The sequence below is a fragment of the Lissotriton helveticus genome, chromosome 2_1 (assembly GCF_964261635.1).
Source record: "Lissotriton helveticus chromosome 2_1, aLisHel1.1, whole genome shotgun sequence".
Taxonomy (NCBI): Eukaryota; Metazoa; Chordata; class Amphibia; order Caudata; family Salamandridae; genus Lissotriton; species Lissotriton helveticus.
Window position 1 is genome coordinate 1,162,144,656 of NC_136059.1, and position 288,358 is coordinate 1,162,433,013.

A 288,358-nucleotide genomic window follows, 5' to 3' on the forward strand; every position below is an offset into this window, starting at 1 on the left:
CAGGGAGAATGGTTAAGAAATTCCGGGGACCGATTCAAATATTTCTCTGAGGCAGAATGTCCCAGATTGTAACCACCTGGAAGTAACGAATGAAGAAACATGCAATATCTTATTTTGGAATGTAGCGGGGCTGCGATCAAAAACCACTAACGATATATGGCGCGCCTTAGTTGCTAAATTTCAGGTGCTCTGTCTACAGGAGACATGGGCCCCTACAACAATCCATATGGAGGGGTATAAGACTTATTTTTCGCCCGCTATTCCTTTGATCTCCGGTAGGGCTAAAAGAAGTTTGATAGTCTATATCTCAAATCTTTTGGTGTTTAGGTCAATAACTTACACGAAATCTGATCCCAATTACCAAATTGTAACTATTCACATGAATAAGAGAGAAAAGTTAGTCTGGATAAATTTTTATAATAATATGCACAAGGACCACTTGATCTTAATTTTAACATATCGCCATGTAATCAAAGAAGTAACTTAACATGTGGTTTATCTGATGAAAACAGTGTTAACTTAACTCATTTTCCTCACACTATAAGTGGTGAATGCCCAAATGAGACCTTATTTTTTACTTGAAATGGGATTTTCAAAAAATTAATTACACCACCAATCCCTTTTTCGCAAACATTCAACGGAAGAGGTGCCAGTACCATTATAGACTTCATCTTTATTACGGATAGGGCTGCCACCCGTTTGACTAACTTTAAGACCCATGAAAAAGCAACCAGTGACCATTTCCCAAATAGCATCTCTCTTTCCTGCCCCTATAAAATGGATAGCAATAAGTCCGAAAGAAAGTTAGGGCCGATAAATGTGTCCATCGATAGAACAAATGGATATTCCCTCGGATGGTCAAAAGTTGACCCACAGCAAATTACGAAAGCAGTAGTAGTGAATTCCTTTGATTCGATAACTAAATGTTTAGATCCCTCATCCACACACCAGGAGGTTCTAAGTAACTTCTCAGTAATTACTAAGGAGATAAATAAAATATTGTTTGTTAAACAAAAAAACAATAATGGGAAGATCAAAGGTTGGTTTAACAAGACCTGCACCAAGGCATATTGTGAGCTAAAAACTGCTCTACACGCTGAGGTGAGGGATAGAAACAGCATTATACAGCTAAGAAGAGCATATAATCAGGCCATAAAATCGTGAAAACTAGAGCTGAAAAAAGAACTCTGGGTTCAACGACATAAAATCTGTAGAAATAAGGACAGTGCTGCCTTTTGGAAAGTTCTCAAAACCCCTTTTTTTCCAAAGGGGGTCATGGGCCGACAGTTGTAATTGCTATTGACGGAAACCACTGGATAGAACATTTTTCTAACATTTTTAGCCTAAACATGGATGCAATTTCTGTGACAGACAATAATTCAACGATAAGTTGCCTTCCTAGTCCTGTATCTTTCCCCATAGACCTTGATATTAACTTACCAGATGTTGAAGATGCTCTAATGTCCAGCAAAGGAGGAAAGGCCCCGGGCCCTGATGGTGTCCCAGTGGATTTCTTTAAATGCAATATGGACTTATGGTCACCAATACTGACAAGAGTATTACAAGCTACTTGTTCAGAGGGGCTTATTGATTTATGGTCAAATTCAATCCTAGTCCCAATCTTTAAAAAGTGAGACCGGCAGAATCCGGCCTGTTATCGCCCCATATCCCTTTTGGATTCCTTGGGAAAGGTGGCAGGCCGTATTCTTCTTGAACGCCTACAGCAATGGGCCTAAGTTAGCAACATACTGTCTGATCTCCAATTTGGGTTCAGGGAAGGTCCGGGCACCATGGAACAAGGCCTTAATCTGTCACTTTTTGTGGGAAAATATGTGAAAGCTAAGGGGGGAAAGCTCCACATGGTCTATGTAGACTTGACCGCTGCCTTTGATTGTGGTAGCCACGCCAAACTTTGGACTAACTTAGCAGAAATGGGCGTGGACATCTCTATAGTTAATTTCATCAGAGATTCCTACACAAATGCTACGGCTAGGGTACGGTAAAATGTAAATGTCGGAATTTGTAAAGCGCACAGCTACCTCCAACGGAGGTGTCCCGGCGCTGTCCGTATACCGCTTAGGAACCCTTCCTTTGGCACAGGTGGGGAGCTCACGGCACCGTTCAAAGTAGAGAGGGGGGTTAGGCAGGGTTGTGTCCTGGCTCCCTTCCTTTTTACACTCTATACTAATGGTCTTGAAAAAGCCATGTTAGAGGGGAGCCTGGACCTGCCGTTGCTAAAGAAGCGTCCAATACCCGCCCTACTCTACGCGGTCGAAGCTGTGATCTTAGCAAGAACCTCCCTAGAACTACAACGCACCCTTAATATGTATCATGCATCTATGGCTAACTTAGAATTAAAAATCAAAATAAAAAAGACATTTGAAATGAGCTGTGGGGCTGGGCAAAAAAAACAGAAGGACATCTTCATAGAAAATGCGAAATTAGAATCAACCGATACATACCCTTATTTAGTCATCTTAATTGACAATAAGGGTTCCTGGAGACAAGCAATAACAGCCAGGAAACACCTTTTTGTGAGGGCTACCACCTCATTAGTCAATTTTGCCCAGAGGCTAGGCAGGAGGCCCCCGGCAGAAATGCTTCAGATATACCAAGCCAAATGCACTAGTACGGCAATATATGGAGCTGGAATCTGGGGCTTTTGTGGGGTAGATGCTATACAGAAAGTGGAAAATGCTTTTTTTTAGGTATTTGCTGGCGGTTCCTCGAGGTACATCAATGTATAACTGCCATGTGGAACTAGGAATACCCTACATTACTGACATAATAAAAGCACAACCGATTCTATTATGGCATCGTATTTGGTCGTCACCAAAAACTGAATTCAATCGGGAGATACTGAAGGACTGCCTCGCCCTTGATAATGTCGATAAGATTGGGTGGCTCATGTACGTGAAAAAGTTTTTAGTTGACCTGGGCCTTCCAACATATTATTATTATCCGGCGTTGATAGCTCAGATCCCGAGGAAACAGTTTAAGAAGCAGTGCATGGGGCATAGCCCGGAGGGGCTTAGATTGCTTACTGAAGCTAACAAGTCTTCAGTACAGTACAATCTAATGATCCAAACCACTCTAACGATACAACCATATCTGACTTTCACATTAAATGGGTATGAGAGATTTGTGTTAATACGGTTTAGGATGCACACATTCCATCACCTGACATCCTTTCCGAAAGTTAATGACTGGACAAAGGTTCTGTCATTTTGCCCTTGCGACGGCATATCGACCCAGTCGACAATGCATGTGGTCTTGTTTTGCAAGTTCTATAAGGAGTGGAGGGGAAGCTGGATAAAACCAATTTTAAGAATGTTTGGTTTGAGATCATGTCGCCCAGCCTTCATCGCCTTACAATGTCTGGAAACAGAGTGTTTTGCGAAAAATATTGCGCAATTCCTGAAAATTTGTATTAGGCACAAGAAAAATCTTGAATAGTAATGCATATTGTATATTTTTACATGCGAACAAGGTCCTTTTTAAATCAGTTGGTATCAGGTCTTAACTGTCGTTCTTTTGATCTTGTTTACATTCCCTTTTTTAATTCGCTTAAATGAATTTCAATTCCTGAATGAGTAGATATTTTAAATTGTAAATTATTTATTGTATATAGTGAACGTAGTGCAATTCTGAAATGTAAATTGTATTTTTTTACTGTACTTTTATGGTTTTCTTATATCTTATGAAAATCGAATAAAGGAATTGATTGATTGATTGACTAAGTGGCTAAATAAGGAAGTACCTGCACTAGCATGTTACCCCCTGTCTTATGGTCCACTAAGCAATCCCTCAGTTTCCTTCCCAGTATAAGAATTGGCTTGGTAGTTTGGTCTGCCCTGTTCCCATGATGCATTGGGCCAGGGACAGACTAATTTGCATGTAGCCAGGTTCTGAACTGGGATGGTGCAGTGAGCTAAAAAACGGTGATGGATCAAGCCCTGATCTGTTGACTGGGTAGGAGTGTTCTGATTAACTCAGATACTCTGTCCATCACCACCCCCTTTTGGAAATTATTTTGGCCACCACAAGTGTGGAAGGGTATGCTCAGACATGAGTCCCTTGCTCACTGCACCATCAGGATTCAAGCAAGCCGGGCCGAAGACGGCTGTAATGCCAGAAACCGGTCCCCGCAAGCTTGTTTCCTTTCCAGTGAAGAATTGGCTTGGTAGTTTGGTCTGCCCTGTTCCCATGATGCACTGGGCCAGGGACAGACTAATTTGGATATAGCCAGGTTCTGAACTGGGATGGTGCAGTGAGCTAAAAAACGGTGATGGATCAAGCCCTGATCTGTTGACTGGGTAGGAGTGTTCTGATTAACTCAGATACTCTGTCCATCACCACCCCCTTTTTGAAATTATTTTGGCCACCACAAGTGTGGAAGGGTATGCTCAGACATGAGTCCCTTGCTCACTGCACCATCAGGATTCAAGCAAGCCGGGCCGAAGACGGCTGTAATGCCAGAAACCGGTCCCCGGAAGCTTGTTTCCTTTCCAGTGAAGAATTGGCTTGGTAGTTTGGTCTGCCCTGTTCCCATGATGCACTGGGCCAGGGACAGACTAATTTGCATATAGCCAGGTTCTGAACTGGGACGGTGCAGTGAGCTAAAAAACGGTGATGGATCAAGCCCTGATCTGTTGACTGGGTAGGAGTGTTCTGATTAACTCAGATACTCTGTCCATCACCACCCCCTTTTTGAAATTATTTTGGCCACCACAAGTGTGGAAGGGTATGCTCAGACATGAGTCCCTTGCTCACTGCACCATCAGGATTCAAGCAAGCCGGGCCGAAGACGGCTGTAATGCCAGAAACCGGTCCCCGGAAGCTTGTTTCCTTTCCAGTGAAGAATTGGCTTGGTAGTTTGGTCTGCCCTGTTCCCATGATGCACTGGGCCAGGGACAGACTAATTTGCATATAGCCAGGTTCTGAACTGGGATGGTGCAGTGAGCTAAAAACGGTGATGGATCAAGCCCTGATCTGTTGACTGGGTAGGAGTGTTCTGATTAACTCAGATACTCTGTCTATCACCACCCCCTTTTTGAAATTATTTTGGCCACCACAAGTGTGGAAGGGTATGCTCAGACATGAGTCCCTTGCTCACTGCACCATCAGGATTCAAGCAAGCCGGGCCGAAGACGGCTGTAATGCCAGAAACCGGTCCCCGGAAGCTTGTTTCCTTTCCAGTGAAGAATTGGCTTGGTAGTTTGGTCTGCCCTGTTCCCATGATGCACTGGGCCAGGGACAGACTAATTTGCATATAGCCAGGTTCTGAACTGGGATGGTGCAGTGAGCTAAAAAACGGTGATGGATCAAGCCCTGATCTGTTGACTGGGTAGAAGTGTTCTGATTAACTCAGATACTCTGTCCATCACCACCCCCTTTTTGAAATTATTTTGGCCACCACAAGTGTGGAAGGGTATGCTCAGACATGAGTCCCTTGCTCACTGCACCATCAGGATTCAAGCAAGCCGGGCCGAAGACGGCTGTAATGCCAGAAACCGGTCCCCGGAAGCTTGTTTCCTTTCCAGTGAAGAATTGGCTTGGTAGTTTGGTCTGCCCTGTTCCCATGATGCACTGGGCCAGGGATAGACTAATTTGCATATAGCCAGGTTCTGAACTGGGATGGTGCAGTGAGCTAAAAAACGGTGATGGATCAAGCCCTGATCTGTTGACTGGGTAGGAGTGTTCTGATTAACTCAGATACTCTGTCCATCACCACCCCCTTTTTGAAATTAGTAAAGTCAAAGGCTGGTGTTTGGGATTGAGTTTTGAAGTGAGGCCCTACTAGGGTTGGGCTCAGCTTCCCCAAATCACTGTCCACCATAAAGGCCTTTCTTTCCATGACTGAGCTGCACTGTGCTCTCAGGGTCAACCTTTGGGTGCCTACAGCTGGAGGTTGGTTCCCTTTGGGTGGAACACAGGAGGGACAGAGCAGGTGTGGAACCACTGGGTCTCAGGTTTGCCTTTGCCCAACAGAGTCTATCTGGGGAGGTCCCTACACAAGGGTAAGGGGGATCCCTCAGAGGGTTGAAGAATTTTCACCTGGCTAGGGCTACTAGACTGGGTGCCCTTAATCTGCTGATGGGGGGCTTCCTCTAGACAGGGGGCCCTTTGGGGTCCGTGACCTCCCTGACCTCTGCAGCCCTGGGCTGACTGAGGCAGGGTAGAGAGGGGCAGGTTACGTGCTCCAGACTGGGTACAACCTTGGAAGGGTCCACTGTCATCAGGTGTTCTTCCAGGCCAGGCCTGACTACCTCTGGGGCAGTTCCTTCACAAGAAGTAGGGTCAGTTCCCTGAGGAGGCAGACCCTCACCTATAGTCTGGTGGGAGGGAGACTTTTCTTCCTCCACAATGCTCTCTGTCTGAGTAGAGTGATCCATAGTTTCAGGCTTCACAACACTAACATTTGTCTGGGGTTGGGCTGTGGCCCTCACAGCCCCACTAACCTTTTCAGGAAGGCCTACCATCCTGGAAAGGACCTCTCTTTTTACCTCAGCTCAGGCTGAGATATCTAGATCATTGCCTAGTAAGCAATCTACAGGCAAGTTTTGTGGACACTGCCACTCTCTTTGGGCCAGTGACTCCTCCCCAGCTGAGATTTATTACAGCCATGGCATGATCTGTCTTTACTCTATCAATATTGGCCACCTGGTATGTAAACCCAGGTAAAAGCTGTTCTGGGGGTACTATTCTCTCTGTCACCATGTTGACACTAGCCCCTGTGTCCCTATAGGCCACAGCTGTCTGACCATTGATGTGGGGCTCATTTCTGTACTTACCCAAGGTATTGGGACAAGCAGTGAAATTGGCGAACCCCTTGCCACCATCACAGACTAGAGTTGCTACTGTAGGGGACTTGGTTAGGCCAGAGTCCACCTGAGTTACCCAAGAAAACCCAAGCACATTGTGGGGGCACTCCCACCACCTGGGGGATTACTACTAGTAGTAACAGGAGGTGTTGGAGTATTACTTGGAGGAATATTTTCCTTATTGTTGGCTTTTGGGCAACTGCTGTCAGTTTTCCAGTGGTCAGGTTTCTTACATGCATGGCAATAAGGTTTCTTGGTAGGAGGGAAAGGGGGTTGGGACCCACCCCCTTCAGAGGATTTTTGGGGCTCTGTTTTGGATTTATCTTTAGATTTATCCCCACCTTTCTCTTGTGGCTTGGTAGAATCTTTCTTCTGGTCACCACCCTGATTTTTAGGCCTTACCCTGGTTCTGACCCATTTGTCTGCCTTCTTTGCCAGTTCTTTGGGAGAGGTCAAATCAGAGTCCACCTGGTGTAAAAGCTGGTTCTGACAATTATTAAGGATCTGTTCCCTCATAATCAAATTATACAATCCTGTAAAGTCTTGCACTTTGCTGCTCAGTAACCATTCTTCCAGAGCCTTAGTAGCACAATCTACAAAGTCAACGCAGTCCTGAGTCTGTACCTTCTGGGTGTTTCTGAACTGTATTTTATACTGCTCAGTGGTTACGCCAAACCAATCTATCAGAGTGTCAGGGCTCCAAGTAAGTTACCTGGTATCCTCTTGTTTTCTTACACAGGAGCAGAGATGCTAGTACCCAAATCCCTAAAGACAATGCCAGCAGGTCTATAACAGAACCTTCCTACATCATCTCCAGGGAAGGGGGTGTGGATAAAATAATAAACAGAGAAGAGACTGGTCCAGAAGGGTTCTCTCAGACTACTTCCTTCTGGGTGTCTGCATATCTGGAACCTAGAAAATCAACATACCATTAATTTCCTACACTCCTTACACTAGCCTTTTTTTTCTATGGTGATAGACGTTAACCCACCCTTATGTTTCTGGACCTTGCTTCTCTTCTTTTAGGTGTTAAGTTGCTGACTTTTTCTCTCCCTCTTCTAGTTAGTTGTCACTATACAGATTCCAAGAAAATAAACAGATTCATTAATGCTCTCCTCTTGCTACACTATTTGTCAATCTTATTATTATTTTAACTAAGCAGCACTTACTTCACTAACTAGTTGAGAGTAACTGTAAATGGATTCTGGTGAATAATTAGCTTCTTGATATAGGTCTTGACTAAGCCTTCTTCCTTTTTTTGTCTTTCTGGAAATCTTCTGCCTCTGTCAAGAGCTCTGACTGGGTGAGTATCGATCCCTTTTTATTCTTCCTTCTTAATAAATTTGTTCTACAAACATTTTATAGTTCATAACTTCTAATTACTGAGATAACTTTATACAATTGTCTTTTCTGTCAAGGACATTAAACTTGCACTAAGTGTTGAGCTCTTCAGTTTGGCCAAACACACGTGACTGTTACTTAGCTTCTTTCTTCACTGAACGTTTCTTCAAGCGAAAGACTCTCTCCTTGGATGATTCGCCGACTCGAACTTCGTCTTGGCTGACTTTCAGACGACTTCACACGTTGTTCATCAAATAACGTTTAAACTCGAACTCGGGCTCAGAGGCGTTTTGTTACGCGCTTGAATTAACGCGCCGTAACACTCTTTTCCTCAGCACTCGCGCTAATGCGAATGGAGTACTTCAACAAGGTTGGTTACTATGGAATTTTAAGATTTAACCAGAGCTAAAAACACAGATTCTTCTCAGTCGGTAGTTCTGGTGAAGTGCGTAGGCTCTAGCGCTCGCGCACCGTTCATACTCTTCAGAACCAAAAAGAGGCTAAACGACTAGAGCGTTAACCTCACAGCATTACGGCCACAGTGGCGGCCATCTTGTCCCTCCAGGTTCGTACCTTTTCTGTCCATGTGACATTGATAGGAATTATGCAGTCATCTTGGGTTGATACTGAGCCACATATTTGTGAGCCCAATTGTCGGGTCCTGACAGTACCCCCCAACAAGGCAGGCTCTTCCCGTCTGGGTTTATGAGGGTAACGTCGATGAAAGGAGTGAATCAGCCGAGGAGCATGAACATCCTTCTCCAATTCCCGCGATCGCTCCTCAGGTCCATAACCTTTCCAGTCGATGAAGTAATATAGTTTACCTCTGGATATCTTAGAATCCAGAATTTCTTTTACTTCGAACTCCGTTCCTTTCTCGAACTGGATCGGCTTAGGAGGTGATTGAGTTCTCAATTCTGCAGATGCCTTCTTGAGCAACGATATGTGAAAGGCTGAATGAATTTTCATCTTGGGTGGCAATGTCAATCGGTAGGTGACCTGATTGATTTGTTTCTCCACAGGGTAAGGACCAATAAAGCGAGGTTGAAACTTCCGATTTCCTTTCAGTCTCAAATGTTTAGTATTCAACCATACTTTATCTCCAAGTGCCAATGGAGGCCCTGCCCATCTCTTCCGATCCGCGCAGACCTTATATTTCTCCTTGGCTGTTCGTAAATTATCTACAGCTTCCTGCTGAATCTGATTCAAATGCGAGACTAATTCCTTGACCGCAGGGACTGTACCTCCATTTGTCGAATTGACGCATTTGGATGTTTGCCATAGATCAGGAAGAAGGGGGAGAACCCAGTCGAACCATTCTTGGCATTGTTATGGGCGAATTCTGCTGACCACAAGTAGTCTGACCACTGAACTTTCTCTTTCAGAAGGAATAGCCGAAGGTATTGTTCCAACTCTTGGTTCACCCTCTCTGTTTGTCCATCAGTTTCCGGGTGATAACTCGTGGAAAACCTAACTTCCGTTCCTAACCCTTTCATAAAGGCCCTCCAGAAATGGGATACAAACTCGGAACCTCTATCCGAGATGACCACCTTGGGTATACCATGGATTCTGACTACCTGGGATCTGAAATGGCCTGCTAACTGCTTGGCAGATGGAATTCCCTTTAAGGCTATGAAATGGGCCATTTTAGAAAATGCATCTACCACCACTAGGATTGTATCAACACCCCGGCTCAAAGGTAAATCAGTAATAAGATCTAGTGTAACTGTGTGCCAAGGATAGGGGGGGTAGGCAAAGGTTGCAACAATCCTTTTGGTGCTTGTCGTTCTGACTTTCCCTGTGCGCAGATTTCACAGGCCTTAACATAACTCTCAATATCCGCTGACATCCGAGGCCACCAGTAGTGTCTTTTAATTAGCTCTTCGGTCTTGTTTTCTCCTTTGTGACCCGCTAACTTATCGTCGTGACACTTACGCATTACTTGTTGCTGCAGTTCAGTCGTTGGCACATACAAGGCCTCACCATGATATGGCATTTGGCGAATGATGGTTCTGTTTGAATCTTCTTTAACCCAGTCCTGCATAGCCTCAGAACTCATGTTCTCAGCGATGGCCTTTTGCATATTGATTGAGATCGTGGCTCCAATAAATCTTGTTTCAGGAATGATCGGTTGAATGTCTGTGATTGTTCTCTGAGCTTCTGTGCCTAATCTTGAGAGTGCATCTGCCTTTCCATTTTGCGCTCCTGGGCGAAAGCTAATTACGAAGTCATAATCCGCAAAATACAAGGACCATCTGAGTTGTCTTGGTGTAAGCGTTCTGGCGGATTTTAAGAATTTTAGGTTACGATGGTCGGTAAACACCGTAACTTGATGCTGGGTTCCCATCAAGTAGTGCCGCCACTCCTTGAATGCATCCTTGATAGCCAGTAACTCCTTCTCCGTAATGGTATAATTGATTTCCGCTTGGGTCAGTTTCCTAGATCTGTAAACTACTGGATGTAGCTGACCCGTGGTCTTGTGGCGATGAGACAAAACCCCACCAAGAGCCTGATCCGAAGCGTCGGTCTCTACATAAAATGGTTCAGATGGATTGGCATGAAGTAGTACAGGTGCTGTAGTGAAAGCTTCTTTTAGAGCTTGGAATGCCTCCTCTTGTACCTTTAGCCACTCAAATTTTGTTCCTTTCCTTAGCAACTTGGTGAGAGGCAGGATTCTCCTGGAGAACTCACTAATGAATCGTCGGTAGAAGTTGGCAAATCCAATGAAACTTTGGACCTCCTTTACACTCGTTGGAGATTTCCAGGTTGTCACCGTCTCCACATTTCGAGGATCCATCAAAATGCCAGACGGTGAAAGGACAAATCCCAAAAATTCTACCTGAGAAACATCAAATGCGCATTTTTCAATTTTACGAACAGCTTGTTCTCTTGCAGCCTTCTCAAAACCCCTTTCACCTGCTCATGGTGTTTTGTCACATCAGGTGAATAAATCAATATATCGTCGATATACACGATGGCACACTGATCTATGTACTCCTTCAGGACATCATTAATAAAATGCTGGATTGCGGCAGGAGCATTACACAGTCCATAAGGCATTACTTGATATTCAAATAGCCCGAATCTAGTCCGAAAGGCCGTTTTCCACTCGTCTCCTTCGCGCATTCGAACTAGATGGTAAGCTCCTCGTAGATCTAACTTCGTGTAGATTTGGGCTCCCTTCACTTGGTCCAGTAAGACCGAAATCAATGGTAAGGGGTATCTATTCTTCTTCGTTATTCTGTTGATGGCTCTATAATCAATACACGTTCTCAATTCCCCTTCCTTCTTGGGCACGAAAAACAAGGGCGACGAGACAGGTGACTGTGATGGTCGCATGAAGCCATTTGCTAAATATTTGTCAAGGTATTCCTTCAGATGTTGGTGTTCCTTCTCCGTTAACGCGTAGACACGACTGCACGGCAATTTTGCTCCCGGCTCCAAATCTATCTTGCAGTCATAAACTCGATGCGGAGGTAAGTGTTCCGCTTTCACTTCATTAAATACATTCTCAAACTCTTTATACTCCTCTGGAATCTGGTACGTATCAATTGCACACATAGAATGCTCCACAAAACACAAGGAGTGAGCTGGGTTACTCTCCATGCCGGTGGTCCTTGGAACAAAACAATTCTCACAACAGTAATTTGAATCCATTACAACTGTTCTGGAGCTCCAATTAATCGTAGGATTATGTTCTGTGAGCAATGGCAGCCCAAGAATTAGTTGGAACTGAGGGGCGTCTATTAAATTAAACTGAATTTGTTCTTGGTGTCCATCGTTGGTAATCAGTTGAATCAGCTCGGTATGACTCACGATAGGGCCCGATGAAAGATTAGTTCCATCTACCGCTCGGACTGGTTCACTCTTCTCTTTCTTTATTGCTTGGATTCCCACCTTGTCCGCAAAACGTAAATCACAAAAATTTCCTGTCGCTCCCGAGTCTATCATAACTGATACTTCAGTTAGGGTCATCAATCGGAATTTCACCTTCATTGACAGGATCAAATGTGGAGCCGCAGCTTGCAAGGTATTCGCCACTTGATGTTCTTTTGGAGTTTCTTCTGTAATTGCACCCACCCGTTCAACTCCATCAACCGGTGGTGCTGCTAGTTTTCCTTCGGCTTAAAGGTTCCCTTTGGCTTTTTTGGACAGTTTCGGACGAAATGCCCACCTGAACCACAATACATGCACAAGTTATTTGTTCTTCTCTTATCTTTTTCTTCTTTCGTCTTTGGTCCTCTGATGGTGCCAATTTGCATTGGTTCAGTACCCGGCGTCGCCTCCGAGATTCTTGTTCCTTCGGACCGGGCTCTATCAAATCTAGGAACGATTGCTCGAAAATCCTTCTTCTTTTCACCTCTTCGCTCCCCCTGACGGAAATCTATTTCAAGAACTAAGTCGATGAGGGCTGAGATCTCGGTGGGTCTGTTCGGAATTTGAGCTAACATGTCCTTTAGTTCATCTCTTAGCCCACGGTAGAAAACTGCTGCTCGCTTGCTTTCGGGCCAATCAGTCTCCACCACCAACTTGTTAAACTGCGCCAGGTATGCTATTAGGTCTCGATTACCTTGTCGCAAATCAAGCAGTTCATTATCCACCACTTGCGAAATCCTTCTGCGATCGAATATTCGAAGAAACTCTTGTTTGAAATTTTCAAAGTTCCTTAACAAAGGGTCTTCTCGAGAGACTAAGGGCATGGACCAGGCAGCCGCATCCCCACTTAGATACGAGAGTATGAAGGCCACCTTAGACTGCGCGTCAGGGAAAATAGAAGGACGGCATAGGAAATGTAGAGAGCATTGTGAGAGAAATATCTGTGCCTTCTGCGGGTCCCCGTTGAACCTTTCAGGAGCTGCCAAAGGTATAACTGGGGACAGGGAATGTATGACTTGTGTGGTTGACCTATTAGTAGCTTCTAACACTGGATTCATAGCCTCTCTCTCAAAACTACTGGACTGGTGTAATCTCAAAGCTAACTCAGCAGTCTCCTTTCTGGCGCTAACAACTTCCTGCCTTAGATTTCGGTTTTCTTCTTTTACTGCTCCCAGTTCCTTGTGTATGGCATCTAGGATGGTTCCTAAAGATTGGATATCAATTCCTTCTGCCATCTCTGCTCGGGTGCAAAAATAAACTTGGGCACTTCACTCTGTCAGGGCTCCAAGTAAGTTACCTGGTATCCTTTTGTTTTCTTACACAGGAGCAGAGATGCTAGTACCCAAATCCCTAAATACAATGCCAGCAGGTCTATAACAGAACCTTCCTACATCATCTCCAGGGAAGGGGGTGTGGATAAAATAATAAACAGAGAAGAGACTGGTCCGGAAGGGTTCTCTCAGACTACTTCCTTCTGGTCTGCATATCTGGAACCTAGAAAATCAACATACCATTAATTTCCTACACTCCTTACACTAGCCTTCTTTTTCTATGGTGATAGACGTTAACCCACCCTTATGTTTCTGGACCTTGCTTCTCTTCTTTTAGGTGTTAGGTTCCTGACTTTTTCTTTCCCTCTTCTAGTTAGTTGTCACTATACAGATTCCAAGAAAATAAACAGATTCATTAATGCTCTCCTCTTGCTACACTATTTGTCAATCTTATTATTATTTTAACTAAGCAGCACTTACTTCACTAACTAGTTGAGAGTAACTGTAAATGGATTCTGGTGAATAATTTGCTTCTTGATATAGGTCTTGACTAAGCCTTCTTCCTTTTTTTGTCTTTCAGGAAATCTTCTGCCTCTGTCAAGAGCTCTGACTGGGTGAGTATCGATCCCTTTTTATTCTTCCTTCTTAATAAATTTGTTCTACAAACATTTTATAGTTCATAACTTCTAATTACTGAGATAACTTTATACAATTGTCTTTTCTGTCAAGGACATTAAACTTGCACTAAGTATTGAGCTCTTCAGTTTGGCCAAATACACGTGACTGTTACTTAGCTTCTTTCTTCACTGAACGTTTCTTCAAGCGAAAGACTCTCTCCTTGGATGATTCGCCGACTCAAACTTCGTCTTGGCTGACTTTCAGACGACTTCACACGTTGTTCATCAAATAACGTTTAAACTCGAACTCGAGCTCAGAGGGGTTTTGTTACGGGCTTGAATTAACGCGCCGTAACACTCTTTTCCTCAACACTCGCGCTAATGCGAATGGAGTACTTCAACAAGGTTGGTTACTATGGAATTTTAGGATTTAACCAGAGCTAAAAACACAGATTCTTCTCAGTCGGTAGTTCTGGTGAAGTGCGTAGGCTCTAGCGCTCGCGCACCGTTCATACTCTTTAGAACCAAAAAGAGGCTAAACGACTAGAGCGTTAACCTCACAGCATTATGGCCACAGTGGCGGCCATCTTGTCCCTCCAGGTTCGGACCTTTTCTGTCCATGTGACATTGATAGGAATTATGCAGTCATCTTGGGTTGATACTGAGCCACATATTTGTGAGCCCAATTGTCGGGTCCTGACACAGAGCGGGAAACATTCTTTACAACTCAACTTTTACCACGCAGTGCTTTTACATCGCAACTTTTACAACGCAAACCATTACAACGCATTGCGCTGGGGGGCGCTCTAGGATAGGGAATAGATTTAATTTACTATCCAACACCTTCCCTAGTGTCCACGGGGACTGGAGTTGGAAGAGTAAATTAAACTATTCACTATCCAGCACCCCAAAGCGCTATGCATTGTAATGGTATGCGTTGTAAAAACTGCGATGTAAAAGCATGCGTGGTAAAAGCATGCGTTGTAATGTCATACATCCATCAGAGCACTCTTTAGGACCTTGTAATCATCAGCACCCTCTTCTCTTACAGTGAGGAGCTTATCTCTACCTTTGTCTGCAAAGGAGAGCCACAAGATTGCTACCCACTGCTCCTGGGGTACCCTCTGTACTTTGCAGGCCCACTCCAGTGCAGTAATCCATTTGTGGATGTCATCCCCAGTCTGATAGGGAGGGACAATCGTGTTTACATTTCTATGGTATTAAGACCTATCCCTACCACTAGGGAAGTTGCTGCCACCATGGGGCTCCAGCCCCATCTTTTGTCTTGCTCTTTCAAGAGTTAGGGTTTCCTTTTCTAAGGCTACTCTTTGTCTCCTTATTCTCAGTTGAGCTTCTTCCATTCTCACCTGATACTCCCTCTTCTCCTGGGAGGTAGCCCTCCTATGAGAAGAGGCAGTGGACCCGATAGATGTGCCAGAATTATTAGATTCCACTGAAGGTGATCTTGGTCTTTTGGGCACACCACCAACTCTTCCTGGGGGGACAAAGAAAGGGCCACTTTGGCCTTCCTCATCTCCAGTAGGAGCTGGGTTCTCACAGTCTAGTTCATTGTCAAGTTCCTGGTCAGCATCAGAGTCTGAATCCTGTGGGATTGGACCACTGGGATCTTCCTCATCTTCTGCTCCCAACCCACTGCCTACCCTTACAGGCTCTGAAATCTTCTTCAGGTCATCTAACAGCAATACCTCTCTGAGGCGTTGGGTGTTGGCACCTTTACCAGTCTCCAGTTTCCTCATAGTACACAGAGCCCTTAACTCCGAGAAAGGGAATGTGTCATATTTGAATGTCTGTAGTTTACTGACACCTGGCAAGGACACACTAGGTCCTGCCCTTGAAGACATAACTAGTGAGGTGTGGTGTATGCACTACCTACTCTAGTTGGTTTCTGACTAAACCTCTCTTGAGCTGTGGCAAGGGTGTGCTAAGCCCTTAACACACACAACTCTAATTTCAGTAGAACTTACTGTATTATCAGCGTGAATTATGTGTACCTATGGCACCGTGGTACTGTTTTTTCAAATGATATTCTAAAGATTATCTGGTAAAACAATGCAAGCTGGAATCCCACATGCTGCACACCAATGTGAGAAGTTGGCCTGGCATATGATGTCCACTATTCTAGTGGGCACCTTGCACCAGTCCAAACAACCCTTATTAATGGTAGGTTAAGACAACCTTTATAGAAAGCATTCCTAGTGGTAGCTGTGGAGAGCAGCCTTCAGGCTAAGTCTTGAGAGAATGTAAAGCAACTTGTTTTACCAGTCTATAATCTCTTGAATGATCAAATGAAAGAGCACCACACCAGGTGTACATATAAAACATATGAATTTATTCTAAACACAACCCCTATAGTCTCTTTATGAGGCTAGAGGCAAAAGTACAACACAAGAACTTAAAGAGCACACAGTAACTAGCACAGTCTATGTTTTGCCCTAGGGGCCTCACAAACCACATACTAAGAAAGTGGTATAAGAACCATGTGATAGTTAGAAGTGAGGCCTAGGGCCTGAAGAACCGCGGGGGCAAACAGGAACCACCCAAGGTAGGGACGCAGGAGACCCACTGGGGACGCGTGCAGTGTCTTAACACAGCTGCGAATCACCATTGACTTCTATGGAGGAAATTCAAGTTACAGTTTTAAAGTATTAGGACACTTAGGAGTGGACTGTGGTGAAACCCCTTTAGAACTAGACACTTCAAGAATCAAGTCCCATGGGAGCACCGAAATACTCGTGTTACCTCACCCAGGGAAGCCGGGTACATAGGTGTCTTTTCGTGTCAGGTTTCGTCGTCGATTCCAATTGAGAGCTGCGAAGAAGTGCTGCAGGTGACCAGAGGAAAAGTGTACGGATGGATCCAAGGCTGGATCAGAGATCGGAAGAACCTGAAAGCAGAGGGGACAGAGTCTGGGTCACTAGCCAGTGACCAGGATGGCGACATGGAGATGCCAGCCGATGTCAGGTGCTTTAAGGTGAAGTAGGTGGAGCTTGACTCTTCAGCCACAAAGTCCAGGAGGCACCGATGACAACCAGGAGCTGGATTCGAGCTGTCCCATGTTAGAAGTCGAGTGCTGCAGTATCTATATCCGGATTGGATCCAACAAGCCTTGGCAGCAGCAACCCACTCAAGATGACAAGATTGGCTTCGGTGCAGACCAGCGAGGTCTGAGAGACTCATTCTTTAGAGGGGAGTCAGGGCATATCTGGAGCAGCCAGGAAAGTCCAAGAAACAAAGGATTGTCTTTAGTGGGGACCCACTAGTCAATGGACTACAGATCACAAAGGAGCCTTGAGCTGTGGTGAAGAAAGCGGGCCCATGGAACACTCGTGGAGTGTAGGCCTCTCAGCTTTGGTGCAAAAGGTGTTCGGAGTAAGGGCAACATATAGCCCAATGCACAACTTCAGGAAACCTCGTGAAGTAGGTGCACTTGCAAACTTGCAGGATGTCCAGACGTAACGGATCCACGTCTCTATAGGTCTCAGCTTCACTGGGGACTCGTGTCAGCCTCGCAGATGTCTGGAAGTCCATGTCCTGTGTCGCAGATTCTTCGGGATCCATTGGGAGCGTTGAAAATGCAGGTCAGCAAGATGCTTCTTTGGTGCCTGTTTGAACAGGGAAGTCACTCCTTGTCCCCAAGGGAGATTTCGTCCGTATTCCAGTCGATATGGAATGTCAACGGTCCAAGATTTCATCTTCAGAGTTTCGTCCAGGGTAATCTAAAGTCCTAGTGACCGGGTTCCTACACTTATACTAAGTTTAGGGGTTGTACTAACTCTAGGGTCCCACCTATGGGTAGACCTGGGGAGGGGGTGGTTACACCCCTTCTCCTTTGTCCAGTTTTGCGCCAGAGCTAGGGCTGAGTGCCCCAGCAACTGGTTTTAACTGTGAAATGCATGGAGCACCTTGTGTGCCTCAGGCAGTGTCTGAAAAGCATTCACTGAATGCAACCCACCCTGCCCCCATATACTAAAGCCTGTCTGGGGAGGTGCTGGCACCTCCTCAGACAGGAAACCTATTGTCCAGGCCTCCCCTGCCAGGGTTTCGTCCAGCAGCAGGAGGTCAGACTCGTGTCTGTGGTAGCAGCATCCATTTTGTGATGCTGAGGCTCTTTAAAACTTCTACCGGGTATACCAGTGTGTACATGTCTTTTCCCTCTAGAAGGGTGGAATGCTACCCCCACAGCCAGAACTGGCTGGGGGTAGTATTCCAAAGTGTTTGACACCAAAAAGGGCATGATTTGATAAAGCCAAATTAAAGTTAGCATTAACCGCAAGGATTATAATGCACTTAAGAGTATATAGTATGGCTATATCATAGAACACATGTAAGGAAGGGATTCTGAAAGCTGCAGAGGGGCTCAGCTCATGCTAGGGCACCCTCTCACACAAAACCAAGCGCTCTGCCTTCAGGATTGTCAAGGCCTGCCATAGGAGTGACTTATAGGTTAATATGTGTCTGTTTTAAATGGTGGATATAGGTATACTGTATCCCAGTAAGGGCTGCTTACACCACCGTACCCAGGTTGCAAGTGCAGACCTGTGGTGCAATTTTGGAAGGCTTCCCAGGGGTGGCTTAATATATGCTTCAGCCCCTGGTAGGCCTCTGGGGTACCTTTGCCCTTAGTACCTAAGGTACCATATTCTAGGGACTCACAAGGGTAACCCAGTAACCTATCTGGTGTGTTTCTAATGTACATGCAATCAATTTAGAGAGGATAGCAGATAGGCTGGGGACCTGAATAGCAGGATCCTAGCCAGCTAAGTAAAAAACCATCAAAACACCAGGCAAAAAGTGGGGGTAATAATGCAGTAAGATTCCACCTTCCTACAGCGACCCCATTGGGAATCGCTAACAGTGTGTTACACAAAGTTGTACATCCAAAAAAGCGCCTCGCAAATTGCGAGTCGCTAAATACTCCCAATTTGTGATGCGCTGTTTTGGGCGTCGTACATCTGGCCCTACATCAAAATGGTCCAAATGTTCTCAAAGATTTCTTTAAATGGTACCAACCTAGTACAGGTCTACGGTCTAGCATGGCTAACAAAGTTGAAAGTTCCTAGAATAAGGGGAGAAAACTGGGGGTGGGGGTAGGAAATTCTCTTTCTCTACATCTAAATGGTGGAACGAATTACCTTACCATCCTAGATCTCAGCCTAATCATTAAGATTCAGGAAAGAGCAGAAAACCTTGCTCTTTAACATGGGTTAGACCCTAAAGTATTTTGAGCCTCCACATTATCACTTGTCTCAGGTGTTTCAGGACACTCCCTTCAAGACACCACCTGGAAGGAAGTGCTTCACAAACCCCTATAACATAATATATCATAACACAGAAAGAGGTGTGGACACATCTCAGGAAGAGGGAGATGGGGTTTATAAGAGAATCATGAAAAGCAGAGCTGAGGGCTCTGGATTAACCTTTGATGCACATATCACTGTGGCTGACATCCAAGTGTGAACTCTGGTCACTTCATGAATCTAATCATGGGTTAATCAGCTCCAGAGTCATATCTGCTGTGACAGATATCCTTCAGGAGAAAGAATTATGAGGAGATATGCCCACGTCAAAGAAGCAGAACCCCAACATAAAACATGGTCAAGACTCTAAATCGCATTTTGAGTCTGGAAAAGAATTTTAAGTAGGGGAGTTTGAGACCCAAACGTTATCATATGCCGAGCAGTCCCGGGCTGTGTGAGGAAGGGAAGCTTTACAAGACTTCTGTCTGTGACCAGGACTCGGAGCCCGCCTGCTCGTCTCTATGCTGAGTGAGGGGACATCACCCAGGGAAGCTAAGATCACAATCCCTGGAACCTGAATCGACGCCTAACTGCTCGGCAAAACCGGTGCACCTGTGAGATAGAGGGGAGCATTGGATTGAGCGAGGTCCAGAAGAGAACCATGGCATGACTCTCTGTGCAAGATGTGAGGAATCCAGCCCTGCATCAATCGGGCTGTAGCATATGTGGTGGACTTCATTAACAACCCCTTATTCTCAAATGGGCCACTGTGAACTGAGTTGGAGGAGCGCAATAGGAGAAATCTGCTTCCTGCTCTGATAAAGTTGTTGCCTGTGTGATGAACTAACTTGGTGACGCCTTATGCTAGGAGTGGCTGTCATCGCATGGATTAAAATCTGTAGTGGAAGGAAACTGTCCATGCACAGATAGGGCCATTGGCCATGTGCTGAAGTGGCTTGGTGACCCCGTATGCCAGGAGGAAGCCACTTTGACTATCCACGTGAGGCTTGTAAAAAGAACAATTGATGGACAGAATGCGGAACATTTTTTTGCTCCCCATGCCATTCCAATTTTAACCCAGCCATATACAAACCAGTATTGACCCTCCACCCAATGGGAACAGTCCAGCCTGAACTGCCAGGCCAGGTCCTCCCTGGACTGGAAACAAACATCCTAGGACCCGTTTCGGGGTTTCACCCCTCATCAGGCAGGATAGCTGGACTCCAGTGGCATGGAGAGCAGGGGACCCATATCTGGGCATACCCGTCCCACTCGGGGTGACAAATGCAATAAGAACAATTGATGGACAGAATGCAGAACAATGTCATACGTTCACCCAAGTACAGAGATCTGGGCCTAAATCCATTGAATTTTTGCTCCTTATGCCATTCCAGTTTGAATCCAGACATATACAAATCAGTCTTTTCCCTGCTCCTAATGGGAACACTCCAGCCTGAACTGCAAGGCCAGGTCAAAGTGAGGCTAGCACGACTGGAGTGTGAAGTCCAGAGTGGCAACCCCATATCCTGGAGTGGCCGCCAGAGACGCTGAAGCCGAGAGATCCGGGTCATCGCCCGGAACAGGGAAACTGTTGTGACCAAGGTGGAACTCAACCGCATTTTGTGGAGTTCCCCTCTGGAACCCCACTGGAGCAAGGAGACCAACCCTAACCCTCCACGAGACAGAAAGGACTTACATCGTAACTGTTGGAGCCAGTGGGCCTCACCCTTCATACCTCTGCAAGGAGCATGGCTCAGGGAAGAGTCTCTAAAACTGTGCTTACTTGCAGAGTCTGAGGGAAGCAGTCTTGAGTACAGCCTATTAGTTTAAATTTCCTGGATGCAGACATCAGTGAATGGGGAATAACCCTGAACCTGTTACACTAGAGGTGGGAGGACAGGGAGTGTCCTGGTAACTACTGAAGTCCAGTTCTAAAGGGGATTGTGTTATTTCTTTTTGAATGTTGTGTACCTTTCCATGTGTAGAGTGAGAATAAAATAACTTGTATTTGACTGCACTTTGATTTATTGCCATGCTGCCCACATGTTCAGTTATGAGTCATGTTCCAGTAACTGTATCTAAGCTTCCCCTGAGGGAGGATTGACTGCTCGAGCTACGCTACCCACCTGAGAGTCAGGTGAAGAAGAAGGCGTTTGACCCAGCTGAGCAGATCCATAGTAGGGTGGGCACCAGGATATTGAGGGTAAAGGGCCTCAAACACCTGGGGTGGGACCAGTAACTTCTGCGTGCCCCATGGCCCCTCGAAATGAACTTCTGACACAGTGCTAATTATTCCCCCACAAACCCATGGTTCATATAGTTTTGGACAAATTAAATGCCCATTGCAGTCTCACAGACCTGATGTAAAATGTTGTTTTCCAAGAGAAAATTGTTATTTGTTAGTACTGTCCCGATCATGTCAAGTAACATGTTAGTGTGTTCCCATTTGCAGGTATTTTTTAACTGTATGAAAATTATTTACAATATAAACAAAAGTTCTGACGGGTAAAAGTGATTCAAGCTTTAAGAAATGAATTCATACACTTTTATACAAATTGCAGTATTAACTTGCTCTAAATAGACAAAACACAAAAATGCAAATCCAAAGCAACAAATAGGGTATAAACTGATTATTTTATGAATTTAGTGTCATTCATAATTACCCTGTATTCAATACATACATTAGATAGTTTTACAAAAATGTTTTACAAAAGCGGCCATCAAGATAAGGTGATTGTGATATTTGAGTGCAGTGATCTATCGTGCAGTGGTGAAATAAAACCAGTGACTTATATACAGGTGAAGGAAAGGATGGGGTAAAAAGTTGGCCAAAGCAGTATTCAGTTGGAGATATTCCTCTGTGCCGCTGCGGTTGGCGATTGCTATGGAATACTCTCTGTTGGTCTAAGGGTTTCTTTGTCGACGTTTTGACCCTAGTGACGCCCGATTCGTGGGTCAGAGTGGGTCTTCATCAGGACAGGGGGGGGGTTTAGTGGTGGTAGGACGTGATGTCACCTGTTGGGTTAATTGATATAAAGTCAGGTAAGGATTTGCATTTATTTGTGAGTCAAGGAGGATGGTGGTTCATATTACTAGACTCACCTCTGGGGGGCCGGTGGGTGGAGAGAGGGGGGGGGGAGAGGGGGCGCGCACCCAGACTTCTACTGGATCTCAAAGGCTGAGTACTCAGGTTCCAGTGGGGAGAATCTATGGAAACAAATAGGGCTTATCAATGTATTATCTCTTTAACCTTGTTGCATAGTCCTGGGTATTGAGAAAGTGTTTTGCTTACCCTAATTCAGAATTGAATAAATCAGATTCTTCTTGTGTGTCTCTTCTGCACATTAAAAGAAATGAGGGGGAACATCCATTAGTTAGGTCCACCCAACAAAGTATTCGCCTACTACATGCAGAATTAGGTATAATTAAAATGGAATGGAGGCGCTTTATTAAATAGGTATTTTCGGCGCTCATATATGCTTAACATGGCGTTTGGTAGAACTTAACGAAGTTAATGTGGTTCTTCATGCGATTGCGCACAAGATTGCCCAGATTGAGTTATGTCAATTAGCTCCTAAGTTTCCAAAGGAAATTATTTCAAAGCGCTCCTATCTGCTAGCATAGCGCTATCCTAATTGTCAAGTTATACCACTAGCAGACCACAAACAATGGATGAGTCTAGGCACAACATGTTACCAGGCATTCCCAACCCAGACACAGCTACACCATGTAGAATAGATGGGTACACACGAACAGATACTACTACACGGCACTCAGACGAGGCCCAGGTACAGGACCTTGCACTAGGTGCGCAGGCTATAAATCCAACTGAGAGTGTTGTTGCACGAATATAACAGGACCTTGCACTCGGTGTGCAGGCTATCAATCCAACTGAGAGTGTTGTTGCACAAACACAACCAGACGAGGCCCAAGAAGAGGACCTGGTCATTATGGATGAAGACACACCGGATGCACTGATTGCAAATATGACTGAGAATATTGTTGCACTACCCCAACGAGTCGGTGTGTCTATCTTGGATCCGATTATTAATTTATCGGACTATAACATGACGCAAGCTGAGATGGACATACTAGCGAAAGGATTGTCATTTGTACCAACAGCAGTTCTGGACACATTCAAATGAAATTAGAACTGCAGCAATTCTTTCGTAAGATTAGGTTGAAATACTTCTTCACCAAGAATACCTTCACACCGGTCAGTGCGGCCACCAAATTTAGACCACCTTCTAGATTCACGCCAGCTGCATTCATGATGAGTGACAGGATTCTGGCATTCGAAAAAATTGTCACGGAGGAAGTAATGCGTTTGATGGAGGAGAAAAGATACATCAAATACGACACCAGCAAAGATGAAAAGGTAGCACTAAGCAAATTGGCAAAGAATGATACTATTGTAATCAAGGCAGCCGATAAGGGCGGAGCAATAGTGGTCCAGAACAATAATTATTACATCACTGAGATTGAACAACAACTACAAGTGCAGGAAAGTTACTGCAGGATTCCTCGAGATCCCACTTTGGAAATCAAAAGATTGATAGAAGTGGCAACCCTGGAGGGTATTGAGTGTGGCTTTCTGAGTAGGCATGAGAGGGACTTCTTAAACCAACCCTATATGTTTCCATAGATCCTCCCCACTGAAACCTGAGTACTCAGCCTTTGAGATCCAGTAGAAGTCTGGGTGCACGCCCCCTCTCCCCCCTCTCTCCACCCACGGGCCCCCCAGAGGTGAGTCTAGTAATATGAACCACAATCCTCCTTTACTCGCAAATAAATGCAAATCCTTACCTGACTTTATATCAATTAACCCAACAGGCGACATCACGTCCTACCACCACTAAAACCCCCCCTGTCCTGATGAAGACCCGCTCTGACCCACGAATCAGGCGTCACTAGGGTCGAAACGTCAACAAAGAAACCCTTGGACCAACGGAGAGTATTCCATAGCAATCGCCAACAACAGTGGCACAGAGGAATATCTCCAACTGAAAACTGCTTTGGCCAACTTTTTACCCCATCCTTTCCTTCACCTGTATATAAGTCACTGGTTTTATTTCACCACTGCACGATAGATCACTGCACTCAAATATCATGATCACCTTATCTTGATGTGCCGTTTTTGTAAAACTTTTTTGTAAAACTATCTAATGTATGTATTGAATACAGGGTAATTATGAATGACACTAAATTCATAAAATATTCAGTTTATACCTTGTTTGCTGCTTTGGATTTGCATTTTTGTGTTTTGTTTATTTATAGCAAGTTAATAATGCAATTTGTATAAAAATGTATTAATTCATTTCTTAAAGCTTGAATCACTTTTACCCGACAGAACTATTGTTTATATTAGAAATATTGCCCAGGTTCTGAGGGATACTGGGTTACCCCATAGTAATTTACTGAAAATTATTTACAGGCATTGATTCCTACATCATGGGCGGTGCTTGACTATAATGATATGTCATTCATTGTGACTATCCAAATATTTTTGTTCCAAGGAATCTTTTGTTGATAGAATAGTTGGTCTTTTGTATCACCCAAGTAGGAGCTACGTTCTTTGCCTTTTGGTGCTAGGAGATATCCATACATTTTCAAATAATGTACCTAAGCTGGATATTATCTGTGGTTCAGGTGTTTGTTTGGGATTTTTAACAAAAAATAGATAGTCAACATTACTGAATAATCTTCTGTTAGAAATTTTGCTTCAGCTTTGCTTAGTATTCCTTGTTCGATCCATTTAATCAGTTGTTAATCATATTTTCCTTTTATTTGGTTTATTGGATTTTCCTTCATTATTTGTGCATAATTTTGTGACTGGCAAATGTCTAATTGCTTCATCCATATACAGTTTCTCAGAGAGCATCACAATATTTTCACCTTTGTCCAATTATTAGCGAATCATCTTCCCTAATTGCAAACGTGCAGGTCTTCATTTTTTATTCATATTCTCTTTTTTTATGCCACACTAAGGGCCTTATTTAGATCTTGAAGGATCGAGTCCCGCCTTGGCTTTTTCTACAGTCATCCCATCCGTTGGCTTGGTGGTCCACTGGCTCTATTTATATGTTAGTGGTTCCATAGACAAAACACTGAAGCAGCCCCTCCGTCAATGCCAGCAAATCTCAACCGATGGGGTCCCGCCGCCATGCCAGGAAATCTCAACCGGGCTGGGTTGACAGTGAGATAGGCAAAAGCCAATATCGAAGGGAGGACTGCCAGGCCAAACATGATGTGCCTTCCCGCTGACATGACTGTGGCGGTAAACCTCCACACCTTAGTTAGCAGAATGGAAGAGATGCAAGGCAGAAACTCACCGTTTCTGACTTTCACTCTTCCTGTTCGACCATGAATCCAATCTTCCAAGGCCTGCTGCTGCTGCTTCATGATGAACAAAACTAAAACCATTGTGGATGCAATCAATGGTAAGCTCCACTTTCACCTGTTACCTATTAATTGTCTGTTAACATTTGAATAGGACTTGTGCATTTATAAATCTATCTTACAAGTTGGACTTTGGCTGACTATGGTACAGCATGGTAGTCCTCCCTCCTCTTGTGGTAATGTCCGCTGCACCGCCTTTAGACCTCCATTATCCACACACTCCTGGTGATTGCCTTCCAAATGTCCCACTTCTGATTAGAATAGACCTATACAGATACAAAAGTAATTAAAGACAAAACAATGGTTTTGTGAATTGTTGTTTGTCGGTATTAATGTAGCAACATTTGTCTACATCTATCAATCAATAGCAAGACTCATAAGTTAGCATACAAAATGTGGATTTTCACATGTTGACCAAAACAAATATCTTAATACACTCTTTTGTACAAACCTGTAGGCTTCCCTCATCCCATGTCATGGCCTAAACTCAGCAATGCAGGCTTGTGATATAATCTAGCCATCAGTAGTTCACACTCATTTGCACTGATCAGTGCAAATGAGTGTGAACTACTGTAGGCTACACATAATTTCATATGGCACAGTGAATACTGGCCACTGTGAGTAAGGGGACTACAGTTTGGACATGATACTGTTTGAAATGGGAGTAAAGTTAAATGAAGTGTTAGTTTAAGGACTGAGGTAACTCTTCCTTTCAACCGTCGTCCATTTAAAAACATTCCGGGGCATATTTTTAACCACATCTCAAAATCTGACCTGTCAAAGATATATAGATATACCTCAGTACTTCAGTTGTTTGTCCCTGTGGCTCAGCCCCGGCCAGTCCCATTATTCTGACTGAGCACTGCTCATTGTTAGGCCTTGTTATCTGCAGCTTGATGATCATGATGTCACATGGACACAGCCTTCCTTTAACTTTTGCATATAAAAATTACCTTGTGCCTATCTTATAAATGACCACATGGCTCTGTGCTACTCGGAAGGGGTTTGGGGGCTACTGGTTGGCTAAATGTTCGGAGAGCCCTGATCTAGGCTGAGTGATTGTGGGATAATACATATTGGAACATTAGTTTTCTTTGGTTTGTACAGAAAACATGATGTACATTTGTAAAGAGTATATAATCTGTTTTCTAATTTCCAGGATGAGAGTTTTCAACATACCACATTTAATTCAAACATATATATAGATATATCTCTACATACACACCAACTAGAATCTAAGGCTTTAAACACACAACACATACTAATGTTGTTGTTTTTTACCATTGTGAAGTGCATAGAAATCCCCAACATCATTGTCCTCTGTAAGTAACAAAATATATGACACTTCACATCACCAACTACCCTTTACTCAGGAACTCAAAGGGTCACCGTAGTCTGTGTTAATGGAAAAAAAATCGATTTACATATACAGTTCAGACATGTACCTGTTTCTCTGGCGAGCCATAAAGGTGGCCATACAGGGAGGGTATCTATGCCTTGTTTCTCTTAAAAATGTATTTCTAGTAATCTTGCAGTCTTTCAGTGGGAGCTGTCATGGAGTAGAACAGCCTTGCCAAGAACAGAACATGTGGGATGTGCATTTGAAAGCATGAGAGGGAGAGAGAGGTATGGAATCTACTTTTTGGTCTCGAAGTGCAGTGTTGTCAGCAGTGATGCACAAATGTGCTCAGTGTTGTACATTGAGAGATGAAGTATGTGAATCTATAAGCAGTAGTGCACAGATGTGCATTGTGTTGTACATTGATGAGCATTATGAAGTTCTTACTATTGGCTTTGACATAGCCTCAAGCAGCGTCTCTGTGGGCAATTGTGTATACCGGAATTTCTGGGTCCTTTAGAATAATGGGAACTTCCCACTCATGTTATTATTATTTGACATAGCCTCATGTCATCCTGTTTTCTGACTCTGCTTGGCTTCAGGTTTTCTGCAACTCTTGCAAGTTGTTTGGGTTAATCATGTTCAAGGATTGTTTTGTGAGGATTGTTTAATGTACCCTGGAAGGCTTTCGTGAGCTTCATCAAGATAAAGGCTGGAACATGCGAGATTGGAGATGGGGACGTGGGAACTCATTCCTGCCATTAAAATGCTTGCTTGGAAGCTGGCCAGTTCTGTAAGATTCCTCTGGAGCGGGGGCACGTTTCTCTTGAACCTTCTAGTGTGTTTTGAGATTATAAAGCTGTAGGTTGTTGACTTAGAAACCGGGATTTTGGAATCTACTGAGGACAGATGCGTCCACTTTGGGACCCTGGTAGCTGAGGCTCTTATCCCAGGCTGTTTAATTCCTCTGGTCAGGAGTGGGCTAAGATGCAGTGTTTGCACCAGGTGAAGTGTTAGGTTTTGATTATTGCCATTGTGATGTTGGGCCAATGGCTTTGATCATTTGAGGTGCTTGAGCTTTGAATATTGCCATTGTGATGTGTGGCCAGTGGCTTTGATAATTTGAGATGTTTTCTTTGTGATGTGTGAGTGAGTTGAGATGCACATCCAAAGTAATCATTTGATGTATCTAGTGTGTATATATATCTTACTGATCTCTTGCAGGACATCCAGCATATTATACTTTCTTCAGTGTTAGCTCATATTATTTGCTGCTTGTTTATTCATGGTATTACTCATGCATTTAACTGTTGTATTGACAAAGTGTGTTATATTGCTTGCATATAAACATATATATCTCTTTGTGTATTTGAAGATTGTGCATTTGGCATCGGGGAAAGCCATTCTGTTAGAGAGCATTATGTAAAATAAAACTCTAAGTCTTATACTGGAAAGAGAGTCTTTGCATTTTGTAAAATAAAACCCTTTTCTAAAGGTGTAGTTTGTTTGGTGTTAAATGTCTTTTGCCTAGCCGAGTGTTGAGCCACTGTGTGGGAGCTGTATTATCTGAAAAGCGTAGCAAGACACCGCTCTACCCGGTTCCAGCTTTTGCGACCTGGGCAGCACCAAATAGATGCTGCCAACAATGCCTGGGTGGTAAATTCCATTCCGCGTGCGTAATTTGCAGAATTTGGGTAATTTCGCGATCTGTGGAGAATATGGAATTGCCAAAAACTCCGCAATCCATGGCTTTGTAGAATTTTTTGCTTGTTCGCGGTTTCAAAATGCGTGTTTGCAAGATATTTCTTCCCGATCCCGTAAATTGCGTTCCCGAACAGGAAACAAACATCATGAAGGGGCTGAACAAGCAATTCCGCGTGTTTGCAAAAATTTTGCGTGCTCGCGGAGATTTTTTACCGTTTTGCGGAGCTTTGCTTAGCGCCACTACGCAAATTCGGCCCACCGCTACTGCCAACCACAGACACGGGTCTGCCCTCCTGCTGCTGAGCTAAGCTCGCACAGAGGAAGGCATGACAATAGGCATCCTATCACAGGGAGGTGTAACCACTCCCCAGACAGGATTTAGTGTATTGGGGCTGGGTGGGTGCGCTTTCTAAGTGCCAGAAAGTCTGCACCGGGGGCACCTGTGGTGTCCCTGTGCATAGCCCAGCTCAAACCAGTTCTGGGAGCCATTGGCTCCTGCTCTGGTGTGAAACTGGACAAAGTACATGGGTGTAGCCACTTCTCTGTCCTGCCCCTCCCTAGGAGGGTCCACAGAATCATTCCAACCCCCTTCCCATGGGTATAAAGTGGGTTACCTGATTACAGGACTTTAGATTTTACCTGGACAAGATTCTGCTAAGAAGAAACCAAGTACTTCAACTGCCTACACGACACTGGATGATTGAAGAATCTCCCTTGGAGTAATGGAGTTACTCCCCTGCAAAAGCAGGCACCTAAATGCATCTGACTGGTTTGCTTCTCCCAAGCTCCTGAGGACTCTGAAGATTTCAGCAACACAGGAGGTAGGTTCCTGAAGGTCACTGAGGCCAATCTGCTCTCTCAGTGATTCTGAGACCAGTATCCCTGCGGGGACCATGCAACCTGAACCCCTGTGCACAATGTACTTTTGCAAGTGCTTGTGCTTAGTGATGATTTCTGAGCCTGTACTTTGGGCTCTGGTTAACCCTGACCCCGAGCACTATTTGTACCAAAGATTTCCAGCCTCCACTCCACAAGTGGTCTGGTTCTTTGCAGACTTGCTTGAGGTCTCCTCGCGATTCCTGTTCCGTGGTCCGTTGGCCTGTGGGTCCTGGCGAGGATCACCTTGTTAGTTCTTGGTCTTACCTGGTTGCTCGAGATGTGCCCTGACTCTCCATTGCTTGGTCCACAATGTAACCTGTGGGTTACATTTGCCAAGGCTTGTTGGTGCTCCTGTTGGACATCGACCCCTCAGCTCTCGACATCCTTTGTGGAACAGCTCATCTCCAGATCCTGGTAATCCTTGACATCTCCTGGTCCCCGTGGCTGCAGAGTCAAGCAACCCTTCTTCTCACCTGAAGCACCCGACATTGGTGGGCATTTTACTGCCGAGCCCCTGGTCACCTGAAGTGACCCAGACTCTGTCCCCTCTGCTTTCAGGTTCCTCTCACCTTGAATCCAGGCTTGGATTCAACCAGACACTCTTGGCAGCAGGAGTTCTTTGCAGCTGTCCAGTGAAAACCATGAAGGTTTTCGACACCATTTGACCCCTATGCATCCGGCTCTGTTGGGATAGGTAACACGGGTACTGCAGTACTCACTGATGGGTTGGCCTTAGAACCTCCTAAGTGTCAAAGGGTTTGCTCGAAGTCCTCTTAGAAGTGATCTTAACTTGTAATTTTCCAACCGGGACTTTCCTATAGAGTTGTACGGATCACACATCTCTGTTTCTTCACTGCACCTGTTCTCCGCAAGCCAAGGGTCTAGCACACCCTTTCCCCAACTCAAGAGAGTTTAGTCTCTACTTGGTTAGGTAGGTGCTTACACCACATAACACTAGTATGTCTTCTAGAGAAGAACCTCTGCCAGCTAGGTACAATGGTATTCCATTTTTAGATTTGAAAGCGTCTAGGAAGTTGAGGACAGGGAGAAGTGCCAAGACTTAACGCCTCATAGAGATATTGCTTCTGGATGACCTCAGAAAGACCCCAGGGTCTGATGAGGTAGGTAGAGTGGATGAAACAGGGAATGAGGAAAGGCCAGATAGTAAAATCTTTTTTGACATAGACTCAAACCCTGACCAGGAGAATCGAAATGATTCTAACCTGGGCAACTTACATCTTCTTTTAGGTGGGGAGAAGGCCCCAGTGGCCCTTTCTTTACACCACCAGGAAGAGTACTGAGTTTACCTGGAAGATCCAGTACTTCCTCTGTGGAGACTAATCATGCAGGCACTTCTGTAGGGACTTCCATATCAAACAAGAGGGAATCCTCTTATGATAGGCAGTGCCAATTTCTAGAGCTTGAGAGAGTCAAGCTCAGGCTCCAGAAAGATCGATTGGCCCAAGAAAGGGAATCCCTAGAGCTCCAAAGATCAACCAGAAGATTGGGACTAGAGTCCCACGGTGGCAGCAACAGGATCTCTAGAACTAGAGAGTATTCTCATGATCATAGGCACCTGACAAGATAGTCCCTCCCTATCAAAGTGGGGATGACATTCGCAAATGGATAACTGCATTAGAGAGGGACTGCAAAGTACAGAGGGTCCCTCAAGAGCAGTGGGCAGCTATCTTGTGGCTCTCTCTTGCTGACAAAGATAGAGATAAGCTCCTCACTGTTAGAGAAGAGGATGCTGATAATTATTCAGTCTTGAAGAGTGCTCTCATTGATGGGTTTGGCTTAACTACTGAACAGTATAGGATTATGTTCAGTGACACCCAGAAGGCACAGACTCAGGACTGGGTTGACTTTGTAGAGTGTGCTACTAAAGGTCTGAAAGGCTGGTTACTTGGCATTAAGGTGTGTGATTTTAAAGAATTGTACAATTTAATTATGAGGGTGCAGATCCTTAATAATTGCCCAAAACAGTTGTTGTACCAGTACTTGGTTGATTCTGATTTGACCTCTCACCAAGAATTGGAAAAGAAGGCAGACAAATGGGTCAGAACCAGGGTGAAGCAGAAAACTCGGAATCAAGGTGGTGACCAAAAGAAGCAACATGCTAAAACTTCAGATAAGGGTGGGGCGAAGGGTAAAGACCAGAAGTCTTCACAAGGGCCCCAACAACCTGCATTTGGGGGGGAGTCACAGTCTAACAAAGGAAAAGGCAAAAAGAAACCTTGGCGACATATCTGTAAAGAGAAGACACATTGGACAAATAATTTCAATTGTCCAAGGGCCAGGGAATCTACTCCAGACACCACTGCCCCTAAGGCAACTGTTCCCCCTAGCTCAGTGATTTTGAGACCAGTATCCCTTGTGGGGACCGTGCAATCCGAATCCCTGTGCAAAGGATACTTTTGCAAGTGCATGTGCTTAGTGACAATTCCTGAGTCTGTGCTTTGGGCTCCGTGTAGTCCTGACCCCGAGCAGTATTTGCACCGAAGACTTCCGGCCTCCACTACATGAGTGTCCTGTGGGCTGGTTCTTTGCAGACTTGCTTGAGATCTACTCGCAATCTCTCGTCCGTTGGCCTGTGTGTCTTTGCAAGGGTCGCCTTGGTAATTCTTGGGCTTACCTAGTTGCTCCAGACATGCCCCGACTCTCCATTGCTTGGAGAGTCTCCTGGACCTTGCTGGTCCACCCCGTAACCTGTTTCCTCTGACCATGAGGGTTGCATTTGCCACGGCTTGTTGGTGCTCCAGCTGGACATCGACCCCTCAGTTCTCAACATTCTTTGAGGTACCGCTCACTTCCAGATCCTGGTTGTCCTCGACGTCTCCTGGTCCCCGTGGCTGCAGAGTCAAGCGACCCTTCTTCTCACCTGAAGCTCCCGACATCGGTGGGCATTCGACTACTGAACCCCTGGTCACCTGAAGTGACCCAGACTCTGTCCCCTCTGCTTTCAGGTTCCTCTCACCTTGAATCCAGGCTTGGATCCCAAGGGAAACTCTTTGCCCTCCTGGCAGCAGGACTTCTTTAACAGCTTCCTCGAGTTTTTGGAGGTTTCGCCCATTTATAAATAAGGTTGAAACTTTTTATGAATTCCCTCTTTTATGATATCTTGTTCAAGTTCAATTATCTCCTTTTCTCATCTCTCATGATCCAATTTGTCATACTTAATCAGTATCTTGACTTTCCACTCTGAGCAAGCCATGTTGTCTTGTCTCTCCCCATTTCCGCGCTAGCATCTTTGGCATGAGAAAAAACATCCAGCTATTTCAGCATGAATGTTACTTCCCACAATAGACTTATTTTTCAAATTTTTATTCAATTAAGTTGTACTTTTTGAAACAGACTCATTTTTGTGTTCTTTACAGTACTTCCTGTATTGCCCTTGCCTATTTTAGAAAAATTCTCATCATCAGAAAGTTCATTAACTGCCTGCAAGCTCTCCGCAAATTTAGGCCCATGTTTATGAAGCCTTTGCATTATCCTTGAATCATGCAAGGCCATGCAAGAGCAACACAAAGTCTTCAGTAATATTTACATTTTACATATTTTATTAGAGCGGGGGGTCGCACAACATATTTCGACAGGAGTTTTGCTCATGTGTACATATTTTCCTGAATAAACAGGGTGTATATAGTCATTACTGCCCAGCCTGACCGAATCGCCTTAAACTTTTCCTTGAACACAGTCAGTGAGGGAGAGAGTCTGAGGCCTGCTGGTAGTGAGTTCTAGATGGAAGAGTCATGCACCATGAAGTAGCACCCACCAAGAGACCTAAGATGGAAATTAGGGACTGTAATGAATGTCTTTTCCTTACTGCAGCTGTGGTCCGTGCAGGTAACTGCAGTGAGGTGGTGGGGCCGGGTAAGGGGGGATTTTGAAGGACGATGCTGAGGGAAAATTAAATAAATAATAACTTTTTCCTCTGCATCGTCCCTCGACATCCCCCCTTAGCCGGCCCCACTGCCCCACAGCTGTTACCTGCATGGACCGCTGCTCCCTTACTGTGTAGGTAACAGATGGCAACGCAGGGTGTATCCATGATACAAGGCACTAAAAGGCAAGTTGGTTTAGGTCTCTGAAGGTAACATAAGTGACTGTAAAGCAGATGTGGTCCGCAAACACCAGCCAAAATAATTCATCTTAATCAGCAGAAATATGGCCTGTTTTCATCAGGCTGGGGATCACCTCAGTGCAGTGATACTCAAAGTACGGCCTGGGGGCTGGATACAGCCCTCCTGACCTTTATGTGTGGCCCCCGAGCAGCAACAGCACTGGGCTGCTGTTTACTCAACTCAGCACTAACTTTAAAAAGCATGTTAAACATACAGCAAGCATTTATTTAAAGGTTAATTGCAGTTAAACTAAAGTAAGTAACCAGGCCCTTAGATTTAGGAACAGAACACCTTCATTTTTGAAGTCACCAAACATGGAAAAATAAGATAGTCTTTTCAAAATTCAAAAAGTGTATTTCATTGACCTGTAGAACAATTTCACATTAGTAAATCAAATTATAACAGTGTTGTTAGATTTGGGGGTTTCTAGTTGACATCTGTGGCAAATAGGGACCCTTGCGCCTAGTCAGGGTAAGGGGGTACACTCCTAAAATAACCCCTGCTCACCCCCTTGGTAGCTTGACACAAGCAGACAGGTTTATCTCAGAAGCAGTGTGTAAAGCATTTGTGAACCCATATAGTAACCAAGTGACAACAATACAGATGGGCACCACACAAGTTGTATATTAAAAATAAGTATCTTTTATATAGATTTAACACAAGACCACACACGACAACAATACTGTACTTAAAATGGTAGAATTAGCTTAGTTCTCTTTAGATCTTAAAATGCGACACTTTGAGTCAATGTACCTTAAGGTGAGTAACGCAATACAACGAAAGTGTTGCAGGGAAGGTGATGCGTTTGTTCTTTACACGCAAGAACGGTGATGCGTCGGTTCCCTACTGCTGCTTAGGGGACGGTGATGCGTCGATCTTCTCTGCGAGGGGAGGTGATGCGTCAGTTTCTTACTGCGCTTCCGTGGTGATGTGGTGAGCTTCGGGTGCCATGCGATGACTCAGTGGTTCTTGGGGGCCACGACATGCCCTGCGAGATGCTTCCCGGTGATGCAGCGGCATCTGCTGTGACGTGGATCCTCTTCTCCGGCGATGCGAGGCGCTCTCGTGTTGTGAAGCGGCTGTGGCAGTTCGGCATCACGCTTCTTGCTCGTGAGTCACGCTTTCCTGCTCCTTGCGATGCGCAGTTCCTCAAAAAGTCCTGCACAACTGCAGGCATTTCCAAAGAACTCTTGGTGAGCTGGTGGGTGAAGTCTGTTGTTCCTGAGACTTCAGCAGGAGGCAAGCTCTTTTCTCAAGTCCTTGGAGATCCTCACAAGTTGATGTAAGTACAAAAAGTTCCTCTCTCCTTTCTTTGGCACTCAGGCAACCACTGCAGGCCAATCCCCCAAGCAGCACTTCAGCTTAGGAGAAGTCTCTCCTCAGTGTTGGAAATGGCCCTTTTTGCAGGGTTATCCCCAAACATTTTGCTTCTTCGTCCCTTATTTTTCCTGACCTGTGTTTGTTGGCAATAGGACTCTGGGCACTTTACTAATCAGTGCTAAAGTGCATATGCTCTCTGTGTAAATTGTTATTGTAATTGGTCATCCATGATTGGCATATTTGTATCACCAAGAAGTCCCTAGTAAAGTGCACTGAGTGTGCCAGGGCTGGTGATACAAATGCTACTAGTGGGCCTGCAGCACTGATTGTGCCACCCACATGAGTAGCCCAAAAATGGTGTCTCAGGCCTGCAGTCTGTGAACTGCCATGTCCACTTGGTCAGTATCCCCACTGACCAGGCCTAACCTTTCCCTTTCTTCACACATTGTTCACCCCTATGGAAGGCCCCCATGGGCAGGGAGCAGTGTATGTGAAAGGTAGAGCATGTACTAGTGCAGGTGGCATGCTCTGGTAGTGAATTACAGCCATTTTAGTATTGTAAGGCTATCTTGCCCATAGGCTGTCATGGGGAATGCTGGCTACAGTGGTTACCTGCATATTTTCCCATAGGAGTCCATCCAGTGGTGAATAGAGAGATCTGCATCTAGATGGGAGGAAGGAATTGCACCTGGGACCTGAATAGGACTGTGCCTCCCCCCCACAGTGCTGGCTCCTCCCCCTGTGGTGCGTCTGATGTCTCTGCCCTGCACTGTGAAAGGAGAGAAGGAATCATGTCAACAAAGTGATCCAGGGCTGTGCTTTCCCTCCACAATGCTGGCTCCACCTCCTGTTGGGCGTCTGATGTTTCTGCTCTAGACTGTGAAAGGAAAGAAGGAGAACTCCAGAACTGGTTTGGACCTGGCTCAGAGCCCTCCTGCACAAAGGGATCAAATACTTTTTGGGGTATAAGAACAGGACCCCAGACCACTGAACTTAAGATCAACCTGGAATCAAGAAGGAACCTCTGCCAAGGAGAAAGCTGAAACTAAAGAAGGAAGACTGTCCTGCTGTTGCTCTGCTGGACTGACCTACTGTTGCTTTGCTGCCAAGGAGAGGGGAAGGACTTTGCTTTGTGCTGTGTCCACTTGCTTGAAGGAATCCCCAAGGGCCTGAGAAGAGCTGGCGCCCTGTTAAGAAGTCCCAGGAACAAAAGTACTTCACCCCCAGCTTCCCTGAACTCTGCTGAAAGAGTTCTGTCCTTCCTAGAGTGCTTGGGCCAGTTGTGGTGCCTCTGGAAGTTGTGTCTGTGTTGGGAAGCTGGAAATCAAGATTTAAAGAACTTTCTGCAAAGTTTATCCCATTGCTCGCTTGCGGAGCAATCCCCGTAAAGCCGAGATCGTCGCAGCGCCTGTTGCCACTGCCAGAGTCGTCGCATCTTCGTTTGCGGGATGCACCAGTCCGGTGCGGGAAGATTACCATCGCTGCGAGTATCATCCCAGAGCCTGTCGTCACTGGGTGAGATCATCGCACCACTTGCTTGCGGACGGCATCACGTTGCTGCGAGAGTCATCGCAGAACAACCGCAGCGAGGGGCCGCGAGAGTAGAAGATCGTCGGTGAGCCGTGCATCGTTGCCGCACCTAGATCGTCGCTGCCCCAAAGATCATCGCATCGTCCCTTTTGCGAGCCGCTTCCACGAAAAGCTGTGTACTGGAATCCATGCAAGGTATCGCATCCCTCCCCGTACAGAGCGAGTTACCGCAACACGCCCGCTACATCGAGCGGGGTTGTCGCATCTCCACACCAGGGTCTCAGGAGTGACACATTGCTTGCTTTTCATCGCTACAGCTTTTCAGTTGGAACTTTGTCACATTTAACGGTACTGTTGGCTAAAACATGCTTGTGGACCACATCACGTCGCTGCACAAGTCGTCGCAGAGCCATCGCATCGAGGGGCAGCGAGAGTAGAAGATCATCGCTGGGCAGGGCATCGTCGCCGTACCGGAGATCGACGCTGCCCCAAAGATCGTTGCATCGTCCCTTTTGCAAGCCGCTTCCACGAAAACCTGTGCACTGGAATCCACGCAAGGTATCGCATCCCTCCCCGTACAGACCGGAGTCTCCGCAACACGCCCGCTACATCGAGCGGGGTTTCCGCATCGCCTCCCCAGGATCTCAGGAGTGACGATTCGCTTGCTTTTCATCGCTACAGCTTTTCACTTGGAACTTTGTCGCATTTAACGGTACTGTTGGCTAAAACGTGACGCAACTGTGGATTATTTTAATGCAGCCTTAAGAACTCTTTTGAAACCATATTTTTGAACTGTGTCTGTTGGATTTTTGTCGTTTTGGTCTTGTTTAGTTTATATTTAATACTTCTATTTTTCCAAACTGTTGTGGAGTCCATTTGTGGTGTTTTCACTGTGTTACCGTGAGTGTTGGTACAAATACTTAGGACATTGCCTTTGATAAGCCTGACTGCTCGTGCCAAGCTACCAAGGGGGTGAGCAGGGGTTATCTGAAGAGTGTTTCCTTCTTACCCTGACTAGAAGCAAGGGTCCCTATTTGGACAGTGGTACCTAGCTCTGCCAATTAGAGACCCCCAGTTTTAACACTTAGGGCCAGATGTAGGTAATTCTATTTTACCGACTCATAAATACCGAATTTTACCGATTCGGTATTTATGAATCGGTAAAATAGAAGTATTGAGATGTAGGTAAATCCAGATGTGGATTTACCGATTCTTTAAAAGTCGGTATTTACCGATTCGGTAAATACCGACCGGTAATGCTCCATTCATTCCTATGGGCTTTGAAGCCCATAGGAATGAATGGGGCATTACCGGTCGGTATTTACCGATCGGTAAATACCGATTTTGGCAAGGGTGCAGGGGGTGTCACTTTGACACCCTCTAGCACCCCCAAAAAAGGTTCGGGGGCCATATGGCAGGCATACCTGCCCTAAGGGCAGGTCTGCCTGTCATATGGCACAGGTGTGCATGCACACATGTGCATGCACACCTGAATCGGTATTTCACCATCAAATTGAATTTGATGGTAAAATACCGATTTCTTAGGCCTTGTGGGACTCAGAAGAGTCCCACCTACATATCAATTTTACCGATTCTGTAAAAATACCGGTCGGTAAATTTACCGACCGGTATATTTACAGAATCGGTAAAATTACCGATTTGCCCAGTTTACCTGCCCCTACATCTCGGTAGCCAAATACCGGTCGGTAACGGCCGAATTCGGCCGTTACCGACCGGTATTTGGCTACCTACATCTGGCCCCTAGTCTCTCTGGTTCCACTCCTCAGCAAAGGTGTCTTCTTGTTGTCCCAAAGTGATCTAAAGTCCTGGGGTTTGGGCCCCCTCTTTTAAACTTAGTTTCTCTTTGTTCTCTGAAGGCAGAGAGGCCTTTGCCTAGTCCAAACCAGTTCTGGTCAGTCCTGGAGCACTCTGTTTACATGACTCCTTCATTCCTTTCACAGTGCAGGGCAGAAACATTAGACGCACAACAGGAGGTGGAGCCAGCATTGTGGTGGGAAGGCACAGCCCTATTCAGGTCCCAGAGGCAACTCCTCCCTCCCATCTAGATGCAGATCTCTCATTCAGCACTGGGCTGACTCACCCTGTCTCCTGGAATCCTCCAACCCCTGTCACTCAAACTCCAGACAAGGAATACACAACCGAGCAGAGGCAGGCTTGGATAGTTAGACAAGGAAATACCTACTTTTTAAAAGTGGTATTTTCAAACACAGAATGATAAAACCAACTTCACTAAAAGATGTATTTTATCATTCTGAGTTCAGGCATACTAAACTCGAATTTCTACCTGGTTCCCTGAGTCAGTTAGGATTATAAGGTGTAATAACCAAACTGCCCATTCTGGCCTATGGGGAATAGGTAGCCTTTCAATAGTGAAAAACGAAATTGGCTGTAATTCACTATTAGGACATGCCACACACATCAGGGCTTGTCCTACCTTACACTTACAATGCACCCTGCCCTTAGGCCTATCATAGGGGTGTCTGATATGAAGAAGAGGGAAGATTTAGGGACTGGCAAGTGGGTGCACTTGCCCAGACATCATGGCAGTACCAGACTTCACACAGGCTCTGCAATGGCAGACCTGAGACACACTTTTGCAGGCTGCTTCTGTGGGTGGCACAACCAGTGCTGCAATTCCACCAGAAGCATTTTTTTTACAAGCCCTGGGAACACTCACTGTAAAATACAAGAGGAAGGCAAAAAGTTCAGGGATGACCCTGCAAAAAGGGCCAAGTCTAACAAGTGCATTCAGATTTTAAAGTGAGTTTAGAAACTTTCATGCTTCCCGCCCTGATATTAATGCCATTAGTGGTTAAATCCAAGCACAGCAGATGAATTTGTACAGCACGCATCCTGAAGTAATGTATTTTGAGGTCCTCTTAAATGTGTAAATGAAGAAAGAGGAGGGAAATTGAAATAAAACAAGTGCCCAGGGTTACACAATTTGGTCATTGGCGAAGCCGTGATTCATGCCTAGTTTTCTGTTTTTCACATTGTACAATTGAATTTGCTCCCCCTTCCCCGCTGGCATAAGTGCTGCCCACGTCACACCAAAGACCAAGATTTGCGGCTTTGCTGGAAAATGTTTGTGAGTACCCATGCCTTTGTATCTGGCTTTTGAGCGTTTGGGAGCCAACAACAAAGGAATTACCAAAATCCCCTGAAAAGGATATTGTAGTAAGGTAAGATTTTTGCGAGTCTTATAGAAGAAAGTGAGGGTCTACATTTCTAGCCAAAACTTTGTTTTGGAGCTATTTCATTGGAGGCAATATCCCGGCATAAATGCAAAAAAACAGGATTCCTAAGGCGCTATGCTTAATTAATAAAATATTGTATTACAGTGTAGGTAGTGCCATAAATGATAGGCTAGAACACCGATGAAGAATTATTCAGATCCCTCCAAAAGAATTGGCTTTATCTTGGTAGGCCAGATGCTTGGCTGTGGCTTAATGGCTAGAGCGGCTGACTTTGTAGCTTGGGAAGCAGGTTCGAGTCTGGCGGGAGGCTCAAATATCCTGTGATTCTGGGCAAATCACTTAATCTCCCTGTGCCTAAAAAAATGAACGTGTTTGTCTGCAATGCAACTGGTGCTCATGAAAAGTGCTCTGATACCTTTGGGTCGAGTTAAGGCTATATAAAAAAGCAAAACAATCTAACAAATTATGTAGAAGTATGTGCATAGACAAGACTTAGATTACTGAGAGTCCGATGATCTGGAATGACTTTTTGGCATCGCTGCACTCGTAACAATTGGGGTGATTGCAGAGGCCCACAAGTGACCTCTATGCCACAGCTGCTGGGTGATGGGATGTTTCTGCATTTGTAGAAAGCGGTAGAACATGCTGGTTCGTTGGTCCAAAGAAAGTTTCATGCTGAAACTGGTTATTGGTTGGTGGAGAAGTGTGGCTCAGGGGTTAGAGGCGGCATACCCGGAAGCTGAGATCGATCCTGGACCAGGGTTCAATTCCCCGCCTCGGCGGGTCTTGGGCTAAAAAATCCACGGACTCGATAATTCTCGTTCCGGTGCCTACTCAACTCACGGGTTCACACTCTGCGACTCTGGGCAATAGCTTGCTTAATCTCCACTACGGCCCCTCGCGGCGGGATGCCTGGCTTTCACCTTGTGGATACCCTGCCGGGGTTATCACACAGGGGAATACCAGGACGGGTTCCCTAAGCAAGCGCCTTGAGACCTCTGGGTGATTAGTGTGCTATATAAATCGAAATACATTTACATTTACATTTACATTATTGACCAGCTGCGGTATGAGACTTCACTGTAGGACCTACCCACTGTACACCTGCTAGAGTGCACCAGCCAGGAACTACTTTGCCTTTGGAGATGTTCCAGGCAGAACCATTGCCAAGAGAGTAGACAAGTACATTCAGAGGTAGGTAGATCACCAGCATGATGATAATTTAGGGAACTAAGCTAACAAATAGCAATAAAGTTTGCTATGGTACACAAAAAAGAGAGAACACATCCTTTTCATACAGTAATTTGCATGTGCTGCGCTCTTAAAAAAGTGAGTATACTATAGCCCCAAAAAAGGGGGCATATTATCAAGAAACAACGTTAAAATGATCGCTGCTTTAGCGGCAGGAAACTGCCATTAAGCGGCAATAATGGGCTTGATAATATGCCCTTGTGAATTCCCAGAGTTTTAGGCATGGGGAGATTAGGTGATATTTCAAATCACAGGATGTTAAACCAACGCTGAGACTAGACCCTGATTCCCCATTCCCAAATTTTGCAGCTCTGGCTGTAACACCACATCCTCTGCTAGGATTTGATTAATGAAACGGCTTACATATTTAAGTGCAATGTAGATGAGTAAATAGCATTCCGTGGGAGAACTAAATGCTGCTTCGAATTCACAGAATCAGGAAATGCATATATTGCCAAATATGAGATTTGCCCAAAGTAAAATTGCACCATTAAAATAGATTTGCACATTTCAGTAAATAGTCAGGCATTGCAATATTTCTGGGAATCTACAACAGTTGCAACTTTCCAAGAGTACTCCTGAAATTCTTTGTAAAATCCATAAAATAAAGCAACTTGCCTAAAACATAGGAGTTGTAGTGGAGGTGTATATCTGGCTGCCTTGTCCCACGTGTAGTAGACCCCGCTCCTGGGTCTTGAAGACATTTACTCTGTACTCAGTATTATCGTGTCGGATTGGGTCCATGAGTGGCCTACTCCCATTTATTGATAGCTTATGGCCACGCCTAGCCAGAGGATGAGGTACATATACATCTGGGTAGTCCACAGGAAAACAGGACCGCTAACTTGCTACATCCCTCCCCAACTTGGTTTTGAAGGTCAGAGTTTATTTTATTTGACATGCAAAGTCTTCGAGCCGCTGACTGGGCTGTGGTTTGGTTCACAGGTTGTACCGATGGAGTTGACAGTGAGTACATAGATAACAGGCAGGGAACCAACTTGCGTATCATCTTTTTGGCTCCTTTGCAGGACCTGAAAAGCCAAAGTCCGCAGGCTCATTACCCACTGAGCCATCTTCCCCGTACTCGGGCCAGCCAGTGTTCCCTTCATTGTCACGTTGAGGAGAATGCTGGGATGAGCGTTCTACCCTTTTGTACCATGATATGTTCCCCAAGACCACTTCTTGTCCTTTGCTGGCCATCACTATAGTTCCATCACTTCTGATAATGGTCGAGATCCCAGGCTCAAATGGTGTCCTATACTTCCACCCAGGATTGCAGTGCCTGATTACTACACGGTCACCGGGTAGGAGTGATCAGTTTTTTGCTTGCCTGTGTTCTCTGGCAAGGGGGTTGTGTTGCTCCTGACGTGCTTGGGCCTCTTGAATGTGGTGAAGCGGTGGTGTCCACCCTGAACATGCAGGAATCAGGTCTCGGCGGGGTCCATTGAACATTAGAATCCAAGGCGCCTGCTGGCTTGTGCAATTGGGGGTACTCCGGCATTATATCAGGAATGATTTTTGGTGGTGTTGGGGGTTAACGTACTCCACACTGGTGATGCGAAGTGACTTTTTTCATTGTGCACATTAATCTTTTGATCTTGCCATTAGCTTGTGACCACTGGGGAGTGATGCGACGGTGCTGTATTCCAAGTCATTTGAGGAAGTTCCAAAATTCTGCACCGTGAAAAGGAGGTCCATTGTCACATTTGGTCTCGGCGGGTAGACGAAGATGGCAAGCACCTTCTCTAGAACTGGTGCGACGTGGACAAATGCTGGTGAGTCTATCACTCAACAATTGGATACTTTGAGTAAGTGTCCACTATTACCAGGGTGGTCTGCCCATCTGGGAAGCTTCCTAAGTCCATACTTAGCTTGGACCATGAGCCACACAGTGGTCTTCGGTGATAACTGGTGCCGGTCTCTCTGGCGCTTCGGTTAGTTGGCACACTGGGTTTTCGCAAACAACTTCTTTGGCCATCTCTTCTAACCCTGGGAACCATACTTTCACTCCCATCCTTGTGTCACCTTGGTGCCCTCCATGAGCTAGTAGTATGACATGGTGTCTCACAGCCTTGTCAGGTCCTTTCTCTCTTCACTCAGCCAATCATTAGTATCCCGAAGGAAGTCTTGCCATGTATCGCCTTCAACAGCCACTTGCACCTTAACGATGACAGTGTCCATCTTAGCGGCCTCCTTGATGTCTTCTAGCTGTAAAGCTCGGGGACAGGTAGAATCTGAGATCATCCTGACATAGCCTTCCACTCCTTCTTTACAGTCATGAGCGTCAGCAGGCACAGGATGTCGAGATAAGAAGTCTGCAGGGTTTTTCACCCCTAGGCAGTAAACAACCTCCATGCGGTAGTGTTGCAGTTGGATGGCCCATCTCTTGTTCTGGAGAGGTGGATGAGTAGCTGACCATTAGAACAGGGGGACAAGGGACTGATGGTCTGTGACGACCTTCAAGGGTTGGCTACTTATGTATAGGTAAAAATGTCCGCATGCCCAGTTGATTGCAAGGGCTTCTTGCTCGATTTAGGTGTATCCCATCTCTGTCAGTGTCAACGCCTTGCTGGTAAAAGCCAATGCAGCCCGCTGACCTGGCTCCTGCGTCAGGATGGCCCCCAGTCTGAAGAAGCTGGCATAGATTAGCAGCTCGGTACACTAGTCGGGTCAAAGTAAATGAGTGTGGAGTTGTCCAGGACGGCATCTTTGATTTTCTGGAACACAACCTTTTCCCGTTGTCCCGTTGTCCCCATGCCCACTGTGCATCTGCCTTCATGAGGGATTGTAGGGGTTTGGCTAGGATTGCCAGGCCTGGGATGAATCTACCACAGTGTCAGAACCATACAGAGCTCCCCGGTTCCAGCGCTCTCTGTTTGATCTTTAAATGTGCCGCATAAATGTCATTGAGATTCAGATTTGTATTTGTCCCGCTTTGCCAGACAAAAAAGACGATTCAAGATGGCCACTGTGGGTCAGCTGTCTAGTGTCCCTGAGCTGAAAACCAATCTAGAATATCCAGGTGAGGTGCCCGCAGAAGTGCGCACTTCACCTGAAATCAATTATCCTCCCAACCAGACTAAAGCTGCAATACGACTGAAGCATATCACTATTGAACGTTTCCCGGATTCCCTCTTTGTTGATCAATTTTACAATGGTCGTTTTGGGAGGCTCAAAAACGATTTAATTTTCTTCACTCACGACACCCCCTCCTGGTCCACCAGCTTATACAATTCCCTTAACGTCACCTCCTCCTCCTCTTTCCCTCATGGGAAACAACTAAAAATGTCCCCCTCTGCGTGTTTCAACGGCTACCTCACTATCTCACTCTATAGCAACGGTACTGGCATGATCCAAGGCAAAGACAATTGTCTCTCGCTCTTTGACCACCTCTTCCCCTCCCTACTCCCCTCCTCTGCGACCGGGTTTTCCCCTGACTCTCCTTCTCGCTCCACCCATTACTCCCTTTCTCCTCCCCTGACCCCCCTACACTCCAATTCGCTGCACTCTCAAGAAGCACAGGTCGGCCCTCTTCCCTCCCCCTCCCCTGTCACCTCCTCTCCTATTCCTCCCCCCTCACAATATGCCCCCCGCATCACTACAGCCTTACCACTAGCTAATACGCTTCTCGTCCAATCTGCACCATCCCGATACTCCAATCTCTTCTCCTCCCCCATATTCCTTCCTGTCACCCTCCTTTTTAGTCCACCTCTCCTCCAACCTTCTCCCCAGTTAACTTTCCCTATGCTCCCCTTATTCCTCCCTCCCCCCTCTTTTCTACCCCCTCCTCCCCTCGTTTTTCACCCTGATTTCTCCACAAACCCACTGCAACTCTCTCCTCCCTTCCACTACTCCAGCAATGCTGTGCTACTCCCTTTCCCCCCTTGGTAACCCTTTCCCTTTCCCTCCCTCGGGCCCAGCAGAACCACTTCCTTTCCTCAACTTCCCTTTCTCCCAACCCCCCTCACTCTACCAGATGCCCGTCCACTCACAGCCACCTCTCCTAGCTGACAGGACCTCTACAACCACCTCGCCTCTTTCCCTCCCAAACCTCCTACATTCCCATGACTCCACACAGTCCTCCCCTTTCCTTCCACCTTACCGCCTTGTTCTGCATCCATTTCCCCCTAAATATGTCCTTAATTCCTCTCCCTCTTGCAACGCCAACAAAGACAACTCTCCCTTCACCTCCGTTTCAATAACTCCCGCTCTCAACATCCACCTTTCCCCACTCTTGAACCCTATACCCCAACTCACATCCTGTCCCCCCACCTCTCCCTGCCTTCCACCACCAATTCCACCCCCTCCTGTTTCCATCGAGCTACCCAACCTTCCGTGCTCTGCCTTACACTCTCTGGAAAACAAGCTAGGCTCTCTTATTATCTCCCAGCTTGTAGCTGCAATTTCACTCATAATCTCCAAGATGTCCACCTTTCAATGCACCTCTACTCCTTCCCAACTTCCCACGAGATGCACCTCGCCCCCTCACCCCAATACAGCCAAGCTCAACCTGTCGTCTGCAAACTTCGTTAACTCACACAAGCCCTTGAACGCCACCCTTCTTCAACCTGCATCCCCTAGTAACCCTACTATCTACACTATTCCGACCATCTCCTCTGTCAGAACCAGGCCTCCACCTAAACCCTCCCGAGCACCCCCGCATAAGTACAATATCCCAATCAACCTTCAGAACCCAAGTGCCCCGTCACCAAAACAGTCTTGACAGAGCTGCGCCGTCTGCTCCACAACTGCAGATCTGCAGTAAAACACAAACTTGAAATCTCCGATACATCACCCTTCACAATATTGACATGATCTTCCTCACTGAGACCTGGTTCAACGATACCTCTCACTCTATGTTTGATCTCCTATTACACACAGGCTATTCTATATTCAGGAATGACAGAACTGACAACATTTGGGGAGGTGTTGCAGTCATCTTTCGAAACTCCCTTCAACTTAAGGCTTATCCTATCAGCTCCTTCCACACCTTTGAATGCCTTTCTCTTGAGCTTTAATTGCACCACCGCTCACCCCTCAGATTCCATGTCATTTACCGCCCGCCTTGTAGTGGCCCTTCGTTTATGGAGAAACTCACTGACTTCATCAGTGATCAATACTCGGGAAGTGACAATCAGACCTTCGTGGGTGAATTCAATCTCCACTGGGGCGTAAAGCAAGACTCTTCTGCGAACTCGCTGGCCACCTTCCTCTCTGCAAACGATCTTATCCAACACTGCACAGAATCAACACACTCTAAGGGCTCAATCCTGAACCTTGTTATTTCTAAAGCAGGCATGCTTTCTATCACTACCCCTATTCATGTAGACTGGTCTGACCACCTCCTCCTCCCATTCTCTCTTTACCTATCACACTCCATAACTCTTGGCCAACCTAAGAGGGCTACCTCCTGGTTCCGTGATGCTAAAAATATTGATGTCGGTCCCCTCTGTGAATCAGCTTTGTTATCACTTCCAAGGCTAGACCCGAACCTAGATGTTGACGAGCTCACCTCCCATTGCTTCACAGTCCTTGCAGCCGAAATCAATAATGTCGCTCCACTCAAAAGCAAAAAGATAAGGCCCACTCCCTCAGCACCTTGGTTCAACAAATCCCTCTATGAAGAAGGAAGCAGCTAAGATTCCTGGAGAAACAATGGAGGCAAGTGCCCTCCACCGATAGTTTGGCCACTCTTCGTTCAGCAAGATCCAAGTACCACAAGCACATCTTCCTTGGGAAAGCGTCGCACTTCAAAACCCTCCATGACTCAGCCAAAAATAGACCCAAAAAACTATTCGATCTCATCAAGATTCCTAACCGCTCTCCCCCAACCTCCATGTTGGAGGATTCTACAAAGAAAGCAGCGGATTTCGCTATATTCTTTGATGAAAAAGTGAAATCACTTGTGGATCAGGTCGCTCATCCTACCCCTACAGAGGAGCGCAAATCCTCACCCATTTGGCAGAACTTTGACACCATATCTGAAGATGCCCTTCTCAAGTGCATCCTCGAAACAAAGCCCTCCAACCATTCTCTGGACCCCATCCCCAGTGCCATTTCCATTGACTTCTATACCCATTCCGTTTCCTATTGGACCACTCCGGTCAACCTCTCCCTCGGTCAAGGCTCCCTTCCTGTCTCCTTCAAAACTGGAGAGGTCACCCCTCTGCTTAAAAAACCCACTGCTGATGAGAATGACCTCAACAACTTCCGCCCCATCACTAACCTACCCTTTCTTGCGAAGATCACAGAAAGATGTGTAGCAAAACAACTCTCTCGTCATATCAAGGACAATGATCTTCTTGACCATTGTCAGTCCGGCTTCATCCAAAACTGCAGCACTGAAACAGCCCTACTGAAAGTGGTTGATGACGCGCTGAGGATACTCGATTCGGTGGGGTCCTCTCTTCTAATTCTCCTTGACCTTTCTGCAGCCTTTGACACTGTCAATCACAACACCCTCCTCAACACTCTTTGAGAGCAAGAGAACTGGGGAAAGGTTTTTTTTGCCAAATTGCACCTATCGTATATTTTGCCTAAATTGTTCTATTTTTGTGGTGCTCCGGATCAGAGATTCTATTCCCCTAAATCTCCTGGAACAAAAAATCGTTCCAAACATACAATTTTTAACAAAGCTGATCAAGCACACAAACTATTATTTTATGAACGTATACAATAGTAATCAAAATTAATGTAACACAATGAAAAAGCATTCGGTAGCAGAATCTTGGATGTTTTTGGAAGTTCAATCTTTATTATGGTTCTTCACAATTGTAGCCAACGCGTTTCGTCCTTCACGGACTTCTTCAGGGCAATTAGAATTAAATCTTCCTGCGATTAAATTTGAATGTATTCTTCCATCCAGACAAAGACTGTTATGATTGAAATTTCTTCTCTTTTCAAGTAATGGACACTTCTTTTTTCACAACCAAGGTCATTCAGGTCAGATAGCCCGATATGATAGAAATTTGTAAAAGTAGTTTAAGCCGGCTCCATCACGTGGCGTCTCCCTCCTCAACACTCTTCAACAGAGAATGGGCATGGAGGGCACTGTGCTTAAATGGTTTGCTTCCTTCCTCTCAGATGGATCCCAAATGATCAAAATAACGAACAGTCTTTCATCTCCTGTGGCGGTAGGTCAAGGTGTTCCTCAAGGCTCTATACTTGCACCCACATTGTTCAATCTCTATTTAGAACCACTGGGAAATCTCCTAAGTAAATCCGGGATCCACTATCATCTCTATGCAGACGACACTCAAATCTACCTCAAGGTTGCCTCCACTCACGATCTCTCCATCCTAAGCTCTACTTTCGACTCCATTCAAAACTGGATGTCAACTCATCAACTGATTCTGAATCCCTCCAAAACTGAAGTCCTCCTCCTCTCTTCCTCACTCTCTCCTCCCCTGGTTCAATCATGGACGGATCAGATGAATCTACTTAACAATAAACCCATCATTGTCGACAACGCAAAATCCCTTGGTGTCATACTCGACAAAAAACTCAATCTAATCTCCCACATCAATTCCATTGCAAAGTCTGCTCGATACCAACTGCGCCTTCTTTGGGGAATTCGTCGCTTTTTCCCGGAGCAGGACCTTAAAACCCTGGTGCAATCGCTGGTCCTCTCCAGACTGGACTACTACAATTCTCTTCTTACCGGCCTCCCCAAATCCCACTTGTCCCCCCTTAGATCTGTTCTCCATTCAGCAGCTTGTTTCATTTATGGGGCCGAAAGAAGCGACCACATCACACCGATGTTATCCACCCTCCGCTGGCTTCTCATCGAGGCTAGAGCTATCTACAAGACTGCCTGTATCACCCACAAATCACAAAGCCTTGCACTCCTCCTCTCTTCGCTACCTGGTGAATAAACCAAAACTCTCTGGAGGCTATAGACTATCACGTAATGCGGAAAATCCACTGCTTGAACCTCCCACTTTCAAGAAGGAAAGATCGATGGCCCAATCCTTTTTAGGCAACACAGTGAGAATCTGGAACTCACTTCCGCCTCAGCTCCGGACCACCACCTCCGCCCAGGCCTTCAAAATGGACCTGAAAGTTCTCCTCCTCCAAAGACACCTCCAAAAGTAATTCACACCCTCTCTATTTTCTTAAGGAAGACCTCCTATTACTGAAAACTCTATTCTCCATGACTATGGAAGTGCCTTCCCAGTGGGCTCTTGTGGTTGGAGTGTTTGCCATTTATTGCAGTATTATCCTTGTACCTGTGTTTAGTACTCTTTTGTAACATGCACACGCTACTTTTCTCTTGTAACACACTGTTTGCTACTACTCACTTGTTGTTTGCCTTTGATACTTGCACAAGTGCCACCATTGCCTACGTAACGTTTGTTCTTGTGCCTGAGTGTCTAGCATATATTGCAGTATTTTACCTCTAATTGTACTTTGTTTTCTCTTGTAACCTGCACACTTGTCACTCTTTCCTCCTGCAATGCACTGTTTGCTACCTCATGTATTTTGTTTGCTCACAATTGTCACTTTTACCTAATGTAACTTAACGTCTGCTTTTGTAAGTTGTTCACCTGTAATTTTCTGTTCCTATTGTGAAGCGCTCTGAAGCCTTTGGGTAAAGTCTGCTCTATAGAAAAACGCATAAATAAATAAATTGAATAAATAAATAAGGAGACTTTGGGAGGCGAGGGCAGACAACAACAGGCAAGGTCCGCTCCCAGCAATGGCCTCCTTAAAAGTCACCGCCTAAAGCACAGAAGGACCAGATAAATCCAAACAGCGCCCCGCGTCGCAGCAGCCCTGCTCCTGTTTTGTTGCTTCAGTGGCTCCGCCCCTCTCGCGAGACCGCGCTGCCTTGTAGATGTTGTAGTAGGCAATGCGCGGTCCGCGGTTATGGAGGAGAGGAGACTTGGGGCAGCGAGGGCAGACAACAACAGGCAAGGTCCGCTGCCAGCAATGGCCTCCTTAAAAGTCACGGCGTAAAGCAAAGAAGGACCAGATAAATCCAAACAGCTGTCAGTGTCAAATGATAGTGCCATGACATACCCTGACTGAGGCTGACATGTACAAGGAATCGGAGGAGGGAGGCATTAGCCCTGTGTGTGTAGCGCCACCCTCATCTTCTCCTGTAACACAGTTCTGCATCATATGTACAATGCTCATTGGCAGGCCTGCATGTCCCCCAGCGACTGTGTGCAGTTCAACAAGTCTGCGCAAACACAGGCACTCTGGCACAAGATTGCAAGGGTGTCTGTGTGAAGGGGGCTTGTTAATGTGTCGAAAGGTTACCCTACCTGCACATGAGCAATCCTGGAACAGCCCGACTCACACTTCCATCTGTGCTGCATCATGCAGCACACATGGAAACATGCCAGGTGGCTGAACACTCACTTGTACATGAAGCGCTGGCCCTCTCTTCAACACTACATCACAATAGGTGATGGTTTGCTGCAGAGAGGGGGAAACATTGTTTCCTCAAATTTGTCAATCATGCATGTCTTGGATCCGCTATGATCACTCCGTAGAACATTTTAACTACGCAGCCCTCTACAAGGCAAACTGTTACAATGCATTCCCCATTGTAACAGCACCCTGGAGTCAAAATGGTTACTGTGTTGTAATGGGTAATGCTTTCTCACAGATAGCGTTGTAGAGCCCTGCATTGTAAACTTTATGGTACAGCAATAAATGCTGAGCTAAAGCATGGGGTATAAATGCATGTGGAGTAATGTCACCAATTCGGACAGAGGGGCTCATACACCTGAGCCTGAGTTGACCGGGAAACATCATTAACAACGCGGACAGTACACCGCGATGCTGTTACATCGCGGTCGTAACAACGACCACGATGTTATCACGCTATGCCATTACAACGCAAGTCTTTACATCATTTTGCGCTAGATGGCGTGCTAAAATTAAAAATAGTGTAGTTTACTATCCCAACACCTTCCCTACTGATAAGTGGACTGGAGTTGGAATAGTAAATTACACTTTTATAATGTTAGCACGCCACCTAGCGCAAGTCGATGTAAAGACTTGTGTCGTAAAGGTATAGCATGGTAACATCGCAGTCGTTGTAATGACCGCGATGTAACAGCACGCGTTGTAATAACACGCGTTGTAACATCATACATCCGAGTTGACCAGGGAATGACCACAAGGAGACAGCTGGACAACACCATTGCAGTGGCCAAACATGCCAATGAGATTCATAGGCCCATCTTTGCTAGGGGTTTGTGGAATGTGCCATTGATATGCTTGGCTCAAAGCTACGTACTGCTACTTCAGTTAAAATGGCTGCAGCATACCTACGAAATCACACTGCCGACCGGTGTCCTATCACGCACGGCCTGAAAACGACTGCCTCCTTGTGCATGATCGGGCCCACTTGCACAGATATCTCAGTCAAGGATGTACATGCATTCCATGTCTGCTCATACTCATCAGCAACACCACTTACATGTCTCCTCTCCTATCTGTACGCTCTGTAATCCACATGCATGTGCTGTTGTGACAGAACCCATAGATCAAATTTGCATGTGTATCACTGACTAGATATATGCAAAGTTACATCTGAAAGACAAATGCATTGCTCAAATTTCACTTACATATTTATACACACTTCTGACTTCCACAATACATCACACTGTAGGCAATGTACATTTGATACACAGCCATACTGCAGACCGCAACATCTTTCATTTGACCCTGACATTCATGAAATGGCACTATGCCAATTTATGATGGCCAAACTCACCAGTGGCATGTGGGTCTGTGAAGCTGTCAATGTCCCCCTGTGTGATGAGAGGTCGTCCAGATGTGAGACATGAAAAGAAATGTGTGTTGGTATCAGGTGTAAAATCTCACGGGTCATATTCATCATACAAATCATCACCATATCTCACAATGCTCCGTAACTGTACTGTTGCATTTCATGTTGGCTACATGATTGGGTCTACTTTGCCTGCTATTCATATGAGACCTGTGAATGCTGAGTTGTGCCAAAAAAGACAATGATGTTGGCAAACTTGCACATACTAGTTGTGTGACACATTCAGAAGGCCCCATTTGTACATGCAACATGATATAACACATGCTCTGTGTCCAATAGCATTGCTGCAGATCGCACAAGGCTGTTGCACAGATGTTGGTGTTGTATGACACTCTGGAGATGTCCTATTTCTTTTGATCAATTGTTCATATCTCATACAATGTCACACAGAGCCTATGTACAAGGGCAGCTTAGCAAACATACCAAATAATGATGAGGATAGCATTTTCACACTTCCTTTTGTGCAGCACACAGATCCCAGAAACAAGGTCTTGGATTGTTTATATACAGTCACCCGGTAAACAAACAATCTTTGTCATGCACGCAGTATTGCGCAAGGGTGCCAGCCTTGGTACTGCAGTGGCATGTGTTGTGCCAGCACAGTGGGTAACATAAACCTGCACCCTATGCTTGTCGATATGAAGCAGCATTGTGTTGCTGATGTGCCAATTTTAGGCATGAATGCATGACGTCTAACTCCTCACTATGCCACATTTTTATACTTGGACAACAGTGTGTCCCACAGAACATTTATGGGTTTGCGTTACAGTGTTAATATTTAAATTTAGAGGTAGAACTTACCACACTGTAGGCCAAAGATGACTCCCAGGTGGTCCAACAGGTCACCCTCATTGCCCAGGAAATCCTGTCAGCGGTGCTTCCATTGGTGCACAGTCCGGGCCGTGCCAAATACACACAGCATCTGCCCCCGCACATGTCCCACCTGACCTTCTGCACACTGACACCATATTCGGAGAGGATCCAGCCTCCCCTCTCCACCATCAAGGTCAGATAAAACTTGACGAGCCAGAGAAAACCCCCCAATGCCCCCTCTGCCATCCTGCCCTCCCTGCACACACCTAAACCCACAGCCAATAGGAAAGAAACCCAATAGAATAGCCCCAAATAATACAAAGAAAGTTAACTACCCTAAGACAGACACCCGACAATATTGAGGACAAGAGACAAAATAACACGTAAAAAAAGTACACCACACTTCACAGAGACACTGTGGACAGATCACAGGACACAGGACACAGCAACACTCTCTAAATCATCAATCTGCACCACACAGCGCCAAACACCTCCAGCACCCTACACAATCGCCAGCAATGTGCTCAAAAGAGAAACTGAAAGTGCCCAGCACTCCTCCTGTAAACAGGAAGCATGCAGACACCACTTCCTGTGTGTTTGTAACCCGTTTTTTGACAAAGCGGTGAAAATCTGCAGGCAAATAGGCTTAGGGGTAATATTTTGTATTGTTCAATGTGTTTAGCGATGGATTTTCCATCGCAAATATGAAAAAACCATCGCATTGACGTTAATGCGGGCAGATTTTGCACTCTACATGCAGGTTCTTACACAGATGAACAGTCTTACATGAAATTTCATTTCAGACCCCAAAAACCACCATGGAGAGCTTGTTTTAACCACAAATGACACCCTAATATTCATAATTTGCCCCTTATGACATCCTAAAATTCATATTTTATCCCAAATGACACCCTAAAATTAATATTTTACCTCAAATGACACCCTAAAATTCATAGTTAACCACAAATGACACCCTAAATGTCATATTTTGGCCCATATTACATGCTAAAAAGTAGATTTTAGTACCAGAATTGACACCCTACAAAGTCTAGCTTTGCACAAATGACACACTTAGGAGACATACCCACCATCAAATTATAATTGTGATATTATTACCACTTTATGTTAAATTTACACTTGTCAGAGTGATGTACTTATGCTGAGGAGAAACATGCACATAGGGTATGTGTGTGGTGTTTTTTATTTGCACATACTGTGCTTGGGGTAATTTTGAACAGATATATGATTGCTAAGGACAGTCACAATGCGCAGTGAAGTGAAGAAATTGTTTATGATTCGGTTCCTTTGGGCAGTTCCTGCTGCAGAAGCTGTGGGGTGTGTTCCACCTGCCTCATCTTCCTCATCATCCTGAGCATCGTCCGGTGCATTTGTCACTTGGATCCATGGGGCATTGGTGCGTACACATAGGTTGTGCAATACACAACATGGTATGATTATCTTGCACACTTTTTATGGGCTTTACAACAGTCTGCCACCTGTGATGCCAAGGCACCGGAAATGTGACTTTAGTACGCCAAATGTGCGCTCCACAATGGCCCTGGTGCGTCCAAGGGCAAAAATATACTGCCTCTGGGCCTGGGTGTAAGTGACTTGGAGGGGTGTCATCATCCATGGGGTGAGTGAATATCCTTGATCACCTGTGACATGTATTGTAGAGATGTGTCCATTAGTAGTTATGCATGCTGTGTTGGCAGTGTTAAGTTTTGTGGTGTGTGATTTGTGCAACTTTGGAATTCATGTTTGCCATATGTAGCTTCTGACAAATGACCAGCATCAATGCCTCACAGCTGCTTGTCCCTCCCCACGAGCCTATTTAATTGTGTACGCTGCGCTTTTGCATCACTAGCAGTCCAACAGTGCAACAATGTCAAGCCTGTCTACGCATGTCCGCAAGCCTAACATCAACACCAGCAGGGACCCTGGCTCTTCTAACGTCTAGCGCTACCACTCATCCGCCCTCCTCGCAGTCAATGCCAGGAGAACGTTTAAATGCCAATGAGCCACACCAGACATGACTCACGTTCAGTTCTGCTGCTACTGCAAGACCTTCCCCACTGCCCAACACCAGCACTTCCCGATCCAGACCTGCCACAAAGCAACAGTCAGAGGCACCCTCACGTGCAGGACCCACAGAGGGCGGGAACGGTTTGTCGACACCATCAACATCATCACACACCACGCCATCTACTCCATGGACTACATTCTCATTCCTGAGCGGAGCCTCCACCTCACACACCACAACAACTCCAAATCCATTACCCTCTGGCAGATGCTTGCTACCATCGAACTAAGCCAACTCTTCACCACATTGAGCCACAAGGCAGGGCACACCTTTGACCCCATCTTCACATGTGGAAAGTGCGTCCACTTCATCAACACCACTCAACGCCCATGGAGTGACCAGCACTGAGTACACTTCCTCGTTGAGAAACCCCATGACACCCAAACCCACAGCAGGCCCCACACAAAGCTACTGGAGCTGAGTCACTGAGGAACTGTTACAGTCCACCATCAACATCAACACATACACCACTGCAGCCAACACCAACAGCGCTGCTCCGGATTTCCACACATGTGTCTCCAACTGCGCATACACACTTGCCCCAATATGCTACTGAAACATACAGCGTGCAATGAATGCCACTTCGGTCACCAACCACATCCAAGATGACAGATGCATCTGCAGACGCCTGGAGAAGAACTGGAGCTACATGAAGGGAACCATTAGACATCACCAACTACAAGGACACCAAGCTCATACTCTCCCTCACCAAGCCACCCACACATACCAGACTGGGCTTCCAGGGAGGATTGCAGCAAGTTGCAACATAGATGATCAACAGCTGGGGGGTGCTCTATACAGAGGAGACAATAGACCTCATCCCCATGACCACCCCATCAGCATGTGGCAACACCTGTTGCGCCACTGCCTTCAGCAGCCCCCCAGACAGCTCTAGGTACCTAGGCATCGTACTCGAGTCCTCCCTCTCCATGAACGAACAGGTCTACGCAGTGGCCGACAGCTGTTTCAACAGCCTCTGCATCCTCCTTGCGACCTTCACATGGTCCCCCCCCCATTAGGTAGGACAGTCACCAATGCAGTCATTGCCTTCAGGCTGTACAATGGAAATGCAATATATGCCCACATGGACATGTCTGTGCTCTGCAAACTTAAGACTGTTCACCACACCACCGCCACACTGGGCCTTGTGTACATACTTTTTCACAGGTCAATTACCTCCATCACACATACTTGGTTCCCCCCTCTCCGCAGAGGGGCTAGGCCTTTGGAGATGGTTTGTCTACATGACTAGCCCCAGTTACCACAATTACTTGTGTTGTGGTGTCTGGTAGGTGGACATGTTGATTGACAATTTGTATGTGAGTTTGGAACGTGTACACTCTCACATTTGTGAGTACCATGATTGTGTAGTTGAGGTGTGTGGTGTGTTCTGATAGTACTTACCAACAAGCAGTGCATTTCCATATGTGCCATCTTGAAAGCGCTGGTTGATGATGGACTGGTGGAAGATGTAGGAATCATGCACACTCCCTGGGAACTTAGCTACGACATTGGCGAACAGGCCCCGGTGGTCCACTATTGCCTACACATTGATGGAATGTGTGTGCTTTCTGTTGCGATATAGGTGTGCAGTGTCCGCAGGTGGCACAAGAAGGACATGTGTGCAGTCAATTGACCCCAACACCTGCGGGAAGACAGCTATGGCATAAAAGCCTTGCTTAGTCTCAAGCTGTTCCTGCGCAGTGTTGGGGACGCGTAGGTGCTGAGGTACCAGGCTGATGATGGCATCCAAGACATTTGAGAGGAACTTGGATTGGGCTGCTGTGAGACTCCTCCAACTCTGGCAGTTGTTGGTTGGAAGGTACCAGAGGCCAACATGTGTAGCACAGCCAGCAGCTTTGTTTGCAGAGGGATGTTGGTTATCCGCTGTGTTGGTGCCATCAGCCTGTGGGCTTTCTGGGTCAGGATGCGGCGGATGGATGACCTTTTGAGCCTGTAGTTAGCAATGACATCCTCTGGTGTTAGGTCTGTGAGGCTGAGGCATCAGTGATGGACCCGCTGTCTTATTCGGCGCTGCCGTTGTGATGGTCCTGGGGGAGGTGGTAGTGACGGTGGTTGTTGTGCCCTTCTTGGTGCTCCAAACTGAATGAGTAGTACCTCCTTGGCATCAGTGGTTCTTTAGATGAGGCTCTGGGCTAGTCTCCCTTATATACTACTCTTTATCACAATTTTTAAGACCTCCTTTTTTCTGGTCTTAATCCTAGCCGCTAACGGGCCTTAGCAGCAGTTGTTTTAGCGCATCGCAGGTCCGGGCGAGCATTGTGACTATAGCGGAGTGGGGTTAGCATGCGTTTCTGCACGGGAATGCCTACATTGCATATCATTAGTGCTAATAATCGCTAACATTGTTGGCGATGCTGGATGCGGCTGCTATCACCAGAAAGCTGTCGCTAGTGGCTGTTAGCGACAGCTTGGTAATACAGCGATAAAAATATTGCCGCATTGGCGGCAGAAAAGTGCTGCTAACGCGGCGATAACTCCTTGTGAATATGCCCCTAGGTGTCATCAGGGTAGCACAGACCGCACCAATGGCATTTCACCTGGATTTTTCCATTCTACATGGCCCTTTTGCCTGAAAGGTCATAACCCCTTCAGGACTCACTGATCACTGTCCTGTTCAGAGGAAGCCCAACTAATACATAAGTTTAATTGATATGGACTTCACCCATTATACCTTCTGATGAAATTTGCTGTTGCGAACTGCCATGGATGTACTCATTGTTGTGTTTCAAAATGAGCATTCCACACCTCTGGACTGAGAACGTTTACTACCATTCAATGTTAGTATCATCAACCATAATCTCATGGAAACAAAAAGCAATGCACTCCCCAAGATATCCGAGAGATAATTGTTTGTGTTATAGATAAAATGTTTCCTCTTGGAATATAGAATTTTCCTTGAACTTTTGATTAATTATTCTATGTATTTTGATGCAAAGCTTTCAAGGAGTGAAGGAGCTTGGTGCTTGAGTGGAGAGGGAGGAGAGAGTGGTATTAATCAGAGATTGCCTTCTGTTGGGCATGGTAATACCACCCAAGGCTATATTTGATAGCACTGGTGATGCTGTGATGTTGGGATAGGGCATAGTGCGCTGTTTCCTGTTGGTCTGCTATGATATTGTGCTGGCATGAGGCATTTTTGCTGAACCATCTGATATCTAAGCTCTCTTCTGACTTTGCATATGTGCTGCATTGTAGCACATGAACAGTTTTAAAAATAGTCTAGGCAGAGCATTTGTATCGGAAGGGTACTCTTCCTGAATAAAACCTATGCTAGACTCATGCACACACCCTTGCACAATTTTCAGCGCCGGAAAGGGTAGAAGAGAGTCAAATCTGTAGATATGGAACTCTCCTGCTCTCTCCTCCTCTGCAATGCATCACAGAATTTTCAGCTGCTGTGTTGCGGGGTATTTAGTCATTCTGGCCCCAAGTGAGAAATCTTTAGCATGCGTACATGTTCATGTTTTTTGTCCTTGATCAGGTCGAACCTGTGCCAGCTGGCAAGCCCTGTTCTGCGAAGATCTGTGGTAGTTCAGTACAGAGAGAAGCTTCACCCACTCGCCAGTCCTTATTTTTCCTTGGCTTGTGCGATTGTCCTTTGTAAATGCTGTCTTCTGATTCATTATGATGCTTGTTCGTCCCTCCTTAGTAGGGCCATGTCATCATTTGCATCCTCCCATGTCTACTGGCCCCTTTACTTGGTTGTTAAATGGTATGTGTACTTTTTATTAATTGAGTTTTCCTATGTTAGGCACCACATCGTGCTTTGCTTGCATTCAGTGGGCCACACCACTTTCACTTTCGAAGCCGCTGGGACAATGGCAGCCGTTTGTTTGCAATGCCATAGGTCTTGCATTTAAATACGAGACCTATAGCATTGCAAATATATTTGTGGGGGGAATGTCTGTGTAGTCATTGGCCCTCAACCACTATTACTCCTGACTCCGAGCCTGTCATTCGGCCTGTCACTCAGGCTCGAGCTCTCCCCTCCCTCTTTGCATCAGGTCCCTCCAGAGGCCAGTCATCCTTATCCCACCCACGTTCTGTCTTCTCCATGTCTTCTCTCTGGCCGGCCCTGCAGCACTGGTTCCCGTAGAATGATGCCTAAGACGCATGTGCTGTGGCTCCTCCTAGCCCTGTGGGCCTCCGGGTGGGCCAGCATGCACTCATGGGAAGACCCACTGGTCATCTTGGACTCTTACTCGGCCTGCTTTAACCTGCTCAACTCCCGCAGTGCCTGGCCTGCTGAGGTCTATGCGTCCTGGTGCGGACACTGCCGGAAATTTGCCCCCATCTGGAAGAAGCTTGCCTTGGACATGCAGGGTAGGACAACCCCCACTGACAAAACATGGAATGCTAACCCTGCATGAACACGCACCTCTTCAAACAGAATTGCCCAACCCTTTTAACCCAGAAGAGACAAACCACTTCTCACAAAACCACCCCAAGCAAGAGACTTCCAGAAAGAGACTACTCACTCTGACAGCGAGACCAGACCCTGCACACAGCAAGCCACCCCGACACAAACGGGATCGCCTCTAAACAACCCCCCAGTCATGTTTTAGCCCATTGCAGACCACTTTCCACTGAACTATCGAAGGCGAGAGAGACCCTCAGAGAGCGAGCACACGAATAGGACCCCCGCAGAAAAGCCCACCTCGACACTCTCTCTAAACTGACATCCCCAATCATGTACCAATCATGTTTTAAACCAGCACTGAACGCCACTTTCCATAATGTCATTCACAGCGAGAGACATTCAGAGGACCATCCAGTCTGAGGCACAGAAAGGCCACACAAACCTGAACAATTTCTAAACAGATTCCCCAACTTGCTTCAACTCAGAGATCCCTACTCAGAGACCATCCATAGCGAGCCACCCCTCCTCCTAATCTACCAAAGGAGAACCAGCCCCTTCTCCCCCAGAAAGAGCACTACCAAATTCGATTTTAAAAAATGACATCAAAGCAAATGAGTATCTACCAGGAAATTGTATTTGATTTAAATTATTGCTTCGAGTACCATTTTATTGTAGTAATTTTCTTTAAATCCTGCTTCCGGACTCTGACAGTCCAGCTACTTGTTCCTCTACTGAGGTAACGGGTTTTAAGAACCCGCTGGTGTCAGGGGATAACACCCGAAGACCTCTGAGTTCTCCCTTGTTCCGGACCACAGAAACACGGAGTCTTCTAGTCGCAGTCAAAGATCAAGTTTTATTGGTAGCTACCAAGTAACACGTGTCCCAGAAGTACACCACACGGAGAGTAGGTTCTAGGGAGACTGTTCGTTTTTACAGAACCAGCCTTCTCCTTATATACAAGATATATGGCTTCAAGCAAGAATTCTTGAGTTTATGGTATGGCAATATACATATTTCTACAATAATACAAAGAGCGAAGTCATGTAAGCAAGCCCATATTTTAGATGTCCAGTTCGCTGATAGATTACCTAGTTGGATTGGGAACTCCCATCAGATATCGATGAAACACCAATAAAGGAAGGTACAACCCAGTCATAAAACTGGCCATAAACAAGGAACGTGGACAGGTGCATGTTTGTAGAAAGCATGGTCTGTATGTAGTGAATGGTTTGTGGAATGTTATTCATAGATGCTATCGTATTCAGCCACTGGGCGAGGGGCTGCCCAAACAGGTTTGGCCGAAGGCAGCGGAGTCAGTTGGGACTGGTCAGGGGGAAGTCAGGGAAGGTGGACGTGTCCTTCTTGATCAAGCTCGACCTTTAATTGACTTAACATGAGGGCAAGATGTAAGATGGATGCCGTTCACAAAAATGGAGTCTAAGGGGTTGGGACGGAAACTATGGGTTTGGGGTGTTGGCAACCCTCGATTGCGACGCAAATACATAGGAATGATGTCCTAATCATTATCGGTTCATAGACACCAAAATCGTCATGATACATTGAGGTTTTGTGACACGGGTATTGGACCTCGATACAGAGAAAACAACAGGGTCCAGATTTTCAGTACCACAGACCCTCCTTTTGCCCTCATATAAGGCAATAACTCATGCTAATCTGAGTCCAAATCGGTATGACGAAATTCGTGGAGATGTTGCTGTAGCATCATTCTGTTACTCAGCTCGTCCTGGGACACAGGCTTCCGTACACACGAGGTAGCACAGATGCCACATAGTGCAGGAGCACACTGTATACACAGGCAAAACATGAACAGAAGTGCCAAGATCATCCCAATGAAGATCAAAGTTTTCCATCCCCAGGCAGTGATCAGTTCCCAGAACCACCCCAGCAGGGACCAATCCCCTTTCTCAACGAGAAGGGAACCAGATATTTCGTGCAGTTTGGAGATGGCCTGGTATACTGTCGGTGCGTTATCAGGGATGAATATGCAACAACTGGATTGGATGACTCTACACACACCACCACGATCGGCGAGTATAATATCTAAGGCAATTCGGTTCTGAAGGGTCATAAGTCGATCCGACTGAAGCTCGGTTGTCAAATTGCCAAGGGCTCCGGCCGTCGTAGTCACGGCGGATTCAACTATCCTTGCTAACTGGCGAATATTCCTGCTGTTCACCATAGGCCCCCAAAATGGCAGAAAACCCTTTGCGAAGTCAGCGAATTCCTGACCCGCGGTGTCGTCTTTACTCACGACACCCCTAGCTGTCCTTGTCCGATGGTAATCTGCTCTGGCCGTGTAGGTGGGAGGCAGCAGAAATGAAATAAAACATGTACCTGAGAAATCAGGGGGCAACCACGTGTAGGCTTGGTCGTGGCAAACGAAATACGTGCCTTTGGCTGCCAAGAGTATAGGGGAAGTTCGGGAAGCAAATACATATGTTTCCGTGCAAATGCTTTTTCCTAACTGTGCTGTGGGGTCCCTACCAATGCCCTGTAAGCATAAGTGACCTCGGTGGGGCACTATCCAAACTGGGCGGGATTTCATTGCTGCCTGGCTCTTGACCAGGTAAACCCCATGTTTAGTAACATTCCAACGGGTGTAGGGACTGAGTTCATCTTTGGGTATTGCCAGATATGTGTCGATATCCCTACTCATATTCCTTATCCCTGCAATCAGTGCCTTGTTACTGGAATCGCTCGCAGGGGAACGGGTCGGGTATGGTTCTAGGGCGAATAAGAACATGGTCTGGAAAGCCCACAGAGAACCATAGTAGCTGAATGGCAAAATGAAGTATGGGATCCCCTTATCGGTTGTGTGTGGCATAAGTCCGCATATCCAACAGTTTGATGTGTTCATTATGGACGGGTGCTGGTGTAGAAGCTGAATGAAAGAGTTGTTTACAAATTCGAGTCTTCGGGCAGACTCGTGTTCAGGTAGAGGGTGAAAGTAGTGTGGAGAAATAGTGGGAGGAGGTGGTGGCTGGGTGTCATTCAAAAAGGTAACTTTAAATACGAACAGAGTATAACCAGTAAAAAACACAAGTATGCTACATAACATTAAAACACATAGTATCAGGAATCTTCTTTTGGACAGTATCGTGCATAACTGTTTTTTGAAGTTCGTGGGTCTGATAGGTCTCTCTGCCCTCGGAAACTCCATCCTCTAGTTGCTGCCCGCGGTGGTTGATTGATTCTCCCAGGGAGCGCGCTCTGCTTAGTCCGGGGTAACTCCCGTGGACCAATCAGAACCGTGGACCTAGAACTTTCCAGTTGCACTCCCCAGACTTCAACCGCGACCCTAGCAGCAGAACCGGATGGCGGTTCGAAAAATCAAAAATGAGCTAGTTCCCATGGGACGAGAGAGCTGAAAAATCCAAAAATAGTCCTTAGGGGAAAAGGGAAATTACATTAGAGCAAGCTTTTATTAGTTCTCTTTTTCTTTAGACCGTAGGTTGTATCGTCGTTTCCCAGGTGCGGTGTGATCTTCAAACAACGTCTCAGGTTCAGTAATGTCCAATTGCATAGATGGTGACACAAGTCCTTGTAAAATATGATCACTCTCCTTTTCGGTACTAGTTTCTTTCAAACGTGCGTCGCTGAAAGGGATGAAGCGAGGTACGGATTCTGTCTCAGAGTCGGCAAGTCCTTTGTTGACCCACCGGTCGTATGGAAGGGGTAGAGGGACCCGTTTGCAGTGGGTCCCATGTATCCAGTTCTTCTTGCCTTCCACTCGAACAGCAGATCTCATTGAAAGCAACACTAGGTGCGGTCCGGTCCACCTCGGCTGTCCGTTGTTGGTGCGCTGGAAATTTCGCCCCAAAATCCACGAGCCGGGTTCGATGAGGTGACCTGGATCGTCAGAGGCTGGTGGAGAAGAACTGTGAACCTGTTGGTGTAAAACACGTAATTTAGTTGTCAATTCGCACAAATAGTCAAGCAGTACGGGGTGTTCTATCTCGCTTAGTTTCTTGGGTCTTGGCACGCCCCAGACGTTGGCTGGGCGGCCAAACACGATCTCATGGGGGCTAAGTCCTATTCTGGAGTGGACAGTCGTCCTGGTTGACAAGAGTGCTAGAGGCAAAGCGTCAGGCCATTTAAGACCTGTACTGGCTTGGATCTTGGCTAGTTTGAGTTTTAGAGTGCCATTGTAGCACTCTACTAATCCAGCTGATTGGGGGTGATTTGCAGCGTGGAATTTCTGGTGGATGCCTAAACACTCACACACTCTCTTCATCACGCATCCTACAAATTCACTTCCGTTATCACTCCAGACAATTCTAGGCATACCGAACCTCGGGAAGAACTCTTTGACAAGTGCTTTGGCAGTTGATAAAGCGGTATTGTCCTTAAGGGGGTATGCTTCCACCCACCTCGAAAAGGCGCAAACAACAACGAGAACGTACTTCAGATTGTTGCACCTCTCCATGTGGATGAAATCGAGCTGCAGGACCTCGAACGGGTACGTTGGAGGTGCAAAATGACCAGCTGGAGTTGGGGTTCCCTACCGGGATTGTACTTCAAACACACCATACAGTTTCTGACCACGTTTTCTGCATACTTTGGGATATTGCTATTCTGCCATACTGGGGCCAATAGTTTACATATTCCTCTCGAACTGATGTGTGCCATTCCGTGAGCCATCGTTACTACTGCAAGTACGTATGCATTAGGTAACAGCCATCGCTGGTGCTCCGATAGTTCGACCCAACAACCATTCGCATCCAATCTACCTGTGCTTTCTCTCCATTCATTCACTTCGTTCTCAGTGGCCTCGGCCTGTATCGATTTTACGCTTTCAATGGTGTCCTCACACATTCCTACATCAGCAATCCATCTAGCAGGACCCATAACATGCATTCGAGTCATTGTGTTCCTTGCAGTCTCTTTCGCAACCTCATCTGCGAATGCATTCCCGCGGCCAACATCATCCTGAATCTTTTTGTGTGCACTACATTTTATAATGGCGACTTGTAGGGGCAAGGTGAGTGACTCAAGGAGCTCATTGACTAGCTGGCCATGTTGTATCTTTGCACCATGGGACGTAAGGAACCCACGTTCACGCCATAATCTCCCAAAACTGTGAGCCACGCTAAAGGCATATTGGCTGTCCGTGTACACATTCACTCGCTTTCCTTTCGCCAGCACACATGCTCTGGTAAGTGCCACAAGTTCTGCGGCTTGTGCAGAACCGTGGGAAATGCGTGCAGTCTCTACAATGGTGTGTAATGTCGTTACGGCATATGCTGTAGTCGTATCACCATTCGGCAACTTGAAACATGAACCATCAACCCATAAAGTATCATTGCATTCGGGAAGGGGAGTGTCCTGTAAGTCTACTCTCCCTTTTGTCTCTTCCTCTGTCCTGAAACAGCAGTCATGTTTGTCAATCTTGTCTGTCTCTGTCGGGATGGGTAATAACGTAGCGGGGTTGAGTGTATCACACCTCTTTATATGGATGTGACTTGCTAGCAGGGTAAGTTCGTAACTGGATAGTCGAGCGCTAGTAAGGTGTTGTGTCTTTGTCCTATTTAGCAAAATGTCTACTGCATGCGGAACCCTAACGATCAGAGTGTTATTCATGACTAATCCAGCAGACTGTCGAATGCAGACAGCTGCTGCGGCGGTTGCTCTCAGACAACTTGGCAGTGCCTTAGCCACAGGATCCAGAGTTGCCGAAAAATACGCGCATGGGCGTTGTTTGTCCCCAAAGTATTGCGTTAGGACTGATAATGCACAACCTTCTTTTTCGTGGACATACAATGTAAAAGGCTTACTGTAGTTGGGGTTTCCCAACACAGGAGCCGAACACAATGCGTCGCGCAACTCGCGGAAACTCGTCTGACAATCTTCAGACCAAGGCATAGGATTAGGCGTGTCTTTGCGGAGTAGTGCCAGCAAGGGTTTGGCTAGTAGTGAGAAATTCGGTATCCATTGTCTACAGTACGATGTAATGCCCAAGAAGGCTCGAACCTCTCTCTGTGTCCTTGGGGCACTCAGTTCTGTAATTGCCTGTATTCTTTCTGGTGTCAGTCTCCTTCCCTCCTTCGACAAGATGTGACCTAGGTAGGTCACTTTTTGTCGACAAAATTGCAGTTTGGAAAGGGAGACTTTGTGCTTCATGTCACATAAGTGACGCAATAGCGACAACGTAGCTTCTTTGCAAATCTCTTCAGTGTCTGCAGCGATCAGTAGATCGTCTACGTACTGGACCAAAGTTGACCCATCTTGCAGCACGATTGTGTCTAGTTGTGTTTTCAGAGCCTGACTGAATATTGATGGGCTTTCGCAGTAGCCTTGAGGGGCGCACTTGAAGCGGAAGCTTCGTCCTCCTAAATTGAAGCCGAAAAGGTCTCTACTTTCTTCGGCGATCGGGATGCTGAAGAAAGCGTTCTTTAGGTCAATCACCGAGAACCAGGCTGCTGAAGCTGGAACCATCGTCAATAAAGCAGTAATGTCGGGGACGACTGGAAACTGCGGGATAACTACCTTATTTACTTCTCGGAGGTCAATCACAAACCTATACACAGGGGGTTGTGAAGGATCAGTATGTTTTAAGACCGGTAAAACCGGACTGTTACAAACGTTACCTGTTGTTTCTTCGATAACATCTTTATCGATCAAATCATAAACAATCGTTAACAACGCCCTCTCGCATTCGTTAGATATCTTGTATTGGGGAATACGTGGCAATCTGACGTTGTCTTTCAAAGTTATGACATACGGTGCTATCTCCAAACGACCTACATCGTTGGAACCATTAGCCCACAGTATGTCAGGAAGTGATGACAATTCCGTAGGAATACCTTCTTTTGACAAATACATTGGAGAAATGACTTTTTTCCCTAAAGTAAGTTGTACTCCCGAGGGAGAACAGTACAAAGTCGCATATAACCTCTTTAACAAATCCAATCCGAACAAGTTTTCACCGCAACCTGTTGTAAGAATGAGGGGTGCTTCTAATTCACAGGGGCCAACAGAAAGGGAAACAGGACTAGAGATCGGGTTTCTAACAGGGGCGCCAGAGAAGCCTACTGAGACATTCATTTCGCCAGACAAAGGTGCGCCAGGAAGTTTTGAGTGCATAATAGATCTTTTTGTAGCACCAGTATCCAGCAGAAATGGCTCTGACACTCCTGAGGTAATTACCTCGACATAAGGTCCATTCTGATCTACTGGAACTGAAACAACTCCCTCTCTTTGTCCATGGCTGTCCTAGCAATTATTACTCTCATTGTTGTGTTCGGTGTAATAGTCGTCAGCATAGTACTGAGCTGACTTGGACGATGAATTATTCTGTTGATCAAAGCTGTTCATGGATTTCTGAGACGGAAAAGAAGTTATATTCTGAGTGAAATTTCCACGGCCTCTACCTCTAGGGGCATGCTGAACACCTCTTCCCCGTACACCTTGAGCACCGTTTAAACGTCGCGCAAGAGCCGGACAATTACCCTTAAAATGACCTTCTTCTTTGCAATACGCACATTGATTCGGGCCATATGTAGGACGCTGATGGGAAAGCTCGTTTCCTTGCGCGTCTCTAGAATACGGCTGATTCTGTTGATAATTGGGCTGGCTAGCCATACGAGGCGGATAGGCCTGTTGGAGAAGAACTTTAGTTTTTAAATCTTTCGTCTTTCTGTCTGCCTTGTCTAGCTCGTCTTTACGCCTATTTTCATAGTACTGGGCTGTTGCTAAAATCTGCGCTGACGTAGAGACAGCCCAAGCACTCTCTGAATCTTTTAGTTTAGCACACAGTTCAGGAAGCAAATTGTGTACAAACTTGTCTACAAACAATCTTTGGCCACCCTCGGTAGCCATATCCTGACCACTATGGTCGGTGAAAGTTTCCTCAAATCTCGTGAAAAAGTCAGACACATTCTCGTCTTTCTTCTGCTTGCACGCGGATAACTTGTCCCAGTTTACGCGCACTTCAGGCATAATTGTCTTCATGTACGTAATAATTCTACCAGGAAGTTCAGCTATTAACGGCTCAGGCTTGAAACCACCGACTTGTCTAGCATCTGTAGTCGCAATGTTCGCCCATGAGTCACCTAATTCTTGGTCATGATCCGTATAGCGTATTTTACTCCATAAAGGATGTGGAACAACGTTCCCAAATAACATGTCTATGTCCGCTAAATTCATTATACATGAGCTTGCAGTTTGGGACAACTCCTTGTAATACCCAGTCGGGTTTTTACGGGGATCGGGTAGTCCCTGCTTGAGTGCTAGAACTTCGGATCTTTTCCAGGGGACATGTACCCATACACGCTGGAAATGAGGCAGAACCGGTGGAACTGCATTTGCATCACCTTCCCTCCACACCGGAGGAACCTCTCTCATGGGGTACTGTCTCGCTCTTTTCCTACTAGACGTACCACATTCAGATGATGACACAGAATTACCACCTGTACTTCGATGTGATAATAATATCTCTACTGCTCTTTCAACGTCGGGACCAACTATCATACCCTCCCCGAATTTAAATCGTAACCTACACAACTCTTGCTGGTTGCTCTTCTGACCATTATCTTCCAAATCCTCACACAGAAAAACACACATCTGCTCAAAGACGTATCTTTGTGTTGGTTCATCCCATTGACGGAAAACGTTCATGACAGACTCTACATCATATCTCACTGTATCCATAGCCCAATTCCGCGCTAATTTATTCAATGATTCCCTTTCCTGGTAATCGGGCATTTGGCTTCGTAATTGTCTTCGTTCCGTGTTAGGGGTCGTTTTAGGCGACCGAAAAAGTGGTGAAGGAAAGTTAGTAACAATGCTGGCCATTTTATGCCAGACGGAAGGTGAAAGTGGAGGAATAACTGGTGGTAGAACAGGGTCACGCAAAGCAGAAACAGAAATGTTCGTGGAACGAGTATCAGAGAGACTAGAAGGTGTGCTAGGCAAAATTTTAGAAGGAACAGTAGGAGAAGTAGATGTGGTCGGTGAGCCTTGAGGAGGCTGCGCCACAGAAACAGGAGCCAGCTGAAGAGTAGCCGGTGAGTGCGGTACAGGAGTCTGTATAACAGCTACCAGAGGTGCAACTAAAGGTTGCGGAGGTGCTGTGGCGTTTTGTGCATAGGGTGGCGGAGAATTTAATAGGTGGGACATTAATGGATCTTTCTCGGATCCTTCCTTTTGACCTTGTCCCTTATTTGGCAGCATCGGGTAACATTTATCTATCGCTAGTTTCTTGCTCCTAAGCATCTGTTCGCTTTCCTGCTCTTCCTCGTTATCCCTGTATGCAACGGCAGCTTGCACCATCGACATACCTCTTTTATTCTTTTTTGCTAATCTTATTTCTTTCTGTTTGGCTTCTTTGCGCCATAAGCGGAAAGAGTCAAACATCGCCGGCCGGGCTTTTTTCTTGAACAATTTGACCTCTAAGTTATCTAATATTTCTGGGTCGAAACTACCGTATTGGGGCCATTTTAAAACACCATCCTTGCGGGTGTATTTTATCCATACTTCGTTATATGCTATAGGACCTACGCCGTGCTTTACATAGAGCTCATACGTTGGAGTTCCAATTGGAGGAACCGGACAAGAATCCTCTAATCGGGAGTCCTTACTACAACCAAGACAAAACAAGTTTCCAAGTTTGCTAAAACCAGGCATCTTCGCTCACTAGTCTAGCTTCAAACTTCAAAGGATTATCTGTTACGATATGCCTCGTGAAAACACGAGTCCTTCGGCTTTGGGGCTTGCAAGTTCCAAATCAAGTCATATCTCAAGGATACCAAAAACTAAGGACAAACTAAGGACTGGGAGATGCTCCACTTATACTTAACTGAAGTATTTGAAGATCGATGACGTCGCTAGAAGACTCGTCTATCGTTTCGCTCTACCAAGGATCACTGGGTCCAAAACAAGGCGATAGTCAGGGCAGCAGTCCTTCGTAGCCGTCGGGACGCGGGGAACCTCGCAGCAAAGACCTTCGGAACCACGTCGACATACAGGGGTCGCTGAAGTGGCTGGCCGTCCTCCGGAATTTTCACACGAAGCTCCTCACGAACATCTGGCTTGGACCGTCACCGCTTGATATCGCCCCGAGTTGGGCGCCAACTGAGGTAACGGGTTTTAAGAACCCGCTGGTGTCAGGGGATAACACCCGAAGACCTCTGAGTTCTCCCTTGTTCCGGACCACAGAAACACGGAGTCTTCTAGTCGCAGTCAAAGATCAAGTTTTATTGGTAGCTACCAAGTAACACGTGTCCCAGAAGTACACCACACGGAGAGTAGGTTCTAGGGAGACTGTTCGTTTTTACAGAACCAGCCTTCTCCTTATATACAAGATATAAGGCTTCAAGCAAGAATTCTTGAGTTTATGGTATGGCAATATACATATTTCTACAATAATACAAAGAGCGAAGTCATGTAAGCAAGCCCATATTTTAGATGTCCAGTTCGCTGATAGATTACCTAGTTGGATCGGGAACTCCCATCAGATATCGATGAAACACCAATAAAGGAAGGTACAACCCAGTCATAAAACTGGCCATAAACAAGGAACGTGGACAGGTGCATGTTTGTAGAAAGCATGGTCTGTATGTAGTGAATGGTTTGTGGAATGTTATTCATAGATGCTATCGTATTCGGCCACTGGGTGAGGGGCTGCCAACACAGGTTTGGCCGAAGGCAGCGGAGTCAGTTGGGACTGGTCAGGGGGAAGTCAGGGAAGGTGGACGTGTCCTTGTTGATCAAGCTCGACCTTTAATTGACTTAACATGAGGGCAAGATGTAAGATGGATGCCGTTCACAAAAATGGAGTCTAAGGGGTTGGGACGGAAACTATGGGTTTTGGGTGTTGGCAACCCTCGATTGCGACGCAAATACATAGGAATGATGTCCTAATCATTATCGGTTCATAGACACCAAAATCGTCATGATACGTTGAGGTTTTGTGACACGGGTATTGGACCTCGATACAGAGAAAACAACAGGGTCCAGATTTTCAGTACCACACTACTCCGATAGACCTTTCAAGTTTCCGATGTCTGCGAGTGATTAGATCAACCAGTCCAGGTTTCTGCTTTTCATTCTGGGACTTCTAGATCCTATTTTATAATAGGAAATAGAACTACAAGTTCCACAATGCAATGGAGGGGAAACCTGACTGGGTGAATCACCCATACTTCGGAGCTCTTAGTTTGCCCGGAGTAATTGGGCACTGCTCCCTCTGCCCCGTCTCTGGGAATGAAGCCTGCAAGTGGGGAGGGCACTCAAACAGGGGCTCAACATTTCCCCCCAGATCAATTTGTTCTTCAAATCAGCATTCCACCATATTTGCCTGCTAAATGTTGTACTGCCGCTGCTCCATTTCTCTCAGAAAATCGCATTCATTCTCTCTGTGGATCTGTGAAGTGTGGATTTATACCCTGGTCTCACTGTATATCTCTGTCACAGCTAGAGAGACTGCAAAACCATGCAGCTCGCATTTTGTTTGGTCTGAAATGATACAGTAGCATCACTCTAGCCCTGAAATTCCTCTACTGGCTCACAGTTAAAGGAAAAGTGACGTTTTAAAGCCCTTTGTGTTGTATGCAAGCAGGCCCGGTTCTAGGAATGTTTATCTGGGTAGGTGTAGGAAGGGGGAGTCTCTGGTTGGCGCAGTGCAACACTGGCGACAAGCAGGGCCTCTCTCTTCCTCGTCAGGGCTGAGGGTTACCTCTAAGACAACCTCTGCTTACCCTCTAGGTAGTGTGGCTTAAGCAGTCGTAGGCTAATCTCTGGGGCATGTAGGGTTAAACATTTGCAATATTACACCATCACAACCAACCCACCACACAATGACACCAAACTGTATTTGTGAAAATATATCTCTTTATATAAATCTCAAGCAGGCTTGTAAATACAGTCTTGGTTACTTTTAAAAGCAGGTTCCAGTTACTCTTTTATCAATGTCACAGTTCTTTCTCAACTTGTCTTTCTTATTCAGGAAAGGGGTTCAGGCTCTTCAATGTACTTTCTCTGTCCGTGGGCCTCTCTGCGCCCCTGGGCTCCTCCGCGTAGGAAAAGCGGGCCCGGTCTGCCCACTCTCACGCTTCTGGCGGGAGCGGCGGCCGGGGAGTCAGCGTCCGCCTCTCTCTGCGAGCTGCACGGCTGTGTGCGGCTGGCGGGGGAGAGAGCGGGGGCTCAGGGAGCGCTCTCCACGCGGCTCCGAGGGCTGGGCGAGGCAGAGGGCGGTGCGAGCGAGGATGGCAAGGACTCGCACCGCGGGGCAGGAAACAGTACCTTTTCGTTGAAGCAGCTGGGCGTCTGTCAGCGCGGCGATCCGCGTCGCGGTGTCTTCCTTCCGACGGTAGAGCGAGCGGCGGCTCGGCTCTGGCTCGGGGGTTGGCGTTGCGGCGCGGGCCGGGTCAGGCTGATGAAAACGCCTCGGGGTTTCCTCACAGAAGGGGGGACACACGCAGAGGGCAGTGATCCTCAGCGCAAGCCTCTGTCAGGGGGTAGCGCTCACTGTTCCTGGAGCGCTGGTCAGGGGGCAAGTTCACAGGCAAGCCCTTGGAGATCTTTCAGCAGAGTTTGGCACAAAGTTCAAATAAGCAAAAGTCTTTGGTAGTCTTTTCTTTCCTCTCCTTTGGCAGCAAGGCACCAGACACAGGCCAGAGACAGCACTCCTCCTTGTAGTCCTTCCAGGTCCTTCTCTTCGGGCAGAGTTTCTTCTGTAGCACAAACAGGATCTAATTTACAAGGAGCAGGGCTCCTCCTTTTATACCCAGTTTCTTTTGTTCTAGCAAGCCAGGGGGGCCTCTGCATAACTGCTCCAGTCTCTGAGTACTTGTTGTGGGTACTTATGACTTCTGCATTCAGTGTGAGGGCAGGCACATCAGCCGCTCCCCAGGGGGGCGGAGCCGGCATTGAGAGGGCAGGAGTGGCCTGAGCACTTTGTTTACAAGCTTCGGTCCTTCCTGGGCCAGGTGCAGGCTGAGTCATCAGTCGCTCCCCAGGAGGGCGGAGCCAGCATTGTGGTGGCAGGGGCACAGCCTGATGCATCATTCAGGGGAAACTCCCACCACCCATTAAGGGGTCCTCCTGCTAATCACTACCTGTCAACTCCCAGCCCTGTCACTCACACACACCAGACAGTCAGATCCACATCCAAGCAGAGGCGGGCTGAAATGGTTAGGCCAGCAAATGCTAACTTTCTAAAAGTAGCATTTGCAAACACAGGATATTAAAATAAACTTTACTAAAAGAAGTATTTTATTATTCTGAGTTCAGGCATACTAAACATTAATTTCTACCATGTTCCCTGAGCCTGCTGGGATTATAGAGTGTAATAATTCCAGCAGCCCATCTGGCCTAAAGGGAACTGGTAGCCTTACAATAGTGAAAAACGAATTTGGCAGTAATTCACTATTAGAACATGCCACACACATCAGGGCATGTTCTACCTTACACTTACAATGCACCCTGCCCTCTGGCCTACCATAGGGGTGACTAACATGAAGGTTAAGGGAAGGTTTAGGGGCTGGCAAGGGGGTGCACTTGCCCAGCCAGGGTGACAGTACCAGACTGCACGCAGGTTCTGCAATGGCAGACCCTAGACACATTTTAAGGCTGCTTCTGTGGGTGGCGCAACCAGCGCTGCAGGCCCACTAGCAGTGTTGGCATTCACAAGCCCCGGCACTCCTGGTGCACTTTACTAGGGACTAACAGTAAATCCAATGAACCAATCATGGACATCAATCATATGTACACTTTACAGTAGGGAGCACTTGCACTGCGGCACGGGTTGGCCGTGGCGCAGTGCCCTGAGTAGCAGACACCATCAAAACATTGGAGGCACAACAGCAAAAAGTGGAAGGGAAACTCACGCCAAGGTGCCAGGTCTAACACGTGTCCCCTCCAGCTGAAATGTGGGGAGAACTACCCTTCCCCAGGGAGTTCCTCATCACTAAGGCGGAAAAATCTGGACAGACCATCAGCGTTGGCGTGATCTGTGCCAGGGCGGTGTTCCACCGTGAAGTCCATACCCTGTAGGGAGATGGACCACCTCAACAGTTTTGGGTTCTCACCCCTCATTTGCATCAACCATCTGAGGGGCCTGTGGTCCGTCTGAACCCGGAAGTGAGACCCAAACAAGTAGGGTCTTAGCTTCTTCAGCGCCCAGACCACAGCAAATGCTTCTCGCTCTATTGCACTCCACCTACTTTCCCGTGGAAGTAACCTCCTACTGATGAAGGCTACGGGTTGGTCCCAGCCCTCCTCAGTCATCTGTGAGAGAACAGCCCCTACACCATGCTCTGAAGCGTCTGTTTGCACTATGAATTCCTTGGAGAAATCAGGAGCCAGGAGCACGGGCGCCGTGCACATGGCAGTCTTCAGGGTGTCAAAAGCCTTCTGACAGGTGTCAGTCCAAATCACATTCCTGGGCTGCTTCTTAGAAGTCAGTTCTGTCAAGGGGGTCACAATAGTGCCATAGCCCTTGACAAACCTCCTGTAATACCCAGTGAGCCCCAGGAAGGCTCTCACTGCTGTCTGGGTCTTGGGGGGTTCCCAAGCCAGGATGGTCTCAATTTTGGGTTGCAAGGGTGCCACCTTGCCACTCCCCACTTGGTGTCCCAAGTACACCACGGAACCCTGCCCAATCTGGCACTTGCTTGCCTTGATTGTGAGGCCTGCCTTGCGCAGCGCCATCAACACTTCCCAGAGGTGCCGCAGGTGTTCTGGCCAGGTGCCACTGAACACTGCGATGTCATCCAGGTAGGCGGCACTGAACTCATCCAGCCCGACCAACACCTGGTTGACCAACCTCTGAAAGGTGGCAGGGGCATTCTTCATCCCAAATGGCATAACCCGGAACTGGAAATGCCCATCTGGTGTGGAGAATGCTGACCTCTCCTTTGCCCCATCGGTCAAGGCGATCTGCCAGTACCCAGACGTTAAATCAAACGTGCTGAGGAACCGGGCAGCCCCTAGCCGATCAATGAGCTCATCAGCTCTGGGGATAGGGTGCGCGTCAGTCTTGGTGACTGAATTGAGTCCTCTGTAGTCCACACAGAACCGGAGTTCAGGTGTGGCTCCCGGCGCAGCAGCCTTTGGGACCAAGACCACGGGGCTGGACCAAGGACTGCTGGAAGACTCAACCACCCTAAGAGCAAGCATCTTGGAGACCTCCTCCTTGATGCAGGCCCGGACCCTGTCAGTCACCCTGTAAGCCTTATGCTTCACAGGTAAGCTGTCTCCTGTGTCCACATCATGGACGCACCAATCTGTGACACTAGGAACCAGGGAGAACAGGTCTGGAAACTGCCCCAGCAACTGGCGGCAGTCTTCCTGTTGCTCAGGGGTCAGGGTGGGTGAGAGGTTAACTCCATCCACTGACCCATCCTTCTCACAGGCCACTAAGAGGTCAGGAAGAGGCTCAGACTCCTCTTCCATTCCATCATCAGTGGCCAACAGCATGCCCACTTCGGACCTTTTTAAGTGGGGCTTGAGGCGGTTGACATGTAAGACCCTTAAAGGATTCCTGGGCGTCTTCATGTCCACCAAGTATGTCACTGAGCTCTTGCGCTCCACAACCTCAAATGGGCCTGTCCACTTATCCTGAAGTGCACAGGGTTCCACTGGGGCCAAGACATACACCTCCTGTCCAGGCTGAAGCTCTACCAGAGTGGCATTCTGGTCGTACCACCGCTTCATCTCCTCCTGGCTTGCTTCCAGATTTGCCTCAGCAAGTTGTCTGAAGCGCCTGGTTTGGTTTCTGAAGGCCAGCATGTAGCTATATACATTCTGGGGAGGTTTCCTGGGAGATTGCTCCCAGCCTTCCTTTACCAAACTCAGTGGTCCTCTCACGGGGTGGCCATACAGCAGCTCAAAGGGGCTGAACCCTAGAGACTTCTGTGGCACCTCGCGGTATGCAAAGAGCAGGCATGGTAAGAGGACGTCCCACTTACGCCTCATTGGACCTTCCAGGCCCATGATCATGCCCTTTAGGGTTCGGTTGAATCTTTCAACCAACCCATTTCCTTGGGGATGGTAAGGTGTGGTGAACTTGTAGGTTACACCACACTCTTGCCAAAGGGACTTCATATACTTGGATATGAAGTTGGTCCCTCTGTCGCTCACCACCTCTAGAGGGAACCCCACTCTGGAGAAAATTCCCATTAGTGCACGCCCCACCACGGGGGCCGTCACTGTCCTCAGAGGGATGGCTTCAGGGTACCGGGTGGCATGATCCACCAAGACCAGGATGAACCTGTTGCCCATGGCTGTCTTGGGGTCCAGAGGCCCAACAATATCAATACCCACTCGTTGGAATGGCGTACTGACCACAGGGAAGGGTTGGAGGGGAGCCTTGTTCTTCCCTCCGCTCTTCCCACTTGCCTGGCAAGTTGGACAGGTCCTACAATGAGCATCCGAGCTCTTGTGCATTTGGGGCCAGTAGAAGTGGGTGACAAGCCTGTCATAGGTCTTGTCCATCCCCAAATGTCCTGCTAAAGGCACATCATGAGCCAGTCCCAGTAGGAAGGCTCTGAACTTCTGGGGTACCACCAGCACACGGGCTGACCCAGGTTCAGCAGCCTTAGGCTCTGAGTACAGGAGGTCATTCTCCCAGTACACATAATGTGTTTTGGCCTGAACACCATTGGCCTGGTCTGCAGCCTGCTGCCGCATACCCACGAGAGAAGGGCATTCTTTCTGCTCCCTGCAGAATTCCTCCCTGGAGGGGCCTCCTTCTTGCTGCCAATGGGTCAGCTCAGGCAGGTCCCCCAGTTCGGCAATCTGTTCCCCAGTAGGCTCCAGGGCATCCCCCTCAAGGTCTGCTTCCTCCTGGACCGTGGGAACTTCAGGGGCCGGTTTCCCGCGCACCCTGCGCCTTCTCCCTAAGGCCGGTTCCTGGGCCTCTCCGTCAGGCCCCAGGATCTCTTGATCACCCCTACTGGCTGCCATTGACCGGGTGGTCACGCACGCCCAGTCAGGTAGACCCACCATCTTCAGGTGAGTCGTCTTCTCCACCTTTTCCCAAGGGGAGTCCTCCAAGTCATTCCCTAGCAAACAGTCAACAGGCATGGTTTTCCTCACACAGACCTGCAGAGTACCAGAGACCCCCCCCCACTCGAAGGGAACTTGAGCCATCGGACACTGACTCTCTGAATTGTCAGCGTTGACAACCCTACAGTAGGCATGGGGTACAACCTGCTCTTGAGACACCAGGTGATGCCTCACTGCAGTCACACTGGCTCCTGTGTCTCTAAGAGCCTCAGCTTTCTTACCATTGATGGTAACCACCTGCCCATATTTTTTAGTGTTAGAGGGCAGGTAGCTTGTAGGGACCATCTCACTGTCTCCTAGTGAGACTAGGGTCATCTGAACAGGATCTCCACCCCCCGGGACCATCACTTCTTCTCCTAAGTGAACACTGGTCACTTGTCGGGGCGGAGCACCAGTGGGTGCTGGTTTTCCAAACAGGCGACACTTGGGGTCACTGGCTATGTGCCCCGGGTCACCACATTTGTAACAATTGAAGGGCCCCTTTGGAACAGGTCGACCTGTCGGGGCCCCATTCTGCTTCGGGGGTGGGGGAGGCTGAGAACCTTTCTGCTGGTCCCCTTGGGGATTACTTTGGGGGCCTTTTTGGAATCCTTTCTGTTTTCCCTTGTCCCCCCCACTCTTCTGCTGGGGACCCTGCCCACCCTTGGCGGAGTCTCCCACTGGACCCTTGTGGACCCTGGTGCTGAGCCAGCGGTCCGCCTCCTCAGCAAGTTTCCTCGGGTTGGACAACTTGCTATCAATCAGGTGCTGGCGTAACTCAGGAAAACATTGATCAGACAAGTGCTCCCATGCAATTAAATCAAAGAGACCTTGAAAATCATTCACTTTGTTACCCTTCACCCAACCATCCAGCGCTCTGCAAAAAAAAGTCACAAACTCCACATACGTATTCCCAGGCCGCTTATTACACCCCCTAAACTTCTGCCTATACATTTCAGGGGTAAGCCCATACCTGGTCATTAAAGCTTCTTTCATATGGGGATAGGATCTCTGGTCTTCAGTGGGCAAATCTAGCAGGGTGTCCCTTCCTTCGCTAAGGAACCTTCCCCATAACCCCGCTCCCCAATCCTTCTCAGGGACCCGGTGGGAAAGCATGGCTACCTCATATGCCCTAAACCACTGTCCTATGTCATCCCCCTTAAAGAACTCTTTAACTACATCTTTGGGGATGTGCACTCTTGACTCTACCTGCACCGGCGTTGTGCTGCCACCAGAGGGAGGATGATCCAAGGCTTTCTCTTTTAGACTCATCTCCCTCATTTTCATATCATACTCAAACTGGAGTTTTCTTTCTTCCAGAGCCATTTTTTTGCTTTCAAGCTCCATTTGGCCCTTCAAATTCAATTCTGCCATCTTGATCTCATGATCCCTGGTTGCCTGTCTGTCTGCCAGCTCCTCTGGCGACAGGCCTCTGCCAAAGCTAAGAACGCTGTCTGGTTTTTCCAGACCCACAGGATCCACAGGTGCATTCTGATCCTCAGGCGCCTTCCTAGATTCAATCCAGGCTCTCATGGCCTTGTAGAACTCAGGTTTGTTTCTGCATCCTGCGTGTGGAACCTTGAGTTTCCTGCAAAAATAACTCAACTGCTTCTTTGTGTAGTCATCCAGCTTTGATGAGTCCCATTCTAGCCCCTGCGCACTAGAGGCTATGGACTCTCCTCCATCAATGCTGTTTGTGCCAGGCATGTTTGCAACACTAGGGATCTTCTTCTTTAGCAAAATTAAAAAAATCCAAAAGTCTGTGGCTAAGTTACTGGACTGTAATCACTATGCAATGGTCAGTAGCTAAGGTAAAACACTGCAAATGTAAATTCGCGAATCCTCACCGCTGCGTCCAATGTAGGAAGGGGGAGTCTCTGGTTGGCGCAGTGCAACACTGGCGACAAGCAGGGCCTCTCTCTTCCTCGTCAGGGCTGAGGGTTACCTCTAAGACAACCTCTGCTTACCCTCTAGGTAGTGTGGCTTAAGCAGTCTTAGGCTAATCTCTGGGGCATGTAGGGTTAAACATTTGCAATATTACACCATCACAACCAACCCACCACACAATGACACCAAACTGTATTTGTGAAAATATATCTCTTTATATAAATCTCAAGCAGGCTTGTAAATACAGTCTTGGTTACTTTTAAAAGCAGGTTCCAGTTACTCTTTTATCAATGTCACAGTTCTTTCTCAACTTGTCTTTCTTATTCAGGAAAGGGGTTCAGGCTCTTCAATGTACTTTCTCTGTCCGTGGGCCTCTCTGCGCCCCTGGGCTCCTCCGCGTAGGAAAAGCGGGCCCGGTCTGCCCACTCTCACGCTTCTGGCGGGAGCGGCGGCCGGGGAGTCAGCGTCCGCCTCTCTCTGCGAGCTGCACGGCTGTGTGCGGCTGGCGGGGGAGAGAGCGGGGGCTCAGGGAGCGCTCTCCACGCGGCTCCGAGGGCTGGGCGAGGCAGAGGGCGGTGCGAGCGAGGATGGCAAGGACTCGCACCGCGGGGCAGGAAACAGTACCTTTTCGTTGAAGCAGCTGGGCGTCTGTCAGCGCGGCGATCCGCGTCGCGGTGTCTTCCTTCCGACGGTAGAGCGAGCGGCGGCTCGGCTCTGGCTCGGGGGTTGGCGTTGCGGCGCGGGCCGGGTCAGGCTGATGAAAACGCCTCGGGGTTTCCTCACAGAAGGGGGGACACACGCAGAGGGCAGTGATCCTCAGCGCAAGCCTCTGTCAGGGGGTAGCGCTCACTGTTCCTGGAGCGCTGGTCAGGGGGCAAGTTCACAGGCAAGCCCTTGGAGATCTTTCAGCAGAGTTTGGCACAAAGTTCAAATAAGCAAAAGTCTTTGGTAGTCTTTTCTTTCCTCTCCTTTGGCAGCAAGGCACCAGACACAGGCCAGAGACAGCACTCCTCCTTGTAGTCCTTCCAGGTCCTTCTCTTCGGGCAGAGTTTCTTCTGTAGCACAAACAGGATCTAATTTACAAGGAGCAGGGCTCCTCCTTTTATACCCAGTTTCTTTTGTTCTAGCAAGCCAGGGGGGCCTCTGCATAACTGCTCCAGTCTCTGAGTACTTGTTGTGGGTACTTATGACTTCTGCATTCAGTGTGAGGGCAGGCACATCAGCCGCTCCCCAGGGGGGCGGAGCCGGCATTGAGAGGGCAGGAGTGGCCTGAGCACTTTGTTTACAAGCTTCGGTCCTTCCTGGGCCAGGTGCAGGCTGAGTCATCAGTCGCTCCCCAGGAGGGCGGAGCCAGCATTGTGGTGGCAGGGGCACAGCCTGATGCATCATTCAGGGGAAACTCCCACCACCCATTAAGGGGTCCTCCTGCTAATCACTACCTGTCAACTCCCAGCCCTGTCACTCACACACACCAGACAGTCAGATCCACATCCAAGCAGAGGCGGGCTGAAATGGTTAGGCCAGCAAATGCTAACTTTCTAAAAGTAGCATTTGCAAACACAGGATATTAAAATAAACTTTACTAAAAGAAGTATTTTATTATTCTGAGTTCAGGCATACTAAACATTAATTTCTACCATGTTCCCTGAGCCTGCTGGGATTATAGAGTGTAATAATTCCAGCAGCCCATCTGGCCTAAAGGGAACTGGTAGCCTTACAATAGTGAAAAACGAATTTGGCAGTAATTCACTATTAGAACATGCCACACACATCAGGGCATGTTCTACCTTACACTTACAATGCACCCTGCCCTCTGGCCTACCATAGGGGTGACTAACATGAAGGTTAAGGGAAGGTTTAGGGGCTGGCAAGGGGGTGCACTTGCCCAGCCAGGGTGACAGTACCAGACTGCACGCAGGTTCTGCAATGGCAGACCCTAGACACATTTTAAGGCTGCTTCTGTGGGTGGCGCAACCAGCGCTGCAGGCCCACTAGCAGTGTTGGCATTCACAAGCCCCGGCACTCCTGGTGCACTTTACTAGGGACTAACAGTAAATCCAATGAACCAATCATGGACATCAATCATATGTACACTTTACAGTAGGGAGCACTTGCACTGCGGCACGGGTTGGCCGTGGCGCAGTGCCCTGAGTAGCAGACACCATCAAAACATTGGAGGCACAACAGCAAAAAGTGGAAGGGAAACTCACGCCAAGGTGCCAGGTCTAACAGTAGGCCAAGGGTGAGTTTGGTTGGGCCAATGCGGGCCCATTTTATAACAATTCTGAAAGCAGACTACAAGCCCTAGAGTTACACATGGTTATCAATTCACCAAAAGTGCCAGGGGTAGCGGAATGATATGACACATCCTTGACCTTAATGACATCACAAGAAGTGACATTATATGCCCTTTGACCCTCAATCATCCTACGAAGTGATATCACATGACCATAACCCTTATAACAACACAATGATTGACATCGCGTAAGTTATAATAAAAGCCATAATTAAACATGACTAATCCAATAACACAACGTTGAAAAATGTCTGTTTTAGATACCACTTGTATTAGGGGGCTGATGTCATATGAAAGGAGATTATTAATCGTTTTTCTTAGTTTTAAATGGAAAATGATGTGTTCATCTGGAGAGGATAATTCAACATTTATTCTTAGATACTTTTGGACATTTATGATTCTCTTGTGGCTGCTTATGCAATGAGGCATGCACTTCCACCATAGGAATATTATAATGTATGCCACATCCTACAGTATATTACTGAGTACATCATACACAGACTACAATACATAAACACCTTCAGAATCCACACACAGAAACAGCCGGGTCCGGTGGACTAATGCGTCTGCTGTAGGGGCCTTACAGTAGGGGCCTGTGTTCGACCTCATGGTCACAGGTTCAAATACTGGTGGGTCTACTCAGTCTTTCATCTTTCCGAAGTCAATAAAATGAGCACCATTGAGTTGGGTAACAGTAAACATCTGTTATTCAGTGCCAAGATAACCTTGGGTGAAAGTGAATTTTACAAATACACAGGTTAAGTTACATAATTGAGGTGCAAAACGATGCTCACATCTCTGGGCTCCGGTGCCACTGCACCTGCTGCATATTGGCAGGTAACACCCTGTCCCCACTCCCCCATATACAGCCTAACTGCAGCTTGCCTCCAACATGAAGCTCGAAGGGGCACAGCATCGAGGAAATCTCACCTACCTTGTTCAGATTTCAAAGAGCACTGCCAGAGACCTGCAGTGGTGACCACAATTGGTTCAAGGGCAGACCTCTCTCCCTTCCCCAACCATATCTAACAGTAGTGATGGATGCATCCCTTCTAGGATGGGGCGGCCATCTGGGGGAGGTGGACATCAGAGTACTCTGGTCTCCAGTGGATGCCAAGCTCAATATCAATCTTTTGGAGCTTTGGACGATCGAACTGACACTGAAAGCCTTTTTCCATCAAAAAAGGGAAGGCTCATACAGGTGTTCATGGACAACACTACTGCCATGTGGTACTGCAACATACAGGGCGGGGTGGGGTTGTGGACTCTGTCAAGAGGCCCTGCATCTCTGGACTTGTCTGGATCAACCGGGTATTTCCCTGGTGGTTTAACACTTGGCCAGGGCGGACAAGTTCAGCCAAAGGTACCTTGTGGATCACAAATGAAATCTCCATCTGGAGGTGGCACAAGGTCTCTTTCAGCGGTGGGGAGAGCCTTGGCTAGATCTGTTTGCCTCTTAATAGAACACGCAATTTCAGCAGTTTTACACCTTTGCAAGGTGGCTCTGGATTGGGGATGCTTTTCGCTGTGAGTGGAGCTCAGCCTCCTATACGCCTTTCCACCCATATCACTTCTTTCCAGAGCACTCAAGAAGATCAAAAGCGACCGGGCACAAGTTATTCTTGTGGCTCCGGACTGGGTACGGAGAGTTTGGTATCCCGAGATTCTAGACATGAGCATCGATCCTCTGGTCAGGATGCCCTTTTGGATCGATCTTCTGTTGCGACAGCAATGGAGCTTCTGTTGCAACAGCAATGGAGGATTCTCCACCCATACCTGTCCACTTTCTGCCTCCTTGCGTGGAGATTGAGTTGCGACATTTGACAGCTTTTTATCTCCCTCCTTAAGTCTGTGAGGTTATCTTGGCAGCCAGGCGTCCCTCCACAAAATTGATATACACCTGCCAATGGAACACATTTTGTAAATATTGTACATACCGGTCTATCTGCTCCCTTATCTGAAGTCCTTCTGTTTATACTTATCCCACTGAAGGGCTTGGGGCCCAGTCCACCAGGGCAAAAGCGGCCACCATGGCTCTACAGCGTGGTGCTCCCGTTACCAATTTCTGCCAAACTGCCACATGGGCATCTCTGCACATGTTCGCCAGTCACAACTGCCTGGATTCCCAGGTTTGCAGAAGAGGCCTGTTTGGTTGCTCTGTTTTGCAGGATTTTCTGGTCTAAGATGTTCCGCAGTCCCTCCTCCGGGGATGATATTGCTTGGGTATCTGTTCAAAGGTAAGGAATCTGTGGTTAGATGTCTCTATCAGGTGGCCGAGTTACTTACCTTTGATAACGGCTTATCTGGTGGAGACATGATCTAGCTGCAGATTCCTTACCGACTCACCCATCCTACCTGCACTGCAGACTTGGTTTTAAGTGTCAGGGATGTTCCCTTCAGGGTCCTAGTTGTTCATCTTTTAACACACCATAGTGAGTCACTTCATGGCTTTGCACTTCTGGCATGGAAAGTCGTGAAAAGTGCTAACGTCAGCACGCTGGAGTGGCGGTTATATTGACCACACGGACGTTATAATGACGACGAACACGACGTCCTGCTGAGTTGACCGGCGCCATCTACCGGCAAGCAGAAGTACTGCCAAGAAAAATCTTCCATATCCAGCCTGACGCCTGGAAGTTCAAAGGTAAGGAATCTGCGGCTAAATCATGTCTATCCCAGATAAGGTGTTACTGAAAGTAAGTAACTTGTCCATCTAGGCTATAACTGTTTAAATTGGGAGAATGGGTTCATGCAGATCCAAATCATACACTTGTGTGAACCCATTTTAAAATATCTGCAATTGCCTAGCAGCCTCCTCTTTATCCCTGCAGAATATTACGGCCTTTGCTATACAATGGGAGAGGAGGTAATCTAACAGTGTCTATTCAGCTCTGTAGAAGCCGCAGAGCATAATCACAATTAGTTGCTGACACTCCTCAGAAGACCTGAACATACCAAACAATGAAGAATCGTTAAGAGTTGTGCACCTTTAAATGATCAAATAGTTGATATTGATCTTTTGAGTGTGAAGGCTGATCAGTCGGTAGTCCCCTGTAATATCAGAAATGCTTACTGCATTTCCCCAGTTTTAGTATCTGGGCATTTTACAGTGAGGCAGGAGCTCTTAGGGGGCATTGGAGTAAGCTTGGGCAGTGAACTCTGCTCTGTTGGCAGAGTTTGCAGAGTTTTTTGCGCTACATGGAGCTCACAGTTTTTCCTCGCTCAGCAACGGTAAGTTGGCGAGAGCGAGTGAGAAAATTCAATGCTGGATCACTTCCCTGTGAGATTCCTCAATGCGGTGGTCACGGATGATCTCTACTGCTCGCGTTTAGAAACATTCCGTTCGTGTTGAGGAAGCTATAGCTCGAGTAGAACTTCTACTCGAGTGGCAGAAAGAAGCAGCACCCTCTTGCACTCTGTGCAATGCTGTTTGCACTGATTTTACAGCACAGGACAAACACCGGCAGTAAAAACAGTGCGAACGGCGCAAGGTAACCCACTCCGCCGCTTGCGGAACTCCATGTAGCTTGGGGGAGTTTTTTGTCACAATGTGGAACTCTGCAAAATTCCACCCAGCTTAGCTTGGAGCAATGACTGGGGTCATGAGTGTTTTATCCGCTCTGCCCAGGAATTTTATGAGGTTGGAAATTACTTGAGGATGAGCTTCATTCAAGAGAAATTTAACAGCCGCTGGCATTGACCGTGTCCCTTGTTTAATTAATAGATGGTGGAGTCGTCTTCTATACTCATCTATTAGGATGGGCATTTACAGAACAAGTGAGCTAGTGATTCCTGGAGCAGTCCACATAATCTGCACATATTGGTAACAGTGGAAGTAAGATTCTGGTGCCTGTGAACTGTGTGGATGAGATTATGGTGTGGGGTGAAGATTCTGGTGCATGTGAGGTGTGGGAAGTTTATTCTGGTGCATGTGCATTGGGTGGATGAAATGCTGGTGTATGTGAACAGGGAGGATCTAATTCTAGTGCCTGTAAACTTTAGTATGTGATTCTGGTACATGTGTCATTCAGTGAACAGATTGTGGTGCCTATGAATTATATGAACGTGATTTTGGTACATTTGAACAGGTGAGATGTCATATTAGAGCATATAATCTGGAGCACATGCACTGCACGGTTGAGATTCTGGTGCACATGAACTGCACAGATGAGGTTGAGGTGCTTGTGAACTAAAGGGATGAGGTTCTGGTGCACGTGCAATGCAGGAATCAGATTTTGGTGACTGTCAATTGCGTGAATATGATCTGGGTGAACAGTGGGACGTCATTATGGTGGTGTGATTCTGGTGCATGTGAGCTGCAGGGATGAGATTCTTTTGCATTTTGACTTCATGAAAGTTCATTTAATGCATGTGAACTGAGGGGACAAGTTGCTGGTGTATGTTAACTGCAAGGAACAGAGGGGCATATTATCAAGGAGGTTTATCTCCGCTTTTTTGGCTTTAAAAGCCAAGAAAGCGGAGATAAAATTATCTCCCTATTACCAAGCTGTCGCTAACACCAATTAGCGACAGCTAATAGGAGATAACGACCATCTTGGGCCCCGCTTTGCATGTCAGTGATATTTATCACTAATGACATGCAAAGTGGGCGTGCCAAGATGTTAGCGACTGGAAACAGTCGCTAACATCGCTATCTCCTATTACCAACTTTTGGAGATATTCGCGCTAAGCGCGAATATCTCCAAAAGCTAACACTTGCCCTGAGCAGTTCTTAGCCATGTTAACCAATGGGAGGTGGATAACATGGCTAAGAGCATTTGCTCGATAATGCATGAATATCGCTGACTTTTCAGCGATATTCATGCATTGCGGCCGTTTTTTATCGCATTTGCGATAAACCTTGCTAATAGCAAGGTTTATCTGCGATAAAAATCGCCGATGTGCGGCGATAATTTTTGTCTCTAAACAAGTTAGAGACAAAAATTATCTCTATTGGTTGGTAATATGCCCCAGATTTTGGTGCTTGTGACCTGCATGAGTACGATTCTGCGGCAAGTGGAAAAGAAGTGCTGGTCTGCGTGATCTGCAGGTGAGATGGTGGTGCCAGGGAATTGCATGAATGTGGTTCTGCTGCAAGCCAACAGATGAGATCCCAAAATGGTGGGTGTGACTGTGGTGCATGTAAACTGCAGAGATGAGATTTTTGTTACATATGAACTTCAGGAATGAGGGGGCATATTACCAACAACTAGCGATAATTTTTATCTCTAACTTGTTTAGAGACAAAAATTATCGCCGCACATCGGCGATTTTATCGCAGATAAACCTTGCTATTAGCAAGGTTTATCGCAAATGCGATAAAAAACGGCCGCAATGCATGAATATCGCTGAAAAGTCAGCGATATTCATGCATTATCGAGCAAATGCTCTTAGCCATGTTATCCACCTCCCATTGGATAACATGGTGAAGAACTGCTCAGGGCAGGTGTTAGCTTTTGGAGATATTCGCGCTTAGCGCGAATATCTCCAAAAGTTGGTAATAGGAGATAGCGATGTTAGCGACTGTTTCCAGTCGCTAACATCTTGGCACGCCCACTTTGCATGTCATTAGTGATAAATATCACTGACATGCAAAGCGGGGCCCAAGATGGTCGCTATCTCCTATTAGCTGTCACTAACTGGTGTTAGCGACAGCTTGGTAATAGGGAGATAATTTTATCTCAGCTTTCTTGGCTTTTAAAGCCAAAAAAACGGAGATAAACCCCCTTGATAATATGCCCCGAGATTTTGATGCCCACGAATATCAGTGAAGAGACTGTGGTGCTTCTAAGCTGCATACATTTAATTCTAATACATATGAACAGAAAGATTGAGATACTGGTACATGTGACCTGCAGGGAGGAATTTCTGATCCATTGCTGGTGCGTGTGAACTGCGGAGATGAGCTTCTGGTGCACGGAAACTAATGGATGTGTTTCTGGGCTTGTGTACTGCAGTGATGAGTTAGCTGTTCCTGTAAACTGCATAGATGTGTTTCTGATGCATGTGATTTGTGTGGATGAGATTAGGGTGCATGTAAACTGCGAGAATACAATAGTGAGACTTTTTTTAAAGTGCATGTCTGTTGCTGTGTCATGGTAGATATTCATGTTCTGAATGTGCTTTTTAGGTCGAGCTTGTGCAGCACGTGCACTGTTCTGCGCAGCATGCTGTATTCGAGTAAGAACGTGAAGCTCCGGCCAATTTCCGCTGATATTTTTCATTGGCTTTTGTCATTGTCCTTTGTAAATGCTGGCTTCTAATTGTTTAATGGGCTCTGTATTCCCTCTTTAGTACCACCTTGTCTTCATTCGTATCCTCCCATGAGGACTGCCCTTTTTACTTCTGTTGTTACACAATATGTCTTATTTGTCTGTTTGCATTATTTTCTTAATGAGTTTCTCCTACTGCAGGCACGACATGCTTTCCGGCAACATTCAGCTCGCCATGCACGCTTTCACTTTTCAAGCATCCCGGGGCAATGGCTGCCACTTCTTTAAAATTAAATAGGTCTTGCACTTACAAGAGTTTGAGCTATTGGCATTGTAAGTGACAATGCCTTATATTTGTATGTTAATTATCAAAACAGATTAATAAAAGGCATTTTCATTCACAATGCCAATAGCTTAAACTCTCGCAAATGCGAGTCCAGCAAACTTTTACTTCAGTTATAGGCACTGATCATTTTTGTAAATGGTGCTCCACTACACCCCAATTGCTCAATTAGGTCTGACATTTCTAGCTTGAAACATTTGCTGCAGACGCTTCAATTTCTCTTGTCTCGTGTGGTAACCATTCATCCACCTTAGGTTCTAATATTCTGCTAGAATGGGAATGTATGCAATATGTAGCACCACTCATACTGGAACTTGGCTACTGCCCCCTCAACACGCTCGAAGATGCTCCTGTTTGGGGGAAGGTGATTATTATATAGAGGAGTGTGCCTTTTTAAGTCTGGCTTGACCGCATAGCTTTCTTCAAGATATACTGCTTCCAAATCAAATATATATATTGACTGGTGTTGGCTCCGAACACTGGAGCATTAGTCTCGATTCTCGTGCAGTTGGCTGCATGAGAGAGTATTTTAAATCTGAAAAATATAATCATGCACCACACTGTTTGTCACATTCATTTTTCATTTCAATAATCTTTATTTCGATCACAGATCATAAAAGATGCAGAACAATACATACAATTAAAAACTTATTAAACATAGTGTGATCCAAATTGATAAGAAATAGTTAAAATATTAGATAAGACATTTGTGGAAAGCCGCTGGTCATGTCCATTTATACCAGACTTTTCATCATTCGGCTTCGGGTGAACCACAGTGTAGTTAAGAATTTTGACAGTGCAAAAACAATAGGAGGGGAGAGATCGGATTTTAGAACTCTATAAGCAGTTTGGTGAGATCTAAATCCCAAGTTCCTGAGCATCGGAATTAGCCAATATTTCCTGCTCCGCTCGTAGCCCTTGCAGAAAAGGACCGCATGCATGTCGTCCTCCTTCGGGTGTGCACACATTGGGCAAGTTGATGTAGTGGAGCAGGCTGACCAAGATGCTGTAAACGAAGCTAGAGGAAGGCATCCATAGCGCCATTGTAAAAACAGTTTCCTGGTTAATGCAGGGGAAATCTCGTCTAGAGTTTTTTCAAGGGAATATGTATCTTTTATTTTCAAGAATAAATTTGTCAGAGACCCCTCACGAGTGTCATTAGAGGCTCTGGTGAGCATCATGGCGTAGTAGGTACTCGCGAGTGCCTTTTTTGGGATCTTGGTACAGGAATTAAGAGGATCTGTCCATAGTTCCGGGAATCCCATTTCCTCGAACTTTCCCTTGACGTACGTCAACCAAGGAATCCTCTTTGTGTTCCGTAGTTCCAAGAATTCATGTAGTTCCTCTCTATAGCTTGCGAGATCTGGGCTAGACCACAAACGCCTCCAGAATTTTAGGGGTTTTAGTCCTAGCTCCTCTGTAATGGGTCTGATTCCCAAATCTAACCTGAGTGGTAGTAATGGGGTACTCTGGGGGAGGGCAGCTACCTGTCTCAAAAATTTGTTCTCCGTGGACTGTAGCTTTGGATACTGGGTGTACCCCCACAACTCTCCCCCGTAAGTGACCCCTGCCCTGGCTTGTGTTTTGTATATATGAATGATTGGGGTGAGTGGTCGATAACTAGATTTATTTGCCAGACGCAAAGTGCCACCCGCCAACTGTGCCAGTTTGATGGTCACTTTGGCCTGGTGGGTTGACCAAGTTAAGTGTTCGTTTATAGTGATCCCCAAGTATTCGATATTATGCACCCGTTCTAATTGAACCATGCCTAGCTTGGGCGGGGTTCTATTTCGGGAGTTGGGATTTAAAATCATGAATTTTGTTTTTTGAGGATTAACTTCCAGTCCCCGGTCAGAACAGAAGTCAAGGAAGCCATCCAAAATGCGTTGGATCCCCATAGGGGATTTAGACAGCAACAGGGTGTCGTCTGCAAACATAATTGCAGGCACCCTGTTGCCAGTCAACTTGGGGGCGTCACAGGGTGGGTGCAAGTACACAACCCTGTCTTACACCTCTGCGAACGGGGAACCGCTCGGTTAGTTTTCCACCTTTGCCACACCTAATGCGGGCGTAGTTATTAGAATGAAGTCTCATCAGAATTGCCAGGATATCGGCGGGGACATTCAGCTCTTTCATGACATTCCACAGCCTAGCTCTAGGCACCAAATCGAAGGCGGCACGTAGGTCTACAAAGATGGTATAGAGACTGCCGCCTTCGATTATCGCTGTTTTCCAATAGAGCAGTTGTAACCTAAATATTTGGTCTGTAGTGGATACACCCTCCCGGAATCCTGCCTGATATGGGGACAGGATATCCATTTCTTGGATCCATGCTTGCAAACGATTTAAGATCAGTCTGCCAAAAAGTTTTTGGGTTATATCTATCAGGCTGATAGGTCGATAGTTGGACAGGAGCAGGGGGGATCCCTTTTTATAGATTGGGACTACCTCTGCTCCCGTCCAAGTATCGGGCACAGTCATTCCCCCCTGGATGGCATTGAATATTAGTGTGAGGTACGGTGCCCAGATCCCTGGTTCCTGTTTGAACAGGTCCCCAGGGACCCCGTCCAATCCCGGGGCTTTTCCAGCAGCTAGACCTTTAATGGCCTCCCTTACCTCTTTTTCAGTGAATAGAGCCCCCAAAGGGGTAGGTACGGGCAAAAGACTCTCGCTGCTAAAATCCTCAGCTCCCTCTGCATATAGTGCTTCAAAATGGGCCTGCCATACTGAGGCGGCTATATTGGGTTCTATTGCAGATGATAACTCAACCGTGCCATTCGCTACTACACGCCAAAATTTGCGTGAGTCTCTGGTTGATAATGCTTTCACGAGATTCTCCCAATAGTCATAGTCCCATTCCGCCCTAGCATTCACTAGGAGGGACTTGTACTTATTTCTTCTCTCGCGGATTACTTCCCTGCTAAGGCGTCCCTTTATGGCAGATAGCAAATGAGCCTTAGCCTTCCTACATGTGGCATTATACCAAGAGGTCTTTGGCTTATAGCCCTTCCTTTTCATGGAAGTTGTAAACAGGTCTTGTTCGAGGGAATCTGTGATATTTTTATGGATTATTGCTAGCTCCCTTCTGGTGTCTTCGTCTGGGTCTTTAATGCCCAGATCAAAGGCACTCTCTAGTAAGGGAATTAACCTTTCATAGAGGCAGGGTAGTTTGTCTATACTGCTAGCCAGCTTCTCCCACCTGACTTTCCTACGGTTGGTTTCAAGTAGGAGACCCGACTTGTCATTACCAGATCCCTGTGATGTGTCCATATTCCCGGGAAGGGAATAAGTCAGTTCCAGGGAGTTATGATCACTATCGTTTCTTGGGCACACTTTAAAGTCAACTATTGCTGGCCACATGGAGGTTTTGACCATGATGTAATCAAGTCTAGATTCACTACCAGGTTTGTTGTAGGTCGGGTTACTAGGTATATCCGAGCTACAACGGCCAGTACATGCCCTAAGACCGAAATTAAGAGTAAGGGCGTTTATTTGTAGGGCTAGAGGGGTCCAGGCCCTTGGCGGTGGTGCCGCCGTCTCAGGTATGAGCCAGCAGGAATCTTCATCTAGGGAAGGGCCGTCGCGTAATCCGGGCAGGGGTTCATAGTGGGAATTAAAATCGCCCCCAACCAGACAGGCGAGATCGCACGGAATGCCCTCTAGGAATCTAGCTAACTCATCTATGGTAGGTGACTCTTTATGCATTTGGGTCGGCCTAGAGTAGATGTTAATAACTAATAGCTTTGTTGAGTCCGGCCATTCTAGAAGGACAGCCAACAGATCGTCGGAAGCGGTCTCTAAATCAGAGGCTTGGCAACCTAGATCCGTTGCTACCCCTATCATTAGTCCCCCAGATGGTCTCCCCTTTCCCCCCCACTTGGCTGTTTTGGAGAAGGAAGCAAAACCCGGTATGTCCATTGCTTCCCGCGCCCAGGTTTCTTGCAGGAGTATAAGATTTTTAGATCTAATGTAGGAGCCCCACTCTAGGCAGTCTAATTTACTAGAGAGCCCTGCTACATTCCACGAAATTACTGTTATGTGTGGTACTTGGACGCGCGGCGGACTCGCAGCAATATCAATGGGATCTTGGTGGGCCCTATGAATTGAGGATGGATATGTGATGTCCGATAGACTAGTGACAGTGGGTAAGGAAGGGTTCATCATGGCTGGCGTCTGGATCGATTCACCTAAACTTGTTGTCGATGTATCCGCCAGTGTATGTGAATTTGTATCGAATATGGGAACTGTAGGTGTGTTGGTGGTAATTAGGTAGGTTGCAGAAGCAACGTTCCCCTCTCCAACCGTCTGTCAATCTACCATATCCAAATTGCTGTATCGATTTTGAGTTGGTAGATAGGCAGGGTAGTGCGTTCTATATGGTCCGGGTATTCCCCTCCTATGACCACCACCCCCCCTCCTCCTCCTAGTGACGGTTTCCCACCCCGCCTCATCCCCGTAGCCAGAGATATACTCAGTTGGTCTCCCCCTATATGGAGGGTAAATGTTAATGTCTCTGTGACGGGTATCCCAACCCTCCAATAACTCTTGGTGGTGTCCCCACCTGTGATCCTCAGAGTTATAAAGATTGGAGGGGTAGAAAAATGAGAGGGGAAGTGTTTGGATGGTATTACCGAAGTCCTCATCAGTAGCACAGGAGCAAATATATGCAGCTGTATTGGGGTCTCTAAAGGAGACCAAAATGCAATCTCCTCTGATGGACTTCCTAGTATGCCCCACCCATGCTACTCTCTTTGTCGTGGAAATGTCACTCGCAGTACCTCTCGGTAGTGGTCTATTAACCGAGAGCCAATTTATTACTTTATTCTTGAGTGCGGTGTATGATTCAAATGTGGGGGGGTCAAGTTCTGGTACCCCAGCCAAAACTACGGTGTAGGGGGCGGCTTCTGGTGGGAGGTTTACAAACTGTAGTTTTCGTTTGGTGTGTGGCTTCTCTCCCTCAAGTGGGGGGTCGTCCTTGGTTTTAGTCAGTGGAGTTGGATTTGGTTTTGATGAAGGGGCCGGTTTGGGAGTAGTAGTATTTGTTTGCAGTGAGGGTGTCGGGACTGTAAGTGCAACAGTAGGTTTTGGTGCATTGTTTTTTGCAGGTTGTATGGCTCTAGGTTTTAAGTCTGGTGGTTTGGAGTTTGATGCAGCCTGCAAATTGTTATTTTTAGCAGAATTAAGGCCTGTACCCTCCTTTAATGTCTTAGTCGCATTGCTGTCAGTTTTCCTAGCATCGGCAAGTTGCACCGTTGCCTTTTCGATGCTCACTAATCTTGCTTCGATCTTAATCAGTCTCGCCTCTAGTGGGCTTAATAGAGACCTGAGCAGTGAACCTATATCCTCCAGAGTGATGTCATCCGAGGAGGTGTTTAATGGGAGATTTTCAGTAGATTGTGAGGGTGGGGTTAATTTAGGTGGTCTGGGAGTAATTGGCGTTCCTGATCTTACCCCCAATGGGGCAGGGGCGTTTAATTTCCTCCCCTTACCTCTAGTTTGTTTAGATTTGGGAGTTTTGGACCTAAGTTCTTCTTGATTTTGTGGCCCTTGCTTCTTTTTAGGAATCGCCCCCTCTCTGGCTCCCTTATTGTTGTCGCAATAGGATTCTACGATTGGAGCTACCTCAGTATTCTGTGGTGGTATGGGTTGGGTGTTTTGAGTGTTGTGTAACACCATTAGGCTCATGTCCTCGAGATCGCTTGGTACATCAATAGTGATTTCTGGGCTGTTTGTTTGGGTGTCCGTAGGGTGAAATGGTGCCTGATCGGAGCTATGCATAATAGGCCTACCCGAGCTATTTTCAGGCGTTCTAGCTAGTGCCATCGGTCCCATAGAAGATCTCCTTACCCAATCAATTTCTTGTGAAATTCTTCGCTCCAGGACTTGGATCTCCTCAATCAGGAGTGAGCCAGCCTTGGCAAAGTAGGTGTCGATAGGGCCTTTAACCGCTCCAACTGCAGCAAGGGAGGATGTTTTACTTCTTGTTTCCCGAGTGCACATTTCTCAAAGGGACAGTAGGCTTGGTGGAGGCAGGCAAAGAGAGGGGGCCCGGACCGGACTCTCCCGTACTCGAACGGCCTCAAACGGCCCGCTCTTTGCCCGGTCTTCGCCCCGTGCTCCGACCCGCGCGCGTCCCGCGTCGCGGTTGAGCTGGGGCGGATTAAGTGCACCAAGGCAGGGGGCGTGGCCGCCGGGGGAAGAGGCACCAGCTGTGTCAGCTGAGGCTGCTGGTCCTCGCAGTCCTCCGGTCGGCTCCACGCGCAATCAAACGCTCTATGCCTCACCTGGGAGCGCGTTAGTTCTTCACCGATTGTGAAGCCGCTCACACCAAGCAGACACGGCGCATATGCAAATGAGCGGCACCCGCGAAGCGGGTGTCGCGAAAGGTAGCGTTGGTCCTTGAAACAAAAGTGCAGCAGGATCTGTCTCTCACAGCAAAGGGCAGCAATCCCCAGAGGCACCCACTCGATCTGTGGGCTCAGGCGGTCTTATTCCGAGAGGCAGGGGGCGTGGCCGCCGGGCACCAGCTGTGTCAGCTGAGGCTGCTGGTCCTCGCAGTCCTCCGGTCGGCTCCACGCGCAATCAAACGCTCTATGCCTCACCTGGGAGCGCGTTAGTTCTTCACCGATTGTGAAGCCGCTCACACCAAGCAGACACGGCGCATATGCAAATGAGCGGCACCCGCGAAGCGGGTGTCGCGAAAGGTAGCGTTGGTCCTTGAAACAAAAGTGCAGCAGGATCTGTCTCTCACAGCAAAGGGCAGCAATCCCCAGAGGCACCCACTCGATCTGTGGGCTCAGGCGGTCTTATTCCGAGAGGCAGGGGGCGTGGCCGCCGGGGGAAGAGGCACCAGCTGTGTCAGCTGAGGCTGCTGGTCCTCGCAGTCCTCCGGTCGGCTCCACGCGCAATCAAACGCTCTATGCCTCACCTGGGAGCGCGTTAGTTCTTCACCGATTGTGAAGCCGCTCACACCAAGCAGACACGGCGCATATGCAAATGAGCGGCACCCGCGAAGCGGGTGTCGCGAAAGGTAGCGTTGGTCCTTGAAACAAAAGTGCAGCAGGATCTGTCTCTCACAGCAAAGGGCAGCAATCCCCAGAGGCACCCACTCGATCTGTGGGCTCAGGCGGTCTTATTCCGAGAGGCAGGGGGCGTGGCCGCCGGGGGAAGAGGCACCAGCTGTATCAGCTGAGGCTGCTGGTCCTCGCAGTCCTCCGGTCGGCTCCACGCGCAATCAAACGCTCTATGCCTCACCTGGGAGCGCGTTAGTTCTTCACCGATTGTGAAGCCGCTCACACCAAGCAGACACGGCGCATATGCAAATGAGCGGCACCCGCGAAGCGGGTGTCGCGAAAGGTAGCGTTGGTCCTTGAAACAAAAGTGCAGCAGGATCTGTCTCTCACAGCAAAGGGCAGCAATCCCCAGAGGCACCCACTCGATCTGTGGGCTCAGGCGGTCTTATTCCGAGAGGCAGGGGGCGTGGCCGCCGGGGGAAGAGGCACCAGCTGTGTCAGCTGAGGCTGCTGGTCCTCGCAGTCCTCCGGTCGGCTCCACGCGCAATCAAACGCTCTATGCCTCACCTGGGAGCGCGTTAGTTCTTCACCGATTGTGAAGCCGCTCACACCAAGCAGACACGGCGCATATGCAAATGAGCGGCACCCGCGAAGCGGGTGTCGCGAAAGGTAGCGTTGGTCCTTGAAACAAAAGTGCAGCAGGATCTGTCTCTCACAGCAAAGGGCAGCAATCCCCAGAGGCACCTCACATTCAATTTTTTCCCACCTATATGCTTACATATAGAAAACGGTTCATTACTACTTTTTCCCCCTGCACTGGAAAAGCCAATGTGGCAGGCTTTAATGTGATAAACCGCATTTGTGCCTGTAACATACGTGAACAGTATTTGTGTATGCCTGTGTTTGCCTATACTGTCGAATTAAAGCCAGACCTATTTGCTTTTTATGTATGTATGTAATTGTTCTGTAATACACTGCTTTGTGACAAGTAGCAACTTTGTATTACTAAAGACTTAGGTGAAAGTATTATGGGCCACATGTATGTAGCACTGGATTTGTGATTTCCTAACAGTGAATATTCGCAATTCGCTTTTGGAAAACCGCAAACAGTTATGTACAACAGTGTGTTCTACACTGTTAGTGATTCCCGGTGGTCATAATTGACCCACTTCATTATTATTCATGAGGTAGGTCGCTATTTGTGACCCCTTAGGAATCTCAAATCTCTCGCAGGCAACAGCAAACCCCCCTGTCTATGTTTACTTTTAAATAAAACAATGTTTTTTTTAAATGCAGCCCATTTTTCCTAAAGGAAAAAGGGCTTTGTTTCAAAAACAAAATTGCAAAGTATTCTTCTCATTGGACCACTGCCTGCTCTTAAAAACGTTTTTGCATGCATTCAGAAAGGGAAAAGAGTCCCTTGAGGCCCCCTTTTCGTTTGGAAATTGGTGTTAAAAAGCAAATGTTTTGTGATCGCATTTTGGTTGCAAAATATCCACAAACAGCACTGTGAGTTGCTATTTGGAAGGGATGCTCTTAACGCGCCTCTTCCTAATATCGAATCGCTAAACCCATTTTGTGATTCGATGATAGGTTACCAAATCGTAAAATAGGGTTTTGTACATAGGAAAGTGCTATTTGTTGATCTCAAACTTCCCGATTCTGTGTATCGGGCTGTTTGCGACAAACAATGCTACGTATATGTGGCCCTTAACATGTTAACCAATTCCATTTCTAGGTCAAGGAAAATCTGCATTTTGTTAGGTATGGGAGATGTCACGTTGAGATTCAGATCTCAGGAGATCAAAAAGTGCTTCCAGTAGACCTACCCCATTTTCACACAGAGGGGAGGAGTCCCAGTGATTTTGAGATAAGAACGAAGACCTTTTTAAATTGTCTTCTCTTTTCTGTGTTTACTTTAATTCTGCCCAGCACCTAGATCAACCGGTCTCGGTGCATCTTTCAGGTTAAATATGAACTGTGAGGTCAGGTATGTATTGTTGGATCTCGGGTTTCAGATGAGAGTGGAGCTTGTAATTAATGCCTGTAAGAGTTTTTGCTTGCGACCTTTACATGCTTTTAAAAGATTGCACAATAGTCATATTTCAAATCTTTTCCATTTGGAGGCATTGAAGGTCCTTACGAACTGGAATGATGTAAGCCAAATTATTGAATGCAAAAGTCTTCTGCCTGATTCTCTAGTCTCTGGAGTTTACAGATCTTCTTTGCAACTACGACATCGACAGCATTACATTATTCAAATATCGACAACTCCAAGGGCATTTTCTGGAAAGCATGACCAGAAGTTAATGTTTTAGCTACTGCCCTAATTTGAAGACCAAAGAAGGTCATTAAACCATCCCAGTGCTTATTTTGTAAAAGAATACATTCTGGAGCCCAAAGTTTTGGTCAGAACACCGCAGCTGGCACTTGTGAATGTCCATACTGTATAGTAAGGATTCCACCTCATTCCTCTTTAATCCACCGCCATACACTCCCTGCTCGTTTATCTCACTCTTATAGGTTCATGCTTTCTTATTTTGTCACAGATGTTGTGTCTTAACCTTCCTCTTTCATTCCCTCTTGTGTGTGTTTTACCTGTCTTACCTTGGGTCAAAGTCTGAAGAGGAAAATTATGTTTGCACCAAAAATTAGTGCCAGTGGACCCAACTTGCAACCACCAGCTTTAATGAAGCACTGAGCCACACTCTAAAGGGCAGATTTATGAGATGTTGGCACAGGGCAGCACAGCGATTCAGCTTGCTGTGCTGCCTGGTCAAAGTGAAAGGGCAGGAATGCGGCACATCTATGGCGTATGGTGCATGACTGTTCTTTCACCCTATGGTGTTGTTTCGACAGCCTACCGCCAATGTAGACACCCTTGCATATTGGTGCAAGGATGTCTGTGTTGAAAACGACCGTTTTTGTGAAAGAAGGTGTCCCTTCTTGCACAACAGCAATCCTAGGAGGCTCTTTCCTCTCTCTATGTGTGCTGCTGAATGCAGCACAAATACAAAGAGATAAAAACTAAGAGAAATAGTAATATTTCTCCACGGTGCGCCTCCCCTGAGAAGGGCATAAGGTTTTGGCGCATCCCCAGGTTTACAAGGTCTTGTTAATTTGGAAATGCTTCAAAACCCATGGTTGTTGTGTAGAAACACTCACCACAATGCCCATGCGTGCCTTCCTAGGGCAGAGTAAGGCAACACACCGAATTGCACAGCATTGCCTTACTCCATATTGATGAGGCCATTCAAAGCCACGCAAAGTGGCCTTGTGTGGCTTCATAAATATGATTTAGTGGTTTGCGCCACTGTTGAGTCACAAAAAGTGATGCAGCGCAAGGTCCTCTTAAATATAGGCATACATTTATCAAAAGCTTATTCTGTGGTTAGAGTGGTCCTGAGCACCTCCGGCCAAATGAAACGCAAGCTGGGACTTGAAGGATTTTAAACTATGGGAATTTTGGTCTTTTGAAATTCAGACAGAAGTAGCTCTCCTTCATCCAGTGAAGTACATATTTCAGTACTAATGCTTTTGTGCTGCCCCACTCTTTCGCGGTTTAATAGTTTATTTCCTTAGTTTCCAACAACACTCACCCATTGTGACACCTTCAATGTTAGAGGCATCTTAGACATAAGACAGTTGTACGAGGCAACAATTTGAGCGTACTTGACAACCCGTATGTTCCCATGAACATACCCAAGACTCCAGACAGCAGATGCCTAACTTTCAATTTTGCTTCAGTAAGGTCAGGTTAAAGTTCCAGGTTATCTGTTGCAGAGTTTTAGTTCTGTTCCGCCATGTTCCCTGTGAAAATTAGCTTTTTATTTCATCACTGCACAAGTCAATCAAGAGACTGTCATGATGATCGTCTCGTCCTCAGAAACAGGATGACAAGAGTAACAATGCAGGCTGATCTTCGATCCGACCCCTACGACTAGCCAGGGAAGAAAAGAAAATCCAGGGCAAAGGGAAAGAGGGGCGAAAAGAGAGAGTGCCTGGTAAGCCAAAGCTACTCTCTCGCATTGTCTGATCTGTTAATGATAAGAATTGTGACTTTTATTCTGTACTAGACCTGCACCTCCTCTAATAGTCAGAAAGCTAAGGACCTGATTCACAAAGGTAAACTTACACTTTCGTGTAAGTTTACAATTGTTTGGTATTCACAAAGCGATTCACGCTAGTAGTTCAGAGGCTCTGCACATAAAAATATAATTTTGTTTTGGGAGGACATTAAAAGACCTATTCTTTTATGTGTGGAGACTCTGCTCTTGTAAACATACTATTCGTAAATCCCTTTGTAAATAGCGAATAATCCTAAATTTACAAGAAAGTAAGTGTAAGTCTACCTTTGTGAATAAGGCCCTAAATGTTTTCTCTGATGACAAAATATTTTTCACCAAAGATACCTGCAATACATTTTTAGTTCCAGTTATATTTATGCAATTGTCCAAAATACACTTTTCCTACTGCTCAGTAAATCTCCACTGAGAAATTACATGTTATGTACAAGACGATGAGACCAAGATCCAGATTCTAATCTATACAACTGATTAAGACAAGGGTGATGACCCTCTATTGTTTTAAGTAGGGGTTTTATAGTCCTCTAGTGTAATGGGGGTAGATATTTTTCCTTAATGAACTGTGCAGAAATTCTATCAAGATTTTGAATTATCTGCAATGTGTACTTAACCTTTTCAGCGCGACCGCGATTCCCCCTCCGGTGCTGGGCCGTAATAAAAATGGGTGTGGTCGTGACGGAACGGTTCCGTCATGAGCACAGCTCAACCGTAGCTCATGACGGAACCGTTCCGTCATGAGCATGGAAGGGGTTAGGCGCTTTTCAAGGCTGTGCCTATTAACGAAGACCAGACGTTTGGGTGCACAATCAGGCAAAGGAGGCAAACAAGTTTGAATGAATCAAAAGCAACACTACTTTGAACCAACATCATTATTTTTCTGTTTTCTTATAGGCAAGTAACAACCATGGTAACAGCTGCAATTCTTTTTACATTTTAAATTGATTGACACAGGTGCGGAGATTAAAAATGACAATAACCAATGTAAAATTAGGCATGTTATTACATTATCAAACACATTAAGTGCTAGCTATTTTAGAGTAACTAACACATTAAAAGTACAACCACATGCAACATAAATACCCCATATAAAAACACTTGACATATTATATTTAAAAAGATAATAATTTGATGGACTTAATATTTTAGGTTTAAAATATAAACTTCTTTAAAACAAAATAAAAAAATACACATTTACATAAAGTTTACTAACTAAGGGGAACAGAGTAGTCCATTTCTAAAGATGATTGCTTTTGAATTAGCAGTACTGAGTTGAAGAAACTCGGATCTGCCATGTGACGCTTTGAGACCAAAACCTTTTAGCTATAATGCCCCAGAGTCTTAGCTTTTGTGTTGTAACCTCAGAACTCTTAGGGCCCCATTAAACAAGAAAATGGAGCAGCGCTTTGCTGCAAGCCATTTAGCTGTGCCATGCTGCGTCATTTTCAAAGCACAGCGATTGCTTGTATTAACAACAATACAACGCATCCCTGTGATTTCCCCGGCTCTGGCACACAATTGGCTTCAACGCTCCAGTGCAAGCACCCTTGTGTCATCTTGCAAGGGTTCCTGTGCTGTGGGGATGATTGTGCAGGAAGGGACACCTTCTTGCTCAAAACAATAATTATTGGCATTTTTCTCTTTCTATGCATGCTGCAGAATGCAGCACGCGTAGAAAGAGGAAGGAACAAGGAGAAATAAAAGTATTTATCCTCGTTGCACAAGCTTCCCCATAGAAGGCATAGTATTCTGACACATTCCCAGGTTTCCAAAATGTTGTAAATCTGGGAATGTGTCACGTTCCATGGATGCTGCGTGGCAATGCCCACAGCAACACCCATCAAACACCCTTTTCACGCGGGAAACAGCGTTTACAACGCAATTTTTACCACGCACTACCTTTACCACGCAACTTTTACAACGCAATTCGTTACAACGAATTGCGCTGGGGGGCGCTCTAGGATAGGCAATAGTTTAATTTACTATCCAACACCTTCCCTACTATCCACGGGGACTGGAGTTGGAATAGTAAATTAAACTATTCACTATCCAGCGCCCCCCAACGCAAGTCATTGTAACGACTTGCGTTGTAAAACCTGCGTTGTAAAGGGCATGCGTGGAAAAAGCATGCGTTGTAACGACATACATCCTTTTCACGCAGAGTAATGCGTGAAAGGTGCCCATTGTTATAAGGCCAAGACAAGTCACGCAGGGTGACTTTACGTGACCTTGTAAATATTGGCAAGCCCTTTGCGCAGCTGGTGGGCCAAAAAAAGGGAAGCACCTGTGGAGCAATGGGCTTGTAAATAAGCCCCTTATTCTCTTCCTCAGAGTACAAAGCCAACACATCTGCCATGCGCTATGTGAAGAGCTTTGGGGAGAGATACCCGGGGACAACAGCTTTCAGTAGTAGGAGGGAGGGTAATTATAGCTATTGGGTCTGCAATCTTCTGGTGTCAATCCCTTGTCAGGACTGGGGAAGCTGATTCTGCTGTTGACAGATCTGTGCCGGCTGTCCATGCTGTAAGAAACTATTTTGACACATATCTAAATCCATAACCAAAAGTCAATAGCACAGTGTAACCATCCTCAAAATGTCATGTCCTGGTTTTGTATTGATCGAATGAGTACTTACAACAAACATTTCTAACTGTAAACAGATGATAACTAGACCTGAACAACAGTTGCATGTTCAGACCTGCAGAGTAGGTACACGCGGGACCACATATCCAAAATAATTGGCATGAGAAGGAGAGCGAATGGTCTGCCTTGATTTCAAGACAATAAATAACATATGTAATTAAAGATGTTCGAGCATTTAGGATGGTGGTTTTGAGAATGCAAACGATGTTAATTTATCTAAAGAGTCAAGGGTACTGGACTTGACCTCACAAGCCAGCTGAGCACTGATAACATCACAGCTGTGAACACGTGCTCCACTCGTTGCCCCATTCAGTTTCTTATTCACTAATGATAGACTAGCATAGGGTCAAGGAGTGATAAAGAGAGATTGACGAGGCTTTGAGACATGAACCATGTTTACTTTCCTCCTCTGTCTTCATGCATCCAGTACTAGTAGTGGGAGCTTGGGGTCTTAGCAGAGGCGTGACATTATCAGCAGCTGACACTGGCTTGTGAAACCGCCCTTCCCAGAATCATTTGAGGTCCATCTGCATGTCTCTTCTTGTCTCCATGCCACTGTGGGTTTAAATGTTGTTAGCATGTAATGGCCTCTCAATGGTACGCGAGCTTTACATCATCAGAAAGCCAATGTGGACAAGAAATAGTAACTATGAACAGATGGGCAAATCTTGGATGTTGGTGCAGTTCCGACATGGAGAAAAGTGTAAATGCAATCCCCTGAGTATACCGTTATTTCAGTCATACTTTCGACGTACCACGCACAGCCTATTAGGAAGAATAAAAACAGTTTTTTTGTATACAGCTTTATCGAAGAATAGAAAAATCCAGCAGGGCTAGGTAACCAAGTTGCCTCGTTTGTGTTCTACTTTTCAGCTGCAAATATCTTTTTGGTTTTCTGGCGTCCATGTTGAAGGTACTGTTTCAAGGTGAGCATGGGTTCCGTGGAGGAAAAGTATTGGAGTTTCCGTTCCTCCTACAGGCACTTCACACTGCATCATTTGCATCATTTCACCAAAGGGAATGGGGGTGTTACTGAAGTGTCGTACTACACACTCCTCTGGTGTAAACATCCAGTCTATTCACTGCACGTATTGACTTCCATGTATACCTTCTTAGACTGGTGCTGCTTCTTGAGCTGCTTGCTCCTGTACCTACAATTAAAAGAGACAATACATTAAAAGGTGTAATGATAAAAAGAATTCTTCCGTTTTCTGAACAAGAAGCACAGTATGTGCACCAGACAATTCTTAACACTGGAGTTTGGATGTTGTTTGTGACACAGGGCCTAATTTAGATCTTGGCGGAGGGGAATACTACATCACAAACGTGACGGAGGTCCCGTCCGCCTTATTACTATCCCATTGTATCCTATGGTGATCGTAATAGCGGCGATCCTGTCCGCCATATTGTGGATCCCATTATATTCTATTAAGATCATAATACGGCGGACGGGATATCCGTCACGTTTGTGACAGAGTAGTCAATCCCCGAGATCTAAATAAGGCCCACAGCAATTCTGGGCTCATTTAATTTAGAGTGGACCTTCAGTCTGAGCCCATCAGTCCAGTCTCACAATGGAGACAAACAAGCAACTCACAATAAATAATGCCTATTTATGACCAGCTAGTGTGGCCTGGTGTTATGGCTTTAAGACTACACTGAGAAATCGTTTGGGACCTTTGTAATCAACCTTCAACTGTCTCCTAGAGGACTGTTGTCTTAAAATCCATGAGTAAAAACCCTCTCGTTATGTTTAGACAGTTGAGACAGAAGGATAAATAGTTACTGCTAACTGCATATTTTTTATCCACAGAGTCAAAATGAGATATTATTGCGCCAGCAGAAAGTCAATTTTCTGCAGGGCTATTATGCAGCTTAAAGGAAATATAAGTTCCTCCATGGGTGAAAAATACTCACTGCATTACAGACTTGTTAATGAAACCACCATCATTTTCCAAAATGTTCTTTATCCTTTATTGACAATAAAATGCAACTTTTTCAGTGAAGCAATGACATTTATAGCGTAAGTGGGAAGTAATTTAATGTACTTTTACTTAGCGTTCATTTTGGAAAAATGAAAAGCATTCTAAGATGGCTTTTGTATGTGTGCACATTCCAGTTATCTTGGAATGCCTTTTTTAAAGTTTATAAACAGTTACTCCAAGATAGCTGCCAAAGCCTGCGCTTATGGCTGACATTGTGGAGCAGTTTTTCATAAAGCTTATGAGAAAGCCTTCCATGATGGTTGCCCGCCAATGTATCAGTGGCAGGCAGAGCAGGGTGAGGTCAGGTGGGTGCTGAGGGAGACTTTATTTGTTAGCTTTCATATAAAAGATGCAGGGGTGGGCAAGAGGGGAAGAGAGAGTGCAAGGATAGAAAGGAAACTGCCTCCCTTGCACTGTAATGCAAGGTGCTGATGTCAGTAAGATAAAACCCATACAATCACAACATGGTGAGACTGAAATACTCCTTTGTTGGGCCAAGCACAACAACAGGCAGGAAAGCCATTGTATTAGCAGCAGAGAACTGAGGTAAACGAGAAGGCCAACAAATCCTGAACAAGGAGCAGATCTAAAGCTTGCACTAAGGGCCTGATTACGATGTCCAGTGTATATATCCAACTTCCGGATTACAATCCTGGCAGTTGGAGCGATTTGGGTTGGGGAAAGACCACAATTCAATTCAATTCAATTTCAATTTTGGGAAAGCCACCAACTCTGAGGTGGTGGCCGTAGCCTAATCACTACAATGCAGGCGGTACCTGCAGAGGCACCACCAATAGGAATTAGGATGTCCCTTTCCCTCTGCCTTTACATGGTGGTCCCAACTCCATTTAAAGGCAGACAGAAAGGGACTTTTGGGGCCCCTTAGCAGGGCCCCGATCTCAAATGGGCCTCCACTATGGTGCCCGGCAGGCACATGTTGTATTCACACAAACACCCAATACAAAGTAGCACGGAAGGAGTATGCAGTTCCTGTAGGGAGGGGAAAGAAGAAGGCGGCTAGGTTGTTCAACACCCTTACTCAGTAGTTCGGTGCTACATTGTATTTACTGGGGCCTGTAATCTGGATCTATATGTGCCCCTTTTCCCTCAGTTGTATTGAGTACTTGAGCGTGGTGAACAACCGTGGGATTCCCTTTCCCCCATAGGAGAAGACTTTCGACTCTCCCTCCTCTCGGGACCTCTTTGCCCTTGAGATACCCTCCTCACAATGGAAAACAACCAAGGCCTGTGGTCTGGAGAGGACATGGTGGCAGAACTTCTTCAGACATCATCTTTATTAGGAACAGATAGTGGTGACTCGAGTACCCAGAGAGGCGACTGGCTGTCACTCACAGCTATGAAAAAAGAGTGGGTCAAGATCACCCTTCATGGTGCCATCATGGCTGAGTATTTGAGAGCAAACATTGCCCCCAATGGACCGCTAGTGAGCAACTTCCCCAGGCTGTTCCTAGAGGATGCAACTTTCAAAAAAGAGTGGTCCCTGGTAGCCTGGAAATGCACCAGGGACTGGCTGATTCTGATAATCAACACCAGCAAACACTTGGCGGATGCCCTATTAGTGAGGATACAAATGGCTGAGGGAGAATTAAAGACCAGTATCCAGATCAGGGCATATACAAATTAACTGGCCGAGATCAACAATGACATGACCGATCACAAGGAGTTTCTACTGAAACAGAAAATCACAAAATTGCAAAAGGACATAAGAACATTTGAGAAAGAGAAAGTGTACCCTTACCTCCAGGACTATCACGCCCCACCAGTCAGGTCTCTCGCAGAAGGGCTCATCTAACAGCAACTCCAGTACTGACAGTTGGGTAAGTGTCAGGAATAGATGCAATCCTCAAACCCTGTTCCTCTGGTACGAGGGACCATAGTTCCAAGGCCCTCCAGGCCCCTACTATTGGCAATACCCCATGTTCCCACATGGACCACAACAATTCTACCCACAACCTCTCATTCCCCCTCCTTTTTTAGACAGAGGATGGGGCAGAGGAAGAGGATGAAGAAGAGGCAACAAGAGGGTACAGTGGCAAGCCCCATTTCAACAACCGGTACAGACCCGGAGCCAGACAGGCACATTAAACTAAAAGTGAACCTATCCCCCAGGCCTCTGACATTCATGGAGACTGAAGTCCTGGAAAAAGGACTTGGGTTTGACCCTACCCCCAAACAGGATGACTTCTGGGAGTCCTGTGAGTTACACCAGTTCTATAGGAAGATACACTTAAGGGCAAACTGTTAAAGTTATGGGATGACTCTGGTTTACATAACCCTTCTAAATTCACTCCTCATGCCGGCCAAATCACCCACAAGATCCTCACTTTTGAGCCGGCGGTCCTGAAGGAGGCAACCAAGGGGAATAAGAAACAATCTTTCTACAATCTCTCCTACATTGAAACAACAGCCGTTAACACCCTTGCTAATGACACCTCTATCACGATCCAACCAGAAGACAAGGGCGGGGCCATCATGATCTTATCCACTGACAATTACGAAAGGGAGTGCTTGGCGCAACTATCCAATCGTCAGTATTATACCCCCATTTATCACGACCCAACAGGGTTTTAACCTCTCGTATCACCTCCATGGTGAATACTGCTGAGACTGAGGGATGGATCAGCAAGAAAGAGACAGACTTCCTGGTCAAGAAAGACCCTAAGGTCTCTTACTTTTACGTACTCCCTAAGATCCATAAAAATCAGATTCCTACGACCGGATGGCCAATTGTCTCTGGGATTGATTCTTTACTCTAACCCCTCTCCAGGTTCTGTGACCACTTCCTCCAACCAGTGGTCCAGAAGACCCCATCATTCTTGCAGGACATCAGGGACGTCCTGAGACATATCAATACCATTGACACTGACCAGGAGATCCAACTACTAGTGACACTCAATGTGGAGTCCCTATATACAAACATTCGACAAGGGGCTACACTTGAGGTTGAGGAAGCAGCACTGTGGTCAGTTGATTGGGTCTCTCTCACAACAATCAGCTTCATTATGGAGTGTGCCTCTTTAGCTCTGACCCAACATTTCTTTCAATTCAAAAGGTAACTTTATCACCAAACACAGGGCACAGCAATGGGGAGCACCTTCTCACCAAGCATGGCCTTCCTCTACATGGCAGCCTTTGAGGCAAGGTGCATTTTCAACATGCCCAACCCATTCTCCCAGAACATACTTCTATGGCAAAGGTACATAGATAACATCTTGGTATTCTGGAAGGGGGATGTACATACATGCAACTAGTTCTGTAGGTGGGTGAACACTCTCAACCCATACTTACACTTCACAAACACCATCTCTGACACTCGTATTCCACTTATGGACTTGAAGATAACACTGACGGAGGGTAGATTACACACCACGGTCCACAAACAACCAACTGACCGCAACAGTTTGATACTGTATGGGAGCCATCATCCAAAGGCTCTTATGGACAACCTCCAGTTTGGGCAGTTCCTGCACTTTAGGGGTAATTGCAGCACCACCCAGGATTATGACGATGTGGCATCCCAATTCACACAACCTAATACAAAGGGATTCCCGGTACATAGAATTAACACTGCCAGGAAGAGAGCCAAGAACAATAACAGGGCGGCCTTACTCGAGAAAATACCCAAAACTGAGGAGGACATACTGACCTGTGTGACGACATTCACCCTACATTCAAATAGGATTAAACAAATCATTCGAAAGAACTGGGGTATCCTACAGACGGGGAAACTGGCACTGGCCTCTCCCAGGTTTACGTTTAAATGTACTAGCAACTTAAAGGACCTTTTGGTCCACACACGTTCCCACCCTGGTCCACGCCACAGTAACCAACCAACCAACTTTATGGGGTCTACCTACGGTCACAGGCCACTCAGCATGTGGCTCGTGTTCCATGAGCCCTCTTACTGAGAGAACCAAAGAACTACAGCTATTGCCCAATTTTAGATGGGTCTAAAGGTATCACACCAATTGCAACACAAACAATCATATTTACACCATTATATGCCCTTGCAAACAGAGGTACATTGGCATGACAACCAGGGAACTGAGGGTCAAGATTATGGAGCACCAAAGCAACATACGCTGCAACAGACTAACTACCAAACTCTGTCAACATTTCACAGATAAGGGACATGCTACCTGATAGCTTAAGGTGGACAGTGATTGAGGCCCACACCACTCTTAGCAAACAGGGTATGTTCAGGAGAGAGCAACACTGGATTTTCAGACTATCCTGCAACAGAGATGGGTCCAATGAGGATATTCGGTGGGGGAGGTAAATAATTAGAGCCTCCTCCCCCCACTATCTGCCCACTTGATTCCCACTGCATGCAGTTGATGTCACTGACTGCAGATACTAGCCATCACCAGCGGGGCCTTGGTACCCCTTGAACACAATCTACTTTGCCACAATAACCAAGCCTGGCTTCATACAATCCCTGTTGCCATGGCCATTTGGACTCCCTCCTTCACCTCTTACATGTTATAACTATAATGACATCCCATCGGGCTATATCACATGTAGAGGTATCAGTGTTTACATCCCAATGCCTGGACAACACCAACTTAAAATAACTCCACTGCGTGATCTGTGTGTCCCACTATGATTGTCTGACTTCAGCCTGCAGACCAATATTGTTGGTCAATTTGGTATTTCCTTCACCCCTATTTCCATTGCCAATGGCGTTGGCCTCAAGATGTCCCAAGAGTGTGGGAACACTTTAGCGCATACATGCGCACGTGTGACTCATCCAATACAGTACCCACCTTTTGAATGCTTTGCACATTCCACATTATAAGATGGTCGCCATAGCTTTAATCAATAGCTTTATGCTTCTACCCCCTTTCGAAGATGGCTGCCATATATTTATCGACCTGTGGATGCCACATGCATTCACGTTCTAAGATGGCCAACACGTTTTAACCGGGAGCTTGTAGCTTCAACCCCCTTCAAAGATGGTTGCTGCATGTCCCTCGACCTTCCACTTCCAGGTCGTTTCCCTGCTACTTAAAGCCACTGGCTTCACACACCTCACTTCCTCCCAACGAGACAGAGCAAGGGGTAGGTTCCCAGCACCTGTTTTCCAGGTAAACTGTAAGTAAAAGGTCCCCGCTGTTCTTCCCCTTCCCCTCACCTGCCCCCCTTGGCACCAGACACCTATGTCACTGTGATAGGATGCTTATCCTACGACAGCCTTGCATCTTTGCTTATACCCATCATGTTTTTATCTTCCCCCTTTCTCTCCTCAAAACCAGCATGATGTTAACTTTTGTAACAATCGTTGCTCTGCCTAACTAGTGACGAGGCGTGACTTGAACCCGAATTGGGTGAGTTCCATCATGCCATTTCCTAAGGTGGTTGGTTACCACCAATAACACCAGTATGTTTTGTATATGTCAAGTGTGCCACAAGTCTGCTTATTATGTTTGTCTGGCTGTTAAAAAGCAATTGTACCTCGGCACTCTAACATTTAACAAAAAGCAATTTTTTGTATAGTGATAAGCTTTGAACAAAGGGCCTATTTGAGCAATCCCAAATCAGTAATTCCTTTTATATTGCCTTGTTTCATAGGTAGGACAACATGAAAAATGCATACATCATTTAAAGAGAAGAAAACATCAGGTTGATATATTCTCTGTATGTATGAATTAATATGATTTGAGCCAAGATTCTTTCTTTTTTCAAATACTCTATACAATTCAAAGCACAGTACATATAGTTTCAAATTCAGTGCAAAGTTTAAATATTTGATATTGCATTGAAATGTTCTTCGCTTTGAGCACTGTGATCGAAAGTGTAAGCCAGAATGAAGGTCCTAATCCTAGAGCCTTCCAAGTGATGGCAGTTGAGAAGGTGCCAAAGACAGCCGACACGTGTTTCGTTACCAATGCGTAACTTTCTCAAGGCTTATTTCTTGTACTGATAGTATATCACAGTGAAGAAATTTGAATCAATTGCAAAGTGATTCATAGAGGTATTTGATTGGTACTTATTTTCCATATTGAATTTCCAACCCTTTGGGAAATTTATCTCAGATGCTGGATCAAGCGACAAGTCTATTATTAGTGGACCTGAAAAAGTAAACGGATTCAAATTCGCCCCTCCGAAATTCCAAGCCTATCTGTGCAAAATTCGGTTAATCCATGTGACATTAGGTCATAAAGGGCATTTAAATGAAAAGGTTTCTATCACACAGCAATAAGGCTATTGGTATGCCTGAAAAAAGGATTATTTGTTAGTGCAACAAGGGCTCTGATATGTCCTTCTAGTGCAGTGGTGTGGTCCGAAGCTCGGGGCGGTCCTATCGGTCTCGTGTCTGACCATGCACCTCTTGAGTTGCCCTAAAGACTTGTGCATGTGTTTGTGGCATGTTTTTAATTTCATTCTGTAGGCATTATTACAGTATGTGCATACCTTTGTACCTTTGCGTACTGTTGTTTTTCTCTCTCTGTTTTGAATCTCAATGGTTGGTCGCATGATTTGTATTATTAAGGTACCTCATTGAAGGGTCATCAGTTATTGGTTCATTTTCCATAACCAACCACCCATGTAGATAGTGCATCAAGATGGTTCCTGAAGAATTGCTGAGTGATTTACACACACAGGGCAAGACACATGTTGACCATGACTACACACATATAGACACCTCCGGCCATTACAATCTGCAGTATCCCTATTCTGGTTTTAATTGAGACGAGTGGGCTTGCAGATTAAAATTCATTTTGGAGCACCACCTCGCCCCATTTCATTTCTGCTCACATCCTCTCAAAACTACACCACTAGGCCCCTCACACACACGTCACCTATAAGGCTTGGGAAAAAGATCTCCGACAAAGAGCCCCTCATAGGGTGCCTGTCAGGCATTGCAGCACCAGCCTGACGAGGAGTAAGCCCTATGATGAAGCATGACACTCAAATGGGTGTTTGAGGGCCCCACTTCCCAAATTGGGGGACAACCACACTCCAAGTCTGAGTAAGGATGTTGACCAACGTAGCATCCTTCTTCTTTCCCCACCTTACAGGAACTGCATACTCCTTCAGTGCTACGTTGTATTTATTTGGGCCTGTATGCTGGACCTATATGCGCCCCTAATCCCTCATTTGCATTGATTATTTCAATTGTAGCCAAGCCTATCACCTCGATACACCTAAACTCTACAACTTGCGGACTCTCTCTGTATACCTGGAAAAGCTCTAGGCAGTTAATGGTTCTTGCGGGGGATAATTGCCTGCCTTCAGTAGCCTTTGTGATCACAGAGGCAGGACATCAGAAGTTATATAATAGCTAGAAACTTTCATAACTGAACGTCAAGTGTAATCAGTAGTATGGAGTATTATTAGTCGTGAGATCAAAAATGAACTAAAAAGAATAGGGTGGTCTCATAAGAGGACAATTTAGGTCTTAGGAAAGAGCTGCTATACAGTACTAATTTTTTAATATACAATCAAACCTGTTTTACATTCCCGTAGTTCGAGAACAAACAAACTTGTCATGCTTTAGAAGGAGACAACACAATCGAAAACTAGTTGAGTCTTACACTATTTCTGCTATTTAGATTTTTCCTTAATTAAATGAAGCCTATTTTACAATGTATTTTTGTGGGCCTTGGATTCTGTTTGTTTGCTGATGCGCTAATCATATGCAGCAACGGAATCTTGTATAGCAGCATTTGTTGTATGCTATTTGGCTTCATTCTTCAGCTTTTGTACCACACATACCAGGTTAAAGTTCTTCTTTTGCAAGCTTAAATATCAGCTGTCCGTGCAACATAACCACATTCCATTTTCAACACCTATCTCATCCTGGTATGTTGTGCTTCTATAGTAACTCTATTCATACTTACAAACATTTTAAGGGACAGCTTATCTTTGATGAAACAATCTTCATTGACAGTACATGAGGAACTTTTTGGCTAGTGGTGATGACAGGACCTTGAAACTGAAATTTTAGATGTCACAACAATATTTTATTTATTTTTATTCAATTCTATTCTTCTCAATACTTCTCTTACTTCCCTCGTGAAGCCAAATGTCTCTATCACTACCACTGTAATGAGCTGCTCAGAAAGAGGTTCTCGTCTGCCTTTGTTACACTACCATGGGCAACAGCTAGACAGGTATGAACAGAGGAAAGACTGGGAAGATGCAGTGAAGAGAAATACTGTAGTGATTAAGGCAGTTAATTTAAGTGCAGCTGTTGTACAACCTTGTGGATGAGGTGAGGGAAAGGGACACCTCACCCAAATTACTGTGGAATGCTTTATCATAGGTGTCCCTTTCCTCAAGGAAAGTTAATACCACTGTGAGACGGGACCCAGCGGAGCTCACTCTAGGGCTGGACTACGAGACCCAGACTTCCCTGCGCGAGCAGGACACGGTCCACTCAGCCACATCCAACAGGAAACACGGACGGCGATCCATGCCTCTCCTCTCTTTCCACAGCGAGGATCGACGTCAAGAGGAGGAGCTACGGAAGGACCAGTAAAAACGGACGCCAACCAGGAAGAGGGGTCGCAGAACGTCGTGGAGGCGGACCCTGGGACGGACCACGCGGAAGACGCCGAATCTCGGAGCCGGGTGCCAGAGCTGAACGCCGAGAGTCAAGACAGCGTTCCTGAGCATGAGGAAGAGGCGGGGGAGACCGAAGACCGCTGGACGGAGGAGTGGTGGTGTCCCCCAGAGGAGGCTGGAGAGCGTGCCGTGACTCAGGAGAGTTACGGCGGGGCCTGTGAGTGAAACTGGCCCTGGGTTCATTGTGGGTTCCTCGCTGTTACGGAGGTGGGTGGTGGAGTGTATATCGTGGGAGGAGGGTGGAATTGATTTAAGGGGAAGAAGTGCACAACTGCATGCGTACACGAAACAGGCACTCAAAGCGGCACCTTGGTTTAAGACATAGTAATTTTGGTCTACACAGCTGTCCCTACTACCTTATCACCCCGGAGCTTATCCAAGACCTACCCTCCCTCCCTCTCACCAACCTTCACGCCCAGACCCTATGCACAACCTACCCCCCCCGTTCCATCTGTTGAGCACTACCGGGTGTAGGAAAAGGGCTAATAACGATCAGACGAACTGACGGCTCCTTTTCTCCTTTCCTCTCGGTACCCTCCGGGTAAACCAACACCATGGAGCCCCCATGGCCCCAGGAGCCACATCATCAGGATGGAGAGGGAGAGACAACGCTGAGTACCACGACCAACCCTTCCTCCAAAAGTGAAGAGACAGTTGCTGAGGGAGGATCTTTGGAGCCTATTGTGAAACCTAAGACTGTGACCTCTGATAATAAAGGCGCTGTTCGACAATATATTCAGCCTCCGCGTCTGTATATCCGACCTGCCCTCCCACAACCACCTTGAGTGACTCACCCAAATGTGAGAGTTTAGGATAATGTTTTTTTTCGGGGTAAGAACTAGGATCCAGTTGTTTAAAAATGCCTTATGGGTATTGTAAGGAAATGCCTCGTTTTGCATGTTTATCCCCACATTTGTGGACTGGTGTTGCTGGTTTTTCGACTCTGAGAGTGCACCGGCCCTGCTAACCAGAACTCAGTGCCAGTGTTATTAACCCTTAGAAACAGTTAATCCATACGGCTCTACCCAATTAGCAAGTACTGACTTACTTATAAGTCACTAGAATATGGTACCCAGAGCTTTAAGGCAGAGTACCCACACATGGCTGCCTCACTGGTTGTGCCACCCTGAGTGTAACATAGGACAAAATGGCTCCCAGCATGCTACTATAGACTGGAAGGGAAGTGTTTACACTGCCAGTTTGACTTTGCCATTAAAGCCAATGGCAAAGGCATCAGTCCCTCAACACTGGCTGTCATCCCAACCCGGCTAACTTCTGAATAGGATTACCTAACTATGTACTGTAAGGCATCAAATTGATCATATGAAAAATGAGCCCAAAGTTTGGGTTCGTAGACCTCTCTCGTGTTGTGACCAGATACAAAATAATATTTGATGTGGCCAGAAAAAAGAAAAATATCTTTTTTAGAGTCTATTGAGCATCCAGCACTACGGATAAACACTTCCGCATTCAGCGCAATCACATCCTCCCAACATGGCCGACTTATCCAGACGGTCTAGTCCTCTGTTAGGCGCACCCGGAAACGGATACCAACAAAAGAGATCCCGACGGAACGCATTCTAAGATGCGGTCCGAGAGGGAAGCAGACAGGTAATCCCGTACGGTGTTGCAAGACAGGAAGTAAGTGACTAAGGGTCCAGAAAGATCACGAGCGATAATACCTTTCCGCTCTTGAATTTTTATCGTGTGCATTCTCTCCCTAAAATAACGGTCCGTTTGTCTAAACTATGACCTTTACAGCATTGCTTCCACCTAAGCAACACCGCCCCTCCCAGAGACCATGAAGTGCGATTGAGCACCTTGACATGTAATTATCGGCATTCTTTATTTGTGTGTTTGTGTAGTGTGTCTCATGTTTGTGTCACAGCTAGTTTTTATGTCAGTGTCTATGTATATACAAGCATGTGTTCTATTTCACCATTTGCTAGACCTGAAAGCCTGCACGCGCCAGTATGGGGCAACTTGCACCATATAAAGCATGCATATACAAGTATATGTATTGAAATGTGCAGCATGAAGGACTTACTTAGTCCCCGATCTCTTAAAGAGAAGGGAAAGGTGTTTATTTAATGTGTCTATTTCAATTTACAGGTTCTCCAGTGAACATATACATACATCAGTAAATTTATTACGTATGAATGTCTTAACCTCGCATGTTTATATATTAAACAGCGGTCACCACGATCTTATTTACTAATATTTACAACCTAAAATTAGGATTTTAGGAGTGGAAATTACAGGGCTGGTCCCTGTAAGGTCCTGAAGAAACGCTAGGGGTAGCGTGAAACATGTTGACCATATACTGAGCCCGCCTCCATAATTGGTCGGTCCACAGTATAACCCCATTTTTAACATACCAACCTAGGAGCAGAATAAAACATTAAGGCCCACTAGCACGGTATTTTTAAATTCACTTACTCACCCACTCCATTCCACAACACCCTTTTTTTGCACCACACATAGTCCTTCACTTTACAGTGCTCCTACGTAATTCGCAAGTCGCAGCACGCCCCTTTTCGTAGAGAACTGGGATGGCCCCAATGATGAAGCATGTCACCGTGAGGAAACTCCGGTGAGTGAGGGGACTCTAAAAAAGATATTTTTCTTTTTTCTGGTCACATCAAATATTATTTTAATATTATTTTGTATCTGGTCACAACACGAGAGAGGTCTACGAACCCAAACTTTGGGCTCATTTTTCATACGTTACTTTAGGAGGACGACCTCCTCTCATGTACCTCCTTATCCCTCTGATTTGTACATATCAAATTGATCATGTCATTTATTCCAGCTTGATGCCCAAGTCGAGGTTTTTCTCACTTTTAAAGTTAAGCAACTTTTAGAAAATTGCCACTCTGTGTCCAGCTAGTCCAGTGATCTCATAAAAGCCTTAGCTCACAAACAAACCTCTGCCTGCCTAGGGAGATATGTGAACAGCTCCCAGGCTAAAGAACAAAGGCAGTTGCCGCAGAGTGAGGTGTTAGGCCCTCGCCCATGAAGGCCACTTGGGGTGTTAGCCCAAAAGGTGAACTTCAAAGGGGAAGCCGCCTTTGAAGGGCCACCTGCAACAACAATTCCAGACAGTATACCTTTTGTTCCTGCAGACCAATCGGAGACAGAGACAAGGAGAAAAACCCATCCCCAAACAAGTTTTCCCATAGGTGTGTAGCCCACAGGTAGCCATAACTCTAGAACAGGCTACCGAGCTCCTGGAAGCTGAAGAAGGGTCCCGACATTTTGAGTCTGGTTAGAAGAGTGCACTCTGAGATAGCAAGATGCCGCCCTTTGTAGAAAACACATCACTAGGCGGGAGCGGACCCTGTAACCCATTGGCTAGTGACTGGGGGGGTCCTCTCAGGGCAATTTTCTTGGATAAATCTGTCAACCTGCTCGCCAGATCACTCTTGACTTCAAGAAATGACTGAAAAAGGACTGCCATGCTGCCGTCGGAGGGACTGCATCTGCCACACTTTAGACTAGTGAAGTTTGACTGTGCCTGCTCCACCTGAACCAGGCAAAAGAGGATTCCTGGTTTCATCTCACTTTAGTGACCCCAAGGATCAGGTGGCTGATCCCCTGGAACCAGCTCCAGGGACACAATATCTGAAAGCGTCCAAACCAACAAGTTGGTAGCCACCACAGATGTTTTGTCGCCTTTGGTCGCCGAGAGCACAAAAAGACAAATCCAAGATAGCCAATATCTGCACCTGTGTCTCCTGGAAACCGAAAGGCTACCAGAAACTGGATTCATTGCACTCAAGGGACACTAGCCACCAACTATAGATTCCGCCCCAACCGCAGTGCAACAAAACCAGTAACCCACCATTGGCTGGCCTGCAACTGCAACGTAGAGGACTTCGAGGGACTTTGATCACTGTGAGTTGAGTTGCCCTTCATTCCCCTTGGGACAACCACAAAGACACTCGCATCAACCGTACCTCAACTGTAGCATCATTTGAGCATCTTTAGCCTGAATCCCCAGCATCAGGACCACTCTGTTATAGTCTATTGCAGTCATCCTGTAGAGCTTGGAACTTGCCCTAAAAATGCTCTGGTGGCCAGGTAACTGTTCAAATGATCCTTTCTGGCCCCCTAGAGCTTTATTATCTCAGATTTGATTCCCCAAGCCGGGCCGGAGTTGCCGAACTAATGCTTTCAAACTTTTCAAAAGTTTACACACTTTTTGTTGACCAATGCTTGTTTGCGGTTATTTTTAAAATCATTGAAAAGTTCTACAACCTGTATCTTCGATACACTCTGATGGATTTTGATCATCATGGTCTCTAAAAATTCATAAAAATATGCTCTATGTTTATAAATTGTTGTTGTGTCTCTTTCTTGTGTGACTTTCTTATTTCGTTGTTTGGTGCTGTTGAATGCTTCACACATTGTTCCTTTGCTAAGCCTTGCTACTCAAAGCCACAGTTACACAGGGTTGAGCTTAAGGTTTACACATGAGCCTGACTGGACCCAAGACAGTTTTTGTGTGTATTACATGATAAGGTCCCACAGCCACATCATATCATACACCCAAATTCTCACAGATATACCCAGAGTGTTTTTCTCTTTATTATGTGATTCTCGTTGTATGGTAAAAGAGATATTTGTGGGATGTTGTGTGAAATTGGGTCTCTAGTTGGCAGAGGTTTACACCCTGTCCAAGTAGGTAGCACAAACCTAGTCAGGGTAGGTCAGATATACAACCTAAATTAACCTGTGCTCACCGTCTGGCACCTTGGCACAGAGCAGTCAGGCTTAATTATATGTAAGGTATTTGGGCAACACTTAAATTACAATAATAGTGAAAACACCACAAAAAGACTCCACACCAGTTAAAAAAATAAAGACTATTATGATGAGTAAAACAGGATCAAAATAAAAAAAATCCAATAAGTAGAACTTGAGATATTAATTTTTAAACAATAAACTACAATATAGAGCTTAAAAGCAAATAGCACCTAGGGGTTACTGGAGATCTTGCTGGACCAGAGTAAATCCAAAGTTCAGGCCAACAGCGACGGAGGGTAGACCGGCTACAGGACCCACACAGATCCCATTGACGAAATACCTTGGATGAAGCATGCATCGGCGCAGAAGACTCAATGCGTCGGTTCCGTACCATGCAGTTGGGTGAATGTGTCATTGTTGAGCCTTGCAATCGGGTCCTGTGTCATCCCCAAACTCATTATGATGCAGGCACTGCATTGTCATTTAACCTTGCATGCCGGTAGCATGTTGTACCTCATACGATACATGCGCTGCGTCGTCGTTGAGCCTCACAATCAGGTCCCACATCGTCGCCGAACCCCTTCCGATGCAGGCGCTGTGTTGTCGTCGAGCATCATAGTCTGGTCCTGCATCACTATTGAGCTGCGCAGGGATGTCCTCCAAGAGCACTGCATCAGTTGCGATCAGCACAAAGTTGTTACTGTGTCGATTTTTGTATAAAAAGCAGCAGAAGAACCCACTTTTAAGGCCCAGGACTGGATTGGCACCTCTTGGCAGGGTAGGAATCAAGCAACTGAGTAGGGTTGAAGGAAGTCCTTGATGTCCCTGGAACTCTAAGATGTTTCTGGCTTGCCTCCTGTTTTAGAGTCTTTAAGTTCTTGGGGGATGTCGAGATGCAGGTTCAGTCCTTCCCACTCCTAGGCTAGAGGCAGCAGGCCAACTCAGCAAAGCAGTTCAGCATAGTGGCAGTTGCTCCTGGCAGCACAGCAGACCTTCTTCCTGGCAGAATGTCCTCAGATCCAGAATTGTACTGAATTGGTGTTTTTGAGGTCCAGTACTCACCCAGTTGTGCATTTGAAGTGAGGGAAACTTCAAAGAGGCCTTTGAAGTACACATGGTCCCTGCCTTTCCTGCCCTGGCTCCAGACTCACTACAGGGTGGGTAATCAGCTCTTTGTGTAAGGACAGAACCTCTCCTTTTTGGGTGCAGGTGTCAGCCCCTGCCTCTCTTCCTCCCCAGGAAGAGCCATCAGAATAGAGATAAGTCCTTAGACATATCTAACCCTCCTGTGTTTGTGGCTGTTTAGAGGTAATGCACAAAGCCCAGTTGTCACCCAACTGAGAAGTGTATTCAGGGACAGGCAGAGACACAGAAAGTTTAAAGTAAGAAAATACCAACTTTTTTAAAGTGGCATTTTCAGATTGGCAACTTAAAATCCAATTTAGTTGAGATTTTAAATTCTGAGTTCAAAGACACCAAACTCCAACGGTCTATCTTTTCCCAATTGGAAACTGCACTTAAAAGATGTTGTAAGGAAATTCTAATGTTAGCCTATGGGAGAGATAGGCCACGCAGTAGTGAAAAAACAATGTAAGAGTATTTCACTACCAGGATATGTAAAACTTAAAAGTCCATGCCCTACTTTTTAAATACACAGCACCCTGCCCCCTGGGCTGTCTAGGGTCTACCTTAGAGGTGACTTAAATCTAATAAAAAATAAGGTTTGAGCCTGGCAAGTAGGGTAACTTGCCAGGTCGAAATGACAGTTTAAAACTGCACCCACAGGCTCCGCAGTGGCAGGCCTGAGACATGTTTAAGTGGCTACTGAAGAGGGTGGCAAAATCGGTGCTGCAAGCCCACTAGTAGCATATATTTACAGGTCCTGGGCTCATATAGTGGACTTTACCATGGACTTATAAGTAAATTAGATATGCCAATTGGAGATAGGCAAATGTTACCATGTTTAGAGTACAGAACATATGCAATTTAGCACTGGTTAGCAGTGGTAAAATGTTCAGAATCAGCCAGGACGCCGAGGGACCCGAAATAGGTATCACGCAGAGGACACTCTACAACCAAATTGGTAACGGGAGTGCCTCTTCCCCGCGCCCTGAAACACTGGACCAGATTGTTATAGCGAAGATTTTTCTCGCAAGCAGCAAGTGTCTGTAAGTACACAGACTCTGCATTTTATCTTTCACTTTTTCCACACACCTTAGTGCGTGTGTAGAATAAAATCAACCGTGGCACCACCTTTTGTCATTCACTTCACTTGTCTCTTGGTCCTGACGAAAGTCCCGCCCAATTTTTAGGGACTGACACATGTAGACCGCTACACATAAGTCAACTCGTAGCTATAATCTTCCTATTTGTAGTTGCATCACATATTTTTAACTAATACCCTGGGCCGCCAAGAATAAAACAGTAGGTAAGGATTCCCAGAGGTATTTTTTAAGATTCACCTTCATCCACATCACACTGTTGCACGACACCTGCTCCGCTGTAATCAGGCATGGAAGCACAACCAGGCGGCACTCGGCTGCCTGGTTGGACCCCGATGATGAAGCATGACCCCAACCAGGTTGTGTGTGAGGGGTTTATTAACAAGACCTATTGGGTCCAGCCAAAAGGCCGCAATCACAAGTGACCTAGAAGATATTCTTAACACACAGTGGGCAAGTCCACATTGATTCTTTATCAAACATTTGGGGACAGGACCCGCCCCTAAAAACCCTTGCTCTCTCCATTGTTTAGCCTCCGATAAGTAAATGTTACCATGTTTAGAGTACAGAACATATGCAATTTAGCACTGGTTAGCAGTGGTAAAATGTTCAGAACCCTAATGCCAGATCTAACAGATGTCTACTAAATTCAATGATTCAAACATTCATGCACCAACATGGTTTGACCTGTTTTGATTCCTAATCAGGTCAAAAGCCTTCTTCAGAGTGATAGTGCTTTCCAGATCCCTAGCTATCTACAGTGAACTGTCATGAATTTGTGATGACGCCTATCGCTCTCATACCACAGGTTTTGAATCAAGGATATCCTACTTAGGGTAATATCTGCATCTCGAACACCAGTGTGGGCACTTCCCTGTAATCACACATTCCTTTTAAAGGCGAACACCAGAGGAGGAGGGATAGGTAAAAATACTGGCACCAACCCTTGACAAATGTGTTCTACTTCAAAGCAATTCATGCAATGGCAGTGCTAACTGATAATATAACCTGGCACAAACGAAGAAGTGCTGTTCCAAATAGGAGGGAATGGGCTGGTTCTGCTTCAGATTTTTCCAGTATCAAAGGGAAGTGATCAGATAGCCCAGCAAACTTCCAATCTTTGCTTGTAACTAAAAATATGTTCGCCCTTCAGCTGACTGTCACTTGATTGCCCATTGCTTCCTTCTATTTTCTGGTATATTCAATCACATGCTTCTATGGTCCCTGTCATATCTAATGTTAGGAGTTGAGGGGGAGTAGTCGTCTGGAGAAGCATATTCAGGAGGGAGCTGGAACACAGAGATGAGAGGGAGGTATAAGTGTACTATGGTACGTGCGCAGTCTTACCACAGATTCAGGAGTAAAACAGTTTAATAAATTGGATAGAAATGTCTTTAAAAATTAGAAGCATGTACAAGGTATAGATTGGTATCAATAAGAGCGTTTGCATATTTGGGCGTATAGTTCCACTCTTCATATTACAATTCCTGGGAAATATATACTCAGATCAAGCAACAATTTAATTTCTCTGTAATGATTATATGTTACTGTGTCTCTTTGTTCTCTATGAAACCAAATAAACAAAGTTTAAAAAAAATCACAATTGAATTCCTTTCTCTTTGCTACAAGATGTAGAAAGTTTGACATTTGCCAGATATGAGTTTCACTTTTCCTTGACCTCCTATCAAGCCTGTCACTTTCCTAAAGAACTTGTAAAGATGTTTCGTCATAACTTCACAGTCACTGGATCCAACAACACAGACTGAGAGTCAGGTGAAAGAAGAAGCGAGCAGAAATACCTTAAACAGGAAAGATGACTTACCATTTATACGCGAAGAACGCGCCTAGGGCAAGAACAGTGACAAACGCAACGCTCAGAACTACGGTGAGGACCACGTATTCTTCACTCAAAGGCTGACTAACAGGTCCGATTTCCAAATTCATGCATCTTTCACCAACGTAGCCCTTTTGACACCTAAAATTAAAAGCAGACAAAAGGTTAGGAAGCCTGTGGGATATTCAACTACTCATAGCGCGAGGACAATGTCTGCAACATGTGCACCCATAAACATTTGAGGGGTGCAACAGGGTGTCAAAGTGACACCCTGCTGCAACAGGGTGTCAAAGTGACACCCTGTACCCCATCAATGTTTTCCCCCTTTTACCGAATCGGTATTTACTGATTCGGTAATTGCCATTCATTCCTATGGGCCTCCAGGCCCAATCTTAACGATTCGATAATTTTTACTGATTTTTTAGCTACATAGCATTTACCGATTCGTTAATACCGAATCGGTAAAATTCGGTATTTACGAATCGGTAAATACTATTTACCTACATGAGGCCCCTGGTGGGTAAACTTACGGGCGATCCAAGGGCTGGCAGTGGTGACTAACCTAAGCTGCCCTGCCTGCCTGATTCGCCAAATTGCACCGTGGCCAACCCAATCGGTGCTACCATTTATGTACCCCTTTTTTACATATCCCTTTTTTGTTAGTTACACTACAAGTGTGCAATAACACCGGTTACATCACAATGCCTGCTTCCTGCTGCTTAAGGCTAGAGAGAAATAGAGAAAGCTTTTTGGGGTTTTGGGAATAGCTCATGAGAGGTCAGTTACAGCCTTTAGGGGTCTTGCCTATAGACAGTTTCAATAATCTCAAGTTACTAATATGTACAGAAGAATAGAGGGTTTTAGTCAGCCCTCTTCAGGCATTGGCTGCAGACATTTCTTAAAGGCTGCCATTGGCTGGTTGGGCGGTGCTTAAAAGCTTGACACTTCGTGGAAGATTACATGGGCCATAAACTCTTCTGCAGTTATAACCTTGCCACTTTGCTGCCACCCCTCTTGCGATTATTAAGAATTATCCGCAACCCTCCCATTTACAGTGCAGGAAGTGATTCCCCTCCCTCCAGTATCGGGCTCCACCTTTCTCTGAATTAGGCATTGCTTCACAAGGACTAGCAAACCGAAAACATTCCAAAATGACCGCCATAAATCCCCGTGCATTTACAACAGCCATTTCGTAATGGAGTTTTAAAAAGCAAACTGAGTACAGGAAAAGGTGCCTGAAACTAATATAAGTATACATGAAAATGTGGCAATGCATTAGTGAAACATTTGGCACAACACTGACATCTATTCGACAAGCTTAATGTTGCAATTACCGATTTATTTTCTATGTATTTACCCACCATCTTTAGCTGTGTATACATTAGCATATGAGCAATAGCAAAAAAAGCAGGTAGAAACGGTGGTTTCATACGAATATCACTTGCAACAGATCGGGACTGTCCTAAAACTCTGCAGTCACAAGGCTGGGCTGACGTTTTCCAGACATCAAAAACTCGCTCCGTCACTTTCCTATCCCACGGCTAGCAGTAGCATCCTCTGCACGGCTAGGTGAGCAAGTGGGGAACAGAGTAACTTTCCCTCCCCTTCTCCAGCCCCTCACTCTAATGTCTCCAATCGAACCTAACAGGCAGGCCATGCAAACTGCCAGAAGAGTAACAAGGTGAACGAGCAGGCAGATTGACTTAATGCAGAGGGGTGAATGGGGCGATCTAATCAAAATAAAATGCGAGGCACTATTAGTCATGATTTAAAGTAAGAAAAACGCTGCATGGAGATGACCAATTTGTATCGAGGTAATATCGGTACTCAACAGTACCATGAGGTGGCATACCCTGGAATTGGGAGGGAGAGTGGGAGAGTGGGAGAGTGGGAGAGTGGGAGAGGGGGAGAGGGGGAGAGGGGGAGAGGGAGAGAGAGAGAGAGAATGTGTGTGTGTGTGCGTCTGTGTGGCATATGTGTTTTTGATAATGTTGTGTTTTGGTGATTTGTGCAGCCTCTTTGAACAGAGCCTGTGTTTGTTTTACTGAGTGTTGACATTACAGCTGTGTGGGGCAGGCATGCACAGAATTCGTTGTCAGGAAGCTTCCATGCCCTGCAGCTCAGACAGGACTGATACTATCTGCAGCAGTGCTGTGAACTTTTAAAACATATTTTTCTTGAGTTAAAAGGCTCTGGGAGGGGTATTGCTAAATTGACACACTAACTCTTCTGCCATTATTTTTATGACTGACAATCATGTCTTCAAGGTAATTATTTACCATTGTTGGTGGAAGCATTGCTCACTTTTCTGGGCCAGGGTGCTGTGAGCAGGGGACAACCATGTCATGTCAGACTTAGCAGGGCAGAGTGGTTCTTTGCTTTAACTTGTTATCCACAAAATGATTAATGAAAATATTGTCTTATGTGCTATGCTTTACGGATTGTGTAGACATTTGAGAATGTCTGATATAACGACTTACCAATAAGCAAGGTCATAAACTTAAAATTCTCTTACATACAGGCCATCTAGGTCGGAGGTGTGTCACGATTAGTGTGGGGCACTTTTATCTAAATTTAGTCAACATAAAACTACTTGCCTGTATCATTGCCCTTTCCTAACTATATTTTCTTTAGGCTTTCTTCCGGAAACAACTTTAGGACTACTTATAACCCACTCCATTGGCATGTTTCAGTAGCCATTGTGGTTCTCGCTTTGGTCATCTGGAATGAGAGAGCGGTTCTGTTTCACACTTTTGCACCTCAAGCCTTAATGTGATCCCTTTTTCCAATAAATTTCCATACATGGTCCTCTTTCATATAGGTGTGAGCCAGTCTAGAGACAGAGTCCTATGCCTGCCTGTGGAGAGCTGTGCTCCTAACAAGAAGCAAGTGGGCGGTACATGGATGGTCCCTATCAAAGGGACACATTCACAGATAAGTTAAACAGGATAGATAGGACTCCATTTCAATATCCAGGGGGGTTAAGTTTCTTCTACTAAGACCTTTCAAACTGCTAGAAATGTGCCTCTGTTCTTACATCAGTGAGCATACACTTGCCAAATTTACATGGACCTGTGGTGGACTAGCACTTACAACAACTCACTGAATGATGAATTTCCCTCACCCACCTTTCTGTATGTTCGATAGGGAAGTTGAAGTAGCCCCTTGGTTCTGCTCAATATCCATGCATGGTTGTGTAGATTGTGGAGTTTCTGCGGCAGCAGATTCTTATGAAAAGATAGCTGAAGTGGCAGGTGTATGCTCACGGTCAGCAAGTCGGAATAGCAGACTCTGAGGCCAAGCCGGGGCTATCAGGTTGAACTTTACTGGACCTTTCTTGTCCCTCCTCTGGATCATGGATGTCATTTAGGGGTCACCCGGGGACGCAGATGTGACCCCTGGCTTGCCCCTTGTGACCCATAGCACTGCTTTTGCGACCCTTGATGAGGTAGCGAAATCATCACCTTATTTTTCTGCCAATTTATTTTTTACACTATTTTTCAATATTAGTGTAAGAAAAAAGGGGGCACCATAAGCTAAAACGAGACTTTCAGTGGCATTATTATTGTAAGCAAAACAAATTAAAAAAAAAATGTAAGTAGTGTGCGTGCCTGTGGGTGAGAGTGTGTTTGTGTGAAAGAGAGTGTGTGCTTGTGAGTGTGCATCTGCATTTGTGAGTTTGAGTGTGTGTGAGTGAGTCAGTGACAGGTGGTGAGTGAGAGCCACTGACAGATAGTGAGTGAGTGAGAATAAGTGTAATTGAGTGTCAGTGAGTAGGAGTGAGTCAGAATGAGTGACAATAAGAGTGAGTGCACGAGTGAGGAAGTATGAGTGAGTGATACTTAGAGTGAATATGAGTGAGAATGGGTGTGAATGAAGGAGAGAGAAAGAGTGAGTGAAAGTGTGTGAGAATGCAGTCAGTGCAAGTGAGTATGAGTAAGTATGATTGAGTCAGAGTGAGGCTGAGTGAGAGTGTGTTTGAGTGAGTGCAAAAGTATAAGTGAGAATAAATGAGTGCAAGTGAGAAGGAATGCTGGAGTATGCATGAGAATGAGTGTGCGTGAGTGCATGTAAGTGAGAGTAGTGAAAATGTGATGTTATGCATGCTAGTCTGCCCTTCTCCAAGCTACTAATCATTCATGGCAAGAAAAATAATCCATACGGAACCAGGATTACAACGACACCCGCACAAAACATCAGAGCCACCCTGAACATAACCTCCTACAAAAACTGCACTGTTCCTATTCAAACAGCTAATAAGAACTATTGGTCAAATACTTTTCACTCTAAAAACCCACACCAACACTACAGCCAGGGTCCTCCAGGACCCAACCATTCCCTCTGTCCCTACATCTCCTGAATCTCAGCGACCCTCATCCTTACCTAGAACCTTCAGAAAAATCAGAAACAACTCACCTCCCTCAGAAATCATACATCTGACACCCTAAGCTAGAACCAAGAACAGAAACAACAACGTCCCTCCCTTCATACCCAATTGCAGTCCCTCCTCATTTCCACATTACTCCACCACCCCTATCCCCTCTATCCCCACAACCCTCTCACCCCCACAACCCTCTCCCGTCCACCGACGAAACTCGCCACTACAGGCAACTCTAACAAATCATAAAAAAGCCACCAGCATGCGCATACCCATCTAATTCTCGCCTACCTCTCTCCCAACCACTCAAACCTACCACACTGCCAGCCCAGTCACCGAACTACCAAACTATACTATCCCCAACCCTCTCTGCTCACCAACCCTGCCTCCCCCCCTCTCACCAATCTGAAATAGACTCACTCGAAACCCATACCAACCTCACTTCCCGGAACATACAAAACATTATCCTAGAAATTAGAAACATACTACAACTCGCAGAAAACTCTCTCTCTAACCTCAATCATTTTCAAACTCTCTAACCACAGCTAATAGCGCTATAAATACTATCCCACTGCCTCTGACTAAGCTACACCTATGCACACGCAAACTTCCCAACTACTTAACAAACTGGGAAATCCAATATTTACTACTCTACGAAACTCCTACTTGCCCCATCACAAATAAGGATGAATTCTCCATTCTCCAAATCCCCATCAACCCAAACAGAACTTCCCAACCGAATCACAGAAGGATAAACCAGAATAACCTTCTAACAATATCCCCCACCCTCGAAAATCACGAGCCGTCTTTAGAGAATGCCTCAACCCAGATCGCCTACCTTCTACTAAAATGCCACTCAGCCCAAAAACACACTTCTGACATCGCCGACCTCATCCTAAACCTGAAAATGGACATAACCACCCTCACGGAAACTTGGCTTACGGAATCATCCTTGCCATGACTATACCTTCTAGTTCCCCCGAATTATAACATCATAAGACTAGACAGACCCCACAAAAAGGGTGGTGGCATCGCCTGCCTACACCGATCTGACATCACCATCTTTAAGTTTCACTCCGATCCCCTGGATTCTTGTGAATACCTAGGGATCTCCGTAAAGTCCTTGGACAACCACTCCCACAAACTACACATACTCTACCATGCCCCAGGTAAGAACGCAGTATTCACAGACCAACTGATGGAAATCATCATTACAAACTCGTCCCCTCATTCCAATGACATATTCCTGGCGACTTCAATCTACACTTCGAAAGCCCCCTAGACAAGCAAGTCAATGCCCTCAAAACCTTCCTAGCAGACTATTCAGTGACACAAGGCATCTCAAAACCCACTCACTCCAAAGGTGCTACACTTCACTGGATTGTCTCCAAAGAAAAAATTTATATCAATCACCCCTTGTGATTGGTCAGACCATTACACCATTACCTTCCAAATTCCTTTCCCTAGAAAAAAACGTACTAGCAGCAAGTCAAGACTAAACACTGGACAAGAGACATGAAAAACCTCAACAGGAACAACCTAGCTTCCCACTGTGAGCAAGTTCTCACTCCTCCCAATAACATGTCAGACATGAATGACCCCACTGCTCACTACAACTCCACGATGACCAAAATCTTCGACCACGTTACCCCACCAAAACTCAAAAGAATTCCGGACAAAGACAAAAACCCATGGTTCAACGGAGCCCTGAATGAAGAAAGACACAAACTAAGATTAACTGAACGCAGATGGAGACAACATTCCCCCCTTCAATTTAAACTACTAAGGAAATCTAGAAATTCCTATAATAAAAGCATTCTACAATCAAAAAAGACTTCTTCAGATCAGAACTAGACAATGCCAAAAACAGATTGAAGAAGCTCTTTGAAATGCTAAAACAACATTCTAACAAATTGGCCAAAACCGCACTCTTAACTATGAAATCACAGAATAGTAGTGAAGAATTCTCTTCATTCTTTACAGCCAAAACCAACTACCTCCAAATCAAGCTAAGGGTGGCAGCTACCAACTCAGCCTCCCGAAAGAACACACAAGATGAAAATCCCAAACAACTGGATCTACCTCTCCCCAAAAATAACTCTCACTGGTCTACTTTCAAACTTTACGATCTCAGTGACAACACCAGAACATTAGCAGCGACCAAACCCAACAACCACTTCAATTACCCTGTCCCCTCTAACAGCCTATCCCACATCCACCATATTATCTCCCTTCTCTGGACCAAAATCATCAATGCTTTGCTAGTGCACGGTCACATTCTGGAATATCTAAAAACTGGTCAAGTCACCCCATCCTAAAAAAGCCGACAGCAAACATCTCCAACCCCAATAACTTGTGACCTATAACCAACATTCCCATGCTAGCCAAGCTCCTGGAAAAATGCGTTCAGCAACAACTGAACCAACACATCACAGATTTCAAGCTACTGAACAACTGCCAATCCGGCTTTAGATCCGGCCATAGCACAGAAACAGCCATTCTGCATATAGTAGACGACGCCCTCCTCTCCTTGACGGGAATGAAACCTGCCTACTAATCCTGCTCGACCTCTCATCAGCCTTCGATACCGTCAATCACGACAAAATGCTAAGAAGACTGTAAAACAGGATGGGTTTATCTGGCACAGTCCTTCAATGGTTCCAATCCTTTCTGGAAACAAGAACAAAATCGATCATGGTAAACAAAAATCTTTCTCCCGCCTCACCCAACCAACTTGGAGTACCACAAGGCTCAACCCTATCCCCAACATGATTCAACCTATATGTCGAACAACTAACCAAACTACTACAGCAAGCAAATATCTCCTATCACATGTACATGGATGATACTCAACGTTACATCAAGATCTCTTCCATTGAAGAGATAAATATGATGGATCAAGCTCTCGAAAAGACCGTCCACTGGCTAATGACCAACTTCCTCAAGCTAAACTTGCAAAAAACAGAATTTCTCTTAATCTCCCCTCCTAAAAGCTCGCTGGAAATAAAGGAATGGACGAGATGATCACAGTCCTGAATTGCACACCAACTCTGGTGGACTCCACAAAATCGCTAGGAATTACACTGGATAAGAACCCTAACATGCAAATGCACATCAACCTGTTGGCCAAAAATGCCCGCTTCTCACTCAGCTTTCTCAGAAAAATGAAACCATTCATCGAGATCTGTGACCTCAAAACTACAGTTCATGCTTTAGTTATATCAAGATTGAAGAACGGATGTACTACTCTCTCGGGGCTTCCCAAAATCTCAACAGCACCTTTAAAAGCCTTTCTCAATGCAGCAGCAAGACTCTTAACAGGATATAGGAAATTTGACCACATATCTCTAAACCTGAAGGCACTCAACTGACTCCCGTATGAAGCCAGAATCCAACTAAAGATGGTGTGCATCACTCATAAAGCTCTACACCACAACACCCCCCTTAACCTATCCCAAAAACGTACCTTATAGGGAGGATACAGACATTCTAGGAGCACCGACATCCTACTCCTGAAACCCTCTCATTTCAGCAACAAGAAAACATCTGACAGAGCATTCACCTGAGCAGCACCAAGAATATGGAACTCTCTACCTCTGCACATCAGAAAAATCTCATCTAAACCACTATTCAAAAGGGAAGCAAAATCATTCCTGATGAACAAGTTCCTCCCTTAATTCCACAAGGCACTGAACCAGTCTACGACTTCGAACTTGTTTCCTCAGTCCCGTTAATGACACCTTCGCCTCTATAACTGACGCGTTCTCAAACTTGTTCCTACTGTGACATTCTCATTGCTCTACCTGCCTAACCTTGTAAGAATTATTTTGATACTGTATCTGTTCTGTTGTTTTGCAAATTGCTCTATACTCACTCTACTTCCCTTGGAAAGCGCTCTGATACCCTACCCTGGGTCTTGTTCGCGCTATAGAAAACTCTACTTCTTGACTTATAGAGGCACTCATGGAAATATTCTACCACTGGCATACTGGAGGCAATTGTTAGCATAACAGGCACCTATGAAAAATACTGGTACTAGCATACTGGAGGTAAATCATAGCGTAATGGCCAACCTTGGAAAACAATTGGCAAACTTGGGAAAATTGTTGTGGGCACCCATGGCAAAATGCTTCTCTAAGCTCATTGGAGATACTTCTTGGCATAAGGGTGAAAAACCATGGCACGTGGGAGGGGTGCAACCATGACAACATTCTTTACCTGATTTACTAAAGGTCATTTGACATAAGGGTAAGGGTTTTTTTTTTACATGAGGGGGCATCCATAGAACATTCCCAAAACAATAGTGTGAACTCCTTCAGAGCGTCAGGTTTCATTGACTTCGTACACCTTGAAAGAACTTGAATAGGAATGAGTACCCTTTCAGAACAATTGGCGTTTTTGCAAATCTATGTGAAAATTAAGCTTTTTAAAACACTCTTTGACAATTTTTTTTAACTAGTTCTCATTGTGGGATTCCCTTGAGGTCACCTATAAGAGGTCTGGCTCACTGCAATTAATGGTAAAGATTACATCCCACCACTTTTGTTAAAAGAAATATGTAAGCATTTTTTGGGCGGTACTTCAAAACAAACACAGTCAGTATCAAGTAACAATATAGTCCAGACACTGAAGAGGGGAAGCATGTAAACAGTCTAAATTAAAAAATAGAAAGCAACAAAAAGTTTTAAGTCGATGATAATAGAAATAGATAATAAGTAATCAGAGCCAGTATAGATCTTAGAACACACAAAAGTGACTGGGACATGTAAAAGACTAAGATATAGGTGACATCTCCTATAACATTTTCCCAAAATAAAGAAACAGACATCCACAAGGTTGGCATATCTGGTGTACATGTCATTAAAAAATATCAAGATCAGTATTTGAAGCACATGTGTAACAAAAGTAGCAAATGTATATGTCAAACAGTGTTGGTTAAACGCAAAGGCCTAAATCCAGGTAAAGGGGTAGGAGTGACTGAACAAATGGGTGTAAAGGGCAACCAACACGGCTGCATATTAGAAGTCTTGGTATTGGAGGAAAGTGTCAAGGTGACCTCAAAGTGGAGCAGCTGGTCTTGGAGTTTGTATATGCATCTCTCGTATGTGGCTCAACAATATAGTTCAATGAACCACTCTTGAGGAGTAGGTACATGAGAGGATCGCCAGCACCTCAAAATACACACCTTCACCACCATCAAAGCAGTTATCCACCTACGCCAATGGGATGTAGTATCATCTATGTCTGTAAAGTTGTACAGTATGGCCAATTTGGTGGAGTCTGTAATGGTGATAGAGCTAGTGTTGTGTAATGCTCTCCTTATCAAGAGCCAATAGGATGTAAAAATAGGGCAGCACTATAATATGAGGAGAAGCTCATAGTCAACGGTCTGGTAAAGCCAGCAGTTATCATGTGGTAGCAGACAAGCTTTTTGAAATCTGTAAGGGGATCATGCAATTCTATAATCTCCTTCCTGTTTCTTAAAAAGAAAACAAGTCCCAGTTGGTCATGCCAGTAGATTTAAGGACTGTAATGTAGTGTTGGAGTAGACACTGTCAATAAGGATCTGTTATACATTTAAAACAGTGCCTCTAGAAAGTCCCCATGTCAAAGATATTTCAAAATGAGCAAGTCTGTAAGTCTCTTCACAATCTATCTCATAGAAAGTGGCATATTTACCAATATCTCCAATAGATGGACCAGGGTAAGTAGAAGTGTATTTGAAGTAATGCAAAAGATCAGAAAGTAGCTCCACTAAGGACATCTCCAATCATCAAGAGTGCTTTGGACCTCCATATTGCCCTATGCGTATGTCCTCATTCAGCTGGAGGTGTGACTCCCTGTGCATCAGACCATCAATCCCCAGACGCAGGTGGGCTTCTATCAAAGATTTCCGCATAGCTCATATTGTGGGGAGCAATGGGGATATTGGGAGAAGGTAGTGTCATAGAGAAGATCCACTCTTTCAGGGGCTTGAGTCAGTGCATGCTCTAAAAGCACCTATTGAGGTTGTGTGTCAAAAGGCAAAAAAATGTGGACCAACTGAAATAAGTAGTGCGCTAGATAGTTCATATGCATATCAGGAAGCTGGAGGCCCCCACCTTTCTATTTGCTTGTAACCGGGCAGGTTTAAGTCTGGGTTTTCTACCTGCCCAAGCAAATTGCCCAATACATTTATTCATGTCCTGGAGTATGTGTGAAGGGATGTGAAGGGACAACATGCCCAAGGAGATACACTTGGGTATACTCAGAAATTGATAAATATCAATACGCTTGAGTAGTAAACAACAAATAAATCGTCTCACTCCCGCAAAGGCAAGTACTAATTAAAACCTTTATTTATTATTTTTTTCATAAGTGCGAGCACATAGTATAATGTATATATTGTCTCACTTTCGGAGAGACAATTATCATCTAAAACTTGCTCTATGTGTTAAGTGCTAGCACACAGTACAGATATCAGGGTTCTCTTGTTCTAAATATAATAAGAAAACCATTCAAAGATGGCGCCTAGCAACAAACAAGTACGAGGGGTGATCACGTGATACGTACACGATCACGGAGATATTGCGGAGTAGGATAAAATAAATCACAGTGGCGGAGAACTGACCAAAAAGATAAAACCTATATTCTAAAATTAAAATTTGGTTATATATACTCAATCTTAAAACACATTGAATATAACCACCCATATCTTTTCGCGAACGTTTGCCAACTCTAAGATGGCGACTGCCGATACATTCAATGATATGGGAGGGTTAATAATTGTCCTCAGGTGAAATGCGTTACAGCCCAATTAGTGCATGTAAAACCAGAATATAAGGAGCGTCTCGACATGGCAGCCTCAGAATGGGACCATCCATGCCGACACTTCGATAAGAAAACGTCTGTCCGAAATAGGTAAGGAGCCGTTGTGAACCTGCATTAGGAGTCAGTTTGGGGGTGGATTACCAAATATCGAATATGGAAGTTAGATTTAAGTACGGTGGGAGGAGCCGACTTGATCTGCTACTGGGGGCTACTTTGTGAACTCACCTTGAATATGGGAAGTAGGTCTGAAGATGGGGGGGAAATAGCGCTAACATGGATAGTTAATGCTTTTAGTAACAATGATCTGCCTCTACGCTAATGCCCTATATTCCTGCGGTTTTGTTTTAGGAATCGCTCTTATCTGAAAACGTAAACATAAAATATGCCGAGATGAGCGGAAATGTAGCAGGAGCATACTTGATCGATTGTTGGGGGCTACGCCAGGAAACTATTATTGAATATGGGAGGTGTATCAGAATGTAGTGGGTAAAAGAGAGCTAATATAGATAACTTGGACCCTTTGCAACATTGATATGTCCACGTGTGAACGTTACATACTCTGTCGGTTTTACTTAAGCGGGTTTACCTAGTAACTCAAATATAAAAATGTCTGGGTTGAAAGGGTCACTGCTTATGAGGAATTAAGAAGGTTTCTAAAAATTCTAAAATATAAATAACACGCTCTTGAATAGAACGGGGAATCGTGCAAACAGACTGTTGGGTAGATGGGACCTTAAAATTCTGTTGCACTACAACCCACATACTAAATAAACGTGTCTATGTTTAGCTAACAAATCATGTTTGAGATCACATAATGGACACTGTTGGTCTATTGTTCATTTAGGTTTATCACGACCAAACTCTCCATACAAAGACGAGGAAGTTATTACAACAACCGCTAGAAAGTGGAAATGTGAAACAACTGTGGGAAGGCTAATATTGCCCCGCATGACAGGTATTTATAGGAAATCATGTAAGCAAATTAGGGAACCCCAAATACATTTGGAGGGTTGACCTAATAGTCTCTTTTTTAATTTTTAATTTAGATCAACCTGAGAACTACTAGAACGGACAGGAGAACTAAAGGGACATCAAACGAGAAATCTAATCAGACTGGGCCAAATATTCCCGCTAAAAGAGGAAAAAGAAGAAAGAAAGGAATAAGAGAATATATATAACTGGTAAGAATTATAAGTGATATTTCAATTTTGCATAGTGAGTAACAGGTCTTGGATCAAATGGGGTTCTTCAAACCCACTGAACTAAGTGAGGACCTTTATATGCCATAAATGCATGATAATAATCTCCCCCCCCCGTTATATCAGAAACAAACAAATAAATCTAATCCCTCCGTTTAATAGCCAGGTGCCATGGTCAGTTCTACTCTCCAGAGTCATCTTACCTTTTGCTGCTCTGTCTCTTGATGAAAAATCTGGAATAAGATTTTAGGATTATGTTTTCACATCGATTTCTATAGATGAGAAATTTACAACCATCTGTAAAAGTAAATTGTTGAAAAATGTACGATATGTGTAAATGTTATGTTTTAGTAAATGTAAACCGGACGGATCTGAACTCTATCTCAATATTTGAAATTAATGTGTAGGGTCAGTGGTTTGGTAGGTCTCTACTGACTTGTATGTTTCCACAAATAGTGATTTTTCGCCCCTTCCGTGAAAAATTATCCTGTGACGGAAACTGTAGAGAACCATATTGCGTCCATTGTATATTGTATTTTTAATATGTGTAAATAGTGTTCAATAGTTATAGAGATCTTTTTGGTGATTTTTGTATAATATTTAGCAGCCATGTTTATGAGAGTCTTTCAAAAAATAAAAAAAACAAAAAAAAAATTGTTGCGCCTATAGTTGTTATATGTCATTTTGTCAATTTCTTTTAAATGTAATGCAAACACATAATTTGTATCAATATCGTAGCTTCTTTGAAACTTATGGTAGCTTTCTTTTTTGTTTTCAGCCCTGATGAAACTCCAGGAAAAGGAGTGAAACGCGTTGGTTGATTCGTTTTGTAAAACTGTCTGGTGATCTGTATTTTAAGAGAAAAGAGTTAAAAATAAAGAACATTTTCTACATACACAAGCAATATTTTCTATTTGGACTTTTTCTTGGTGCGCCCCCATAAAATTGAATCAACGATTCTTTATGATCTGGAAAACACAGCAACGCCAAAAAGCAGCTGGCGTTGGGGTTGGCAGCACAAAACATTAAGGACTTACTTTGGAACTGAATGTTAGGTGCGGCATCTTAGTGTCCGCTGCTGCGCTTTTTGAGACTCTATGCCCAAGGAGATAGTTAAATCGTGTTGAAGATGAGCCTTCATTCATTTAGACATCTATCCACAAAACTCCGGCATGAGATTCCCGAACAACACTATTACAAATATCATTGGCCTCTCTGCAAATAGAGATACACCTCTCACAATATTGTCATGGAACATACCAAGCTTAAGGGAGAGACTTAGAGATATTGAATGGGGTGCTTTCATTAGCCGTTTTGATGTGATAATATTGCAAGACACATGGGCCTTGGAGAAAACCTTTAGGCAATGATATTCAATCTACAGTGTAGAAGCAGTACAGATCACTGATCAATTTACTACTGAATTATCCTCCCTGCCACATTCATGTGCTGCTGCAGCAGGAAGGAAGCAAACGTAATAAGATGATGGACAGAGCGCAGAAACTTTACAGACACTCACACCCAGTCTCTATTAAATCTGGGATGAATCCATCATTGCTCTATTGCTCACTTTGCCACCTCAGTTCAGCCCCAGCCATATGCAAATCAGTCTTGACTGTGTTCCTCATGGGCAGCAGCAGTCCATGCAGGTAACAGTGGTGAGGCGCTGGGGCAGAGTACGTTTTTTTTTGAGGGACGAGGCCAAGGGAAAAGTAAATAAATAATTAATTTGCCCTCGGTGTCGTCCCTCGAAATTCCCTTTTGCCTGGCCCACAGTTGTTACCTGCACGGACTGCGGCTGCTCAATGGAACAGTCCAGCCCGAACGGCCAAGCCAAGTCTTCCTTGGACCAGAAACAAGTATCCTGGGACCAGTTTCGGGGCAACACCCCTCATCAGCTAGGCTAGCTTGAATCCAGTGGCAAAGTGAGCAAGGGACCCATGCCTGGGCATACCCTGCCAACTTAGTGTGAAAAAAGCAAACACAATAAGCTGATGGACGGAGCGCTGAAACTTTTCAGACACTCAACCCCAGTCATTGGGTTGAATCCATCATTCTTCTTTGCTCACTTCGTCACCATAGTTCAGACCTAGCTATATGCAAATCTTTCTTGACCTTGTTCCTCATGGGAACAGACCAGCCCGTACTGCCAAGCTAGGCCTTCCCTGGACCAGAAACAACCCTCCTGGGACTGGTTTTGGGACAACACTCCTCATCAGCCAGGCTTGCTTGAATTCAGTGGCAAAGTGAGCAAGGAACCCACATCTCGGCATACCCTGCCAACTTAGTGCAAACAAAGCAAACACAATAAGCTGATGGACGGAGCGCTGAATGTTTTCAGGCACTCAACCCCAGTCACTATTAGATCTGGGTTGAATTCATCATCATTATTTTGCTAGCTATCCCCACCCCAGTTCAGACCCAGCCATATGCAAATCAGTCTTGACCCTGTTCTTCATAGGAACAGTCCAGCCCGAACTGTCAAGCCAGGTCTTACCTGGACCGTAAACATGCATCCTGGGACCGGTTTCAGCCAGGCTAGCTTGTACATCCTCTTGTTACTGGATTGAAGGCATTACTGGATTGAAGGCACTGCCAGCTAGCTGGGTTTACTACTCTTTCTTTGTGGGAGTAGAGTCTTTTGGCCCATTCATTCTCTAACTGCTACCCCAGAATGCAAACCCAGTGACGGCTTCCTATGAGCCCCCTGAGACAAAAGGTTTGCATTTGGAAGAAAGTACTGGTGCTCCCATCTATGTGGTTTACATTACTGACCAGATTTTTTCCCTCCGTGCTTCTTTTTAAAAGTAGTTTATTTCTAAAGTGTAATCCTTTTGATTCAGTGGAAACAACAGGACTGTAACTGTTATTAGTGAACTCAAGGTAGGTCCAAGTGTATCATTTTACCAACCATCTCAGCGATTGTTTTTAGTTACTCATGTTTATCAGTTCACTGACCACTGTTAAAATACAGAAAAAACAGCTAATGTATTTGCTTTTACGTGCTGCTGATAATACAAACGTATTCCCCTTTAGGCAGAAAATGCATAAACACTTGTCATCGCAAAAGATGTTTCCATTTGTAAAGTAAAGAACCATGGTAATAATGTTCACATGAGTTGCTACCCCACAACTTGTTGGATAAATTGCTCTTTCAATTTGTTCCTATGAATTTCCAGAGCCGGGGGCCAGATGTACGACCCTCCCATTTTGCAAGTTGCAAATTGAGTTGTTTTGCGACTCAGATAATGGAATGTACAACAGTGTCTCAGACACTTTTTGTGGTTCCCAATGTTATCACAAATGACCTGCCTCATTAATATTCATGATACAGGCGCAATTTGCGACCCCATTGGGAATGGCCAGCACTCACTGGTAGGGTGGCCTACTGGGGTCGGCAGACCACCATGTCTGTGGCTACTTTTTAAATAAAGCAGTTTTTTTTAAATGCAAACCGTTTTCGTTGAAGGAAAATGGGTTGCATCTAAGAAAGATAAATTAAATGTTTCTGTTTCATTTTTTAAGTGTAGGCAGTGAACCATGGAACCACTGTCTGCTCGTAAAAAAAACTTTAACTGCCAATTACAATGGGGAAGGGGTACAAGTGGCTTACGACCTTTTTGAAATACGTGGTAAACTGCACGTTTTTTGCAACCGCAATTGCAGTCGCAAAATAATCGTACATAGAAATGCGACTCGCTATTAGCCCTTGGTACGTCCCTTCCTAATAGCGAGTTGCAAGCCCTACTTTGCGAGTCGGTAATGGGTTACCGACTGGCAAAATAGTGTTTGTACATTGCACAGACCTATTTTGCGGTCGCAAACGGGCCTATTTCCCATTAGGGACCGCTAAAAATTGCTTGTACATCTGGCCCCAGGTGTACTAAGGTACCTTGCATTCACAAAAGGTCCGAAAGGTAAAATCAGACCATTTGCGACTGCTACAGTCTTTTTGGCAGCTATAAAAGACATTTGCTTCACTATTTTTGCGAATACCATTCCACCTGAGTGGATAATAATGAACCAGCGATTCAGGCATGCTATTCCAGCAGAACTGTCGAGTGCATGGTACCATCATTAAGTGATGGCCAAACACAAACATGATGGACAACAAGGCAAAGAGCTGCAAAGCAAGTTGCATTTGGTCTGCAATAAATACCAATTTCAGTATAAAAGCCTGAAAAACGCTTACGTCATCATGATTCATTATAGAAAATAAAAGCAAAGCAGGCAGACAGACAAGCTCACGACGTCTCTGAACATTAATAGGCAAAGGTGAGTAAGCCAGTTAGTGTGAAATTTAACCTAAATGGTCTTTATATCCCAGAAAAAATAAAATATTTTGCAATAATTTGCCCAGCTCTTCGGCGTTGATGTAACTTGAACCACCTGTAGAGTGGTGAGGCTGGGCCTACCACGTGTATGTATATGCACTGAATAACTACACCAACACTTGCTTGCACTCAGCCGGAAAGACCCCGAGCGGTCTTCCGCTTGTTTATTTATACCGAGGGGCGAGCCCGCCCCAAGGTTGCGTGTGCGTGCGTGCGTGTAAGGATACAATGTATGTGAGAGCCCGGATGGCTCTCTACATCCCTCCTTTATTTTAGTCTCTTTCTGCAGGCACATTCATAGTCTCTTACTCATGGAGACGAACAAGCAAAGTCCAACAACCGTTGACTCGGCCTAGGATTGGGCCGCAGGTTGTAGCGACGATCCTGGGTCCGAGGTAGTTCGACAACCCCAGCCGGGGTTGTCCTCGGACCCTCGCTCGCATCCTCGACCCTTGGCTGACTCCTCCCGGCCGCAGGGCCTGGTGACACTGGCCTTGGTGGGGTGGCCATTCGCGGCAGAGTAGGAGTTGGATCAGAACAATTATCAAAGTCCATGTTTTCTTGGCCTCCATGTTCCATTCCCTCGGTCCGTTGACGCACATTGACATTGTCCAGTACCTTCTTGAAACATGAGGCATTCCTCGTCACGGTTTGGCCATTCCTCCTAGCTGTAATCATAGTCCCTTGCACTCGCTCCACTGTCCACACTTCTGGCTCAAAAGGAGTCCGAAACTTCCACCCAGGATGGCGATCCTTGACAACGACAGTGTCCCCCTGCCGGAGGGCTGGTTCGTTGGCATGCCGATGTGCGCTTGCTTTGAGGTTGGTGGCCTGTCGCCGGGCCTGTATGGCCTCAGCGTCCCTTTCTCCCGGCACCCACGTGTTGACAGTGGGAATGCCATCCCTTGGAGCTCGCTTGAACAGAACATGAGAGGGAGCACACTTTGTCGTTGAGTGGGGTGTCTGCCGATAGGCTCCAAGGAAGTCGTCCAGGGCGGCCTCCGGGTCTTCGCCATTATCCACCGCAATCCGCAGCGCTCTGTTTAATGTCCGCATCAACCTCTCGACTTCCCCGTTGGCTTGAGGCCACAGGGGTGTGATTTTCCGATGTTTGATCCGGAGAGCCTCCAAGTAAGCCTGAAACTCTCTCCCTTGAAAGGGGGGCCCATTATCGGACTTGATTTCTTCAGGAAGCCCCATCGTAGCAAACACTCGGTTTAGGACTTTCTTGACCTGCGGGAACGCAGTGGATGCGATGACTTCCACAACTGGGAATTTGGAAAAAGAGTCTACCAGCACTAGCATGTGCCGCCCGTCTGGAAAACTGCCAAAGTCTATGCTGAGTTGAGCCCACGGGGCCTGGGGCGCTTCTTCCGTGAGCACGGGCGCTGGGGCAGGGTCTCCGCCCGTGATCGTGCATGCGTGGCAGGCCTGTATCATGGCTTCCACCTGGCTGTCCATCGCGGGAAACCACACCTTGCTCCTCAGGCGGGCCTTGGTCTTTGCCATCCCTTGGTGTCCCACGTGAGCCAGGCTCAGGGCTCGTTGCTGGAGGCTTTCGGGCATGACGATGAGGTGCCCACGCAGCACCACCCCCTCATCTCCGACGCTAAGTTCACTCCGTATCTGCCACAGCTGCTGCCTGGCATGACGCACCTCCGGCCGGAGGCACGAAGCGCCATCAAGGAAATGGGCCCAACGATTTCCTTCGAGTGCCTCCCTAACCTTCGCCAGGGTCTCGTCCGTCGCAGTGGCGTCGCTAATTTCCTGGAGCGACATGTTCTCGGGGCACGCCGCTAGGGTGACCATGTGCACTATCTCCTCCACTTCATCTCCTTCAGCATCGAGGGCCGGTGGGGGTGTGACATCCGGATGACGCGACAAGTAGTCGGCAGGGTTGTGTGCTCCTGGCCTGAACACCACCTTGAACCGGTAACCCTGCAGCTGGACAGCCCACCTCTCGATGCGTGGGGGAGCAAGCCGGGATGTCCCCGCAAAGAGGGGCAACAGGGGTTTATGGTCTGTGACCACCGTGAAGTCCTGTCCACAGAGATAGAGGTGAAAGTGCTGGCATGCCCACTTGATGGCCAGCGCCTCCCTTTCAATTTGGGCATACCTGGTCTCCGTGTCGGACAGGGCCTTGCTGGCATAGGCGACAGGCTTCCACTCTTCCGGCCCATACTCCTGCAGCAGCACGGCTCCCAATCCCACTGGGCTGGCATCGACTATCAACTCGGTCCGTCTCCGTGGCTGGAAGTAGGCCATGACGGTATTGTCAAGCAGACTGGCCTTGACGGCCTGGAACGCCTTGTGTGCAGCAGCAGTCCAGTCCCATTTCTGATCAGCACGGGTGAGGGCACGGAGAGGCTCCGCTAAGTCGGCCAGGTTCGGGATAAACCGGCCACAGTACGTGGCCATGCCCAGAAAACTGCGGACTTCTGTTTGACTTCTAGGCGTGCTGGCCGCTTTGATGGCTTCGGCCTTCTTAGGGTCGACTTTAAGGCCTTCCCTCGTAAAGATATATCCAAAGAAGTCCACTGACTCCTGATAGAAGGCACATTTAGCGCGGTGGAGGGTGAGGCCGCTATCGGCGAGTCTCTGCAGAGTCGCCCTCAAGTTGGCGTGATGCTCCTCTAGGGTCGTTGAGTAAACTAGGATGTCATCACTCAGGTTGATCACCCCTTTTAGTCCGGAGAGCACCTCGCGAATGGCGTTCTGGAAGACCTCGGCGGCCGACGAGACGCCAAAACTGAGCCGAGTGTAGCGACGCAGCCCCACGTGCGTCGAAAACGTGGTGATGTACCTGCTAGCCGGCTCTAGCTCCAGCTGGTGATATCCGGAGTTGAGGTCTAATTTGGAAAACCATTTCGCCCCGTTGAGGTCAGCTATAATATCGTCCATAGTGGGGGTGATGTGTCGTTCGCGCTTGACAGCGGTGTTGGGGAGCCTCATGTCCACGCACAGACGTATGGCTCCCGGCTGCTTCGGTTTTGGGGCAACCACCAGGGGCGAGACCCAGGGTGTCGGGCCCGACACTTTCTCGATCACTCCCAACTCCTCAAGCTTGCGAAGCTCTTCCTCAACTTGGGGCCTGAGGTTAAACGGTACTCGCCGGTGTCTGAGCGCGACAGGTTTCACCGTCGCATCAATGTGTAGCTTAAACTTTTTACCCTTGAGCTTGCCGAGGCCTTTGAACAGTTCTGGGAAGTCCTTTAACATGAAGTCAGCGTGAGCCTGGTGTACTTGGTTGGCGAAAAACACCAGTCCCAGATCCTCTGCTGTGTGGCAGCTCAGGAGGGTGCCTTTCTTGCCCTCGGTGATGTGGAATCTGGTCACAGTCGAATATTCTCCGTTGACTACTGTGGTTTGAATCACTCCACGAAGAGGCATGGGCTCTGTCCCGCCATAGGTGTAGATGCGTGCCGCGGACGGTGCTAGCGTCGGCTTTGGGGACATGCGCTCATACTGGTCCGAGTCCATGACGTTCACGGACGCCCCGGTGTCTATCAGCGCGTTGACACTCGTCCCGTCCACTGAGACGGAACACATTGGAGGCGGTCGCCTTTTCGTGGATGCCCTGCTCACGTAGGAGATGACATACACCTCATCGTCTTCGTCGTCCTCATATCTGGGCCGGCGGTCTTGAGCCTCCGTGTCGGGAGGGGGTCTCTCCTGGTCAAGAGACAGCTGTCGGACTCGTTGGGTCACTGTTCTGGCGCGCGGGCCTGCTGCCCGGAACTTCCCTCCCCGGCAGACAGCAGCGAAGTGATTCATGCGCCCACACTTGAGGCACGTCTTGCCTTTGGCACCACACGTGGCCGTGGAAGGATGGTCCACACCACAGTACCCGCACTGGCTGTCCCTTGGCGGGCCACCCCGCAGCCTTGCTGGCGGGAATCTTCTTTGGATCACCTCCACTCGCTCTTCCTTGATGGCCGGGGCCCTTGCCCCAGACGGGGCGATCACCGGGGTGCGCAGCGCGACCTCCATCTCCTCCGCCCGGGCATCCGACAACTCGTGCGACCTTGCCAGGATGAGGATCTCGTCTAAGGTGATCCCCGGCTGTCGGAGGATCAGCTTTCTCAGCAACTTAGATTTGCAGCCGACGATGATCTGGTCCCTGATTTCGTCGCGAGGGTTGATGAAGGGACACGTGCTCGCGAGCCGTCGGAGTCGAGTGTAGTACATGTCGACTGACTCGGAGTCCAGCTGCCATGCGCGCTTGAATTTGAATTTTTCAAAATCATTGTTCAACTGAGGGTCAAAGTGCGCGTTGAGGGCCGCGACTGCGGCGTCATAGTTGTCCTCGGCTCCAGTGTTCGGGAGCGATTCAAATAAGTCATAGATCTCTTGACCCCCATAGAGAATGAGGAGCGACCTCTTCACCGTACCGTCGGTTTCTCTTGTGCCCCTGAAGTACAGATTGAGGCGTCCGACCCATGCTCTCCAGCGGACGGCCGCCGTTGCCGGGTCTGCTGATTCGCTGAATGGCGGTATGGGTGCTACGCCGGCGTGCTGATGCGCATGGGGCGCGGGTGCGTGAGGACCTGCAGGGGCGCCTGCTCCGGCCTGTGCTTGAGCCTGTGGTTGAGCGGCGGGCGCAGCTGGCTGCTGCTGGGGGGGCTGGCCAGCCCCGTCTTGGACCGCTCCTGGAGCGCCGTTGTTCATGGCGAGGCGTCACTCTGGCCTTGCTGGTGCTTTCCGGGATGGCGGCGGCGTGAGGCGCAGGGCAGGGGCGCAGGCCACGCAGCGTTTCGAGGCGCCTTAGGGCGTGACGCGGGAAGAGTCAGCAGTGGCGATGGATAGGACCCCAGGGACCAGCTGTGGCGGCAAGGACAATGATGCACGGCCTTGTGGGAGCCAATGTGAATGGAGATGCCTTGTTGCATGTGCCAATGCTTGTTGCCTTTTTCCTTATTTGATTTTTTTTTTACTTTTTGAGCGTGTTGACACCTTCAAATGTTCCCATCAATTGACTCACAGTCCGTGAGAACGTCCCTTCGCCCCACGAGGGCAGGAGCACAGCAGGAGGGGCCAGGCGTCGTGCCTAGCGCGCGCCTCTGCAAGGGCGCCTCATGCGCGGCAGCTCCGAAGAGCGAGGGCGGGCCCAGGGCGGGTCGTCACGTGGCGCTCGCCGGGCCTGCAGTCAGCAGGCGCGCCTCCTCCGCGGTGGCAGGCGGAGTGCGGAAGGCAGGGGCCGCGCAAGCGGGGCAGATGAGCACTCACCCGCAGGACCTTCACCCAGCCGCACGTCAGCTTCCGCCGGTCCCGAGTCCCGCCAGCCGAAGGCGCACCCTCACGGGAGACGCGTGGGCGGGTCTCAGGCGCACGGGGCCAGAGCAGCACAGCGGCAGGCACCGCCGCGCGAGGCAGACACACGCGGGTCCAGGTACACCGGCCTCGTCGCCAATGTAGAGTGGTGAGGCTGGGCCTACCACGTGTATGTATATGCACTGAATAACTACACCAACACTTGCTTGCACTCAGCCGGAAAGACCCCGAGCGGTCTTCCGCTTGTTTATTTATACCGAGGGGCGAGCCCGCCCCAAGGTTGCGTGTGCGTGCGTGCGTGTAAGGATACAATGTATGTGAGAGCCCGGATGGCTCTCTACACCACCCACTGTGTTTTAAAACAAGTCAAAATCTTCAGCCCTCCTTTACCTGCAGTGAAATTCATTCAGATCCAAAATAAACTGGCATTGTCCACGAAAACAATAGTCTTTTTTATCTTCTGCACAGTCGACTGATCTTACTTTAGCCGGACGAGCAGTGCCTTTCTTACGAACTGCAAAATAAAAAAACATATTGTTTAATTGCAAGCAATTTGTTCAACATATTGACGATTGTAACACTACCTCTTTGACCTCTAAAAGTAGGCATGTTGTGCTAGCACAAAACAACCATGGGCAGAGCCAAACGTGTTGGCTTTTGGGAACTACTGGCTTAGCCAATGATTTGTACAGCATCCCCGATGCAGTGCAGCTTGGCTAAAAAATGAAAAGCCTTTGACACGGCCAGCCATGTCATTTTGTAGGTGCGCAGATCATGTATGCAATTGCCTACAAAATTACTCTGCTGCTTTCTTTTTTAGGTCTTGCCTAGGCAGGGCATGCGCTGTCTCTTCGAGGCCTGCTGTATCTAGGATATAGCTTTGACTTTTCTATAAGTTTTGGAACCGTAACCTTTCAGATATGGAAAGTTATTAGCACAAGGTAATCAGTCTTGATCCTAATGTGCAGGTTAACAAGTGTTTATAATCTTATTTTAGCTGAAGGTAAAAAATAACATGCATATGAGAGGAAGCTAAAGAATCTCCATGATTGGATGAATTCACTTCTATCTTTACAATAATGTGACCAAAAGCTAAACATAGGAATGTTTTCTGTATATATTTCACACAGGCCGGTTACTGAATAATGGCCTTTAACCCCTTCCATGTGCCCGTCAGCCAACGGCTGTCGCGAGCACTACCTTCGTAGTGCTGCGCACGTCCGTTGGCCGATGCGGCCCGCCCACTCAGTAAAACCGCAGCACCACAGCAGAATTGCCGCTGCGGTTAAGCGGTTAAGCAAGCCACGAAAAATCTGAAAACATTTTTCTAGACCTGGAGGACGAGAGACTTGGATAATCTACTTGACCTAATTATAATTCGATTTACCCATAAACTGGTCTCAAATTGAATGATCCCAGGCAAATATTTAATTTCACTGAGTCACTTTTTTCTTTCTTCTATCATCACCTATGAGAGCACCTTCAAATATGTGAATTCAGCATGTCTGCTGTGCAAAAACTCTTTTGCTTGACTTATTAGGCTAAACTTTTGCTTCATGTATAATAGAAATCTAGCCCAAATAATGGTACACATGAACCCTGACTGGCCTTTTAGTTCAGTCATAACATTGTCATCAGGGCAGGAATGTTTCTCAGTTCATAATTAAAAACACTCACTTTTAATTAACATATTACAAAAGCTTGATGTGGTAGCACATTTCTATTGAAATGTCCCCAAACCTTCCCACTGACATGCAGTTTTACTTTTAAAACTATATAGCATAAAAACATTTATGTGTGGAAATCGTGATTTGGCAATATTTATCATTTGCACATCACCAAGTAAAGTGTTGCGATTTTTGATCCTACTAAAATCTTTGTTTCCATCAGACTTAAAAGTTTCTTTCAAAAAGTGATTTCATAACCATTGAAAAGTATTTGTACTGTTTATTTACAATCTATGCGTGTGTTAGAAACAAAATTACATCATACAGCCTTTGGTTTTACACTGCTTGAGTACCCCAGCAGGATTGTCAGACAGTTCACTTTACTTTGGATTTTGTAAACACCAATCTCCAGAATAAAAAAAAAGCAGCAATTGGTAAAAAGACATAAGCTGACATTTGATCTCTGTCTTCCTGCACAGCAAATGTGATAAGATAACAACATTTTAAGGCATCTTTATTCCTTATTCACTTTCAGAACAACTTTTCTTTGTCAGAAGCTCTCTTGCCAGGGAGGGGCAGAAAGCTCTACAAATATATCACCCATATAAAACTGACTCAAGCAAGTTGGCTAGTAGATTTCTTAAGGCCTGCTTTAGGGTCCCATCAGGTGTACGTTCAGAGGAGAACATGCATATCCGATATTTACACGTACAGAATTTCCAGCAGATGGAAAATTCAGAAATTGCAAATGTTAAGAAAATGTGCATCTCCACATTAAAATGTAAGCCTTTCCCAAGGAATATATATTTTTTTCAACTGACCACCCCCATTGTCTATACTCGCATTGATTTTAGAAGTGTATCTCCCTATTCCCTTCATGGAAACAGAAGTGAATGTCGATGATTTCCCTGGAAATGCTGCAGCAAGAGTTAAGCGAACACCCATACACAGTGCTGGAAAGTAGGGGAATAGAGCTGGATCCCAGTTCTGGCAGCTAGTACGGGCCAGATGTAGAATCGGCCTGACCCAGGAAAACATGTTGAATTTGTCCTGGTGTAATTTCTTGACACTAGAACACCATTCAGCAGCTCCCGCACGTTGTCTGTATTCCGTTTCCGAGCAGCAACGTGCAGGCCGCAATGGGACTATCTTATTCAGACTTCGAGCTGGGACCAAAACAAAGGCCTAATTTAAAGGGCACTCATCCCTCCTTGTGTTTGAATGGAATTGGGTGGGAGCTATATAGAGGCTAACATCTAGATGCCAAAGTAATGGAAGAAAACAGAGGCACACAGCATGTTACCACTTCACAAGTCCTTAAGGGAAACTATGATTTAGAGGCAGGTTTTTAACTTTGTTGAGCTCTGTTCGTGAGAGATGCATTTGTACTGTAAGAAGGCAAGATTTATCTGTCTGTATAAATAATAATACAAATATTGATGTAAATGGCACCTACTATTATATTTTTTTAATTCTTAATAGCGCTGCTCATCCAAGTGTAGGGTGCCTGTGCGCTTTACATTGCACATAGAGGCACAATAAATCATACAAGTGTGTATTTCAATGTACAGGAAATATTACATAGGCAAAGGGGGTTTTAACATATAAGGTGTAGGAATCACATATCATTCACACTTGTAGACGTTATATGTTAAGAGTGAACGGTCGGAAGAAACACAAAGTCAGGATATAAAACCCAACATTGTGATTGTGGTGTTCTCTACTAATACAACGTTGTTTCTTCCCAAAGGAATGTTTCTTTGCAATCTTAGAATACCAGCAGATTGAGAATGAACAGCTAGGATCTAAACCCATAACATACAGTTTGCGTGCAGCTCCTTGATACTGGTAAATAGACGATTGTGCTATATTAGAAGGATTGCAACTTATGAACTAGAAGTAACACAATTATCTCAATATTAAAAGCAATTACCCCTTGCCGATCTAAATAAAAAACAAATCTGTGCGCTGCATGCTACACTATGTGCTTTGCAGCAGGCACATTAACCCACTATGCTACTGTAGGAAATTGGGTTGCTGTTTGAAGGGGCATGAAACCATATCAAGCAGCAACTGCAATATCTGTCAGGGTGAAACACAAGCAAACTCAAAATTAACCTGTACTTAACCCTCTGGTAGCACAAAAACAGTCTGTCTTAAGTTAGAGATAATGTGTAAAGTATTTATGCAGCACTTCAAACATTAATAAAGTGAAAACACCACACAAGAAAAATCCCACACCAACTTAGAAAAAGAGTAAACTTTCATAAATTATTTTTAGACCAAATCGACAAAAATTCAATCAGTAGAACAGGAGATATGCAATTTCAAAGTTATAAGAAAAAACTAGTGCCAAGAAGCACAAAGCATCATGTGTGGTTAACTGGTTATGCCAGACCGGTACAGAGTCACTAGTTTAGGCTGACCACGATGGAGCACAGGACAGGTACAGGGACTCAATTAGGCCTTCTGAACACAACACCTTAAATCCTGATTTACAGAGCTTTGCAAGAGCCCACGTCGAGGATGCGTTGCGCAGCAGAGGTTCCCAAGAGCTGCAGGGCGGCAATGCTGGGTCCTGCATGGTCATCGAGGATGTTGTTAATGAGGGGCTTGTGATTTGAAGTCCGCTATCAAGGATACATCATCCAGCGGCAGATCCGAAGGAGTAGCGCGGCTGTAATGAGAAGTCCTGTGTCATCGTCGTGGATACCGCCGACAAGGAGCTTGCAATTTGAAGGCCTGTGTTGAGGATGTGACATGCAGCAGTGGTTCTGTGGAGACTGTGGGCTGCAATATGAAGTCCGGCATCAGGGATCTGTCGCACCATGTCTATTCTGCCCACAGAGCCAAAGCTGGGCTTCCAGAGCACCTTAAGACCTGCTTCTAGAGGTCCATGACTGGGGTGGCACCACTTTGTAGGTATAACTCACAGCAGACAGAGTCCAGGGGCTGGGTTCAAGGTGGTTGAAGCCTTTTCTGACCCTGAAACTTTGATCAGGAGGCCAGCCAACTAGCTCATTGAGTCACGCTGGTGGTCCTGGGTTCGAGATGCAGGTTCAGTAGTTTTCAATCAGCTAGCAGGGCAGCAGAATAGCAGTCCTTTCTTGCAGAGCAGCACAGCAGTCCTTTGATTCTTCCATAGGTGGACTGAAGAGTTGGGTATGAGGGCCCACTATTTATACCTGGTTCTCACTTTGAAGTAGTAGTAGATTCTGGAGGTTTCAACCCACAGAGGGGTCAGGAATTTCCTGCCTCCCTGCCCGGGCCCCAGCTGGTCTGGGTCACAAAAGACTCATGTCAACCCCCTTTGTGGGTGTGCTTAGGCAGATACATTGTGATATGCAAGTGTGGTCGGTGATAGCTCCTCCCCCTCATCAAGTGAGAGATTGCATATCCTGGTAAAACATATTCTCTTTGTTTCACTGTCTGGGAGTAATACACAAAGACAATCTGCTAGCTGCACCTTGTCATGTTAGGCATGCAGGCACCAAAGTGTTAGGACAAGAGAATGCTAACTTTCTAGAAGTGACATTGTCAGAATTTTGACTTCAAATCTGACTTTACCAAAAAAGAGGATTTTGAATAACAATTCTTTCGACAACAAACTTGTTAGCACTTATCAAATGTAATAAGGTAACCCAATATTATCCTATGGAGGGGCAGGCTTTGCAGTAGGGAAAAATGAATTTGAGTGTTTTCCTACCAGGACATGAAAAAGATATAAATACACGTTAAATGTTTTAAACACACTGCACTCTGTCCTGTCGGCACTTTAGGGTGTACCCTAGAAATGACTTATAAGTATTAAAATTACGTTTTAGGCCTGGCAAAGGTTTATTTAGCTAGGACGAAATAGCAGTTTAAAACTGCACAAACAGGATGCAATGGCAGGCCTGAGACATGTTTAAGGACTAAATAAGTGGGCGGTACAATGAGTGCTGCAGGCCCACCAGTAGCATTTAATTTACAGGCGCTGGGTAAATGCGGTACCACTTTACTAGGGACTTACAAGTAAATTAAATGTGCCATTTGGGTGTAGGTCAATTAGACTTTGTTTAAAGGAGAGAGCACTAGCCCTGGTTAGCAGTAATAAAGCAGAATCCTAATGTCAGCAAAAACAGGAGGATGGAAAGCAAAAAGTTGGGGGAAAATAATGCCAAGGATGTCAGGTCTAACAGCTACTTTATGAGTCATAAGCTGTGACAGGACAAATCATAGAACTCTCCCAGTACTTTGTTAACCACTAAAGTTATCTTACCACTTTTATAATCCCCTCAAAGTTGCTGGGCACACAATGATCTCTAAAGCAGGTGTCTTAATATTTGTGACCAGTAATCTAGAACGGATTTACTTTCACATATGTCCTTGTTGCAAATTTCTTTGGTACATTTTCATAAGTTGACTGTCAGACTCTGCTTTTCAAGCTCTGCCCCTCCTGATTTCACCCCTTTCCTCTGTCACACCTTGACCCCCAATTCACTGTTTCTCATAGTGTATTTTTTCGATTCCAGCACTGCCCACACACCTATGAGATTCTGGCCATTCGCACACCTGCAGTGCCCAAGCTTCCACTCTAAAGGATATAAAAAGTGAAGGATGGAATGCTTGATCCTTTCCCAGCCACTTGTAGTTATTGGCGGCCGCATTCCAGTCCATTGTTAATTTGCACACCAGGTCACCTCCTTCCAGTAGCGGCTGTCAGGGAACAAGGATGGCAGAGTGGGGGGAGGAGATGAACAAAATAGAAAAAATAGAAAACACTTACCTCCGTCTTCACAGCTGCCGGCCACCGTCTCTCCTCTGTTGCTTCGACCCGGAACCAGGAAGCAGCAGCAAGCACCCGAGCTCCCAGGCACCCCTAAGCCAATCGCAATGCTGCAAAGCAGCATTGGGATTGGTCTGCGCTCAGACGGAAACAGGAAAACTATGCATGTTTCCCACCAGGCTGTGTAATACAGCCTGGTGGGGAACATGCTAAGTGCGCATGACTGTTTGGCGGTCCCAGACAGCCAGTCAAGCAGTCCTGTGCACTTAGTTTGCTTCTCCCCCCTGTGCCGCCAGCCCCGCCTCACCCTAACCCAGCCCTGAAACTACGAAAATAAAATGATATTACCTACATTATCATTTTATTTTTCCTTTTACCTGCTCTCAGAGCAGTGGGACGATGCTTATCCGCATTAGTGGAGGAGCCGCCTCTGCCTGAGCTTGGACCCAGCCATACACAGATCAGTCTTGTCCCTCCTCCAGTAGGAACAGTCCACCCCAAACTGCTAGGCCAAGCTGTCGGTGAACCAGAACACAAGCAACCCTGGACTGGGTTTGCCCTATTTAGAGTTCATTAGCAGGGTATACCTTGGTTCCAGTGACACAACGTGCTGGGACTCACACCTGGGCATGCCCGTCCTACTTAGGGCAACACACAAATTTATACAAAAAGAGATGGATGGTATCCTTGAATTAATCTCAGCCACTAGGATTGGGATGTGGCCCAAGTAATTACCAGTGACTGAGAATAATTCAAGTATTGTATCCATCACATTTTGTATGCTTTAATAAATTCACACTCCTTTTGCTATGAAGACAATCCACTACACTTGCAAATCTTCTGGGTTCCAAAATGCAGCTTGCAGAATTCATTGGGTTCTTCTGTTGCCAAATACAGATTTTACACACACAATAAACTCTATGAATCAGACAAAATCCGTCCCGCATCGCTGACCATACAATGGAATGCTTCACTCCATCTAGTGTAAACTGTGCGAAGTATCTCTGAATGAAATCAGTGCCATTTCAGTGACAGGGTAACATCTTCATACTACAAGAAGGCAGTTTTCTAACCTTTTGCATTTGGTGTCATCAACAGTTATCGCTCCATGACTGCTGCTTTACCTCGCCTTGAGGATGCTTCTGCCCCGTTTCTATAAAATATTGCTTTGTACATGCAAAAAGAAAACACTTAACTGAATTTTCAGTGTACTACCTCCTTGACCGTAAAATTGCAGTTTTGTGTCAACACCACTCCATGCCTAACTTGGGGGCATATTAGCAAGGAATAGCGATATTTATCGCTAAATGCACTTAGCGCATTTTTTTTTATCGCTGGATACGTTAGCGGAGCAAACATGTTATTAGCAATGTTTTTCTCCATTGTGCTCAAATATCCAGCGATAGCGCTGAAATTCGTGAATATCGCTGGAAATCCAGCGATATTTACGCATTAACGCCAATGGGGACTTAACCTGACAATCCACCTCCCATTGGATAGACAGGTAAGTCATGTATTTAGCAGGCATTAGATTATAGTGATAATCGCGCTTAGCCCGATTTTTTTATCGCTAAGCCTGCCTTGCTAATAGGCGATAGCACTGTTAGCTACTGCTTTCAGTCGCTCACAGTTTGCATGTCATTAGCGATAAATATCGCGGACATGCAAAGCGGGCCCCAAACTGGTTTGCCTAAAAGCTGTCGCTAACTGCTGACATAATCTTTTCGTCCAAGCGCTATTGCCAAATATTCTGCTAAATTATAGGGGGGGGGGGCAATAGACTACAATGTCTACGATTCGGATGCATGCCCAGAACAGCCATGAACTAGTTCGGCATTAGTTAAGTCAACAGCTTCTGAAAAATCACAACTGTTTAATAAGAGTGGCATTGGGAAACATTTCTTAAAATTCAATTTTTCTGCTGTGAGTTTTAGCCTGTTATTTACGGTTAAAAATCAATACAACTGTATGTACTGTATAGCTTACCCAGAGCCGTCGTGCAGTTCCCAGACTCACATAAAGGGATAATTGTGGTACAGCACGCCAGGTGTATTAGGCACAGACCTAAGAAAATATTTAAAATAAGTGTTAATTATAATTTTTATTAAAGTATTTTACTTATCATTAAGAAAAATGCGGGGTCAGAGAATAACAGGAAACAAAACGTTCTATCCTCATTACAACAGGAGCTGAGGACATCAGTTCAACAAATTATTCACAGACTGGATCGGCCCTGGCAAAGATAGTTAAATCACTCCTCCTGGCCAATACCAGAGTGGTACGGTGGCTTGTCCGGCCCTGATCACCGGTGTTCAGTACATGTATCTTCCTAGGAAAGTCAAATATAAGGTTTGGTAAAAGAACAATTTCATATTCCATGAAATCCGACATGCAAAGAATCGGTATTCTTAGCAGCTGTCATATTTCGCAGTGTTTGTTCTCTAGCAAAGCAATCTTTGGGCAAGAAGAGACGTGCTGTGAAATTAAAGTTGGCATTCTGTTTAATAAAAAAAAAAGTTAGATTAATTGCTTTTTATGTAAGACATTGCGCCGGACTCGCTCATTACAACGCAAAACAACCACAAAGTGGTACAGTGTGTGGGCAGAGCCAGCCACAAGGTGGTATAGTTGCTGCCTGAACTTATTCATCTGCTTGTGGCATGTTTGTGACTTTATCACTTCGAGCGGTATATCCTGTGATGAAACTACGGGATGAACACTGCTGCATAGTGACAGGAGCCATGACTCCCACTTCGTACCCGCAAAGAACGCAGCAGCCACACTCATAGGCCTGATGGAGTTGCACAGAGGCCAACTGAGTAGAGGCAGTTACTGCTTACCGCTGGTGCTGCAGATACAGATGAACAGCACGCTCAGGTCCCAATGCTAGGGACGCAGGGGTGGGGAACCAGTGAAAAGAAGCACCACCTAAGACTAGTAAGGCAGCGGCTCAACCAGCGTCTGGACATTGTCCAAAATATTCGCAATTAACCTGTCCGCCCATGCCTGGTTGCGTGAAGCTGCACCGACTGGCTTATGAAGCAGCGGATGACTGTATTCCTCCCCAGCTGCTCACTGGACATTGTCAGGACTGTATCCTACATTGGTGCATGAAGGAAATACCACATTTGGCCTGGAGACCGATTATCCGAGAAAGCTTGCCATGCAGCTACTGACCAGTGGCTATGCACTGAGAGATCATTTAAATGACCACCACTTTTGAGCCTATCTATAAATGGAGGACACATCTGCTGTGAGGCATTCCTTATCGTTTCAACTGTATATATGTATGTATAATGCATTTCCATAGCACAAACCTAGTCAAAGGGCAGCAAAGTTCTCTGCAGAGTCAAAGTCAAGCAGGAAGTAAACAAGAAAGAGAATTGGATGCAAGATTGTGGAACATTAATACTTTTTGATGTAGGGTTCTTTAAAGAGGGGAATCTTCACCTTTTTGCTAAATTGAAGCTGTGTTGGGGTGGTCCTGATGGTTTTGGGGATATTGCTCCTGATCATGAATGCACAGATAGAAAAGGTCAGTTAATTTGTTTTTTCTCTTTTTACGCTTCTTAGCCTGCAATTTGATCGTGTCCTGGGTGCAGGTGTGCAGACAACCACCAGAGATGGTGAGCTTGTCTGCACAGAAGCAGGGGTGCTGGTGGTAATGGCTTTGTAAATTATGCTGCTGATTTTGAAGATGGTTAGGGCTGGCAAGGGCAGCCAACAGAGTTCCATCAGGATGGGGGTGATGTGATCATAAATCTTCAGGCCTGGATAATACTTGCTATGGCATGTGGGATGCCCATAAAGTGTGTTAGTGTGGAGTCTAGGAAACCATGAAGTAAAGCAGAAATGTTTAGACTTTCTTTATGAGAGCGAACTGGTACCAGGCCATCTTTGTTTTTTTGTGAAATGAGTTCCTGGAGGGTGAGATTGGTGTTCACGGTGTATCCAAGTGAATCGCCATTCGGTGAACATTGGGCTTCGAAGTCGTCATGGTTCATGTCGGCCAGGTTTCAACCCTATCTTGTTTTTGTTCTTAGTAAATACCAGGAAATTTGTCTTGAATTGGTTGAGCTTCTGGTAGGTGCTGGAGATGCTGATCTGGATAATGGTCAAGGAGTGTTTGAGGTAATGGGTGTCTGAAGCAGAGGAGACTTTCAAATACAGTTGTATATCATTGACATATTGATGAGTCTTGATGCTGTAATCTGTGAGTAGAGCACCAAGCAACTCCATGTGAATGTTGAAGAGAAAAGAGAGTATGGAAACCTGGGGTACAGCACAGGTGATAAGCATCTTTTGTGAATGGGATGTGCTCTTGTGACATGGAATGTATTGGGCGAATGGTGAGTTCAAGCATTAGGTTGTCTATAGAGAAGGTTATGGAGGATCTTAAGGTTTGAGCTTCGTGTTTGTGTTGACCTTGATTTATTGGTGGGACCATAAGCAGGGAGCTAGAGGTTGCAAAGGGGCCAGTCCCGTCCATGGATTTGGATGGCTTTCTGTGGATTGTTGGTGATGTTGAGAACAGGTAGAGAATGACGCATTTGCAGTGTGTTATTTGAGTGACATGCTGTACCAAGCTGAGTGTGTTGATGAGGATGAAGAGGTATTTTTTTCCCTTTGCCTCTTGCATCGTCCGTAAGGGTGTATTCACCCAGGAGGGTTGTGTTGGCATGTTGGATGGACAAGGTGGTGAAAAGATCTGGGAAGTCAATGAAGTCTTTGATTTGCCCGGTAGACCTGCAGATGAGATAGAAGGTGGCAGTCTGAGTAACAGAGACTGTAAATGACATGTCAGCAGCTCCAAGGAGTTTAATGTTACTTGCTTCCCGAGGGTGCATGACCAGGAGAACGTAAGGTTAACAGTGAGGCCTCCTCCCTTTTTATGTGCACAGTCCACACAATGGATGCTATAGTCTGAGGGATGAAGGACAGCTAGAACGGGCATAGATGTGGGCATGAACCATTTTTCTGTGATGTAGATGATCTCATCCTTGTGATAGGTGATGAGGTCTGAAATGTCTGCTGCATGGAGCACTGCAGAGACAGCTTTAATAAGCGCGAGTTGTAATGTGTGTTCTGTAGTGTAAGGGTGTGCAGTAATTAGCAGAATGTGTACAAGGTTGGGTCTATGTGTTGTGCAAAAGCTATGTGAGGCCTGTTCTGTCTACATCAGGGTATTATTGTGGGGGTTGACAGTATGGGGTACTGGGTGGTGCAAATAATGTTATCTTGCCTTGTAAGTTTCAGTGGAGCCCAGTGGCAGCTACGGTCAATAAAAAATGGTGGGGCGTGAAGGCACATGACTCATCATAAATCAGGAGCATGGCCACTGCAGCACTTCTCTTTGCTTTCTGCGAAGGACATGCTTCCTGCTCGTGGAAAGCATCTCTAACCAATCCTGGAGCTGCCAGCATGCTGCGAAAGCAGCTCCAGGAATGATGGAAGCTGTCTGACCAGGAGCTCAGTTTGAGGCTGGTGGCCTGTGCCAGCAATCCCCAAGCTTTTCACAGTCTTTGGATTGCTGGGTCTACAGTGCGCATGTCGGGCTGGCCAATCCAACATGCTGCCATTCTGCATTTGCAGGATTCAGCCCCATAGCATAAGCCGGTGCAGTGGCAAATAAATAAAATTGCATTGACGTGCCATTTTATTTATTTGTGTTTGCCTGCTGCCCTCTCAGCAGGGGGGGTGGCGCTCCTCTGCTGCCGAGGAGGAGCCTTCCCTTTTGGAACAGGGGTTCTAGATCAGGACCCTTGCTGGCCCTAATAAGCCCAAACAGGCAATAGCCTTGTCTGTGTCCGCCATTTTGGGGGTGCCCAGATGATGGGATGCCCTAAAGAGGTAACTGAAGCAGGGAGAACACCAGAAGAGAAAGCTTTTCCTGTGCAGATGGATAATGGAGAAACCAGTGGTAGCTCTTCCTGAGCAGATGAATTATGGGAAATTCAGTTGCGTAACTTCCTGACCGAATGGATGATGGGAAAGGAAATCCTCTTGTTTCTCATCTTCTTTTAAAGATGGTTTTGGCAGGAAACCAGGGGTGTCATTTCCCGTGCAGATGGATAATAAGAATTGTGGTGGTGTCACTTCCTGTGCAGATGGATGATAGGAAATTAATTTCTCTTGCTTGGCTACTATGTGACATAGACAGTTTTCAAAGGAAACCAGTGATATCACTTCCTACGCAAAGGGATGATGAGAAATGCAGCGGTGACAGTTCCTTCACAGATGGATTATGGGTGCTCCTGGCCTTCGAGTAGTGTGGTTCCATTGCTACGAACACTGTATTGAAACTTTGAGGCCAGCCCTTTCTCTCAGCGCTAGAAACACAGGCAATAAACTCTTGCTTCTCTCAATCTATTGAACAGGACAGCAAGGTTTCGGTAGAATAAAATATTTAAAGAAGTTCTGGGTACTCCTGGTGTGACGCTACTGATTGAACTTTGCGAACCAGCCAACACACCCATAACCTCCCTATTGACCCTCCATTCATTTCCTCCAGGGTAACGGTCCTAGTGTACCATGCGTGTACACTCAGGGCTTGCCCTGCTTCTCTTAAACAATCTGCCTTTACCCCTGTATTTTTATCATAATCACACACAAGAGTGTGTAGGATCGACTCACCCGAACCCGAAAGAGGAAGGGCCCTGTGGGGTGCAAGGCAATGGTGTCCTCAAAGTCAAAATCTGTAAAAGAAAATTGTGAACCACAAATATTGTAATTGTACTTAAAATGCAAACTGATGTGTTTAAAACCTGTGTCAATCACTTACTACATTAGGAGGTTGCACCTGCAATTATCCAATGGTTTTGAGCTCCTGTCTCCAGATGCTGCCCAGGTGGTGGAGCTGTTAGGGGGCAGCACATGTCTGGAACGTGTATTTGCTATATCACAACACTGCGTACGTGTGCCTCAGCACCTCACAAAGCTGCCAAAGACCTGCTAGTTTAGGCAGTGCCTGGTGATGTTTAATTTAATTTAATTTAATTGTGGGTATATATAGCGCTAGAATCAACTCCCGGAGGAGTATCTCCGCGCTTCGACCGCTGGGGAACCCGTCCTGGCTCACCCTGAGAGATGGTCCCTGATGGGTATCTCTAAGGTGCGACCAAGCATCCCCAGCGGTCTGGGGGGCCGTTGTGAGGATGAGGCAAGCTAATGCCCAGAGTTGCCGAGTGTGGTCCCTGACTGGAGTAGGCACCGAGGCGAGAATTATCGAGCCCGCTGACCCTGGTCCACGACCCTGCCGCGTCGGGAATCGAACCCTGGTCCCGGGCCGTCCTCTGCTTACGGGTCTACCGCCTCTAACCAGTGAGCCACACCACTCCACTGTTGGAGTTGGAACCAGAGTGTGTGTTTGTTCTTGCCTGTCTAAAAAGCGGTAGCGTGCAAGGTGCATAAATATGTCAACCTCAGGCGCCATGTTGTGTGTATCAAAATGATTACAAAATGTTTAACTTGAGCCAATATGCAGAGATATTTTTTACAAATACGTGTTTTGTAAAAGAAAGACTGTTACTTTGTGTCAAAGTACTCATGAGATACTTATTTATGTGTTTTTATATCAAAGAAGCATATTAACAAAGCAAAGGAAAATTATGAATATTTTTGGTATATTTCTTACAGCTTGCACATCAGAAAGTCATTACTTCACTAACAGTGACCATCGTATATCATCATTAAGACCATATTGACAGTTTTTTACCCTAGAGACCCATCTTTGGTACTATTTGAAGAGAATGTTTTTAATGGTCTTATTTTGTTTTACTGTTGACAGTTAATTTTTTGGGAAAAGGGTTACAATGAAAACAAATTGTCTTGGGTTAGAAACAGCACAACAAAATCAAATGATTTGCATACGACCATGTCTGAACTGGGGTGGTGGAGTGAGATAAAGAATGATGATGGATTAAACCCAGATCAGTTGACTGGGGGTGAGTGTTTGATTTGCTAAAGCGCTCCATCCATTATACCCTTTGGTATTGCTTTGTTCGCCGAGTTGGCAGGGTATGCCCAGTCGTGGATCCCTTGCTCACTCTGCCACTGGATTCAAGACAGCCTGCCTGATGAGGGTTATGAACCCGAAACCGGCCCCAGGATGCTTATTTCCGGTCAAGGGAAGACATGGCTTGGCAGTTCGGGCTGGACTGTTCCCATGAGGCACAAGTTTAGACTGATTTGCAAATGGCCATGTCTGAACTGGGGTGGTGGAGTGAACTAAAGAATGATGATCGATTAAACCCAGAGCAGTTGACTGGGGGTGAGTGTTTGATTTTCTCAAACGCTCCGTCCATCATCCACTTTGGTATCGCTTTGTTCACCCTGAGTTGGCAGGGTATGCCAAGACGTGGGTTCCTTGCTCACTCCGCCACTGGATTCAAGATAGCCTGGCTGATGAGGGTTATGAACCCAAAACCTGTCCCAGGATGCTTGTTTCTGGTCCAGGGAAGACATGGCTTGGCAGTTCGGGCTGGACTGTTCCCATGAGGCACAGGGTCAGACTGATTTGAATATGGCCATGTCTGAACTAGGGTGTTTGAGTGAGCTCAAGAATGATGATGGATTAAACCCAAATCAGTTGACTGTGGGTGAGTGTTTGATTTGCTCAAACGCTCCGTTCATCACCCACTTTGGTATCCTCTTCATTGAACACCTTAATAACATACTCTAGCTTTAGCACAATTTATTGCGCATAACCTATTTAAGAAACATACTATTTTTGTATTTTTGTTTGGTTAAATTCAAGCTATCTCTAAACAAGTGGAATGTGTGCTTACATTCGTGAAAATAGGAAGTTATTTCGTTAGTTTGCATATCTAATAGAAAACTATTGAACGTCTACGTACATCCTACAGTCTTTAAAAAACAAGAAAATAGTTTTCCCTGGATTGCACCTGTTTTTTTAACAAACATAAAACCTGAAAAAATATTTGCAATTCGCAGGTATATATCTACCCGAACTTCTTTTTTGGTGAATTTGTCTGTATGAAAAAATGTTCAGCATATTTTGTGACCAGTCGTGACATCATACCTTTCTTGTTTTCCACTCCATCAGCGCAACAGTCTAGGAGTTCAGAAAGTGTGTTCCATGATTTATAATATTTAAACAGCTGAACACAAGGCTTTGCTGGCATGCGCATACCCATTAAGTGTACCCCCACTGGAAGTAATAAGGTTTTGCACTGCCAATCAACACAAAATAGGAACGCAGACACTTAGTTGTCAGCTAAGACATCAATCACTTGCACCTCCAAATAATAATTAGTGGCATGAGGACAGAGCATATTTTACTTGAGCAAGGTATGGATGATGCCCTTCTGAGAAACATAGGACAAGTTGCTTATCCCTTCGCTTATTTTGTGGATGTGACAGGCCCGTGGTAACTTCCATTTCTATGCTTAGAAAGTTCATATTCAAACTCGGCAAGACCGGAATTCTGTAGGAGAACAAAACACGAACTCCAGACGTTTTTTCTGCACTGCCTTCAGAGCTGTCCAGATACAATGACAGACACCTTTCGTGTTCTTCTGCTTAGGGTGCCTCATTCATCATTTTTCAAATGTACATCCCTGTTGCACTGTATTGGGTCTGGCAATTGCAGAGACCCTACTTAGGAACAATACCCCACTCCTCTTGGAATATATATTACTGTACCCAGATGGTGCCTACGTCCTCTCCTCTTTTTGGACACACTGACTCGGATTGGCTATGTTCTAGATTTTGAAAATGGCATGTCTTTTGTTGGCCCCTGTTCCCAACTAATGATGCCTGGATTGCATGAAAACTCGTCCTACCAGATTAGATCATTCTTATCCATCTAGACTTTGGAAAAAGGTCTGCCGCACCAGTACAGACGACCATCTCACCAGGAACAGGACTCTGACAGATATTTAGGACCAAAGTGAAGATCAGAGATGCAAGCAAAAGAAAAGTAGAGAAAATTGCCCAGCGCTACTTCTCAGTTCCCAGTTTTTCTTTCAGGCAATAATTACAATAGATAATGTACTGAGAAAGATACAATTGCAACTAAAGTTGGCCATTATACACATTTTTTTATTCTTGTTATTCATTCCGTGATCAAAACATTCAACAGAGTTCATCTTCATCAATCATCAACTTGGTACATAATCTTATTTAACAGAAACAAAGAAATACAGCCAAGCCAACACGTGTTTTGCAAAAACAAATCGCTTCTTCAGGGCTTAAAATACACGAACAGATGAATGAGAAATAAATTCCTGTTTGCAAAGCATCACTTCCAAAAATCAGTATTCCTTCCAGTATGTTTCACAGTAATCGTAAAGGCTGTAGCCTCCCTCCAATGAAAGCCACAATCTTTTCATTGGAGGGAGGCTGAAGCCTTTAGTTGCAACTGTATCTTTCTCAGTACATAATCCAAAGTGAATATCATGCTTAGGACTCTAGTGAAGTCCTACAAACTTCCCTGGAAAAAAGTTAGCTGCATTGTCCAATGCGAGAGGAGTCAACCTTCTGTAAGAAGGACATGAAGATATTGGCAATGGCCTAAATTCTGAGTTGGAGTCTTTGAAGGGAAACAGCCACAAGGACACTGCAGCCTAGATGGCTAGAACAAATCTGAGGATTGCAAGAGGTTACAAGACTTGCAGTAGACATTCCAGGTCTGTCATTTTGAAAAGCCTACATTGCTCCGACCTGCTTTAAACCAGCCCAGGTCCTGTATCTTCTGCTTTCTTAAGTGAGCCATGTCTCCATCCCTTTCACTTCCAGAGCGAACACTGTTTACATACACAAGTGGACTCCAAATCTAAATGCTTACTTCCCAGTTGCTATTGGGGCCTTTTTTCGACATGATTGCTCCTCTTTCATGGGTGCCCCACCCACTTCAACATTTCAGCCATAGCCAACACCTTCAGGTGGGGAACAGCTTCATCCTTTTATCAAATGCTTTGGCTCAAAAACAGTAACATGTCTTCCCTTGCACCCAAGTCCACTGAGAAACTAGGACACAGTGCACTCCCTTCAAAATTGGTCTCATAAATGTTTACCCTTCTAATTGGCATAGTTGTTATATTGGCGCTAAACATTCAGGCAGACATTAAAAGACTGAAGCGTTTCTGGAGACAGGCAAGAATCCATAGGGAAAACACTGAAATAAATGCCCATATTTTTGAATTGCAGCACCTTGCAAAAATAAGCATATCATTTTCTTTTGTGTGCGGGGGAGGCGTACTCACTGCCCAGTCGATCTTTTTAAGATTAATATTTAAATAGACCTATATTTTCTACATGTATATAAAGACTTTCTCTTTAAAAGACATGTCTATGAAACAGACAAGTATTTGTGTGGCATTACTTTTTCTGAGTGAGTGCAAAGCTACGATCACCACTCGAAATAAGCCTATGCAGCTCTGTCTGGCAGCCCTTGGAGATTACAGCGTACAAACATGGTAATCCAATTACAGACAATGCTTTCCAAGACCCTTTCATACAGGGTGTAAATAACAGCAACCAAAGTAGGTACTATCTAGAAATAATTGGGTGCCCAAGCCCCAGGTAAAAAATGTGCACATCCCTACTATTGGCATAGCCCGCAAATACATAACCAGATGAATTGCATGACTAAAATTTGGTTTTATGAAACATAGCATCAGATAGCTAGTGGCCATTCATATTTTACAAATGTGCAGTCGTAAAAGTCATTTCAATTGTGCTACTGCAAGTCAGATAACATTTGACTGCAAAACACTCAGGTGTATACATGCTGAGACCGTGGAATGCTGCACAGAATGTGAATGGAATTTGTTTCATAATTACTAGCATTTTAGTGGTTTAAAGAATTTTGAGCCTCATTTGTGGGTTTTTTGCCATAGGGCAGTGCAGAAGGCCTTGTTGCTGCACTGCCCTACAGCAAAAGAAAAGGGCAGGAATGCGCCTTATTTACAAGATACAGCACATTCCTGTCCTTTTCCCCTGTGTTGGCACACAATGGGCTGCCGTGCGCCAACGCAGGCACCTTTCCCCATGGTGCAAGGGTGCCTGCATTTCCGGGATGAATATTTTTGTGCAGGAAGGGAAACCTTCCTGTCCAAAAACAATCACAAGCGGCTTTTTCCTCTTTGTATGTGTACTGCAGAATAGAGTCCATGTCCTGGACTGACTACAACCAAGATTTCTACCAGTTTATTAAAATAAAACATAGGAGTCTCTATCCTGAGACCACCTGGGGACATGGGTTAGGCATGGAGGAGAAACCTAAAAAGTATGCTTTCCGGATGGACAATCTGTGACAATAACTAATTTGGTGCATCACTTTCTCGTTCCTGCACTAAGTAATGTACACAACCTCCTTCCAGAACCCATGGATCAACTACACCCTAAGAGTTAGGAGTATTTTGCCTTCTCTCTCGCAGGCTGATGTACTTGGGTCGAGGTCTTTCCCATGTGCACACTTGAGAATGTTGTCCTTCAGGATTTTGAAGACTAGAGGAAGGAGATGATTTCCCTTTCTAAGGGAGTGCAGGTGTTATACCCTTAAGTGTTTCTGCTGTAATTTGCTCCATTTGTTCTCTAAACAGCTTCTTTCCAAAGGAAGGAATCTTCAACAGGGTTATCCACTGTCCAATCCCTGCATATGGTCTCGTGACGAAAACACATCTCCAGTTAGGAGTGTAACATAGCACTAGCAACACAAAAAGATGATGGATGGAATGCTGAACATTGTCAAACACTCACCCTCAGTCACATATCTGATTTAAACCCTCAGTCACAGATCTGATTTAAACCCATCGTTTTATTGATCACCATGCCATCCCAGTTTGTATCCAGCCGTATACAAATCAGTCTTGACCCTGCTCCCCTGGGAACAATCCAGCCCGAACTGCCAAGCCAGGTCCTCCCTGGACCAGAAACAAGCATCCTGAGACCAGTTTCGAGGTATCACCCCTCATCAGCCAGGCTAGCTTGAATCCAATAGCATAGTGAGCAAGGGGTCCATATCTGGGAATACCTTTCCCATTTAGGGTAACTATAGCAGCACAAAAAGATGATGGATGGAATGCTGAACATTATCAAACGCTCACCGAGTCACAGATCTGGATTACATCCATTGTTTTTTGCTCATCATGCCACCCCAGTTTGAACAATGGCGTAATGAGCTTTCCTACAAGCCTGTTGGTGGATCGCCACTTGCGACCCAAACCCATGTCTGACCATATCTGAGACTGCATCGCTGCAATTTGAAAGCTTTTACCATTAAGGCAGTTTCAGTAGTTGGCCTGCCCTTGCGTCACCCTCCTTAATATTTTCCTAATACAGGCAGTGACCTTTAAAGAAGGGAAGCCATTGATTGCATTTAAGGAGCATACAGCTTTCCCTCAAAAGCGCTGATGGCACCTTTCTGACCCTGTCTCGCCAAAACAGCTCTTCTGCTTTCTTGGTTTCACTAACAAAAGAGCTGGGGTGACATTTGTTCAGCTTAGTCCTCAAGAGGCCATCAATCATAAGGACAAAATGCGTTGACCCACAACCCCTAGGATTTACACCAAGCAGGAAGAAACAACAGAGAAACCGAATCTTGCTGTAGACCAATTTTTGATTTATATTGGTATACAACTGATTTGTGCAATACTTGACTAGGTCTACTGTCACTTGGTGTTTTACCCAGAGACTGCCAATTTTTTGTTGCCTTTTAATAACGGTGTACTTGTCCGTCTTTGTGGTGCTAATGTTCACTTGCATTTAAATACTTTTCTGTGACACTAACTACTTTTGATATATAGTAGCAATTAAACGTAAAGTATTTTTGCAAAGCATACAAATAATTAGGAATAAGTAAACATGGATATGTGAATGCAAGTTTGTCATTGTTTTTCCTGTGTTTGTTGCAACCATGCCTCTTATAATCGGTGTATACTGTGATTGAATGCATAGGATCATTCACAGAGGGTGATTCCAGCCCCAGTGAGGCAATAAATAATACGTTTGCCTCTCTGTGTAATTTAATATGTTTATCCTTCTGGAACTTTTTCTTTGTTCTTTTGAAGATTGCAGCTCCAGTCAGGGGCGTAACATAGCACTAGCAACACAAAATGATGATGGATGGAAGGCTGAACATTGTCAAACACTCACTCCAGTCACAGATCTGGGTAAAATCCATCATTACGTTGCTCATCATGCCACCCTGGTGTGTTCCCAGCCATATGCAAATCAGTCTTGACCCTGCTTCCCATGGGAACAGTCCAGTCCGAACTGCCAAGCCAGGTGTTTCCTTGACTAGAAAAAAGCATCCTGGGACTTGTTTCGGGGTTTCACCGCTAATCAGCCAGGCTCTTTGAATTTCTTTGGCACAGTGAGCCCGGGATCCATGTCTGAGCATACCCTTCACATTCAGGGCAACTATAGCAACACAAAAAGATGATGGGCAGAATGCTGAACATTGTCAAACACTGACCCCAGTCACAGATCTGGCTTAAATCCATCGCTTTTTTGCTCACCATGCAACCCCGGTTTGTACTCAGCCATATGCAAATCAGTCTAGACCCTGCTCCCCAATGGGAACTGTCCAGCCCGAACTGCTGAGTGAGGAGCTCCCTGGAGCGGAAACAAGCATTCTGGGACTTGTTTCGGGGTATCACCCCCCCATCAGCCAGGCTAGCTTGAATCCAGTGGCACAGTGAGCACGGGACCCACGTCTGGGTATACCCTTACCATTCGGGCAACTATAGCACCACAAAATGATGATGGACAGAATGCTGAACATTGTCAAACACTGACCCCCAGTCACAGATCTGGGTTAAATCCATCGTTGTTTTGCTCACCATGCCACCCAAGTTTGCGTAACATGGCCTTTGCTGCTGCTGTGGCACTGGGGCGACCCCAACCCTTCAGGGTGCCCCAATCATTTAGGGGACCCCATTCAGACCAAAACATATGAATAGTTGTACGATATTGGAAACTCAGGAGCCTCTTATCACATTCTGCAGGATGGGGCCTTCATTTTTAATTATGCCACTTACTCCATTGGCCAAAGCAGAAGCACAAAGATCACCACAGTACAACCGAAATGAATATGACTTTTTAAATCTACAAAAGTAACATCATACACACCTACCTGCTCCTGCACAGCTGCAGCAAGTGCATCAAAATCCTTCCCAGGAGATTGAGAAGCATGAGCTGCACAAGTTCCTACTTAGGACGAAATAATTGTCTGTGGCCCTTGCAGTATCTCCCAACATACATGTCCTCTCTCCCCCTGCCACCCTATTAAATGTTTTTTTCTCCCTGCTAACTTGTACTAGGAGAATGATGCTGTAGATTGGAATGTTGGTCCCTGAGAGTTCTATGTTGAGCTTCAGTGGGTGCCAGCTCTGAGTGAAGCGAGCAACGGCAGCTGTGGCTGAGGTGTACTGGTGTACATAATAAATGCTTGGTTATTATTATCCAGCGTCTCTCTGCATCTCCTTGAGAGTCTTTAGAGAACCTTCTATCATCTTATCCCCAACATCTGCTGAAATACAGTCCCCTCGATTGACGGGTGTGTTAAGCACTTAAAGTTGCCAACATGGAATCAATCTGGCATGTGACAGAGCATGCTTTGCGCCCTTCAAAAAATATATCTTTGCATAAATCTTGGATTAGAACTATAATTCAAATTTCATCATTCTCTGACAGTCAGAATCAGAGACTCGTTTTTTCATTTAATGAAAGAACAGGACTCACATGTTGTGCACACAGCGAAAAACATTCAGTGGAAAGAGCCTCTGAATGTTTTCCAAGAGGAAATCCCTAATAGATTTAGAAGGCCCAAAATCAGATCATCTCCTCTCTGTACACATATCCACCTTTATTTGATGAAAATGCCACCTCTGTCGATAGAGATGATGAGATAGATGAATGCTTTCTTTTATGGTGCCTTGTACGTTCTCTTCTTTTAATCTTTTCATCTGCCAGCCTGCTTGCTACCTCTACACCAACGATGCTCTGAATCTCCAACCCAAAACGAACTCCAACAAATTCCTCCTCAGGAAGACTAGTTGGAGAAAATGGACTTCTCCTGCTCCTTCCCATTTCTGTTCTTCACCAGTTTTTGCCTTTTATTTCATTATGCAAGCTGAACATATGGTTGACCAGAAAATTAGTACATAAAATCACATATTTAAGCAAAAACTCTGCCTATGGGACAATTTAAACAAACATCCAAACACGTTGGCTTATTTAAACACCATACTAAGAAAAGAGAAAGGTTTCTCGAAACCCACTGGTACAATTTGCTTTTCTATTAAAAAATGCTCAGATTCATAAAACATTTCAACGAGGAATGCAAACTTTCCCTCTAATCTTCAACAATATTATAATATAGGGCCAGAAAACCTAACCTAGGTTTACTCACACTCTTATCCCACACATCTGGCTTCATGTTTCTTGTTTAACTGGCAACCATCGAGAGTGTCTGGGAATGCACTGGAAGCAGCACCCCGTTTTACACCCTCGTTCTGACTTTCCTTTCCATTCAGCAGACCTTCTAGCCCTTCAACATAGTGCATATGCTCAGAGACGTTTAAGGCATGGGCAAAGTTGGCTCTGGCCCAAGGCCCCTATCTTTCTAGGGGGCCCATCATTAAGCTTTCAGGACAGTTCCAGACATTGCATAACACAAGAAATGATAGGGCCCTCTGCACTATATGAAAGGGACTCCCAGGTCTCCAATATCTCATAAGAAGAAGGGGTCCCTGAAGAACTAGGGACCCCTTAAAGTTTTGGGGGCCAACATAAAGGGTTGTCAATGATCAGAGCAACATAAACGGTTGTCAATGATCAGATCATAGTTGCTGATGGCGTGAATGAGCTGGAAAGGGATAAATTCAGAGTTCATCTGAGCAGGGGGCCCCAAATTATGTTTGGCCCGGGCCCCCAAAATCCTTAAGATGTCCCTACAACTGCTGTGCAGTTCGCACAACTTTAGGATGCGCCTTTCACGGCCACTTTGCCCATCAACGGTGTGTTTGCCCTACAGTATGCACAGTGATACAAATGTTTCCCCATAAACCTCTCTGTGTCACACGTACCTCTGAGCCGCTTTCTCTTTCCAGTGTCATCATGAGGAATTTTAGGGTCCCAGGCAAAACATATTTCAACTTTTTTTTTTAAACCCTGTTAAAGTTTAACATATAATTCATTATTGTTTGGCATCATGCAGGCTTAAATGAGCAAGAAATGGGTAAACAAAAATCAAATTTTCTGTACAGGGGCCCCCGAATTATGTCTTGCCTGGGCTCCCCATAATCCTTAAGAGGCAGTATTTCACTGCAGTGTTCTGAACCCAGTCCTTCAGCCTCTGTTCCTCTGTTCATGAGCAGATCCTTTAAATGCAAACAGAGCCCAAGAGAGTTCAGACAAAATATAAACGAAATGTAGCAAGCTGTACTAAACTGAAATGTTAAAAAAGAGAAAAAATATTAAAAGAAATAGAGCGCAAATAATACAGCGCCTAAAAAAACAAGACCAGGGTAGCCTACCCAGAAAAGGGGCAAACAGAATATCTCCTGGTTAGGTAGGTGGTCTTTTTAACTAATAACAAAGAGCATAGGGAGGTGTTTTTCATTAACAGAAAAAAGATGGAACTCACACAGCCTCTAGTCGTAAAGTTATGTATTGTCGGTGTGCAATGTGTGTATATGGCTGTGTAATAAATAAATTAGCTTCGTGCTTTTGTAGTGCCACAAGCTGATGTAAACACGCTAGATTCAGGAATTTATGAAAAAAGTTGATTTGTAGCCTTAAGAGAGGACTTGCAGTTCCAAAGGCACAGGCCTGTACATTCAGAATCGGGACTCCACCCACATCCAACCTATGGCGATGTATTTTACTACTCAACTGTCAGAACTGGCTCAAACTGAGGTCCTTACTAGTGATGTAGAGAGGTGTGCCCTGACCCCTTGCCATAAAAGGTGCATAATATTTAAATTGAATTCCATACAGGTGCCAGGATATTAACATTTCTAAACTCAAAAGAAAAATCTATCAACCACCAATCTATTTTTTAGACACTTTGCATCTAGTTGCTTATTGTGAGTAGTACACTGATTTAATGGCCTATTTATTCTCCCCACCTTTCCATTTTTAACTGCATGGGATTGTTCTGGGCAAACGCTGATGGCCATAACACTCACAAACATACTTAACAAGCATTAAGTAAAGCAGCTGAAAAGTTACCGGGTGCCATTTTTTTATTCAGGGCCCTATGCCTCTTTATTATTTCACTGGTAAAGGAGCACGTTGGAATTCTGTAGCAGGCACTTTCATAATTTTGTAGTAGAGTAATATGAGCTTTTATGTCACCCACAAAAGCTGCGCGCATAACACAAGAGCCCCGATGAAAAATGATATGCTATTTGTTTGCCGCAGAAGGTCCTAAAAGTAGATACAAACTCCGCATTACTTTCTCACTAAGAATTTTTCATCACACATGACTTTTCGACTTTTGCTTGAGAGCGAGTGTATTACCCCGAGGGAGGTAAACATAGTCGACATTTCAAGCCTTGAATGGTATGCATTTGCTCAGAAATGTCAACTTTAAATTTGGTACATACTGTTATGAAGAAAAGCACTTCTTGTTGGTTTCACAAAAATAAACACCATTTTTGAAGATTCAGTCCTAAAGTTTAGTTCCACAAAAAGGTGTTTGACTGCCACAAGGTGCAGGCCCACTGCATTTATCCGTAGCACGTCCCGGTGACACCAGAAGGCGAAGCCCAAACCTCCCTCCTGCACAGCAGTTGTATTGGTTACCAAACAGACTTTGATATGCAACACTAACTGGAGCGGGTCCATGACAAACAACGCTTTGTTGCTACATCCACATTCCACAACTTCCCGACAAAGCCACAAACGTGTCAGTCTTTATCTCCGCCAACAACTCTTCAGGTCCTTACTGTTCGCCAACTCTTCGATTTTCTGCTGCCAGCACCTCTTTTCCAGAATAGTGCCGTTTTAGAGTGAATATTGTAGTGGATCTACACACAGGCAAATTATTCATAATGTTGCTGCTGTATTGCAACGTGTTATGCAAGTGTTCCTGAAAAGATTAGAAACTGTTTGCTCATGCTTTTCCTGCTTCCAGTACTTTCCCATGTTATAGAAGTGGCAGATATGCCATTTCGGCCCCTTCTGTGATACACATTAGGTGGGAGCACGTTTGCACTTGCCCAATGAGGGGTGGTCCTTCCCACTTCTGCAAGGATCTGTGCCCCCATATAAATGAGTGAGAGTCTGTTCCTGTGCACCTCTGCATATAACTGATGGGAGAGCACCAGCAAATAATCTTAGGCGACATGCTGTGGGCCCTCTAGTGAGTCCAGGGACCTTCGCTGGACCATTTCCTCAGGGGTGTTTGGTCACTTTGCCTCACTGGGGGAGGTTTCCTGCTATCCCACCTGCAAATAAACTTTTGAGTGCCGCTGCAGCCACCCAGTACTGCGCTGGGTATGCGCAGATGTGGGTCCCAGGGTAACTGTGCCACTGGAACCAAGCTATGGCTGGCTGAAGAGCCATAACACGGGTAAAACCGGTCCTGGGTTGCTTGTGTTCCAGTTCAGGGAGGACCTGGCCTGGCAGTTCGGGCTGGATTGTTTCCATTAGGAATAGGGTCAATACTGATTTGCATGTGACTTGGTCCAAACTGAGGTAGAATGGTGGGCGTAAAATGATGGCTCTGGATGCAGCCCAAGTGACTGACATCCGCTGAGATTAATTCAAGCCTTCCATCACCTTATAGTTTTTGCACCACCCTGTACTGGAGCAGAAACAGTCCAATGCCACCAGAAATTCAGGCAGATGCAGGGTAGTTGATCAAGGTGGCAGCATCTTGGTAACAAATGCTACATACTGGTGTGATACTGCGGAAAAAATATCAGCTATGTCACAGCAATAAAACTGACTCATGATGAAGGATATAGTACTGTCGGTCATGTTGGTGGCATGATGCACAGCAATGATCAGAGAATGGACATCAAACTGATCCTTTGGACACTGGTCATAATTTCGTGGCAAGGGCTGGGACAGGAATTACTGGGGACACTAAAAGGACACATGGAGTCTGGGTAGACTGGGGGGCATGTTTTTTTTAGAGTTTTATATAGCACAAACTAGATCTGAAGATATTGGGTATCATAGCCCTTTACGTGAGCACTAGTGTTGTTACCCAAGGACACATTCATTTTTGTTAGGCACAGGGAGATTAACCCCTCCCACGCCCACGGTTCTCGTGTGCTCATGACGAGCTGAGCTCGCCATGCCCGTTAGAACGCTCACACGCGGGGCTAATTCCCCTGCTGTGCTGGGCGTTCTAAGGAACGGGTGTGGTCATGACGAGCTCAGCTCGTCATGAGCACACGAGAAATGTGGCTCATGACGAGCTGGGCTCGTCATGAGCACCGGGTCGCTGTGCGCACCCCCTTCCCCCCAGCACAGCGGGGGAATCAGCCCCGCAGCGAAGGGGTTAAGAGATTTGCCCAGAATCACAGGATGTTGCGCGTCGTTGCCGAGACTCGAACCCAGTTCCCCAGCTTTGAGGTCGACCGCTGAACGAGCATTAGAGAGGGAGATCCAAGATAAATGAATTGTAGCTTACCTGATCAAGAGTCAGTGCCTTTTTTTTTAGCAAGATTGGTTCCCATATATGAATGATATAGAAAGAAGACCCAACACCTGGCAATGAAGGTAGCTGAAACATTTGTGCAGCAAGGATATCAGTGTACACGCATCATGACGCACCTGCCTCGCACATTCACAGCGGTATTAAGCACAGAACATACTGCAGAGAACGGTCTGAGAACTGCAAAATAGCATTGCATACCTGGTAGCATAAGGGGAAAGGTTAAGGTAGCCATCTGTCAGTAGGCTGCAGTGCAAGCCAGGGGAAGCCCATTGCAGTGTGAGACAGTTGAAGTCTGCTGCAGCAAAAGATAGAGGAAGCGTGCTGCAGCGGCACAATTTGGACACCACAATACCGAGCGAGCCCCAGAGGGTGGATCACCCTGTAATGTCCTTCCGTGTGGCCATTAAAATCAGGGCTCTTGCATGAGTAAAACTTCAAAGGAAAGAAACATTTGCAAGAAAAATGTCTGACTTCAAAATGGTGAACAGCAAATTAAGGACACTTGTAACAGATGGAAACAGTCATAAGGACAGGCATCATTACGAATGCCCAGGCACGAAATATAAAATATAGTAAAGAGGCAGTGGTAAAGGAAAGGCAGCCAAATAAATACAAGCTACAAAAAGGTATAAAATGAACACACGGAAGTTGGGACAAATAGAAACATTATGTCAACCGACAACAAAGCAAAGAAGCACTCAACAGCATACCTATGGGCCCCACAACGATTCTTCAAACAACCAGCAGCAGTCCGGACAAAATACAAGGACTAGCTGGCTGACTTTTCAAATTTTCTATAGTCATGGGTAAGGAGACAAAAAAACACATGCTAATGACTCCGAATAATCTGGCAGGTTAGGACATTTGCAAAATATTTAAAGAGCTACCTGAGAGCAAGCAGCAACATTTCCACATTTTCTTGAAAAAAATGTGCACTATGAGGGATACACACTCAATCTTGCCTCACAGGAAAGAGGATAATAATCACTCACCTCCGGATACAGCGAGTTCAGCAAATTATCAGATAACAATGATTAGTGTGCATGATGGTAAATGTCCCACCATGGTGCAAATGGGCTGCAAGTGTGGAAAAGTAAATCACCAAGATGTAGTGTGCAAAGGCACCAAAGGACAATCCTCTCCAAAGTCCAGAGACAAGAATCATGAAACGTCATCATGCAAGAGTAGCGGGAGAACAGAACATTAACTCATTCTAAATGTGCCAAAATATTTGCTGCTTCCATGTCATGTGAGTCATGAGCACCATTGCAAACTTCTTACCAAAGGACATCATCATGCTCACAAGATAGTGATGAATATGTTGTATGGTTCAACACAAAACAAACACAAAGGAAAATTCCTAACTCTCAATTAGGTGAGGGAGATCTCTATGCTAAAATCATCCTTGATGATGGAGCATCACTAAACTACATTTGTATCAAAGAATACAGGAAAATGACACAAAGACTGGAGTTAAAAACTGCTGACTTGAGTTTATAATAGGATGTCTAAAAAATACTACCATGTCTCAGGAGATGCAGGACAAAATCACCTACAAACATGGGCAGGACAATGGAGACTGATATTGAGACAATGTATGGTCCTGTATTACTCAACTGGTTCCTGTGTTTTTACACTGCGGAACAACTGAAGTTAGTTGCCATGTTGTACATCATCAAGCAAGAGTCATCCATTATCCAGGAAGATCCCAAACTATTCAAGGGACTAGGAATAATGAAGAATTGTCAAGTCTGCCCTCACATAAATGAAGATTATAGCAGAAAAAGGCGTGGGTCCTATCACTATGTGGCCTAGACCTCAATAATATACGTAACAAGAAAATGACCAGAAGAGTTACTCAACAGTTATTTAGCACAACCTAGACAATAAATCTTTAGTGTGAATGATTTATTTCACATTGATTTTCGAATTCAAAACATTTCTACATGAAAATATTTCATCATGTCATCCAAAGAGACATAAATTGCAAAATATCACATTTATCAACAAAGTGCATGTGATTCCTAACACCAAATACTAATGCAGACGTATACAAAACTTACACACTGTACAAAATATCAATTGCCTCCAAAATTCATTAGAGGACACCAGTCCTTGTATAACATATGAAAAAAAACAGGCGGACATAGCCCAGTTCAAGCAGCCCTGCCTGTTTACTGAGCTGAAGGCAACTCGATGTTAAATGGGGTCATTCCACCAGTGGGAAATGCATTTCTATTTTTGAGCCCCCACAGTGCCCCACAAATATTCTAGCTTCAGCTCAAAGTCAACGCATTTCGAACCCTGTTTTGTTCTAGGGTTCTCCTCAGGACGTGAACTGGAAATGGCCTTGACTGCGAAACATACAAAAGAAAAGGGGTTTGTGTCAATTAAAATAAAGGACCTTGTAATCAAAAGAGTATCTGTCTGATTACACGCAACAATAATTGGTACCTGCATTTGTCAGAATGCTCCCATGCGGTATTAGTAATCCATGGTAAAGCAGTTTTAAATTAGATTCTGTAGATAAAAAACACATATTGGGGAATGAATTAGCATGGGCAAAGTCTGAGTCCCCTCTCTAAGCTTATTAAAATAAAGAAGGTAAATCCATACCTCCCGGGACAGTGTAGACTCAATGGATTCCAAATTACTAGTAATGAATCAGCGAGATGGGTTCAATGTTCCATGAAGCCCTGAGGGAAAGAGAGGTGTATATGCACAACAAAGGCGGGGACCTTTAACACTGGCAGTCATCCGCACGAAGCTCGTGTACTAGAGTGTAAAAAGGGGGGTTGAGTTTGCCTACCTCCGAGGCGCGTGTTGTTTGTGATTCCTCCCTTCATGGCAATGCTCAGCGGTGGGGCCAGGGGCGGCTCTAGGCTCATGGCGGCCCTGGGCAGGGAGCGTAGGTAGGGGGCCCCGGAAGAGGGGGTCCGGGTGGGGCGGAGCGCGGAGGCCAGTGAAGGGGGGGGGGGGGGGCAGGGTGTTTGGAAGTGGAACAGAGGCCGCCAAATCCCTGCCAGGGGCCATCACGCAAATATGTATCCATCCTCGGAGGATTATTATATTAAGGATATTTATTGGCGTGGTGGCCCCCGGGGTTTGGTGGCCCTGTGCAGGTGCACAGCTTGCACATGCCTAAGGCCACCCTTGGTGGGGCTTTCAGTGGTTGCATCCTCCACCTGTCTCTGGCAATGTCAAAGAACTTTCGTTAAATTTAAATAGAACACCATTAAGAAAATTCACACACCGAGCTCAGCGCGTGTAACGCTCGGCTCCTGACATGAAACAGACGTTCGTAGATTTTCTCAGAATGTTTTGCCAGCCGAGGGCACTTGCCTTCAATCTCCAGGACTCTCAGTCATCCTCACGCCATCACGGGTCTGCAGCTCTGTGAGATTGCGCGCTCGAACGGTGGTCCCTTTCAACAAGTGCTAGCAGTGAAACCCGACTAGATTTATCGCCGCAGTGTATTATAGGCGATGTAGTTCAGAGTTTATTTACAGATTACTTATTTCGGACACTTCGTTCAGACCCCTGATCGCCGTGTCAAATAATTTCATTATAAAAAATGCCTTATTTTGGGACTACTGGAGAGCTGGGTCTCCACCTCTTGGTGAGGGTTTAAATATTGACAGAATTGTCCATTTAAAATCACTTGGAGTGTGGTTCATTTGCATGTAGTGGTTCACAAGCGGCGCAGACAATACTTTGTTTTTAATCCTAGGGCAGTGCTGGATTATCCTTTGATGTATCTCCTGGGATGTTTTACCAATGTACACCTTTTGGCATGGACAAATGATCCCAAATACAACATTTTTTGACTTGCAGTTGGTGAAATCATTATGTCGCAAGAATGATTTGCCATCTGTAAAGAGAGTTCCCTCAATTGTTGATCCACAGACTGAGCATGTCCCGCACTTGTGATGGCCTTGTACTGGTTGAAGATTAAAAAAAAGTGCGTTTGTTATCTTTTTTTATTCTGGTTTCTGATGTGCTGATAATCTGCTGGCCAATACTTCAGTTCTTTTTCATGGTGAATAGCGGCGGTCCGATGTCTGGAATAGCCCCCTCCACCAAATGCCAGTTGTTACGGATGATTTTCTGTACTGGCTGAGTGTGTGGTCCGAATGTAGAAACGCAGACAATACTTTGTGTGGGGGATTTATGTTTTTTAGTGTGAAGATGGTCTCTTGGTGTCCACCGGACTCTCTTCATGGAATGTCTTAGAAGCTTCCTCGGCTACCCTCTCTCAAGTAACTTATTGTATAAGGCTTCTGCATGTACCTCAAAATCTTCTATTTTTGAACAATTCCGCCTCACTCTTAAAAATTGTCTGAAAGGAAGGTTATTTTTTAGACTCGTGGGATGATAACTGCGGATATAAAGCGCATTATTCTTGTACGTTTTTTTAAGTGAAAAGTAGACATTAATCCCTCCGGTGTGTATTTCATCTCCACATCCAAGAATGATACATTTTTGGAATCATATGTCAAACTGAATTTTATGTCGGGGCTGCGGTTGTTAAGCCACTCATGAAGTTCCTTTAGTACAGGGATGGGCACTTCCCAGATGCACCACACGTCATCAATATATCTTAGCCACTGTTTGGCACATAATGAAAGCATCAAGCCAGAGGCTTAGTAACAATACAACATTTTGTTCTCCTTGCATCAAGTCATGGAAGAAGAACTTCAAGACCTACTGATAGGCATTATCATTGAGGAATCATAAGGACCAACTCTCTTGGTGTCCCTATTGGATGTAATGCCTAAGCGAAACACTGAGGGTAAGGTAAGAAACCGCAATGACATGTGATAACCAAATACAGCCCATGAGAGGAAAAGATACAGAGCAAGCCACAAGAGTAACATAATAACATTACTCAAATGTGCAGAAATATGTTCAAAACCATATCTCAATACAGGCATCCTCAACTTGAACTCCACAAAGACTGCTTTTCAATTTACTGCACACATATTGGCCTGTTTAATTGCAAAAGACTCTGTTTTCGGGCATTAGAGGTTAACCAAGTGGCTGACATTTTCCAAGTGGCAATCTGAAAAGTAATCTGTCCAATCAATGCGTTCAACTACATAGCGTTCTAGTATTTGGAGTTAAATTAGATCAACATGGCTACACTTTAAGACTGGTTGTCTTAGCCTTTCAGAAATCCTCAGAGTGTGAGATAAAGTGGTACAATCCTAACAAAAATACAAACTAGTTACAATAAACAGTAGTGACTGTAGTCTTCCTAATAAATATGAAAAGAAAAACAAGGATTAACAAAGCCAAGTGAATGCCACAAGAATATTGTAAACAGCACATAGGCTAATGTTTGGCAGAGCCAAGCACACAGTGATGTAAAACAGGGGTCACTTATCGCTGTGCGTAGGCACAGGGTGAAGCCAGAGACATTAATTTGTCCTATATCTGCCATTAACAGCTCATCCAGTCAGCATTCAAGCCTGAGCAGGTAGTGCCATCAGACGGAGAGGTGACCAGAGGTGCTATCATTCCTCTGTTTACTTCTAACAGCTAACATTCCTTAAACCACTATGTGGCACCTTGATGTTGTTGTAGCATTAGCGTGCTGGGCCTCATAAACTATTTGATTTTATTAATTTTCTCTTATCCCAGATTAACTTAAGCTACCATATCGAGTCTCCTAGGTCCTCCAATGGATCTTGTTCTGTGCTGAAAGGGACTGGAATATTTAGAGAATGAGCAATCACCATATGAGGACCTGGAATAAGATAATTGCTAATATTCAGTATTGGATGTAATCTTCCAGGTGATCTCACCTCTAGTTTAATTAACCACCAAATTAAATTGAACTTAGTCACAAACAAATAAAGAGACAATATCAGCAGAGAAATAAATGTATCGTAATTTATATTTCCATTTAGATTTCAAATAATTAGCATACAACCTAAATGTCAAATAGATCAGGTTTAATAAGCGTTTGCAAGTTCTACTATTCAGATATGAAGACACTATCTTTCTCAGCCCAGGGAGATTTTATCCTAAGGAAAGTGAATTAGTAGGGAAACCAGTAGCGTCTCATACCAACCCTTTGTAAAATTCAGTATATTCCAAATGACCAGTTCAAGTTCATGGACAGAATCGTCTAACTCTGTCTGAAATGCAGCATCAATGCCACAGCTGCTCTGACGAGAGCCATTTCAGCCTTTATGCAGAATTGAAATGGTGGTCAAATTGGTAGTGTCCATGTAAAGAAAAAGCCATAGCATGCACTCTACAGGGAGCAATAGTGTGACCTGTATGTAGCTTCAACAAGAGAATGTTGGTTGATGGAAGCAGTGGAAGGTTGTCTGAGAAGGACCTCACACAACAGAACTTGGAGGAGCACATTGGAAGAAAGGTGGAAATGTAACTAGAACTGAATGTTAGTCTGTCAAAGAGGCTCATGTTCAACTGGAGCGGGATTTGTAGAAGTGATCTTAACAATTTAATTGAAACAGGAATGGCTGCTGGACGTGAAGCTTCTTGATAGGGTGTGGCAGAGTTGCAGCCCTGACTTTGAGATGTACTGATCATCACTAGAGGAGGAGGAGGAGGTTGGGTGGTAATGCACAGTGGTTGTTTTGCACATGGATAGAAGTGATCACCTGCAGCTTTTCCAAGTATGAGGTGGGGGCCTTAGATGAAGAGGCAACCAAGTCACTGCGATGATGATGAGAACTGTTTACAATGAGTTCACACACACAAACTAGTGACAGCCAATCATAAATATTGGAAGGAGGCAATGTCCTGGGGAGAGACAAACACATGCTTGATAAGTTGGGGCACAAATAATAAGTGGGCAAATGAGAGTGACAAGGAAAGCCAACCAATGGTATGCAATGAGCTGACTCTTAAACCTACTGCAAGTTTTTAGTACGGTCCAAAAGAGGTACTTCACATCCGGACAGCTAAAACCTGTCTGCAGGGGAAAAAACATAACTGTAGACTATGTAGCCTCTAAAATATTGGCAAAGGCAAGAATATGATTTTGCATGGAATGGTCTTGTCCACAATATGTATATATATGGAATAATTTTGTATTCAGAGAAGAATTGATTGTACCCGAGAGGTATGTTAACACAACTTACATCCATATTAAACTTATTTTAGCTGTTTGCAACACTGTGGGCGTTACTCCTCTACTCTAGATTTAGAAAAGCAACAATTAAAAAACACACAGACATTTTCACTAATGTTGCATTCCACATCAAACACCTGAGACAACCCCCACGACAACCCCCACCACACCCCACTGCAAGTGGTACGTAAAGATACTAATAGTAGAAATGCGCTATAGAAATGCAGTTGACATAATTTACACGTTTTGTGTGCTGCCACAATAAGCAGGCTTAACCACCATGAACGACTGGAAAATCTGTCTTTCATGAAGGGAGGTGAATAGAGATCAAAGGCCCATTGACTGCAACAGTGAGCTTGAATGGGTGGATGTCGTCATAACTTTCAATTACAAGCCCTTTACAGAGTATTATCAGATGTGGTTTCACCTGGCCTAAGAATAGGATGTCAAACAAAGCACCGTAGGCTATTTTTAGCTAGCTGTTTTATTCTCAAACTGCGTCAGCGTGGACATTCAAACAAAATGGTCTGGGACTGGAATGTGCCATGGGGCAGGCTGCAGGGTTCACAAACAAACCAATAAAAGAGAGCGGGATTAAGACATTGGAATGCACCGATTATAGATGTAAAATTAACAAGCGCGGACACGAAGTGCCTATAAATCTAGGCTAAAGTTGTTGCAACAGCTATGTCTAAACTGGCCACGTGCCCTGCTACTTCTGCACTGTTAGCATGCTGGAGAAGTGCTCTGCATTCTGTAGGGGTGCGCAAAAATCGCATAAGCTGTTTCCACGCATATTCCCCGAAAACAAATCACGCGAGGTATGGTTTGCTTTTACCTCAAGTGAAATTTCAAGTGAAGGAATACCTCACGTAAAAAATGTATGAGAGCTGACAGCAAAACACTGCAAGCAGGAAAAGTCTCGAGCTAGACATTTTCTGCTCTAAACAGTCTTCAGGAACCAAATATTAACAAAAATCAGTTATTGAGAAATTCCAGAAAATTTCACACATTTTACAGGCATAATTAAAAATCTTTCAAAACAAAGTCCAGGTTATATGCTAACACATATATATCCAATTTTAAATGACCCTCACACCGTTCTTCACCGGTGAAGCAAGGCACCCATATGAGTTACTTTAATTTATAAAAATCAACCATCCCAAATGAAGTCGGGAGCCCACCAATCTATAGTCCCGGGAAGGACTAACAAAGTCTAAAAAAGCGTGTGGTGGGTCAGAAAGTGCCTCACATAAGCAACACCCATGGAGCTACTGGTAAGTCCTTACCATTTGGCTTCCTCTGTCGTCATTGGCACTTTCCTGGCAGGAAAGAAAGTGACCTAACTCTAAATAATGTGGAAAGTAAGGGAGAAAGGTGTATCAATTAACGTGATATCTACCTAACATGTAAAAGCCCTGTAGCGCAAGGGAGTTCATCTATATTCTCCCCAAGACACCTGTCACACATATCGTTTTTTTTTTTACAGTGTTTGCTTTCAGTTAAAATAACAATGGCATGTTCAGACCATTCTAATCTGAAAGAATTTACCCAAGCCTAATGTTGTGTAAATACATCTATGGGCACAACACTTTTGCCCTATCAGGTATCCTGCATTCGAAATGGTGGCCATTCAGTCGTGCTGCATGGCCTCATAGCAGAGCAGTAAGACAAAAAGTACACGTTTGAATACACAATCCCTAACTTTTCTTTGCACTCTCGTAATTAAGGTCTACCTTTATAGAATGAACGGTAACATCACACATACTAGAATGGAAATAAAATAAAAAGAACTGCAGACAGAACCGACAAGTCGTGAGTTTACATACCTGGTAAAAACATCTTGAAAACTTGTCATGGGTTTAACATAAAACTTTTTTTTGTGGGAAGGAGGGGTGCGCAATGAGTCATGCAAAACTAATGGTAGGCAGAACCTCTCCCTTCTTAACTAGAGACTTACGCAGAAAAAGTATATATATATTTGTAGGAAAGCGTTGATTTCACAAGGATGTCAGTGTGTAATTGCATGCTTGCTTAGTGGTAGTCTTCTATCCTCCTACTCCTCTCCAACACAGTCCCTATTCATAAAGATTATTGGTAATAATTAAGCTATTACCTCCATCTGCCTCTTCCTGTCTCACCCCTTACTAAGGATAATGCTTCACACTGCATTATCCGCTTCACCAGCCTAAACATGCTTTTGGACCATGTGAATTGCTTAGATCAAAACCAACTACACCCTTTCTCAATGACTGCCTGGAGGAATCCCTCTAAAATATGTACTGTTGGCGTAATGAACATTCAAATACAGTGTAGCACATTTAGGAAAAGCTCCAAAGGCTAAACACCATAAACATTTGCCCTAGAAAAGGGGATTCCTGTGAATTATCTTCCGTAGGTCAGTCTGGTGGGGGAAACGTCGTTTACAACGCGGTCGTTACATCGCGATGCCATTACATCGCGGTTTTTAAACGCAAGTCGTTACAACGACTTGCGCTGGATGGCGCTCTAGGACAAGGAATAGTATAATTTACTATCCAACACATTCCCTACTGTATGTAGACTGGAGTTGGAATAGTAAATTATACTACTCCTAAGTCCAGCGCCCTCCAAGGCAAGTCGTTGTAACGACTTGCGTTGTAAAAACTGCGATGTATTAGCATGCGGTGTAATGTCATACTACCGTCTGGTGGAGCCTGTTATAAATCATGCCAAGGTGATTGGAGGCACTACCAATCTTGACAGGACCCTGTTAAAGCTTGTCTCCCACCCTGCACCAGCATGTGTCAAAAATAGGTGGTCAGTATTAAGATCTCTGGTCTTTCTAGATAAGTCAATCGCCTGCATGCATGTGCGTAAAATAGCTTTGCTCCCCGGCTGGAGGAGAGAAGCAGAACAATAGAAGCAGATATTGATTTCTAAGGTTTACTTCCCGCACTTAGCAGAAGGCTGAATTGTAGCCAGGGCCACTAAAATTATGCTGCAGGGGAGGACCACATTATGCGGCACTACTGACTAAATTATGCGGTAAGAAAAGCCAAATATGTTGACATAATGCAGCTTATTTTGTGATAGCTTTATTTCATAATATTGTCATGTTTTCAAGATAACACTGGCTGGGCAAAGGTTTCACCTCCTTAGTGCCAGTTTAACATCCAAATACAGTAATAAGCAACTGAAAGATGCAGATTATGCAGCAGAGGATGGATTATGTGGTACATCCATATTTATGTGGAAAACGCCATGGTCAAAATACAAGATCTGTCGTAGTTGCTGAATTATCACAAATATGTTGTCAATGCAATGAGAATAAAAGTAGTTTATGTTGCCCGGAACTTCTCAATCATTTGTTCTGCTTCTTCAAAGGTGTAGTCTTCACCCAGGGCTAAGGACACATGCCAAGCTGGGACCAATGACTTTGCTGAAGGATGTAGGACCCAAAACTCCTGAGACAACTGGAAACGAGGTATTGTCTTTCAGGAGCTGACTTCTTTATTCACACAGGCTGTGCAAACACTTTCAGTGCTGCCTCTTGGAGCAAAGCATTGATACTGCAAATCTTAGCATAAAGCTGTCCTGGAAAATTCTCAAGATATTAGGAGCCATGTTGGAGCGGGAATGCCCCTCAAAATGTACAATCTCTCAAAAGATACCCAGTGCTTATACTAAGCTTGGAAAATCTTTAGGCTTTTGAGACTGTCACATGACTTTCACCAATTCAGTTGATACCTCTTTCCTTTGGAAGTCGTCCTGCTCCACCTCAAAACCGAGAAGACCACTGACTTGGAAGATTGCATTTACTGACTCATTCATATTGTAGGTTTAAAACGTTGGATTCTCTACACTGAAGATTCTGCCACCTGGACCAATGAGGGAAAATAACCCGTCCACAACCAACAAGGAACCACCAAATTGTCTCCGTGGGAATAGAATCACAGAGTTAGGTATGGAGAGAAGCATTAGGCATGGAGAGAAGGGTGTCTTATTCTTATGCTCTGGAAAAAAACATTTTAATTGATGCATGCTCTGAGGTTACAAAGACATGTTTTACTGAAGTCTCAAAATCAGAGCACGATGCCCAAATGCTTATCAATTTAAAGCTAGATCCCAAGACAGGAGAAAGTCATGGCCCAGCCTGCCACCTTACACAGTCTGCACTGCCTCAACGTTAACTACTTTCAGGGTATGTCTCCACCCACGCGAACCAGAATGCTATGGTTAGCTAAATCTCTGGACCTGGTGGCACCCTTCTAGTTAACATAGTTTGGCTCAACTATTATCAGCACTCTTCAGCACCGCCTTCTGTTTTTCTCTAGCGGGACAAAGCCTTCGGATTCTGTAACATTACCTTTAATTCCTTGCAATTGGAGACTTTCTTCTTCTCTCCCTGTACTATGCTCACGTCCTACCATGCACCACCTTCCCTGGCTGGCATGAGCTGTAACTTTAGGGTGGATGAGAGTTCAAAGAAAAACCTCAGGGCAGGTTGAGCTGCATCATTACTGTAATGCCCCCTTGTCGAGTTGCTGTTCAGCACCATCCAATCCGAGTCCTGGTCAAACAGAGAAAGTAGAAGTACTCCAACAGTGCAAAGATGTGTGGATGTGCCTGTGACACTACAAAAGACTAACTGCAGTATGCCCCTGCACCCTCCAAAAAGTTGTTCTTAAAGATTACTGGCTCTTTAACACGGTAGAAAGTAGTCAGGTGAGTGAAAGCCCTCTCTACTAATACGAATTCGACAAAGAGTAAGAAATAGCCTTCTATGAAAGTTGTCTCGTGTGATGCATCCAAGACATTGTCAGATTGGTCCAAAACCCATTCTAATGAATCCATCTCATATCATACTCACATACTGTTGAAACTGCTGTGCAGAAAGTGCATAATATCCATATATTGAAACAGACGAATTCCACACTGAATAAAAAAGCATGTACTCTTTTAGCATATGTAGATCTGTTTTCTGGTCACATGGCATTAACAGAGAAATGTAAAAGCTCCGTGAATTTCACATACAAGTAATGGGTAAAGCCAGGAAGATATGAGAAGAGGCCCTAATATCTTGCCCAACACTTCCATTTGTTTAGGATCACACCATAATGAATCTGTAAAACATCAACTCTATTCTAGTAGGTTCCTCACAATGACATACCACAGACAGCGTAGATGGATGTACGTCGTTACAACACATGCTGTTACAACGCATGCCATTACGACGCATGTTTTACAACGCAAGTCGTTACAACGACTTGCGTTGGGGGGCGCTGGATAGTGAATAGTTTAATTTACTATTCCAACTCCAGTCCCCGTGGATAGTAGGGAAGGTGTTGGATAGTAAATTAACCTATTCCCTATCCTGGAGCGCCCCCCAGCGCAAGTCGTTGTAATGACTTGCGTTGTAAAAGTTGCGTCGTAATGGTAGTGCGGAGTAACAGTTGCGTTGTAAAGGATGTTTCCCGCGTAGATGGACTAAAATCACCTAGAAGCAGAAACCCCATGTTAGTACTAATGTGAAATTTTAAGATCAATTTCCCTTTAGGCTCCAAATCGACCTCCACCTCCTTTATGATATGACTGTGTCTGGTGGTTTGGTACAGAAGATAATATTTGATAGCTACTGGATTTCTTCTTTTTATTATCCTGCCATGCATATTGTGTAGGGGTGGGAGAAGAATTCAGCTCCGCCTGCAGAGTTTTGCCCACTCTGCGCTTCATGCAGAGTTCCCAAAAACACTATAAAGCAACGTGGAGCAGAATTCTTTTTTCTCTAGTGGCTCGCCAATGGTAAGTTGGCGAATGTTTGCGAGAAAAGATAAAGCTCTAGATTTCCTCCTGGTGATATTTCTCATCACGGGTGGTCACGGCAGGTCACAATCGCTCGCATTGAGAAATCTGCCATTTGTGTTGAGAAAGCTACCGTTTGAGTAGAATGTCTACTCGAGCTGAAGAAAGCAGCAGCGTCCTCTGGTGTGATGCATAGTGCTGTTCGCACTGATTTTGCAACGTGGGATAAACTCCTGAAGCTAAAAAACAGTACAAGCAAGTGCAAGTAAAAATCAGCGAACCCTGCCCAGGCTTAATATTGTGTCCAAACAGGAGCAATCTGATCTTCTCTTCAGTCATCAGATAAGGATCTGTAGAGTTTCCTCCGGTGAGTTCTGTATAGATGCTGACGTTTGGAGGGGAAGATGAAAATTAGGATGAAATCAGGGAAGACAAGTACTACCTCCTGAGCCTTTTAGTCAAATGCTTCATACCCCCACCTCCGAGGGCTGTTCATCAAACTTCAAGCAGCCTGGAGTGGTGCATGTAAACACCCATAAGCACCGCCGTTACTCGCACTGTTAGTCTGCAAAACACAGAAGTAAAGAATACAACCCCGGTCCTCTGCTTCTTAGTGTTGAACTAGCAGAGCTAAAGTCAAAACCCCCCCTACATGTCACATACGCCATACTCAGGTGGAATTTATTAAATGCAGCAAACCATGGTCTCTGTTCTTATAGTCCCAGCCCTCTCTTTATCTGACTCATTTTGTCAAAAAAACTCAGCCAGCAAGATGAAAAGTGTTTGCTCTTCCCTGGCTGTGAAAACAGGTGAATCCCAATTTTGATTAAAGCCACCCATCTACAACCCTCTTCCTCAACTTAAGCTACTGCACCTCTAGGTTACAATGAAGTACAACTGTTAAATATTTTCACCTTGTTCAGATTCCCACCTAGCAGGGAAGAGAACGGGAGTAACAACCCCCTGTCTCAGAGGAGTCAGGTAAGATGCCAGTAGATTGGTGGGCATGGGTGATCTTTTGTCTGCTGACCCAGTGTAGCGGGATTTCCAGCTTCTGGGGCAAACGTGAGACACCTCCATGGAGCGATCTTTGGGATAACCTGGGGTCAGGGGGTCACTGGAGTCTCAAATCATAAAAAAAGAAACAGAGATAGTGCCTCCAGAAGATGTCTGAGTAGGGATCCAGATCCTGGTGATGGATATATAAAGAGAGCGTGCCTCCCTACCAAAGCTAAAAATCATGCAGTCAGATGAGACAGCTGAGGCAGAATGACTAGCAGATAACAAAAAGTCAACATACGACTGTAGCAGAGCACATATGAAACAAACAGTCAAGGAAGATATCAACACAAACTGAGACGGTATGTATGGGACAAACTAGATTTATTGTCTCCGGACCTGGTGGGGATAAGGGTGGTAAGCTATGTTCAATTCCACAATTTATCCCCTTGCCAAGTATTCAATCCCCTGCCTAGGAGTGCACTCTACCAGTGACTGGTCATCTTGGTTATCTCCCTGGGGCCTTAGAAAAGCAGTGTAGTGCCCCTGAGGTATGTGCAGATTTGAGAATGGTTCTAATGTTTGGGGCAACCAGCCGTCACTAAGTCTGTGGAGGGGGTCGAGAGGTGAGATGAGCATGATCCACAACCCTTTAAAGAAGGAGCAGCCACTTCAAAATAGCAGGGCACCAGAGATGTTGCAGATGTCAGGCTAGGGAACCTTCAAGGTAGCACACCAGTGTTCAGTCCTGAGGCTGGCAGGTCACGTCCTTTCCTCTCACACGCTTCAGGTGAGAGGAATGAATGTAACAAGAGCATGGCCCTAAGCAAACAATTCTACAAAGTCTTTTAGAGGAACTGCATGGAGGAGCATGTTGGAAATAACATGAAGCAGAGTCAGAAAGTCTCCGGAAACGAGAAGCCAGATGGAAGGCCGGTCCCTATGGGCAGAAGAGTGGGGTTTTAGGATAGTTCCCTTACCCCGCGCTGGATCCAGAGAGTAAAGCAGAGTAGTCTTATTTCTGCAATAGGTTGCAACAGCAAGTCTCTTCTAAGATGATGCAGGAGGGTCAGCGAGCATAATTGACACACAATGGTGGGAAATCAGCGGTCTTGGTATTTTTGATGCTGAAGGGAGGCCATGTGCATGAGGTATTTACCTCCCACGAGATCTGACCTCCCACGGAAGCCTTTAGGTGATCTGGGATTCTTCACATGTTTGGGCAAAGCAGTCCCTAGACCCCCCGAGTTCACAGGCCTTTCCAGATCAGACAGGCAGTCCTCTGTCTATGCACGCCTCCACCAGAGACCCATCGCGTGGAGCAGCTCAGCTCCCCTGGCCTACCCAAAGGAAGGGGAATGATGAGCACCAAGTCCTCGGGAAGAAATGCAGTCAGGAGCAAAGGTAAAGCCAGTCCCCAGAAGGGCTGATAAAGCTCTCATGTGAGCAGCGCCCCTTACTCCAGGAAGATGCAGATATTTCTTTGAAAAACATTTCATCTGCTTTTACATCACAGGCAGCTCCCGGTCGGAGGCAGGAGTACCCCACAGGTAGTAAGAGCTGAGTTAAGGCAGAAGTAGGTGTAAGTACTGCAGCACATTCCGAGGCGCCTCCATCGGTATGCAGGTCTGGAGTGACGGCATGGCTGCCTCCTTATCCGGGGTCATCTCTGGTGCTAACTGGATAAGAGCTGACGACGAGAACCTGTTGCTGGTGTCTGGGAAAGGAGAAGAGAGAGTCCGAAGAATGCGGTCCGGCCGCATTCTGCCTACGGAGATATGTCCTATTTACCCTCAGGCGGAAATCGATTCCATAGCCAGTAATTGCAGGTACTCAGAGCAGGAATGTGTTTCCAGTTCATTCTACTCTAAAAGAATGCGAATAGGTTTGTCGCACAAGCAGAAGATAAACCGTGTTCTGCAACCAAACTACGTGCCATAAGGGTCACCTTCAGGCAACCATTCTGCGCTACCTAACAGCGCTTTAGATAACAAGGCATCTATTACGATCTATGCATTTAAAGTCTGGCCTACTCAAAACATCCTCAGAGCGAGTGCGGACTATGGCGAAAAAATACGGGATTGACGTATTGGGCTGTGCCTCACGACTGGGGACAAGTGACATCTGTTGAAAATGATACATAAGTCATTAATGCGAAAATTAGCTTGACATTCCATTCGTCCATGTGCAAGCCCGACCCCGCTGCACATAGCTTTCGGACAGCTCCCGTGGTAAGCATGGGAAGTAAAGCCAGTACTGGGCCTGCATTATAGCCGAATTCACTTTGAACTTTGTACTTAAGTCTTGCACTTATAATAAAATACAAACAAGAACCGCTCTGGCTAATGCAAATGATCCCTGTGAAATTTAGAGAAATCAAATCCATTTAAGCACAGTGATGAAAGAATGGCTCAAACGCTGCTGCTTGCAGCAATAATATAATTTGGAAATCTCCGAGGCCAGGGAAAATGCTTTCCAGTGTATGAGTGTATTTTGATGATGGCGCTCAGAATCATAGCCATCAAATGGACCATGTGACTTGAGGGTGACTGTTAACCAGTTTAGGCTGCCAGTCTTATTAGTTTAACTGAAGGGAGAGACGACTGCAACTCCCACAATGCAGCAGACCGACACACAAAAACTCAGTAGTTTAAATTGTATCCATAATGACAGAGCAAGGGGGGTTTCTTCCAGCACATTAAGCAATATTCTTCGGTCATACTTATGAAGAATCAAATTATACCTGCAGCCTGTTTTTTGGAGCAAAAAAAGGCTGGCTCGGCCACCTTTTTGACATGGAGTCGTTCTACACATATCGAGAGAACTTCTAGGCTCTTCGTGATGATAAAGTGAAGCATATTAATATAGGGGGTACGTGGCCAGTCCGGGCTTCAATACCAACAGCACCCTCCCTGCTGGCACCTGTAAGCCCGCAGAAATAACACGGAATTCATACAAATAACAGAATGTAAAATTATGCTGTCTAGAACGTCAGGACTGGCTAAATGTGTCAGGAGCCATTTACAGGCCATTTGCGAATCGTCTCATTATCTGGGAAGCTAAATTACAAAGCCCTTGCTACTTTTAACAGAGTCAAGTTCTGAGGATGCAGCGAAATAGTCAGTAGGGGGTGGAGAACTTGCCGGTAACCATTTGGTCTCGTTTCGCGTACCTGCCTGTTTGGCAGCGTTGGCAAAGTATTCTTATACCCACTTACAGGACTGGGGCCGAATTGCATTGCTTGCATTGTGGCCCAGTTGTTGGGGAACTGGAATAAGGTAAAATCAAGCTTCTGCAAGGAAGGTGAAAGTGCCCTGGGAAAAAGAGCTGCGTCAACGGGGATACCAGGGACTGAGAGTTAATTCGAGCGTATTACACGGTACGGGTGATTAGACGTCCTACTGTAATTAAAGGACGCGACAAAGGTTCACATGTAGTTGAGCTTATATAGCACACAGCTACCTGCAGTGGGTTTCCCGGCGCTTGCTTAGGGAACCCTTCCTGGTATTCCCCTGTGAGATAGCAGGGTATCCACAAGGTGAAAGTCAGGCATCCCGCCGCGAGGGGCCGTTGTGGAGATTAAGCAAGCTATTGCCCAGAGTCACAGAGTGTGAACCCGTGAGTCGAGGAGGCACCGGGGCGAGAATTATCGAGTCCGTGGAATTTTTAGCCCAAGACCCGCCGAGGCGGGGAATTGAACCCTGGTCCAGGACCGATCTCAGCTTCCGGGTCTGCTGCCTCTAACCCCTGAGCCACACTTCTCCACATGGCTGTGCGTCCAGACAATCAAAAGCTCAGACTGGTCACAGGTGTGCTGTGACTCACTTTATTTACGACAGCAATTATGCAATGCTCTTCAAATGTTTAAATGGGACGCACAAGTCCTGACATTTCACACTTACAGGAATACGGCTTTAAAAATGTTGGCTATCACCACGCAATTTCTTGGACAGGGGAAATAGAAACAGATGTAGAGAGAAAGATGGCAGAGGTCTATCCATTCTATTTGCCGTCTGAGTGGACATGATGAAGACAGCAAAGCTCTCGCACACAACAAGCAAGGTGTTACAATGGTAGTTAAGTAAAAGTAACCATAATGCACATATGGCCAAATGACAGATGCAATTCTCGTATAACTTCTTGAAAGATGGGTAGTTTAATGATTCCACAACCAACCGACACGTGTTTCGTCATGTGGGAACAACTCACAAGGACTCTTCAGGGCTTACGACACAACCTACACTCATGTAGGTCTGGTGGGAAATATTCAATTGGATCTCGTTTCATTAATCACAATTGGGTTCCAGATCCTGCGAGTACAGCTGGAATCGTGGAATTATTAAGAGCGTGGCATCCCTCCTCCTTTGGTTCCCGGTCGCCGTTTTCCAACAACGGATCTGGAAACCAATTGTGGATCCCCTCCCGGTTATAGGCTTAATATGCACACTTATTAAGCGTGACACGTTTAGCACTTTGACCCTATGTGCTCATGATTGCCAGATTTTCACTAATATTATACTTCAAAGACAAAGAACCATACCTGTGTTACTGTGATTAATGAAACTAGATCCAATTGAATATTTCCCACCAGACCTACATGAGTGTAGGTTGTGTCGTAAGCCCTGAAGAGTCGTTGTGAGTTGTTCCCACACCACGAAACACGTGTCTGCTGGTTGTGGAATCATTAAACTACCCATCTTTCAAGAATTTATACGAGAATTGCATCTGTCATTTGGCCATATGTGCATTATGGTTACTTTTACTTAACTACCATTGTAACACCTTGCTTGTTGTGTGCGAGAGCTTTGCTGTCTTCATTGTTTCGAAGGTCTGTTTCAGATCTTTTGTTGAACGGTTAAGGGGTCTTTTCCGCTCGCTCTTCCGCACCACGCCAATACTTAGCCTTAGATATACACTAAACGTTTACACTAGGTAGAGCGCCTTTCCTCTCTGAGAACTCTAAAAAACCCACAAGCTGTACCTCACTGAGTGGACAAGATGTCGTTCAGGGGATTTTATTTATTATTTTTTCGGGGAGTTTTATGTAGCGCAAACTAGACCCGAAGGTATCTGAGCACTTTACATGAGCACCAATTGCGTTATAGACGGGGACATTAATTTTTTTATGATTTGCCCATAATCACTAGAAGTTGAGCGTTCATGCTGAGACTCGAACCCGGTTCGCCAGTTTCGAGTCTACAGCCCTAGCCTTTAGGCCAGATCCTCATTTCATTTTCATTTCATTTCAGAACTGTGTCTCCATCCCAAAAGATACACATGCTTCAATATCTCACTGGAAATGTCATTACTCCATATGCCTCTTTTGTACGGATTACATAGTAAAGCATTACCTGCATGCTGCGTCAGCCATGATTAATTGGATATATGAGACTCAGCAAGCAATAATAAGACCAGGACAACAGAAATTCACTGCTGAACAAAAACATTCATTATTTGTTATTGGTTCTTTCTCTATTAAATTATTGAAAATAAAACCTTAGAACCAAAGGAATGACTAATCTCCATCTCCTAAAGTACTCTCTAGTGTCAGATAAAAGTAGATAGGGAGGCCCATGTTGTAGCTTCGCAGATCTCCGCTACGGGCGAGCCCTGAACTTTGGGTACAGTTGCCGAAATTCCCTTACTCGATCTACCTACAACCGCTCAAGGAGGGGGAACACCTGTTATTTGTAGGCTAAGGCTATGACAGATTTTACCCATCTACTGAGTAGTAGAATTGAAGGTGTTAGTCCTTTACTGACAGACCCAGAATTCACACATAAGCAGTAACATCCGCTATTCTTTCTAGATAAATCAAAACTGCATGCGTCACATCCACACAATGTGGAAGTTCTTCCTCTCGAGTTTGAGGATGTGGATGGAAGAGGTAGGGAAATCTTCTGTTCCAGATGGAACGGAGATTTGACTTTGGGACAAAAAGACGGTCCCAACTGTAGTAAGGTTCGAGCCTCAAAAAACAAAGAAAAGGGATCCTAAACAATACAGATTCGAAATCCCCAAGCTTGTTCGCTTATGTGGTACCTATGAGAAAAGGTCTTCAAAGTTAAAAGTCTTAAATAAATGGTATTTAGTGATTCAAAGGGGGATGATTTTAGAGTCTGGAGAACCAACATTAAATCCCAGGTGGGAAACATACGTTTTGTTAAAGGGCGGATTCTATACAACGTAAACAACTGTTTAACTAAATCCTGATTCTCCTCTAAACCTCCCCAAGAACTCCTAAAAACCTTTAGGGGTCCCCACTGTATCCTAAAAGAGGATACCTTCAGACCAAGAGAGAAGCCATCCTGTAAGATTCCAGAGTATGCACAAGCTAACTTATGTTATGTTAGAGACACTTTTAAAGCATGCAAATCCGAGGAGGTATGTTGGTGCTGTCACTGTTAAAAAAATAGCCAGGAATGAACCCCCAAGGATTACCAAATAGACAGATTTTCTAAAGGATATGAGATTAGTCGTGGATTTTATATTTAAAGGTAGCGTGTTCCATACTTTGGCAGTGCAAATGACAAAGCTTCTCCTGCCCTAAGAGGAGAGTTTAAACTTGGGGACAACAGCGTTTTTGGCCCCAGTAGAAGGCAGAGTCCCGGTGGACAATACCATTAAAAGCTGCCTTTCAGATAGTCTGTGCACATGTCGTGAAGTGCTTTGTAGGCTATAAACAGGGCTTTAAAAGTGATACGCTGCTTGGTTGTAGCCATTGTAGCTTCCATATGGCTTGAGAAACAGATTGAAATTTAGGAATCCCTAACAGCATGCTTGCTGCAGCATTCTGCAGTGTTTGGAGCTTATTTATACATTTCTGTTGCATATTTAGGTAGAGACCATTAAGTGGTCTATTTTGGATAGGACTAAGGCTGTCGCTCCTTTGGATTACTGGCGCCCCAATTATGGAATTCTTTGCCCCTTTCCCTCCGGGGATCCACTGGCTTATTAGCCTTTAGAAAGGACCTTAAGACCTGGCTGTTTGTCCAGTAGGCCTTTTTTGTGTGCTGTCTTTTTTTTTTACTTTGGTGTCTTTTTCTCTTTTAATGTGTTATGTTAGTTTACTGCAGCCTTCTTCAATTAAAAGCGCCGGGACACTCTTTTTGAGTAGCCGTGCGCTCTACAAAAAACCATTTAACATAACATAACATAACTACCATTTTCTGTAGGTTAAGTGGAATGCATGGAGCGATTTTTTTTTATTATCCTTAGTGTGTAAAAAGGAAGAGGAGATGATAACATTGACTTGATCACCATAGGCAAGCTTGCTGTCAACTTTAACTCCCATGTTCCTTTCTAACTCGAGTCAGGATTGTTCCTAGCTCTTGAGGCCATCAGGACGGGGACCAAAAAGAGACCTCATTGCCTAACAGGAGAGCCTGTGTCTGCCCAGATTTTAACTTTAAGCAATTGCTATTCATCCAGTCACTCACTGCCTGCATGCAATTGTGAATCTGTTTCCAGTGCTGTTATCATTACTAGAGAGAAAGATGACAATCTATGTGTTGTTGGCATATGATGTCAAGGAAAACACAAATGATCTAATCAAACAGGTGAGAGAGGTCACATAAACAGTAAATGAAGTTGGGCTCAGCGAGAACCCAAGAGGGGACCCCGTAGGGCAATGAAAAAGGGTTCTGATGTAAACACCTCTAATGCCACAGATTGTTCTCGCCAGGAGAGAAAAGATCTTAAAAAGGTCAACATGGCCCCTTGATCCTGATGTTATGGAGATGGTCAATCACCAAATCGTGAATGACTGTATCAAATGCTACCAATAGTCCCAAAAACAGAAAGGCTGCTCTCCTACCATTATCAATGACTGCCCTTATCTCCTCTATCACCACAATCAGGGCAGTTTTGGTGCTATGGCCACTCCTGAATCTGAACTGAGTAGAATCTAGGAGATGACTGTTCTGTATGAAGGAGGCAAGTTGTTGATTCATAGACTTCTCCACATTTTAACAGGAAGAGGGAGCCCGAAAAATTGGACAATAACTATTTGGGTCCATTGGACTGAGATTGGATATTTTTTTCAGTGGGAGCACCAAAGCTATTTTCCACTGTTTAGGGAAGTAACCTGACTTAAACATTTCATTAAAGATTCTGATAAGATGAAATGCAAGGATCTCAGGCCCTCATTATACAACTGACGGAGGACACGAATCAAGTGGGGAGATCGATTTTGTGAATTTGATTTTCAATTTTACCTGCTCAACAACGAAGGACGTGAATTCATTAAAAGTATAATTATCTGAACTTATAGAGGAAAACTTTCTTTCCTCTAGATTAGTTGCCTTATTTAAGGATATCCTATTATAGACCTGTTCAACTTTATTTTTAGGACAATTTGCAATGGTATTGCAGAAGAGTTGGCTACTCCCTGCCAGGTCATTACTGGAGACATTAGTAAGTTTAGTGACTGTATGAAACTGTTATTTTAAAGATTTGTTGATGATTCCGTTTTTGGAGGAAGGTATTAGGATTTTCTTTTCTGAAGCAAGATCTGATAGTCTGCAATGCATTGCTTGCATTTATCTTTCTCCAAATTGTTATAATACTTTCTCCATTTAAGCTCCTGTCTCCTGCAACATTGTTTCCGAATCCTTAGGTTGTCCATAAACGGACGGGTCATGACAGTTGACAATGTGGAACGGAATAAATCACGGCAGTCCAAGCCGTGTTAAAGCGCACCACCGCCTGTTACTTAAGGTGGGTTTGAGGTTCTGTGAATGGGGCCATGCAGAACGCCGGGATCACGTATTTGGAATGACAAGGCACATTGTATTTTCCACCTTATCAACGGTAAAGATATATTGGCAGGACATTGAAGCAGCATGGTTATAAACTGCAATTACAAGGATTCACTGCCTGAAAACATGACGCACACCTGTGCATTATTAAAGGATATTTAAACAGTGTGCAGTCTCGTGAGATGTCACTTTGCTGTTGCCCGTGAACAAGGAAATGTTTTTTTCTGAAACGCGTTGGGCTAATGGAATACTGAGGAAAATTCATGCTGCCCTTCGACATGGTGTGCATTATTTATATCCTGGTGAGGAGTGTGCTTTGTGTTTTTGGACAATGTAGAACGGAATATATATATATATATATATATATATATAAATATATACATATATATATATCTATATATATATATATTTATATATATATTCACAGACCTCCGTTTCTATATCCTGAATTCACCAGAGAAACGAAAACGGACCCAGTCAAGTAATTTCCAATATTTTATTTCGCGTGCAACACCATGACCGCCATATATTCGAGAAGATCTCTGCAGGAACCGCAGAAAAGACGGGCCACACCAGGATTGCAAGTTAGAAATATATGGATTTATTCTGCAGTCAGGAATAACGCATTTCGATCTCTAGCGAGATCTTGGTCATATATACAAACAATCTCTGAAGCAGTAGGGAAAATGTTGCACTTTAGAAGGGAAAAATGAATTATTCACACTCCAGTCTGTTCTACAGTAGGAAAAGTGTTGTAATTTGGAGGGTAAAATTTGCTATTTCCTCTCCTGTCTGTGCAGCAGTAGGGATAGCATTGGGATTTGGATGGGTACAATTTCCTATTCTCACTTTAGTCAGTAGGGAACACGTTGAAATTCAGAAAGGTACAATTTACTATTCCCATTCCAGTCTGTGTAACAGTATGGAAAAGGTTAGAATTCGAAGGGGTAAAATGTACTATTCCCACTCCAGTCTATGCAATAGTAGGAAAAGCGTAGGACTTTGTACTTCACTTCAAACACGTAACATATTTTAATAGCCCTATGATTTAACCAGAAATATAAAACTCTTATTTGGAAATTATTATATATAAAAATTCAAAAATAATTAAACAATTTGACATGAGTATTACAAAAATGTATAAATATTTATGAATAAAAAAATGTTGTTAATTTATTATTTAATTAAGTTCCCCAATATACTCCCGCACACCTAGCACCCCATGTTTAAAATATAACTAAAATGAATACATCTAACACAATTATTATATTTAATAATCCATTAAATAAATATTAATAAATTCATTAAGAATTATTAATTATGTATCACTTAACTTTCCACCTATGCCCATACACACACGACTGCCTGCACCTAATATACAACTTAAAATTATAATTACTCCACAATTTACATAATTAATAATCAATTACATCATTCACAATAAATTAATAATTAATTATTAATCAATTATTACTTAATTAACTTCCCACCTTGCACCCCTACAAACCCAACAATCCATACCTAATATAGGATTTAAGAATATAATACGTACACAATGTACATCATTATTAATTAATTAAATAATTCATGATGAATTCTTAATTAATAATTAATTAATTATTATTTTTGAGGCACACACATGTATAAGGAAGAACGCACAAATACACATATAAACAGCTGCCAAAATGGTTCAGTGAGCTGAATGCTTGCTGACCACATGTGGCCATCTGCTGGTCATGTACTGAAATCCCTGCAGTGTCTACTTGCCCTTCCAGCCTTCTGACATTGGGAAATTAAGTACCACTACATTGGATAATAGTAACATGTTGTTTGTAGAGCCTATAAATGTCGTAAATGTTCTGTGGAAGGCTACATAAAAATAAAGTTATTATTACACAGCTTCATTGGAATTGCAAAATTATTTCACCCTTGCAAAATTTGTTGACGAGGTCCTTGCATTTTTTGTAGACTGACTGTCTCACAGATAATGACCAAGACCCAGAGTCACAATCTTAACGTTCTAATAAATAGAGTAGTACTACAGTAGCGCTACTTACTTACCTGTAAAATTCAATACACGAACCTAGAGATGGAGAGCTCCATTTCACCTCTCCCATCTTTTCTGTGTGGATGCATGTTGGACCTGCCATCTTCACGGTGGTCTTCCCTCCGACTTTTTTCCTTACTCCTTAATTTTCATGCTGATCTCATTTTCTTTGGCCTTAGGACTCTGTGCACTTCACACTTTACTCCTCTAAACATGGTAAAATTGGCTTACACCCATTTCATATATTTAATTTACTCATAAGTCCCTGGTACAGGGGTAATACATGTACCCAGAAACTGTAAATCAAATGCTACTAGTGGGCCTGCAGCACTTATTGACCCACCTACTTGGATAACCTGTCAACATGTCTCAGGACTGCAATTGGAGCCTGTATGAGCAGTTTCAAACTGCCATTGTGACCTGGCAAAATCAACCTTTTGCCAGGCCTAAACCTTACTTTTTAATACACACATGTCACCCCGAAAGGTAGGCCCTAAGTAGTCCATAGGGCAGGGAGCAATGCACTTAAAAATTTGGATATGTACTTTTAACTTTTACTTGTCATGGTAGTAAAAAACTTCTACATTTGTTTTTCTCTATTGGAAGTTCTGCTTCTCCCACAGGATAACATGTGGGTAACTTATTCCATTACATATGTGATACCTTTCAATTCGGAGCTGGCAGGGATGTCGATGTTGGTGTCTATGGAATTGTTATTTTAAACCCTCTCTAATGGTAAAGTCAGATTTTAAGTCACAAATCTGAGAATCCCACATTCAGAAAGTTGGCATTTCTTTGTCCTAACTATTTGGTGCCCACAGTTTGTTCCCTGGGGCACATGATTAGGTGTAGCTTGCTTTTGGTTATTGTGTATTGCTCCCAGACAGTGAGACTAGGGGCAATATGTTTTGACAAGATGGGCCATCTCTGACTTGATGAGGAAGAGCAGCTGTCACCTACTACATTGCACATAACAAAGGCCGTGCCTGGGGGCACTTACAAAGATTTTGATACTAGTCTTTTGGGATCCCAGACAAGCTCGGGCAGAGCAGGGAGGCAGGACATTCTAGACACCTTTGGAGGTGGAAGCCTCCAGAACCTTCTTCTACTTCAAAGCAGGCACCAGGTATAAATATTGGATCCTTAGACCATAACTCTTCAGTACATCTCTGGAGGACTGCTGTGCTGCTCTGTGAGAAGGACTGCTACTCTGCTGCCCTGCAGCCTGAGTGAAAGGATTGGACCTGCATCATGAACCCAGGACCACAAGAGTGGCTCCAAGGGCTAATTGGCTGGTCTCCTAAAAAGAGCGTCAAACAAGGCCCCAACCAATTTTAACCGAGAACCTGGACTCTGTCTGCTGTGAGTCCTGCCCCCCAAGTGGTGCCACACCAGCTCTGGACCCTTGGAGGTGAGCTGAAGGTGCTCTGCCAGCCCAGCTGTTGTCCTGTGGGTAGAACCAACAAAGCGCTATGCATCTCCTCACAGCCGCTTTGGAACCACCACAGCGTGACACATCCCCGAAATCTGTCTTTGTATTGTAGCCACAGTCTCATCAGAACTTCCTCTACACAACGCATCCTTGACGCAGGCCTTTGCAACGCAGGGCCCCCGTTGATGGTATCCTCAACAACAACACAGGACTTCACATCACATCCCCACAGCTTTTCCAGGACCAACAGTGTGCGACGCATCCTCATCGCACGACTTCGCATTACAAGCTACTCGTCAACAGCATCCTCAATGGCTACTCAGGACTCTACATTGAAGCCTCACAGCTCCTCAGAACATTCACTGCGTGACACATCTTCGACACAGAATTCCCATCACTCTGCAACCAAATCTTTTAGAGGTCCTAACTTAAACCCTGTATCTGGCCCATGCTACATTGTGGTTGGCATAAACTTGTGACTTTGACCTGGTCCAGCGCGAGCAGATAACCACTGCAGTTACTTGAGCTTCCAGGCACTATTTTGACTTAAATCCATAAAATTGCATATCTCTGGGTTCAGTGACTGCCACTTGGCTGTTTTGGTGTCAAATACATTATTACATTGTACTCAATTTTACTGAATTTGGGGATTTTTCTTGTGTTGTGTTTTCACTTTATTACTGTTTGAAGTGCTGCATAAATATTTTACACATTCCCCATACATTAAGCCTGACTGCTTGTGTGACAAACTACCAGAGGGATGAGGAAAGGTTAATTTGGGATTTTCTTGTGACTGCACGCTGACAAAACAGTGTTTGCTACTTGAGTAGGGTATCACCCACCTTAACCAGTAACCCAATTTGCAACAATGCATATGTAAGCATACTATTCTGTAGTAATCTGTGAGGGATTAGAGCAACTGATGGGGAAATGGGGAATAATTAATCAAAAATGGGTGGGTTAATGAGGAAATTGAGGAATGGCTTGACAACACAAAACACCCACCCACCCACCCACCCACCCACCAAAGAGTAAGACGACTGCAATTCAGAAAATACACTTCTAACGCTACTACTAAGCAATAACCACGTCAAAACAAGCTTCTGTGTGCTCCAGCCCAGCCTTGCAGAAGGTTAAGCACTACACATTAAGTATGAGCGCAAAATCCGTTCCGCTCGCGGATTTTGCAAATTTTCGGTAAATTCGCGATCCGCGAACTCCCGCGAATTTACCTGTGTTTTTGGCTGTCTGGAGGGAATGAACAAAGTGAAGCTGTCACCTACCCCAGACGTGTATTGGAGATAGGCTACAGGCACACATAGCAGTAAGAGCAGAGAAATGCCCGCTAGAAGTGGCATTTCTAAACTAGTAATGTTAAATTCTTCTTTACAGGTTGAGAGGATTTATAATTACACTTCCAAAGATATAAAGCACGAAGCAGCTACTCCTTTTTCATTAGGAATTACATCTTAAAAGTGTATTAATGAATTCCCAATGTTTACCTATGAGAGGGGTAGGCCGCACAGCAGTAAAAACGAATTTGGGTGCATGGCACTACCAGAAAATGCTAAACTTAAAAGTATGTTTACTGCCTTTTGTCTACTGCCTTTTACTTACACAAGACTTGGCAAAGGGTTTAAAATGCCAAGTCGAAGTGGCAGTGAAATTGCACACACAGGCTCAGCGTGACAGGACTGAGACATGTTTCCAGTGCTATTTGTGAGAGTGGCACAATCAGTGCTGCAGGCCTACTAGTAACATATATTTTGCAGGCCGTGGGCAAATGGTATACCACTGTACAAGAATCTTTCAAGTAAATTAAATATGCCAACTGTGTATACACCAATGTTACCACATTTTAGGGAGAGAGCAAATGCACTTTACAACTGGTTAGCAGTCGTAAGTTACGCAGAGTCCTAAAGCCAACAAAAACAAGGTCAGAAAAAGGAGAGGAGGAAGGTAAAAAGTTTGCAGTGACCCATCGGAGAGGGCCAATTGCTAACAACACTTATTTTTTTTTTAATTACTTCTTAATATATTTAAAAATATGTAAAAAGTATACCTCCAAAACTTGTAATCAAGTTTACCACACATTTCACAAAAAAAGTAATGTTAATGAAATGGGTCCTCAAACTATTATCAATAACACAGTATTTATTTATTTTTATAAATTTTTATTGGGATTTTATGAGTTATACAACAATCATATACATTTCTTGTAACTGTGTGGTTTACTCTTAGGAGAGTGATAAAAGTGGGACAGGATAGTACAGTCAGAGGGAAAAGAGATAGAGGAGAGCTAATTGGAGAAGGATAGGAAAGCCCTGTATAGAAAGTCCTGCAACATCCTCTATGCATCACACCCAAAAAAATAAAAAAAGAACAAGAGCTGAAAAACAGACATTTCACTGCTATAGACTCCGTTGGGCTCGGCCGGTCGTAGGCGTCAGGCAGCGAGGACGAAATTGTAGAAATGATATTAATGTATTTAAATTATGTCATTATTTATCATGTGTTTACTTGAATTTATGTGCTGAGATTTCCTATTTTAATCGTTTAAGTAAAATATCAATGTTTTAAATGTATCTTACATGAATATTTTACCCTACAAAGTTTTAATATTTATTTTCAAAATAAACTTTACTAAATGTCCCTATCCTTCCCATAGGGAGATCTTTACCCTGGTGGCAGAGATCTCAAACAACACGAGAAAGTTACTAATCGTATATTTTTTCTCAATGCAGTCTAAGGTGACTCCACCTCCTCTCTTTCAATAACTGTTCCATTTCTGCGCCTCTCTCCTTCTGTAAACTGTCTGTTCACAGCGCCGGGACGCCCCTTGGCTGAGGCAGCCGTGCGCTATACAAATCACCATAACATTAACATTAACATTAACATTGGAGGGGTGGAGACATGTAAATCTACACCTACGAGTGTATCTCCATACGGAAATGGTGAATAGCTAAAAAGTGGAGCGTTACACCTGAGTGTAGTAGTTGATCTACATGTGAGTAAATCTGCTCATGTAATTTTCCCTTTGTGAATCAGAACCCTTGGACGCAAGAATCCCAGTTTAGACTCCCACACCGCAGGCATCTAAATAAAACCCCTGAAATTATCCTACGCATATAAAAAAAGAAACAGATCTCCAGTTTTAATTGTTATCCTCATGAAATTGCTTGGGATTTCAGTTAAAAGTTCATAGTTACAAATTTGCGACAGCACTATTGCCATGTTAAATTTATGTATAACTGTTTGGTGTCCTCTGCCTATTACACAGTGTGCCTCAGCCCCTGAGTATATAGATTCGCCTTATAATTCTGAAAATAATTCATTTATAATAAAAGTTGTTTCACTTTAATTCAGAACACATTTGTGTTTACATTATGAAATACGCCTTGTAGCACACCTTCTAAATGGTACACTGTTTAGAGTTACATATAATTGGTGCACACTTGAGCTTACATAAATCAGTAAGCTATTAGGTCCCTCTGATATTACCCTTCTTGCACCCAAGCCACATTTTGACCTTAGTGACGCTGCGCACTAACAACAAGTTTTGTATGAAGATAAATAATTATCCGCAACATTACAAAAAAAGTTCATAGTCTCTGCAACCTTATGATTTAGCATTCGTATAAAACGTACGCGAACAATTACAATGTAGGAACGGTTAAGAATTGATAACATGACAGAATATTGAGGACAAGTTACACAATGAAGGCGACTGTCAGCAAGGTAGACAATTTTGTCTTAATTTTAGGTATTCATTCAACTTTCATCGAAGCAAAACACAAGTTGCAAGTTAGGTAAGGTTGCTACGCTAACTGTAGGTGAGTCTCACAGTCTTGCTCACAATTAAGGCCAACTCCGCTATTCATCCTTTCGGGAACGATACATCTAGGACATGGTAATACTTTCAGAACTGTCATATATAATTTTAAAAGCTGCTCAAGAGTAACATGCCAGCGAGCTCTGTGCTGGCGAACTTACTATTGGTAAAAACATAGTTTTCTTTGAATGGAGAGTGGCCACAGTTGATGCGAGTGAGATCAGTAATGAACAAACATCCCCCAATCGTATACATATAATTCATCAGTGGGTCATAAACAAAACAGGCATGATTAATGATTAATACTACGCCTCGCACCAGGAGCTTAGGTGGGCACGAGCAGAACGTGACTTACCGCCGAGAAGAAGGACGGGGTGAGTCAGGCGGCACTTCATCCTGGCGGCGCTGACAGTTAGTTCACAGGCTGCAAGGGTGCGGGCTGCTGCTGCTGCAGGACTCTCCGGGCTGTCACTGGGGCGTGTGCGCGCGTGCTGTCACTGGGAGTGAGATTCAGGGCGGGGACAGGGCTGGCACTGGTCGTAGGGCCGTAGTTACAACCGCTTAGAAAATGTCACGCTGTCACAGGAGTGTGCGCGAGTTACTACTAGGCAAAGCTCGCGTGAGGGCAGAGGGCGCGGGATGACCCTTGGAATATTTGTGTCACTTGTGAATTAGAGGTGTTTTGGTAGTTTCTGCCCTCCTGTGAGCTCTGGCAGTTGGCGGAGCAGTTGGTGCGGGCCCCCTCAATAGAACGGCGGCTCAGGGGCAGGTGGACTCGGCGGGAGCTCGTGCGGAGCAGTCTGCGTGTGAGGGGCTGCTCCGAACGTCCTCTCGGCAGCAGCCTGCCTTTATAGAGCAGAGAGAGCGCCGCCCGCATGCAAGCAGGGGAGTTTCGCTTGCATTCCTCTTGCCAGAGGAAGTGCACAGGAGCAGGCATGCCGAGGCCTACGGCACCCGAGGGGAGAGTGGGAGCAGAGCGGTAGTTTCACCGTAAAGCTGATTTATGGTATCGGCTCCACGGTGTACCTTGCCTGCTTCATTTCAAACCCACCCAGGTGCCGCCGCGGGAAACGCCAGTGTGGTATCACCAGGTCTCTCTACCTGAAACTTGGTATAATAACCCAAAACTCGACTCTACTGTAGCTCAGCACGCTACCCGGACAAGTTCGGACTTGGACAAAACAATAGGCCTGTGCATCAAAATAAAAGTGGCCCTGGTTAGTGAACCAGATAGGTAATAAATGTGTATTGAGAGTTTGAGATTCTAATTACAGCACTCCAAACAGTCACAAATTATTCAGTCTGGGCTTATGTGTGGAGCCCTCAGCACAAAGGCTCTATCTATCATAGAGATTGGAATCAAAAGTTCAGACAATATTTCAATAGATAACCAGGATCCAAATAGTCCAAGATAACTTCAAGTAGAGTCCACTTTAAGTTTCTTCAATATTTTTTCTTTATTAATATTCAAATTTCATAAAATAGATTCTCCCAGCATTTACAGTGCCAACACGTGTTTCGTCCCAAACAAGGACTTCATAAAGGCATAAATATGGTGGGAAGATATCTTGTATGTTCACCAGGTTAGTAAAATAAGCTGCAGTCTATACAGGGCAGATCATCAATACGTATCAATGATGAGTTGAAATCTGCATGTAAATCATCAAGATAGATTTCAATATATTGACTACGGCAACATCAGTTCAAGTACGGCGATGTGACCAAGCAATAAAATTTAATGATGAGGAAAGATCTGTATGTGGATCGAAGTAATTCTCAGTATAGTAATGACTGCCACATCAGTTCAAATACGGCGGCGTGACCCAGCAAATAAGTGCAGACCAGGCTCAAAGATGTCAATCCCCAGTTGCAATGAGGTTCGATATATGTACCAATAACCAACCGCTATTTAGTAAATGTTCATTTTCGCAACCCTGATAAGTTGCTATCAGCACACTGACAATCCCATATCTCGCACAGCCAATAGCCCGAAATGACAATGGTTTGTCATTTCGGGCTATTGGCTGTGCGAGATACGGGCTACAGGCATGCCAAGGCCTCGGGTGCCGTAGGCCTTGGCATGCCTGCTCCTGTGCGCTTCCTCTGGCAAGAGGAATGCAAGCGAAACTTCGATCCACATACAGATCTTTACTCATCATTACATTTTATTGCTTGGTCACGTCGCCGTACTTGTACTGATGTTGCCGTATTCAATATATTGAAATCTATCTTGATGATTTACATGCAGATTTCAACTCATCATTGATACGTATTGATGATGTGCCCTGTATAGACTGCAGTTTATTTTACTAACCTGGTGAACATACAAGATATCTTTCCACCATATTTATGCCTTCATGAAGTCCTTGTTTGGGACGAAACACGTGTTGGCACTGTACATGCTGGGAGAATCTATTTTATGAAATTTGAATATTAATAAAGAAAAAATATTGAAGAAACTTAAAGTGGACTCTACTTGAAGTTATCTTGGACTATTTGGATCCTGGTTATCTATTGAAATATTGTCTGACCTTTTGATTCCAATCTCTATGATAGATAGAGCCTTTGTGCTGAGGGCTCCACACATAAGCCCAGACTGAATAATTTGTGACTGTTTGGAGTGCTGTAATTAGAATCTCAAACTCTCAATAGTCTTTGTGGCATTCACTTTCTGTGTATGCATATAGCACCTTGAGGTAGTAGATGCCCTGAGTTTCTTTAGCACCCTCTGTGTATCTAATTATGTTCTGTTGTTCCATATATATCGTGTATCACATGCACATATAATAACATTGTATTACAAAGAATTGTGCGGACGCTTCCCTCAGGAACACTACTACCTAATTTTGTTTGCAGGTAATAAATGTGGCCCACATTTGCAAATCAAGTCAGTTATGAACTCTTAAAGACACGCTGTATGGGTATTGTAAAGTATTTGAGACTGCTAGCACCATGGACATCAATTCACCAAAATGCCAAGGGAACCGGAAGTGACTTCGTATGACCCTTGACCTTCACTTTTACTCACCCATACATACATATGCTTATACATACACACGCATTTATACATACACACACTCACACATACACACACTCTGCCTACACATGCACACACATTAATACATACACACATTCTCTTACATAATCACACTCAAAACTGCAAGCACGCAAGAAACATACATGCATGCAAAAGCATTTTTTTGATTACCACTGCTGCCGGGAAAAGTCATATTCCAGCTATTCGTACTTCATTTTTTATTGAACTAATATCGAGTAGATGGTTTCTAGGCACACTAAAACTTGAAACGGTGACGGAATACAAGTACCTAGGGGTCTGGTTTGATAGTTCTTTAAAGTGGCACACACACATAGAAACCCAGAAAGCTAAGGCCCTCACATCGGTATGTGGTCTGAAAACATTTAACCAGGATTATGGGGGCAAGTCCCACAGACCACTAATAAAGGCATATGGTGCGATGATACCCCCCAAGTATTGTACGGTGCAGAAGTAGTTTATCTAAGTGGTAAACACGGGTGGGAGCTCGAAGAACGGAAGTGCCCAAAATGTTATTTTCTCTACCAGGATCAGCAATGATTCAGGCCATTAGAGCTGAGCTAGGTACAATATCATGGGGTATACAAGTTCTAATGGCACTGATAAGATCTGGAAACGTTAGGACCCGGGTGCCGTACAAAAGCTTTCCGAGTGGTGCAGAAATTAAATCCAGTTTAATAGCTTAAATGGGTAGGCAGACAAGCAGGCAATTGTACAAGGTGTGTGAGAATCTGAATGTGAGAATCTGTCCACACTCGCTCCAGGTAGAAACAAATAAGAGTATACTAAGGACCCAAGGGCAGGTAGTAGCTAGGGGCGTTGATGCTGAGTACTTAAGCAAGAAAAAATCAGTACAATTTATGAGTATGACTTGGCAGAATGATGCCTGGTACCCGTTCCTTGATATGGTACCTAATTACTGGCTCAGGTGCGAAATCCTAAGATTAAGAATTGGAATTAACCCATGGAGAACAAATGATAAAATACGGCTAGTAACGATGCAGCCGGATGGCAATTGCAGATGTATGCTAGGAATTAAATGTGATATTCACCATATATTGGGTGATTGTAGGACAGTCTTAGCCCAGCGAAAACTTGCTGCAGCCTATGTTTCTAAAGTATGGTATTAAATCACAGGTCCAAGCTATAGAGCTTCTCACCGGTATGCCTAATCTTGATATTGCTAATGCTATTGGTAGATATACGAAGGTGGTGAAAAGTGTTTTTTTGTAAAATGATTCTGTGAATTAACATATGAATTGAATTAGACTTATAGCAAAGTTACGGTAGGACTTTTACCTTCGGATGTTTTATATACATGCTGGAATCACTTTATATTTTTATTTCACTTTTAGGAATGTACTGGAAATATTTATACTATGGAATAACTTCTTATGAAGCCGAATCACATGAGAAATTATGGCGTTTTTATGTTAAATTATGGCATCGATTGATTGAAATATTGATGGTAATAGGATGATTTTAAACTGTTTATGAATATTGTTTCTATATTATTTTATGTTGTTTAAAGATCAATGGTCTAAATAAACGTTACATTTTGACTTGACTTGAGTAATGTAATAGTATTCACTATTAGTATAATAAAAAATGGACAAAAAACGAGGTCAATGAAGTTCCCACGGATGTCCAGAAAGACAAACTATTTCTGTTTCTGCCACTCAGTTTGCCACTGCTGATGCTAGGGGTCGCAAAGGCAGTATCAAGGGTCACAAGGGACATGCAAGGAGTCACAGCAGCAACCCCTGGCAATGAATAAACGACCTCCACGGCTTGCACTCGTGTTTGCTGTAGGTAATGTTTCTGAAGAAATCATGAAAATCAGCTGTAAAAAACATCCCACCTGGCCCAAAAACTGGCCTGCAAACAGCTATAAAAAAGATCAACGTACTGATTTGTCAGATAAGCCAATCAAACACTGCCTGATTGTCCTATCGGCTAGCCCAACCCTGTTCCTGGAGTGCCTCATACATTACCTTATCTGAAGCCAAACATGTTCGCTCTTGCATAATTTCACTATAGTTAGGCTGCCTCCCGAATATTGGAGTCCACTAGTGAAACCCCTGCGCTGAAGCTTTGGAAAAAAAGTTAACAACTACACTGTATTTGTCACAGTACTGCAAAATACATGATACTAAATACAGCAAGTAACATGTTCTGGCTCAATTCTTTGCACTTAATGGCCAAAAACAGTACAGGTTGAAAGAGATTGTTAATAAATCACTTCAATACATAATATAATACATACCGTTCATCCTCTTATTTTTAACTCAATGATGTGCCTCCAACCTGAATTGGTTGCATCCCCTTGGGCACACTTTAAGGTTCCAATAAACAAGGACTCCACAAAATTTTGCGCTTTTTAGCAATCTTTAATGTTTCATAATCTTCTTGTCATTTAAATGTGTTTTAGAAATTCTTCTCATTTCATTCTACATATTTCCAAAAAATCAAACAGTTGAATCTCCGCATGAGCTTAGATGGCTCCTATGCATTTCGGGCCGACTGCCCTTCTTCAGGGAGCATCTCTAAAACATGAAATCATAGCACATATCTTTATCATGATAGTAAATTAAAATAAAAACAACAATCTTACATATCAATGCTTCTTATGTGCACCTCCTTACGACCCCTAGTACTGTGTGAAAGTTCAAACAATGTGTGAGTTTAAGAAGTGTGTGAGTTTAAGATTGTGGCAAGTGATGACTTTGTTAGATAAAACGTGATGGAAAAAATGCGATGAAACACTTACAGTGAACTCGTTGCTTGAGTTCTGTTTGCATCTGCAGCGAAAAAATAATACAAACATGCTGGCTGTTAGCTCCGAGCGAAAAAACGAAGGTAACGTCTAAGGTATAAGAGGAGTCGCCTCTCGGCAAACTTACTTAGAGTTTCTGCATATGGCGTTATGCTAAATCGTAGCGGTGCTCACTTGGTCATTGAGGTACCGGGCTGAGCCGATACTTCCGTATTATTCTTGTGCACAGATTCGTATTGGCTGGCGAACGTAATGTGACGCGGTTTCATCGGCAATATCGAAAACTGACTAAAAACGTAGTCTGATGTAGATGATATCGGAGAAAAGGAAGTATGAACCGATAATTATCATGGAGAGAAAAAGACATGTAGCGGGTAAACTACAAATATTCAAAATGAGGTTAAAAAATCTGAAAAATAGAAATCTGAGATACACGGAAAAAGTGACCCCGAATAAAGGCAAGGGTACTGTGACTGTGGTAAACCCTAGCTGGTTGTGTGAATGTACTAGTGGGTGAATTGAACACATAGATACACGGAGCTGTGGTGGCTGTACACAAGAGTATTAATAGGGGTCGTAAGGAGGTGCACATAGGAAGCATTGATATGTAAGATTGTTGTTTTTATTTTAATTTACTATCATGACAAAGATATGTGCTATGATTTCATGTTTTAGAGATGCTCCCTGAAGAAGGGCAGTCGGCCCGAAATGCATAGGAGCCTTCTAAGCTCATGCGGAGATTCAACTGTTTGATTTTTTGGAAATATGTAGCATGAAATGAGAAGAATTTCTAAAGCACATTTAAATGACAAGAAGATTATGAAACATTAAAGATTGCAAAAAAGCGCAACATTTTGTGGAGTCCTTGTTTATAGGAACCTTAAAGTGTACCCAAGGGGATGCAACCAATTCAGGTTGGAAGCACATCATTGAGTTACTAGCTCTGAGACGTCATCGGACGGAAGGTGCCGCCCTTGGAGCACCGAACATATCTAATCTAAGATTATCTATAACTTAAATACAACAATAAACCTCAAGGCTGTGCACCAGCATTCCCAATAGCTAGAAATTATCCTCTTATTTTTGACAGTAACACTCATCCCTACATTACAGTTATGCAGTGCTATCAAGACACGCCCAGCTTCACCCAACACAATCTATGTGTTACCTTGGACATTGACCCATATCACTAAAGTTGTTTAATGTGAACACTTTCACAAAGTAAATAACTGTAAGACAATAGTTCTTTGTAGGTGTGGTGCATCGCTTGTTCCAGGGCTTTAAGTGGGAAAAAAAAACTGGGGGTGCTCTAAAATGGGCGGGGCAAACCTCTTAAAGGGGGCGTGGTCTATCCAAATAGGGGCGTGGTCTAAATCAAGATAACTAGCATTGTGTTAGGGCTGGGGCAGGATCAGATCACGCAGACTAGTTCCTCTCTGCGTTTCACTTGTTGCTGGGTTACACTGCAGCCTTGACGCTCAGTGTGAAAAGTCAGAGCAGGGTTGTGCTGGAGCAGGCTGCTCCTGGTTGTCTCTCTCCTAATCATCCCCGATGTGAAGGCTGGCACCACGACGACATTGCACCTGCGCTGCAAGAAGGGAAATCCTGAGAGAAAATGGCTCTCTTTAAAGCCTACAACGCAGCTCACCTGGCATGCTCACTACCTCCACTGCTCAGTAGGGATCAAAATGAGCATGCGCACATCGATGTGCATGCTCTCATTGCAGTCGAGGACAAAAAAAAAACAGACTACCTTTGGAGGCCTGAAAATAGAGCCTGAAAGAGGCCCGTTTTGAAGCCCCCTAAAATAACTGTTGGTGCTCAGACCCAGACAGACCCAGTCCACTTAAAGCCCTGCACTAAACATGCAACACAAACAGTGCTCTGCCAACCGAAGCTGAGAGTGAGCAGTTACATTTAGTACCTTCAAGAAGCAATAACGTGTTGCATAAAGTACATAAAATAAATGCACTTTTAAAACTGACTGCCCAAACGAAGTCTACAATACAAATGACATATGTCAAAATAATGTAGCACACATTGGCTTTTTGTGTGAGTGCTAGGATGGGGGGGGAGGGGGGGGGGGTTGTGTGTCCTTGGCAGGGCAAGTTTCATTTACTATCCAGCGCTTCAAACGGGCATGTGCTCTCCGGTACAGAGTGCCCACCCTTTTGTAACTTGAAGGATAGAGAGAGAGTACCTGTACTTCTCAGCAGTGCTGCAATATTTTTAATGCTAGAGTACTGGCACTTCGCAGCAAACAGCCATTCTGTAGGTAGTAGGTACGTGAACTTTTCTATTTCCTTGAAATTAAAGTGAGTCCCCTAGCACAACAAAACTCCTGCCGCCACTCAACCCCTGTCCCAATGGGCAGGTGCACGTCTATGCTTTTCCTCATTCGCTGTCAATCCTTTTCAGAATGGGGGTGAGGCTGTTCAGCATTAGCTTACCCCATATCTGCACGTGCTGTAAGCACAGGTGGAAGGGTGCTAAGTGACTAGATCCGAAATAATTGTGAAACTGTCCAAACATAGGCAGAAATACACTTGGTGAAAGGAACCACCCCAATTTACTTTTCATTTTCATTGCGGTCGGTACCTAAGTGCGAAGCAGTTGCAGCAGTTGGGGGCAGAGGGAGGGGTGACTTTGGTTTTTCGGCTGACGGTATGAATGTGCCTGCACATGGTTTTTCGAGGGCCTGTACAAATTATGCTCATCACTTTATATCAAATAATACGGCGAAGGAAGCACACTCGTATGTATGAATAATATTTGAGGGTATGTTGTGCCTTTCTGATCCGAGACAAAAAAATCACAGTCATTAAATGAAAACGCTGCTCTAATTGGAAACACTGCCTTTGGGGTAGTTTTGTGATCAGTTACGGAGGTTGGAATGCAAGCTGAAAAAAAGCTTCTTCACATGGGCAACATTAATTCAAAGGGCTTTAGATGATCCTGTGCCAGTTACCACGCAGTTGCCGACCGCTTGTCTTCCTGCATGTTGGCGTTGTGACCCCGTGGCACTGCTGCTCCTGGCTTCTGCTGCCGAGTAGTGGGGGCGGGGAGAGGGAGTATCGTGAGTCCGGGGATAGCACCACACCTACTGTACAAGTGAAAGTGCGGCAAGGGGCGCTGTTAAAAAGTACGAAGTCAGTGCTTCTGAAGTTGTTTGTGAGCATGGGCACATCGATGTTCATGCTCCCACTGCAGTCGAGGAAAAAAAAGAAAACGGACCACCTTTGGAAGCCAGAAAATAGAGCCCGAAAGAGACCCGTTTCGAGGCCCCCTAAAAAGAACTGCCGGTGCTCAGACCCGGACAGACCCGGCCCACTTAAAGCCCTGGCTTGTTCCTTCCTAGGCTAAATATGTCTATTCCCATTTGCAGTTTTGATTTGGTTTAATTGAATCACTTGGCTTGGGAAGTGCAATCCACATGTCTTGTAAAACTTCACAAAAGCGTCAAAGGCCATTGTGAACTCTTATTTTGTGTTCCTGCCTAAACATTCAATTGAGCACTTGTATCAAAAAGCTTTCTGAAGTTTGACAAGCTGAAGCACATCTGTTGCACCAATGTTTATGTCAGCAACACCCCTTACCATCTCTTTAAAACATTGCTTGTGTAAGTGCATTTGTGTTTTGTGTGTGCGTCTCTGTATGTGTACGCTGGCGTTGTAACTTGGATATGACCATCATTTGCATGGTATACCCTAAGATTTTTTTGCCTTGACAGTTTTTGCTGGCGATAGAACTCTGTGCCTTTACCCCTGTCAGCAAGTATTAAAGTGCCCACGCTCTCCCTTTCAACAGGATGAAATTGGCCTACCATTGATTGGCATATTTAAATTACCTATAAATCACTAGTATATGGTATCCACAGTGTACTCAGGGCCCGTAAGATAAATGTCACCAGTGGGCTAAAGCACTCATTGTGGCATCCCCAGAAGTAACAATACAAACATGATTGTAGGCCTGCGACCAGTAGCTTGACTCTTGAGGTTTAAACTACCAATTTGACCTGTCAATCTGTCCTCTTATGACAAGCTAAAAACCTTATTTTTCAATATTTATAAATCACCAATACATAAGCCTTATTGCTCATTAAGGCAGGGTTATGGTATTTCAAAGTAGGACATGTAAAGCTTTAATGTTTAACATGTCCTTACAGTGAATAGGCCCTAAAACATGTACACTATAGCAGGATAAGCGGTTCCATAGGAAAGCACTGGGATCTAATCTTAATTTAGCCTTGCTATCTCCACCTAGAAACAGCTAGAATTCATTATTGGATTTCTTGAAATATTTATTACACGTCTAATTCATGGGCAAAGTCAGATATGTCATAAACATTTAAGAGCAGGTCCTTTAAAAAAGTTACAAACTAATAATACAGAAATTATCTACCTGTATTGCTCAAGGAGGCGCTAAACGCCAGTAATGAATAAACTCCTGAGAAGCTGGCCTATCAACTGAGGCACGCAAGAGTCATAAATTCAAGATATATAAAAATGTATTAATAATTAATTCATACATTTTTATACATAAATAGTCAATAAACTAAGTAGATAGCATCCCAACAACCCATTCATTCAAATATTCATACCAAACAACTCATTCACAACACATTCTCATCCGTCCGGAAACTCAGAAATCCAGTCATACTAGCAGCGATAAAGGCAATGTTTGCAAATGTGGACCACAATTATCAGAAATACTTGTTGCATAAACCAAACTTTTGCTTGAATAGATAATGAAAAGAATATCTTCCAGTTAATGTTCAGGGTTAAACAATAAAGTTGAACAGATGCAATAATCACTCTTGTATGGTCCATGATAGATTTTTATATACAGTGCCGACTCACGTTTCAGTGTGTGACCTGTTGGCGGTCTCACCTTCCTCAGGGCGGGTATATCTGTAACAGAGGTCGTGGGATGTACCTGAACTCAAGTACTTTAGAACTGATCAAGGCCAGAAAAACAATACTTGATAAGCAGAAAGGCACTGCTGCAAAGTAGAACTCGTTGGGGTAGATGCACCAATCACCAAGTAAAGAAGCCAAATGGAGTTTTCAAGTGAGGGAGTCCCGGTAAACAAGGGAGAAATATGCAGCACCGAATATCTTAAACCCCTCTGTTGTGGCAGGGTATAATAAGTTCTAAAAAGTATGAATCTAGTTAGGATGCGGCGTCACTCCGGCGATATTTATATGTGCCGCCAGTATCTTAGACGGCAGGCGGGGGTAGGAATTCCAACCAAACCAAGTCTCTGTCTTTTGGATAAAAGTATTATGCAATACATGCAAGCGTTCTTCACCCAGCCCGGAATGGATCAAAGCTTTTAAAAAGTTGCCTGTTACCCACCTAAAGCCTCTTGACACCCATTTGCATGAGCTTCCAATGGTCACCAAGGATCTAAATAGCCCCTTTGAAGTGGTTTCAACTTGCTCCCAGAGCTAAGACAAAGGCCTTAGGTGTGGGGAGGTGTTCTGTTCCTCTGGCAGGCTGATTGCCTGGGCTGTGACCAAGAACATAATTAACTTGAGACCTACCTTGTCACAGGCAGATGCAGATCACACCTGGCCTGCACCCTTGTTTTTCCCCACCTAGCCAGTCATGTACCAAGCCCAGTGGGAGAAGAGCTGCCCCCAGAACAAGTTTTGAGTGACCACAGAGGAGGGGTTGCTATCATTTCACTGGCCATACCTCTAGGTTGGGCACAGAACTCTGCACAGAGGAAGGAAGGTTGTGCCCTATTGGTTTTGGGCATAGAGGGACACTTTGTGATTGTTTGCTGTAGGATACACAGGAAGTGCTACAAAAATGGATAGGGCCACCCTTGGGAAATTTTACCCCATTATTTTAGGGTGGCTAGAAGTTTCCTCTACTCGTAGGCTGGTACCCGGCATACATTAAGCACCCACACTACACTCCTCAGATAATTTCTGGATCTTTGGAAGAAAAGAAGAGGACTGTACTTTTTGTCTGTGACGTGAGAAGAGCCCTGTAGACTGGACTCGCTCTCCTTTCTGTACCCAAGCTAAATGACTTCAAGGGTCATAAGGCTGGCCTCATATTTGTGCAACAGGGGCACAACAAGCTTCAAGAGACTTTTTCCCTCAATACCCAGCCAACCAATTTCAACTGAACCTGCCCTGGATCGCTGGTGCTGGCCTCTGCTGTATTTAGTCTTGACCCCCAAGTGATGCCCCCACAATCCTGGACCTTTGCTGGTGTCAAAGTGTACTCCTACTAATATTTGCTCAAGCCTGAGACTAAGAAGCTTTTTGTCAACTTTTTGGCCAGAGAATGGGAACAGGCGTAGGACTGGGATCAACTTGCCAAAACGATCCGCTGTAGGTGTATCACTGCTAGCATTGAATTCACCGCAGGTCTGGCTCCGGTATTTTCTGAAGTACAAAATCATACAAAGCAGGACTGCGTTTGACCAGCATCCCACAACATTGAGCCCTCTTTAGCCACAGCCTCCTGCTGTGCTTCGCTGATAAAATCTGAGCTCCAGAAAAGATTCCATGTCCAAATGTAGAAAGCTTCACCAGACCAAGCCTCCACCTGTAGCCAATCAAAGTAGATGGCTGTTTGGGTACAAAACCGGAATTTTACCGGATATCAGCTTTCCCGCCTTTGTCAATGACTTCAACAATATATTGGACTTTGGCGCAATGAACAAACCAGTGCAGTAACTAGCTAAATGGACCACAAACCTAAGAAATATAATAATAAAGGAGCCTGCAGAGCTACTCAGAGATGCCAGCTTACGGATGTGTTCCTGTCTCTCAGATTTCTTTAAAAATCACACTGCTAAGCAATGCGTCCCATATCACGCTAACTGCACCTCAGCATTCATCACTCATAACATGGAAACACTTACCATATAGGATCAAAACAAAGACAACATCCTTCCAACCACACACTCTACCCTGTGTAGTGTGCTACTCATGTAGGCAAGTGCTTCAATGCCCCACATAGGGGTAGTAAATGCTATCGAACTGTTGCAATATTATACAATACAATATTCGCTAAGTCCAAGTTTACGTTGAAGCTGCAATACTGAGGGTGTCCCAATACCGTGATAGCTGTTTATAATTTATGGTATTTAGGCATATTATTTGAAATGTTTAAAATGTTAAAAGTGCACAGTTTGAGTTTCAAAGGCAAAAACGTGGACCTGCTAACTAACATGAATATATCAATGGACACCGGATCGAGACCAGCACCAACCAAACCAAAGAACTCTTCACCATCCTCAGAGAGTTCACCTGTCCGTCAGCTACAAAAACCTGATACATTTGTCACAGGAACTCTGCGATACCCATGCTGACCACTTCCACAACTAGATAGCAATAATCTACAGAAACTTCAATTCCCAGCCCTCCAAACTCATCAGCAACAACCAACAACCACCCTCACACCACATTGGAACAACTCAGCACACAGACAACAACCACCCTGATTAACTCCACCCATTGAGACACTCCCACTGACCCATGCCCTCATCAATTCATTAACTTCGGAAGCAATGAGATCAGTCACCAGCTCATCACCATCCTCAATGCCTCCATAACTACAGCCACCTTTCCCGACACATGGAAACATGTGGAAGTTAGACCCCTCCTCAAAAAACCTTCAGCAGAACCCAGCGAGCTCCAGAACTACCACCCCATCTCCCTTCTCCCATTCGCTGCCAAAGTCCTGGAGAAGGCCATCACCTGCCAACTCACCAATCATCTCAAAGAAAAAACTGCTGGACCCGTCCCAGTCGCGTTTCAGAGCCAACCACAGTACAGAGACAGCCTGATCACCATAACAGGCCACATCCTTGCCCTATTCGACAGAGGAAAATCAGCTGCCCTCATCGTGCTGGACCTCTCCACAGATTTTGACACCATCTCCCACCCCACACTCATCAATCAGCTACGTCGAGTTGGAATCACAGACAACGCCCTTAGATGAATCGTATTCTTCCTCACTCGAAATCTCAAATAAGATCACTGATGACATCATTCAGTGAGTGTTAGTGTTTTGTGAAAGATTCTGAGACTAAATAATACATGCTAAGCTATTACAAAGTGAAATGACTATATTAATGAGTGAAACTGCTTTTAATATATGTTATGTGAGTGACTGTGTGACTGTGCATCCATGTTTGAGTGTCTGTATGGTATATACGTGGGTATGTGAGTAGTTGTGTGGGTGTGTGAGTGGGTGTATGTTTGATTTTGTGGGGCTGCGTGTGGTAAATGGGTCTGTAATTGGGTGCATGACTGGTTGTATGGGTGAGTGAGGTTTTGTGAAGAGCAGTAAGCATGGGTGAGTGGGTGTGAGTGGCTATATCGGTGACTGAGTGGCTATGAGACTGACTGTTTGAGGGAGTGATTGGGTGTGTTAGTGGCTGTATGGTAAGTGAGTGGTTGTTGGAGTGGGTGTAAGTTATAGTTAGCTCAGGTAACTATAATTGCTGAATTTCACTGGTTTTGTACGAGTGAAATCTGAACCTAATTATATCATCCCTGTTACCCTGTTTTTTACAGTAAATTTCAAAGGTGTTTCTACTTTCTCAAATGTTACTTCCAAACTATAAGGCTGCTGTAACCTTTTTTTAGTGAATTTCTATGTTTAAAAAAATTGTAACCTGTCACCATTGAGCGTGGATGTGTGAGTGGCTGTGTAGGTTATTTAGTGGGTCTTTGAGTAGCAGTATGGGTCTGTGATTGTGCGTGTTGTTGTGTCTCTGAGTGGGTGTGTGAGTGACCGTATGGATTGGTGAGTGGATGTGTGAGTGGCTGTATGGGTGTGTGAGTGGGTGTGTGAATGACACTATGAGTTTATGTGTGGACATGTGAAAATCTGTATGAGTCTGTGAGTGGGTGTGTGAGTAGCTATATGGGTGGTGACTTGATGTGTGAGTGTCTGCATGGGTCTGTGGGTAGGTGTGTGAGTGTGTCTTTGGGTCTGTGTGTGGGTGTGTGAAGGCCTGTGTGGGTCCACAAGTATATTTGTGAGTGGATGTATGTGTACCTGCGTAGGTCTGTGAGTGCCTGTAAGGACCTGTGAGTGCCTGTGTGAGTGGGTGGGTGAGTACCTGTGTGGCTCTGTGAGCACCTGTGTGGGTCTGAGTTGGTGTGGGAGTGGTGCTATGGATTTTGGGTATTTGCATACTTAGGGTTTTTATAAAGGAGAACCATGGACTCTGCTCTCATCAGTAAAAACAAGAAAGAAACCACTCATCATAGCCACTACATATTGGATTGTGGTCCAAAAGATCAACGATGAATTTACTTCCATTAAGGATATCATAGCTTTTTTTCATGTGGAAAATGAGAGGAAACACAGTTTCTTTGCCTTTACGAAGCTCAAGAACCTAGGATAATTTGTCCTTTACAGAAGTGGAGCTCCACCTGGGGTACCTGCTATATTTGTATTTGTAAGTGCTTCTCATTGAGCTTTAATTTCTGTGAAATGAGCATCAGGGCCATAATGGAACCTTATTTTTTACCAAGAACAATCCACATTTTTGCAGAAATATATACTCAACTGGAGTACTTTCTACCAGTTAATTAGTAAACGCTACCTCATTGACCTCATTGGGTAAATGTCTAGTGCATATTCTATACTACAGCTGCATAAAGGACATTGAGGTAATGTCTCTAGTGACCTTGTGTGTGTGCATGTATTTTCAGCAATGTGATTGTTCCTGCAGTGTCCTCATCAACAAATCTGCGATAACATGAATTCTTGTCAGGAGAATACTAAGAGACTACAAAGAGGAGTATCACCACCAAATAGAGTTAATTCCTCTTAACTATATGAAGTAAGTGCTTCTTTGTTTGGTGGTGATGTCCTCGTACTTCTCTGCATAAAAAACATGTCCACAACATTGGCGGGAAGCTTTATAGGGGTCTTTTGACAGGCTGTCCATCAACATGGGAAAAGGCGGGAAGGAACTTGTATACTACTAAGGAAAACAGGATGTTCAAACGGGCGAAGCCTGCATGTGAATTTTGGCATTTGTATACTCATGTTACTTAAAAGGAGACCCATAGTCTCTGTTTCATATTTTTGTATAGGCATAGGGTCTGTGCGGCCCCCTCCCTGGGACAATTTCAGCCCATGGGACCCATCGACCGGGGCCTGGGCAAAAATCAATTGGGGCGGGCTGCCCCCCCCCCCCCCTCCACGGCAGATTTTGGCCCTGGTTGCCCAATCCCCTGGGTCCTGGCATTTTATTATACTGGGTGTCCTGGAGCACACCCAGCAGTTATGGCCCATGGAGGGAGTTCAATGGGGCAGAAAGGCAGGGCGGCGAGGGGCAGGGTATGGGCTAGTAAACACCGGAATATGGATGATTGCAGGTAAGTAAACAATTAAAGGAATAAAACAACTTTCGTTGCACACCCTGCATTGCAAAATGCGATGCAGCGCATGCTACAAATTCTTTTTATTCATTTAATTGTTTACTTACCTGCAATCATCAATATTCCAGTGTTTACTAACCCCCTACCCTGCCCCACCTTTCCACCCCACTGAACTCCCTCCACGGGCCTCAAACTGACACCCAGGGCACCCAGTCGGCAGATTTGGGGACCGTGGGTGGAGTCTTAATGCCCCAGTAGGACCTGCCAGCTCCTCACCTCCAGTGAGAGCCGGCATTTCTCCCTGATGCAGGGAAGAGCCAGAAATTATGAGCCCGGTGTGTGGGAGCAATCCTTTCATCTGTTTTCCTGCTCGCTTGACAGCGGGCAGGAAAACAGAGGAAAAGTCCACTCCCAGCAAGGGGAAACAGTTTTCCTGCTCCAGTCCACAGGGAGCGGAGTTAATGTTTGCTCTCGCTTTGGCGAGAGCTGTCAAAGCACCTGCCAAGCAACAGCAAACAGCTATGTCCCGGGTGGGCACTCAAGTACACAGGGAGCCCGCCCTGGGGGTGGCAGTCCCCAGTGCTATTAATGGCTTATGAAGGGGGTCTCACTGCCCCCACCTTTCATTTTTAAGGGGATGCCCCACGGATGTGGTGGTCCCGGGTGCACAGAACGACCAGGGAGGGGGCTACTGTGCCCCCATCCTTCTAAAAATATAAAAAAGCCCTGGGGAGTTGGAGGTCCACGGGCCTGTACATGGCCCTGGTGGGGTCCATGTGGCCCCCTCCCTCTAATATATATATGGGGCCCTTACAGGCAATGGAAAGGGGTCTGCATGGCCCTCCTCTTTTTTTTACATCAAAGCCCCTGGGAGGGTGTGGTTCCCAACCCCACACATGGCCAAGGAGGGGGGCCACACAGCCTCGCTCTCTTTATTGTATATGGGGCCCAAGAGAGGAGATGGCCCCAGGGTCCCTTACAGACATTGGAGGAGGGCCACGCAGCCCTCCTCTGTTTTTAAAAAAAAATTGGCCTGCCTGGCAGGTAGTAGTCCCCGGGGCCAATATTGGCCATGGGGAGGGCAGCCTCTTGCACCCCTTCCCCTATTTAAATTATAATAAAGCCTCCAGGACCTAGCCACCAGGGGGACCATGTTTAAAAAAGCATGGGCGATCACACTTGTTTTCTTTTACATTTTTGCTGCAAAACATTTGCAATTTTTACTGAGAAAATAATTTTAAAAAATTGGATCCAGCACCAGGCCTACAGGGGTCAGAGAATTCCCACCTTGGCCCCTTCACTTTTTTCCAGCTTTTTAGCTGGAACACCGCTGAGACCCAAGATGGATGCCCAAACTTCCTGGTTGAAGTTTTTGCAGCCTATCAGATCTCTGCACAAGTTCCAGAGGATTTTCTGAAGGTCAGCTTCACTAGATATACAACTTTGTTTTCCCTTTAATATCTAAAAAACATGCTTTCTGGACCAAGATCTAGCTTTCTGCCAAATTTGGTGTAATTCCATTCAGCAGTGGTTCTTAGTGACCCTAGCTGGGTTCTTCGCAGGGCCATCAACAAAGTCAAAGATGTGAACTCATCCTCGACCCTAGAGAACAGCACTTCAGAGATACCCACCAGGGAGGAGCAAATACCCACCTGGGCTATACGTACCTACAATGGGAATTTCAAGGAGATACACAAAATCTTACCAAAGAACTAGGAAATGCTCACAAAAGACCTTGTTGTAGACACCTCCATTCCAGACAGGCCCAGTATCCCCTACAGAAGACGACACAGTCTCCGTGATACACTTGTTCACAGTAACATTACCACCACTGATCACAGTAGAGGTTTCAGTCTACAAGGTATTTTTCCATGCTGCCACTGCAAAGCCTGTCCCAGCAGCAGGATGAAAAAAGAGTACCGCAACTCCATCACTGGTAACAATGTTCCCATCAACCAGTTCCTCACATGTAGCTCCACGTTTGTAAAGTACGTATTGGAATGCCCTTGCAATCTTAGAGATGTAGGCAGCACCACACTCATAGCCAAAAAGAGTGTTCTTGAACACACAAGGGCCATCACGAACAAGGATCCACACTATCCAATAGCTAGGCATTTCGGGACACTCCATTTCTCTGATTGTTCCAAATTCAGTTATTTTGCAATCAAACAAATCCATGGCAACAGTAGAGGTGGCAACAGGGTACTCCAACTGAGGAAAAGAGAATCGAGGCACATTATCAGCCTTGGAAATAGGTACCCTGGGGGCCATAACATAGACGAGCAGATGGCCATTGATTTGCAGTAGGAATTATCCCAATACCTCTTTTTATTGCTGTCCAATGCACTGCCTTTGTCCCCATCTGTTGCGGGGATTCTGCACATACACAGAACTATGCGCAGGAAAACAGGAGCTCAGTGAATAGGTGGTGCACCAACCTACAACATCTGTACCCCAAATCCCTTACTGACTAGCTATGGTGTCTCATTGGTTCTCTGTCTACAGAGAAGCTACCAATGATTAGACAATGATTAGACAACCCAGAACAAGTAACTCTATCTTGGGAATTGCGGGAGCCAGAAATTCTTTGGCTTAGCCATTCATACTTGTCCACAATGCGAGTAATCAAAGACGCAGTATAGTTTAAAATGTTTATTTCAACTAACGAGCTCTATGGTGCAGCACACGAGCCAATACTAGCAGCAGAATGCATAAACACAATATTATCAGTATTGTTACAATTCCATTGAATACAAACAGGGATGTCATGTATAAAAAACAATGGAAAAGGACAGAACAACTTAAGCACCCTCCCCGTGACAAAAGATAGTTTATTATAAAATAGAAGAGCTCTGGGCTTTGTCAGCAGACCCCCATACCTCAAGGCCTAGATGCAATGTTCACATCGCAGGACAAACACAGGTCTTCTCTCTGGAAAGAATGTCTCTCCGTGTATGCAAAAACAGGTTGTGGTTGCAATATAAAGATTTCCAGAGGTGCAGCTGTGTGTAGCCTGTTAAGCCTAGGTGGGAGGGACAGATCAGAACAGAATAGCAAGGGACATTGCTGTTTAACCTTGAACATTGTGTGCAGACTAAACCTCAGAGAACAGCAAAGAACCTGCAAGGCAGACAGTTCTCATGTGTAAAGGGGCACAAATAAAGTCGTGCGAAATAGATGCATGCAGTGTTGTGTGCAAAAGCAGCCTCATGGTAGCGAAGCTCATGCTAATTTAGCAATTGTCGACAATGGCCCTATTAGCCTTACTACACCCTCCCTCTGATATGGTCATCGTATGTAGATCATGCAAAGTTCAAAAAGCCTGAGCAGTTATCAATTGGCGTGTCCATAAAATTTGGAAAAATCAAAAATGAAAGTTCGTACAAAAAAATAATAATAAGTCCTGTAAGAAGTCAAAAGACGAGAAAGGGAGGAGGAAGTGATAGTAAAAAAGTGTTGAAAGCAAGGCATCCGGAAACCTAGCTGATGTCTACTGACAAAATGTACCTGATTAATCCATCAAGGTGTAAGTGGAAAAGAATGCAATACCCTCCAGAAGGACATCATTTTGGTCAGTGGAAAAATTAGATGTCATCCAATTTAGTAAGTTGAAGGAACAATAATGTTCTTCATAGTCGGGTGCCTCCATTAACATTGATGGATAACTTGCGTGATATTCAACGTAGCTCTGTAGTAGGAGATTCTGTGAAGCCGCACAGATATCCCATTGTGCCAAAATACCTAGTGCAGCAGCACACGCCATCAAGCCAATCCCAGTACACTCCTGCTCATGAGCAACTATGAGGCTCATTAGCCGATCTAAATCCGGGCCTGGACAAGATGTGTTGGTGAGACATAACTCCAATGCCCAAATAAAGTCACAGCGGAGGCACAAAAACACAGGTTGCACACAAGTAAAGTAAGCAAAACTAAATGATAATTAATAAGACATACTTAGTGTCACAAGAGGCAGTGTACTGAAACATTCATGCATCTGGTCAGGAAGCAGTTGCAGCCGGCCTGGCCTGCGCAGTACCACGAGACAAGCAGCCATTCCATAGCAGGCACAGCAGAAGCTGGACACCCGCTGCCAATGCCAATAGTTACAGTTAACCGCCAAAGATGCTGGAAAAGATAGAATGAATGAATGCCGGTATCACACCAAAAATATTCTGAAACGAAGTAACGAGCCCAGAACACACTTGTTTAAAAAAATTAGCCAGGCCTTGTGTATGAGACGCATTGAAAATGCAAGAATCAACTCTCCAAAATGTGGTGGGAGGTTCTTGTTTATAAGTGTTTAAATCTCAGACACCACACTAGCCACCTGGAGTGTAAAGGTTTCACGTGGGAAAGTCAATGCAACTTCTTGTTGAGTTAAAAGCGCCTTTAATCTGCCCAGCTTGTTGAAATCTGCCTTCAAAGTTGGAATTAAAGGCCACACTGGACTATCCAGCGACACATGCGGGGATGGGAAAAGCACATTATTGCAACAAATTACATGCTGAGAAACCGTTACAAAGTAAGGAATGCCAGTCTGCAAGCTGCAGCATTTTTGGTTATTTAAAATAAGATAGCTACTGTTAGCAAGTGGTGTGAACGTGGGAATCATGCCTGGAGCTGGTTAACCTTTTAAAACACACGCAAGATTCAGAGATGAAAGATTACAAGCCCCGTGCAACTGTAGGTACCAAGGAGTGTCCCACAGTGGAAACACAATCCTCCCCAGTTAGGTAAACCTCTGTGTTGTCCCTTAAAAATCGATAAGTGAAAGGCAGAAACCAGAGTTCATGTAAAAAAGCACCTCCAAGAGGTCCAAAACGGACCACAGGGTAATGTTTCATACAGGATGTAAATTGAAACTGTGAGAAAGGTAAATTTATAACCCCATAGATTAACCAAAACGCAGAATCTGATTATGCTACAGAAAAGGGTAAATGGTCTATTTTTTCAATGTGCAAAAGAGTATAAGTTTCATCTTTCATGGACATAAATTGTCTGTCAAATTAATTAAAGCGGTAGCGTTCAAAAAATTCTATTGCACTTTTCCCATTTACAATGTTTGCAAACTCCATGCAAATTGTATTACTGAACGTAATTGATTTTGACCATGATATAACAGAGAGACATCTTCTTGCACAATGTCAATAACAGAGGAAACAATATTTTCTAATGTATCAATGCGGGAAGACAGTGTATTAATGCTGTTGTCGACAACAGCTAAAACTTTTTCCAAGTTTGCCTGGTCTATTTCCCGTAAACGGGAGGCTGCTTCTGTTTGTGACAGTTTCCAAATTTCATTGTAAGCAGCATATATCCATCTCTTTGTTCTAGGAGCTCTCAGTCCTAAGAAAAAGTCAGCCAAGTTAATATTATTGGACAGCAAGGATAAATGTTTAGCAGACAACAGTGTGGAGTGCTGTAACCATTGTTGACACAGTTTACCAACAGAGTAGGTTGTGACAGTATGTGAATCAGAAAATCTAGGGTCTGGCATGTCTTGTTTATAACCCAAACTAGAGTTAAGAAAACGGAGTTGGCAGGCATTCGAACTATTAGGCCAGACCAACCTGAGGTATCCATGGCAGATTCATTAAATACCTTATTTTTCAGTAAACTCTCTAAATCTTCAATGGTTTAATTTGTGTGTGAGTGCCAATTATTATGTTCAGGTACATTCGGAATGGCTGGGGTTTCCTTTGTTTAGTAGTCTCCAAACAAAAACATGTGGTTTGGTAAATAGTATTATTCAAAAATAGCATTTGAGAGGGGATGAGGCACGCACGATGTAGGGCCTCGGAGTCTCGCACCTGCCAGTCTTTAGAACCCCAAATTGATTTTAAACCATTGGTTTGCGTCCAATGTTCATTACCCTTTATGACCAGATTATGGCGAAAGGAAGAAGAATACATTAATTTACTATGTGTCAACATGAGTTTCTGAGAAGAGGGGCTATTCATTGTGAAATGGAATGATTCAGGATTGGATGGGCTAAATTCTATAAAGTAGGAAAACTTTTTCTTTAATGTTTTCGACCTGCCCTTTACTGGCGTAGGGCAATGCTCCCACTGAGTGTAATTTACGACAGCACGTAATGTACTAGTCTTGTTTATGAAATGATGCCCATAATGTTGATAACAGAAGAGGTCAGCATAATTAGCAGGATTACAAGTCTTCAGCATTAAAAGCAGCATAATATTTTAAATCTGAAAACAAATCTTGAATCGCATGCACATCCCAATCATCTGAATGAATGTCTTGTGTAACCACATCATCCATAGAGACTCTAAAGATGTATAATACGTTAATCAGTAAGTCAAATTACTTTATTTGATTAGTTAAAATCATAAAAATACAGTACACATTGCACAATATAACAAAATCATATGAGCAATTTAAAAAAAAAAAAGGAATTGATACAGCAGGAACAATTTTTTAATGCAAAAGAGCTTAAAACATAATTAGGAATTGTTTCATAAAAATAAATCAAAGGTATGATATCAACTCATACTGATTTTATCATGGGTTACCTTTATTTATTAACACAAACCGCTGCCACTAAAAAACTGGCAATGTTAAAAATCTAGGAGCGGTTGCACTAAGCAGCAACAGACAAAACCAGTGTTTGTAAAAGGAACCCTCACTCACCGACCTGCTTGCTTTACAAATGCTGTCTGCCTCTGTCGGTCTTTGAAGTTTTCATTTAAATAGAGAAATTCGAATTAATAGAATGACCTTTGCATTTCATTCGGAGTCACTTGAATTATGTGATATAGCCACGGGTTCAATGGGTTAAATCAATAGCACAAAAGATGCCAGAACTGCAGATTTGCGGCTGATGGATAGATGTTGCCAAATGTTCGAGATTTCTTCGCTGCTGTAGAAATGTTTTTGCAGCAGCTCTTGAATTCATTTCTGGAGCTGTTTCTGAGCCTGCATATCATTCCAATGCAACAGTTTGCTAAATTCTGTAAAATTTTGACTTTTTACTTTGGTGAGGCGATTTAAGAGCATGGTCACAGTGGGGTGTTGTGAATTCTTTCAAGGTTTGAGTGTGTTATTTTTGCTTGTTGAACTTTATATTTAAGTGTTAACATTATGCCTGCCTGTTTCTGTCACAGGCATTCTAATGAGCTGGTGATGACATTCCCGGTGTGTTTTCTTCTGGGATATTTGTATAAGTATTTCAATTTTTGTTTGTGTTTTAGTGTCTGTTGGCCTTTGTGAATGTTTTGTCTCTGCCCATCTGCTTATGTTGCTCATATGTAAATGACTTAGATATTACCAGTCAATTTTAAAGTCGTTGAGCATTATGAAGACATAGCGCCAGAGACAATTGTAGTGTCCATTTTTTTGCATGCCTTTACTAACTAGCGGAGGCCTCTGGTCCTCAATTTGCATACTTTAATGGGTTAGCCCAGTAAGAGACTAGTTATGACACCTTCACATCATTGGTCAAAGGGAGGTTTTAGAGGCCCATCTACCTCCCGAAAGGCAGCTCAGGGCCCCACTGGGCCGCTGGCGGCATCTGATCTGTACGGCACAGACATAGCCCCAATCAACCACCACTCTGCTCAAAAAAAGCAGCCCACACAGACAGCAGCATTTCCTCATCCTTTCACTTCAAGACCATGCATAAATGGAGCAAGGGTACACATCTGTTTTCCAAGGCAGGAACACTACCCTTACACACCATTTTAGACACAAGCTTTTCCATCCATGATGCCGCTGAAGTACTGTTCTACCTATCCTAGAGTGCTTTCCCAGCTCCAAGGGTAGGAAGCGCTATATAAATGCTGCTACAATACGATAAACTTTCACAATCGCATTATTAACCTTCTGACTTTCACAAATCTGCTTGAAAATCCATGATTTGCCCATTCTTTTTTCAAAATGTTCTCGGGGGGAGGGGAGAACCCCACCTTATGACAGCCGGACTCCTTCGCTGTGCTCGCTTGCCACTAAGCACTCATCACAAATTTTTACGCCTTGCCCCTTTCAAATGTCACCAGCCGCCACTGCTGGGGTGCGACACATCACATTTTAGTGCAATGTCCAATTTGTGCTGGCTTAAGCATTGCTCCAAACCGAGAAGGCATGCCAGCTCCCAGTGCCTGTAATACTGACCAAACATCCAATCCAATGCTCACTCCCAGGTAAGAAAGAGCACGGGACAGCTCTGCGTTAAACACAAGTGGATTCATTCAGCTTTCCAGCTTGTGGTTCTTAGAGTCCATGAAACGCTTGGCAGATGCCTTTCAGCCAATGTGGCTTTTCTCAGTACCGGTTTCTCAGGCTGGTCCTTTCACCTGGGGGTCATTAGGTGTAAAGATGTTGTGGTGACCACTCCCAGTGAAGAAGTCTCGCGGCCCATCCTCCGCCTTAAAGGTGTACAACACCTCGCGCTCAGAGTCCAGGCAGCTGCATGCTGGTAGGTGTAGTCTTGCATGGAAGCCCATTAAGTAACTGGGGAATTCCAAACACCTAGTGGTGTCCCAATAATATTGGCTGATGGACCTCACTCCGCCTCAGTCAACGTGTATATGGATGAATGGTTTGAACCACTTGTGATCCCCTTTTCAGGCAGTGAATTCTGCCTACTCTCTCCCCATGCAGAAATACTTACCCTGTGGGGATGAATCTGCCTGGGGGGGGGGGCAACGCATCGCATTTTAGTGCAATGCGTTGCAAATTTGTCCAATTTGTGCTGGCTAACACATTTCTCCAAACCAAGAGGGCTTGCTGGCTGCCAGTGCCCCCAATACTGGCGAAACATCCAATCCAATGCTCACTCCCAGGTAAGAAAGAGCACTACACAGCTCTGGTTTAAACACAAGTGGACTTATTCAGCTTTTCAGTGCGTGGTTCTTAGAGTCCATGAAACGCATAGCAGACACATTTCAGCCGATGTGGCTTACCTCAGTGCCGGTTTCACAGGCTGGTCCTTTCACCTGGGGGCATTAGGTGTAAAGATGTTGTGGTGACCACTCCCAGTGAAGTAGTCTCTATGCCCCTCCTCCACCTTAAAGGTGTACAACACCTCACGCTCACATTCCAGGCAGCTGCATGGAGGTAGGTGTAGTCCTGCAAGTAACTCTATGGTTGAGTGCATTGTGTGAGTGTCTGTATGGGTGCATAAGTGCATCTATCAGTGGCTGTATTGATGAGAGACTGCATGTATGAGTGACTGTATGGGTTAGTTAGTGTATGTGTGTGTAGACCTATGAATCAGTGAGTGGGTATGTACTAACTGGTATTGGTGTGTCTATGGTTTCGAGAATGGTAGTCAATATTTTAGAGTGGGTGCATAAAAGGTTATATTAAGGTATAAGGTGGTGCATCAGATATTAAGTGTATGTTGTCTTATGTGATGTCATCAGTGATGTCATTTGAGATGTCATCAGTGATGTCATCAGTGATGTCACTGACCATGTCATGAGTCATGTAATATGTGATGTCATCAGCAGTGCGTTGCCGGGGCGCGAGTTATAGTTAGCTCAGCTGACTATAACGGATGAATTTCTCTGGTTTTCTATGAGTAAAATGTCAGCCTAACTATAATGTCCCTGAAACCTGTGTTTTTTCAGTGAACATCAAAGGTTTTTTTAAATGCCAATTCCTAACTATAACGTGCCTGAAGCCTACATTTTTTTCGGTGAATTTCTAAGCTTTTTAAATGCTAATTCCTAACTATAAGGTCCCTGAAACCTTTGTTTTTTTCAGTGGATTTCTAAGGTTTTTTAAATGTGAATACTAACTATAATGCACCTGAAACCTGTGTTTTTTAAAATTAATTTCTAAGAATAGTTTTAATGCTATTTTTTAACTATGCCTACCTAGGTAGGACATGTACAGAAAGATGAAGAAAGGCGCAGAAAGAAGCAAGAGAGGTGTAGAAAGATGCAAGAAAGGTACAGAAAGAGGAAGAAAGGTGCAGAAAGAAACAAGAAAAATGCAGAAAGAGTCAACAGAAGTCCAGAAAGTGGAAGAAAGGTGTAAAAAGAATCGAGAAGTGCAGTAAGAAGCAACAGAGGTGCAGAAAGAGGCCTACTTTGGCTGTACCTTACCAAAGACTCATACAAAGTAGCCTAATCACTAATCCTTCTCCAAAGATGTCTTAAACCTCACTTTTCTCTTAAAGGTTCACAATTCATCGACTGTTCAGAATGTTAGGCCTATCAGATATAGAACAGCAATACTAACCATATCACTGTTGTAAGTCTGACCATGTTTGTGAAGGTATGCATGTGTGTCTCTGCTTTTACCTAGTGACATGTTTCATAAAAAAATAAACACACAAATATTTGAATACCTGTTTTTCAAACAGTATACTCTGTAAATATGTATACAAAAAGGTGTATCAATTTCCTTTTCCTCATAATACAGGGCACATGGGTATTCAATAGTATATTGTAGGGGCTCTACAACACCCATATACATAAGACATGTCTGCCTGTGCAACTGAATGACAGAGCAGAACTGAAAACATTTAACCACCTACAGGAGAAGCTACCACTTTTTAAGCTACCATCTTCAGATGCATAACACATGTTAGAATACATGTACCTCAGTAGACCTATACCTTAAACGTGACAGGTTGCACTTCCTATTTGAGTACAGAAAGAGGCAAGAGAAGTACAGAAAAAAACAAGGGAAGTGCAGAAAGAAGCTATGGTGGTACAGAAAGAGTAACAAATGTGCAGAAATTGTCAAGAGCAATGCAGAAAGAGGCAAGAGGGGTGCAGAAAGAGGCAAGAGAGGTGCAGAAAAAGGGAAGACGAGAGAAAAAAGAGACTACAGGTGTGCAGAAAGAAGCAAGAGAGGTGCAGAAAGAAGCAAGAGAAGTACAGAAAGAACAACAGAGGTGCAGAAAGAGGGAACATTTGTGCAGAAAGAGGCAAGAGAGGTGCTGAAAGCAGGAAGAGAGGTCCAGAAAGAGGGAAGATGGGTTCAAAAAGAGATAAGAGGAGTGCAGAAAGAAGTAAGAGAAATGCAGAAAGATGCAACAGGGGTACAGAAAGAGGCAAGAGGGGTGCAGAAATAGACAACACAAGTGCATAAAGAAGCAACAGAGGTGCAGAAGGAAGCAAGAGAACTACAGAAAGAAGCAAGAGAGTTACAGAAACAGGTAAAAGAGGTGCAGAAAGAGGGAACAAGTTTGCAGACAGAGGCAAGAGAGGTGCAGAAAGAGTTAAGAGGGCTGTAGAAAGGGGCAAGAGGAGTATAGAAATTTGCAAGAGAGGTACAAAAAGAAGCAAGAGCAGTGCAGAAAGAACCAACTGAGGTGTAGAAAGAGGCAAGAGGGGTGCAGAAAGAGGCAACAGTAATGCAGAAAGAAGTAAAAGAGGTGCTGAAAGAGGCAAGAGAAATGCAGAAAGGCAAGAGATGTGTAGAAAGAAAAAATAGGGGTGCAGAAAGAGGGAAGACAAGTGCAGAAAGAAGCAATAGCGGTGTAATAGGAGACAAAAGAACTGCAGGAAGAGGCAAGAGAGGTGCAGAACCATGCAAGAGTGATATAGAAAGAGGAAAGAGGCTTGCAAAAAGAGGCAAGAGGGGTGCAGAAAGTATCAACGGAGATGCAGAAAGAGGCAAGAGGAGTGCATGATGAGGCAAGAGAAGTGCAGAAAGAGGCACGAGAGGTGCAGAAAGAGGCAAGAGCGGTACAGAAAGAGGCAAGAGAAGTGTAGAATGGTGGAAGAGAGGAACTGAAAGAGGCAAAAGAAGTACAGATAGAGGCAAGTGAAGTACAGAAAGAGGCAAGAGAGGTGCACAAAGATGCAAGAGGGGTGCAGAAAGAGGAAAGAGAAGTGCAGAAAGAGGCAAGTGAGGTGCAGAAAGAGGCAAGAGCGGTACAGAAAGAGGCAAGAGAAGTGTAGAAAGATGGAACAGAGGTACTGAAAGAGGCAACAGAAGTGCAGAAAGAGGCACGTGAAGTACAGAAAGAGGCAAGAGAGGTACTATCAGGACTGAGCAAATTGTGGGAAGATCCGCACTCTCAAACCTTACCTACAAGATTAAAAAGGGCTACACTTTTCAACAGTAAACCATTAATTGGACACAAAGGGTTACCAAGATACTACTTCATCAGGAAATTGAATGTGATACCAAGTTGAGAGATTGCGCTGTAGAAGGTTAGCGCTCCAGTGTTTCTAGCCTTCTGGTGCTCTCCGCCATTTCTTGCACAAGCATTCTGAATGCTGCGCACTTCAACTGAAGTTTTACCGGATACGGACGTCTTTCATGTCAGAGCTTTGAAATTCTTGAAGACCCGCATTGGCTTCCGAATATTGTACTCGCATGTTGGTCTGGTTTCAATCGCGAGTAAATATTCGGTGAGCGTTTCTTCCTCAGTCAGGTACCCATGTGGCATTTTGCTTCCTAAGCTCATTTCGGAGTGGGCTGCTGAGTCGGGTAAGCTTTTTGAACATTTCTCAATAGTCTACTGACCAATTTGAGGCTCAATATTCCTGTGGAGTTTAGCGTGGGGCCTCCAGCATTTTTTTGACATTTAAGGAGCTTTTAAAAGGAGAATCATACTTGGCAAGAATGCAAAGACTTTTGGTATTAGCATTCAGTTGGAAACCACGCTCCCAGCAGTACATATTTGTTTCTTATTATTTTTCAAGCCTAATTCTGCATGCACAACTAATGCTGTTTGGACAACTAACTCTTGACTGCGCTGTGGGGGCAGACACTTTTCATTCCTGCTTACTACTTGACAATATCTACATTAGATAGAAATATATATACATATATTTTTACTTACCACCAAACTTCATATACCTCAGCTCCAGTTGAAGTATCTACCTGTAAGAAAGAAAGCTTATCAATCTACAATATCCGCTGGTAAAGAACAAAGACTTATTTTAGAGAATAATACATTACATTCTCATACCAGCACAGAGAGAGGCTAATACCACACTTGTTCAGGTAAACCAAGGGTCTTGGGTGGGAGTCAAACACAGAGACAAGGTTAGACGTGTGAGCTAGATAACATTGTGCTTCTTGTTTCAGGTGTTTCACTCATCTCGAAGAGTAGCAGTAAAGACATTGGTGTGGCAGTCTCTCTTGTTGCATTCCCATTCCCCTTTCCCCCTCATCTCTGAGTCCAGAGTTCTTTGGAGTTAGAGGTGTAGGGGAGTTGGGAGATATTCCTCTGGACCACCCCTCAGCTGTTCATCCCCATGAAATCAGGAATTCAGGTACTGCTTCTGACAGATTGAAGTGCCAACAATTACCTTCCGTCTGGGAAGTATGGCTGAGGGTTTTGATGTTAAGACCTTGGCCTCCATCTTAGAGGGGTTGCAGAAGCAATTAAGTGAGACTAGAGAGGAGGTGCGAAAATCTAATCAGGAGGCGAGTTATTTACGTCAGAGAACTGATGAATTAACTATTAGACCCAGTCCCAACTTTGGGGGACAAAAGTCCCAATCTTTTGCTCCATCACCTCCGCCCTAAGAATTAACTACGCAAGTCATTCATGCCATGTCTCCCACCATTCCTTTGGCCCCTCCAGAGAGATTTCAGGGAGATCCACATAAGGCTCAGATCCTCCTGACAGAGTGTTCTTTAACTTTTTTGTGCAAGCCCATTATATTTAAGGAAGATCAATCGAAGGTGGCGTTCATGCTGTCTTATCTGAGTGGCGATGCTGCAGCTTGCTCCATGTCATTGGTTATTACTAATGACCCAGTCTTATACAATTTTGAGGAGTTCAAAGCTGAATTTTTGCAAATATTCGATTGAAGAACTATCTCACAGACCTCCGATAATGAGTTGCTCGATCTAAAACAAGGAAACCGAGAGTTGGTGGCTTATTTGGCACAATTTATTAAGTTGATCGTGGAAACCAATTGGTCTGAGGTAAAAAGGGCTGCAATTTTTTATAGGGGTCTGAAAGATGAGCTGAAAGATGAGCTGGCTCAAATTCCTAAGAAGCCTACCGATGTGTCCGAGCTACTAGATCTGGTTCTTCAAATCGATCAGCGTCAATCTGAAAGGAAAAGTGAACGCCGGAAAGAAACTAAGCCAATTCCACCTAGATTTGACCGGATTTGAAATAAAGTAGTTAAGAGTAATGAAGTGGCAACAAATGAAGAACCAATACAAATTGGAACTGTCCGAGGTCCTCTTAGTAAAGAGGAAAGAGAAAAGAGACTTTTGGGCAAGTTGTGTATGTATTGTGGTGGTTCTGGCCATTTAGTTAAGGAATGCCCGAAGAAGCCTAAGACTAACCAGTGGATAAAAGACAAGCTCCACCAGCAGACGGAGTTGCTCTGGTGGGAGCTGCTAATGAGTCAACTCCAAATCTTCAATTGTTGGCAAATACCCTGCAATCTTCTGCCCCTCATTTAAATGTTTCTAGTCAGATATTCTTTGGAAACGCTAGGAGGGAAGAAGTTGCAGTCATGATCGACTCAGGGGCAACAGGAAATTTCTGCGAAATCCTATTTGCTAAGACTTAGGGCATTCAGTTCATGAAAAAATTGAAACCAGAACCAGTTCGTGCAGTGGATGGTACCAACCTTTCCTCTGGTCCAATTACCTTTGATACTGAAGTAATTACAGTGTTGGGTCCAGGAGATCATCGAAGTTACATGAGTTTTAATTTAATTGATGCCCCACAGTTTTAATTAATTCTAGGGTTGCCCTGGCTCACAGAACATAACCCGAAGATTGACTGGGCTAAGAGATCAATAGATTTGAGTTCAGACTATTGTTTAGAACATTGTTTTCATCTAAATCCAATAGAGAAGGAACAATCCCAGTCATCTTGCCTGGCAAATCAATCCCAGATGATATTTACGGTGGAAGTACCTGAAATACCTGAACAGTATCAAGATTTGAATTCGGTTTTTAATGAAAAAGAGGCTCAGAAACTCCCTCCTCATAGAGAATACGGCTGCGAGATTGAACTGGAACTCAGAGCTTCATTACCATGTAGTCATATATATGCCCTCTCGGAGTCTGAGAACCAACATCTGAAAGAATATTTGGATCAAAATGTAGCCAGTGGGTTTATTTGACCTTCACAGTCACCAGTCTCCTCTCCTCTCCTCTTTTTTTTATTCCAAAGAAGGATGGAAGTCTGAGAACGTGTATTGACTATCGAGCTTTAAATCTAGTCACAAAGAAAAATCGATACCCACTTCCACTCATTTCGGAACTTTTAGATCAAGTAAAGGATGGTCATATCTATACCAAATTGGATTTGCGTGGGGCCTAACATCTGGTTCATATGGCCGAAGGAGATGAGTGGCAGACCGCTTTTCAAACCAGGTTTGGGCTATTTGAATACCAGGTAATGTCCTTTGGCTTGTGCAATGCCCCGGCAGCCTTTCAGCATTTTGTGAACTATATTCTTCGAGAGATTTTGAAACGCTTTGCTGTCGTATACGTAGACAACATTCTTATTTTTTCCAAAGATATGGAGGAACATGTTCATCATGTACGTTTGATTCTGGAACATTTACTGGAGAATCAGTTATTTGTTAAGCTAGAAAAATTTGTTTTTAATTTCTCCAGGGTAGAGTTTTTGGGCTTTATAATTTCCCCGGAACGAGTTTCCATGGATGACTCAAAGTTGAAGGTAATTAAGGATTGGCCAGCTCCAAAATCAGTCAAGGAAATACAAAGCTTTTTGGGTTTTACCAATTTTTATTGACGGCTCATTCAAAAATTTTCTGAAAAAGTGAGCCCTATAACACGCTTACTAACGAAAAATGCAAAATTTGTTTGGGAAAAAAAACATAGGAATCTTTTCAACTTCTGAAAGAAACCTTCATTACTGCTATGATTCTGCAACACCCAGATCTGAACAAACCTTTCTATGTGGAAGCAGATGCCTCAAACCTTGCAATTGGAGGTATCCTATCCCAATGACATAAGAGCACTAGTCAGCTTCATCCGGTTGCTTATCATTCCCGAAAGTTACTGGCTGCAGATGTCAAGTACTCCATCGCCGATAAGGAACTGCTTGCAGTAAAAGATGCTTTACAAGAGTGGCGACATTACTTGTTTGGGGCAAAACATGTAATCACAGTCTTCACAGATCATCTAAATTTGCAGTCCCTAAAATCAGCTCGAACACTTACTCCAAGACAACTGAGGTGGTCACTCTTTTTTGCAGATTATGATTTTGTCATGACTTATAAGCCCGGAACCGCCAATGGAAAGGCTGATGCTCTTTCTCGTCTGAATGTTGGAGGGGAGCCGGAAGTTAAGATTCAGGGGCACATTATTCCAGAGGAAAAGATAGTGGCAACCACTGTTATGGACGAAGTGGAACTCAAGATACAGGAAGAATTCCAGAAAGAAGACGTCGAGAATTGGGAATCAGAAGGGCCAGGCAGAGAGGTAAAATATGGGAAACAATTCTTTCAATTGAAACTTTTTGTGCCAGGTGAAGAATTCAGAAAATAGTTCATTCAATTGTTTCATGATCATCAATTGGCAGGGCACAAGGGAGCAAAAAAGACACTTGAACTTTTGAAAAGGACGTTTAAATGGCCGGGCATGGACACTCAGGTGAGGCAGTATGTAGCCACTTGTAAACAATGTGTAAAAGGGAAGAGTGATAGACAGTCACCTCAAGGCCTTCTCATGCCTTTACCAGTGGCCCCTTATCCTTCGCATACTGTATCCATGGATTTCATAGTAGATCTGTCATCCAGTCAGGGAAATTCGGTAATATGGGTAGTAGTAGACCAATTTTCAAAGATGAGTCATTTTGTTCCCCCTAAGGACTCTCCCCAATGCTACCCAATTGGCCACTCTGTTTATTCAGCACATAGTAAAGTTGCATGCGATTCCCAAGGTGGTGATTTCGGATCGAGGCTCGCAGTTTGTGTCTCGTGTCTGGAAATCTTTCCTGGAAGGATTGGGGGTTGACTCGCGTTTGTCCACCAGTTATCACCCTGAGACGGATGGACAAACAGAGAGAGAGTGAATCACGATCTGGAGCAATATCTACGCTTGTATTTAATGTATCAAGAGAGTGAGTGGCCTTCCTTACTCAGTACTGCTGAGTTTGCATATAATATTGCAGTACATTCAGCTACAGGTTATTCACCTTTCTATTTGAATTCTTGCAGACATCCCAATATGATAGTTGGAAAAGTAGATGTGAAGGTTCCAGCAGCTGGGGAGGTCATCTTTAATTTACAACAAGCTTATCGGCTAGCCTCAGCCAATGTAACCAAGGCCAAAGAAGCTTACAAGAGGCAGGCAGACAAGAGTCGCAGAAATGGTATAATTTTTGAGCCTGGAGAACAGGTTTGGATTTCAACTCGCCATATGCGATTGAGAGGAAATAGGAAGTTTCAACCAAGATTTGTCGGTCCTTTTCCAGTGGTCAGGATGGTTAACCCAGTGAGTGTCCGGGTAGAGCTTCCTAGAAAACTAAAAATTCATCCCACTTTCCACGTCTCTTTGATTAAACAAAATCCTCCAAATCTCCGACAGGTCCTCCCACCCGCTCCTAATCAGGTTCAGTCTGAAGATGAGTTTGAGGTTGAAAGAATTCTTGATTCTAAGAAAAGAAAGGGGAGATTATTTTACTTAGTGGATTGGAAGGGTTTTGGTCCAGAGGAACCTAGTGTCAATGTGCATGCCCCCAGATTAGTTAAAGAATTTCACAAAACACATCCACTGAAGCCTAGAGAGGGGGTTTTGGTGGGGGGTACTGTCAGGACTGAGCAAATTGTGGGAAGATCAGCACTCTCAAACCTTACCTACAAGACTAAAAAGGGCTACACTTTTCAACAGTTCCCCATTAATTGGACACAAAGGGTTGCCAAGATACTACTTCATCAGGAAATTGAATGTGACACCAAGTTGAGAGATTGCGCTGTAGAAGGTTAGCGCTCTAGTGTTTCTAGCCTTCTGGTGCTCGCCGCCATTTCGTGCGCGAGCATTCTGAATGCTGCGCACTTCAACTGAGGTTTTACTGGATACAAACATCTTTCTTGTCAGCGATTGGAAATTCTTGAGAAGACTTCAGAGACGTCGTTTTTCTATCTCCCGCATTGGCTTCCGGATATTGTACGCGCATGTTGGTCTGGTTTCAATCGCAAGTAAATATTCGGCGAGTGTGTATTCCTCAGTCAGGTACCCCTTTGGCATTTTGCTTCCTAAGCTCATTTTGGAGTGGGCTGCTGAGTTGGGTAAGCTTTTTGAACATTTCCCAATAGTTTACCGACCAATTTGAGGCTCAATATTCCTGTGGAGTTTAACGTGGGGCCTCCAGCACTTTTGTGACATTTAAGGAGCTTTTAAAAGGAGATTCATATTTGGCAAGAACGCAAAGACTTTTGGTATTAGCATTCAGTTGGTAACTATGCTCCCAGCAGTACATATTTGTTTCTTATTATTTCTCAAGCCTAATTCTGCATGCGCAACTAATTCTGTTTGGACAACTAACTCTTGACTGCGCTGTGGGGGCAGAGACTTTTCATTCCTACTTACTACTTGACAATATCTTCAGTAGATAGAAATATATATATACATACATTTTTACTTACCACCAAACTTCATAGACCTCAGCTCCAGTTGAAGTATCTACCTGTAAGAAAGAAAGTTCAACAATCTACAATTTCCACTGGTAAAGAACAAAGACTTATTTTAGAGAATAATACATTACATTCTCATACCAGCACAGAGAGAGGCTAATATCACACTTGTTCAGGTAAACCAAGGGTCTTGGGTGGGGGTCAAACACAGAGACATGGTTAGATTTGTGAGCTAGATAACATTGTGCTTCTTTTTTCAGGTGTTCCACTCATCCCGAAGAGTAGCAGTGAAGAAATTGGTGTGGCAGTCTCTCTTGTTGTATTCCCATTCCCCTTTCCCCCTCATCTCTGAGTCCAGAGTCCTTTGGAGTTAGAGGTATAGGGGAGTTGGGAGATATTCTTCTGGACCACCCCTCAGCTGTTCGTCCCCACGGAATCTGGAATTCAGGAACTGCTTTTGACAGGTATAGAAAGAAAGAATGAGGTTGAGAAAGAGGCAAGAGAGTTCCAGGAAGAAGAGAGTGAGGTGCAGAAGGAGGCAAGTGAGGTGCAGAAAGAGGTTAGAGAGGTGCAGAAAGAAGAGCAGAAAGAGGTGCAGAAAGAGGCAAGTAAGGTGCGAAAAGAGGTAAGAGAGGTACAGAAAGAAACAACAGAAGTGGAGAAAGAGGAAAGAGAAGTGCAGAAAGAAGCAAGTGAGGTGCCGAAAAAGGCAAGCAAGGTATAGTAAGAGGCAAGAGAGGTGCAGAAACAGGCAAGAGAAGTACAGAAATATGCGAGAGGTGCAGAAAGAGGAAAGAGGGGTGCAGAAAGCAGAAATAGGGGTGCAGAAAGAAGCAAGAGAGATGCAGAAAAAAGCAAGAGAAGTATAGAAAGAACCAATGGAGGTGCAAAAAGAGGCAAGGAAGTGCAGAAAAAGGCAAGAGAAGTACGTACAGAAAGGGGCAAGAGAGGTGAAGAAACAGGCAACAGAGGTGCAGAAAGAAGGAAGGGGAGTGCAGAAAGAGGGGTACAGAAAGAAGCAACAAAGGTGCAAAAAGAGGCAAAAGGGGTGCTGAAAGAAGCAAGAGAGGTGCAGAAAGAACCAAGGGAAATGTCGAAAGATGCAAGTGGGGTGCAGAAAAAGGCAAGAGAAGTGTGGAAAGAGGCAAGAGAGGTACAGAAAGTGGCAAGAGAGGTGCAGAAAGCAGCAATAGGGGTGCAGAAAGAAGCAAGAGAGATGCAGAAAAAAGCAAGAGAAGTACAGAAAGAACCAATGGAGGTGCAGAAAGAGGCAAGGAAGTGCAGAAAAAGGCAGGAGAAGTACAGAAAGAGGCAAGAGTGGTGCAGAAACAGGCAACAGAGGTACAGAAAGAGGGAAGAGGAGTGCAGAAAGAGGGGTGCAGAAAGAGGGGTGCGGAAGGAAGCAACAGAGGTGCAAAAAGAGGCAAAAGGGGTGCTGAAAGGAGCAAGAGAGGTGCAGAAAGAACCTAGGGAAATGCCGAAAGATGCAAGTGGGGTGCAGAAAATGGCAAGAGAAGTATGGAAGGAGGCAAGAGAGGTACAGAAAGTGGCAAGAGAGGTACAGAAAGAGCGAAGAGGGCGCAGAAAGAGGTAAGAGAAGTGCCAAAAAAAGCAACAGCGGTGCAGAAAGAACCAAGAGAGGTACAGAAGTTCAAGTTCAAGTTCAAAATTTTTATAGCGCGCTACTCACCCAGAGGGTCTCAAGGCGCTTGAGGGGGGGGGGTACTTTACCTATCGAATATCCAAGTTTTTAGTTGTTTTCTGAAGGAGAGGTGGTTCTGAGTAAGGCGGAGGTGGGTGGGGAGTGAATTTCAGGTTTTGGCCGCTAAGTAGGAGAAGGATCTTCCTCCCATGGTGGATCTATGGATGCGCGGAATTGCGGCGAGGGCTTGATTGGACTATCTTAGTTGGCGGGAGGGGGTGTAAAAGGACAGGCGCGTGTTGAGGCATTCTGGTCCTAGGTCGTAGAGGGCTTTGTGTGCGTGGGTGATGAGACGGAACGTTATTCTCTTGTTGACGATGAGCCAGTGGAGGTCTTTCAGGTGGCCGGAAATGTGAGCTTGGCGGGGGATGTCTAGTATGAGTCTGGCTGAAGCGTTTTGGATGCGTTGGAGTTTTTTCTGAAGTTTGGCTGTGGTTCCGGCGTAAAGGGTGTTTCCGTAATCCAGTCTGCTTGTGACCAGTGCGTGGGTGACCGTTTTTCTTGCTTCGGTGGGGATCCAACGGAAGATTTTTTTGAGCATGCGTAGGATGTTGAAGCATGAAGATGAGACGGCGTTGACTTGTCTGGTCATCGAGAGGGAGGAGTCCAAGATGAAGCCTAGGTTACGTGCGTGGTACGTTGGTATGGGTGCGGTTCCCAGGGCCGGTGGCCACCATGAGTCGTCCCAGGCGGAGGGGGATGATCCTAAGATGAGGACTTCTGTTTTGTCCGAGTTCAGTTTTAAACGGCTGTTCTTCATCCACTCGGCTACTTCTTTCATCCCTTTGTGTAGGTTGGTTTTGGCGGTGTTTGGGTCTTTGGTGAGGGAGAGGATTAGCTGGGTGTCGCCTGCGTAGGAGATGATGTTGAGGTTGTGTCGGCGCGCGATGGATGCGAAGGGACTCATGTATACGTTGAAGAGGGTGGGACTGAGTGATGATCCTTGTGGTACGCCGCAGATGACTTTGGTGGCCTTGGATCGAAAAGGGGGAGGCGGACTCTCTGCGTTTTTCCGGCGAGGAATGAGGTGATCCAGTCCAAGAAAGAAGCAAGAGAGGTACAGAGAGAAGGGAGGTGCAGAAAATAGAAGAGTTATACAGAAAGAGGCAAGATAAATGCAGAAAGCGGCACAGAAAGAAGCAAGAGTGGTTTGCACACCTTTATTACAGATTTAATACCCACATTTAGCAATAAGTAACAAATGACAATTCCAGATTTGCAAAGGGCCTTCCATAATGCTGCAGCACTTGTTGCTGCATTTTTGCAAGCGTTTGAGACGTTTCAGCTAGAAACAAGGTTTTTTTGTTCAAATTTGCAGATTATGCAGCAGATGATGGATTATGTGTCAAATGTGGTAAATGTCTAATTATGCACAAAATCGGTGCAGCTGAACAGTCGCATAATTGCAGTGGCTCTGCCCATACCTCCAACTAGGTGCAGAAGTGCTCCTCAGTTGAGTTTATAGTTTAGCTTCTATGGAAACGAGGAAGACTAAACCTGACGTTACCACTCCACAACACAAACTACCATATCACATAATTACTCTCCATAACATATAATCCCACTCTACATACCACACATGCCAAATGCATGCCAAAGGCAAGCCCATCTGTGCCCGTCCGTGACCCGACCACGACCAGTGCCAGGAACCCTGCACCACCCACTACCCAATGCTACAACACCACCACCCTCCTCGCACTCAACCCTGGAAGACTTAGAGAATGCCAACAGGCCTCGTCGAACACGAGCCATGGCCAGTTCTCCTGCCACCATGGCTGCCATACCCTCACCGCCACCCTGGCCTCCAACACCACCGATGCCAGCACCGGCGACACCCTAAAATGCATCCTCCTCAAAGTACGTTCCGTACACAAACACGCAGTGGAAACCTGGAACCTACTCGACTCTCTGTCCCTCGACATTGCCTTCTTCACAGAGACTTGGACCAATGCATCCTCCACCCCTGACATCAGCACCCCCATACAAGCTCCAGAGGAAAGACTGCCCCAACCACCCTGGAGGGGGCCTCGTCATCGCCCACAAAAGCACCCTCTGCCTCACCACCTCCAGCGAATACTTCCTCTCCGCTGAATACCTGCACTTCCAGATCCAGACCATCCCCAAAGCCACACTCCAAGGAACCCTCATCTACCGACCCACAGCCCCTGAACACCCTTCACCACCACCATCACCAACTTCATCGCACCCCACGCTATCCCCTCAACAAACTACATACTCATTGGAGTAGCCAATGCGTTTCGTCCAAAAGGACCTCTTCAGGGCATAAAGTGATGAGACTATGTCAGTAGTTAGTTTGTACAAGATGATAATTTTATTCATGAGATGTATTATCCATTAGCTCCACTTCTTTCAAAAAACGGCGACACGGTGCGGTGCGAGGTGACGGCTCAATACCTTAGGGGACCACATAGACTGAACGTGAAATTCCAAACTATTTTGAAAAACTCTTTTCCTCGTTAACTACAGAAGCAAATATATGGAGGATATTAAATAAATAATAGTAAGGAGCCATCCCCGGTATCCACTGGATTAATGGATAATACATCCCATGAATACAATTATCATCTTGTGCAAACTAAGTACCGACATAGTCTCATCACTTTATGCCCTGAAGAAGTCCTTTTGGACAAAACGCGTTGGCTACGCTTTGTATGAAGAAAAAGAATAAAGACATTTTAAGCCCTACTGAACGGATTTTGAAAACTTTTATTTGTTTATTATTGTTTTTGTGGAGAGTGCTGAACCATTGTGTTGTGTTGTAAAATTTGGGGTATATAACCTTGGAAGCCTAGGGGTATGTGGCTTCAGGTTCTTGGCACCCAGATCCTTTGAACACATGAGACCAAACTTTAGATAAGTGCAGTCATCATTGCCTTGTACCCTGGATGTACTATTGTCATTTTAAATACTCATTGGAGACCTGCGCTTCTACCTCAACAAGCCCAATGACCCCAATTCCACTATCCTTCATGACAACCTCGCCAGCATGGGACTTAAACAACTCATCAACACACTAACCCACAGAGCAGGACACGCCCTCAACCCCATCTTCGCAGCAGGAAACAGCGTCCAATTCAGCCACACAATGCAGCAGCTATGGACTGACCACCACTGCGTACACGTCACCATCAACAAACCCAAGGCGCCCAAACCAGCCCCACATCCACCACGAAGGACCTGGAGCAAAGTTATCAATGAGAAACTTAACTCCACCCTTACCCGAGACAACCCCACCTGGGTACCCGATGCAAACAACACAGCCAGAGAACTCCACACCTGCATCTCCAACCTAATCGAACAAAAACATTGATATTATGCAAATCAACACCCAGGAACTGAGAAAAGAGACTATTCCACAAATTTTCCTCAAAGGATGAGCGGAGAAGTTGTCTGCTTATGAAATCCCAATATTTAAGATTTAGTGAGTGTGGACTTGTAGTGAAGTACGGCCAAACTTGCTGTCCTTCGCAGTAGCTTATGTTCAATTAGGGATTTTATTACATTGTTTGCATTGCTTTGAACACGCGTGAATGGCATTTAAAATGCATATGACAAGGTATTCTAGTCTGCATCAGGATTCATTTTATCTGGATGGATTTGAATTGCAACTCTAGTTGTCGCCTTTCTCAATGAAGCAACATAGTATTCCCATGGATTCCATTATGTCATTGTAAAGCCTAAATAACATCATTTGTACCCCATTTCCTGTCAGCGATATTGATCCCAAATATATCTCCATTTTACAGTTGCCCTCTACAGACATAAACAACATTGTAAGCCTCAGACTGAGTGAGGCAACAATAAAAGGTGGAGAAGGTATTGGAGCACAAAGTGGCATCTTGGCAGCTCTGTTACTTGTAGCCTTTCATTGCGAATTGGTTCCCCTCTGCAGTGGCTTCTCCTAGAGTCATTGTAGTTCTGGTCACAGTTCTATTTTGCTTCCCTGCAGGTTCCAGTGCATTAAATTGTATTCTCCTACTTTCAAATCTCACATTGGAATGTAAGCATTCACTCCTTGGTCACCACTAAGATCAGGAGTCTGCATCTTTTCAATGATTGTGGGTTTTGTGGTAGTATTTGGCTTGACCTCCTGAATCTCCAGCCTGGCTTTACAATTCTGATTTTATTCAGCCTATGTCATCTTTTGCACCATTTGCATGCTGCAAAAAGACATCCGTAATGTTAACATGATAAATGCACTTGAGTGTTTGGTTGTGTTTCATAACCAACATCATTTTTTTTGTTTTACTCAAAGAATTTAAACTTAATGTTTTAAGTCCTGGGAGTGAATAAATGTCATGTGTTTCCAATTACAAATTTTTTTGCATAGTTGTCCAGGTTTCCCAGATTTAAGATTTAAAAACAAATATGAAACACTTGATTACTGTTAAATGTGATAAAAGACAAGCAGAATTTTATAACTCATTTCAAGGGATAGATTGTTTTGGAAAGGGAAAATACTATTAGTGGTCATGTTTGTCTTTTTCTCATTGCGATCGTTCTCCATTGCTTTGAATGTTTTATGAATGTTTTAACAGTCTTTATTAAATGGGGGCAAACCTATAATTTTTTATTTCCGAAGTGTGCTACTAATTAAAGTGCAGGTTTGGAATATTAAAGTTGGTCATCTGCAAAACCTTTAATTTTAATAACGGATCCAATACACATTTTTTTTACTGTAACATTTAAGTGAGGAAATGCTTAATTTCGTCCTTGTTCTTTACGAATTTGATATTCTTGCTTAGGCTGAAACAATGGTACTACTGTTTCTCCCCATCAATTTTGTTTTTAAGAAAAGTAATCTTTAAAAAAAACAGCAATGATTTTGTAGCACCATTCGTCATATCCATCAGTTTTGTAATACTGTTTAATGCTCCCTTTATGCTCTTTACTGAAATGCCAAAACTGTAATGCATTTCCAACTGCGCCGACGAGCTCCCCCTGCTACGCAACCACGACAGACAATGCCCCAGGAAAGCCGCTTGGCTCACCACCGCTCTCCAGGAAGCCAGACGCACCTGCAGATGCCTGGAGAAGAACTGGAGAAACAAGAAGAAAAACAAAAACCACACCATCTACAAGGATGCCATGACGGACTACCACAACCAGATAAGAGCCGCCAAGAGGAACTTCGGCCATAACAAAATCGTGGCCAGCTCTACCAACTCCAAGGAACTTTTCAGTGTAATTGAAGAATTTCCCAACCCACGCAGCGAAGCTACAGACATCACCCCATCCCAAGACCTCTGCGACAAGCTTGGAACCTATTTCCACCTCAAGATCAAAAACCTCTACGACAACTTCCTCGACCATCCACCAGGTGCCACAGATGATCTCAACCATGAAAAGCATCCACTCAGGTACCCCCACCGACCCCTGCCCCCCCACATCTACCACAGAGCCGTGCCCACCATCGCACCCGAACTACAATTCACCATCAATACCACCTTCAAACCAGGCACCATCTCAGACGAGTGAAAGAAACCTGCTCAAGAAGCCCACAGCTGAACCCACCAACCTCAAGAACTATCGGGCCATCTCGCTCCTCCCCTTCGCAGCCAAAGTTGCAGAGAAAACAGTCAACAGGAAACTGACTAGGCCTGGGCGGTAAATTCCATTCCGCTTGCGGAATCTGTGTAATTTGGGTAATTTTGTGTTCTGTGGAGAACGCAAAGTTGCCCAAAATTCTGCATTCCGCGACTTTGCGAAATTATTTGCTTGTTCGCGTACTCAAAATGCGTGTTCGCGAGATATTTCCCCCGAGCACGCAAACAGTAATTGCGAACAGGAAAAAAGCATTGCGAACAAGCAATTCCGCGTGTTTGCGAAATTTCGGCTTGTTCGCTGAGATTTTTTTACCATTCCACAGAGATTTGCGTAACGCGATTACGCAAATTACGCCCACCCCTAAAACTGACACGATTTATTGAAGAGAACGCCATCCTCGACCCGTCCAAATCCAGATTCTGAAGCAACCGCAGCACAGAGACCACCCTACTCGCCGCCACAGACGACATCCACACCCTCCTGGACCAAGGCCACTCCGCAGACCTCATCCTGCTTGACCTATCAGCAGCCTTCGACACTGTCTCCAACTGGACACTAGTCGCCAGACTACATGACCCAGGCATACAAGGAACAGCCCTGGACTGTATCCGAACATTCCACACCGGAAGAAGCCAAAGGATCAGACTCCCACCCTTCCTCTCTGTCCCCGCGAAAATCACCTACAGAGTCCCACAGGGTTCATCTTTAACACCTACATGGCCCCCCTCGCAGCCTTCGTCCAACAACACAGCCTCAACATCCTATCCTACGCCGACGACACCCAGCTCATTCTCTCCCTCACCAAAGACACCACCACTGCCAAACTCAACTTCCAGAAAGGAATGCAAGACGGCACAGTCTGGATGACCAACAGCTGCCTGAAGCTCAACCCCGAGAAGACAGAAGTCCTCGTCCTCGGTACCACCTTTCTGGATGGGACAGCACCTGGTGGCCGACTGCACTCAGAAGTCCACCTATCCCCTCAGACCACACCATGAACCGACAGGTCAACGCCGTCACCTCCAGCTGCTTCAACACCCTCTGCATCCTCCGCAAGACCTTCAAGTGGATCCCCCCGGAGTCAAGGAAGGCAGTCACCCACGCACTTATCACAAGCAGACTGGACTATGGATACGCACTCTACTCTGGCATCAACAATTCCCTACTCCACAAACTCCAGACAATACAGAACTCCGCCGCCAGACTCATCCTGGGCATCCCCCGACATGAACACATCAGCCAACACCTACGAAGTCTCCACTGGCTCCCCGTGGAGAAAAGAGTCGCTTTCAAAATCCTCACCTATGCCTACAAATACCTACACAACAATGGACCCAAATACCTCAATGACAGAATCAACTTCCAAGTACCCAAAAGAAACCTCCAGTCTTCGAACCTCGCACTGGCCGAAACCCCGTGCATCCACAGAGCCAGAGTAGGTGGAAGATCCTTCTCTCACATTGCAGCCAAGACCTGGAACAAGCTACCCGCAGACATCAGACATGCCCCCTCCCCATAACACCTTCAGGAAGACTCTCAAGAACTGGCTCTTATGCTAAACAGATCTGCGGACCAACCCACAGCGCCTTTAGACCCTCAAGGGTGAGTAGCGCTCTTACAACTCCCTTGATTAATTGAGCAGTTCGGGCTGTAGCTGCGGCAAAAGTTTCTTATGGAAATGAACATGGAGAAAATGAGTTTTGGGACGCCCCTTTTTTCTCAGCTCCCACCCTCACCCTGAAACTTTCAAGACAGGAGCTGACCTGAGCAGGCCAATAGTTTAGAAAATTTCGTGAAGATTCATCAAACGGTGCCAAGACAGACTTTACTGTAGAAATGGCAAAATTATTTGTCCCTTTCTATATTGACGTTGATGGCACTGTGCTAATCCTAAACTTAAAGATTTTGATAGAAAAGGAGACATTTGAGGTAAGCAGATCTAGAGTGTCACTGGTGTTGAGTGTGCTCTATACAGGAACTGCTTCCCACCTAAACTCGAGAACTACCCAGAGTTCTCTGCTTCTTTTTTTCATGTTTTATATGTTACTCTATGCCTGAAAGGTTATTGTTTTGACTTATACTGGCTGCTCCCTTGTGTCTGAACAAAGCTATACCACTATGAAGAGCTCTAAGTAGAGTGAAACAGTGTGTCAGGGTTTGCTGTTACTCAGTTCAAGTTAGCTTGGTTGGTATTTTAACAATTTAAAGCTGTAATACTGTGCCTGGAGTAATAAATGGCTTTTATCATTTTACAGCTCGGCATGAACAGCACTGTGCTAGTCCTATGCTTAAAGACTCTGCTGTAGAAATGCCAAAATTATTTGGGGCATATTCACTCGGATCGGCAATACCTATTGCAAATGCCAGTTAGCTGCAGTTTTTTTATCGCCGCCTAGCCCTGACCCATATCGCCATGTTAGTGGCGTATTAGCAAGCTGTCGCTACATGGCGATAGTATCAGGGAACGGCGGTGAAAACTACCGCTAATATCAGCGTGATGGCGATAGGAAATCCAGAGTTAGCGGGCGAAAAGCTACAGACAGGCCCATTAGCAGCAAAAAAACTCACATTAGTCAGCCCAACATGTTTTTTTTTTGCCTCTAAACCAAAAAATAGCCTATCAGGCAACATCCAATAGAAAATAGGCATAAAAACCATACGAATTCAGAGTGGAGCAGCCAGGGCCAAGTGCAGCACATATCAAAAACCCCTGCAAGCCACGCAAAATACTGGATGACTAGGATGAGAGCCATGATGCCTGACTGGACCTGCATCTAGAGCCTGGATGCCTGGCTGGACCTGCATCTGGAGCCTGGATGCCTCGCTGGACCTGCGTCTGGAGCCTACATGCCTCGCTGGACCTGTGTCTGGAACCTGGATGCCTCGCTGGACTTGCGTATGGAGCCTGTATGCCTCGGTGGACCTGCGTCTGGAGCCTGGATGCCTCGGTGGACCTGTGTCTGGAGCCTGCATGCCTCGCTGGACCTGTGTCTGGAGCCTGGATACCTCACTGGACCTGCCTCTGGAGCCTGGAGTGGGATGCGGAGGAGCTGTGGAGTCGTTGAGCCGTGGTGATAGGCATTGAGGTGCGACGATCACCCGTCTCTAATGGTGAAGTCTGGTAGGTTGCATGGAGACACGTTGCTGACCTGTGTGAGAAGACCACCTTGCACACCTTGGATCTGTTAATAGTCCCAACTTAGGGAGGTTTGTATCGCATACTACGATCCACCACTCTACTCGGGTGCACGGAGGGGATCACCAAGGGTGGATGCTGCCTCTCTGCATCGCAGGCCAGATGATATTGGGCTGGCCAGACATTGTGCAGGGTGAGGCCCCTGAGCTGTGCCGAAGTTGTGTGGCGGGAGCACTGCACCTTCACGCATAAGGGGTTACTGCTACACCAACTGCTTCGGGAGGTTCGCCAGCAGACTTGGTGGCGACTGATGTACTGAAGCTTGTGAAATCCCACCAGGCTGAGGAACCTGTTGGCTGAGTCACAGATTTTGATTTTGAGAGAGTGCAGCAGATTGCGCCATGGTGTCAATGTCCAGGTAAGGAGATGGTGGGACGCCTAGCGCAGGATGCCTGGGGGTCAAGTCGCACAGGCCTAGCACACGTAAATGACTCACCCCCAGTAGCGGTACATCCGCTATGGTGGTAGAGCATCACCCCACTTCTTTCAAGCAGTGCAGAAGAGGAACAAGTATCACATGATTATAATTTAGTGATGTAACTGTGCTATGTTTCCTTTGCGACTGAGAGGGTGGGTAGGACTGCTCCAAGCACGGGGCAGGGCATGGGCAGATTGGCATTCCCACTCAATTTCGCAATGACTGTTTGGTCAACACACTCAGGCGGCCCAAAGCACTCATGCGCACTTCCCTGTTCGTAATGCAGTCTGCATTACAGCCTGCATGGAGAAAATGCCCACCCCTCCAGGCCCTAGCTGCATTCCTTGTCCCGGTGCCAATTACCAATCCCACCGCCGCATCGCAGTATTGTGATTGGCTCAGGGGAGGGAGCCTGGCTGCCTTCTTCCTGTTCCCGGAAGCAGACGCAGGAGAGTAGGAGCAACGAAGACATGGGAGCTGGCCTCGAGGTAAGACTTCCCTTATTAAAATATTTACAACACCTGCTCACACACACCCCACGCGTCCAAGCCCCATCCAGTGTTCTTTGCGGTGTTTACCACACCCCAGCTGTCCAGCCCCCAGCGCTTCTCAACGGCTGCAGCTGTGCGCCCATGCGTAGCACGCGTACCGCTCATGTGCCAAAGGTACATACGTAGTTACGACACATGTCATTACATTGAATTCCATACCAATGCATACTAATACTAGGCACATTGCAGCAGTAGGGAAGGTGTTGCATAGCCGAGATGTAAAAATTACTATTCCCACTTCAGTGAGTGCACCCAAAAACTAACCTTTGTACCCCAAACCAAAGCGTTAATTCTAAAATTCCATTTTGAGCCTCCAAAACACACCCCAATATTCATAATTGACCCCAAAACACACCCCAATATTCATATTTCACCCCAAAACACCCCCCAATTTCCTGATCAGACACCCATAACCCATACCCACCCAAAAAACATTTAATTACCCCATTACTGACCTGACAATACGTTGTAATCAAATGCGATGTAAAGGCACCTGCATTGTCGGAGTTGCATAGTTAACGAAGTGCTGTCTGTGTTGTAATGGTCGTCTCCGGTGCCAAAGGCAACCCATAAGCTATGCAATTTGCATCTGTCTTCCCCTGGACCGCGCTCAGCACCAAGGAGCCTTCCTCTTGGACACTCCATCGCTACAACGCCAGCACCCTCCTCACCATCAACCCTGGATGCCACCTCCCCTGCCAGGACCTACCTCTGCTCTAGACTGGACATTGCCCTCACTGACTCCTGCAGTATCACTCACAAGGAGCACCCTGACTGGTAAGGAGGAGGTATTGCCATCACCTACAGAAGCACACTCCGACTGACCATGCACTCTAATAACCCAAGGGTGACCATGGACCACCTCAACTCCTAGATCCGGACCAAGCCCAAGTACATCCGCTGCGGCACCCTCATGTGCAGACTCCACATTTCCCAATACCATTCTAGACCTCATTGCACCCCAGCTTTTCCCATTCACCAACGACATCCTACTGGGTGAACCCAAGTTTACCTGGACAACCCCAGAGACCAGAACACCACCCCCTCCTGGGGAAGGTCCCCTACATCAGACGCAAGCAGCAAGTCACCCCAACAAGCCACTTAGCAGGACACACTGTTGAGCACGTCAACTTCGCCAGCGGGAACTTCAACTACAGCCACAAAACCGGACTATCCTGGACTGACCATCATTGGTAACATTACGTCTTCACCTTGCCCACCCGATGCCACTACCATCATCGCACCCCCCGCAGCTAGAATAAGGCCACCGAAGAACGTCATGTCAACTCCCTCTGCACCAACACTCCACCAATGCTTCCAAATGATGACACAGCAGCACGCAACCACAACCAATGGATCTCCAACAGCACCAACATTCAGGCACCCCTCATGAACGGCACTGCATCAGTGCCTCTCCACCTGCCTGATGGCAGGCGTGAGGGTGACACAGTGCCACAGGGATAGGCTGGCCCCATGCATTGCTGGAGTTGCATCATGTTTGTGACATGACTGCAGCAATGCGTGACTTTAGCACAGACAGATACATCAGGATTTGTGACGTATCTATCATTACTTGCATCATGGAGCGCTGTCCAGTGAATACAGCTCATACATACTGTCTCAAGAAGGGCGAAGTGAGAAGTGTTGCAACGCTGTATTGTCGCAGCACTGCAACACCCTTTATGACTGGGGCCCAGGATTGTGCATTATCTTATTGATGGTGCGCAGTGAAACCTTGCACCTTCATGCAAGGTTTCACTGGAGAGGCCAGTCTTTCCCCATAGTGTGCAATACATAACTATTAGGCTGTGGAGGGGTGTCAGTGAGATAAAATGAAATGGTCTTATTTGGAAGTATACTTTCTCCCCACACCCTACTAATGGGTACTATAAGACATAAGTACTGTAATAAAGGAAGGTGTACGTTATTCCTTCTGATAATAAAATTACAATTTTGCAAGACTCTCGCAGGATTGTAAAAAAGTAGTGACTGATTTTTTTCTAAAATATTTAATAAATGCACTTAAAGCACATACATAAGTATCAATGTGTGTTGTGTGCCAATGTTCGTCTCATGCAGATAACACAAGTGTTTTTTTCTCCATAAATCTATGTGATATATTTTTCTGTGCAACTATATAATGCATTGCATTTGTTTTAATAAACACACTTACTATTCTGGTGGTATACAAATTATATATATTACATTAGGATCTATTCAGTGTAAATTCAGTGCAAAGTACATTCTTCCAAGAGGCTGGCAAGATCAAACCAGGAAGCACTGCCCCCTCAGCCATTCTAGTACACACAACATAGATCATGAAATTATAAGGTAGGTCTGAAAAGAGGCGTTTTTGATAACAGCTTTGAACAAGTATAAAATATTGTGTTTCCAAACATTTTTAATATTGTTTGGTATTTTGTTAAATGGTAGAATAAAACATAACAAACATTTGAAATGAAATTTCTCTCACATTTATGAAAGTCAGAAGTATTGGTGTTGTAATGACAATGTCTTTTACCCATGTGTTTTGTATTGAAGTAGAGCGGAGCGGATGTATGTGGTGTGGTGTGGAGTGGAATTATGTGGGTTGGATTGGAATGGTTAATTGTGGAATTGTATGTGGTGGAAGTGTGTGGAGTGGATTTGTGTAGTGAAACTATGTGGCAAGATTGTGCAGTGGAATTATGTGGATAGTAATTATGTGGTAGTATGTGTACTGGAATTAAGGGGAGTAGGATTGTGTGTCATAGAGAGTACTAATGTGGAATTGTATTTTGTGTTGAAGATTGGTATGTTGTGGATTTTAATTATGTGGTGTGATGTTGATTGGATGTATGTGGCAATAACATCTTGGACCCAATCCAGTCTGGATTCAGATGTAACCACAGCACCGAGACGGCCCTCATCGCCGCCACAGACGACATCAGGCGCCAACTAGACAACGGCGAAACATCAGCTCTCATCCTCTTGGACCTGTCAGCCGCCTTCAACACGGTCTGCCATAGCACCCTAAAGACACGCCTCCTAGAAGCCGGGATCCAAGAGAAGGCCCTTGACTGGACCACGTCCTTCCTCCCCGGCAGAACCCAGAGCGTCCGCCTCCCGCCCTTCCGATCCGAAGCAACCGACTTCATCTGCGGCATCCTCCAGGGCTCATCCCTCAGCCCGAAGCTGTTCAACATCTACATGGCCCCCCTCGCACAAGCGGCCTGCCATCACGACCTCAACATCATCTCCTACGCCAATGACACCCAGCTCATCCTGTCCCTCACCAAGGACCCACACACTGCCAAAACCAACCTCCACGAGGGAATGCAAGCAGTCGCCGACTGGATGAGGAGCAGCCGTCTGAAGCTGAACTCGGACAAGACGGAGATCCTCAGCCTCGGACCCACCCCCTCAGCCTGGGACGACTCCTGGTGGCCGACACACTGGGAACAGCTCCAACACCAACCAACCATGCTCGCAACCTAAGATTCATCCTCGACTCCTCCCTCTCCATGTCTAAACAGGTCAACACCGTCTCCTCCTCCTGCTACAACACCCTCCGCATGCTCTGCAGGATCTACAAGTGAATCCCGACCGAAACAAGAAGAACGGTGACACAGGCCCTCGTCAGCAGCAGACTGGACTAAGGCAACGTACTCTATGCAGGATTCCCAGCCAAACACCTACGACGACTACAACACATCCAAAACGCCTCTGCCCGACTGATCGTCAACGTCCCCCGCCGCAGCCACATCATCCCCCACCTGAGAAACCTACACTGGCTCCTCACCCACGCACCCAAATTACTCCACAACGCCGGACCAGCCTACCTAAACAGCAGACTCAGCTTCCACACCCCCACCCGCCAGATCCGCTCTGCCAGCCTCGCCCTCGCAACCGTTCCCCGCATCCAACTAATGACCTCCGACGGCAGATCCTACTCCTACCTCACCGCCAAGACCTGGAACACCCTCCCTACCCACATACGCCAGACCCAAGACCTACTCGCCTTCAGAAGACTCCTCAAGACCTGGCTCTTCCAACAGTAGCAGCATCCCACCCTCCCCTCAGCACCTTGAGACCCTCGCGGGTAAGTAGCATGCTTTACAAGTTCTATGATTGATTGATTGATTGATTATTGAGTTATGTGCTATGGAGTGGAATTTTCTGGAGTTGAATGAAACATGCAGAATCAAATCCCAATGACATCTGCAATCATAAATTTTATAGGGCGCTTGAGCAATGTGGGTTGTTGCTTGGGTTGCTAATAGTCCTAGGGCTCTGAACATCTCTGCTTCCCAACGCATTTTGCAATGGGAGTCCCACAAATGACAGAAGATGTGAAGTACCTTCTGAGATCCCCACAGGAAGTGGTGAGTCCCTCATAGAAAGTAGTCCACAATGCTGGTAAGGGTTCGAAAATATATTTTGCTGATCACGGGTATTCCGCCTCCCGGTATAGAAACAGTAGTAGGCCAGGTCTGCAAACACAGCCACTAGGGTGTGCCACACTTAGCACAGCACACAGAAAGGATGCATACCAGATGCCAAAAAAAAGAAAGCAAAGCCAAAATCAACACACCATCAAGAACACTGTTTCTTTATTGCTGTTTTTTAGTGTTGTCTTTTTTCACTAACGTGGCTATCACATCTATGCACATTAATAAACATTTATATGAATAAATATGAATAACAATTCAAAAGAACAAATTTGAAAAAGTGGCAGTGGTTTTCTGAAAGCACAGCCAGCAACTCTGTCGTGTTTCCACAGTTAATAGCAATACATGTATTTACGGCGTGCTCAATGCAGATATCATGCCACCCACAATATCATTCAATGTGCGATAATGGAATGGAATACCACACATATACACCATGTACATATACCATGTACAAAATTCAAATAGCAGGGCACTGTGCATCTAACAGTTCAAACTGACTAGCTTGCAGTCAGAAAATGGTTTTATTTTCCAAGCTTCAAGCAGTCCATATATCACAGTCTTGATTAACGAGTTGTTCACATGTAGAAAATACAGCCAAGCAGCCGACACGTGTTTCGTCACTTGATGCGACTTTTTTAAGGCTGTTAACAAAGAAAAAGTACACAGATCAACTATGTATATTGCTAACAGGGAAAATTGCTAATCGTACTATTGTTGAGTCGCAAATGAGTGACTTCAAAAAATCATGCAAAACGTGAATAAACGGAAGAGAGAGGAAGAGAGTTCAAGAGTTGTGTGATAATAGAAATCTCACAAGTCCTAAGTGATAACTAGATTGATGTGTAACAACAAGTAGACGAACACCATTGTACTGTCAAGTTAAAAACCTCATTAGGAGAAATCAAGTCTATGTTCCTGAGGATGGTGAGAGGTTGTGGTTCATCAAGGCAAGTAGGCACCCATACAAAGAAACATAAGGTTTGATTTAATTAGACAATTAAGTGCTGATGTGATTAAACAGAGAGGGTGAAAGAATAGCTAGGAAGCAAGTAAATATTCACCTCTAGCTCGAAGGTAAATGGTCTTAGTAACTTCAATAGTCCACATAGTTGGGGTCCGAAAAATAATGCTTGACTAAAAAAACTTCTCAATCTTTTCTGTAATCATGGAAGTAGAAATTGAGCAGCAAATCATTAGAAAAAAGGGAAGTATCATAAGCACTAAATCAAACACTAGAGCATGTCTCTTTGTGTTAATCTTCTAATGCATTACATAAGTACCGTTCACAATAATAGCAAAAATATCCCCAGATTATCTATACCAATATAACCGGAAAAATGTCAGTCTAACTCCCAGGGGTATACGGTCAATATACTTCATGCCAAATAACGTGTGCCGTATGATACAAAAAGGGTGCTCAAAAGAACGTAGTCTAACTATTCAATCTTGATAATGGACAATCTAACAGGGAACATAGACCCTTGCATATTGGGGATGTCCTATTAACCTGTACAGTCACACTGCTTAGTAAAAAATTTAATATCAGCTAATATAAATAGCTTACCTAAAAAGTATCGATAGGCCGAAAGCGTTCAGACCCGTTCGCTAAGTACGGGCCACAGTGCCATACCCTGGGAAAGTAAAATAGTCTCCCTCCAGAATCTTCAAGTTAGCAGAAAAAGTAACACATTATCAGACGCAACAAAGGAAGTGCATCTAGTCTTCCTCGTCTGTATGTATTACAGGACTGGGAAGTTTCAAAATTAAATATGCACTTAACCAAGGCAGGTAGCTCTCCAACTAAAAGTAAAACTCGGGTGGCAGCATTTGCTAGTCCTTTCCTTAAAGCGCCATAATGCGTCAAACATACGTAGTTAGCGTGCCCACGCAAACTCGCGCATTGTGTCACCGCCATTTTGGTAATTTATTCTGTTCTCTAAAAAGAACATACATTACGAATAGCTTTTACACATCGTATATCAGTCTAAAATTAAACCAACATGCTTGCACATGCAATCAGGACAGTGCGACTGTAGCTAAAACATTCAAAAATGTATTGTCTACATAATACACGTCGATCCGGTCGAGTCAAATAACAGTCCAATTAAACAGTAATATCAAAAAAGGGGCTAATAATCCATATAACCAAATCTAGCTCTCTGTAAATACGCACTTAAATAAAGTCCAAAAATGGCATTCTATACATTCAGTATACATGGTACCCACAAATTGAGTAGTAAGTGCCCAAGTGAAATGGGGGACAGCTAGATAACCATGTGCTTAGAAGTGATTGATAAGAGAAGAGGAGAGAGTGAGCGTTAGTCTTCAATCAACATAGCATACTTTTACATGCCTAAGTTCAAAACTGAGCATAGTCAGTGGAACTAAAACCAATCACAGGGACACAGTGATAGAGCGCGCAGGTCACCCGACTATAATTTTACCAATACTCACCTGGGCCCATAATTCAATTCACCATATTTTGCTCAATCGGGTAACCTACACTCTACTACCAGTCTATTTTATTTCACTAATTCCTATACCATTGACTTACCAATCCTTGTCACTGGTACCTAAGACCACTATGAATCAGGAAGTTTAGAATTATAGGCAAGTAGTCAAAATACCATAACATTAACACTCATAATAACCACAGACTCGGAGAAGTTTTAAAATTCTTTATCTACTCTTCATCAAAAGTCATAAGCCATAAATTGAAAGTGATCAAACTGTCAATAACCAAGATTAGAAACAGTGTAAAACTGTGCAGGAGATATATTATGCCAACCATTTAGTAAGTTGAAATAAAGGGAAGGAAAAACAAGGAACATGCTATTTTGAGAAACAGACTTTTTTGCATTCTTGACTAAAAGAGGATAGAGAAAAGGAAGATACCAGACCAACAGCTTTCCCAATTATTAACGGTTCATAAAGGGAACCTAATATGCAATATCGAAACATTTAGCTTGGCACATAACTAAGGAAAGGTAAGAAAAGGAGCATACTGGTAAATTAAATTACTTTCAAGGGAGGGTAGAGAAAGGGACGTAGTTTATGCAATCATTAGACTTTAGTATTTAACCAAAAGGGAGGGTAAAATATGGAACATGCTAATAAACAGCAAAAAACAAATGTATCATTTACCAAGGGAAGGATAAGAAAAAGGAACATATGCAATCAAAGCTTTTGCTAATTAGGGAGGGTAAAGAAAAGGACGCAAATTATAATGACAATTACTCACACAGATTTATATTTACCTAGAATGGTGTGAAGACCAACCCTGGCCACGGGTCAGTTAAATGACAGAAGAACACCAAAGAATACAGTCGCCAGTAGGCCAGTAGGTGCAGTATAGAGATTTGGACAGGATAGACCAGATTTGGATCAGGATAGGACCATCAAAGGCTAAGACCAGCACCCGCAGTTCAGTTGCAATGCCTGCGCTACTCCCTCTCTGCAAGGAATCGGCCAAAACCCCGAATGGGTTACAGCATATACCAGCAAAGTGCTTCGCCAGCACTTCACTTCCCCGGAACCCCGAATGGGTCAGCGAGTCTGTCTAACAGAGTGCTCCACAGCCCTCTGCTCTTGGTCACCTATTGAGTGCGTTGGGTCAGTGACAGGTCAGCTATTTGGACAAGTCGGACAACTTTCCCTAGCTAAACATACTCTAGTTATACCGTTTTCCAGGTCAGTGTACCACCCCCAAATGTTGCAAGTGTAAGGATCCCCAATTTCGATTGGACAGAAGAGGAGGAGAGGTCATCACACCACCTAAATTTCAGACTTTTGCCGTCTCCTATTCAAATTTATGTTCACGCCCATCAAATTCAGGTTCTCAGGATATCTTCATTTCATATAACAATGAACGTTCTATTGACAAATACATTGTAGTCTTTTGACTTCTTCTCAGTGGGGTTAGACGAGAGTTCCCAGGCACATCTTAGCTGTGGCTGCCATCTGGCTCGGGTTCAATAACACAGAGTTCATTCTCTCGCTGCTGACTGTCATGCGCAGAAAGGATTACCAAAATGGAGTAAATAGCACCTCGCAGGCCCAAAGAGTATGATACATGAAAAGTAAAGGAAACAATTTTAGAACACAGAATAAAATGAATACACTGTATACCATGAATCTCTACACTATACCCATTACTTTATAATAAACTATAGCATTAGGATTACACAGAACAAACAGTTTAGCAAAAGCAGCAGTGCAAGCTTCTTGCATGTGAGAACACAGAGCAGCCATATTATCTCTAGTGCGCAGATGCAACAGATTCCCTCCAAAGCTCCGTGTACGTCATGTCACGTGGGTATGACAGACGCATGCGCAGTAGAAATTCCCGCGTAGCAGCAGCCATTTTAATTGCAAGCGTATTAGGATAAGAAAACACATAAGCAAGCTTCTCTCAGATACCCAAATAATGAAGAAAGAGGGGCAAATTAGTAAGACAAACAGGTTGATTACACAGTTAGAGTTAATTCAAGGTTCATGAATACGAGCAAGTCGCTTCATATGCGAATCCTTGCTCCATCAATCCCCTCTTTGATGATATTTTATATCATCCCCAAATAATTAAACAGATGCCAACTTCTCACAGTTCAACCATTTCAATCTCTTCAAACTTTCTATTCTGCTTTTTCTCATTATTGTTATTAGGATGACAATTTTTCATCTTTTATAAATCTGGTTATTCAACTCTTCTAATTCAAGTTCTTCGATGTTCCTTTTTACTCCTCTCTTATTTATGGAATATTTCTTTTTATGTTTTCGACATTTGCAACAAATTATTATCCCAAAAACTAGTATACCTATCCCCGCTATTGGCATCAGTATTTTACTCACAAGACTTTTACCTAGATTAGAAAACCAATTACCTACTGCGGAGAGACCCTCAGCAAGTCTCTTCCATGCACTAGCAACCTCCAGTGGTTTAAGCTCTTTTTCCAAAATTGTAATATTTCTCACATACCCTTTAATTTCGTCACTTTTGTCTGGAATGTAAGTGCAACAATGTTGCGCCTTCAACATTCTACAGACTCCGCCCTCTTTTGCCAATAATGTGTCAAGAGCAAGTCGATTTTGTAAAACCATAGATCTGATCGCAACCAATTCGGTTTTGACCATTAGGAACCCTCCAGCAGTGTCAGTTGATAAACGATCCACTACTGTTGACAATTTGCAGATTCTGTGTGTATTCAGAGCCACTCCCACTGTAGGTATCAATGCACTAAAAATATCGCTTACTATTTCACCAACATTTTCTCTTTTACTACGTACTAATTCATTAGATCTTTCATTGCTTCCAGTGATTTTACCCACATGGTATATCTTTGGGAAGACAATACCAAAATAACAGCTTCCATACCAGTGATCTGCTAGTTTGAAATAGGACTTGTTCCCACATATATAATAAATTCCGGGAAACACAGGTTCTGACCCATCTTTGAAACCTCAACCCCCAATTACCTTGTAATTGTGTTCGCATTCACTGGAACCAATGAATATATTGTTATAATAACTGGTTCTTTCTCGATGAAGACAAAGTTCCCCCTTTTTTCGAAATTCAGCAACATAGCAGCATTAGCTCCACCATTTGAGGTGCTCCCTATGCTTTCAGCCCATTTAGGGATTTTTTGATTCTAACCTTATCATTTGCTTTCTTTTGGAAACTCTCTCTTCTTTTCTCTACCATGTTCAGAAATATTTTCTCTTTTTCTTGTAATAAGCATGTTAAATTATTTAATCTGTGCGTCATCTATATTTATTCTACGGTTAGAAAATATTCGCTCATGTAACGTGCCACGTCTCTAGTAGTATGTGCAGGGTTTAGGTTTCTACGTACAGGGAGTTTGGAAAATATCACATCTAAGTTAGAATAATAATCCTCTTTTGTAAAATAACCTAGTTAAAACACTGCAAGAAATTCCATAGCTTAGTGGTAAATGGTGGTAGGTCACACCCTCGGCTACCGAAATAGGCAGTTTCATACAGACATAGCAATTGTCTATTTCCATTGCTTCTACAGAGTGTACTAACAAGTTTGCAAAAACCTTTAAGTGAGTTCTGTTTTTGATTCTATTATACTGCAGTCCTCCCTAATCTGGTGCTTCTAAGTCTACCTTTGTTTGTCTAAGGGTAAATGCTTTCTCTGGTATATCTACTCTTTGTGGTGTATCTCTGGTTTGTAACTCTTCCGTGTCTTTTGGTAATTGATTAATAAGGTACAGGTTTGTGTCTTTACTCATCATGTAGGGAATAGTTATTGTTAGTCCTATCCAAAGTATAAGTACTATTGCTATACTACATAAACATACTTTGCAGCATGTTTTTAAACAATTTCTCTTCGGTCTTCCATTAACAGTATGATCAGCCATTTTTGTCTAAAGGAGATTCAATCCCTCTTTGTTACTTTTACACAGATTTACCCTGTGTGATTTTTCAGGTTGGTCTCACTTGTTCATCAGTTTGATCAGTAATCAATTCTTCATCATTTTCGTCACTTATGTCTAGATTTTCAAATTCTTCTAAGACGATATAGGTCCACTCAGGGCCCTTGTATTTATTATTCAGTCTCTTTAATCGTGGACTTCTTCTTCTTGGCGGTATCACAGGTTGATCAGTTTGACTTGTTATTTCATCTACTTGTTCAGGTTCTTCATTAATTCTCTTTAAACAAAGTCTTAGTCTTTTGACATATCTAGGCCATTTGTCTCCTTTTCTGAGTCTTTTAACTGGCACTGTGCTTGGGCTTTCTTTGAACGCTCTTTTGTTTTCATTCAGTTGTGGCACATCAATTTCAATGCTGTCTTCTGTTTCCCTCTCTATCTGACTAGATCCAGGTCTTATTTCTGTTTCTTCTGGCTGGTCACTAATCTGTCTTTGTTCAGGTATTTGCTGAATTTGACTTTTGTTTACTTCAACGTCTTCGTCCAGAACACAGTTTTCTATACCTGTCTGGTCCTGCTCAAGCTCTTCGAACTCTTGATTTCTTTCTGCTTGAGTCGCTGCCCTAATTTCTATCTGTCCCTTTTCAGGTTCAGGAGTTCTTGGTGGAATGTTGATTATTTGATCTTTCCCTACCTGGTCCTCCTCAGAATCACTTTTGACTTGGATTACTATGATCTGAGTACCTTCCTCTACACCTGTCTTGTCCTCGCTATCACTCTGTCTATCTAGGAATGTTTGGCTTTTTGTTCTTACATATTCTGCAGGTATGTTGATTACTGGAATCCAATCATCTTGACTGGTGCTAGGTTGTTCTTCTTCAGCTACTTCAGGACCGATATCTTGGGACCCCTCAGCTGCACAACCTTCAGTCTCAGTTTCATCCGGTTCAGTCACTTTCATCGTATGACTGGCATGAATCCAGTGTGGAACTCCTGCACATTTTACAGCTGTGGTGGTAACCAGAATCACTTGTCGTGGTTTACCCCACCTCGGTGCTAGGCAAGACTTTCGAGTATGTTTCTTTAACACTACCCAATCACCCGGGTTCAGGTCATGTGCTGTAGTTGCTGGTCTGGCAACAGTGTCTTCCCCAACCTGGGGAGAGATAGAACGAACCTGGTCAGCCAGTTCTTTGCAGTATTCCAGTACTAAATCATCAGATATGCTTAGCAATTTATATCCTGGTACCCATGCTTGCCGCATTGCTCTTCCCATCAGTATTTCATGGGGACGCAAGCCTGTGTTCCAATCTGGAATACTTCTAAGTCCCATCAGAACAAGTGGCAGAGCATCTGGCCACTCCATTCGGGTTGACTCATACTCCTTTCCCAATCTTGACTTGATAGTGCCATTCAATTGTTCTACCACTCACAGTGCAGCTTTTGCTTAGTTTTGAATGCTTCACAAATTAGGCCCATTATTTCACTATTAAAATGTGTTCCTCTGTCTGATTCAATTGTTACTGGAAAACCGAAGCGTGGGATAAGTTCTCTAAGTAAGAGCTTAGCCACAGTGATGCTATCATTCCTACGTGTGGGGTAAGCTTCCACCCATTTTGAAAATAGGCAGACAATGACAAGTACGTATTTTAATCCTCGACAAAGGGGCAACTGAATGAAGTCAATCTGTAATCTAATAAAAGACCTTCTGCTTTTCCAATCTTTCCTGGTAACACTACTGTTTTCTTCCCTGGGTTTATTTGTTGGCAAATCAAACACCTCTGGCAGAGTGCTCTGCTATGTTCCTGAATTTCGCATTAAACCATGTTCGTCTGAACACACGTATCATAGCATCTCTTCCCAAATTAGAATCTCCATGAATCAACCTAGCCATAGGAGCAAGCAGACAGTTTGGTAATACTGCGGTCTCGTCAAGATGAACAATGACACCATCTTCAGCCCTTCTCTGACACCCTAATTACCTCCATTTTTCCTTTTCCTTTGGTTCGGCTGCATTTTGCAAATCTCTCACTTCTTCCCATGTATCCACACCATCCAGCAACATAAGTTGGCAGCTGTTTCCGCTCACCTCAATCTTTTTATTAATAGCCATCTTATATTTTGCACAGTGTTGGGCTAACTGGTCAGCATATCGATTACCAGCAGTCACTTTGTCATTGCCAGATTTGTGAGCAGCACACTTGACCACAGCCACCTCTGTTGGCAACTGGATTGCTTCCAGTAAGTCTTTCACATATTGGCCATTTCTGATTGGAATACCTGAAGAAGTCAGGAACACTCTTTGCATCCATAGTTGGCCATAGTCATGCACGACCCCGTAACCATATTGGCTATCAGTGTATATGGTTACTTTCCAATTTTTTCCAAATTTACAGGCCTTTGCCAGGGCAACCAATTCAGCTACTTGTGCAGACTTGACTCCATGTAAATAGGATGCTTCAACTGGACCTCCCAATGTGCACACTAAGTAGTCAGCGCTTATACCTCCTTCCTCATGTCTCATGCATGACCCATCCACAAATAGCTCATATTCTGAATCATTTAATGGCTCTTCTCTTATGTCTGGTCGTGGTTTTGTGCTGAATTCAGTCAGGTCAATGCAGTCATGTTCAACTTCTCCCTTCATTTCTGCTGTATGTGAGTTAGGTAACAGAGTTGCTGGGTTCAGAATATTACACCTGGTAATTGTTAAGTTTCCTGCACCTACAAGGATTCTCTCATACTTAGTCAGCCGACTAGGTGTGAGATACTGGGTTTTAGTCCTGGTTAGCAAAATTACAACTGCATGTGGAACAATAACAGTTACAGTATGTCCCATAATAATGGATTCACTCTGTTCATGGCTCATACAAGTTGCAGCTACTGCTTTCATCCATCCAGGCAAAGCAGCTGCTACTGGCTCTAATGTGGATGAAAAATATGCCACAGGACGTCGCACTAGTCCATGAATCTGAGTCAAGACTGAAAGTGCACAATTATCTTGTGTATCACAGAATAGTGCAAAATATTTTGAATAGTCAGGCATTACCAATGCTGGAGCTGTAAACAGACAGTCTTGTAGTTGTACAAAAGCAGTCATGCTTTCGTCATCCCACTCTACTGGGTCTTTGGCTCTTTTCTTTGTCATTTGTATCAGGGGTTTTGCAAGAATTGCAAATCCCACAATCCATTGTCTGCAGTATGCTACGACTCCAAGAAACATTCTGATCTCTTTTTGTGTTTGTGGCAAATTCATGTTTCTAATTATCCTGATTCTTTCTGTGGTAACTTTTCTAACACCTCTCTCTATCTGGTGCCCCAGATATTTCACTCAAGTAGCACAAAATTGCAGTTTTTCTGGGGACACTTTATGTCCTCCTTCACCTAAATGATTAAGTAAAGCAATGGTGTCAACAACACAGTCTTTTCGTGTTTTAGATGCCACCAAGAGGTCATCTATGTACTGAACCAGGACGGACTGTCCAGGTAGTATTAATGACTCAAGGCACTTTTTCAAAATCTGATTAAAAATCGAGGGACTTTCTGTGTACCCCTGAGGAACACGATTCCAAACATAGACATGACTGTCGAATTCAAATGAGAAAAGCTATTTGCTGTCTGAGTGCAATAGAATCGAGAAAAATGCATGACATAGGTCAATGACAGTAAACCATCCAGCCTCCCACTGTATCTGATACAGAATCACTGGAGGATTTGGCACAACTGGACAGCAAGGAACAACAATCTTATTAACCTTTCTCAGGTCCTGTACTACTCTGTAACTACCGCTCGGTTTCTTTAAACCAATTATGGGTGAGTTACATGGACTGCTCAGTACTTCTTGCAAATTGCCTGTTTCCACCAATCGTTTTATTTCTACATGCAACACCTGCTTTTATCTCTGCACTCATTTTGTACAGTCGAGTATTTGGGTAAACAGCATCTTCCTTTACAGTCACTTTAATTGGGTCAACATTTGCCATTAGTCCTACATCTTTTCCAGTAAAATCTTCTCCCGAGAGGTGTAGGTTTGAAACGTCTGCTGTTCTCACAGTAGAACGGGTAGCACCAGTGTCCAACAGAAAGCTGACATAATTTCCTTCAACCCTTCCTTCAATGTATGGACCTGACTGGTATGCCGGTAAGGAGGCGCCAAACACGCACTCCTCGTCCTCCCCCCTCAGGCACCGTCAGTAAGGCTCATCACAAAAGAATGTATCATTCAGAAGGAATTGTGAAGTCGTTGTATCCCTTCTTTCCCTTCCTTCCCACTCTGTGTTATCTACTCTCTGTTGTGCTTTGCTCCTGTATTTTGGCATAGGTGGCGGGGGCAATTGGTTCTGTATTACCTGCTGCTGGATCTTCCGCGGCACCTCATTCTGCTCCTGTGGATTTAAATCCTTAATTTGCACATTACCATTCTGCAGAGCCTTACACTCGTCTTTCCAATGCCCCAACTTGCCACATCCGTGACAGGGGAACTTCTTTTTGGCATCTTCCCTATTAAATTTTCCCCTTGTCCTTCCACCACTTCCATCACCCTTATTCTAATTGTTGGTCAACTGGTTTAACTGTTGTTCCTGTTGCTCTGCTAATTTTGCTTGTGCCCACATTACTTTTTCTTTTAAAGTTTTCCGCTTATTTTCTAGATCATCTTCACAATACTTTGCATATTTAAGCACCTCATCTATGGGCATAGCCTGCCAGCAAATCTTGTTGTCTTTAATCCATTGTGAAATTTCTGGTCTTAATCCTAACACAAATCGATAAATGAAATGCGTCATGTCTTTCATGTCAATATTGTTTAGTCCACTGTATTGTTTAAATGTCTGTAGCAATCGTTCATAATATGAATGCACTGATTCGCCTTTATTCTGAGTGGTTCCGTCTCTTTTGCAGGCACCATTCCTTTAAGGTAAAGTATTACCTGATTGTATTTTTTCATTACATCTTCGGAAGGTGCCCTTGTCTATGGGTCTCTTGGGTACTCATCACTAGGTCAATCAACAGCAATTTTGCATTCTGTCCACAGATCTACAGGAACTACAATGTCAAATAGTCCATCTAAGTCTTTCAAGAGACATTTTGAAACTTTTACAAATCTCTCGACTTGTCTGTACCATTCTGCAGGTTTTTCACGAAGTTTTGGAAAGTCATTCGTAAATGACAAAATATCCTGTCGGGACCATTGAACATGTACATAGCCTCCACCTGGTACCTCTCTCATGGGACATAATTTTTCTACCCTTTCTGCTTCCTTTAAAACATATTCTGAAGTCATTTGTCTTGCTCTAACCTCTTCTTTTTTCTTTGCCCACCTGGCTTTCCATTTTTCTAATTCTCCCCATTTTTGCAGCAATCTCATCAGCTCTCTTATTTGCACTTTTCTTCCTGACACGTTCATGTTTTCTAAATCTTTGTCAGAGAATTCTGCCCGATAAGGTTTTTGTAATACCTTTGACTTGCCAATGTCAATCCCCATGCTAGCTGCGGTGTCCATTAATTTTTCATGCTACACCCTTGCATTTCGAGTGATACTTTTACAAATTAATAATAATTCATCTTCACTAAGGGTATTTAGCCTGCCAATCCCACTTTCCCAGCCATTAATTCCTCCAATTCAATTCTCAATTTATATATGTCTAATGGCTTTGGCTGGGTTTTTGGTTTTTCTATTTCTCTGGTCCATCTGTCTATTTCTTCAGGAGTCACTACAGTGGCACTTCTCGTACCTGAGGATGTCTCTATCTGAACTTCTCTTAAATTTAAAGGAGTGTTCTTTCTCATTGAACTACCTTCTGGTTCTCTTATTGGTAAATCCATTAAGGAGATTACCGACTCACACTGACTGGCCTGATCATCGATTATCAATGATTCTTTTCTTGGCTGTACTACTGATGTAGTTATGACTGGAGCTTTTGGACTAGCTTGCTTATCCCCATATAAAGGAACAACTGGGCCAATAGTTACTGGGATTGTCAGAGCTTCAGGACTCTTTCTCTGTCCTGCAGGACCTTTTCAATGGAGGTCTCGTGTATTATCTGCGGAATCAAAGGTGGTTTAAAAAATGGGGCACTCGGGTTTACTGTTCTTGGTTCCTCATTATAAGGTGGTGGATTCTTCATTAATAAATCCTCCATATAATCATCATCTGAATCACCACTAGTCATTAAATGTTTTGTTTTCTCAGTCCTTTTACCTCCCGTGGGCTCTTCTAAGGTTAGTACAGAATATAGCCCTTCCACTAACATGTTCTGTCTCCATTGTTTCATTTTTTTATCTTTAGAATCTCGTTGAACCTTTGAGTAAAATTTACTCAGTCCTTTGTCAATTCTAGGTCTGTCTCGCTCAAAAGCCTCAATTTCACATTCTTCTAGTGCCTCATATTGCGTTAATCTAGGTCTAGGATGTAAATCATTCATTCGAGTCCTTAAATTGAACAAAATTCTTCCATTAAATGTGCCTTCTAAAGGAAATGCTAAAATTCCATCATTTTTTGTGTATTCCACCCAGTTCTCTAGCCACACACATGTGGGGTAACCCCTATCAAACATCATGAATGATGCCGGAGTATTCGGTGATGGAATAATGACTCCTTCTCTGGTTTTGATTTGCTTATCTTTTTTAAAGTAATTCTTTACTCTGTCTACGATGACATTTTTCTCTTTCTGCCGTACATATTGCGGGGTCTGCCTCTTATCGCCTGATCCCTAGCAAAACCTTGGTACCTTGGATCAGGTCGAATCTCTGGATGACTTGGATACCACATATATTTTGCAAAATTTCAAGATCACTTAACTTTGTTTACAAAATTGCTTCCAATACTAGCGCGTCTTTTTATTTTTCCTGCAACCAACCACCAATGCGGTTTCAATTAATTTTAACCAGTGAGTGCGTGGCCTTTCTCGTGAGACGAGTTCCCACGCTCCTGTGCTCACCCCTCCTTTACAATGCTATCTCATCTAGACGCCCGCGTCTGACTCCCGCCTTCACAAGGTAATGACACTCAATTTCTATTAAATTTTAAAGTGCGTTTTCTTTTAATCAACAACGTAAAAACATTCGCCACTGTACCCGAGTGACTAGATAGGAAAGAAATATCTCACAGCAAGTAAATTCCTTGCGTTTACTTTTCACACACAAGTAGATCCCTTCCGCCTACCCTTCATACAAGCATTAGAGAACCTGCTACATCTCTGGATTAATCCACTCCAGGATATATACTAAGGCCAAATTTTCACCAGCGAACCCCTTTGCTATCAATCAAGCTAAGACTAACCTGCTACTCCTTCCGTGTGACCCTTACTAGGTGATATCACAACAAAAGTTTTGCCAGCGAACTCTTTTCTAACATTTATTCACAAATTCATACAGAAAACCCTAAATAGTGCTTCCGGTTCTGCCCAACCATGCACTAACTTCCTGCAGGTAAGCGACCTCACTGCGATGTGGCTTCCATTCACCACCCGCTATTCTGCCCCCGGGGATTCCAGACAAACATATAACATGTACGAACACTTTTGGTTAATACATAAAATCAATATAGCAGCAATGAAATAACATTTTGAACATTTCGAATAACATTACATTTGATCTATCAAAAAAATGTGAATCACAACCAACTGACTAACTACCTATCTTAACTAATCCCTAACCTTACCTCTGCTACCAAAGAAATATACTGATAGAGCACGCAGGTCACCCAACTATAATTTTACCAATACTCTCCTGGGCCCATAATTCAATTCACCATATTTTGCTCAATCGGTTAACCTACACTCTACTACCAGTCTCTTTTATTTCACTAATTCTTATACCATTGACTTACCAATCCTTGTCACTGGTACCTAAGACCACGATGAATCAGGGAGTTTAGAATTATAGGCAAGTAGTCAAAATACCATAACATTAACACTCATATAATAACCACAGACTCAGAGAAGTTTTTAAAATTCTTTATCTACTCTTCATTAAAAGTCATAAGCCATAGATTGAAAGCGATCAAACTGTCAATAACCAAGATAAGAAACAGTGTATAACTATGCAGGAGATATATTATGCCAACCATTTAGTAAGTTGAAATAAAGGGAAGGAAAAACAAGGAACATGCTATTTTGAGAAACTGACTTTTTTGCAATCTTGACTAAAAGAGGATAGAGAAAAGGAAGATACCAGACCAACAGCTTTCGCAATTATTAACGGTTCATAAAGGGAACCTAATATGCAATATCAAAACTTTTAGCTTGGCACATAACTAAGGGAAGGTAAGAAAAGGAGCATACTGGTAAATTAAATCACTTTCAAGGGAGGGTAGAGAAAGGGACGTAGTTTATGCAATCATTAGACATTTAGTATTTAACCAAAGGGGAGGGTAAAATATGGAACATGCTAATAAACAGCAAAACACGAATTTATCATTTACCAAGGGAAGGGTAAGAAAAAGGAACATATGCAATCAAAGCTTTTGCCAATTAGGGAGGGTAAAGAAAAGGACGCAAATTATAATGACAATTACCCACACAGATTTATATTTACCTAGAATGGTGTGAAGACCAACCCTGGTCACGGGATAGTTAAAGGACAGAAGAACCCCAAAGAATACAGTCGCCAGTGGGCCAGCAGGTGCAGTATAGAGATCAGGACACGATAGACCAGATTTGGATCAGGACAGGACCATCAAAGGCTAAGACCAGCACCCTCAGTTCAGTTGCAACGCCTGCGCTACTCCCTCTCTGCAAGGAATCGGCCAAAACCCCGACTGGGTTACAGCATATACCAGCAAAGTGCTTCGCCAGCACTTCACCTCCCCGGAACCCCGATTGGGTCAGCGAGTCTGTCTAACAGAGTGCTCCACAGCCCTCTGCTCTTGGTCACCTATTGAGTGTGTTTGGTCAGTGACAGGTCAGCTATTCGGACAAGTCGGACAACTTTCCCTAGCGAAACCTACTCTAGTTATACCGTTTTCCAGGTCAGTGTACCACCCCCAAATGTTCCAAGTGTAAGGATCCCCAATTTCGTTTGGACAAAAGAGGAGGAGAGGTCATCACACCACCTAAATTTTAAACTTTTGCCGTCTCCTATTCAAATTTATGTTCACGCCCATCAAATTCAGGTTCTCAGGATATCTTCATTTCATATAACAATGAACGTTCTATTGACAAATACATTGTAGTCTTTTGACTTCTTCTCAGTGGGGTTAGACGAGAGTTCCCAGGCACATCTTTGCTGTGGCTGCCATCTGACTCGGGTTCAATAACACAGAGTTCATCCTCTCGCTGCTGACTGTCATGCGCAGAAATGATTTCCAAAATGGAGTAAATAGCACCTGCCAGGCCCAAAGAGTACGATACATAAAAAGTAAAGGAAACAATTTTAGAACACAGAATAAAATGAATACACTGTATACCATGAATCTCTACACTATACCCATTACTTTATAATAAACTATAGCATTAGGATTAAGCAGAACGAACAGCTTAGCAAAACCAGCAGCAGTGCAAGCTTCTTGCATGTGAGAACACAGAGCAGCCATATTATCTCTAGTGCGCAGAAGCAACAGATTCCATCCAAAGCTGCTAGTACGTCATGTCATGTGGGTATGACAGACGCATGCGCAGTAGAAGTTCCCGCGTAGCAGCAGCCATTTTAATTGCAAGCGTATTAGGATTAGAAAACACATAAGCAAGCTTCTCTCGGATACCCAAATAATGAAGAAAGATGGGCAAATTAGTAAAACAAACAGGTTGATTACACAGTTAGGGTTAATTCGAGGTTCATGAATACGAGCAAGTCGCTTCATATGCGAATCCTTGCTCCATCAATTTGTAATCCATATGAGAGAAAGAGATCAAAGCGCAGGAATCCTTTATACATGCAGTATCCTACATTTCTAACAGAATGCTACCCCATTGAATTGTTACAGCAGACCGATAGCAACAAATATTTCTTCCATAGTCAAGAGAGATCTGTAATGTAATACAGAATATGCGCAACAAATGACATGGGATGGTATTAAAACAGTGCCATCATCATACAAAATGATATGTGGACAATAAAGACAATGAGCATCATATCATTGTAGTTATATGAAAATAAAATATATAGTCAAAAATTGTGGTCCACAATGATCTAAAAATATAATCACTTATCATGGAACACCACTTGCTCAGTGTTAGCTTATTCTTTAAGAAAAACAAACATTTCCTTGTTGATGTTAAGACCGCGTTCCACTGTTCATAGTTTACAAATCCATGAAGCCTCCAATTTCCATAAACATTGTACTTTGTCCCCCCCCGCCTCGGGTTGTCCTCAATGGTTTCAGATCCGTGGAATCTGACACATGACAATTCTGCAGGGCCATGCATTGCATTGAAGTGTACCGCTAGGGGATAACTAGAGTTGACATTTCTTATGGCCCGTATATGTTCCTGTATTCTCTCTTTTACATGCCTAATTGTGCTACCCACATAGATGTTCTTACATATGCAGATAATACAATATACCATTTATTTGTTGTTACAGTTCATAAATGAGGAAATCGTATATTCTCTTTGTGTATTGTACTTAAAACCTAAAACGCTTGATCTTATCTAGTGCCCACATTTATAGAAACCAACAGGCGGTGAACTTAAACTTAGTGTAGTTTTTTTAGGTCCTGGGTTGTAAAAACTCGGACTGAGAATGTTACGTATTGTTTGCCTGCGTTTAAAGATTATATTATGTTTCTGTGTTATAACCTTCTTGATATCTAGGTTGACCTGCAGAACGTGCCAATGCTTATGTAAAATTTTATGCAGCTTATTACTGGAGGAATTGTATGGTGTAACCAAAGCCACTCTTTCTTTGTATTTACTGCCTTTATTTTGCTTGGGTTTTTTACTAAGCAGCGTGACTGTACAGGTCGGACTATCCAAAAGCCAACTTAAAAGGACATGCCCAATATAAAAGGATCTATGTTCCCTTTTAGATTGTCCATTGTTAGACAACGTTCTTGTGAGCACCTTTTTTGTATCATACGGCACAGGTTATTTGGCGTGAAGTATATTGACAGTAAACCCCTGGGAGTTAGATATTTGTTCTCATCTATACAAGAAGACTGACGTTTTTCTGGTTATATTGGTATTGATAAGCTGGGGAGATTTTTGCTACTATTGTGAAATGTACTTATGTGATGCATCAGAAGATTAACACTAAGAGACCTGCTCTGGTGTTTGATTTAGTGGGATGTATGACGTTACAACGCAGGCTATTACAACGCCTGCCTTTACAACGCGTTTTTTACATCGCAATCCATTACAACGCATAGTGCTTTTGGGTGTTGGATAGTGAATAGTTTAATTTACTATTCCAACTCCAGTCCCCGTGGACACTAGGGAAGGTTATTGGATAGTAAATTAACCTATTCCCTATCCTAAAGCGCCCCCCAGTGCAATGCGTTGTAATGGTTTGCGTTGTAATGACTGCATTGTAATGGTAGTGCGTTGTAAAAGTTTCATTGTAAAGGTTGTTTACCGATTTAGTGCTTATGATATTTCCCTTTTTTCTAGTGATTTGCTGCTCAATTTCTACTTCCATGATTACAGAAAAGATGGAGTAGTTTTTTAGTTACGCTTTATTTTTTTGGACCCCAACTATGTGGACTATGTGAAGTTGCAAAGACTATTGACCTTAGAGCTAGAGGTGAATACTTATTTGATTCCTAGCTATTCTTTCCCCCTCTCTATTTAATCACATCAGCACTTAATCGTCTAATTAAATCAAGCCTTATGTTTCTTTGTATGGGTGCCTACTTGCCTTGAGGAACCACAGCCTTTCACCATCTTTGGGAACATAGACTTGCTTTCTCCTAACAAGGTTTTTAACTTGACAGCACAATGGAGTTCGTCTATTTGTTGTTACCCATCTATCACTTTGGACTTGTGAGATTTCTATTATCACACAACTCTGGAACTCTCTTCCTCTCTTTTCCGTTTATTCACGTTTTGCATGATTTTTTGAAGTCACTCATTTGCGGCACAACACTAGTACGATCAGCAATTTTCCCTGTTAGCAATATACATAGTTGATCTGTGTACGGTTTCTTTGTTAACAGCCTTGAAAAAGTCGCATCAAGTGACAAAACACTTGTCGGCTGTTTGGCTGTATTTTCTACGTGTCAACAACTTGATAATCAAAACTGTGATATATGGACTGCTTGAAGCTTGGAAAATAACACCTTTATCTGACTGTAAGCTAGTCAGTTTGAACTTTTAGATGTGCAGTGCTCTGCTATTTGAATTTTGAACAATTCAAAAAACTTTCTTGTGCTGCATTTATTCAATATAGTACATTAAAATACACGTTTATAGGGTACATTCTTCCAGTAGAAGGAAAGAATTTGGCCGCAGTCTCAAACTCACAAGGGGAGACTTTGAACAACTCAGCCAGCAGCCAAGCACAGTGCCAGATGTTGGTAATGCACAGTTCCTGGAGGGGAGGGAGAGGAAAGAACAAACACAGATTTGGGGGGTCAGGAAGGGGGCCAGTGAAATAAACTATGTAATGTTAAGACCATAGCAATAACTCAACATTGTGTGGTATACAGGCCAAGGGATAAAAATTACAGGCAGAGGTAAGAGAGGCACATGCACTAAATTAAAGCTTTGTAAAATAAGGAGTATAGAGATACTTGACAGTGTTGGCCGACTCATGTTGGAAATAATTAAGGCACACAGACTTCCAAAGTGGCCGAAATGCTGAGAGATAAAGCGTAGGTGCTACACTACTTAAGCCAACCAAAACATGACCCCCTCACCATCTTTGTCTGAAACTGGCGCCAGAATGGAGTTACATATGGGTTAGTAAAGTAGAGATTGTGCAGGCATTCTTTTGAATAGACCCATTTTGAATAGATGACCCAAAAAATTGGCATGGCAGTAAAGATTGCTCTGCCAGGGCTGGGCATGAAATGCATGGAGTTGGGGGTGTATAGTGTGCAGAACTGCTCCTAGATTTGGGTACAGCACCGGAGGCACGGACTCCCGGACCCCAAGTTTACTCCTCTGATAGGGGTTTGCAGTGGTCCACAGTGGGAGAAGGCATCAGGTTCCCATGGATCCGTGGTCTGGAGAGAGGTGGCAGAGCTGTGTGCAGAATGTGTAAGAGTGAGAGCAAGGAGGAATTGAGAGAGTGCTTGTGAAATATAAAATATTGTGCAAGGTTAACATGGAAAGATAAGACACAAATGTAAACACAAACTGTTAAATAAAAGTTAAAGATAGAACTTACTCAGAGACTTATGGACTCAGTCGCTCATTCATATACTCAGAAACTCACAGGCCCACTCTCAAAATCAATCACTCAGATACACATGCACCCACCCAAGGCTTGTGCCTGGATTCACTGACCTACCCAGACACTTGTCCTCCCAGTCACATACCCACCCAATCACTCATGCATGCATGTACCCATTCACTCAAACACTCAGACACTTATGTTCTCACTCACAGACCCATTGAGACAGTCATACGCCCACTCACAGAGTCCCTGAGAGACTCATAAATCCACTTACAGACCCACTCAGACACTCACACACCTATACAGTCACTCACACACCCACTCACTAACCCATTCAGCGACTTACACACCCAGTTACTCATATACTCAGAGTCCCAGTCAAAGACCCATGGACCCACTCATAGAACCACTCAGACTCCCACACTCTCAGTAATAGACCCACTGAGAGGCTCATGTACTTAGTCACACACCCACTCAGACACTCATACACCCACACATGCACCCACTCTTACCCACTCAAACACCCACTTAGACACACATGTATTCATGCACAGATCCAGTCAGACAGTTATATACTTACTTACAAATGCACAAAGGCACTCATGCGCCTACTCACAGATTGACTGAGAGTCATGCAATGAATCACAGACCCATTGAGACACTTATGCACCCACTCATAGATGCACTGAGACAGTCACGCAGATCGTTACAGAAGCATTGATAGACTGATGCACCATCTTACAGATTCACTAAAATAATTATAAAATGAATGAGAGACTCACCGATACATTGATGCATGCAGTTATAGATTACATTGAAAAACGTACGCACTGTGTTATCAAGTTATTAAGGGAGTTGTACTTGCTAATATTCAGGTATTTAGAGAGTAATGTGTTTACTCTGTTTGTTATAATCCATTTTGCAGTTATATGTTTTGAATGTGGTGGTGGCTATTGAATGACTGCATTTGTTTTGTCATTTCGCAATGTATTCGTGGTGATCCCAGCTACTGATATCATCATGACTTACGGCATCGCTGGGATCACACAAAACACCACGTAAAAGGCTTTCAATTGAAATTTTGTTCTCCAAAAGTCAGGTTTAAAGAGGATATCAATAAATAACTTCAGTGAAATATTAATTAAAATATGTGTATATATAGTTTTCCGATTTATAAAAAAACCACACACACTTATATTCTACCAATGACATCGCAGTCCACAGAGTCACTGCGAATATATAAAACACCACATTAAAGAAGTTTTTTCATAAAACCTTCACACAAACTCAAATATAAACTCTACATTACTAAACAACTGGTGTTTTTAAGAAAAATATGTCTAAATATATGTTTAAGACTTCCACAAACACATGCGCCTTTCACAACGTCACCATGAGTATCACGGCGTCATTGTGAATAGAAAAAACTGTAAAGCTTATTAATCTAATAAAAAAAATACAAGGTTATAAAAATACACTTTATAAAGCCATTTTAGACAGAAAATACAATTTAAAAACCTTAAAAATTCAAAAATGAAATCATAGGTAACATGGACATTATCCAAGGTAAATAGATTTTGAAAAACCTTAGAAAGTCACAGAAGAAACAAAAGGTTACAAGGAGGTTATAGTTATGAATTAGCATTTACAAAATCTTGAAAATTCACTGACAAAACCAAGGTTACAGGGATGTTATCATTAGGCTCAGATTTCACTTGTACAAAATCAGGGAAATTCAGCAGTTATAGTTAACTGAATTAACTATGACTCACGCCCCCACAATGCACTGCTTAAGACCCCACATATCACATCACTAATGACAGGTTCAGTGACACCACTGATGACATCACTGATGACATCTCAAATGACGTCACTGATGACATCACTGATGCCATTATCTAGTTACGGTGAGTGTTTTAAAAAAGTTTATGAGTGTTAAATATATATATATATATATATATATATATATATATATATATATATATATATATATATATATATATATATATATATATATATATATATATATATATATATATACATCGGTGTATTGGTGAATGAGTGGGTGTATGAGTGCCTGTATGGATGATTCAGTGAGTGCGTGACTGACTGTATAAGTGATTAATTAGGTGTCTCAGTGAATGTATTGGTGAGTGACTAGGTAGTGTGAATGTCTGTATCAGTCTGGTAGTTGGTGTCTAAGTGGCTTTATGGGTTGGTGAGTGCGTACGCGGAGTGGCTGTATGGGTAACTTTTTTTGTTTGAATATTGTTTATTATTATTATTTTGTGCATGAGGTTACATGAGAACTACAAAGAAAACAGCAATCATGTTAATCAGAACACTTATTGTTTTTTGTCGATATCCGTCCCCTGTACCCAACAAGAGGAAGGAATATGGCAATAAACATGGCTGTGTAAGGATATCCACAAGCATCAACAGTTTGCTGTAATAATCACCATTGCCACATGGAACCTGTAAGACAAACAAGCAGGTTAAGGCACCTCTTTCTTTAAACAGGCAACACAGGCGCAGTTTAGAACCCTCATTGTCCAGCAAACTAGGTCGGGTGCACTCCGACCAAGAGGCGCCATCTCAATCAGAAAGTGTGTTATGGTAAATGATGTCCGGGCATTTTGTGTGTTTCAGTGTGTCAGGTCACGTCCAACGTACTGCAATGTCCCCGTTCCCAAAGGTGTGTCTCCCGTTCATTACCCAAGTAAAGCACACTCACCTCAGGGCGCTGCAATGTTTCAGCATACCACAGTCCGCATGAGCGGTCACCGTGCGGGGCCCAGAAGGATCTATGGCTGAATCAATATTCAATACCTTTCATTAAAAAAAAAAAGGGGGGGAACTATGGAACCGTAATCCATAATAAACAGTAACTGAATTTTATGCAAGATCAAAACAAACGGGAGATAACGCGGATAAGCACGGGTGTGTATTAGTCTCCGTCAACAGTGTAAGTCGGTCAGTGTATCGGTCCATTGTCGTGGCGGGGGTGGGAGGGGGGAGCACCACTAGAGCCGCATTGCTCAGGGCTGCGCAGGCGCGTCCATGTGAGCGCCCGTCAGTAAGACCAGCCCACCCGTGAGAGTACAAGTGCGGACATATCACGAGGGGCGGTCTCCTGCCTTGGTGTCGTTACTGAAGTGGTAGATACAGGGAGGTGTGCTTAAGTGATACCTCCCTGCAAACTCGCCCGGTGGAAAGCGGCCAAGGCGTCATCCCAGGCCTGGGCTATGGGGTACTAACGGGTGCCCGCAGTCTCTTCCCTATGTAAGGCTACGCTCTCCGCTCTCGCCCAGTTGTCAAAGGAGGTGCGCCAGTGTATAGCTTGTGGGGGCTCGCCATTCTTCCAGCGCTTGGTGATGAGTCTTTTTGCAGTGATTAGACCAAGATCCGAAAATCTGGCCGGAACCTTCGTCAACTTTGTCTGCCTATAAAGACCCAACAAACAAGCCTCCCATGTGTGAGGCAATCCTCCTCCGTCCCTGCCGCCAGTGTGGACGATACCGCTACCCAGTAGCCGTGCAGGGAAGGGCAGGCCCAGAGCATGTGCAAGAAATCCACGTCTACCAGCGCGCTCCTGGGGCATGCGGTTGTGACTAGACCAAAATAGTGGTTTATCTTATCCGGGGATAAGTACGCCCGGTGTATTATATATTATTGAATACGTTTAAAGCGGGAATTACGTGGGATATTGAGAGTCCCAGCAAGTATCTTAGCCCATTCTTTGTCGGTCCAGTCCCGCCCTCTATCCACGGTCCACTTATCTCGCAAACGCTGTGGGGAAAACTGTGTGTGTGTGTGTGTAAGGCTTGCGCAAGCAATGCACCAAGTGGGAACCGTTCCCCATCACATGTAAATACTGTATTAGCAGATGGGTTGGCAATTCTTCCACAAAATCACCCAAAGCACGCGTCAGCGCGCGCGTGAGTGCTGCATGCTTGAGGAATTGTCCAGCCGGCAGCCCCGTGTCAGCAGCCAGCGTCTCAAACGGAAGTAAAGCGCCCTCCTCGTATAGGTCGCCCAGTGTGTCTATTTCGGCTCGCACCCAACTGCTCAGCACCGTGAGCGCACCGCCTTCCCAGGGTGTCCCCAGTAGTGGCAGATTAGGGGCATACGGTTTAGTGCGGTGTGTGAGTTTCAGGCTTCGTATGTAACATTTCCGCGCCACAGCCAGGTGTATCTGTACAGGGCAGCGGGATTTTGTCAGTGGATGAAACAGCGCATGTATCTGGGCAGCATTCATGACCACCATGTCCGTGGCGGTGTCATACAGGTTCTTCCCACTCAACCAATAGGCTACTCACTGCATTTGTGCAGCTAGGTAGTATAACTCCTGGTTGGGGACAGCCAGTCCGCCAGCCTACACCGAAGCATACAGTGTCTGTAGCGCAACTCTTGGTCGTCCCGCGTTCCAGATCAGCCTCCTGATCAGAGTCTCCAGTTCACGAAACACGCGGGTAGGGACATAGACTGGCAGATTGGTGTAGAAATACAATAATCTGAGCAATACCACCATTTTCGACAGGGTGATACGGCTCGGGACGTTGAGCGGGAGGGAGTTCCAAAATGTTACCTGTGCTGTGAGCGAAGAAACCGCCTGCATCAGGTTACCTTCCAGCACGTCAGCGGGGTCCCGGTATATAAATATCCCCAGATATCGGAACGTAGTAGGGTGCCACACGAGCCGCTCTCCCAGGACTGTGATATCACGTTCCGGCGTACCAGCGTCAAAGGGATACATGCCCGACTTTGCCCAGTTAACTTTAAGCCCCGACATGTCTCCGAATATGCGGAATATATCGGAAAGCGCCGGTGGAAAACTGGTCAGGTCTCTGATATAGAGTAGTAGATCGTCTGCATATAGCGACACCGCATGTGTCCCGTAAGCTAGCGGAATGCCCCAGTTCTCACCCGAGGCTCGAAGTAGGACCGCCAGAGGCTCCATCAGGAGAACAAAGATGAGGGGGGAGAGGGGACACCCCTGCCTAGTACCCATGCGCACCCGAATAGGATCGGAGAGCAATTTGCCTGTTCGAACACGCACCGTGGGCCCCCGGTACAGGAGCTCCACCAGCTGAAGAAAGCCGTCACCCAAGTCGTATTTACGCAGCACCGACATAAGGTAGGGCCACTCCACAGAGTCAAATGCCTTCTCTAGATCAAGTATATCAGGCACCCCGAGTTAGGCCATCGGGATGTGGCTAGACTCTGTACTCTAAACAGACGCCTGATATTATACGATGTGCTGCGTGTTGGCACAAAACCGTTTTGGTCGGCGTGGACAAGAGTAGGCACCAGCGGTGCCAACCGCTGGGCCAATATAGACGCCAGGAGCTTATAATCCGTGTTGAGGAGGACTAGCGGCCTGTACGAGCCCATCTTGGTCCCGTCTCTGCCCGGCTTCAGGAGAGATTGACAATATTACTCAGCACAACCCAAACTATGTCCAACCTAGTAGCCGCATACCCACAGTCACACTCCCTATAACCACCACTCCAGGCAGCTTATCTTCCCTCTCGGGGACAAAGAGTTCAAGCAATGAGCTCTCAGAAAGTGACATTGATGATCTTCTTACATACTATGCCTTGGACTCTTTTAATAGTAAGTCCCACTGCAATGTCATTCAGACCATTGTAACCAACCCCCTCAGAGAACCTACACCCAAAAAAAGAGCAGTTAATAGATTTAACCTCACTAATATCAATTTAGAACAGATTACCTCAATCCCCTTGATTAACAAGCTGAAGTGTGGGCTTTTAAACTGTAGATCTGCCAGCAAACATGCTACTGATATCTTCAATCTCATTTCAGATGAAGATTTAGACATTATGGTCCTCACAGAAACTTGGCTAAACAGCTCCTCATCTCCCATCCTCGATTTACTGGTTCCTCCCTCACATGATCTAATCCGATTTGATAGGATCGGGAAACTTGGTGGAGGGGTAGCCTGCATTTATCGTAACTCACTATCAGTAAAACAAGCGGATTCCATTGAGCTACCCTCGTGTGACTACCTATGCATTAGTATCTCAGATGCTAAGCGTATCACTAGTAAGTTACACATATTTTACCACACCCCCAGGTGACAATTTGACTTGTATCGATGAGATTATGGAGATTATGGCATCCAATTCCAACTCTCTAATTCCTCATATCTACCTAGGGGATTTCAACCTCCATTGGAGCAATGCAAATGATCAGATTGTTTGCTGCGTCAAAGAATTTTTGGCTGAACAGGAGTTATTCCAATTCTGTGACAGTCCAACACATAACGAGGGTGAGACATTGGACCTCATCATTGCAAAATCAAACTTCATCCTACTGGAATCCATCAACCCTTGTGACTGGTCTGATCATTATTCCATCCTCTTCTCCATCAATATCGAAGCTATTCAAAAAAGGAGTCAACCCCCAAAATCAAGGCAATTGAAACAGAATCTACAAAACATCAAACACATCTCCTTGGTAAACCAATGCAACTCCGCTTTGACCCTCATGACTGATATAACTGATGTACATGACCGTACAACCTTCTACAATGACACGATGCTCGAAACTCTGGACTCCATAGCGCCGTTACAGGATAAAAATGTCTCCTCTAAGATTTCCAAGCCCTGGTTCAATGAAGATCTGACCTTGGATCGTAGACAGGTAAGAGCCACTGAACGTCTTTGGAAATCGGCTCCTAACACTGACAACCTGGAGCTCCTTAGAAGGTTACGGAATTCTTACAATAGAAAGATTCTTAAGGCAAAAGCAGACTTTTTCCGAACTCAGCTGAACCAAGCTAGCAACCGCCCAAAAAAACTCTTTGGAATTCGTCAAGCAACAATCATGCAATACAACTAACCATAGTGAGCTAAATGATCTGGCCACTCCTACTTGTGACGTGCTTGCCAATTTCTTCCATGAAAAGACTAGGGCTATTGAGCTAGACATCCAATCAGAGTTGGCCCCCTCTCAACCCATGGCACAAGATCCCAAATTGGGCGCTTTATTTGAAGCTCATTTTCATAACCCAAGGGAAGTCACAAAAAATAATGCCTCCTGGCACACCTTCTTTCCAATTTCTCAACAATCTATCGACAACACTCTCCAAGCAATCAACCCCTCCAATAATTTCTCGGACACCCTGCCTCCTGCCCTGTTCAAGATCTTAAAAACATCTATACTACCTTTATGGTCAAAAATTCTAAACGCCTCCCTGAGTCAAGGCCTCATCCCGGACTGTCTTAAAATAGGTCAGGTCACTCCTATATTAAAGAAAGCTGACGCCTCCCCATCTGATCCTAACAACTACCGTCCTATAACCAACATCCCCACCTTGGCTAATTATTGGAGAAATGTGTTCAAATTCAATTATGCAATCACATTGAGAACTTCAACCTCTTAGATTGTCACCAATCTGGATTCCAAAGAGGGCACAGCACAGAATCTGCACTCACTCACATTCTGGATGATATACTAACTATGCTTGACCAAAACGAATCATGCCTTTTGATTCTTCTTGACCTGTCCTCCGCCTTCGATACGGTCAAGCACGACAACCTCTTGTCTCTACTGAAAAGAAGGATGGGCCTCTCAGGCACTGTGCTACAATGGTTCTCTTCCTTCCTGAACAATAGATCTCAAAGATTCAAGATGAAAAACTCACTCTTGCAACCTTCCATGGTCACTCTCGGTGTGCCTCAGGGATCGTCCCTCTCACCCATTCTTTTCAATCTCCTAATGGAGCCTCTGGCGAATGCATTGAAATCAGCAAACATTCTATATCACCTGTACGTGGATGACACCCAGCTATACCTGAAAATCACCTCACCTGATGACATCATTGCTCTTAACACTACGCTTATGAACACGCAAAGCTGGCTCACTAACAACCACCTGATGCTGAACACCAAAAAAACTGAATTCATTCTCATCTCACCTTCAATTCACGCTCCTAAGATAGACCTCTGGTTAAAACATCTAACCTCCTTTGACTGTGTCTCCCTCATCATAGACTCAGCAAAATCCCTAGGTGTCTCCATTGACATACATTTGAATATGCAGTCACACATTTCTATTGCCACCAAGGGAGCTAATCACAAGATGAGTATATTAAGGAAACTCAAACCCTTCCTCCCTCAGCTGATCTAAAAATTGCAGTACAAGCTCTAGTCCTACCAAGACTAGACTACGGAAGCTCCACCCTCGCTGGTCTCCCTAAATACAGACTTGCTCAGCTGAGAGCAGCCCTGAATGCTGCGGCTAGACTGGTTTCAGGAACTAAAAGAAACAGTCACATTTCACCAACATTGAAAGCACTGGATTGGTTGCCTTATGAGGCAAGAATACACCTTAAAGTGGCTTGCATGATGCATAAAGCAATTCACAACAGTACACCTAGTTATCTGGCGCTAAAGTTGGAAAAATCTGGAGGCTGTAGACAACTACGAAGTGCGAGCACTTTCCTTCTGAAACCCCAATCCTTCCAGAAAAGGAGAACAGGCTGTAGAGCTTTCTCAGGGATTGCACCAAAGATTTGGAACTCTCTACCACCACTTGTTCGTGGAATCACCTCCTTCATTATTTTCGAAAAGGAAGTAAAAAGACTACTAATGATCAAATTCATGTCCTAAGTTTAAGTACAGGATGTATTTGAGTTTAAGATTTTCATCACAACCCTTGTTGCCTTATAATTGTATGCAGTTCAATACTAGCTGGATGTTGATACGCTTGATCATCCATGTGTGTGTTTGTGTGTATGTACATGTGTATACATATATTTATGTATATGCATGTATGTATATGCGTGTGTCTATTCTGGTCCTGTATGTTTGCTATGTATTCCTTTTTTTTCTTTCTGATCTCTATTTCTTTACAAACCGGAAAATTTGTTTCTGTTGACTGTAGTCTGCTTCATCCTTTAATATTCTTCTACTGTAAAGCGCTCGGATAGCCTCGTGGGTCACGTTCGCGCTACATAAAACTCTATAAATAAATTAAATAAATAAATAAGAGATATGAGGTTCGCCTCGTTTAGTGTGGGTGGAAGGGCTGAATCAGAGACAGCCGCCCCATAGACACGCAGCTGTTCCGGAATTAATATAAAAGAGAAGGCCTTATAAAACTCGGCGGGTAATCCGTCCGGACCCGGCGTTTGCATAGGGAGAATATAGCTGTTCGAAGTTCCTCCGATGTGAGCAGTGCGCCCAGGTCATCGCGCTGCACGTCAGTGATATCTGGTAGGGGCAGGGTAAATAGATATGCCGAGATCTGGTCGGCAGTGGCCTGTATACGGGAGCGGTAAAGGTTCTCATAGTGTGATGTGAAGGCATCATGAATGGCCCTTTGTGTGTACACGATGGTATCTGGGGCTGCATGTATAGCCATCACCGGGGTGGTCTGGGAATCTCGCCTGATTAACCACGATAGTAGCTTGCCAGGCTTGTCCCCATAGTTATGTGTGCGCTGAGTGTGCAGCGTAGTTCAAGTGCTTCAATCTATCTAGTGCTAATGCGTGTCGCTCCCTAGTCGCCAGCAAGGTCTCATCATCCCCCTCAACCGCCTCCCGCTCCCCATCCAACAGTTCAGATTCAACACGCGTGATCTCTCTTTCAATCTGTTTCCGCATTCCCACCTGTGTGCCCAAACAGTGACCTCTGATGACAACCTTAAACGCGTCCCATTCTAATTGTGGGGAGGAGACGGTGTGATTGTTTTCCTCAAAATATTGCAGGAGGCGTGTCTCAAGTGCTCCCCTAAACGGGGCATCCAGTAGTGTGTCTGGCTGCAGCCGCCAAGTGGGTACCGGTGGGTGCGGGCGCTCCCAGGCGAAATCTAATGTGTGGGGGTTGTGATCAGAGTGAGTGCGGCCCAAATAGCAGGAGTCCGTGACTTGGGGGAGGAGTCACTCGACAGCATGTATCTGTCTAATCTGACATGTAGTGCGTGAGCCCCGGAATAGTATGAATACAATCTTGTGTGAGGATTACGCTTTCTCCAAGCATCATGAAGATCCCACTGCCCCGCCCAGTCCGTGAGTGCCCTCATGGCCCCACTCACCGGCGCACTGGCTAAGGGGGGTAACAATCGGTCCAGTGCAATGTCTAGGACACAGTTATAGTCACCCCCAACAAGAATGGTACACCATGCCTTGGTGCGAGCACTGCTGACAACTGTGTGAAGAAGTGGGCCTGGTCAGTGTTAGGGGCATAAAGGGAGGCCAGAACAATGGTTTGCCCATCTAGACTACCTTGTAGAACCACATACCTGCCCTCTGTGTCTACTGTACAGTGGGAGAGCACAAAGGGAACCCCAGGGCGCACCCAAACCAATGCCCCCCACGCATAAGCTGAATATCCGGTGGCATACAACTGTCCCCTCCATCTGCGGCGGAGTGCTAGCGTCTCCGGGCCAGTCCGATGAGTCTCCTGTAATAGTACTATTTGTATATGGTGTCTCTCTAGGTAAGAAAAGATCTGGTAACGGCGGGATGGCGTGTGCATTCCCTGCACGTTCCATGTGCAGAATTTGATTGCAGCCATTCTATTCACATAGTATCAGTGTTCCCCCGTCCACCCGCCGCCAATCACCCGCACCACCACATGACCGCACAGACCGTTATTCACAGCACCAATATATCGCCACACACACCCGTGACTCTGGAGGAAAATATGAGGGAAGAACAAAGGAACAATCAATTCTGAGAACAAGTAAAACAATAATAAAATACCAAAAGGTCGACAGCAAAACATGTTATCGTCCAAACGCACTAGGGAGCTGAAGAATCCGTAAGTTCGAGGGGGAGGTCACTGAGCACTCAGTTCTGTCTCTATTAGCGCATCATGTGATCAGGTGGAGGGTGCCGCCCCCCACAGGCTTCACAAGGCCCGTAGCCGGGTCCCAGCGGGTGTCACTGTGACTCTGGACCACAAGACAGGCGGGCTCTGGCGCCCCCCCCGGGGGCGAAGCAATCCCAACCGGACCCCAGCAATGGACCACGCAAGCAAAGAGGGACTCTCCGCGGGGTACAAAGAGTCTCAGTGCCATACAAAATGGGCCAGATTGTCCAGGCAAGCTTCAGTGAATAAAATCAGCGGTATGCGTGGTGACATCTGGTAGGTCCGCTGACACCTGCGAGTCCGGCAGTCCATATATGCGCTCATCATCACTCGGGATGTCACGGGGGCTAGCCTCCAAGTTTGAGTCCGCTTCCAGCGAGCCACTGATTACTGCCACCATCCGCAGGGCTTCTTGTTGCTCGCTGTGTACGAACTCGGCTGGGGGGCCGATATCTGACTCAGTCCTTGCTCGCCCAGGCGGCGAGGGTCTTCGGCGGCGACGACGCTGGGGTCCTTGGTTGCGCAGCATATTCGATGTCGATGGCATTGTGCGGGGCTCCGTGTCGGTGCCCGAGTCCAGCCAAGCCTCCACTGCCTCCGGGGTGTCCAAAAAATGGGTCTTATCCTGGGCTACCACACGGAGCCGGGCTGGAAAGAGCAGAGAGTATTTCAGCGCTAGACTGCGAAGACGTCGTTTCACTGCCAAAAAGGAGTGTCTATGGCGCTGTACCTGGATAGTGTAATCAGGGAATAACATAATCGTAGCGTTCTCAACTCTGACTTCCGATAGCTTCCTAGTTTCACGCAGTATGGCGTCGCGGTCGCGATAATTCAGGACTCGGATAAGCATGAGTCTTGGGTTGGAGCCCTCGGGAGGTGGCCTCGCCGGCACCCTATGAACCCATTCCACCACAAAGTGTTGAGAAAGGGAGCCCTCTGGAAGAAGTTCCGTGAGCCATCTCTCCACGCGCACCTCCGGTTCCCTACCCTCCCATCATTCCGGAAGGCCTACGATACGGACGTTGTTCCTCCTTGCCCTCCCTTCCGCATCCTCCGCACGGTCCTCCAGGAATTCCACACGGTTGAGAAGGTCTTGGACATGTTTGTCCGTTTGCGCTACCTTAGGCGTGACAGCCACCACGCTGGCCTCAAGGGTGGCTGTGCGCTCCGACAGTTTCCTGTGGTCAGCCCGCAGGTGCGTGAGGTCGATGGACACGCTATCGATTTTCGTTTCTAGAGACGTGTGGGTGAGTTGCAGGGATTACTCCAGCCGCTCCATCACCGCCAGCATCGTGTCCAGTTTAGAGGAGGTCTGGTCGTGGTCCGCTGATTTTGCCATTTTCGCTCTCACCTGTGTGCCGCCAGCATCGCCTCTCGTTTTAGGACCCCCAGACATGAGCAGCGTGGTGTAGATCAAAGTATGGGTGTTTCCGTGAACCCCCCCAGGGTCCAAGAGAGGGTTCCGGCTCCTGTGGTGGCAGAGGAGTCCAGTTCAGGGAGGGGCGTTGGACAGCAATGCCCCCCAGACACGTGGGTGACTCCAGCACACACCAGAGACGGGCGCAGGATATCCTCTCGCGTGGCCAGTGTTCCCAAGCAACTGGTGTCCCCCTGAAAGGAGGAGCCCGATGTGGGAGTCGTGATTGTCCCCAGGCCTCCGCCGGTCAGTCCCCCTCACAATCGGCCACTCAGACGGCCCGGCCGCTCAAGCACGCACTGTAGACTGGGGCGGGACAGCCGCATGCTCCCTCAGCACCCCCGATTCAGAAAAGGGGGTGGTGATGAACAGAGTGTCTGAATTAAGCAGACCACTCTTACCCAGTCCAAAGATCAGGGCTTGATCCATCACCATTATTTAGCTCACTGCCCCATCCCAGCTCAGAACCTGGCTATATGCAAATTAGTCTGTCCCTGGCCCAGTGCATCATGGGAACAGGGCAGACCAAACTACCAAGCCAATTCTTCACCAGAAAGGAGACAAGCTACCGGGGACCGGTTTCTGGCATTTCAGCCTCGTCGGCCCGGCTTGCTTGAATCCTGATGGAGCAGTGAGCAAGGGACTCATGTCTGAGTATACCCTGCCACACCTATAGTGGCCAAAAACGATTCAGAAAAGGGGGTGGTGATGAACAGAGTGTCTGAATGAAGCAGACCACTCTAACCCAGTCCAAAGATCAGGGCTTGATCCATCACCGTTATTTAGCTCACTGCCCCATCCCAGCTCAGAACCTGGCTATATGCAAATTAGTCTGTCCCTGGCCCAGTGCATCAATTCAGATACTCTGTCCATCACCACCCCCCTTTTTGAATCGTTTTGGCCACCACAAGTGTGGAAGGGTATGCTCAGATGTGAGTCCCTTGCTCACTGCACCATCAGGATTCAAGCAAGCCGGGCCGAAGACGGCTGTAATGCCAGAAACTGGTCCCCGGAAGCTTGTTTCCTTTCCAGTAAAGAATTGGCTTGGTAGTTTGGTCTGCCCTGTTCCCATGATGCACTGGGCCAGGGACAGACTAATTTGCATGTAGCCAGGTTCTGAATTGGGATGGTGCAGTGAGCTAAAAAACGGTGATGGATCAAGCCCTGATCTTTTGACTGGGTAGGAGTGGTCTGCTTAATTCAGATACTCTGTCCATCACCACCCCCCTTTTTGAATCCCCTCAGCACCCCCGGCGGTGCCCCCGGGTTCTCCAAGTGGTCAATGGCCTCAGCAGAAGGGACGATAGGCGCAGGGTCTCAGCAAAGCAGGCAGCGCAACTCACCGCTTATCTTGGGCGCAATTTAAAGGACCGACTCCGGGCTAGCGGTCAAGCCGTCAATGAGTAGCTTGTTGCCCGTGCTACAAGAAGGGGGGGGTCTGCAGTTCGCGAGCAACAATGAATGCGGCCGAGGGCAGGGAGGCCAGTCTCCATGTGTGTGTGTCCCCGGCACCCACCTCGTTGTCCAGTAGTGTCCCGCAACAGCGCCAGTCACACCACACAAGGGCGCCTCGATACAGACGACAGCTGGAGGGGGTGTTCGCAATATACCCGATCTCGGCCCCACCCAACTGCCCACCGTGGCCAGGGGAGTCGGTCCAGAGGGTGACCACCTTTGTAGCAGGCCGGTCAGGCAGCAGACGCCACGACCACCTACTGGGACATCAGGTCACACCGGGCCGCTCCGCAGGATAACGGCTGTAGGTGGGGCAGCAGTCGCAATGTCCCGACGTGGCGCTGGAATCCACGCTGCGAGTCCCTCGTTGTCAGGCCCCAAGAAGGTGGAGTGGTTCCCAGGTTCACGCCGACTCGCGCGCCGATCTGGAAGACCCGCCAAGATGGGCTTCCAAGTCCGTGACTTCCGGAGCGACCAGCCGCTCCCCACCAACTCAACGGTCACCAAGGAACCCGGGTTGTGTCTCGCGGTGCCTCCACCAGCACCAGGGGTAGGGCAGGTCCAGTGTTGCGGCCCCTCGGGACCGCCCCACGACAGGCGGCAGCCAGGCCTCCCGCTCGGGGGTCAACCCCGGTCTCGCGCCAGCACACGCGCCGACCAAGGGAGCCCGCAGGAGGGGCACTCTCTTTCCACCCCCGTGGAAGCGAGCCGAAGCCTCCGCTCGGCACCAGACTCGGCAGGTGTACAGGGGACAGCTTCGCACCGCTCCGCTGGAGACAGTGGCCGTGTACGGATGTTTGTCGCGGGGAATTTACCTGTGGAAGGGGGAGCTCAGTGCTGAGTTCTACCCGGGCACGTCCGCCGCCATTGCGTGCCTAGCCATGCCCCCGTGGCTGTATGGGTAATTGATTGGTTGTCTGAGTACCTGTGTGGCTGTATGAATGTCTGTGTATGTGGGTGAGGGGGTGTGTGACTGCCTACATGGATGAGTTAGTGGATGAGTCACTGGCTGTATGGGTTAGTGAGTGCATATATGAGGGGCTGTATGGGTGACTGAGTCCGTGCATGGCTGTGTTGGAGAGTTAATGGATGTGTCAGTGGTATATGGATGAGAAACAGCATATGTGAAAGGCAGTATAGATGAGTGATGGAGTATATATGTGACTGTATGTGTGAGTGAGTGACTGTGAGAGTGGCTGTATGTATGTGTAGTGTGTGCTTGTGTCAGTGACTGCATAGGTGAGGGAGTATGTGTTAGTATCTGCATGAATACATCCAACTGCATTGGAAGGATGAGTGCTCGCTTGTCCGCTGCTGCCATTGTTGTTAGTTATTACATTATTATTTGGGGGTTTAGTCTATAAATGTGCGCATTGCTAGTTTATTATTCGGTCACAGCACTGTATTTTCACAATAGTATGCACCTGCGGTGTGCTAGCTGTGATTTTTTTACATATGGATGTTGTTCCCAGGACTACCAGATGCGGTACGCGATGGTCCATGACATGGATGTATTATATTGTATGTTCATGGTAATGTGTTGGTGTATAGGCTTATATTGGCCTTACTTTAGTGCTGTTCCTGTACACACCTCTATGTGGTATTCTACACGGTGCCAATATATTAAATAAAAATACGTTTTTTTTTAAAAAGACAAGAGTGAACCGAGACAGTGAAGGACATAATATAATATTGTTTCCTTCCGCAGCCTCTTTCAGAACCTTACCTTTGATATTTCATATGCTTTCTACCATCTTGTTTAAGTGTGGGTGCTCCAGACACCCCTTTCGCTACTATTATGCTAGTCTGAGGGCTAGAACATAATAAGGCAATAGCCTGTTGCACCGGAGTGTTCATTGAGCCTTTTTCGCCCACATCTCGCGGCCCCCGCTTCCCTCGTGCCAAAGTCCGTGAGGGAGTGCTGTTTTCATCTGTGCACACGGAGTGGCGTTCAACCCTGCACCTTGACTCTCCACTGAGGCGGGACTGCGAGGACCAGCGTTCTGAGCGGCGCTGATCGGACGCAGCTGGTCCTCTTCCCGCCCCCTCCCTGCTGGATTAAAAGCGGCCATCGGAACTCTACCTGCGGGATACCTGTTGCACCGGAGTGTTCATTAAGCCTTTTTCGCCCACATCTCGCGACCCCTGCTTCGCGGGAGCCGCTCGTGCCAAAGTCCGTGAGGGAGTGCTGTTTTCATCTGGGCACACGGAGTGGCGTTCAACCCTGCACCTTGACTCTCCACTGAGGCGGGACTGCGAGGACCAGCGTTCTGAGCTGCGCTGATCGGCCGCAGCTGGTCCTCTTCCCGCCCCCTCCCTCACTACTGACTATTTCTACAATTGGCCGCCAAGCGAAGCCCGGGCAAAGGGCGGGCCGTCTGAGGCCGTCCGAGGTCGAGAGAGGTCGGGTTGGGTCCCCTCTCTTTCTTTCATGTGAGCAGCGGATTATATTGTATATATTCCTATTTCTATGGAGTGGGGTTCGTTGTGATCCTTCCTCTTAATTGTTACATTTGGGTTTGGTGCAATCCCTCGATCTATTGGTCGCACTATTGCTGGTGGCTCATTTTTTAGTTCCCTCGACATTATGCCTCTGCGATCTGGGAAAGAAAGACATGTACAAGTTACCACATCGAATGGGGTGTTTACCGGCACTATTGACCATTTTTTTAAACGAACAACATGTATTTTAGAAAAGGAAATTGCTCTTGCCGAAAAACGTCTATCTATTGATCTTGTAACAGGGAAGCTGTCATCGCTGGGGAAAATTGGGCAGTCTGTATCTCCCCTTCAACTATGTCAACTTGATCCTAGTGTTAACTTACGCCCAAGCCCCGAAATGGTGTCAGTGGACCCGGAGTCCAATGTTGTCAGCCATGTTCTAGATATATCATCGAATAGCTCTTTTACTAACAGCCTAAGTAATATTGTTGCTGATTGTTCTATATTATCTAGTTCATCACCTAGTCCTGAGCATAAAACCCCAACCACGGGAGAACCTCTTAAATCGAAATCTAGCAAGAGGAAAAAAGCAGAGAAAACCCTGAAGGGGGAATTGAGAAGATTATTAAAAACAAGTGTACAACACAATCTAAACAAGTTCTAACCACACCCCCTACCAATACTCCTGCCCCAACATATCCTACCGAACATCTTTCAACTAATAGAACTGACGATGTCCTCTTGGGCAAGATAGAATTCTTGGTAAAATCTTTAATGTTGCCGTTACTAGAACGGACGAGGATGTTAAATGCTAAAATGGACCAGATGGATGTGCTAGTAAGAGAAAACACGGTCATGCTAAAAAAACCTAGCAAAAGGTCCTGTAAATATAGTAGATGTTCAATATGGAACTCAGAAACCATCTAATAATGACATTTTAGGGTTGGTGTCAACAGCTAAATCTGCACCCTTGCTTCCCCAGCAAGAACAGCAAAGGCTGGGGAAAAGCAGGAACGATAATAAACTTGTCAGGGGTAAACCTCCAAAGGAAGGCATGGCAGCTAAACCTCAGCCTGCTCCCAGCATGTTAGCTAAACCCATCCGGCCATCGGGACAAGGCAATCCGGCCACTAAGTCTGCTCACCCAAAGCCGCCATGTGTTAACTTACCTCCTGAAACAGCCCCTTACACTATTATTTTGACGGGAGTTGTTCCATTGGAGGGGGGGAAACCGGAATCATATAGGGAATTAAACAATAAAGTTACTCTCTGGCTAAATAAGAATAGAACTCTTCCACCTATGTCCACAATAGAGATCTTAAACGTCAGAAGAGGAAACTGGGTAGGCCAATGCCCAAAAGATCTGGAGGGGGACTGTGTTATAGTCAGCTTCAGGGACCCTTGGGTGGTGGACTTTATTTGTAGACAACCAAGATTTGGTAAAGTGGGTGAAGTCCAATCGCTAACCCTGCATTATTTCTATCCCCAAAGAGGCAGTTTATGTGGTCCATCCTACCAAGTACCATTGTATCAAAATAGCAGATCTAGAGGAAGGCACCCTTTTGATTTGGTAACACATTCCCCGTTTTTTCCTCAACTCTCAAACCGGTTTGAACCGCCCTGTGGTCTGGAGGGGGTTGATTGACTCCAGCGCACGTCAGTTGGTAACATCAGCCCAGTGAACATAGTTAGCTGTCCAGAGTGTTTTGATTTATTACAAGTCGGGGTGGAGGAAAGTAGTTCCCCAGGACAGTGTAGTCAAAGTGAGGTAGGAGTGAAGTCCCGGGGGGGGTCACAGTGGGGGTGACTTCAATAGAAGTACTGTGGAAGGTTGTTCTGCTGCCGGAAAGCTGTTGGGTGTGGGTGGGAGGCCAGGAGGAATCCCAATGGGGGCCACGGACCCAAGTCAGCTAAGTGTACCGATAAAACAGGACCCGCATGATATTCTAATTTTCCAAGAAAGTTGGGCACTTGACCCAATCTTTCGTGTGGGCTATATTAACTTTTACAAACCAGCTATCAGGGGGAAAAAGGGCAGACCATCCGGTGGCTTGACAATATGGATTAGACAATCCATTGGTTATAGGCCAGAGGAATTGATAGTCCAAAACATGGATATCCAGGGATTAAAACTTAGTAGGGAGAATCAACAGGATATATTTATAATTAACATTTATGCAAGGGGCCTATCAGGTGGGCGGAGTCCAGCAATTATTGATGATCTCGAACTTCTGATGGATTCAATTGGGAGGGACAAGTTTATAGTAGTGGCAGGGGATCTAAACTGCACCTATGAACCCCTTCCGAGTGAGGGAGAGGACAGTTATGGAGAGGTTGACCAGATATGGAATGTTCCACACCTTGCCCTAAACCCTATTAAAAAGGTTACCAAGGTAGCTCTGCACTGGCTGGGCATATGCCTGGAATGGGGCCTAAGAGCAGCCAATGGACGAGCAAACTCGGACAAGACTGGGCAGGTAACCTTCGATAATGGAGCTAGTATAAGCAGAATTGATTACTTTTTAATTAAACTAGAGTTTTGGTCATTATTAGATGACATGGTAATTTCTGCGCGTCCAGAGAGTGACCATAACCCCTTAATATTAAGTCTGAAAATTGATGGCGGGCTTGGTAGAACTAATGCCACAAATTGTATTACAGCCGAGGCCATCCTAACCAACGACAGACGCAGGGTTCGTTGGTGTAGGGTATTGGATGACCCAGTTACTCTCGACAAAATATCCCACGAAGTTTCATCTTCTGTGAATACAGTTAACACAGTGATTGCAAATTCAGGCCCACTTGAACAGATATGTATTCAACATGAGCAACTGTTTGATAAGTTGAAAGCTCTTTTTACTAAGCCTGGGACATCTGGGAAAGTTGTGGGACGTTCTCCTAGCACTAAATGGTACGACAAAACATGTCGTCAGGCCCATAGCTCCTTGATCAATGCTATTAAATCCAGGGTTACATTAGATATTATGAAGGCAAGGTTGAATTATAAGAAGGTCCAAAGGGAG

At 44.9% G+C, this 288,358-nt stretch overlaps 1 protein-coding gene across 1 annotated transcript; it reads right to left on the reverse strand.

Annotated features, from left to right (window-relative positions):
• Nucleotides 1-98,789: 98,789 nt before the first annotated feature.
• On the reverse strand, nucleotides 98,790-199,526 carry EREG (epiregulin). Its single transcript, XM_078676011.1, has 6 exons — nucleotides 199,291-199,526; nucleotides 150,317-150,394; nucleotides 142,286-142,409; nucleotides 119,892-120,044; nucleotides 99,568-101,672; nucleotides 98,790-99,482 (listed from the first exon to the last, which is right to left on the reverse strand). The coding sequence occupies exons 1-5, from the start codon at nucleotides 199,328-199,330 to the stop codon at nucleotides 101,597-101,599; spliced, it is 471 nt and encodes a 156-aa protein (XP_078532137.1). The 5' UTR covers nucleotides 199,331-199,526; the 3' UTR covers nucleotides 98,790-99,482; nucleotides 99,568-101,596.
• Between the last annotated feature and the right edge of the window lie 88,832 nt (nucleotides 199,527-288,358).

Excerpts from the sequence above, each read along its gene's own strand:
- EREG (XM_078676011.1), bottom strand. The coding sequence starts at position 199,330 with ATGAAGTGCCGCCTGACTCACCCCGTCCTTCTTCTCGGCG. Across the intron at positions 150,395-199,290 it reads CCCCGTCCTTCTTCTCGGCG|GTCTGTGCCTAATACACCTG; the intron begins GTAAGTCACGTT and ends ATATTTTCTTAG. Across the intron at positions 101,673-119,891 it reads GCGTTCTTCGCGTATAAATG|GTACAGGAGCAAGCAGCTCA; the intron begins GTAAGTCATCTT and ends TTTTAATTGTAG.